Genomic DNA, 239,019 nt, shown 5'->3' on the forward strand with positions numbered 1-239,019 from the left:
TCGAGCGCTCCCTCTGGGTAGACTCAGCGCTCGGGAGCGTTCAATACAGCAGGGCGAGTTTTGTGCTCACCAAAGAATCAATCGATCGTGTTTATTGAGTCCTCGCTGTGTGCGGAACACTGTGCTACTTGCTTGGGATGGCGCGACAGAGTTGGTGGGCGTGTTCTCTGACCCTCAGTCAATCAGTGATATTTACTGAGCGCTTACCGTGTGCAGAACGCTGCACCGAACACTTGGGAGAGTCCAGTACAACAGAGCCGGTAGGCAAGTTCTTGGCTCACCAATAAGTGGGATTTATTGAGCACTCCCTGGGTGCAGTCAGTCGGTGGTATTTATTGAGCTCCTACTGGGTGCAGAGCACTGTACTAAGCGCCCGGGAGAGGACGATATAGCAATAAACAGGCACATTCCCTGCCTACAATGAGCTGGCTGTCTCGGGGGGGAGACAGACATTAATAGAAATAAATATATTTTATTTGCGCCCTTTTTTCTCCCCCCCACCCCCCACAGCATCTATGTCCATATCTGTCATTTATTTATTTGTATTTATTTCATTTATTTAATTCATTTATTCATTTATTTACTTATTCATTTTTATTTATTTATGTATGTATTTATTTATTTGATCTGTCTCCCCATCCCCCTAACCCTAAGCTCATTGTGGGCAGGGAATACCACCATTTATAGTCATATTCTGCTATTCCAAGCGCTTAGGACAGTGCTCTGCACACAGTAAGTGCTCACTAACTACGATCGAATGAACGAATATATAGAAATAAATACAAAGCACTGTACTAAGCGTTTGTGGGGGGGGGGGGGGCGTTCAGTTGAGTCGGCAGACGTTCATTTATTCATTCGGTCGTATTTATCGAGTGCGCCCGGGGTGCAGAGCACTGTCCTAAGCGCTTGGAGAGTCCAATTTGGCAGCAGATAGAGACGATCCCCGCCCAGTGATGGGCTCACGGTTGAGAAAGGGGTAGAGGGACGACAGAACGAAGCAAATAGACAGGGATCGATGGAATCGATATTGCCCCCGCTGAGGTTGGGGCGGATTATTTTTATTAAGGAGCTTGTCGGTCACTGGTTTCCCTGCAGCGCTCGCCCCCGGCTTCAGAAACGGGCCGGCAACTTATCGCAGCCCGAGATGGTTCCGCCTAGGCCCGTCGCCTCCCCCGACGTCAATCCGTCGATCGGCGGTATTTATCGAGCCCGCACCGAGTGCAGAACGCTGCTTGGGAGTCAGCGGTTGTGGGTTCGAATTCCAGCTCTCCCACTTGTGTGACCGTTGGGCAGGTCCCTACACTTCTCTGGGCCTCAGTTCCCTCATCTAGAAAATGGGGATGAAAACTCCGAGCCTCACGTGGGACGACCTGATGACCCTGTATCTCCCTCGGCGCTTAGAACGGTGCTCTGCACATAGTAAGCGCTTAACAGATACCAACATTATTGAGTAGAAGTAGAAACATTATTAAGTATTTTATAGATGAGGAGGCTGAGACCCAGAGAAGGAAAGTGACTTGCCCAAGGTCACGCAGCGGACGAGTGGTTGAACTGGAATGACAAACGCTCGGGGCAGGGGGCGGATACGAGGCCATCAGATCGCCCCCTGTGGGGCTCCCAGTCTTCACCCCCATTTTCCAGATGAGGGAACTGAGGCCCAGAGAAGTGAAGTGACTTGCCCACGGTCACACAGCTGACAAGCGGGCGGGGGCGGGATTTGAACCCCCGACCTCTGACTCCCAAACCTGTGCTCTTTCCACTGAGCCACGCTGCTTCTCTAAAGCAGAGGAAGTGCTTAACAACTACCATAATTATCGTTATTCGTTCATTCAGTACATTCATTCGGGCGTATTTATTGAGCACTTATGGTGTGCAGAGCACTGGATTAAGCGCTTGGGAGAGGATGATACAATAATAAACAGACACATTCTCTGCCCACAACGAGTTCCCAGTCTAGAAGGGGGGAGACAGACATCAAGAGGAATAAAAATGTCAGAGATGGACATAAGTAGGGAGGGGCTGGAAGGGGAAAGAGCAAAGGGAGCGAGTCGGGGCGACGCGGAAGGGAGCGGGAGATGAGGAAAAGTAGGGAGTAGTCAGGGAGGGCTTCTTGGAGGAGGCGGGCCTTCAATAAGGCTTTGAAGGTGGGGGGGGGGGAGTCGTCGTGTGTGGGATTTGAGGAGGGAGGGCGTCCGCGACGGCGGCGGGACGCGGGCCGGGGGTCGACGACGGGCCGGGCGAGCCGGAGGCCCGGAGAGGAGGCGAGCGGCGGCGGAGGAGCCGAGCGTGCGGCCCGGGACGGAGGAGGACGGAAGGACGGGGTCGGGGGATCGGGGGATTTGAATAATCATAATAATGTTGGTATTCGTTTATTCATTCAATAGTATTTATTGAGAGCTTACTATGTGCAGAGCACCGTACTGAGCGCTTGGAATGGACAAATCGGCAACAGATAAGGACAGTCCCTGCCCATTGACGGGCTTAAGCGCTTACTGTGTGCCGAGCACCGTTCTAAGCGCTGGGGGAGATAACGGGGTCATCGGGTCGTCCCCCGTGAGGCTCCCGGTCTTGATCCCCATTTTCCAGATGAGGTCACGGAGGCCCGGAGAGGTGAAGTGACTCGCCCACAGTCACCCAGCCGGCAAGGGGCGGAGCCGGGATTCCGACCCGTGACCTCTGACTCCCGAGCCCGACCTCTTGCCACCGAACCACGCCGGTGGGCGAGCAACCGCTGGAGTTTTCCGAGGAGCGGGGTGACGTGTCCTGAACGTTTTTGTCGAAAACTGATCTGGGCGGCAGAGTGAAGTGTAGGCCGGAGTGGGGAGGGGAGGAGCCACCGGATGGTTTGGATGGAGAGGAGAGGGCGGAATTTGGCGGGACCGACGGCATTTGGGGACGGATCGAATACGCGGGCCGAATCGGAGAGAGGAGTCGAGGACGACGCCAAGGTTGCGGGCTGGGGAGACCGAGAGGACGGCGGTGGCGTCTACGTCGTCCTCGTGAAGCACTCTCCACCGAGCCACGCTGCTTCTCCAGTCCCCGGGCTCGGCGGAAAGAGCCCGGGCTTTGGAGTCGGAGGTCATGGGTTCGAGTCCCGGCTCTGCCATTTTGTCAGCTGGGTGACTGTGGGCAGGTCACTTAACTTCTCTGTGCCTCAGTGACCTCATCTGTAAAATGGGGATTAAGACTGGGAGCCCCACGGGGGACAACCTGATTACCCCGTGTCTACCCCAGCGCTTAGAACAGTGCTCGGCACATAGTGAGCGCTTAACAAATACCAACATCATTCTTCTTCTTATTATTATTATCTCCCTAGAACTCAGAGAAGGACAGTAGTGGATAGAGCCCAGGCCTGGGAGTCAGAAGGTCCTGGGTTCTAATCCCGACTCCCCCCCTTGTCTGCTGGGTGGCCTTGGGTGAGTCACTTCACTTCTCTGGGCCTCAGCTCGCTCATCTGTAAAATGGGGATTGAGACTGTGAGCCCCACGTGGGACGGGGACTGTGTCCAACCCCATTTGCTAGTACCCACCCCAGCGCTTAGTACAGTGCCTGGCACATAGTAAGCACTTTAGAAATACCACAATTATATTATTGTCAGTTCCCTCATCTGTAAAATGGGCATGAAGACTGTGAGCCCCATATGGGACAGGGACTGTGTCCACCCTGATTTGCTTGTCTCCACGCCAGCGCTTAGTACGGTGCCTGGTACATAGTAAGTACTTAACAAATACCCCAGTTATTAGCGGCACCTGGTAAGTGGTTATAACCAATACCCCAGATGTCACTATTTCCATGCTATTATTACTATTACTGCTGCTGTTCATTCAATTCATTCATTCAATAGTATTTATTGAGCGTTTACCCTGTGCAGAGCACTGTACTAAGCGCTTGGAATGGACAATATGGCAACAGAGACGATCCCCGCCCGGTGACGGGCTCCCGGTCTAAACGGGGGAGACAGACAGCAGAGCAAAAGAGGACGAAAGAAAAACAAGACAACATCATCAAGATAAATAGAATCAAGTAGATAGACACCTTATTAGTGGGGCTGGGCGTCAGGGAGAGAGATAATAATAATAATGCTGGTATTTGTTAAGCGCTTACTATGTGCAGAGCACTGTTCTAAGCGCTGGGGTAGACACAGGGGAATCAGGTCGTCCCACGTGGGGCTCACAGTCTTCATCCCCATTTTACAGATGAGGGAACTGAGGCGCAGAGAAGTTAAGTGACTTGCCCACGGTCACAAGATACATAGAAGCCGCGTAGCTCAGTGGCAAGAGGCCGGGCTTGGGAGTCAGAGGTCGTGGGTTCTAATCCCGCCTCCTCCACTCATCAGCTGGGTGACTTTGGGCCAGTCGCTTCACGTCTCTGGGCCTCAGTTACCTCAGCTGGAAAATGGGGATGAAGACCGGGAGCCCCATGGGGGACAGCCTGATGACCTTGTATCCTCCCCCAGCGCTTAGAACAGTGCTTGGCCCATAGTAAGCGCTTAACAGATACATACACAAGACCCCCGACCCAAACATAACCAGGGCCAAAGAGAAGGGCGGAGGATGAGCCCTAGGAAAATACCATCCTCTCCACCTTCAAAACCCTCCTAAAATCACGTTTTTTTAAAAATGGGATTTCTTCAGCACTCACTCTATGTCCGCTCTGTACTAAGCGCTGAGCTAGATCCAAGCTAATCAGGTCACACGCGGCTCACGGCCTTAACCCCCATTTTACAGATGAGGAAACTGAGGTTCCCAGAATTGAGGCGACTTGCCCAAGGTCACCCGGCAGACAAGCGGCAGAGCCGGGATTAGAATAAAAATTTTGCTGGATTAAGCGCTTACTATGGGAAGCAGCGTGGCTCAGTGGCAAGAGACCGGGCTTGGGATTCAGAGGTCATGGATTCTAATCTCGGCGCCGCTGCTTGTCAGCTGTGTGACCTTGGGCAAGTCACTTCACTTCTTTGGGCCTCAGTTGCCTCATCTGGAAAATGGGGATGAAGACTGGGAGCCCCACGTGGGATAACCCGATCACCTTGTATCTCCCCCCAGCGCTTAGAACAGTGCTTGGCACACAGTAAGCGCTTAACAAATGCCATCATTATTATTATTATTATTATGTGCCAAGCACTGTTCTAAGTGCTGGAGCACTGTTCTAAACCCAGGTCCTTCTGACTCCCGGGCAAGTGCTCTATCCACTAGGCCACACTGCATCTTATTTCAGCGCGGCTCGGTGGGTAGAGCCCGGGTTTGGGAGTCAGAGGTCATGGGTTCTAATCCCGGCTCTCCACTTGTCAGCTGTGTGACTTTGGGCGAGTCACTTCACTTCTCTGTACCTCAGTTCCCTCATCTGTAAAATGGGGATTAAAACTGTGAGCCCCACGTGGGACAACCTGATCACCTTGTATCCACACAGCACTTAGAATGGTGCTTTGCACATAGTAAGCGCTAAGGAAATGCCATTATTATTATTATTATTATTTCTTCCAGGAGGCCTTCCCAGACTAAATCTAACCCCCTCCCCTCTGGGTCGACTATATTCTTGGCTCTGGACCCCTTATGTCAATCAATCAAAGGTATTTATTGAGCGCCCAGGAAGATTCCAAGCCTCAGAGGGAGATGTAGCCAGATAAGTTGTGGGTCTGGACAGAAGCGCTGTGGGGCTGAGGGAGGGGGGAATAAAGGGGGCAAAATGAAGCGCAAGGGCGACGCAGAAGGCAACGGGAGAAGAGGAAAGGGGGGCTCAATCAGGGATGGCTTCTCGGAGGAGGTGGGATTTTTACCAAGGCTTTGCAGGTGGGGAGAGCGGTAATCTGTCCGAATGGAAGAGGGAGGGCGTCCCGGGCCAGAGGCGGGACGTGGGCCGGGGGTCGACGGCGGGAAAGACGAGATGGAAGGTCGGGGGGAAGGGTGGGATGAGAGGAGCGGAGCGTGCGGGCCGGGCCGGAGGAGGAGGAGAGCGGCCGGGGGTGGTAGGACGGGGCGACCCCATGGACGCCTTTAAAGCCATCCTCCCCGTCTCTTTCGTGCTCCCAACTTTGGCGTTATCCTCGAATCATCTCTCTCATTCAACCCCCGTATAAGAATAAGAATAATAATGTGGGTATTTGAGAAGCGCTTATTATGTGCCGAGCACTCTTCCAAGTGCTGGGGGGATACAAGGTGATCAGGTTGTCCCACGTGGAGCTCGCGGTCTCCATCCCCATTTTCCAGAGGAGGTCACTGAGGCCCCGAGAAGTGAAGCGACTTGCCCGAAGTCACCCAGCTGATCAGTGGCGGAGCCGGGATTAGAACCCACGACCTCTGACTCCCAAGCCCGGGCTCTTGCCGCTGAGCCACATCGCTTCTTTCAATCTATCACCAGATCCTGTTGGTTCCACCTTCTCAACATGGCTAAAACCCATTCCTACCTCTCCATCCGAACTGCTTCCACATTAATCCAAGCACTTGTAATAATAATAATAATGTTGGTATTTGCTAAGCACTTACTATGTGCAGAGCACTGTTCTAAGCGCTGGGGGAGACTTAGGGGAATCAGGTCGTCCCACGTGGGGCTCACAGTCTTCATCTCCATTTTCCAGATGAGGTAACTGAGGCACAGAGAACCGAAGAGACTTGCCCACAGTCGCACAGCTGACCCCATCCCGCCTGGATGAATAATAATAACGGTGGTATTGATTCAGCACTTACAATGTGCCAGACACTGTACTAAACCCCGGGGGGGATGCGAGCAAATGGGGTTGGGCACAGTCCCACGTAGGGCTCCCACTCTCAATCCCCATTGCAGCGTGGCTCAGTGGAAAGAGCACGGGCTTTGGAGTCAGAGGTCATGGGTTCAAATCCCGGCTCGGCCATTTGTCAGCTGCGTGACTTTGGGCGAGTCACTTAACTTCTCGGTGCCTCAGTGACCTCATCTGTAAAATGGGGATGAAGACTGTGAGCCCCACGTGGGACAACCTGATTCCCTTGTGTCCACCCCAGCGCTTAGAACAGTGCTCGGCACATAGTCAGCGCTTAACAAATACCAACGTTATTATTATTGACAGAGGAGGGAACTGAGGCCCAGAGAAGTGACTCGCCCAAGGTCACCCAGCAGACAAGGGGCAGAGCCGGAATTAGAACCCATGACCTTCAGATTCCCAGGCCTGGGCTCTACCCCTTGTGCCAGGCTGTAGCAGCCTCCCGGCTGACCTCCCCGCCTCCTGCCTCTCCCCACTCCGATCCCGACTTCGCTCTCTCGCCCCGATCATTTTTCTTTCAAAACGTTCAGTCCTCGTCTCCCCACTCCGTCGGACCCTCCGGGTGTTGCCCGTCCTCCACCTCCACCTCAAACAAAACCCCTCCTGCCTCGCCTACCTACCTACGTCGCCTCTTCCCCTCCTCTCCTCCTCGGGCCCGGCCCGCACGCTCCGCTCCACTCATGCCAACCTCCTCCCTGGGCCTCCTCGATTAGACCGCGAGTCCGTCACTGGGCAGGGACGGTCTCTATCTGTTGCCGAATTGTCCATTCCAAGCGCTTAGTCCAGTGCTCTGCACATAGTAAGCGCTCAATAAATACTACTGCCTCCGGCTCGCCCGTCCCACCACCGACCCCCGACCTCCGTCCCGCCTCTGGCCCGCAACGCCCTCCACCTTCATAGCCGACAGACCGCCTCTCTCCCCACCTTCAAAGCCTTATTCATTTATTCCTTCAATAGTATTTATTGAGCGCTTACTATGTGCAGAGCACTGGACTAAGCGCTTGGAATGGACAGTTCAGCAACAGATAGAGACCATCCCTGCCCACTGACGGGCTTCCAGTCTAAACGGGGGAGACAGACGGCGGAGCAAAACAGAACAAAACAAAAACAAGACAACATCATCCCAGTAGAGAAGCGGCGTGGCTTAGCGGAAAGAGCCCGGGCTTGGGAGTCAGAGGTCGGGGGTTCTAATCCTGCCTCCACCGTTTGTCAGCTGTGTGACTTTGGGCAAGTCACTTGACTTCTCTGTGCCTCAGTGACCTCATCTGTAAAATGGGGATGAAGACTGTGAGCTCCATGTGGACAACCTAATTACCTTGTATCTACCCCAGCGCTTAGAACAGTGCTTGGCACATAGTAAGCGCTTAACAAATACCAGTATTATTATTATAAATAGAATCAAGGGGATGGACACATTATTAACAATATAAATAGGGTAATAAATAATATATACAAATGAGCACAGTGTGGAGGGGAAGGGGGAAGAGCAGAGGGTGGAGGGGGGGCAGAGGGAACGCGGGGGCTCAGTCTGGGAAGGCCTCCTGGAGGAGGGGGGCTCTCAGGGGCCGGGAGCAGTTCCTTCCCTTCCCTTCCCTTCCCTTCCCTTCCCTTCCCTTCCCTTCCCTTCCCTTCCCTTCCCTTCCCTTCCCTTCCCTTCCCTTCCCTTCCCTTCCCTTCCCTTCCCTTCCCTTCCCTTCCCTTCCCTTCCCTTCCCTCCTTCCTTCCTTCCTTCCTTCCCACTAAATGCTTGGAAAGTATAAATCGGCAACAGATAGAGGGGAAGAGTTAGTTTGGTGGATGTGAGGAGGGCATTTCATTCATTCATGCATGCATTCATGCATGCATTCATTCATTCGTATTTATTGAGCACTTACTCTGTGCAGAGCACTGTACTAAGCGCTTGGAATGGACAATTGGGCAACAGAGAGAGACAATCCCTGCCCATTGATGGGCTTACAGTCCGGAGGACGTGGACCAGGGGTGGACAACAACAATAATAATAATAATATCAAAAGTCCACCTCTGCCAAGAGGCCTTCCCCGACTGAGCCCTCATTTCCTCTTCTCCCACTCCCTTCTGCTTCACCCTTACACGGGGATTTGTTCCCTTTATTCACCCCACTCTCAGCCCCACAGGACTTATTTTCCCTCTGTAAACTTGCTGAGGAAAGGGAATGTGTCTGCCACCTCTGATGATAATAATAATAATAATTGTGGTATTTCTTGAGTGCTTACTCGGTGCCAGGCACTGTACTAAGCGGTGGGTGGTTAGAAGCAAATCGGGTTGGGCGACGTCCTTGTTGCTCTTGGAGCTCCGTCTCCGTTTTACAGATGAGGTGACGTAGGCCCTGTGAAGTGACTTGCCCAAGGTCACACAGCAGACAGGTGGCGGAGCCGGGATTAGAACCCCAGACCCGAGGTCTATCCACAATGTCCTGCTGCTTCTCTGTTGTACTTAAGAGAAGCAGCGTGGCTTAGTGGAAAGGGGCCGGGCTCGGGAGTCAGAGGTCGTGGGTTCTAATGCCGCCTCTGCCACTTGTCAGCTGTGTGACTTTAGGCAAGTCACTTTTCATTCATTCATTCATTCAATAGTATTTATTGAGCACTTACTATGTGCAGAGCACTGTACTAAGCGCTTGGAATGAACAGTCGGCAACAGATAGAGACAGTCCCTGCCCATTGACGGGCTTACGGTCTAATCGGGGGAGACGGACGGATGAGAACGATGGCAATAAAGTCACTTCACTTCTCTGTGCCTCAGTGACCTCATCTGGAAAATGGGGATGAAGACGGTGAGCCCCACGTGGGACAACCTGATGACCCTGTATCTCCCCCAGCGCTTAGAGCAGTGCTTGGCACGTAGTAAGCGCTTAACAAATACCACAGATTATTATTATTACTCCCCCAAGCACATAGTACAGTGCTCTGCACATAATAAGCACTCAATAAATACGATAATCTGATTGATTGGTTAGGACTTTCTGTTTGATGCAGAGGTGGACAGTCGGCCACTGGAAATTCTTGAGGAAAGGGGAACCTGGGACTGAATAATATAATAATAATAATAATAATAATAGTATTTAAGTGATTCCTATGTGCCAAGCACTGTTCTATGCACTGGGGCAGATAAGCAGACTGTCCCACGTGGGGCTCACAGTCTTCCTCCCCATTTTACAGCAGCGTGGCTCAGTGGAAAGAGCACGGGCTTGGGAGTCAGAGGTCACGGGTTCTAATCCCGGCTCTGTCGCCAGTCAGCTGTGTGACCTTGGGCAAGTCACTTAACTTCCCTATGCCTCAGTTACCTCATCTGTCAAATGGGGATTAAGACAGTGAGCCCCACGTGGGACAACCTGATCACCTTTTCATTCATTCATTCATTCAATAGTATTTATTGAGCGCTTACTATGTGCAGAGCACTGGACTAAGCGCTTGGAATGGACAAATCGGCCTTGTATCCCCCAGCGCTTAGAACAGTACTTTGCACATAGTAAGCGCTTAACAAATACCACAATTTATTTTACAGATGAGATAACTGAAGCACAGAGAAGTGAAGTGGCTTCTCCAAGGTCACACAGCAGACATGCGGCAGGGCCGGGATTAGAACCCACATCCTCTGACTCCCAAGCCCGCCCTTTGCCGCTAAGCCACGCCACTCACCCCAACCCTGTGGTATTTATGAAAATAGACTTATTTCCTACTACTTCTCCTGGAGGCTACTTTAAAACCCGTCTCTCCCCCTCTACACTCTAAGCTTCTTGTGACCAGTGATCGTGTCTACCAACTCTGTCCTAGTGCTCGGCACAGTGCTCTGCACACGGTTAGCGCTCAGTAAATACCACTGATCGATAAGAGGATTCTATTTATCTTGATCCTATTTATTGCTATTGTTTCTGTCTGTCCGTCTCCCCCGATTAGACCGTAAGCCCATCGAAGGGCAGGGACCGTCTCTATCTGCTACCGATTTGTCCATTCCAAGCGCTTAGTCCAGTGCTCTGCACATAGTTAGCGCTCAATAAATACTATTGAACGAATGAATGAATGAAAGGAAAAGAAAGAGGTGGAAGGAAGATAGAAATGGAGGAAGGTTGGGAGGATACGTCACTCATCAGCATCACGAGAAGCAGCGTGGCTTAGTGGGTAGAGCAGGGGTCTGGGAGTCAGAAGGTCATGGGTTCTAATCCCGGCTCCGTCACGAGTCCGCTGGGTGAGCGTGGGCCAGTCACTTCTCTGGGCCTCAGTTCCCTCGTCTGGAAAATGGGGATGAAGACCGTGAGCCCCACGTGGGACAGGGACTGCGTCCAACCCGATGCGCTTGTATCTACCCCAGTGTTTGGAACGGTACTTTGCACATCGTAAGCGCTTAACAAGTACCAGAATTATCATTATTATTATCATCGGTGGTATTAGAGGAGCAGCATGGCTCAGTGGAAAGAGCCTGGGCTTTGGAGTCAGAGGTCATGAGTTCGAATCCCAGCTCTGCCACTTGTCAGCTGTGTGACTGTGGACAAGTCACTTAACTTCTCTGGGCCTCAGTTACCTCATCTGTAAAATGGGGATGAAGACTGTGAGCCCCACGTGGGACAACCTGATTCCCCTGTGCCTACCCCAGCGCTTAGAACAGTGCTCTGCACATAGTAAGCGCTTAACAAATACCAAATACCAACATTATTATTCGTTGAGCGCTTACCATGTCCAGAGCACCGTATTAAGCGCTCGGGAGAGGACGATACAACTGAGTCGGTGGATGTGTTCCCTGCTCACAAGGAGCTTAAAACCTACAGGGGCAGATAATAATAATGATGATGGTATTTGTTAAGCACTTACTATGTGCCAAGCACTGTTCTAAGCGCTGGGATAGATACCAGGTCATCAAGTCGGACACAGTCCCTGTCCCACCTGGGGCTCACAGTCTCAATCCCCATTTTACAGACGAACACCGTCTGTTCATTTTCCAGATGGATGTTGCAGATGGACGTTGCTATAAATAAATAATTTATGATATAATAATAATGTTGGTATTTGTTAAGCGCTTACTATGTGCAGAGCACTGTTCTAAGCACTGGGGTAGGCACAGGGGAATCAGGTTGTCCCACTTGGGGCTCACAGTCTTAATCCCCATTTGACAGATGGGGCACAGAGAAGTGAAGTGACTTGCCCACAGTCACACAGCTGACAAGAGGCAGACGGGATTCGAACCCATGACCCGTGACTCCGAAGCCCGTGCTCTTTCCACTGAGCCACGATATATACTTTGTAGATGTGGGTATTCATTCCTTCATTCAATTGTATTTATTGAGAGCTTGCTATGTGCAGAACGCTGTACTAAGCGCTTGGAAAGTACAATTCGGCAACAGATAGAGACAATCCCTACTCAACGACGGGATCACTGTCTAGAAGGGGGAGACAGACAGTAAAACAAACCAAGTAGACGGGCATCAGTAGCATCAGTATAGGCTGTGAGCCCGTCATTGCGCAGGGATCGTCTCTATCTGTTGCCAAATTGTATATTCCAAGTGCTTAGTACAGTGCTCTGCGCATAGTAAGTGCTCAATAAATACCATTGGATGAATGAATGAATGAATATAATTATAGATGGTATTTGGTATTTATTAAGCGCTTACTATGTGCCGAGCACTGTTCTGAGCGCTGGGGAGAGACAACGTAGTCAGGTTCAGGTGGTCCCACATGGGGCTCACAGTCTTCACCCCCATTTTAACAGATGAAGTCACTGAGGCCTAGAGAAATGAAGTGACTTGCCCAAAGTCACACAGCTGACAAGTGGCAGAGCTGGGATTTGAACCCACGACCTCCGACTCCCAAGCCCGGGCTCTTGCCACTGAGCCACGTGGCTTCTTGTATACATCATTAATAAAATGAGTAGAATAATAAATATGTACGTATATAGACAAGCGGGGTGGGGCGGGAAGGGGGATAGAGCAGAGGGAGGGAGTCGGGGCGATGGGGAGGGAAGGGGGAGCGGAAGGAAAGGGGGGCTCGGCCCGGGAAGGCCTCCCGGAGGAGGTGACCTCTCAGGAGGGCTCGGGAGGGGAGAAGAGGGTTAGTTTGGCGGCCGTGAGGAGGGAGGGCATTCCAGGACGGCGGTGGGACGTGGGCCGGGGGTCTTTGGCGGGCCCGGCGAGAAGGAGGCCCGGGGGGGAGGCGAGTGGAGGCAGAGGAGCAGAGTGTGCGGCCCAGGATGGAGAAAGAGAGAAGAGAGGGGAGGTCAGAGGGGCCCGGGGCATGGGGGGCTTGGAAGCCAAGAATGAGGAGTTTTTGCTTCATGTGGAGGTGGCTAGGCAACCACTGGAGGTTTTGGAAGAGGGGAGTGACGGGCCCAGAGCCTTTCTGTAGGAAGATGATGCAGGCAGCAGAGTGAAGTCCGGATCGGAGCGGGGAGAGACAGGAGGCAGGGAGGTCAGCCGGGAGGCTGACGCGGGAGTCAAGGCCGGAGAGCATGAACGCTTGGACTAATATGGTAGCGGTTTGGTTGGAGAGGAGAGGGCGGATTTAGCGAGTTGGAACCGACGGGATTTCGTGATGGATTGAATATGTGGGTTGATAGAAAGAGGAGTCGAGGGTAACGCCGAGCTTAGGGGCTTGTGAGACAGGAAGGATGGTGGTGCCGTCTACAGTGATGGGAAAGTCAGGGGAATAGCGGGGAATGATAGTGCCAGTCACTGCCATAAGCGCTGGGGTAGATACAAGCTAATCGGGTTGGATACGGTCCCTGTCCCCCGTGGGGCTTACAGTCTTCGTCCCCATTTTACAGATGAGGGGACTGAGGCCCAGAGAAGTGAGGCCCAAAGTCACACAGCTGACACATGGCGGAGCCGGGATGAGAACCCAGGTCCTTCTGATTCCCAGGCCCAGGCTCTACCCACTAGGCCGCACTCCTCCTCTTCTAGAAGCCCCTCTACAATAGCAATAATAACGATGGTATTTGTTAAGTGCTTACTCTGTGGCAAGCACTGTTCTAAGCCCTGGGATAGATACAAGGTCATCAGGTCGTCCCACGTGGGGCTTGTGGTCTGCATCCCCATTTTCCAGTTGAGGTCACTGAGGCCCAAAGAAGTGACTTGCCCGAAGTCACCCAGCTGACAGGTGGCGGAAGCGGGATTAGAACCCACGACGTCTGACTCCCGAGCCCGGCCTCTGGCCACTGATCCATGCTGCCGATGTCAGGCGGTCAGGCGGTTGTCGGTAGCACTGGTCTGATCCGGGAAAACCCGAACCGATCTGGGACCTGTTGCCCGACTGTACTTTCCAAGTGCTTAGTCCCGTGCTCTGCAGACGGTAAGCGCTCAGCGTGGCTCAGTGGAAAGAGCCCGGGCTTGGGAGTCCGAGGTCATGGGTTCGAATCCCTGCTCTGCCACTTGTCAGCTGTGTGACTGCGGTTCCCTCATCTGGAAAAAGGGGATGAAGACTGGGAGCCTAACGAGGGACAACCTGATTACCCTGAATCTGGCCCAGCACTTAGAACAGTGCTCTGCACACAGTGAGCGCTTAACAAATAAATACAATGGGAGGAATGAATGAATGAACAGCGGGGATGGTCTGGGAAGCGTTAGGACCATCTAGGAAGACAGAGCTAAAGAATTCATGGAGTTTTCCCTTTGGTCTGTGCCAAAGAGACTTCGTCAAGAGACTCCCGCCTTTTGATATATTGACAGAGTCATTTATTGTTAGCGTGGGCCTCCTCATATATCTCTTCCCACCCCTCCTTCCTCCCTGACTTAATTTCCTTTCTTTTTTTATGCTCCGATAGCCCCGCTCTGCCCATGAAACCTGTTTTTCTCCATCCTCGCCGCCTCCCGCCGTCCCTTCCCCATCGAATTCGTTCTGGAAATCTCCCCCCGCAGCCCAGGCCCTGCTCTGACTCTCTTCACGCCTACAAATCATTCGAGCACTCGGCACCCAACACTTCTCCGACTGCGGTTTGAAATCGGTCACTCCGTCGCGCTCGGCTCCGGGCCCGGCGGGAGAAGCGTCCTGGGTTTAAGAGACCGCTCCGCTGACATCTTCATCAAGGCGGTGGGCTTGCGGTTTGTTAGATCCTGTCGTTTTCCCCGGGAAAATGATGTTCGGCAGAGAAATAGCGGTTGGCGGATTCTGCACTGTGGAACTAACTCTCTCACTGTTCGGTTTATGGTATCTGTTAAATGCTGACTACGTGCCAGGCACTGTTCTAAGAATAAGAATTACGGTTCTTGTTAATAATGACAATAATGTTGGTATCTGTTAAGCGCTCACTATGGGCCGAGCACTGTTCTAAGCGCTGGGGGAGATACAGGGTCAGCCGGTTCTCCCACGTGAGGCTCGCGGTCTCAATCCCCATTTTACAGATGAGGGAACTGAGGCACCGAGAAGTGAAGCGACTTGCCCAAGGTCACGCGGCTGATGGGTGGCGGAGCCGGGATGGTGCCAGGCACTGTTCTACTGAATAATAATAATGATTATGGTTCTTTTTAAGCACTTACTATGTGCCAGGCACTGTTCTAAGAATAATAATAATAATTATGGCTCCTGTTAAGTGCTTACTATGTGCCAGGCACTGTTCTAAGAATGATAATAATTATGGTTCTTCGCAAGCGCTTATTATGTGCCAAGCGCTATTCTAAGTGCTGGAAGCACTGGGGTAGAGGACATTTGTTAATAATAGTAATACTAATAATCGTGGTATTTAAGTGCTATGTGCCGGGCACTGTACTGAATGCTGGGGCAGCATGGCTCAGTGGAAAGAGCCCGGGTTTAGGAGTCAGAGGTCATGGGTTCTAATCCCGGCTCCGCCGCTTGTCAGCTGTGTGACTTTGGGGAAGTCACTTCACTTCTCGATGCCTCAGTGACCTCATCCGTAAAATGGGGATTAAGACTGTGAGCCTCAAGTGGGACAACCTGATGACCCTGTATCTACTCCAGCGCTTAGAACAGTGCTTGGCACATAGTAAGCGCTTAACAAATACCAACATTATTATACCAGCAAATTGGATTGGACACGGTCCCGGTCCCATGTGGGGCTCACAGTTTCGATCCCCTTTTACAGACGAGGAAACTGAGGCCCAGAGAAGTGAAGTGATTTGCCCAAGGTCGCACAGCAGACGAGTGGCAGAGCCGGGGTTAGAACCCGTGACCTTCTGGCTCCCAGCCATGTTAAGCACTTACTACGCTTTGGGCACTGACCTAAACGCTGGGGTAGATGATAATAATGATTGTATTTGTTAAGCGTTTACTATGTGCCGGGCACTGTTCTGAGCACTGGGATAGAGGATAATAATGATGGCATGTGTGAAGCGTCTACTATGTGCCAGGCACTGTTCTAAGTGCTGGGATAGATCCAAGTTAATCAGGTTGGACACAGTCCCTGTCCCGCATGGGGCTCACAGTCTCCATCCCCATTTTACAGATGAGGGAACTAAGGCACTGAAGTGAAGTGACTCGCTCAAGGTCACCCAGAGTACAAGTGGCGGAGCCGCGAGTAGAACCCAGGTCCTTCTGACTCCCGGGCCTGGATTCTATCCACTAGACAACACTACCTCATTGGAATATATTTTTATTCCCCTATTTATTTTGTTAATGAGGTGTCCAACCCCTTGATTCTATTTATCGTGATAACGTTGACTTGTTTTTTTTTGTCCGTCTGCCTCCCCCGATCAGACTGTGAGCCCGTCAGTGGGCAGGGATCGTCTCTATCTGTTGCCAAATTGTCCATTCCAAGCCCTTAGAACAGTGCTCTGCACCTAGTAAGCGCTCAGTAAATACTATTGAGTGAATGAACTACCTACAAAGTGAACTTTGAGGTTAAAGTTAACATTGAGCTAGGCCCCTCTTGGTTGATTTATTTTGCTTCTGTCTCCAAGATTGCTATCCTCCTTGACCTTCAGCTGGCCCAGAGCCTGTTGTTTGTTTTTTATTTTTCTGTGCTTGTGGTATTCAATAATAATAATAATGATGGTATTTTTAAGCACATACTATGTGCTAAGCACTGGAGTAGATACAGGGGAATCAGAGTGGCCCATGTGGGGCTCCCAGTCTTCAACCCCATTTTACGGATGAGGTCACTGAGACCCAGAGAAGTCAAGTGACTTGCCCAAGCTCACACAGCAGGCAAGTGGCAGAGCAGGATTAGAACCCATGTCCTCTGACCCCCCAAGCCCGGGCTCTTGCCGCTAGGCCGTGTTGATTCCAACCCCCCTCCCCTCCCGGGCCCAATTAAGGAAGAGACCCCTCTCGTCCCGCAGGGGCCCTGACCGTAAGGAGAAGCCATGGATCGAACCGGGGAGGAGACCCTTCCTTAATAACCCCAAAAATAATTACGGTATTTGTTCATTCAATCATTCATTCAGTCATATTTATTGAGCACTTACTGTGTGCAGAGCCCTGTACTAAGCGCTTGGAGGGGACAATACAACGATAAACAGACACATCCCCTCCCCACAATGAGCTGACGGTCTGGAGGGGGAGACGGACATAAATAGAAATAAATAAATGAGAGATGTGGACATAAGTGATGCGGGGCCGGGAGGGGGGATGAAGAAAGGGAGCGAGTCGGGGCGACGCGGAAGGGAGCGGGAGAAGAGGAGAGGAGGGCGCGGTCGGGGAAGGCCTCCGGGAGGAGGTGGGCCTTCGATAAGGCTTTGAAAGGGAGGAGAGTAAGGGCTCACTATGTGCCAAGCCCTGGGGTAGATACAGGTTAAGCAGGTTGGACACAAACTGGGCTCACACTCTTAATCCCCATTTTTTTCCCTTTGAGGGAACTGAGGCCCAGAGAAGTGAAGCGACCTGCCCGAGGTCGCGCAGCAGACGAGTGGCGGAGCCGGGATTAGAACCCACGACCTCTGACTCCCAGGCCCGGGCTCTACCCGCCAGGTCCCGCTGCTTCTCATTCACCGGAGAGGCAGGCAGGGGACGACAGAAACCCGGGGCAGAAATCTCACGTGCCCTAATGAAATTCCACGGGAATTAATCATTTAATTGGCCTGTCACGGTTCGTTGACCTGATTCGCTTGTTTGAAAGCCCAAAGTTGAGCTATTCTGGTGCAGCGACGGAGCTGTTGTGCCCTAAGGATTCTTGGGGGAGCAGCGTGGCCTAGTGGAAATAATAATACTAATGTTGGTATGTGTTAAGCGTTTACTACGTGCAGAACACTGTTCTAAGCGCTGGGGGAGATACAGGGGAATGAGGTCGTCCCACGTGAGGCTCCCAGTCTTCATCCCCATTTTCCAGATGAGGGAACTGAGGCCCAAAGAAGTGAAGTGACTTGCCCGAAGCCACACAGCTGACAGGTGGCGGGGCCGGAATTAGAACCCGCCACCTCTGACTCCTAAGCCGGGGCTCTTGCCGCTGAGCCACGCTGCTTCTCGGGTACCTATCCTACTGCTTAGAACAGTGCTTGACAAATAGTAAGCGCTTAACAAATACCATTATGATTCTTATTATTTAGCACTTACTCTATGTAGGGCACTGTACTGAATACTTGGGAGAGCACAACACAACAATATAACAAACATAGTCCCTGCCCACAGGGGACTATGGGCAAGTGTGTGACTTTGGGCAAGTCACTTAACTCCTTTGGGCCTCAGTTACCTCATCTGTAAAATGGGGATTAAGACCGTGAGCCCCACGTGGGACAGGGACTGTGTCCAACCTGATCTGCTTGTATCCACCCCAGCGCTTAGTACAGTGCCTGGCACATAGTTAAGCGCTTAACAGATACCATAATTATTAAAGAGCTGACGGTCTAGAGGGGGAGAAGGATGTGAATAGAAATGAATAAATGAGGGATGCGGACATAAGCGGTGCGGGGCCGGGAGGGGGGCGACGAAGAAGGGGAGCGAGGCGGGGCGACGCGGAAGGGAGCGGGAGAAGAGGAGAGGAGGGCGCGGTCAGGGAAGGCCTCCTGGAGGAGGCGGGCCTTCGATAAGGCTGTGAAGGGCGGGGGAGAGTCGTCGCCTGTGGGATTTGAGAAGCGAAGGGAAGCAGCGTGGCTCAGTGGAAAGAGCCCGGGCTTGGGAAGTCTGAGGTCATGGGTTCAAATCCCGCCACGGCCACTTGTCAGCTGTGGGACTGTGGGCAAGTCACTTCACTTCTCGGTGCCTCAGTGACCTCATCTGTAAAATAGGGATGAAGACTGTGAGCCTCACGTGGGACAACCTGATTACCTTGTATCTCCCCCAGCGCTTAGAACGGTGCTCTGCACATAGTAAGCGCTTAACAAATACCAACATTATTATTATTATTATGTGAGGAGGGAGGGCATCCAGGCCAGAGGCGGGACGTGGGCCGGGGGTAGGATCCAGGCCCGGGCTCTTTCCGCCAGGCCACGCTGCCTCTTGTCCTATTTCTTGACCCCCAGAATTGCTGTAATACACCGTACTGATCACAAAACACAATCTCTCCCCGAGAAGTAGATAGAGAGCCCGGGGCCTGGGAGTCAGAAGGTCGTGGGTTCTAATCCAGGCTCCGCCACTGCTCTGCCGTGTGACTTTGGGCCAGTCGCTTCGCTTCTCCGGGCCTCAGTTCCCTCATCTGGAAAATGGGGATTGAGACCCCACGGGGGACAGGGACCGGGTCCAACCCCATTCGCCTCTATCCGGCCCGGCGCTTAGTAATAATAATGTTGGTATTTGCTGAGCGCTTACTCTGTGCAGAGCACTGTTCTAAGCACTGGGGTAGATAGAGGGTAATCAGGTTGTCCCACGTGAGGCTCACAGTCTTCATCCCCATTTTACGGATGAGGGAACTGAGGCCCAGAGAAGTGAAGTGACTCGCCCACAGTCACACAGCTGACGAGTGGCGGAGCCCGGATTTGAACCCGTGACCTCTGACTCCCCAGCCCCTGCTCTTTCCACTGAGCCACGCAGCGTCTAGCACAGAGTAAGCCCCCGACGAATGCCGCGATCACTGCTAATGGCTCTGCCCACGGAGTCTACGTGAGGAGAGGCAGATAGGGAAATATTCTCCAAACCTCCTTGGATTTCTGCGGCGCTCAAGCGTTGGACAGATTAAACCCAATCCCATCCCGCCCCGGCTTTTTGGCAGAGAATGAAAGCCCTCTGCAAAGTCCTCTCCTGGCTCAAGATTTTATCACCCTATTTAATTAGGCCCTATCCGATGATAAGTGCTTAGCACATTAACTCAATTAATTGAATTCTTTGTGTTTTCCATCAGACCCAGCCAGAGCGCTAGATAGCCGGCTGAGCGGTGTCCTTGGAATGGAAGAAAAGCGGTTTTTTTCTTCCTTTAATCATCCCCCAGCTTTGATAAGAGTGTAGAGGGTCTATTTTGGGAAATCGTTTTGGCTGACGAGCCCGTTTGGGGTTGGGGTCTGGTTTGCAGACTCAATCCATCGATCACTCGGTTAATCTCCCCCCAGACAGTATCTATTTCTTTTCTTAAACGGTATTTGCTAAGCGTTCGCACGGCCTAGTGGCAAGAGCCCGGGCTTGCGAGTCAGAGGAGGTGAGTTCTAATCCAGCACCGCCTCATGTCTGCTGTGTGACCTGGGCCAAGTCACTTCACTTCTCTGGGCCTCAGGGACCCCATCTGGGAGATGGGGATGAAGACTGCGCGCCCCATGTGGGACAGGGACTGTGTCCAACGTGATGACCTTGTCATAATAGTAATAATAATGTTGGTATTTGTTAAGTGCTTACTATGTGCAGAGCACCGTTCTAAGCGCTGGGGGAGATACGGGGTTATCAGGTTGGCCCACGTGGGGCTCACAGTCTCAATCCCCATTTTCCAGATGAGGTAACTGAGGCACAGAGAAATGAAGTGACTTGCCCACAGTCACTCAGCTGCCAAGTGGCAGAGCTGATTCGAACCCATGACCTCGAACTCCCAAGCCCGGGCTCTTTCCACTGAGCCAGCATAATAATGCTGTTATTTGTTAAGCGCTTACTATGTGCCGAGCACTGTTCTAAGCGCTGGGGTAGATACAAAGTCATCAGGTTGTCCCATGTAGGGCTCACAGTGTCTACCCTAATGCTTAGAACAGTGCTTGGCACATAGTAAGCGCTTAAATGCCATCATTATCATTATTATTTCTCAGCGCTGGGGTAGATCCACGTTAATCAGGTTGGACACAGTCCCTGTCCCACATGGGGCATTTGTTAGGCGCTTACTATAGGTCAGGCACTGTCCTAAACGCTGGGGTAGATGTCAGTTAATTGGAACCCACATGGAGGATTGAGTAGGAGGGAGCGTGGCTCAGTGGCAAGAGGCCAGGCTTGGGAGTCAGAGGTCATGAATTCGAATCCCGGCTCTGCCCCTTGTCAGCTGTGTGACTGTGGGCGAGTCACTTAACTTCTCTGGACCTGTGAGCCTCACTTGGGACAACCCGATGACCCTGTATCTCCCCCAACGCTTAGAACAGTGCTCGGCACATAGTAAGCGCTTAACAAATGCCAACATTATTATTATTGAATCCCCAATTGAGAAGCAGCATGGTCTAATGGTTAGAGCCTGGGCCCGGGAGTCAGAAGGTCATGGGTTATAATTATAATAATGATGATGGCATTTGTTAAGCGCTTACTATGTGCCAAGCACTGTTCTAAGCACTGGGGGAGATACAAGGTCATCAGGTTGTCCCATTTGGGGCTCACAGTCCTAATCCCTATTTTACAGATGAGGTCACTGAGGCCCAGAGAAGCACTGTTCTAAGCGCTGGGCTAGACACAGGGTAATCAGGTTGTCCCACGTGAGGCTCACAGTTAATCCCCATTTTCCAGATGAGGGAACTGAGGCCCAGAGGAAGTGAAATGACTTGCCCAAGGTCACCCAGCAGACAAGGGGCGGAGCCAAGATTAGAACCCATGACCTTCTGACTCCCAGGCCCGGGCTCTACCCAATAGGCCAGGCTGTTTCTCCGGGTCTAATCCCGCCACTTGTCTGCTGTGTGAATTTGGGCTTGTCGCTTCACTTTCATTCATTCAATAGTATTTATTGAGCGCTTACGATGTGTAGAGCGCTGTACTAAGAAGAGAAGCAGCTTGGCTCAGTGGAAAGAGCCTGGGCTTGGGAGTCAGAGGTCATGGGTTCGAATCCCAGCTCCGCCACTTGTCAGCTGTGTGACTGTGGACGAGTCACTTCACTTCTCTGGGCCTCAGTTACCTCATCTGTAAAATGGGGATTAACTGCGAGCCTCACGTGGGACAACCTGATTCCCCCGTGTCTACCCCAGTGCTTAGAACAGTGCTCTGCACATAGCAAGCGCTTAACAAATACCAACATTAATTAATTACTAAGCGCTTGGGATGTACAATCGGCAACAGAGACAATCCCCGCCCAATGTCGGGCTCACAGTCTAAATGGGCACTTCACTTCTCTGGGCCTCAGTTCCCTCATCTGGAAAATGGGGATAGAGTCTGTGAGCCCTACGGGGGACAGGACCGTGTCCAACCCGATTTACCTCTCACCGCCCCAGCGCTTAGTACAGTGCCTGGAACATAGTAAGCGCCTAAGAAATACCATCGGGATTATTAGTACTGTTATTTTGCACCGGAGGGAACTGAGGCCCAGAGAAGTGAAGTGACTTGCCCGGGGTCACACGGCAGACAAGTGGCGGAGCCGGGATTAGAACCCAGGTCCTTCTGACTTCCGGGCCTGTGTTCTGTCCATTAGGGCACTCCGTTTCTCCCGGAGTTAGACTGTAAGACATCTTTGAGGACAGGGAATGAGTCTACAAACTCTTCTGCATCGTACTCTCCCAAGTGCTTAGCGTAGTGCTCTGCACACAATAAATCCTCAATAAATAAGCTCTCGGCCCAGAGCACTTATGTCCGTATCGGTAATTTCTTTCTTTCTATAAACTCTGTCTCCCCCTCTGGACTGTGAGCTTGTTGTGGGCAGGGAATGTGTGTGTTTATTGTTGTATTGTCCTCTTCATTCATTCATTCATTCATTCATTCATTCATTCATTCATTCATTCGTATTTATTGAGCGCTTACTATGTGCAGAGCACTGGACTAAGCGCTTGGAATGAACAAGTCGGCCACAGATAGAGACGGTCCCTGCCCTTTGACGGGCTCACGGTCAGATCGGGGGAGACGGACAGACGAGAACGATGGCAATAAATAGAGTCCAGGGGAAGAACATCTCGTAAAAACAATGGCAACTAGATAGAATCAGGGCGATGTACATCTCATTAAACAAAATAAACAAAATAAATAGGGTGGTAAAGATATATACAGTCGAGCGGACGAGTACAGTGCTGAGGGGGTGGGATGGGAGAGGGGGAGGAGGAGAAGGAAGGGGGGAGAAGAGGGTTTAGCGGCGGAGAGGTGAAGGGGAAGGAGAGGGAGCAGAGGGTAAAAGGGGGGAGCTCAGTGTGGGAAGGCCTCTTGGAGGAGGTGAGTTTTAAGTAGGGATTTGAAGAGGGGAAGAGAATGAGTTTGGCGGAGGTGAGGAGGGAGGGCCTTCCGGGACCTTGGGAGGACGTGGCCCGGGGGTCGACGGCGGGATAGGCCAGACCGAGGGACGGCGAGGAGGTGGGCGGCGGAGGAGCGGAGCGTGCGGGGTGGGCGGTGGAAAGAGAGAAGGGAGGAGAGGTAGGAAGGGGCGAGGTGATGGAGAGCCTCGAAGCCTAGAGTGAGGAGTTTTTGTTTGGAGCGGAGGTCGATGGGCAACCAAGCGCTTAGTACAGTGTTCTGACTGATCGATCCATCGATCCATCGATCATTCACCCAACTGTCGGCACAGGGCTGTTTCTACCTTGGGATTCTATCTCCACCTTGCTCGCCTCCTCCCCTGCTGAAGAGAAGCAAACTTCCATTTTGAGCCAGAAAGAGGGGGAGAGGGGGAGCAGTTATCAATCCATCAATCAGTGGTATTTATTGAGTGCTTACTGCGTGCAGAACACTGTCCTAAGCGCTTGGGAGACTCCAGTGCGGCAGAGTTGGTAGCCGCATAGGCTGAAAGCTCGTTGTGGGCAGGGGATGTGTCTGTTTATTGTTATAGCATCCTCTCCCAAGTGCTTAGTAGAGTGCTCTGCACGTAATAAGCGCAGCGTGGCTCAGAAGCAGCGTGGCTCCGTGGAGAGAGCCTGGGCTTGGGAGTCAGAGGTCATGGGTTCTAATCCCGACTCCGCCGCTTGTCAGTTGTGTGACCCTGGGCAAGTCACTTCACTTCTCTGGGCCTCAGTTCCCTCCTCTGGAAAATGGGGATGAAGACTGGGAGCCCCACATGAGACAACCTGATTCCCCTGTATCTCCCCCACCGCTTAGAACAGTGCTCTGCACATAGTAAGTGCTTAACAAATATCAAACATTAGTATTATTAATAAATACGATTGAACGAACGAACACGTTCCCTGCCCACAACAAGCTTTCAGCCTAGGGAGGGACATCCTTAGACTGCCGATGTTTTCCCCAACCCTCGGAATGGGGGTGGGCGGTGAGAAATTTCAGCGGAGCCAGGATAAAACCACAGACAAAACTTGTCCCGTAGAAATAATGGTGGCTCTTGTTAAGCGCTCACTACGTGCCAAGCCCTGTACTAGGTGCCAGAATAGCTATAAGATAATCAGATCTCATAGGGAGTTCCCAGGCTAAGTAGGAGGGCGAACAGGTGTCGAAACCCCCATTTTTCAGATGAGAAAACCGAGGCGCAGAGAAGCAAAGTGACTCGCCCAAGGAAACTCAGCAGGCAAGCAGAGGAGCGGGGATTAGAACCCAGGTCCTCTGACTCCCAGGCTCTTTCGGTCAGCCGGTCATTCTGCGGATTTAGTGAGCGCTTACCGTGGGCAGAGCACTGTACTAAGCGGTTGGGGAGCTAGAGGTCATGGGTTCCAATACCAGCTGGGTAACGGCCGCCTTCCCTCTCCTCACCGAGGGTTTCCACTCTCGGCATAATAAAAATAATAATGATAACGGCATTTGTTAAGCGCTTACTACGTGCCAAGCACTGTTCTAACTGCTGGGGAGGGGAGGGATACAAGGAAATCAGGTTGTCCCACGTGGGGCTCACAGTCTTCATCCCCATTTTACAGATGAGGGAACTGAGGCACAGAGAAGTGAAGTGACTCGCCCACAGTCACACAGCTGACGAGTGGCGGAGCCCGGATTTGAACCCATGACCTCTGACTCCAAAGCCCGTGCTCTTTCCAATGAGCCACACTTGGGAGCCCCATGTGGCACAGGGACTGTGTCCGACCCGATTTTGCATTTCATGCAATGTAGAGAAGCAGCGTGGCTCAATGGAAAGAGCACGGGCTTTGGAGACAGAGGTCATGGGTTCGAATCCCGGCTCGGCCACTTGTCAGCTGGGTGACTTTGGGCGAGTCACTTCACTTCTCGGTGCCTCAGTTCCCTCATCTGGAATATGGGGATGAAGACCGGGAGCCCCACGTGGGACAACCCGATTCCCCTGTGTCTACCCCAGCGCTTAGAACAGTGCTCGGCAAATACCAACATTATTATAGTATTACTATTTACTGCTAAATATCGGTGTAGGTCAACAGATTGCACGTCTTCCATGTCAACAAAACACACGCGGTTAAAAGCGGCTTGATTTCCCTCAGGCCACAGTCCGGGCGAGAGGAGAATTACGGATTTATCCGAGTGACTTGATCCATCTGGATACTCCATCTGGATCCTTCAGATACTCACCGCCCCGAAAGAAATCGCTTTGGAAACTGAATTATCTGATCGTCTACAGGAAACGAAATGACCAGAGGAATCTTCAATCCTCCATTTTATTAGAGCCGAACAGATCCGTCTGAATTCATTCATTTATTGAGCGCTTACTCTGTGCAGAGCACTGTACCAAACGCTTGGGAGAGGAGGACACTTCCATAAGCAGACACGATCCCTGCCCACAACGAGCGTGACTCAGGGGCAAGAGACCGGGCTTGGGAGTCAGAAGTCATGGGTTCGAATCCCGGCTCTGCCACTAGTCAGCTGGGTGACTGTGGGCAAGTCGCTTCACTTCTCTGGGCCTCGGTTCCCTCATCTGGAAAATGGGGATGAAGACCGGGAGCCTCACGTGGGACAACCTGATGACCCTGTATCTGCCCCAGCGCTCAGAACAGTGCTCCGCGCATAGTAAGCGCTTAACAAATACCAACATTATTATTATTATTAGATGAGGGGCCATAGATATGAATAGATGAGATGGAGAAGGAGAGAAGGTGGTGGTGACACAGAGAAGAAGTTTGGCTTGGGAGTCAGAGGTCGTGGGTTCTAATCCCGCCTCCGCCACTTGTCAGCTGGGTGAACTTGGGCCAGTCACTTCACTTCTCTGTACCTCAGTTCCCTCATCTGTAAAATGGGGATGAAGACTGTGATTCTCTACATGGGACAACCTGATGACCTTGTATCTCCCCCAGCGCTTAGAACAGTGCTTGGCACATAGTAAGCGCTTAACAAATACCAACATTATTATTATTATTACTATTATCTTTTATCCCCAGCACGGTTGGATAGGGGACCCTCTGTGAAGCGAGGGAAGGCAGCGGGTTATCCAGCTTTTATCCCCGGCATGATGGGCATAGATGGAAAGAGCTTGGGCTTGGGAGTCAGAGGTCATGGATTCGAATCCCGCCTCTGCCCCCTGTCAGCTGTGTGACTGTGGGCAAGTCACTTCACTTCTCCGTGCCTCAGTGACCTCATCTGGAAAATGGGGATTAACTGTGAGCCTCACATGGGACAACCTGATGACCCTGTATCTCCCCCAACGTTTAGAACAGTGCTCTGCACATAGTAAGCGCTTAACAAATACCAACATTATTATTGTTATTACGCTGGGAATAAGGACCCTCTCCGAGAGGAGGGAAGACAGTAGTTACACTTTTATCCCCCGCATCTTGGGCCCAGATCATGCCGGGAGCAGAGACCTTCCGTGAGGAGAGGGAAGGCGGCGATTATCCAGCTTTTATCCCCGGCGTAGTGGGCAGAGAGCGTGCTGGAAGCCCCTGGCTGGTCGAAGGGAAGGAGGCGCTTACACAGTCTTTTCTGGGCAGGGATGGAGGAGTCCAAGAGCCAGTAGGAGCTGTTTTTATCCCCTCTATACTGAGAGCTCATTACGGCGGGGAAAATGCCCCAAATTCCATAATAATAATAATGTTGGTATTTGTTAAGCGCTTACTCTGTGCAGAGCACTGTTCTAAGCGCTGGGGGAGATACAGGGTCATCAGGTTGTCCCACGTGAGGCTCACAGTTAATCCCCATTTTAAAGACGAGGTAACTGAGGCACAGAGAAGCGAAGTGACTCGTCCACAGTCACACAGCTGACAAGGGGCAGAGGCGGGATTCGAACCCATGACCTCTGACTCCGAAGCCCAGGCTCTTTCCACGGAGCCGCGCTCCCAAGTGCTTAGTACCGGGTTCTGTACACAGTAAGTGCTCAATAAATACGATAGACTGACAATAAATACCACAGACTGACTGGAAACTCATTTATAATAATAATTAGGAATAACTGCGGTATCCGTGAAGCGTTTACTATGTGTGAGACGCCGTACTATCCGCGGGGGTGGAGACAAGCAAAGCGGGTTGGACACAGTCCCTGTGCCACGTGGGGCTCACCGTCTCAATCCCCATTTTCCAGATGAGGGAACCGAGGCCCAGAGAAGTGAAATGACTTATCTAAGGTCACGCAGCAGACAAGTGGCAGAGCCGGGATTAGAATCCATGATTTTCTGGCTCCCAGGCCCGGACTCTACCCACTGCGCCTTGCTGCTTCTCGTTGTGGGCCTATCAACTCTGTTATATTGTCTTCTCCCCAACGCTTAGAACAGCGCTCTGCACCTAGTAAGCGCTCAATAAATATTGACAATAAAGACCGCTGATTGATTGATCGATTGATCTGTAGCCCGGCAGGCCCAGAGCGTGCTGGAGTGGGGAAAGAGCCTGGGCTTGGGAATGGGCCTGTTTGTTGTTACGTCGGACTCTCCCAAGCGTTTAGTACCTCGTTTCGCACACTGTAAGGGCTCCGTCAATATGATCGAATGGATGAATGAAGGTAACTGAGGCCCAGAGAAGTGATGTGACTTGCCCAAGGTCACCCAGCAGACACGTGGCGGAGGCGGGATTGGAACTCGTGACCGTCTGACTCCCAAGCCTGGGCTTTATCGGTGGTTACCCAGCTTTTATCCTCTGCCAGGAGTGCAGACCCTCAATGAGGGGAGGGAAGGCAGCGGATTACTCAGATTTTATCCCTGGCATGGCGGGCATAAAACACGCTGGCAGCGGAGACCCTCAGTGAGGGGAGGGAAGTTGGCGGTCAAACAGCGTTTTTCCCCGGCCCGGTGGGCCCGGAGCATGAGCCCGGGCTTGGGAGTCAGAGGTCGTGAGTTCTAATCCCGGCTCCGCCGCTTGTCAGCTCTGGGACTTTGGGTAAGTCACTTCACCTCTCTGGGCCTCAGTGACCTCATCTGGAAAATGGGGATGAAGACTGGGAGCCCATGTGGGACAACCTGATTTCCTTGTATCCCTCCCCTCCCCAGCAGTTAGAACAGTGCTTGGCACGTAGTAAGCGCTTAACAAATGCCGTTATCATTATTATTTTTATTATGCCGAGAGTGGAAACCCTCAGTGAGGAGAGGGAAGGCGGCCGTTACCCAGCTTTTAACCCCGGCATGGTGGGCAGAGAGTCTGCTGGGAGTAAGCGCTTAATACCATTTAAAAAATAATGGTAATAATAATAATGTTGGTATTTGTTAAGCGCTTACTATGTGCCAAGCACCGTTCTAAGCGCTGGGTAGATACAAGGTCATCAGGATGGCCCCCGTGGGGCTCCCGGTCTTTATCCCCATTTGACAGATGAGGTCGCTGAGGCCCAGAGAAGTGAGGCGACTTGCCCAAAGTCGCAGAGCTGACGTGGTGGAGGCGGGTTTAGAACCCACGACCTCTGACTGCCAAGCCCGGGCTCTTTCCAAAGCTTTGTAACCGCCGGGTCAGGGTTAAAACCCGCGCTCACGGGCTCTTGGAGTCCTTCATTACCACAGAGTCTATTTTGTCTATTGGTGCTGAGTTATTTCATCCCTTCTGGTTTGTCTGCCTCATTCATTCATTCGGTTGTATTTATTGAGCGATTACTGTGCGCAGAACACTGTGCTAAGCCCTTAGGAGAGTACAATACAATAACAGACACATTCCCTGCCCAATCCAATCCCGTCTCCCCGTTTAATCTTTTAGATTGGCAGCCAACATAAGGGATGTTTCATTCCCACCTGTGTATGTTCTCCCAGTTAGTTAGCGATCGTATTTATTGAGTACTCGCCACGTGCAAAGCACTGTACTAAACATTTAGGAGAGTACACTAGAACAATATAGCAGCGTGGCTCAGTGGAAAGAGCACGGGCTTTGGAGTCAGAGGTCATGGGTTCGAATCCCAGCTCAGCCACTTGTCAGCTGTGTGACTGTGGGCGAGTCACTTAACTTCTCTGCGCCTCAGTTACCTCATCTGGAAAATGGGGATGAAGACTGGGAGCCCCACGTGGGCCGACCTGATTCCCCTGTGTCTACCCCAGCGCTTAGAACGGTGCTCTGCACATAGTAAGCGCTTAACAAATACCAACATTATTATTATATGACAGACACATTCCCTGCCCACAGGGAGCTGACAGTCTAGAGGGGGAGACAGACGTGAATAGAAATGAATAAATGAGGGATGTGGACATTCATTCATTCAGTAGTATTTATTGAGCGCTTACTATGTGCAGAGCACTGTACTAAGCGCTTGGAATGGACAATTCGGCAACGGGGCGGGGCTGGGAGGGGGGATGAAGAAAGGGAGCGAGTCGGGGCGACGCGGAAGGGAGGGGGGAGATGAGGAAAGCTTATTATAGTACTTGGTGCACAGTAAGTGTGTAGGAAAAAATATTACTGATTTTGTTACTGCTGTGTGACCTTGGGGAAGTCACTTGACTTCTCTTCCATTCATTCACTCGTATTGATTGAGCGCCGTACTAAGCGCTTGGAAAGTACAATTTGGCGACAGGTAGAGACCATCCCTACCCAACGACGGGCTCACGGTCTAGAAGGGGGAGAAGGACAACAAAACAAAACAAGTAGACGGGCATCGATAGGATGATAGAGATAGACACATTATTGATAAAATAAATAAAGCAATAGATCTGGGCAAATATAGACAAGTGCGGGGGAGAGGGGGAGAGCAGAAGGAGGGAGTCGGGGCAACGGGGAGGGGAGGAGGAGTGGAGGGAAAGGGGGGGCGTTCAGTGTGGGAAGGCCTCCTGGAGGAGGTGACCTCTCAGGAGGGCTTGGAAGGGGGGAAGTGGGGTTATTTGGCGGATTTGAGGAGGGAGGGCGTTCCGGGCCAGAGGTGGGACGAGGCCAGGGGTCGACGGCGGGCCGGGCGAGCCGGGGGTCGAAGGAGAAGGTTATGGCGGCAGAGGAGCGGCCCAGGCCGGAGGAGGACGGAAGGGAGGGGAGGGAGGAGGGGGCCAGAGGATTTTCCGATGGAGGGCGGATGCCTGTTCTCTCCCCCTTAGACGGTGAGCCTTGAGGAGGAGAGGAACAGGGAAGCGGTGTGGCCTAGTGAAGTCAGAGGCCCTGAGTTCTAACCTCGGTTCGGCCTCGTACCTGCGGCGTGACCCGAGGCACTTCAATTCTCCGCGCCTCGGCTCTCTCATCCGCAAAATGGGGATGAAGACGATGAGCCTCGCGAGGGACGGGGACCCCGTCTACCTGGATGGCCTCGTGTCTCCCCCAACTTCCAGGACAGTCCCCGGGGTGTAGAAAGTGCTTAACGGATACCGGAAACGAAATCCTCATGTGTGACCGCGGGTAGGGCACTTCACTCCTCTGGGCCTCGGTTTTCTCATCCCTCAAATGGGGATGAAGACGGGGACCCCCACGTGGGACAGGGCCCGGCTGCCCCTCGTGGGACCCGGTGACCTCGTGTCTCCCCCAGCGCTCCGAGCCGTGTTTGGCTCATAGTGACCTCGGTGATTATGATTATTCCCGGTCTGATGAGCGGAGAGAGGACCGGGAGGCAGATGTGGGTGAGGAGAGGGTCCCGGGATTTAGCGCAGACAGTGTTGGGTAGGGGCAGGGAGGTCGGGGCCGTGGGAGGGGAGTGGGGAAGGAAGTCCCCTCTCCCTGTCCGTCCCCTCTGTCTCCCTTGCAGTAGATCCGGCCTGTCTGGGGGACCCCCCAGGCCCCTCCGGCCAGGGGGATGCTTGCTTCGGCCGGAAGGCCTTGACCTCAGGCTGGGGATGGCCCCGCATGGGCCAGGGCAGGCCAGGGCTGGCCAGGGCAGGGCAGGGCAGGGCAGGGCAGGACTGGACAGGGCAGGGCAGGGCAGGGCAGGGCAGGCCAGGGCTGTACAGGGCAGGGCAGGGCAGGGCAGCCCCCTCTCCCCCCAAACCCCTGCCCACCTTCGCCCCGCGGCAAAGCCCGACCTGCCAGCAGTTCCCGCCGTAGCGCACCAGGGGGCGCTCGTGGCCTACGCCTCCCGCTCAGCCCCACCGGCGACTCCACCGCCCCTCCACCCCCCTTTCTCTTCTCTCTCTCCTTTCTTTCTTTCTTTCTTTCTTTCTTTCTTTCTTTCTTTCTTTCTTTCTTCTTTCTTTCTTTCTTTTCTTTCTTTCTTTTCTTTCTTTCTTTCTTTCTTTCTTTCTTTTTCTTTCTTCCTTTCTTCCTTTCTTCCTTTCTTCCTTTCTTCCTTTCTTCCTTTCTTCCTTTCTTCCTTTCTTTCTTTCTTTTCTTTCTCTCTCTCTCTTTCTCTCTCTTTCTCTCTCTCTCTTTCTTCTCTCTCTCTCTCTCTTTCTCTCTCTTTCTCTCTCTCTCTCTTTCTCTCTCTCTCTCTTTCTCTCTCTCTCTCTCTTTCTCATTCTCTCTTCTTTTTCTCTCTTCCTTCCTTCCTTCCTGCCTTCCTTCCTTCCTTCCTTCCTTCCTTCCTTCCTTCCTTCCTTCCTTCCTTCCTTCCTTCCTTCCTACCTTCCACCTTTTCTCTCTTTCTTCCTTCTTTCCTTCCTTTCTTTTTCTTTCTCTTCTCTCTCTTCCTTCCTTCATTCCTTTCGCTCTCTCTCGCTCTCCCTCTCTCTTTCTTTCTCTCCCTTCCTTCCTTTCTCTCCCTTCCTTCCTTTCTCTCCCTTCCTTCCTTTCTCTTTTCTCTCTATTTTCATCTTTCTGTTTTTCCTCTCTTTCTTCCTTCTTTCCTTCCTTCCGTTTTCTCATTTTTCTCTCTCCCCTTCTCTCTTTCTCCTTTTCTTCTCTTTCTCCTTCTCTCTCTCGTCCTCTTTCTTCCTTCCCTTTTCTTTTCTTTCTTTTTCTTTCTCTCTCTTTCTCTTTCCCCTTCTCTCTTTCTGACTCTTTCTCTCTCCTCTTTCTCATTCTCTCTTCTTTTTCTCTCTCCCTTTCTATCCCTTCCTTCCTTTCTCTTTTCTCTCTCTTTTCTTCTCTTTTTCTCTTCCTTCTTTCCTCCCTCCTTTTCTTCCTTCCTCTTTCTCTCTTTTCTTTCTCCCTTCTCTCTTTCTCTTTCTTTTCTTCTATTTCCCCCTTTCTCTCTTTCTCTTTCCCTCTTTCTTTCTCTTGCTTCTTTCCTTTTCTTCCTTCCATTTTTGTTTCTTTCTTTTTTTCTTTCTGTCTCCCCATTCTCTCATTCTCATTCTCTCTCTTTCTCTCCCTTCCTTTCTTTTTCTATTTTCTTCTCTTCCCCCCTTCTCTTTCTTTCTTCATTCCTTGCTTCCCTTTTCTCTTTCTTTCTTTTCTGTCTCCCCATTTCTCTTTCTTTTCTTTTCTTCTCTTTCCCCTTTTCTCTCTTTCACTTTATTTCCCTCTTTCTCTTTCATCTTTCATTTTCTTCCTTCCTTTTACTTTTCTTTCTTTTCCTCTTTCTCTCTCCCCATCTATCTCATTCTCTTTTTCTTTTCCTTCCCTTTCTTTCCTCCATCTCGCTCGCCCTTCCTTCCTCTCTTTTTTTCTTTCCTTCCTTCTTTCATTCTTCCTTCCTCTATCTCTTTCTTTCCTTCCTTCCTTCTTTCTCTCCCTCTCTTTCCTTCTTTCCTTCTTTCCTTCTTTCCTTCTTTCCTTCTTTCCTTCTTTCCTTCCTTCCTTCCTTAGAACTTAGTGCAGTGGTCTATGAATAGGAAACGCTCAATAAATACTATCGATCGATTAACTGATTTTTCTCAGATGGGATGCACTGTTTCTTCTTGGGGTTGGGAGGAAGCATGAAGCAAGGTAGCTTAGTGGGAATCAGAAGACCTCTTTTCAATTGAAAAAAAAAACCCCAGAGTTTGTTAAGCGCTTACTATGTGCCGGGCACTGTACTAAGCAGTGGGGTCGAAACAAGATATCTAGGAGTGATAAATTAATTTCTCTGGGCCTCAGTTCTCTCTTCTGCAAAATAGAAATGAAATGTCTGTTCTCTGACTTACTTTGCCTGTGAGGCCTCATGTGGGACCTGTTTGTCTTATATCTACCCCAGTGCTTAGTAGAGTGCTTTGCACATAGTAAGTGCTTATTAATAATAATAATAACAACAATAATAACAATAATAATAATAATGATTATGGCATTTGTTAAGCGCTTGCTATCTGTCAGGCACTCTATTTGGGGCTGGGGTGGATTCAAGCAAACTGGGTTGGACCCAGTCTCTGTCCCACGTGGGGCTCCCAGTCTCAATCCCCCTTTTACAGATGAAGTAAATGAGGCCCAGAGGAAGTGAAATGACTTACCCAAGGTCACCCAGCAGATATTTATTTGTTTTGATGTGTGTATATCTATAATTCTATTCATTTATAATGATGCTACTGATGCCTGTTTACTTTTTTTGATGCCTGTCTCCCCTCTTCTAGACCGTGAGCCTGGTGTGGGCAGGGATCGTCTCTGTTTGTTGCTGAATCGTACTTTCCAAGCGCTTAGTACAGTGCTCTGCACACAGTAAGCGCTCAATAAAGACCATTGAATGAGTGAATGAAAGGGGTGGAGTCGGGATTCGAATCCATGACCCTCTGACTCCCAGGCTCTATCCAGTACGCCATGCATGATCATTCATTCATTCATTCATTCATTCAATTGTATTTATTAAGCACTTACTGTGTGCAGAGCACTGTACTAAACACTTGGGAAAATACAATAGAGTTATTATTGTCAGTTATTATTGTTATTATTAATAATAAAACCCCTCAGCGTTAGAGGAGCAGCACAGCTTAGTGGATAGAGCACGGACCTGGGAGTCAGAAGAATCTTGCTTCTATTCCCAGCTCCAGATCTGCGGAGTGAACTTGGGTGAGTCATTTCACTTCCTCTGGGCCTCAGTTCCCTCATCTGGAAAATGGGGATTGAGACTGCGAGCCCCATGTGGGACAGGGGCTGTGACCAACCCGTTTGGCTTGTATCCATCCCAGCGCTTAGTACAGTGCCAGGCACGTAGTAAGGGCTTAACGAATACCACCGTTATTAGGTGTGGGGGGGTCTTTCCCAGCCCCCCCCTCCTTTGATCAGCGTGGCTCAGTGGCAAGAGCCCGGGGTGGGGAGTCAGAGGTCATGGGTTCTAATCCCGGCTCCGCCGCTTGTCAGCTGTGTGACTCTGGGCAAGTCGCCTCACTTCTCTGGGCCTCGATTCCCTCATCTGTCAAATGGGGATGAAACCTGTGAGCCCCACGTGGGACAACCTGATCACCTTGTATCCCCCCGGCGCTTAGAACAGTGCTTTGCATCTAGTAAGCGCTTAGCAAGTGCCATCATTATTATTATTGAGAAGCTATATTATTATTGAGATACTATAGAGAAGCAGCGTGGCTCAGTGGAAAGAGCCCGGGCTTGGGAGTCAGAGGTCATGGGTTCGAATCCCGGCTCTGCCACCTGACAGCTGGGTGACTGTGGGCAAGTCACTTCACTTCCCTGGGCCTCAGTGCCCTCATCTGTAAAATGGGGATTAACTGTGAGCTTCACGTGGGACAACCTGATGACCCTGTATCTCCCCCAGCGCTTAGAACGGTGCGCGGCACAGAGTAGTAATGTTGGTATCTGTTAAGCGCTTACTCTGTGCAGAGCACCGTTCTAAGCGCTGGGGGAGATACAGGGCCATCGGGTTGTTCCACATGAGGCTCACAGTCTTCATCCCCACTTTCCAGATGAGGTAAATGAGGCCTAGAGAAGTGAAGTGACTCGCCCACAGTCACACAGCTGACAAGGGGCAGAGCTGGGATTCGAACCCATGACCTCTAGTAAGCGCTTAACAAATACCCACATTATCATTATTATTGATCGGCAGCTCTATCGGGTGTATTTTCGAAGAGGCGGAGGCAGAGGGAACCGCGGGGGCGTCGGCTGGGGCTTTGGTGATAGATCACCCTTTAGTGGGGCTTTTTATCAACTACACGCTTTCGGTCCTGGAAATCCACCGGGTTGATTAATGAAGGCCTCTTATGAGCTTTAAATTCCCAGGGTTTTTTTTTCTTCCTCTCTTTATTTCCATAAACCAGCTGAGTTATGGATCCGCTCGAGAATTGGATGGGGTGAAATCTGTCGTCCAGACAAACAGGTGCCGGGTGTAATGTTCTGCTTTGCTGTCGGTCGGTGGGATTTAATAATAATGATGGCATTTGTTAAGCGCTTACTAGGTGTAGAGCACTGTTCTAAGCGCTGGGGGAGATCCAAGGTCATCAGGTTGTCCCACGCGGGGTTCATGGGCTTCATCCCCGTTTGACAGATGCAGGAACTGAGTCCCAGAGAATAATAATAATAACGCTGGTATTTGTTAAGCGCCTACTTTGTGCCGAGCACTGTTCTAAGCGCTGGGGTGGACACAGGGGGATCAGGTTGTCCCACGTGAGGCTCCCGGTCTTCATCCCCATTTTCCAGATGAGGTCACTGAGGCCCGGAGAAGTGAAGTGACTCGCCCACAGTCGCACAGCTGACAAGTGGCAGAGCCGGGATTCGAACCCATGACCTCTGACTCCCAAGCCCGGGCTCTCTTACCACTGAGCCACGAGGGAAGTGACTTGTCCAAAGTCACGCAGCTGACAAGCGGCGGAGCCGGGATTAGAACCCGCGACCTCTGACTCCCAAGCCCGGCCTCTTAAGCACGCTTGACAAATACCCTCGTTATTATTACGATGATTCATTCATTCATTCAATAGTATTTATTGAGCGCTTACTATGTGCAGAGCACTGTACTAAGCGCTTGGAATGGACAAATCGGCAACAGATAGAGACCGTCCCTGCCCATTGACGGATGATGTGGGACAGGCAGTGTATCCAACCTGATTCGCTTGTGTCCACCCCAGTGCTTAGTACAGGGCCTGGCACCTAGTAAGCGCTTAACAGATGCCACCATTATTCTTATTATTATTAGGGTTACAACACGACAATACAACAGATACACTCCCTGGCCACAGTGAGCTGACAGTCTTGAGGGGGAGACAGGCAGCGTGGCTCAGTGGAAAGAGCCCGGGCTAGGGAGTCGGAGGTCATGGGTTCGAATTCCGGCTCCGCCACTTGTCAGCTGGGTGACTGTGGGCGAGTCACTTCACTTCTCCGTGCCTCAGTGGCCTCATCTGTCAAATGGGGATTAACTGTGAGCCTCACGTAGGACAACCTGATGACCCTGTATCTCCCCCAGCGATTAGAACAGTGCTCTGCACGTAGTAAGCGCTTCACAAATACCAACATCATTATTATTATTATGATTAGAAACCAATACATTCCAGAGAGGGTCATTACTGGTGTGGGACTGAGGGTCGGGGGAGAAGAAAGGGAACAAATCCAAGTGCGAAAGTGACGCAGAAGGAAGCGGGAAATGAACTTCCAGTCTGGAGGGGAAGACAGAACGTTGTCTTGTTTTTATTTTCTTCTCTTTTGCCCTGCCGTCCGTCTCCCCCGTTTAAACCTCGAGCCCGTCGTTGGGCAGGGACGGTCTCTATCTGTTCTGAATTGTCCATTCCCAGCGCTTAGTACAGTGCTCTGCACATAGTAAGCGCTCAGTAAATACTAGTGAATGGGGAAGCAGCGTGGCTCAGTGGGAAGAGCCTGGACCCCCGAGTCAGAGGTCATGGGTTCGACTCCCGGCTCTGCCACTTGGCAGCTGGGTGACTGTGGGCGAGTCACTTCACTTCTCTGGGCCTCAGTTCCCTCACCTGTCAAATGGGGATTAACTGTGAGCCTAACGTGGGACAACCTGATGACCCTGTATCTCCCCCAGTGCTTAGAACAGTGCCCTGCACATAGTAAGCGCTTAACAAATACCAACATTATTATTATTATTATTAATGAATGAAGAGAAATAAATCCATATGGTCCATATAAAATATATGGACCTAAGTGCTGTGGGGCCGAGGGAGAGTGGAAATGTGTAACTATAGACCGGGGTCCATCGCGGACTGTTCGAAGATGAACAGCTGTGAGCGTTGGAATGCCCTCCCTCCTCACGTCCGCCAAACTGATTCTCTTCCCCTCTTCAAAGAAGCAGCGCGGCTCAGTGGAAAGAGCCCGGGCTTGGGAGCCGAGGTCGTGGGTTCGAATCCCAGATCTGCCACTTGGCAGCTGTGTGACTGTGGGCGAGTCACTTCACTTGTCTGGGCCTCAGTTACCTCCTCTGTAAAATCTCTCTGTTGTCCTTTCTCAGGCACTTAGTACAGCAGACTGTCTCCAGTGGCGATTAGACCGTGAGCCCGTCAATGGGCAGGGATGGTCTCTCTCTCTGTGGCCGAATTGTCCATTCCGAGCGCTTAGTACAGTGCTCTGCACATAGTAAGTGCTCAGTAAATACTATTGAATGAATGAATGAATGCTTAATAAATGACATCTTCACCGAGGAGTTTGGAAGGCAGCTTATAGTCGCCCCCCAAACTAAAGCAGGTGGGATGTATTTGTTAAGCGCTTACTATGTGCAAAGTACTGCTCTAAGCGCTGGGGGGATACAAGGTGATCGGGTTGTCCCCCGTGGGGCTCACAGTTTTAATCCCCATTTTCCAGATGAGGTCACTGAGGCACAGAGAAGTTAAGTGAAGTGACTCGCCCAAAGTCACACGGCTGACAAGCGGCAGAGCCGGGATTAGAACCCATGACCTCTGACTCCCAAGCCCGGGCTCTTGCCACTGAGCCGTGCTGCTTCTCAGCATGGGAGTCCTGATGGAGCAGACAATCAATAGTATTTATTGAGCGCTTAATCTGGGCAGTGCACTGTACTAAGCGCTTGGGAGAGCACTTGTTAGTGGATCTGGTGTAGTGGATAGAGCATGGACCTGGGAGTCAAAGGACATGGGTTCTAATCCCGGCTCCGCCACTTGTCTGCTGCGTGACCTTGGGCAAGTCCCTTCATTTCTCTGGGCCTCAGTTCCCTCATCTGGAAAATGGGGATGAAGACTGGGAGCCGCACGTGGGACAGGGTCCAACCCGATTTACTCGTACTCACCCCAGTGCTTTGCTCAACAAGGACCACAATTATTAGGTAATTCCTGCTTTCAAGGAGATGACAGTCTACTACTACTACTACTAATTTTTGTATTTGTTAAGCGCTTACTAGGTGCCAAGCACTGTTCTAACCGCTGGGTAGATACAAGGTGATGAGGATGTCCCACGTGAGGCTCCCAGTCTTCATCCCCATTTTACAGATGAGGTCACTGAGGCCCAGAGAAATGAAGTGACTTGCCCAAAGTTACACAGCTGACAAGTGGTGGAGCCGGGATTAGAACCCACGACCTCTGACTCCCAAGCCCGGGCTCTTTCCACTAAGCCACGCAGAGCACCGTACTGAACGTTTGGGAGAGAACGATGGAGTTAGTCATGATAACAGTAATAACGGTATCCGTTAAGCGCTTACTATGCGCCAGGCACTGTCCTAAACTCTGGGGTGGATACAAGCGAATCCCCCATTTTCCGGATGAGGGAACTGAGGCCCAGAGACGCGCAGGGACCTGCCCAAGGTCACACAGCAGAGGAGTGGCGGAGGCGGGATCAGAACCCAGGAAGACACGATCCCTGCCCTCCCGAATCCTTTGCATTGTAAGGCCACACAGGGGGTCTCGATTGAGAATGTACGGAACATAGAGCTGTACTAAGCGTTTGGGAGAGAGATGAAGAAGCAGCAGCGTGGCTCAGTGGAAAGAGCATGGACTTGGGAGTCAGAGGTCATGGGTTCGACTCCCGGCTCGGCCGCTTGTCAGCTGTGTGACTGTGGGCAAGTCACTTCGCTTCTCTGTGCCTCAGTTCCCCCATCTGGAAAACGGGGATGAAGACTGTGAGCCCCACGTGGGACAACCTGATCACCTTGTATCCTCCCCAGCGCTTAGAACAGTGCTTTGCACATAGTAAGCGCTTAACAAATGCCATAATTATTATTATCATAAAGGCACCTGGCTTCAAGGAGCTGCCAGTCTAAAGGGACAGACAAGTGCCACTTGTCAGCTGTGTGACTGTGGGCGAGTCACTTCACTTCTCTGGGCCTCAGTGACCTCATCTGTCAAATGGGGATTAACTGCGAGCCTCACGTGGGACGACCCGATTCCCCTGTATCTCCCCCAGCGCTTAGAACAGTGCTCGGCCCATAGTAAGCGCTTAACAAATACCAACATTAATTAATTAAGTGGGAACTTCGGCCAATCAGTGAGGGACGAGATGCTGTTCCAGTGCGAGGCAGTGCGGCCTAGCGGAGAGATCCCGAGCCTGGGACCTAGTTCGAATCCCGGCTCTGCCGCTTGTCCGCTGCGTGACCTTGGGTGAGTCACTTCCCTCCTCTGGGCCTCAGTTCCCTCATCTGGAAAGTAGGGCTGAAGACTGTGAGCCGCACGTGGGACAGGGACTGGGACCAACCCGATTACTTTGTATTTATCCCGGCGTTTAGTTCAGTGCCTGGTGCATCATAAAGGCTTCCTAGATGCCATAAAAAAATATCTGACCTGGCCAAATCCAAAGTCATATTTATGTATTAAACGTTCGAATCCCGGCTCTGCCGCTTGCTAGCTGGGTGACTGTGGGCAAGTCACTTAACTTCTCTGTGCCTCAGATACCCCATCTGTAAAATGGGGATTAAAACTGTGAGCCCCCCGTGGGACAATCTGATCACCCTGTATCCCCCCAGCGCTTAGAACAGTGCTTTGCACATAAGAAGCGCTTAACAAATACCACCATTATTATTATTATTATTATATTTCAAGCCTTGTTCGAAGCTCTGGGGCAGCCAAGTGAAGCAGCGAGGTTTAGTGGAAAGAGCGCGGGCTTGGGAGTCAGAGGACGTGGGTTCTAATCCCACCTCCGCCACGTATCTGCTGGGTGACCTTGGGCAAGTCATTTCACTTCTCTGGGCCTCAGTGACCTCATCCGGAAAATGGGGAGTAAAACTGTGAGCCCCATGGGGGACAACCTGATGACCCTGTATCTACCCCAGTGCTTGGAAAGGTGTTTGGCACATACTAAGCGCTTAAAAGATACCATAATTATGATTATTATTTATTTAGATATAAGTCAATCAAGTCGGTCACAGGACCTGCTCCACGTGGAGCTCACAGTCTAAGAGGGAGGGAGAACAAGTATTGAATCCCCGTTTTACAGACGAGGAAACCGAGGCACAGTGAAGTGACTTGCCCAAACTCACCCAGCAGCCAAGTGGTCTAGTGGAGGAGCAGCATGGCCTAGTGCAAAGAGCCCGGACCTCGGAGTCAGAAGATCTGAGTTCTAATCCTGACTCCACCACTTATCTGGTGTATGACCTCGGGCAAGTCACTTCACTTCTGGGCCTCGGTTTCTTCATCTGTAAAACGGGGATTCAACCCCTGTTCTCCCACCTACTTAGACTGTGAGTCGCATGCGGGACAGGGACTGTATCCAACTTGATTATCTTTCATCTTCTCCAGTGCTTATAACTGTGATAATAATAATAATGGTATTTATTTTTTATTTATAATAAATAACTTCACTTTATTTAATAGTATTTATTAAGCACTGTTCTAAGCACTGGGATAGGTACAACCTAATCAGGTTGGACACAGTCCCTGTCCCACATGGGACTCACAGCCCTCATCCCCATTTGACAGATGAGGGAACTGAGGCCCAAAGAAGTGAAGCGACTTGCCCAAGGTCACACAGCAGACGAGCGGCGGAGGCGGAATTAGAACCCCGGCCCTTCTGACTCCCAGGTCCGGGCTCTGTCCCATTATCATTATTATTATTGTTTTCATTGCTATTATTATTCGGTCAGGATTAGGGGCAGGATTAGAACCCAGGCTCGCGCTCTATCCAACTATTATTATGATTTTCATTGTTATTATTATTTGGTCAGGATTAGGGGCAGGATTAGAACCCAGGTCCCCTGACTCTCAGGCCTGGGCTCCTTCCACTAGGCCACACGGCTCCTCTCCCCCCTTCTCCCTCCTCCTATCTTCACCCCTCCTCCCCTCCAATTTACCGAACTCCCTTGGACCTAGGGTAGTCACCGGCCGAGCCTCTCCCGGGCTAATTATACATTCCATTAAAAAGCTTTCCCTTTCGATCTTCGTCTTTCATCTGTTCATTTCACAAAGGCCTCTACGTCCTTTGATTAAAAAGCGGCGGAAAGGGAAATTTCAAATTAGCTTCGGCGTCCCCCTGGGGCACCTCACATCGCCCTCACCTATCTCTCCCTCCTTTTTTCTTTGGCCCTTTCCGCCTCTCTTGATGGCACGGGCCACCTTCATCTCTCCTGCCCCGGGAAACTCTTAAACCGGTTTCCCGTCGCGCTAACTGTTCCTTTTCCTTTTTTTCTATTTCCGCCGCGTCCGTTTGAAGATGAGGTAAACCCCGAAGTGAATGTGATTTCCAGGGTGAGACGAGAGGGCTTTCGGATTGACATCATGACGTTAGACTTCATTCCTACCCTTTCCTCCACTCGCCCCGTCCCCGCCCCGATCCCTCTGATGAATCACGGCCTGGCACGATCTCCCTTTTGGGGGCACCTTGGTCGAGGGACACTTGAATCTCACCGAATCTGCAGCAGCGAAAGACCTTGGACTAGTCACTTCACTTCTCTGGGCCTCGGTGACCTCATCTGTAAAATGGGGATGAAGACCGGTGAGCCCCATGCGGGACAGGGACCGTGTCCAACCTGATTGGCTTGTGTAGTGGCTATAGCCGGGAATCAGAAGGACCTGGGTTCTAATCTCGACTCCGCCACTCGTGTGCGGCCTTGGGCAAGCCACTTCACTTCTCTGTGCCTCAGTTCCCTCATCTTTAAAGTGGGGATAAAGACTGTGATCCCCATGTGGGACGCGGACCGTGTCCAACCTGATTACCTCATACCTGCCCCAGCGCTTAGAACAGTGCTTGGCACGTAGGAAGCTTGACATATAGTAAGCACCTAACAAATACCATCAAGGAGCAGCTTGTCGTGGTGGATAGAACACGGGCCTGGGACTCAGAAGGTCATGGGTTCTAATCCCGGCCCTGCCACGTGTCTGCTGTGTGACCTCGGGCAAGTCACTTCGCTGCTCTGGGCCTCAGTTCCCTCATCTGTCAAGTGAGGGATTCAATACTTGGTCATGCATTCATTCATTCAATCGTATTTATTGAGCGCTTACTGTGTGCGGGACGCTGTATTAAGCGCTTGGAAAGTACAGTACAGCAAATAAAGAGAGACGATCCCTGCCCACAGTGGGCTCACAGTCTAGAAGGGGGGAGACAGAAATCAATTCAAGGAAATAAGCATCGATATAAATAAATAGAATTATAGATATATAAAGATATACATACGGGGTGTGGGGCAGAGAGCGGGGAAAGAGCAAAGGGAGAGAGGCAGGGTGACGCAGAAGGGAGCGGGAGAAGAGGAAAAAGGGGGCGCAGTCAGGGAAGGCCTCTTGGAGGAGGTGGGTCATCAGTAGGGTTTTGAAGGGGGGGAGAGTCATCGTCGGTGGGATGTGAGGAAGGAGGGCGTCGCGGGCCCGAGGCGGGACGTGGGCTGGGGGCCTTCGGCGGGCCGGGCGAGCCGGAGGCCCGGGGAGGAGGCGAGCGGCGACAGAGGAGCCGAGTGTGCGGCCCGGGACGGAGGAGGACGGAAGGGAGGGGAGGGAGGACGGGGCCGGGCCGTGGGGGGCTTGGAAGTCAAGAGTGAGAAGTTTTTGCTTGATGCGGAGGTTGATAGGCAACCCCTGGAGATTTTTGAGGAGGCGGGTGACAGGCCCTGAGCCTTTCTTTAGAAAGATCATCCGGGCGGTGGAGTGAAGTACGGACCGAAGTGGGGAGAGGCAGGAGTTCGGGAGGTCAGAAAGGAGGCCGATGTCGTCATCCAGTCGGGAGAGGATGACTGATTGTACTAAGGCGGTGGCCGTTTGGATGGAGAGGGAAGGGAGGATCTCGGCAATGTCGTGAAGGTGAGATTGACAGGGTTTGGTGACGGATCGGACGTGCGGGGCGAATGAGAGAGCGGAGTCGAGGACGACACCGAGGTCGCGGGCCCCTGAGGCGGGAAGGACGGCGGTGCCGCCCGCGGGGACGGGGAAGTCGGGGAGAGGACGGGGTCGGGGAGGGAAGACGAGGAGCTCGGTCTCGGACTTGCCGAGTTTGAGGTGGCGGGAGGACAGCCGGGTGGAGACGTCCCGAAAGCGGGAGGAGATGGCGGCCTGGAGGGAGGGAGAGAGATCAGGGTCCCTCCTACTTACACTCTGAGCCCCATGTGGAACTTGATTACCTTGTATGGTATTTGTTAAGCGCTTACTATGCGCCAAGCCCTGTTCTAAGTGCTGGGATGGATCCAAGCTAATCAGGTTGGACAAAGTCCCTGTCCCCCATGGGGCTCACAGTCTTAATCCCCATTTCACAGATGAAGTAACTGAGGCCCAGACAACTGAAGTGATTTGCCCAGCTCTTCCCACTAATAATAATAATCACGGTATTCATTAAACGCTTACTATGTGCAGACCGCTGTACTAAGTGCTCGGGAAGAATACTCTATTACAATAGACAAGTTCCCTGTCCATGATGAGCTTACGGTCGGGAGGAAGCATCGTGGCCCGGTGGGTAGAACTCGGGCCTGGGAGTCGGAGGCCCCGGGTTCTAATCCCCCCTCCGCCGCTTGCCCGCTCTGTGACTTCAGGCAAGTCACTTCACTTCTCCATGCTTCGGTTCCCTCCTCCGCAAAACGGGGATTCGATCCCCGTTCCCCCTCCTACCGAGTCCGTGAGCCCCACGTGAGACCCGATGATCTTGTATCTCCGCCAGCGCTTAGTACAGTGGTTAGCACGTAGTAAGCACTTACCAGCACCACAGTTATTCGTGGCTTAGCGGATAGAGCACGGGCCTGGGAGTCACAGGGTCGTGGGTTCTCATCCCAGCTCGGCCACATGCTTAGAGAAGCAGCGTGGCTCAGTGGCGAGAGCCCGGGCTTGGGAGTCAGAGGTCATGGGTTCGAATCCCGGCTCTGCCACGTCAGCTGTGGGACTGTGGGCAAGTCACTTCCCTTCTCTGGGCCTCAGTTCCCTCATCTGGAAAATGGGGATTAGAACCGCGAGCCTCAGGTGGGGCAATCTGATGACCCTGTATCTCTCCCAGCGCTTAGAAGAGTGCTCTGCATATAGTAAGCGCTTAACAAATACCAACATCATTCTCGACATTATTATGTCTGCTGTGCGACCTAGGACAAGTCACTCAACTTCTCTAGGCCGCAGTTCCCTTGTCTGTAAAATGGGGTTAATAATAATAATAATTATGGTGTTTCTTAAGCGCTTACTATGTACCAAGCACTGTTCTAAGCGCTAGGGTAGATGCAAGGTAATAATAGTAATAATAATAGTATTTGTTAAGCACTTAGCTATGTGCCAGGCACTGTTCTAAGCGCTGGGGCGGATACAAGCAGATCGGGTTGGATACAGTCCCTGTCCCACGTGGGGCTCACAGTCTCAATCCCCATTTTACAGATGAGGTCACTGAGGCCCAGAGAAGTGAAGTGACTGGCCCAGAGTCACACAGCTGACGTCGCGGAGCTGGGATTCGAACCCATCACCTTTGACTCCCAAGCCCGGGCTCTTTCCACTGAGCCACGCTGCTTCTCAGGTGATCAAGGTTGTCCCACGTGGGGCTCACAGTCTTCATCCCCATCGTACAGCTGAGGTAACTGAGGCGCAGAGAAGCTCATTAGCTTGCCCAAGGACACACAGCAGACAAGTGGCGGAGCGGGATCAGAACCCACGTCCTCCGACTCCCAAGCCCGGGCTCTTTCCTCAAAGCCACGTGAGCCCACGTGGGACAGGGACTGCGTCACCACCCTATTATCTTGTATCTACCCTAGCGCTTAGAACGGGGCCTGACACATCTAAAGCGGTTAACGAGTACTATCCTCCTCCTCCTCATCTTTATTATTATTAATTTTTATTGCTTTTGTTCTTGTCTGTCCGTCTCTCCCGATTAGACTATAAGCCCGTCAAAGGGCAGGGATTGTCTCTCTCTGTTACCGATTTGTCCATTCCAAGCGCTTAGTCCAGTGCTCTGCACGTAGTAAGCGCTCAATAAATAATGATAATAATAATGTTGGTATTTGTTAAGCGCTTACTATGTGCAGAGCACTGTTCTAAGCGCCGGGGGAGACACAAGGGAATCAGGTTGCCCCATGTGGGGCTCGCAGTCTTAATCCCCATTTTCCAGATGAGGTCACTGAGGCCCAGAGAAGCGAAGTGACTCGCCCACAGTCACACAGCTGACAAGGGGCAGAGCTGGGATTCGAACTCATGACCTCTGACTCCAAAGCCCGGCCTCTTTCCACTGAGCCACGCTGCTTCTCTGACTGTGAGCCCGTCAAAGGGCAGGGACTGTATCCGTTGCCGAATTGTCCATTCCAAGCGCTTAGTCCAGTGCTCTGCACATAGTAAGCGTTCAATAAATACCACTGAATGAATGATTATTAATACCACCGAGCCCCCTACGTCCCGTACCAAGCATTCCGGGGATTTTTCCGAGCCAACGGTAAGTTTCCACTGAACCTTTTGGACTAAACGGGCGAGGGTCGGGCCTCCGCACTCCCATCTCTCCGGAGGCAAAGAGCGGATGGTCGTAACGGAGGAGCGCCCGGAATGTCAAGTTTGTCGCTAGCCCAGTCGAGTGGTTTACATTCCTTGTAAAAATAATTGTCTCATTAATCTTCCCTCCGGGCCTGCCGGGGCCTGCTCCCAAGGTCAGGCCCAAGGGCACGGCTCCGCACGGATCTGTCCTCCGTCCCCGGCGGAGGTCTGGGGGCCTGGGACCCGGGGTCGGGGGGGATTTAGCCGGAGCGGATCGGAGCAGGCCCGAGGAGGGACCGGTGGGGAATTCGGCGCTGGGGAGGGGGCAGAAGGCAATATAAATTGATATATATGATCCTTGCCCTCGAGGAGCTGACGGCAGACCGTGTGCAGAGCACTGTGCCGAGCGCTTGGGAGAGGATAATAGCATTAGCAGGGAGCTGAGTCTTCTGTGTGGAGAGCACTGTGCTGAGCGCTTGGGAGAGGATAATCGAGTTAGTAGGCTCAATCCCTGCCCTAGAGGAGCTGACAGTCTACTGTGTGCAGAGCACTGTGCCGAGCGCTTGGGAGAGGATAATAGCACTGGCAGGGAGCTGACTCTACTGTGTGCAGAGCACTGTGCTGAGCACTTGGGAGAGGATAATCGAGTTAGTAGGCTCGATCCCTCCCCTAGAGGAGCTGACAGTCTACTGTGTGCAGAGCACTGTGCCGAGCGCTTGGGAGAGGATAATAGCATTAGTAGGCCTTGCTCTAGAGGGGCTGGGAATCTACTATGTGCAGAGCACTGTGCCAGAGCGCTTGGGAGAGGATGATAGAGTTGGTAGGATCAATCTTTGCCTTTGAGGAGTGGACAGTCTACTACATACAGAGCACTGTGATGAGCGTTTGGGAGAAGATGATAGAGTTAGTAAGATCAATCCTTGCCCTAGAGGATCTGATAGTCTACTATGTGCAGAGCACTGTGCCGAGCGCTTGGGAGACGATAATAGCGATAGTAGGCTCAATCCTTTCCCCAAAGGAGCTGACAGTTTACTGTGTGCAGAGCACTGTGCCAAGCGCTTGGGAGAGGATAATAGCATTAGTAGCCTCAATCCCTGCCCTAGAGGAGCTGACAGTCTACTGTGTGCAGAGCACCGTGCTGAGCGCTTGGCAGAGGTTATTAGCGATAGTAGGCTCAATCCTTGCTCTAGAGGAGCTGGCAGGCTACTGTGGGCAGAACACTGTGCTGAACGCTTGGGAGAGGATAATAGCATTAGTAGGCTCAGTCCTTGTTCTAGAGGAGCTGACGGTCTACTGTGTGCAGAGCACTGTGCTGAGCGCTTGGGAAAGGATAATAGAGTTAGTAGGATCAATCCTTGCCTTTGAGGAGCTGACAGTCTGGAGAGAACAGCCTATATTCTACAGTTTTTTTTAATGCTGTTTTATTATTATTTTATTGCATTGAAAAGCAGCGTGGTCTAGAGGAAATCACCCAGGCTTAGGAATCAGAGGACCTGAGTTCTAATCCCCGTTCTGCTACTTGCCTGCTGTATGCTCTTGGGCAAATCGTTTTCATTTATTCATTCAGTCGTACTGACTGAGCGCTTGCTGTGTGCAGAGCACTGTACTAAGCACTTGGATAGTACAATTCGGCAACAGATAGAGACGACCCCTGCCCGACTTCACTTCTCGGTGCCTCAGTTCCCTCATCTGTAAAATGGGGAGCCAGTAATAATAAAAATGATAATATCGATGATGGTATTTCATTCATTCATTCATTCGATAGTATTTATTGAGCGCTTCCTATGTGCAGAGCACCGTACTAAGCGCTCGGAATGAACAAGTCGGCAACAGATAGAGACGGTCCCTGCCGTCCGACGGGCGCACGGTCTAATCGGGGGAGACGGGCGGACGAGAACGATGGCGATAGATAGGGTCGAGGGGAAGAACGTCTCGTAAAAACAGTGGCGACTAAATAGAATCGAGGCGATGTACATTTCATTAACAAAATAACAAAATGTACATTTCATTAACAAAATAAATAGGGTAACGGCGCTTACTACATGCCGGGCCCCGTAGTAAGCGCTGGGAGGGATACGAGGAAATCGGGTCGGTCACAGTCCCACGTGGGGCTCACCGTCTCCATCCCCGTTTTACGGATGAGGGAACTGAGGCCCAGAGAAAGTGAAGCGATTTGCCCAAGGTCCCACAGCAGATGAGTGGCAGAGCCGGGATTAGAACCCGAGACCTTGTGACCCCCCAGGCCCGGGCTGCGGCCACTACACCGTGCTGCATCTCCGATCCCCGTTGACCCTCTCACTTAGCCTTCGAGCGCTGTGTGGGACAGGGACTGGGCCTGACCCCCCGGTCTCCCCAACTCTATCCTATCCGCCGCCAAATCCTGCCGCTCTCACGGTCACAACATCGTCAAGATCCGCCCTTTCCTCTCCGTGCAGACCCCTACCACGTTTGTACAATCGCTCGTCCTCTCCCGCCCGGATGACTGCCTCGGCCTGCTTTCTGACCTCCCGACCTCCTGCCTCTCCCCTCTTCGGTCCAGACTTCACTCTGCTGCCCCGATTCTCTTTCTACAGAAGCGCTCTGGGCCAGTCATCCCCTTCCTCAAAAATCTCCAGGGGTGGCCTATCAACCTCCGTATCAAACAAAAACTCGTCACTCTTAGCTTCCAAGCCCCCCATGCCCCAGCCCCCTCCGCCCTTCCGTCCTCCTCCGTCCCGGGCCGCACACTCCGCTCCTCTGCCTCCGCTCGCCTCCTCCCCGGGCCTCCGGCTCGCCCGGCCCGCCAGAGACCCCCGGCCTTCGTCCCGCCTCCGTCCCGGACGCCCTCCCTCCCTCCTCACGGCCGCCAAACTCACTCTCTTCCCCCCTTCCGAGCCCTCCTGAGAGGTCCCCTCCTCCGGGAGGCCTTCCCACGCCGAGCCCCCCTTTCCCTCCGCTCCCCTCCCCGTCGCCCCCACTCCCTCCGTCTGCTCTAATAATAATGTTGGTATTTGTTAAGCGCTTACTATGTGCAGAACACCGTTCTAAGCGCTGGGGGAGATACAGGGTCATCGGGTTGTCCCCCGTGAGGCTCACAGTTAATCCCCATTTTACAGATGAGGTAACCGAGGCACAGAGAAGTGAAGTGACTCGCCCACAGTCCCACAGCTGACAAGTGGCAGAGCCGGGAGTCGAACCCATGACCTCTGACTCCGAAGCCCAGGCTCTTTCCACGGAGCCACGCTGCTTCCCTATTCCCCCCTCCCCGCCCCATATCGCTTGTCTCTACAGATACAGATCCATCATTCTATTTATTTCTATTGATGCCTGTTTACTTGTTTCGATGTGTATATTTCTAGAGCAGCGGCGTGGCTCAGTGGAAAGAACCCGGGCTTGGGAGTCCGAGGTCATGGGTTCTAATCCCGACTCTGCCACCTGTCAGCTGGGTGACCTTGGGCAAGTCACTTCACTTCTCTGGGCCTCAGTTCCCTCATCTGGAAAAGGAGGATGAAGACTATGAACCCTACGTGGGACAACCTGATGACCTTGCATCTACCCCAGCGCTTAGAAGGGTGCTTGGCACATTGTGAGCACCGAACAAATACCGACATTATTACTATTTGTTGAGCACTTACTGTGTGCAGAGCACTGGACTAAGCGCTCGAGAGAGTTCAGTACACAGAACTGGTAGACACATTCCCTCCTCTTAAAGACCTTCCAGTCTACAGGGATTCCCAGCTGCATATCTTTTCACAGCACTTACTACAGTGTTCTCTAAACAGTGGGACTGGGATTGGGTCCAACCTGATGATCTTGTAAAAATGTTGGTATTTGTTAAGCGTTTACTATGTGCCGAGCACTGTTCTAAGCGCTGGGGGAGATACAGGGTCAGCGGGTCGTCCCACGTGAGGCTCACGGTCTTCATCCCCATTTTACAGAAGAGGTAACTGAGGTCCAGAGAAGTGAAGTGACTCGCCCACAGTCACACAGCTGACAAGTGGCCGAGCCGGGAGTCGAACCCGTGACCTCTGACTCCGAAGCCCAGGCTCTTTCCACTGAGCCATGCTGCTTCACCCCAGCGATTAATACAGTGCTTGGCACCTAGTCGGTGCTTAATGAATATTATTATCGTTATTATTACCAAGTCAGTCACATTTATTGAGCACTTACAGTGCGCAGAGCACTGTACTAAGCCCTTGGGAGAGGACACTATGACAATCAACAGACACAGTCCCTGCCCACCGTGAGCTTACAGTCTAGAGGGGGAGACGAACATGAGAAGCAGCATGATGGAGTGGATAGAGCCTGGGCCTGGGAGTCAGGAGGTCATGGGTTCTAATCCCGACCCCTCCCCTTGTCTGCTGTGTGACCTTGGACAAGTCACTTCCCTTCTCTGGGCCTCAGTTCCTTCATCTGTAAAATGGAGATGGAGACTGCGAGTCCCGTGTGGGACAGGGACTGCGTCCAACCCGATTTGCTTGGATCCACCCCAGCGCTTGCCCTTGACAAATACCACAATTATTATTTTTAATAATGGAAATAAATAAATGACAGAACTGGACATAAGTGGTGTGGGGCTGGGAGGGGGGGATGAATAAAAGGACCAATTCAGGGCGATGCAGAAGGGAGTGGGAGAAGAGAAAAGGGGGGCTTACTCAGGGAAGGTCACTTACATGGAAACAGTGGGAGAAAGGAGAAAAGTGATCCTTGGAGGTGTTTTCCCGGGAGTGTATTTGAAACTCTTTCTACCTCAAGGCGAGGCCGGTCTATTACTCTTATCTGAACAGTTGCCAGGGTAACAGAGTTCTCGGGTTCTCCTGACGCGTCTATCACCTAAAAATCTCAAATCTCAACTGGAGAGAAACCGCCATAAAATCCTTGAGGACTGGAGATTGCATTTAATCATAATAATAATGTTGGTATTTGTTAAGCGCTTACTTGGAAACAGCGCGACTCAGTTGAAAGAGCCCGGGCTTGGGAGTCGGCGGTCATGGGTTTGAATCCCGGCTCTGCCACTTGTCAGCTGTGGGACGGTGGGCGAGTCACTTCACTTTTCTGTGCCTCAGTTCCCTCATCTGGAAAATGGGGATTAACTGTGAGCCTCACGTGGGACGACCTGATGACCCTGTATTTCCCCCAGCGCTTAGAATAGTGCTCTGCCCATAGTAAGCGCTTAACAAATACCAACATCATTATTATTATTATTATTCTCTGGGCCTCAGTTCCCTCATCTGCAAAATGGGGTCGAAGACTGTGAGCCTCACGTGGGACAATCTAATTACCCTGTATCTCCCCCAGCGCTTAGAACACCGCTCTGCACATAGTAAGCGCTTAACAAATGCCAACCTTATTTTTTTTAATTATTATTTTTATGTGCAGAGCACAGAGCTGGGAGAGAGGATGAACAAAGGGAGCGATTCAGGGCTATGGAGGCGTGAGTGGGAGAAAAGGAAAGGGGGGGCTTAGTCAGGGAAGGTCTCCTGGAGGAGACGGGCCTTCGATAAGGCTTTGAAGGACGGGAGAGTCGTCGTCTGTCGGATATGAGGAGGGCGTTCCGGGCCAGAGGCATAGGACGTGGGCGAGAGGTCAGTGGCGAGATAGGTGAGATCGAGGTATAGTGAGAAGGTTGGCATTAAGAGGAGTGAAGTGTGTGGGCTGGGTTGGCGTAGACAGCAGCAAGGTGAAGTAGGAGGAGGAAAAGTGACTGAGGGCTTTAAAGCCAATGGTGAAGAGCTTCTGTTTGATGCGGAGGTGGGTGGGCAACCACTGGAGGGTTTCAAGGCGGGGGGAAACATGGCCTAAATGTGTTTGTAGAAAAATGATCCGGGTAGCCGAGTGAAATAGGGCCTAGAGTGGGGAGAGGCAGGAGGCAGGGAGGGCAGCAAGGAGGCAGTAATCAAAGCGGGAGAGGATGAGTGGTTGGATTAAGGTGGTAGCTATTTGGATGGAGAGGAAAAGGTGGATTTTAGTGATTTTGTGAAGGTGGGACCGACGGGATTTATTTCTTCATTCATTCGATCGTTTTTATTGAGAGCTTACTGTGTGCAGAGCACTCTACTAAGTGCTTGGAATTTACAATTTGGCAACAGATAGAGACCATCCCTGCCCGACAACGGGCTCACAGTCTAAAAGGGGGAGACAGACAGCAAAACAGAACAACTAGAAAGGCATCAATACCAACAAAAGAAATAGAATCATAGATATATATGCATCATTCATAAAATAGAGTAATAAATAATATATACAAATATACACCAGTGCTGTGTGGAGGGGAAGGGGGAAGAGCTGAGGGAGGGAGGAGGGGGAATGGGGAGGGGAGGAGGAGCGGAGGGAAAGGGAGGGCTCAGTCCGGGAAGGCCTCCTGGAGGAGGGGACCTCTCAGGAGGGCTTTGAAGAGGGGAAGAGAGTGAGTTTGGCAGAGGGCGTTCCGGGACAGCGGGAGGACGTGGGCCGGGGGTCGACGGCGGGACAGGCGAGAACGGGGAACGGTGAGGAGGTGAGCGGCAGAGGAGCGGAGTACATAGGGCGGGCAGTAGAAAGAGAGAAAGGAGGTGAGGTAGGAAGGGGACAAGGTGATGGAGAGCTTTGAAGCCAAGAGTGAGGAGTTTTTGCTTCATGTGAAAGTTGATAGGCAACCACTGGAGGTTTTTGAGAAGGGGAGTGACAGGCCCAGAGCATTTCTGTAGGAGGATAATCTGGGCAACGGAATGAAGTACAGATTGAAGCGGGGAGAGACAGGAGGATGGGAGATCAGAGAGGAGGCCGAATCAATAATCCAGTCGGGATATCATGAGAGCTTGTACCAGCAAGGTAGCCATTTGGATGGAGAGGAAAGGGCGGATCTTGGCAATGCTGTGAAGGTGAGACTGGTGGGTTTTGGTGACGGACCGATGTGGGGGATTGAATGAGAGAGGAGTCAAGGATAATGCCAAGGTTATGGGCTTAGTGAGACAAGAAGGATGGTGGTGCCGTCTACAGTGATGGCAAAGTCGGGGGAGGACAGAGTTTGGTTGAGAAGATGAGGAGATCTGTTTTAGACATATTAAATTTGAGGTGACGGGAGGACATCCAAGTAGAGATGTCTTGAAGGCAGGAGGAAATGCGAGACTGCAGAGAGGGAGAGAGATCGGGGCTGGTGATGGAGATTTGGGAATCGTCCACCTAGAGGTGGGACTTGAAGCCATGGGAGCGAATGAGCTCTGTAAGGGAGTGGGTGGAGATGGAGAAGAGAAGGGGACCCGGAACTGAGCCTTGAGGGACCCCCACAGCTAGAGGGGGAGAAGCAGAGAAGGAGCCCGTGAAAGAGACTGAGAATGACCGGCCAGAGAGATAGGAGAAGTACCAGGAAAGGACAATGTCAGTGAAACCAAAGTCGGATAATGTTTCCAGGAGAAAGGATTAGTCAACAGTGTCGAAGACAGCTGAGAGGTGGAAGAGGATTGGGATGGAGTAGAGGCCGTTGGATCTGGCAAGGAGGAAGTCACTGGTGACCTTTGAGAGGGCGGTTTCTGTGCGGAGAAGGGGATGAAATAATAATAATAATAATAATAATAATAATGTTGGTATTTGTTAAGTGTTTACTATGTACAGAGCACTGTTCTAAGCGCTGGGGTAGATACAGGGTAATCAGTTTGTCCCACATGAGGCTCACAGTCTTAATCCCCATTTTTACAGATGAGGTAACTGAGGCCCAGAAAATAATAATAATAATAATGTTGGTATTTGTTAAGCGCTTACTATGTGCAGAGCACTGTTCTAAGTGCTGGGGTAGACACAGGGGAATCAGGTTGTTCCATGTGGGGCTCACAGTCTTCATCCCCATTTTACAGATGAGGTTACTGAGGCACAGAGAAGTGAAATGACTTGCCCACAGTCACACAGCTGACAAGTGGCGGAGCCGGGATTTGAACCCATGAGCTCTGACTCCCAAGCCCGGGCTCTTTCCACTGAGCCACGCTGCTTCTTTCTGCCACGCTGCTGAAAGCCAGATTGGAGGGAGTCCAGGAGAGAATTGAAGGAGAGGAACTTTGATGGCAGTTGTGGACAACCCATTCAAGGAGTTCGGAGAGCAATAGTAGGAGAGAGCCCCTCTCAAGGTCGCACCTGGAGAGTTTCCAGTCCTCTACCCGTCTCGGTTAACAGGAGGGAGAGTCAAGCAGAGGCCCGTCCACGCCATTCCCAGCTCGGCCAGTGGCTAGCGCGCGGCAGGCCATCGGCTACAAGTCAAAACTCCCCCGTGCTGGGCAGCGGCGGCCCGGGAGAGAGTCGAGGGCGGAGACTCGAGTTTACCGCATGAAAGGCGGCGACGGTCAACCACTTCCAGATTTTTCCCAAGAAAACTCTGTGGATCCACTCCCGGAACGATGGCAGACGGAGAGCGGGGCGTTCCGGGGGAGATGGGTCCGTGGTGTCGCTTCGGGTGGGAAACGTCTCGACGGCGTAAGGAAACGCAGTAGGAGAGAAACTGAGGCGGTAACTGGAGGGGGCCTTGGGGTCAAGGGAGGGTTTTTTTAGGATAGGGAAAACGTGGGGAGTGGAGAGCAAATAGTTGAAGATGGCTGTTAGGGAGGGAAGGAGGGAGAGGGCCAGTGTTTTGAGAAGGTGTAAAGGGGTGAGTTTGGATGCGCGGGTGGAGGGGGTGGTTTTTGAGAGATGGTAGGAGATCTCCTCTAGAGATAGTGCTGGGAAAGATGGGAGAGTTGAAGAAGGGGCAGGAGGGGGAAGGGACTGGGGAGGGAGGGGCAGAGGAAATTTGAGTGAGCTCAAGCCTGATGATGTCAATTTTCTCAATAAAGTAGGTGGCCAGCTCACTGGGGGGCAAGGGAGGGGGGAGACGGGGATATTTTTATTACCCTATTTATTTTGTTAATGAGATGTAAATCCCCTTCATTCTATTTATTGCTATTGTTTTTGTCCGTCTCCCCCGATTAGACCGTAAGCCCGTCAGTGGGCAGGGACGGTCTCTATCTGTTGCCGATTTGTCCATTCCAAGCGCTTAGTATAGTGCTCTGCACATAGTAAGCACTCAATAAATACTATTGAATGAATGAATGAATGAAAGGGGGTTGGAGGAGGGAGTTAAACATCTGGAACAACTGGCGAGGGCGATGGACACGGGTGTCAGTAAGGTGGAGAAATCATTTTGCCGGGCAGAGGAGAGGGCAGAGGTAAAGAACACAAGGATAAACTTCTCAAATACCACTGAGAAGCAGCACGACCTAATGGCAAGAGCACGGGCTTTGGAGTCAGAGGACATGGGTTCTAATCCCAGCTCCGCACTCGTCTGTTGTGTGACCGTGGGCGAGTCACTTCTCTGCGCCTCAGTGACCTCATCTGTAAAACGGGGATTAAGACCGTGAGCTCCACGTGGGACAACCTGATGACCTTGTATCTACTCCAGAGTTTACAGAAGTGCTTGGCACCTAGTAAGCGCTGAACAAATGCCATAATTATTATTATTCTTATTCGAGTAGACCAAGGCGGCCTGATATTTAGATTTCTTCCAGCGGGACTCCGGGGCTCACGCACAAGGCCGAAGGAGGCGGACTGCGGAGGTGATCCGGGGCAGTGGGGTAGCGGCTCGAGATCGACGAAGGGACAGGGGAGGGAACGAGATGAGTTCAGGAGAGAGGGCGGCGTCGAGAGCGTCAATTCGGGCGTCGAGGGAAGGCAGTTCGGGTGTGGAGGCTAAATGGGGTGTGAAAAGTTGAGAAAATCGGATGGGGTCAAAAGATCGGAGGTTTCTGTGGGGGACTAGTACAGATTTGCGGAGAGGAGGTGGGTGGAATTGGTGTCGGTGGAATTCAGGAGCGATAGAAAGCGGGCAGTGGAAGGGTCGTCGGGAACATCTATGTGGTTATTGAAGCCACCCAGGGTTCGTTCATTCATTCAATAGTATTTATTGAGCGCTTACTATGTGCAGAGCACTGTACTAAGCGCTTGGAATGTACAATTCGACAACAGATAGAGGCAATCCCTGCCCATGGGCAGGGAATGTGTCTGCTAATTCCATTGCCTTATACTCTCCCAAGCACTTAGTACAGTGTCCCGCACATAGTAAGTGCCAAATAAATACCACTGATAGAGAGAGGCGGCACGGTCTGGCAAAACAGAGACCGGAAGGGGAAGCAGAAGTTCTGGGTGCTAATCAGCGTGGCTTAGTGGAGAGAGCATGGGTTTGGGAGTCAGAGGTTGTGGGTTCTAATCCCGACTCCGCCGCTTATCAGCTGTGTGACTTTGGGGAAGTCACTTAACTTCTCTGTGCCTCAGATGCCTCATCTGTAAAATGGGGGTCAAGACTGTGAGCCCCATGTGGGACAACCTGATGACCTTGGATCTACCCCAGTGCCTAGAACAGTGCTTGGAACATAGGAAGCGCTTACCAAATACCATTATTATTATTATTCTTAATCCCAGTTCAGTCACTCACCTGCTGTGTGCCCTTAGGCAAGAGACTTAACCTCTCTGAGCCTCAGTTTCCTCCTCTGTAAAATGGAGAAAATAATCGCCACCTCCTGTGAGGAGAGATAGTTGAGATGCGAAAGCCAACTAGGGAGATGAAAACTCAGCAAATTCCAGGTTTTTTGAGGGGAAACACCATGGTTTGGTGGAAAGAGCCGGGGCCTGGGACTCAGGAGGACCTGGGTTCTAATCCCGGCTCCATCCCCTTGTGACCTCAGACAAGTCGCTTCACTTTCTGAGCCTCAGTGACCTCATCTGTAAAATGGGGATGAAGACTGTGAGCCTCATGTGGGACGGGGACTGTGTCCGACCTGATTAACTTGTATCTACCTCAGGGCTTAGAAGAGTGCTTGGCACATAGTAAGAATTTAACAAGTACCAAAATTATTATTATTTCGGTTTCGCTCTAATTGGGTGGGCACCTTATGGAGACCGCACAGAAGAAAAAGCAGCAATCCTTGTCCTCAAGGAGCAACCAGTCTAACATGGAAGACGAGCTCAGCGAAGTGTCACTGTTAGAGATATAAATATCAGTCGATCGATCAGTCGATCAGTCAGTCGTTGGAAGAAGCAGTGTGGCCTAGTGGGTAGAGCCCAGGCCTGGGTGACGGAAGGACCTGGGTTAATAATGTTGGTATTTGTTAAGCGCTTACCATGTGCAGAGCACTGTTCTAAGCGCTAGGGTAGACACAGGGGAATCAGGTTGTCCCACGTGGGGCTCACAGTCTTCATCCCCATTTTACAGATGAGGTAACTGAGGCACAGAGAAGTTAAGTGACTTGCCCACAGTCACACAGCTGACAAGTGGAAGAGCTGAGATTCGAACTCATGACCTCTGACTCCAAAGCCCATGCTCTTTCCACTAAGCCACACTGCTTCTCACTCGGCCTCCACCATTAGTCTGCTGGGTGGCTTTGGGCAAATCCCTTCACTTCCCTGGGCCACCGTTCTCATCTGTAAAATGGGGATTAAGACTGTGAGCCCCATGTGGGACAGGGATGGTGTTCAACCAGATTAGCTTGTATAATAATAATAATGATCAATGTATTTGTAAAACACTTATGTGCCAAGCACTGTTCTAAGTGCTGGGGTAGATACAGGTAATCAGGTTGTCCCACGTGGGGCTCACAGTCTTAATCCCCATTTTACAGATGAGGTCACTGAGGAACAGAGAAGTTAAGTGGTTTGCCCAAGGTCACACAACAGGTAAATGGCAGAGCCGGGATTAGAACCCACATCCTCTGACTCCCAAGATCATGCTCTTTCCACTAAGCCACGGTACTTCTCTATTTGTATCGGTCCCGGGGCTTAGTATAGTGCCTGGAACATATTAAGAGCTTAACACATACCATAAATAAAAAAACCCCCTAAACAAAACTAGGCTCTATTTGGGCATCCATGATCCTATCATGACCAGATGGGGTGTGGAACAGCTCCTGCATTGGAGTCTGTGTGTCCTTCTCTAGATTGTAAGCTCGTTGTGGGCAGGGAAAGTGTCTTAGTCCAGTGCTCTGCACATAGTAAGTGTCAATAAATACGATTGACTGACTGACTGCTCTATCGCCCTGCTGCCCCTCGATGAGGGAATGATGGCGAGTGGAACGGCTCCAGTCTCAGAGCCTGGGTCTCCTCTACTCCCGCTGTCCCTCACCGAGAGAATGACAAGTTGGGGAACGGCTCCAGCGTCAGGGCCTGTGTCTACTCTATTCCCGCTGTCCCTCACCGAGAGGATGACAAGTTGGGGAACGGTTCCAGCGTCAGGGTCTGTGTCCACTCTACTCTCTACTGCTCCTTGATGAGGGAATGATGGCGGGCGGAACGGCTCTGGTCTCAGAGCCTGGGTCTGCTCTACCTCTAACCGAGAGAATGATAGGTATGGAACGACTCCAGGGTCAGGACCCGTGTCTACTCTACTCCCGCTGTCCCTCACCGAGAGAATGAGAAGTTGTGGAACGGCTCCAGGGTCAAGGCCTGTGTCTACTCTTCCCTCTGCTACTCCTCGCGGGGTCAGGGCCTGTGTCTGCTCTACTCCCGCTGCCCCTCACGGAGAGAATGACAAGTTGTGGAACGGCTCCAGGGTCAGGGCCTGTGTCTACTCTACTCCCGCTGTCCCTCACGGAGAGAATGACAAGTTGGGGAACGGCTCCAGCGTCGGGGCCTGTGTCCTTTCTTCTCTCTGCTGCTCCTTGATGAGGGAATGATGGCGGGTGGAACGGCTCCGGTCTCAGAGCCTGGGTCTGCTCTACTCCCGCTGTCCCTCACGGAGAGAATGACAACTTGTGGAACGGCTCCAGGGTCAAGGCGTGTGTCTACTCTACTCCCGCTGCCTCTCACCGAGAGAATGACAAGTTGGCGAATGGCTCCAGGGTCATGGCCTGTGTCTACTCTGTTCCCGCTGTCCCTCACCCAGAGAATGGCAAGTTGGGGAACGGCTAGATTTCTGCTGCAATTAGCCGGGTGGCCCAGCCTGTCACCTCAGTGCACAAAAGCTGTCCTATCTCTGATTTTCGTAACATTCAAATGAGCGAGGCCTAAAGGGATTCTTCACTGAAAATTCCCGGACAGCTTTGTCCTCCTCTCCCCGCTATCCCGGCCCCGACTCTGAATGAATCTCCAAGTTTCGGTTTTTTTGGGTGAATATCTGCGGAACTAGGTCCGGCCTGGGAGTCAGAGGACCTGGGTTCTGACACGGGCTCCGCCGCTTGTCTGCTGGATGGGTGACCTTGGGCAAGTCCCTTTGCCTCTCTGGGCCTCAGCTACCTCATCTGTAAAATGGGGATTAAGACTGTGAGCGCGTGGCTCAGTGGAAAGAGCCTGGGTTTGGGAGACAGAGGTCATGGGTTCGAATCCCAGATCCGCCGCTTGTCAGCTTTGTGACTTTGGGCGAGTCACTTCACTTCTCTGGGCTTCAGTGACCTCATCTGGAAAATGTGCATGGAGACCGTGAGCCCCACATGGGACAGGGACTGCGTCCAACCCGATTGGCTCGTACCCACCCCAGCGCTTAGTACAGTGCCTGGCACCAGGTAAGCGCTTAACAAATACCCTAAAAAGTCATTTTAATTTTCTGGGCCTCAGTTTCCTCATCTGTAAAATGGAGTTTCGATGCTGGTTTTCCCTCCCCCTTAGAAGGGAACTGAGGTCCGGAGAAGTGAAGTGACTTACCCAAGGCCACACAGCAGACAAGTGGCAGATCGGGGACTAGAACCCGAATCCTTCCGACTCCAAGGCCCGGACTCAATCCACCAAGCCATGTTGCTTCTCTTATTAAGGATCGGGGAAAACTTGGGCGATTGAAGACTTTGAGCCCTGTGTGGGACAGGGACTGTGTCCAACCTGATTAGCTTGTATCTACCCCGGAGTTTAGAACAGAGTTTGACACATAGAAAGCTCCCCTCCTCCAGGAGGCCTTCCCAGACTGAGCCCCTCTTTTCCTCCGCTCCCCTTCCCCTCCTCATCAGCCTGACTCCCTTTGCTCTACCCCCCAGCCCTACAGCACTTTGTCTACTTATGTACATATAATTATAATTCTATTTATTTTGTTAATGATGTGCATATATCTATAATTCTATTTATTTATAATGAGGCTACTGATGCCCGTTTACTTGTTTGGATGCCTGTGTCCCCCCCCTTCTAGACTGTGAGCCTGTGGTGGGCCGGCATTGTCTCTCTTTGTTGCTGAATTGTACTTTCCAAACACTTAGTACAGTGCTCTGCACACAGCAAGGGCTCGATAAATACGACTGAAAGAATGAATGAAAGAAAAAAAGAGGGATATAATCCCATAAAAAGAGAGATTCATCTTCGGTGGTATTTAGTGAGCCCGTATTGTGTACAGAGAAGCAGCGTGGCATAGTGGAGAGAGCACGGGCTTGGAGTCGGGGGTCATGGGTTCGAATCCCATCTCCCACTTGTCAGCTGTGTGACTGTGGGCAAGTCACTTCACTTCTCTGGGCCTCAGTTAGCTCATCTGTAAAATGGGGATGAAGACTGGGAGCCTCACGTGGGACAACCTGATTCCCCTGTATCTCCCCCAGCGCTTAGAACAGTCCTCTGCCCATAGTAAGCGCTTAAATGCCAACATTATTATTATTATTACAGAACTCTGTACTGAGCGCTTGGGAGAGTAAACAGAGATGATACTTTCCCTGTCCGTGACAAACTTCCAGTCTAGAGGGGATTCCCCCAGGGGAGGGGGGCAGCACGTCATCATTCTTTTGCGTGTCACGTTGCGGGTGGTCCGCTGAGATCACTTGATCGGAGAAGCAGAGTGGCAAAAGCCCGGTCTTGGGAGTCAGAAGTCATGGGTTCTAATCCCGGCTCTGCCGCTTGTCAGCTGGGTGACTTTGGGTAAGTCACTTCACTTCTCTGGGCCTCAGTCCTCACTTACCTCATCTGTAATATGGGGATTAAGACTGTGAGCCCCACATGGGGCAAGCTGATCACCTTGTAGCCCCCCAGCGCTTTGAACAGCGCTCTGCACATAGTAAGCGCTTAACAGATACCATCATTATTATTACTATTATTGTTATTCTACAGTGCAGGTCCAGCAGGGCTGCCCATTTCCCACGGAGCCCGTGGGAACCCTAACGTCCACGTCCCCCCATTCCCGCCCCGGACATCAGCGCAAGCCTTAAACGGGCCCGGGTATCGCCATCGGAACGGCCCCGTCTTCTCTTTGGAGGCGTTGGGATGGAGATAGCCATCGTCTCTACAGCCGTCTACCTCCTGACGCCGGGGCTACGAAACGTAGACGCGCGATAAGAGGGAGTCGTCTCCGGTGTCCAAACTTGGACGTTAACGGGAAATTCGAGAGGCGAATAAAAGCCTTCTGGAGGGGGGAAAAATATCAAAAGCTTTTGAAGGAAGCGAATCGGAGGGTCGGAAAAACCACACACAATCTTCTCTCTCTTCTGGCTGTCAGGCGAGGACTGTTAAGACCCCCGTCCGACTTTACTGACCTCTTTGGTGCCAAGGCTGTGAATTCACTTTGTCCCCAGGCCCAAGAGATTTCCCTTTTATTTCTTTTTCTCGGCCGCTATCAGATGCTAAAGCGTCCATGAATGTTTGGGGGTGTGGGAGCCGGACGTCGCGGACCCCGTGTTGCGTTCAAGTGGGTATGTCAGAGGCAAGTTTATTATTCTTGACAAGTTTCTTCTGCCAGTCAAGACCAGCTCCACTTCAAGCAATCCAGGGTTGCTTTATAGTAATTATGGTATCTGGTAAGCTCTTACCATCTGCCAGACACTGTACTAAGCGCTGGGATGGAGACGAAGCAAATCGGGTTGGATACGGTCCCTGTCCCCTGTGGGGCTCGTAGTCTCGATCCCCATTTTCCGGAGGCGGCCACTGAGGCCCAGAGAAGTGAAGTTGGTATTGGTTAAGCGCTTACTATGTGCAGAGCACTGTTCTAAGCGCTGGGTAGATACAGGGTAATCAGGTTGTCCCACGTGGGGCTCACAGTCTTCATCCCCATTTGACAGTTGAGGTAACTGAGGCCCAGAGAAGTTAAGTGACTTGCCCACAGTCACACAGCTGACAAGTGGCAGAGTGGGGATTCGAACTCGTGACCTCCGACTCCCAAGCCCGGGCTCTTTCCACTGAGCCGGACAAGGGGCGGAGCAGGGATTAGAACTCAGGTCCTTCCGACTCCCGGGCCCGGGCTCTAGCCACTAGGCCGTTTGGCTGTAGTGTGCACCAAGTTCTGAGGTAGATAAAATCTATGCAGATTCATTCATCCAATCGTATTTATGGAGCGCTTCCTGTGTGCAGAGCACTGTACTAAGCGCTTGGAATGGACAATTCGACAACAGATAGAGAAAATCCCTGCCCACTGACGGGGTTACAGTCTACCTCGGAGGGATCGGGGAGGAAGCCCAGGCAATTATCAGCTTTTTTAATGATGATAACTGTAGCATTTGTTATGCGCTGTACTATGTGCCAAGCACTGGGGTAGATGCAGTATATTTGTGTACTTGCAGTGTATATTGATATATATTATTTATGACTCTATTTTATTAATGATATATCTATCTATGATTCTGTTGATCTATTTTGACGGTTTTGATGCCTACTTGTTTTGTTTTGCTGTCCGGCTCCCGCTTCTAGACAGTGAGCGCGTCGTCCGGCAGGGATGGTCTCTCTCTGTTGCCGAATCGTCCATTCCAAGCGCTCAGTACAGTGCTCTAAACACAGTAAGCGCTTAACAAATGCCAACATTATTATTATTCATATCCAGAGCCGCGATTTTATTTCTTTCTATTAATGTCTGATTCCCTCTCTGGACTCAGCCTGTTGTGGGCAGGGAATGTGTCTGTTATATTATTGTACTGGACTCTCCCAAGCGCTTAATATAACGGCCTGCCCGCAGTAAGCGCTCAATAAATACCACCGACTGCCTGATTGACTGAGAAGTATATGGAGATCGGACGCGTGGGAGGGACTCGGGCTATTATCAGCATTATTGATGATGATAATTATGTTAATAATAACTGTGGTATATAATAATAATAATAATGATGATGGTATTTGTTAAGCGCTTCGTGGCTCAGTGGAAAGAGCGTGGGCTTGGGAGTCAGAGATCTTGGGCTCGAATCCCGGCTCTGCCACTTGTCAGCTGTGTGACTGTGGGCGAGTCACTTCACTTCTCTGAGCCTCAGTTCCCTCATCTGTAAAATGGGGATTAACTGGGAGCCTCACGTGGGACGACCTGATTACCCTGTATCTACCCCAGCGCTTAGAACAGTGCTCTGCACATAGTAAGCGCTTAACAAATACCAACATTATTATTAAAAGGCACTGTATTAAGGACTGGAGTGGAAATAGGCAAATCGAGTTGGACACAGTTCCTTTCCCGTATGGGGCTCGCAGTCTCAACCCCCATTTTACAGTTGAGGTAACTGAGGCCCAGAGAAGTGAAGTCATTATTATTATGGTATTCGTTAAGCGCTCACTATGAGCCAGGCACTGTACAAAGCGCTGGGTTGGAACAAGCAAATCAGGTTGGACGCAGTCCCCGGCCCACGTGGGGCTCACAGTCCCGATCCCCATTTTACAGATGAAGTGACTGAGGCACGGAGACGTAAAGTGACTTGCTCAAGGTCACGCAACAGTCAAGTGGCAGAGTGGGATTAGAACCCAGGACCTTCTGACTCCCAGGCCTGGGTTCTAGCCACTTTCTTAGGTCTTGTAGTATGTACTAAGATCTGGAGTAGAAACAGTCTATATGTTGGTATTTGTTGGTATTTGTTAAGCGCTTACTATGTGCCGAGCACTGTTCTAAGCGCTGGGGTAAACACAGGGAAATCAGGTTATCCCACGTGGGGCTCACAGTCTTAATCCCCATTTTACAGATGAGGGAACTGAGGCACAGAGAAGTTAAGTGACTCGCCCACAGTCACACAGCTGACAAGTGGCAGAGCTGGGATTCGAACTCATGAGCCCTGACTCCAAAGCCCGTGCTCTTTCCACTGCGCCATGCTGCTTCTCCAGTCTACATAGATCAGGCCTGGGAAGGGGAGCTCAGGCAATTATCAGCGTTATTAATGTTGATAATAATTGTGGAATTAGAAGCGCTTAGAACAGTGCCCGGCACATAGTAAGAGCTTAACAAATACCATAATAATAAAGCAGCGGGGCCTAATGGATAGAGTTCGGGCCTGGGAGTCAGAAGGTCATGGGTTCTAATCCCAGCTCTTCTGCTTCTCTGCTGGGTGATCTTGGGCCAGTCACTAGTACTCTCCCAAGGGGTTAGTACAGTGCTCTTTACAAAGTAAGCACTCAACAATAATAATAATAATAATGTTGGTATTTGTTAAGCGCTTACTATGTGCAGAGCACTGTTCAAAGCGCTGGGGGAGATACAAGGTAATCAGGTTGTCCCACGTGAGGCTCACAGTTAATCCCCATTTTCCAGATGAGGTAACTGAGGCCCAGAGAAGTGAAGTGACTTGCCCACGGTCACCAGCTGACAAGTGGCAGAGCCGGGAGTCGAACCCGTGACCCCTGACTCCGAAGCCCAGGCTCTTTCCACTGAGCCACGCTGCTTCAAATGATATCAATACATACCATTGATTTAAACTCGCTGTGGGCAGGGACTGTGTCTGCTAATTCTGTTGAATTGTGCTCTCCCAAGGGCTTAGTAGAGTGCTCTGCACACAGTTAGCGCCCAATAAATGCCCTTGATTTAAGCTAGTGGTGGGGAGGGAACGTGTCTGCTTAATTTTTTGTAGTATACCCCCCAGTACAGTACCCCCCCCCCAGTGCTTATAGTTAAGCACTCGATAAATATCATGGATTGATCGAATGAACGGATCATGGCATAATGGCTAGAGCCCGAGTCATGGGTTCTAATCCCGGCTCTGCCGCACGTCTGCTGTGTGACCTTGGACAAGTCACTTCACTTAATAATAAATAATAATGTGGGTATTTGTTAAGCGATAACTATGTGCCGAGCGCTGTTCTAAACGCTGGAGGAGATACAGGGTCATTAGGTTGTCCCCCGTGGGGCTCACGGTCTTCATCCCCATTTTACAGATGAGGTAACGGAGGCACTGAGAAGTGAAGTGACTTGTCCAAAGTCACACAGCTGACAGGTGGCAGAGGCGGAATTGGAACCCATGACCCCTGACTCCCAAGCCCGGGCTCTTGCCATTGAGCCACGCTGCTTCTCCATGCTACTGCTCTTCTTCTTCTTCTTGTAAGCTATTTGAGTGCAGGGATTGTGTCTGCTACTCTAACATCCTCTCCCAAGTGTTCAGTACAGTGTTCTTCACACAGTAGATTTTAAGTTCCCAGGACAGGGATTTGGGCTCACTGCTCCACTGTATTATCCCAAGTGTTTCATAAATCCGATTTAAGTGATTGATTCTTAACCAAACCCAATTCTCCCCCACCCTTCTTTAATAATAATAATAATAATAATTGTGTTGGCATTTGTTAAGTGCTTACTATGTGCCAAGCAGTGTCCTAAGCGCTGGGGGAGATACAAGGTCATCAGGTTGTCCCACATAGGGCTCACAGTCTTCACCTCCATTTTACGGATGAGAGAACTGAGGCACAGAGAAGTGAAGGGACTTACCCAAAGTCACACAGCTGACAAGTGGCAGAGTGGGGGGATTAGAACCCAGGTCCTTAAGACTCCCAAGCCTGGGCTCCTTCCACTGAGCCACTCTGCTTCTCAGCCACGCTGCTTCTCATCATTTTTTCCCATCACTATAGATACCACCACCAGTGGCTCAGTGGAAAGAGCCCTGACTTGGGAGTCCGAGGTCATGGGTTCGAATCCCTGCTCTGCCACTTGTCAGCTGGGTGACTGTGGGCAAGTCGCTTCACTTCTCTGGGCCTCAGCTCCATCATCTGTCAAATGGGGATGAAGACTGTGAGCCTCACGTGGGACAACCTGATGACCCTGGATCTCCCCCAGCGCTTAGAACAGTGCTTTGCGCATAGTAAGCTTAACAAATACCACCGTCCCTCGGTCTGGCCCATCCCGCCGTCGACCCCCGGGCCACGTCCTCCCGCGGTCCTGGAACGCCCTCCCTCCTCACCTCAGACAATCTAATTCTCTTCCCCTCTTCAAATCCCTACTTAAAACTCACCTCCTCCGAGAGGCCTTCCCAGACTGAGCTCCCCTTTTCCCTCTGCTCCCTCTACACCCCCCTTCACCTCTCCGCCGCTAAACCCTCTTCTCCCCCCTTCCCTCTCCTCCTCCCCCTCTCCCATCCCACCCCCTCAGCACTGTACTCGTCCGCTCGACTGCATATATCTTTACCACCCTATTTATTTTGTTTATTTTGTTTAATGAGATGTACATCGCCCCGATTCTATCTAGTCGCCATCGGTTTTTACGAGACGTTCTTCCCCTCGACTCTATTTATTGCCATCGTTCTCGTCCGTCCGTCTCCCCCGATCAGACCGTGAGCCCGTCGAAGGGCAGGGGCCGTCTCCATCTGTGGCCGACTTGTTCATTCCAAGCGCTTAGTCCAGTGCTCTGCACATAGTAAGCGCTCAATAAATACTATTGAATGAATGAATGAACAGTATTATGGTTATTATTATCCTCCCTGTCTCCCGAGGCTGTAATCTTGGCATTATCCTCAGCTCAGCTCTCTCGTCGAATTCGCACATTTCATCCGTCACCAGATCCTGTCAGTTCTACCTTGCTAAGATCCACCTTTTCCTCTCCAACCCAACAGCTTCCACACTAATCCAAGCGCTCCTCCTCTCCCGCCCGGATGACCGCGTCGGCCTCCTGGCTGACCTCCCTGCCTCCTGTCACTCCGGTCCACACTTCCCTCTGCTCCCCAACTCGTTTTTTGACAAAAACGTTCAGTCCATGTCTCAAAACCTTGCAGCGGTTGATTTTCTACCTTGGCATCCAACAGAAACCCGGCGCCGTCGGCTATAAAGGGGTCCATGGGGTCGCCCCCTCCTCCCTCACTTGGCCGCTCTCCTCCTCCACCCTGCCCCGCACGCTCCGCTCCTCTGATGCCAACCTCCTCCCTTGCCCCTCCATCCCGTCTCTCTCGCCACCGACCCCTGGCCCACATCCTCTCTCTGTCCTGGATCACCCGCCCCATCCGTATATAATAATAAAAATGTTGGTATTTGTTGAGCGCTTACTATGTGCCAAGCACCGTTCTCAGCGTTGAGGGAGATACAAGGGAATCATCATCCCAAGCGCTTAGTACAGTGCTCTGCACATAGTAAGCGCTCAATAAATACTATTGAATGCATGAAGGTTGTCCCACGTGGGGCTCACAGTCTTCATCCCCATTTTACAGATGAGGGAACTGAGGCGCAGAGAAGTTAAGCCACTTGCCCAAAGTCACACAGCTGACGAGTGGTGGACTTGGGATTCGAACCCATGACCTCTGACTCCCAAGCCCGGGCTCGTTCCACTAAGCCACGCTGCTTCACCAGCACTCTCTGCCCCTTCAAAGCATTAGGCTAGAGCCCGGGCCCGGGAGTCAGAAGATCGTGGCTTCTAATCCCAGATCTGCCACATGTTTGCTGCGTGAACTTGGGCAAGTCATTTCACTTCTCTGGGCCTCAGTTACCCCAACTGTAAAATGGGGTTGGAGACTATCAGCCCCGGGTGGGACAGGGACTGTGTCCAACCCCATTTGCTCGTATCCACTCGGGTGCTTAGTACAGTGCTTGGCACCTAATAAGCGCTTAACAAATGACACGATTATCAGTATTCATTCAATCGTATTTATCGAGTGCTCACTGTGTGCGGAGCACTGGACTAAGCGGTTGGAAAGGCCAATTCAGCAACAAAGAGAGCCAATCCCCGTCCACAGCGGGCTCACAGTCTAGAAGAATAGTGATGGTATTGGTTAAGCGCTTGCTATGTAAATAAAAAATAAATTAAAAAAAAAAATAAATGTTGGTATTTAAGTGCTTACTATGTGCCAAGCACTGTTCTAAGCACTGGGGGTGATACAAGGTAATCAGGTTGTTCCACGTAGGGCTCACAGTCTTCATCCCCATTTTACAGATGAGGGAACTCGGGCACGGAGAAGTGAAGTGACTTGCCCAAGGGCACAAAGCTGACAAGGGGCGGAGCCAGGATTAGAACCCAGGATCGCTGACTCCCAAACCTGGCCTCTTGCCACTGAGCCACGCTGCTTCTCGTGTACTTCTCAGTACAGTGCTTTGCACACAGTAAGCGCTCAGAAAACACCATTGAATGAACTACATTGCGCTCGATAAATTCCATTTATTAATCGGTCCCCGCCCGCCAGGATTTTATGCCTACATCCAGTCCGTCAATCCGTCAGTCCGTCGTATTTACTGAACGCTTACTGCGCGCGGAGCACTGTGCCGCACGCTGGGAAGAGCACAACATAACCATACAACAGACCCACTGCCCGACCACAGAGGCCCAGACGTCTGTCTAGCGGCCCATATTTCCGAAGAACTTTTGAGAACACCAAGCAGGAGCAGGTTGATAAAACACGCTCGAGGCTGGGCCTAGTTTATTTACTGAACTATAAAGCATTTTAAAAGTATAATTAATTTCCGGTTAATTAAAAACAAGACAGAGACCTGGTCCTCTCCCAAAGTATTTATGTGCTAGGCCTTCGTATTTTACGCTAATCCACAAGGTAGAAAGCTTTGTACGCAGGTCGGATTTATGACCGGAGCCCCGCTTTTTGCCTGCCTTACTTCGCGAGCATAAATGAAGCTGACTTGGGGAAGGATTGCAATTTGGAGTCATTTTGTTTTTGTTTTTTTCAGGAGAGGGGTGAGGTCCCTTTTTTGACAGCTTTTGTCCGTAATTTCCCGTAACTGTTGGTTTCCCCTGAAAATAAAAAAGGGGACAGCTCAGAACGCTGACCTTTCGCTTTTACCAAGGTGAAGCCCTGAAGAAACGACGAGGAATTACCCTCACCGGACCGGAGGAAGAGAATTCGGCCCACGGACATGAAATAAGCTGTGGTTTGTACGCTGGCTTCCAGCCGAGATAAGTTGTCATTCAATCGAGGGTATTTATTGAGCGCTTACTGTGCGCCCAGAAGTGTACTAAGCGTTTGGGAGAACAATACAACAGAACAATACAAGAAGAAATAGACACATTCCCTGCCCACGACGAGCTCACGGTCTAGAGGAGACAGACTTTAATAGAAATAAATACATAAATGAATATGTAAGCGGTGACGGGAGGGGAAGGGGGATGAATAAAGGGAGCAAGTCAGGGCAACGTAGAAGGGAGTGGGAGATGAGGAAGAGTGGGGTTTAGGGAAGAGCGCTGTACTGAGCACTTGGGAGAGTATAATACAGCAGAGTTCATTCATTCAATCGTATTTACTGAGCGCTTACAGTGTGCAGAGCGCCGTAGTGAGCGCTTGGAAAGGACAATTCAGCAACAAAGAGAGACAATCCCGATCCACAACGGGCTCACAGTCTAGAAGGGGGGAGACGGACATCCAAACAAGTAGCGTTCCCTTCTGACAATGTGCTTACAGTCTAGAGGGAATCCTAATCAATCGGTGGTATTTACTGAGTGCTTACTCTGTGCAGAGCGCTGATTAAGCATTTAGTACCACTTGGTCCCGAGGATTTCTAAATCCACATGCCATAAAGCTGCTTAATCAGCCGAATCTACCCTCCTGGGCAAATCCGGAGAAGAAAAGGTCATCAAAACCATCATTCCGTGTCCATAAAAATTTAGAACTACCGTTTAGGAATCTGGAGAGGCAAGGAAGAGTGGAATTTAAGTTACTTGGTAAGTTGGAGGCGAGTTCGAATTATTAAGTGCTTACTGGATACAGAGCACTGTGCTAAGAACCGGGGAAAAATGCCTTGGTGGGAGAGCCCGTGTGGCCTGTTGGGTAGAGCCCGGGCCTGGGAGTCAGAAGGAGCAGAGTTCTAATTCTGGCTCCACCGCTTGTTTGCTGTGTGACCTTGAGCAAATCTCTTCCCTTCCCTGCGCCTCAGTTTCCTCATCTGTTAAATGGGGATTAAGACTGTGAGCCTCATGTGGGACACAGACTGTGTCCACCCTGATGAAATGGTATCTACCCCAATTCTTAGTACAGTGACGGGCATATAATAAGCATTTAACAGATTTCAGTTGAAAAACAGAACCTATATATCATATAAATTTCAGTGAAATGCATATTTTACTGAAATTTGTTAAATGCATATTTTACTGAAATTTGTTAAATGCTTACTATATATGTAATTAGATTTGGTCCCTGTCCATTTGGAGGGTCACAAAAACAATACTCCTACTAATAACATTAATGCATCCCAGCGTGGTACCCTCCCCTCAGCACTGGGCTCGTCCGCTCATTTGTATATATTTTTATTACCCTATTTATTTTGTTAATGAGATGTACAGAGAAGCAGCGTGGCTCAGTGGAGAGAGCCGAGGCTTGGGAGTCGGAAGTCATGGGTTCGACTCCCGGCTCTACCCCTTGTCAGCTGTGTGACTGTGGGCAAGTCACTTCACTTCTCTGAGCCTCAGTTCCCTCATCTGTAAAATGGGGATGAAGACTGTGAGCCTCACGTGGGACAACGTGATGACCCTGTATCTCCCCCAGCGCTTAGAACAGTGCTCTGCATGTAGTAAGCGCTTAACAAATACCAACATTATTATTATTATTGTTACATCTCCTTGATTCTATTTACTGCTATGGTTTTTGTCTGTCTGTCTCCCCGGATTCGACTGTGAGCATAGTGAACATAGCAAGCACTTAATAAATACCATCATCATTATTATTATTGCAGATGAGGAAACCGCAGAGAAGCTCTGCGCTGGGCTAAGCATGGGGAGAATCCCCGATTGGAACGTGAGTCCGTCAATGGGCAGGGACGGTCTCTATCTGTTACCCATTTGTCCATTCCAAGCACTTAGTATAGTGCTCTGCACATAGTAAGCGCTCAATAAATACTATTGAATGAATGAATGCATAGAAAACGAGGCTGAGAGTTAGAAAGTCTGGGTTGTAATCCTGGCTCCCCCTCTTGTCTGCTGTGTGACCGTGGGCAAGTCACTTCACTTCTCTGGGCCTCAGTTCTCTCATCTATAAAACTGGGATTAAAGCTGGGAGCCCTATGTGGAACGGGGACTGTGTCCAGCCATTATCTTGTATCTACCCCGGCTTTTAGAACGGTGCTTAGCATGTAGTAAGCGCTTAATGAATACCATAATTATTTTGCTCCTCCAGTGCTAACCTGCTCCCTGGGCCTCCAGCTCGCCCGTCTCGCCACCGAGCCCCGGCCCGTGTCCCGCCTCTGGTCCGGAACGCTTTCCCTCCTCAAATCCCACAGACGCTGACTCTCCCCCGCCTTCAAAGCCTTCCTGCAGGCCCACCTCCTCCCGGAAGCCTTCCCCGACTGCGCCCTCCTCTCCTCTTCTCCCGCTCCCTTCCGTGTCGCCCCGACTCGCTCTCTTTCTTCATCCCCCCTCCCGGCCCCGCACCGCTTATAATAATAACGCTGGTATTTGTTAAGCGCTTACTATGTGCCGAGCACTGTTCTAAGCGCCGGGGTAGACACAGGGGAATCAGGTGGTCCCACGTGGGGCTCACGGTCTCCATCCCCATTTGACAGATGAGGTCACTGAGGCACCGAGAAGTGAAGTGACTTGCCCAAAGTCACACAGCTGACGAGTGGCAGAGCTGGGATTCGAACCCATGACCTCTGACTCCAAAACCCAGGCTCTTTCCACTGAGCCACGCTGCTTGTCATTATGCCCGTCTCTGTCATTTATTTATTTCTAATCATGTCCCTCTCCCTCCCCTCTAGACTGTAAGCTTGTTTTGGGAATGTGACTGTTATCTTGTCATGTGGTACTCTCCCAAACGCTAAGTACAGTGTTCTGCGTATAGTAGGCGCTCGATAAACATGATTGATTTTTCAATCAAATACCATTATCGATCGATCGATTCTTTTCCTGATCTGTAAAATAGGTTGGAAACCCGGTTTCCCTTGTGTTTAACCTGTGAGGCCGTTGTGGGACAGGGACCGTGTCCGATGAGAAGCAGTGTGGCCTAGTGGAAAGAGCCTGGGCCTGAGACTCGGAGGACCCGGGTTCTAATTCCGGCTCCGCCGCATGTCGGCTGTGTGATCTTGAGCAAGTCACTTCACTTCTAACAATGATAATGATGACGACGGTGTTTGTTAGGCATTTGCTATGTGCCAAGCACTGTTCTAAGCACTGGGGGAGATAGAAGGTCATCAGGTTGTCCCACGTGGGGCTCACGGTCTTCATCCCCATTTTCCAGATGAGGTCACTGAGGCACAGAGAAGTGAAGTGGCTTACCCAAGGTCACACAGTAGGCAAGTAGTGGAGTCGGGATTAGATTCCACGACCTCTGACTCCCAAGCCCGGGCTCTTGCCACTAGGCCATGTGGCTTCTCTGTGCCTCAGTTTCCTCATCTACAAAAGAATGATCCCAGACCTGTTTTCCCTCCTACTTAGAATTGGAGCTCTACGTGAAGCACTATGTGAAGCAGCGTGGCTCAGTGGAAAGAGCCCGGGCTTGGGAGTCAGGTCGTGGGTTCTAATCCCGGCTCCGCCACTCGTCAGCCACGTGACTTTGGGCGAGTCACTTCACTTCTCTGGGCCTCAGTTCCCTCACCTGTAAAATGGGGATTAACTGTGAGCCTCACGTGGGGCAACCTGATGACCCTGAATCTCCCCCAGCGCTTAGAACAGTGCTCTGCACATAGTAAGCGCTTAACAAATACCAACATTATCATCATCACCACACTCCCCGCCCATACAAGCCGGAGAGATCGATCTGGCGATCCGGATCCAGGCGGAACCATCCTTCTAACCTCTAGGACTTTCCCGCCATCAAGTCACAGAGCCCCTAATTCTCAGGAAAGAAACCCATCTACATTTCACCTCGGCGAAGCCCAGCTCGGAACTCTGCCCTTAAATCTTGGCCCCTAAGTGTTCCTCTAGAGGACATATTATCTGGGAAATATCGTCATAAATTCTTCCCGTGGATGATTGAAGGGTGCTTTATGACGGTCTTTACGCCTCGCGGGCTTTTATAGTTCATTTGGTAAGATCTCGCCCACAGTCCAACTTGTCATTGTCCGCTTTGGAGTCAGGGCTTGGAACAGTGCTCTGCGCACGGGAAGCGCTCAATAAATACCACTGACTGACTGATTTGGGGGTGGGAAGGGGCGTTGAGGTGGTGGCTGAGAGACGTAAAGCAGAAGCCTCCCAGTGGGAAGGATTTGAGCCTCCTGCTGATGTTGTGGAAGCAGACTGGCCTAGTGGCTAAAGTGGGAAGGTTCTGAGTTCTAATCCCGGCTCCGCCACTTGTCTGCTGAGTGACCTTGGGCGGGTCGCTTCGATTCTCTGGCCTCAGTTCCCTCATCTGGAAAGTGGGGATGGAGGCCGTGAGCCCCACGTGTGGACAGGGACCGGGTCCGGCCTGATTGGCTTGGATCCCCCCCAGTGCTTAGTACAGTGCCTGGCACGTAGTAAGTGCTTAATAAATACCATAATAATAATGATAATAACGACATTACATATATTGCACATCACATATATTAAATATAATAATTATTATAATGTTGCGTGTCTCCATGTGCTTAGGGGAGGAATAATAATAATGATGATGGTATCTGTTAAGCGCTCCTTATTACTATTATGTGCCAGACACTGTTCTATTCATTCATTCATTCATTCATTCATTCATTCATTCATTCAATAGTATTTATTGAGCGCTTGCTATGTGCAGAGCACTGTACTAAGCGCTTGGAATGTACAAATCGGTATCAGAATTCTAAGGTAACAGGTAAATAGGTAACGGGTTCTAAGCAGCGTGGCTCAGTGGAAAGAGCCCGGGCTTCGCAGTCAGAGGTCATGGGTTCAAATCCTGGCTCTGCCACTTGTCAGCTGTGTGACTTTGGGCAAGTCACTTCACTTCTCGGTGCCTCAGTTCCCTCACCTGTAAAATGGGGATGAAGTCTGTGAGCCTCACGTGGGACAACCTGATCACCCCGCATCTACCCTAGCGCTTAGAACAGTGCTCGGCACACAGCGAGCGCTTAACAGATACCAACATTATTATTATCATTAATTGCTGGGGTAGATACAAGACAATCTGATTGGACCCAATCCCTGTCCCACAAAGGGCTCACAGTCTTAAACCCCATTTTACAGAGGAGGGTACCGAGGCCCAGAGGAGTTAAGCCACTCGCCCAAGGTCACACTGCAGACAAGTGGTGGGGCCGGGATTAGAATCCATGACCTTCTGACTCCCAGGCTTGAGCTCTAGCCACTGTGCCATGCTGCTTCTTTCATTACACCTCTTTTAAGCGCCTAGGGCAGTGCTCTGCACACAGTAGTCGCTCAATACATACCACTGACTGACTGATGTTAAGCAGTGGCATTTATCGAGTATCAGCTGTGTGCAGAACGCTTGGGAGAGGATATTAGACCCAAACCCATCCTCCTGGAGTTGACGTCGGGGCGACAGATTAGATCGATCGAGTCTAATCTAGCTGGTCAGTCAGTCAGTGGTATTTATTGAGCACTTACTGTGTGCAGACCACTGTACTAAACGCTTGGGAGGGGATAATCTAACGGTCAACAGGCACGTTCCCTACCTAATTCCGCTGGTTTGAGCGGCCACGCATCCCCCGTTTTTCATGGCATTTTTGTTGGTATTTTGTTGTGGAACTGTGCTTTTCAAGTACTTAGTACAGTGCTCTGCACACAGTAGGCGCTCAATATATATGACTGAATGAATGTTTAGCTGTCACTCTGTGTCGAACGCGGTTAATGAGAAGCAATGTGGCCTATTGGATAGATAGAATATGGGTCTGGGAGTCAGAAGGACGTAGGTCTTCATCCCAGCTCCGCCACTTGTCTGCTGGGTGACCTTGGACAAGTCACTTCACTTCTCTGGGCCTCAACTGTAAAATGGGGATTGAGACAAGAAGCCCTATTTGGGACAGGGACTGGGCCCAACCTGATTAGCTTGTAACAACTATTACTATTATTATTATATTATTATGTGAGACCGGGGCTATATTATTATTATGATATTCTTACGTGAGATCGGGACTATGTCCAACTTGATTTCCTTGTTTATTGAGGTATTTGTTAAGCGCTTACTATGTGCCAGGCACTGTACTAAGCGCTGGGATGGATACAAGCAAATTGGGTTGGATACAGTCCCGCTCCCTCAAGGGGCTCACAATCTCAATCCCTATTTTACAGATGAGGTCACCGAGGCACAGAGAAGTGAAGGGACTTGCCCAGGTCCCACAGCAGACAAGTGGCAGAGCCGGGATTAGAACCCATGACCTTCCGACTCCCTGGCCCGTGCTCTATCCACTCCCCACTGCTTAGAACAGTGCCTGACACATAGTAAACGCTTAACAAATACCACAATTATTATTATTATTATTCTAAGCACCGTTATTATTCTAAATCAATTAGATCGGACACAGTCCGTGTCCCACGTGGGGCTCATTTGACAGTTGAGGACACTGAGGCCCAGAGAATAATAATAATGTTGGTATTTGTTAAGCGCTTACTATGTGCAGAGCACCGTTCTAAGCGCTGGGGGAGATACAGGGTCATGAGGTTGTCCCACGTGAGGCTCACAGTCTTTATCCCCATTTTACCGGTGAGGGAACTGAGGCCCAGAGAAGTGAAGTGACTCGCCCGCAGTCACTCAGCTGCCAAGTGGCAGAGCCGGGATTCGAACCCATGACCTCTGACTCCCAAGCCCGGGCTCTGGCCACTGAGCCACGCTGCTTCTAAGTGAAATGACTCGCCCAGGGTCGCACAGCAAGCAAGTGGAGGAGTTGGGATTAGAACCGGGCTTGGGAGTCAGAGGTCGTGGGTTCTAATGCCGGCTCCGCCACTTTGCTGTGTGACCTTGGGCAAGTCACTTAACTTCGCTGTGCCTCAGTTCCCTCATCTGCAAAATGGGGATTAAAAGTACGAGCTCCACGTGGGACAACTTGACTCCCTTGCTTGGCACAGAGTAAGCATAATTATTATTATTATTATCATTAACCCAGGTCCTTCTGACTCCCAGGCCCCGAGCTCTCTCCGCTAGGCCGCGTCGATTTTCCTTTCGAGCTTAGGTTTGTCCCGAAATTCCTCCCGGCACATTGTGATCCGTCTAAACGCTTGAATGTGTCCATTTATTCGTTGTACTCTCCCGAGGGCTCGGTACAGTGCCCTGCACAGAGAGAGCGTTCAATAAATACGATTGAATGAATGAGTGAATACGATTGACTGACCGGTTGATTGACGGTGAACTTTGAACCCCCCCGAGGATGCCACTGTAGAAAACCGCTTTTTCCTTCACTCGATTCTTTGTGAAGTTTAACATTTTTATTTCTACGGGGGAAGGGGTGGGGGCTGGAGGTGAGGGGAGCGAGGGAGTGGGGGGACGTGAGGATGACGCCGAGGCCGAGCCCGGCCTTAGGGACGACGTGGCGTCGGAGAGAGGGAAGGCGGGGGCGAGGAAGACGGCTGAGGAGACTCTTTCCTGGAGGGGTCACCGTCCCCCTGGGGGGACGGGTAGGAAGTTGGGGAACGGTTCCGGTGTCGGCTCCAGGGAGGGATCGGCCCCCTCCTCTCGTCTCCGGCCCGCGGCCCCAGTCCGAGAGAACGGAGGGCCCCCGAGGGGGACGGAACCCGGGGCCCGGGGTCCAGAGGGTAGACCGAGGCCCGATGCCAGGAGCGGTGGCGAGGCGGGGTCTCGCGGGGTCTCCGGAGGGGCGCGGGGGGCGGGCTGGGCCTCGGAGATGAGCCCGGGGGTCCCGGGAGGGGCCGGAGCGGAGTGTCTTCTCCGTCCCAGGGGTGCACCCTGGTCATCCTCGGAAGGGAATTGGGTCTCCACGGCCGGGCTCTGGCCAACCAGTCCAGCATCCTCCTGTTCCACTTCCGCCCTTCGCCCTCTCCGGACTGAGGCCAGATTTTCCCGGACCTGAGGAACCAGGGCCTCAGGCTACAGCAAGGCATCGGTGACGAGGGGTTTCCGAAAGAGGGTCCTCTGGGCCTCTCCTCCTCCTCCTCGTTTTCTTCCACTCCCTCTTCCTCCTCCTTCCTTCTCCGTCCCGCTTCCACCTCCGCCATCGCTTTCCCCTCCTCCTCTTCCTTTTTCTCGTCCTCCACCTTCCCTTCTTCCTCCTTCGCCTTTCTTCTCCCTTCCCCTTCCGTCTCCGCCATTACTTTCTCCACCTTCCGGGCGGCCTCCACCTTCTCTCTCTCCTTCTCCTCTTCCTCCTCCGCCTTCTCTTCTTCCTCTCCCTCGTCGTCCTCCTCTTCATCCTCCTCCTCCTCGTCCTCGAAATCCTGAACGATTTCAAAGACGTGATAGAAGTCCTGGCTCATGACCGCGTAGGCCAGATGTTTGAAACTGTGGAGGCCCGAAGGATGGAGAATTAGGATCTCCGGAGTCGTCCCCCTCCACGACGCCCCCGCCCCGCCCTCCGCCAGGCATTCCGCTCCAACCCCTCCGGCCCACATCCCGTCATGGACAATAATAATGATAATGTTGGTATTTGTTAAGCGTTTACTATGTGCAGAGCGCTGTTGTAAGCGCTGGGGTAGATAAGAGGTAATCAGGTTGTCCCACGTGGGGCTCCCAGTCTTCATCCCCATTTTACAGATGAGGGAACTGAGGCACAGAGAAGTGAAGTGACTCGCCCACAGTCACACAGCTGACAAGTGGAGGAGCCGGGATTTGAACCCATGAACTCTGACTCCCAAGCCCGGGCTCTTTCCACTGAGCCACGACAAGGCCACGTCTCCACCAGGAGCCGGACATGGCGGCCCCGGGCTCCTGGAGATCCCACGAGGGCAGGGAATGAGTCTGTTATATTGATGATCACGGTATTTGTGAGGCGCTTACTATGTGCCAAGCACTGTTCTAAGCGCTGGAGTAGATAGAAGGTCATCAGGTTGTCCCCCGTGGGGCTCACGGTCTCAATCCCCATTTTGATGAGGTCACTGAGGCCCTGAGAAGTGAAATGGTTTGCCCAAGGTCACCCAGCAGACAACGGCAGAGCCGGGATTGTTACCGTCACATCATCCTCTCCCAAGCGCTTAGTACAGTGCTCTGCCCACAGTCAGCGCTCAATAAGTACTACTGATGGTTGATTGATAGGAAAGTGACTCCACCTTCTTCCTGCCCCTATCGGGCAGCATCGTAGCTCAAAGAGCCCGGGTTTAGGAGTCGAAGGTCATGGGTTCTAATCCCGGCTCCGCCACCTGTCAGCTGGGTGACTGTGGGCAAGTCACTTCACTTCTCGGTGCCTCAGTGACCTCATCTGGAAAATGGGGATTAAGGCTGTGAGCCTCACGTGGGACAACCTGATTATCCTCCATCTCCCCCAGCGTTTGGAACAGCGCTCGGCATACAGTAAGCGCTTAACAAATACCAACATTATGGTTAGTATTATTTTCGGGGTGAGGTCCGTGAGGACGGGAGGGGGTAACTGTTCTTGGGGGCGTCAGAAAGGGGTCACGGAGGGGACAGTCATGGTGGGGGGCTACAAGTGGAGGGGAGAGGGATGGGTGAAAGGGTATAGAAGAGGAGGGGCATGGCTGGGAAGGGGCACGGGAAGGGGCCCATTCCCTCTCCTGACCCTCCTCCCCCTCAGCGTCAGGGAAAAGAGCCCGGGCTTGGGAGTCAGAGGATGTGAGTTCTAATCCCGGCTCTGCCACTTGTCTGCTGTGTGACCCTGGGCGTGCCGCTTCACTTCTCTGTACCTCAGTGATCTCATCTGTAACATGGGGATGAAGACCGTGAGCCCCACGTGGAACAACCCGATCAACTTGTATCTGCCCCAGCGCTTAGAACAGTGCTTGGCACATAGTAAGCGCTTAACAGATGCCATTATTATTATTATTATTATTCCACTTTCCCTCTTGCTCTCTTTTCCCTCGGCCTGATTCTTCCCTTTGACTGACCCTCTTCTCAGACCAAACCCCTTGAGGTTGATTCCCCTCAGATCAACCCTCTGCTCAGATTGCCTCCCCTAGGAACAATCCTCTCCTCAAACTGATTCTCCCCTCAGACCAACCGTCTCCTCAGACTGATTCTCCCCTCAGACCAATCCTCCCTTCAGACTGATTCTCCCCTCAGGCCAATCCTCCCTTCAGACTGATTCTCCCCTCAGACCAACCATCTCCTCAGACTGAGTCTCCCCTCAGACCAATCTTCCTTTCAGACTGATTCTCCCCTCAGGCCAATCCTCCCCCAGACTGATTCTCCCCTAAGACCAATCCTCCCCTCAGACTGATTCTCCCCTCAGACCAACCATTTCCTCAGACTGATTCTCCCCTCAGGCCAATCCTCCCTTCGGACGGATTCTCCCCTCAGACCAACCATCTCCTCAGACTGATTGTCCCCTCAGACCAATCCTCCCCTCAGATTGATTCTCTCCTCAGACCAATCCTCCCCTTAGACTGATTCTCCCCTCAGAACAATCCTCCCCCAGACTGATTCTCCCCTCAGACCAATCTCCCTTCAGACTGATTCTCCCCTCAGACTGATTCTCCTCTCAGTCCAATCCTCCCCTTAGACTGATTCTCTCCTCAGAACAATCCTCCACTCGGACTGATTCTCCCCTCAGATCAATCCTCCCCTCAGGCTAACCCTCCCCTCAGACTGATTCTCCCCCCAGACCCACCCTCCCTTCAGACTGACTTCTCCCCTCAGACCAACCGTCCCCTCAGTCTGATTCTCCCCCTCAGACCTCTACTAGCTGAGGGCACCTGGGAGCTTGGAAGCAGTTACAACAGTGCCCTGCACTCACTAAGTGCTCAACCCAGACCCTCAATTGACAGATTGAAGGGGAAGAAAGGCAGGCCGGGCTTCCCGACTCTCTCCCTTCCTCGATTCCTTCCCTTCCCTCCCTTTGTCCCCTTCCCTCCTGCCCTTCCTCCTTCCTCCCTGTCTCGTTTCCTCCCGGCTGCTAATAATAATAATAACTGTGGCATTTGGTAAGTGCTTACTATGTGCCAGGCGCTGTACTAAGCTACAGGATACGAACAATTCGGGTCCTTATATAATAATGTTGGGATTTGTTAAGCGCTTACTATGTGCGGAGCACTGTTCTAAGCGCTGGGGTAAACACAGGGGAATCAGGTCGTCCCACGTGGGGCTCACAGTCTTCATCCCCATTTTACAGATGAGGGAACCGGGGCCCACGGGCTCAATCCCCATTTTACGGAGGAGGTAATTGAGGCCCAGAGAAGTAAAGTGATTTGCCCAAGGTCACCCAGCAGACAGGTGGCAGAGTCAGGATTAGAACCCAGGACCTCCTGACTTCCACGCCCGGGTTCTATCCATTACGCCATGCTGCTTCTTGGTCATCTCCCTCCCCTTCCCCCCGACTCACACTACTCTCCAAACACCCTTCCAGAATCTCCTCCGCTGAGCGGGGCTGTCTGCCTCCATCTGCCACGGCGGCTCTGGAAAGAAAACCCACCGGCGGGAAAATCTGTCAGTGTCCATGGCGGAGACCCCTCACTCTCCTCCATTTTCCTCCCACCGCTCGCCGCCGGGGCCGACGCTCCGTCGCGCTTCATGGTTTCATTGCTCTCGGTGGTCTGCCCCAGGCCCCCTCCCGCTGACACCTTTAGCCCTGCTGGCCCCCCCAGGGGGTGATCATAATAACGATGATAATAATGTTGGTATCTGTTAAGCGCTTACTATGTGCCGAGCACCGTTCTAAGCGCTGGGGGAGATCCGGGGTCATCGGGTCGTCCCACGTGAGGCTCCCGGTCTTCATCCCCATTTTACAGAGGAGGGAACCGAGGCCCAGAGAAGTGAAGTGACTCGCCCACGGTCACACAGCTGACAAGGGGCAGAGCTGGGATTCGAACCCATGACCTCCGATTCCCAAGCCCGGGCTCTTTCCACTGAGCCAACCTTCAGTACAGTGCTCTGCCCACAGGTAGCCTTCAGTCCATCAGTGGAAGAGTTATAATAATAATAACGATAATGATTATGGTATCTGTTAAGTGCTTACTACATGTCAAGCACTGTTCTAAGTGCCGGCCTATTCATTCGTTCAGTCGTATTGATTGGGCGCTTACTGTGTGCAGAGCACTGTACTAGGCGCTTGGGCAAGTACAATTAGAGAAGCAGCGTGGCTCAGTGGAAAGAGCCCGGGCTTTGGAGTCAGAGGTCATGAGTTCGAATCCCAGCTCTGCCACTTGTCGGCTGTGTGACTGTGGGCAAGTCACTTGGCTTCTCTGCGCCTCAGTTCCCTCATCTGTAAAATGGGGCTGAAGACTGTGAGCCCCACGTGGGACAACCTGATTCCCCTGTGTCTACTCCAGCGCTTAGAACGGTGCTCTGCACATAGGAAGCGCTTAACAGATACCAACATTATTATATGGTAATAAAGAGAGACAATCCCTGCCCACAACGAGCTCACGGTCTAGAGGCAGGGAAACAGAACTCGGTACAAAGCCATCAGGTCGTCCCCCGTGGGGCTCTCAGTCTTCATCCCCATTTTCCAGAGGAGGTCACCGAGGCCCAGAGAAGTGAAGTGACTTGCCCAAGGTCACCCAGCAGACAAGTGGCGGGGGCAGGATTAAAACCCATGACCTCTGACTTCCAAGCCTGGGCCCTTCCCACTTGTTTTGTTTTGCTGTCTGTCTCCCCCGATTAGACTGTGAGCCCTTCAATGGGCAGGGATTGTCTCTGTTGCCGAATTGTCCATTCCAAGCGCTTAGCACAGTGCTCTGCACATAGTAAGCGCTCAATAAATACGATTGAATGAATGAATGAATGAATGAACTAAGCCTTGTTGCGACTCTTAACAGGATTGGCAGTCATGTTTCCTGCCTGCCAGGAGTTTGGGTCTTAAAGGAGTTGTGAACGAGTTCAATCAATCAATTAGTGGTATTTATTGAGCACTCGCTGGGTGCGGAACACTGTGCTAAGCATTTGGGAGACAGGATGAAGAGATACGTTACCTGCCCACCAGAAACTCTTAAAGGGGTTGAGAACAAATTCAGTCAGTCGATCATTGGTATTTAATAATTGTAATCACAGTAATGTTGGTATTTGTTAAGCGCTATGTGCAGAGCACTGTTCTAAGCGCTGGGGGAGATACAGGGTCATCAGGTTGTCCCACGTAGGGCTGACAGTCTTCACCTCCCATTTTACAGATGAGGTAACTGAGGCACAGAGAGGTGAAGTGACCTGCCCAGTCACACGGCTGACAAGTGACGGTATTGGTTAAGCGTTTACTGTGTGCCAAGCGCTGTTCTAAGTACTGGGGTAAATACAAGGAAATCAGGTTGTCCCACGTGGGGCTCATCGTCTTCATCCCCATTTTACAGATGAGGAAGCTGAGGCCCGGACAAGTGAAGTGACTTGCCTAAGGTCACCGGGCCGACAAGTGGCGGAGCCGGGATTTGATCCCACGACCTCTGACTCCCAAGCCCGGGCTCTTCCCACTGAACCACGGAGCACTTCCTGTGGGCGAGCGCTGTACTAAACGCTTGGGAGAAAGCCTAACAGAGCTCACGGCTTCTAGTCCCGGCTCTGCCACTCGTCAGCTGTGTGACTGTGGGCAAGTCACTTCACTTCTCTGGGCCTCAGTTCCCTCTGTAAAATGGGGATTAAGACTGGGAGCCCCGCGTGGGACGACCTGATGACCTTGAATCCTCCCAGTGCTTAGAACAATGCTTTGCACATAGTAAGCGCTTAACACATACCTTTATCATTATTATTAGTATGATCCCTGCCCACTAAGGAGTTGACGGGAAGTACTTGATCAATGCCCTCCATCTTTACCAGCTGCCTACTGTAACCTCCCCGTCTCGACCGTCGGCTCCTCGTGGGCAGGGAATGTGTCCGTTTATCGTTCTATTCATCCATTCACTAGGATTTATTGAGCGCTTACTCTGTGCAGAGCACTGGACTAAGCGCTTGGAATGGACAGTTCGGCAACAGATAGAGACCGTCCCTGCCCACTGACGGGCTTACGGTTCTTTTGGCGTCTCCGAGGTGCTTAGTATTCCTTCGGACATTGAACCGCATTTACTGAGCGCTTACTTTGTACAGACCCCTGTACTAAGCACTTGGGAGAGAAGCAGCCTGGCCTAGTGGCTAGAGCCCGAGCCTGGGAGTTAGAGGATCACGGGTTCTAATCCCGGCTCCACCGCTCGTCGGCCTTGTGACCTTGCGCAAGTCGCTTCCCTTCTCTGGGCCTCAGTCCCCTCATCTGGAAAATGGGGATGGAGACGGTGAGCCCCATGCGGGACGGGGACTGGGTCCGACCCGATTTGCTCGTATCCACTCCAGTGTTTAGTACAGTGCCTGGCACATAGTAAGCGCTTAACAAATACCATCATTATAACTGTTATCATTACCCCAAGCGCTTAGAACAGTGGCTGGCACATAGTAAGGGCTTAACAAATACCATCGTTATTATTATTATCTCCCCCAGCGCTTAGAACAGTGCCTGGCACACACTAAGCGCTTAACAAATACCATCATCATTATTATATTATCATCTTACCTTCCTCAGCGCTTAGAACAGTGCCTGGCTCACACTAAGTACTTAACAAATACCATCATCATCATCATCATCATTATTATTCTTATCTACCCCAGCGCTTAGAACAGTGCCTGGCACTACTAAGTTCTTAACAAATACCATCATCATTATTATATTATTATTATTGTTATTCTTATCTACCCCAGCGCTTAGAACAGTGCCTGGCACGTACTAAGTGCTTAACAAATACCATCATCATTTTTATATTATTATTATTGTTATTCTTATCTACCCCAGCGCTTAGAACAGTGCCTGGCACGTACTAAGTGCTTAACAAATACCATCATCATTTTTATATTATTTTATTATTCTTATCTACCCCAGCGCTTAGAACAGTGCCTGGCACGTACTAAGTGCTTAACAAATACCATCATCATTATTATATCATTATTATTCTTATCTACCCCAGTGCTTAGAACAGTGCCTGGCACATACTAAGTGCTTAACAAATACCATCATCATTTTTATATTTTATTAGTCTTATCTACCCCAGCGCTTAGAACAGTGCCTGGCACGTACTAAGTGCTTAACAAATACCATCATCATTTTTATATTATTATTATTCTTACCTACCTCAGTGCTTAGAACAGTGCCTGGCACATACTAAGGTGCTTAACAAACACCGTCATCATTATTATATTATTATTCTTATTCATTCATTCAATAGTATTTATTGAGCGCTTACTATGTGCAGAGCACTGGACTAAGCGCTTGGAATGAACAAGTCGGCGACAGATAGAGACGGTCCCTGCCGTTTGACGGGCTTACGGTCTAATCGGGGGAGACGCACAGACGAGAACGATGGCAATAAAATTATTATTCTTATCTACCCCAGTGCTTAGAACAGTGCCTGGCACATACTACACGCTTAATAACTACCATCATCATTATTATCATTATTATCTACCCCGGCGCTTAGAACAACGCCTGGCACATACTAAGTGCTTAACAAATACCACCATCATCATCATCATCATTATTATTCTTATCTACCTCAGCGCTTAGAACAGTTGCTGGCCCATACTAAATGCTTAACAAATACCATCATCATCATCATCATTATTATTATTCGTATCTACCTCAGCGTTTAGAACAGCGCCTGGCCCATACTAAGTGCTTAACCAAAACCATCATCATCATCATTATTATTATTTACCCCAGCACTTAGAGCAGTGCCTGGCACCTAATCAGTGCTTCACACATACCCTAATTATTATTATTATCATTATTACCACGCAACAGTAAGCACATTCCCTACCCGCAACGGGCTCAGCCCAGCGCTCTGCGCACAGTAAGCGCTCAATAAATGAATGAAGATGGGCCTGGAGTGAGACCCTCCCTCCTCTTCCCCCTCCCAGGATCCCACCCCATTCCTGGGGGTTCATTCCCAGTCTTCCCTGGTTCCCCTCCCCACTGGGAGAACTGGGAGGGGGACCCATCCTCACCCTGGTCCATCCTGGGGCCCGCCTGACTATCCAGGACGGTCAGGGGGCGGTGGACGGAGGGGGGCTCGGTTGCCATGGCGACCACTGTTGAGGGAAGAACTTTGTCAGGTGGGGCGGGGCTTGTCATGAGTGGGGGGGCTTAGGAGAGTGCTTTGCACACAGTGAGCGCCCAATAAATACACTTGAATGAATGAATGAGTGAGTGAGGGCCCAGTAGCCCGGTGGCTAGTGCGGATCTGTTGGTTTCCTGCCTGGTCACTTCCTACAAATGCCTCCACAACTATTACTAAGGGTAATTGGGCTATTTGTTAAGCGCTTACTACGTACCAGGCGCTGTTCCAAGCTCTGGGGTCGATAAAAATAATAATAATAATGACGGTATTTGGTAAGAGCTATGTACCAGGCACTGTTCTAAGCGGTGAGGGCTTACTATGTGCCAGGCACCGTTCTAGGTGCTGGGATGGATGATAAGAATATTAATAATAAAGATGATGATGGAATTTGTGAAGAGCTTATTACGTGCCAGGAACTGTTCTTAGTACTAGGTTATTAATAATAATAATAATAATGATGATAATAAGAATAATAATGAGTTAAGCGCTTACTATTTGCCAAGCACTGTTTCTAGCGCTGGGAGAGATACAAGGCCAGGCACCGTTCTAAGTGCTGGGATGGATGATAAGAATATTAATAATAAAGATGATGATGGAATTTGTTAAGAGCTTATTACGTGCCAGGAACTGTTCTAAGTACTAGGTTATTAATAATAATAATAATAATGATAATGGGTTAAGCGCTTACTATTTGCCAAGCACTGTTTCTAGCGCTGGGAGAGATACAAGGTCATCAGTTTGTCCCTCGTGGGGCTCCCGGTCTTCATCCCCATTTTACTGATGAGGGAACCTGAGGCCTAGAGAAGTGATTTGCCCAAGGTCACACAGCTGACAAGTGACGGAGCTGGGATTTGAACCCACAACCTAGTAGATAATGATGATAATAACGATGGCATTTGTTAAGTGCTTACTATGCGCCAGGCACTGTTTTAAGTGCTGGGGTAGATAATAATAATGATGATGATGACGATGATGATGATAGTATTGGTTAAGAGCTTACTGTGTGTCAGACACTAAGTTCTGGGGGTAGACAATTATGATAATAATAATGATGATGATGACGGCATTTGTTAAGAACTTACTATGTGCCGGACACTGCACTAATTACCAGTTTGGATACAAGCAAATTGGTTTGGACACGGTCCCTGTCCCACAGAGGGCTCATTCTTAATCCAGCGCTTGGAACGGTGCTTCGCACATAGTAAGCACTTAAATGCCATCATTATTATTGATCCCCATTTTACCAATGAGGTCACCGAGGCCCAGAGAGGTGATGTGACTTACCCAGGGTCACACAGCAGACAAGTGGCAGAACAGGAAGCCACGGCCGTCTGACTCCCAGGCCCGGGCCCTACCCACTAGGCCCCAAGCTGATCAGAGGAGCAGCGTGGCTCAGTGGAAAGGGCCAGGGCTTGGGAGGCAGAGGATGTGGGTTCTAATCCCGACTCTGCCGCTTGTCGGCTGTGTGACTTTGGGCAAGTCACTTCACTTCTCTGGGTCTCAGTTACCTCATCTGGAAAATGGGGATGAAGACTGTGGGCCCCACGTGGGGCAACCTGATCACCTTGCATCCCTCCAGCGCTTAGAACGGTGCTCGGCACATAGTAAACGCTTAACAAATACCATCATTATTAATCGGGTTGGACACAGTCCCCGTCCCACATAACAATAATAATAATAATGACGATGGCACTTGTTAAGGGCTCGCTATGTGCAAAGTGCTGTTCTAAACACTGGGGAGGATACAAGGTGATCAGGTTGTCCCACGTGGGGCTCACAGCCTTAATCCTCATTTTCCAGATGAGGCAACTGAGACACAGAAGTGAAGTGACTTGCCCAAAGTCGCACAGCTGACAAGTGGCAGAGCCGGGATTAGAACCCATGACCTCTGACTCCCCAGCCCAGCCTCTTTCCACCGACGGGAGGCACAGGCCCTCCCCACAGCGAGCTTATAGACTAGAGGGGGGAGAAAGACATGAATAGAAATAAATGATACGTGCATAACGAGTGCCATTATTATTATTATTAATTATTAAGAAGGAAAGGGGATACGATTGTGAGCTGTCCCGCGTGAGGCTCACAGTCTTCATCCCCATTTTCCAGATGAGGCAACTGAGGCCCAGAGAAGTGCAGTGACTCGCCCAAAGCTGACAAGTGGCGGAGCCGGGATTTGAACCCGCGACCTCTGACTCCCAAGCCCGGGCTCTTGCCACTGAGCCCCGCTGCTTCTCGTGGGGGCTCACACCCTGAATGGTAACAAGCGACTAGGGTGGCCATTGTGTTTTTCTCTTTCTTTTTTTCTTTTTGTTTTCCAACTCCGGGAGAGAACTGTAGAGAGATTGGGGCCAAATGGCAGTTGCTCCCTAGGTGGGGGTCATGACGGGACATCTGTGTTCTGCTGTTTATCTGCGTCTATCCATCTCCTATCCATTCGTTATTGCTAACCTTCTCACGGGGCCGCGTTCTCGCCCGGCCCGCCGCCGACCCCCGGCCCACGTCCCGCCTCTGGCCCGGAACGCCCTCGAATCCACCACGTAGTCGCCATTCCCCCTTCCAAGCCCTCCCGCGAGGTCCCCTCCTCCGGGAGGCCTTCCCACACTGAGCCCCCCTCTCCCTCCGCTCCTCCTCCCCTCCCCGTCGCCCCGATTCCCTCCCTCCCCGCCCCACCACTTGTACATATTTATAATTCTATCGATTTATTAACGATGCATATATATCTATCATTCTCTTTATTTCTATTGATAATAACAGTAATAGTGTTGGTATCCGTTAAGCGCCTTCTTCGTGCGGAGCGCTGTTCTAAGCGCTGGGGGAGATACAGGGGAATGAGGTTGTCCCACGTGAGGCTCACAGTCTTCATCCCCGTTTTCCAGATGAGGCAGCTGAGGCACAGAGAAGTGAAGGGACTCGCCCACAGTCCCACAGCTGACAAGGGGCAGAGTCGGGATATGAACCCATGACCTCTGACTCCCAAGCCCGGGCTCTTTCCACTGAGCCACGCTTATTGATGCTTTAAGACATTGTTCTCGTCCGTCCGTCTCCCCCGATCAGACGGTAAGCCCGTCAAACGGCAGGGACCGTCTCTATCCGTTGCCGACTTGTTCATTCCAAGCGCTCAGTCCAGTGCTCTGCACATAGTAAGCGCTCAATAAATACTATTGAATGAATGAATGATACCATCGATGCCCGTTTACTCGTTCTGTTTTGTGGTCCGTCTTCCCTCTTCTAGACTGTGAGCCGGTCGTTGGGCAGGGATTGTCTCTATCTGGTCAGCTGTTTGACTTTGGGCAAGTCACTTCACTTCTCTGGGCCTCAGTGACCTCATCTGGAAAATGGGGATGAGGACGGGGAGCCTCACGTGGGACAACCCGATGACCCTGTGTCTCCCCCAGCTCTTAGAACAGTGCTCTGCACCTAGGAAGCGCTTAACGGATACCAACATTATTAGAGAAGCAGCGTGACTCGGTGGAAAGAGCCCGGGCTTGGAAGTCAGAGGTCATGGGTTTGAATCCCGGCTCTGCCACTTGTCAGCCGGGTGACTGTGGGCGAGTCGCTTCGCTTCTCTGTGCCTCGGCGACCTCATCTGTAAAATGGGGATGAAGACCGGGAGCCTCACGTGGGACGGCCCGATGACCCCGTATCTCCCCCGGCGCTTAGAACGGTGCTCTGCCCGTAGTAAGCGCTTACCGAATACCAACATTATTATTATCTGTTGCCAAATTGGACTTTCCAAGCACGTGGTACAGTGCCCTGCACACGGTAAGCGCTCGATAAAGACGACTGAATGAATGAATGAATTTTCCAGATGAGGTCAGGGGCCCAGAGAAGTGAAGTGACCTGTCCGGGGTCACACAGGAGGCACGTAGCAGGGCCGGGGACTAGAACCCAGGACCTCTGACTCCCGGGCCCGCGGCTCCATCCACTAGGCCAGGCTGCTTCCGATGGAGGCCCAGTGAGGTGGTCGGCATTAGAGGAGCGGAGCGTATGCGCAGGGCTGGAGTAGGAGGGCAGTGAGGCGAGGGCGGAGGGGCCCAGCTGATGGATGGCCGCTGGTGACAAGAGTTTTTGTTTGACGCGGAGGGGGACGGGCAACCCCCCGGAGGGTCTTGAGGAGGGGGGAGACGTGGACTGGACGTTTTCGGCCCACCGTCTCCACGTAGGAGAGACAAAAGCGGGGTGGGGAGAAACCCCCTTCATGTGAATCCGGCCCCTTTTCCCATTGGAAAGAGCAGCGGAGGCCAAGAAGGGTGAAAAGGGTGAAATCAGGCGGGGATTGTTCTCCGTCATCTCTGGAGCCCTCTGGGCCGGGATGAATGAATGAAGGTCTGAATGGGTGGACGAATGAATGAGCAGACAGCAGGAGACGGGGGCTTCCGAGGGGTCGGGGGGGGAGAGGGGGGTCCTCTCCGTCTGTCGGAGCTCGGGCGAACAGAGGCCCGTTTGTTCTCCCCTCGCCCCTCGTCGGCCGGACCCCTTTTGTGTGGCGTTGTGTCGTCCGGGGATTGTCTCCGTCCCCTGCAGAAGCGTAGGCGGCGGCCTTCTTTCCCCTGCCCCCTCACGACCTCGGTCCCGTGGTTTCTGGGGCAACCGGGGGGTCCGGGGGGTGGCCGAGGGTCCCCCGGCCCGGCCCGGGGCGGCCCCGCTGAGCGTGGGACGAGGGGGCGTTGAGAAACGGCCGCCGGATAATAATAATAGTAATAACGTTGGTATCTGTGAAGCTCTTACTAGGTGCAGAGCGCTGGGGGAGATACGGGTCATCGGGTTGTCCCGTGTGAGGCTCACTGTTAATCCCCATTTCCCAGATGAGGTCACTGGGGCGCAGAGAAGTTAAATGACTCGCCCACGGTCACACAGCTGACAGGTGGCATGGGGGCCGCCCCTCTCTTCTAGAAGTGGGTTCAGGGGACGTGGGTTCTGATCGTGGCTCCGCCACTGGTCTGCAGGGTGACCTTGAGCAAGGCACTTTGCTTTGTGTGACCTTGGGCAAGTCACTTCTCTGTGCCTCAGTTACCTCATCTGTCAAATGGGGATTAAAACTGTGAGCCCCACATGGGACAAACTGATCACCATGTATCCCCCAGCGCTTAGAACAGTGCTGTGCACATAGTAAGCGCTTAACAAATACCACAGTTTATTCTCTAGGCCTCGGTTAGCTCATCTGGAAAATGGGGTTGAGGACTTTGAGCCTCCCCCCAAAAAATTAGGGACACAAACTGATGACCCTACCTACCTGCGCTTAGAACAGTGCTTGGCACTTAGTGCTTAACAAATACCATAATTATTATATTTATAGAGCCCCCTCCTTTCTTTTGGGGTGGTCGCCTCACTCCCCCGAGGGCCATCTCGTTCCCCTAATAATAATGCCCGTCTTAGGCAGGGGTCGCTCTCTTTGTTGCTGAATTGTACTTCCTAAGCGCTTAGGACAGTGTTCTGCACAGAGTACTGAATGAACAGGGAGGAAAAAAAAATAATAATAATAATGTTGGTATTTGTTAAGCGCTTCCTATGTGCCAAAAACCGTTCTAAACACTGGGGTAGATACAAGGTAATCAGGCTGTCCCACATGAGGCTCCCAGTCTCCATCCCCATAGATGAGGAAACTGAGGCACAGAGAATTTAAGTGACTTGCCCACAGTCACCCAGCTGACAAGGGGCAGAGCCGGGATTCGAACCCACGATCTCCGACTCCCAAGCCCGGGCTCTTTCCACTGAGCCACGCTGCTTCTCTAGACCCCGTCTCCCTCTCCTGGGGGTCACGCTGTTTTCTCGGGGGGGTCGCCCATCTTCTCTGGACCCCTCCCCTCTCTCCTGGGGGCAACCCCTCTTCCACGGGAGAAGCGAGGTGAGGTAGGAGGGGGCGAGATGATTGTTTTAAAGCCACCGGTGAAGAGTTTTTGTTCGATACGGAGGCGGACGGGCCACCGCTGGAGTGTTTTGAGGAGCGGGGTGACGCGTCCTGAACATTTTTGTAGAAAAATGATCCGGGCAGCAGAGTGAAGTGTGGACTGGAGTGGGGAGAGGCAGGAGGTTGGAAGAGCAGAAAGGAGGCCGATGCCGTCGTCCAGGCGGGAGAGGAGGAGCGATCGGATTAACACCATAATAATAATAATGATAATAATGTTGGTATTTGTTCCAAGCGCTTACTATGTGCCGAGCACCGTTCTAAGCGCTGGGGTACATACGGGGTAATCAGGTTGTCCCACGTGAGGCTCACAGGCTTAATCCCCATTTTACAAATGAGGTCACTGAGGCACAGAGAAGTTGAGTGACTCGCCCACAGTCACACAGCTGACAAAATGGCCGCGCGGGGATTCGAACTCATGACCTCTGACTCCCAAGCCCGTGCTCTTTCCACTGAGCCACGCTGCTTCTCTGCAGCGTGTTGCACCACGGCGGTCTGGACGGTGAGGAAAGGGCGGATTTTAACGATGTCGCGAGGGAGAGACCCGACGGGAGTTAGCGATGGGTTGAATACGTGGGTTGAATGAGAGGAGTCAAGCACAACACCAAGGCTACCGGCGAGCGAGACGGGAAGGACGGTGGTGGCGTCTACAGTGACGGGAGAGTCCGGGAGAGGACGGGGTTTGGGTGGGAAGATGAGGAGCTCTGTTTCGGGCCTGTTAAATTGGAGGTGACGGCGGAACATCCCAGCGGAGGTGTCTTGAGGTCGAGGGGCGATGCGAGACTGCGGAGAGGGAAAGAGAGCAGGGCCGGAGACGGAGATTCGGGAATCATCCACGTAAAAGTTGAAGCCTTGGGAGCGAATGAGCTCTCTAATAATTATAATAATAATGTTGGTATTTGTTAAGAGCACTGTTCTAGAGCTGGGGTAGGTACAGGGTCATCGGGTCGTCCCACGTGAGGCTCACAGTTAATCCCCATTTGACAGATGAGGGAACTGAGGCCCAGAGACGTGAAGTGACTGGCCCACAGTCACCCAGCTGACATGTGGCGGAGCCGGGATTCGAACCCATGACCTCTGACTCCCAAGCCCGGCTCTTTCCGTTGAGCAATGAGGGAGTGGGTGGAGATGGAGAATAGAAGGGGACCCAGGGCGGACCCCTGAGGGACCCCCACGATTAGGGGGTGGGAGGGAGAGGAGGAGCCCCCGAAGGAGAGCACGGCTCAGCGGAAAGAGCCCGGGCTTGGGAGTCAGAGGTCGTGAGTTGGAATCCCGGCTCCGCCACTCGTCAGCTGGGTGACTGTGGGCGAGTCCCTTCACTTCTCTGGGCCTCAGTGACCTCATCTGGAAAAATGGGGATTAACCGTGAGCCTCACGGGGGACGACCCGATGACCCCGTATCTCCCCCGGCGCTTAGAACGGTGCTCGGCACATAGGAAGCGCTTAACAAATACCAACACCAGTGAACGGTCAGAGGGGGGAGAGGAAAACCAGGAGAGGACGGAGTCAGAGAAGCCAAGGTCGGATAAGGTTTCCAGGAGCAGGGGGTGGCCCACAGTGTCGAAGGCAGCTGACAGGTCGAAGGGGATGAGGATGGAGTAGAGGCCGTATTTATTGAGCGCTTACTACGTGCAGAGCACTGGACTGAGCGTCTGGGAGAGTACAAAACCGCAGGATTAGCAGACGAGTTCCCTGCGGAAAGAGCCCGGACCTGGGAGTCGGAGGTCATGGTTTCGAACCCTGGCTCTGCCACTTGTCAGCTGTGTGACTGTGGGCGAGTCGCTTCACTTCTCTGGGCCTCAATTACCTCGTCTGTAAAATGGGGATGAAGACTGTGAGCTTCATGTGGGACAACCTGATTTCCCTGTATCCCCCCCAGCGCTTAGAACAGAGCTCGGCACATAGTAAGTGCTTAACAAATACCAACATTATTATTATTATTATAGTCGCATAACCACCCCAGCGCTCAGGAGAAGCAGCGTGGCTCAGTGGCGAGAGCCCGGGCTTGGGAGTCGGAGGTCGTGGGTTCGAATCCCAGTTCCGCCACTTGTCAGCTGTGGGACTTTAGGCGAGTCACTTCACGTCTCCGGGCCCCAGCGACCTCATCTGTAAACCGGGGCTGGAGACCGTGAGCCCCCCGTGGGACGACGTGATGCCCTTGTACCCACCCCAGCGCTTAGAACGGTGCTGGGCGCGGAGTAAGCGCTTAACAAATACCGTCGTTATAATAATAATAATGATGTCGGTATCTGTTAAGCGCTCACTCCGTGCCGAGCACCGTTCTAAGCGCTGGGGGAGATCCAGGGTCATCGGGTCGTCCCACGTGAGGCTCACGGTTAATCCCCATTTGACAGATGAGGTAACTGAGGCACAGAGAGCGCCTGCCACATAGGAAGCGCATAACAAATACCAGGAGACAAAAAAAAAGGACTCTCCACAAGGAAAAAATGCGTTTCAGTAACCAAAGCCGTCCAGAGAGCCAAAGGCTTGGATCGTATCCAAGGAAACGCATTCTCTTCTTCTCACATGTCCTCGAAACTGTTGGAAGATTGAACCCGGCAGCTGCGGTTGGCATCGTCCCATCTTGGCAACCCTCCCCAACATTCGTCTAAAAAAAGACCCTGTGTACAAACTTCTGTTTCTCCCCCTCACCCGCCGGCCGGGCGTTCCAGCACACAATGGGAGCTTTTTCCTCCTTTAGGAATCCGGAGAATAGAGCCGGAGTGAATTTTCATAACGTTTATTTACTCTCCAAAGCGCTCGGACCGCAACACTCCAGGGGCCTGGAACCGGAAAGCCGAGGGAAGCCGGGTGGCCCAGTGGGCAGAGCCCGGGCCTGGGGGTCGGGAGGACCTGGGTTCTAATCCCGGCTCTGCCCCTTGCCTGCTGGGTGGCCCTGGGTAAGTCACTTGACTTCTCTGGGCCTCCGCTCTGTAAAGTGGGGATGAATAATAATAATGATAATGTTGGTATTTGTTAAGCGCTTACTATGTGCAGAGCACTGTTCTAAATAAAATAAATAAATAAACCGTGGTATTTGTTAAGCGCTTACTATGTGCAAAGCACTGTTGTATGCGCTGGGGGAATACAAGGCGATCAGGTTGCCCCACGTGGGGCTCACAGTTTTAATCCCCATTTGACAGACGAGGTAACTGAGGCCCAGAGGAGTGAAGTGACTTGCCCAAGATCACACAGCTGACCAGCGGCGGAGCCGGGATAAGAACCCGGGACCTCTGACTCCCAGGCCCGCGCTCTCTCCACTGAGCCCCGCCGCTTCAAAGCGCCGGGGGAGATACGGGGTCATCCGGTGGTCCCACGTGAGTCTCACAGTTAATTCCCATTTTACGGATGAGGGAACTGAGGCACAGAGAAGTGAAGTGACTTGCCCACCCAGCTGCCAAGTGGCCGAGCCGGGATTCGAACCCATGACCTCTGACTCCCAAGCCCCTGCTCTTTCCACTGAGCCACGCTGCTTCTCTTGATGAAGACTGGGAGCCCCACGTGGGACAGGGACCGTGTCCAACCCGATTTGCCTGGATCCACCCCAGCGCTTAGTACAGTGCCTGGCACATAGTAAGCCCTTAACCAATACCATTATCAATATTATTATTATTACTATTATCATTATAATTATTATCATCCCCCGGTTAGATCTCTCCTTCCATCAGCCCGCTTCGTGGAGTTTTAGTCAAATGATGAGCAGCGCGGCCCAGTGAACGGAGCCCGGGCCCGGGAGTCAGAAGGTCCTGGGTTCTAATCCCTGCTCTGTCCCTCGTCTGCCGGGTGACGTCGGGTAAATCACTCCTCTGGGACTCGGTTCCCTCACCCGTCGAATGGGGATTAATAATGTCGGTATCTGTTAAGCTCTTACTCTGTGCAGAGCACCGTTCTAAGCGCTGGGGGAGATACGGGGTCATCAGGTTGTCTCTAGTGAGGCTCACAGTCTTAATCCCCATTTTCCAGGTGAGGTCACTGAGGCCCAGAGAAGTCAAGTGACTCGCCCACAGTCACCCAGCTGACAAGCGGCGGAGCCGACATTCGAACCCGTGACCTCTGACTCCCAAGCCCGGCCTCTTTCCACTGAGCCACGCTCCTTCTGACCGTGAGCCCCGTGCGGGACAGGGACTGTGTCCAACCCGCTTTGCTTGTATCCACCCCGGCGCTTAGAACAGCGCTTGATATGTAGTAAGCAGCAAGATATGTAGAGAAGCAGCGTGGCTCATTGGAAAGAGCACGGGCTTTGGAGTCAGGGCTCATGAGTTCGAATCCCAGCTCCGCCACCCGTCGGCTGTGGGACCGTGGGCGAGTCGCTTCACTTCTCTGGGCCTCAGTTCCCTCATCTGGAAAATGGGGATTAAGACCGGGAGCCCCACGTGGGACGACCCGATTCCCCCGTGTCTACCCCAGCGCTTAGAACGGTGCTCGGCACATAGTGAGCGCTTAACGGATACCAACCTTATTAAGCGCTTAACCCCCCCCCGCCCCCATCATTAGGATTATTATAGCAGCCTCTCCAGAACCGTGCGGAAAGTTCCTGCCTTCGGTGAATTCTGCTCTCTTGGCTTCAGAGAGCGGGCAGACGGGGCTGGCGAACTTCCTGCAGTCCACGGGGAGCGGCCGCGTTATGAATGTCCTTTCTTCGGTGTTAAAAATCCCAGGCCAGACGGAATCCGATTTAAATCTGGCCTCATTAGGGGAGCCTGAAGAAAAAGCTCTTTATTCGTCCGCGTGAAATGGTCTAGTGTATTTCGGGCGGCCCGGAGAAGCCGGGTGGTTTAATGGAAAGAACCGGGGGCCTTGGAGTCAGGAGATCTGGGTTCTAATCCCGCCCCGCCCTGAAACTTTGGCGTGACCGTGGGCAAGTCGCTGAACTTCTTCTGGCCCCAGTTTCCTCACAGTAATGATACTTATTCATTCATTCGATAGTATTTATTGAGCGCTTCCTATGCGCAGAGCACTGGACTGAGCGCTTGGAATGGACAGATCGGTAACAGATAGAGACGGTCCTTGCCCTCTGACGGGCTCACGGTCCCGGGGCATCTGTTAAGTGCTTACTATGTGCCAGGCACTGTACTAAGCGCTGGCGTAGATCCAAGCCAATGGGGTGGGACGCATTCCCTGTCCCCCACGGGGCTCCCAGTCTTCATCCCCATTTTACAGATGAGGGAACCGAGGCACGGAGAAGTGAAGCGACTCGCCCGAGGTCACGCAGCAGACGAGTGGCCGAGCCGGGATCCAGCGCTTAGAACAGTGCTTGGCACATAGTAAGCGCTTAACAAATACCATCATCATTCTTATCATCATCGAGAAGCAGCAGCGGGGCTCAGTGGAAAGAGCCCGGGCTTGGGAATCAGAGGTCATGCGTTCGAATCCCGGCTCCGCCACTCGTCAGCCGGGTGACTGTGGGCGAGTCACTTCACTTCTCTGGGCCTCAGTGACCTCATCTGGAAAATGGGGATTAACTGGGAGCCTCACGTGGGACGACCTGATCACCCTGTGTCTCCCCCAGCGCTCAGAACGGTGCTCGGCACATAGTAAGCGCTTAACAGATACCATCATGATTATTATTATTATCATCAGAATCCATGACTTTCTGACCCCTAGGCCGCGCTGCTTCTCATCTGCTAAATGGGGATGAAATTCCCGCTGTCCCTCTCCTTTAATGAGTCCATCAATCCGGGGTATTTATTGAGCGTATCCTGTGGGCAGAACACTGTACTGAACACTTGGAAAAGTACAACACATCAGGGTTGGTAGAGAATAATAATAATGCTGATGGTATTGGTTAAGCGCTTACTATGTGCCGAGCACTGTTCTAAGCACTGGGGTAGGTGCAGGGTCATCAGGTTGTCCCACGTGGGGCTCACGGTCTTCATCCCCATTCTACAGAGGAGGGAACTGAGGCCCAGAGAAGTGATGCGACTTGCCCAAAGTCACACAGCTGACGAGCGGCGGAGCCGGGATTACATTCCCAGCCCACAGGGCACTTGGATGGTTCAGTCTGTCAGTCAATCGATCCTATTAATTGAGTGCTTACTTTGCGCGGAGCACTGTACTAAGCGCTTGGGTGAGCCCACTAATGCAAAATAACAGAGTTGGTAGACACAGTCCCTGCTCACAGTGGAGTAACGATCCACAGGGACTTTAGACCGTGTAGCTCGTGGAAAACAGGATTTAGGTCTGTTATCTCCTGGAGAAGCAGCGTGGCTCAGTGGACAGAGCCCGGGCTCGGGAGTCGGAGGTCATGGGTTCGAATCGCGGATTTGCCACTTGTCCGCTGGGTGACCGCGGGCAAGTCACTTCGCTTCTCTGGGCCTCGGTGACGTCATCTGGAAAACGGGGATGAAGACCGGGAGCCTCACGGGGGACGACCCGATGACCCCGTATCTATCCCAGCGCTTAGAACAGTGCTCGGCACGCAGTTAGCACTTCAAAAATACCAACATTATTATGATGTCTAATCCGATCATACTGTAGAGTAATAATTGTGATATTTGTTAAGCGTTTACTAAGTGCCAGGCACTGTGGTAGATACAAGCAAATCAGGTCGGGCACAGCCCTGATCCCCATTCGGCGGTTGAGGTGACTGAGGCACGGAGAAGTACAGTGACTCGCCCAAGGTCACACGGCAGACACGTGGCAGAGGCAGAATTAGAACCCGGGTCCTTCAGACTCCGAGGCCCGGGCTCTACCCACTAGGGAACACCGCTCTACCCCGGCACTTAGCAGAGCAAGCGTCTAATAGAGAAGCAGCGTGACTCAGTGGAAAGAGGCCGGGCTTGGAAGTCGGAGGTCCTGGGTTCGAATCCCAGCTCTGCCCCTTGTCAGCTGGGTGACTGTGGGCGAGTCACTTCACTTCTCTGGGCCTCAGTTACCTCATCTGCAAAATGGGGATGAAGACGGTGAGCCTCACGTGGGACAACCCGATTCTCCCCCAGTGCCTAGAACAGTGCTCTGCCCATAGTTAAGTGCTTAACAAATGCCAACATTATTATTATTATTAATAAACAGAATTATTGTTAATCAACCAATTCCAACCTCAATTAAGCGCTCTCTCTTCCCCTCCTCCCTTCTGAGTCGCCCTCGCGTTTGGAACTTTCCTCTCTAAACCCTTGATATTCACCTCACCCTCAGCCCCACAACCCTTCAAGCCATCTAATAATAACAATACTTATGGTATTTGTTAAGCGCTTACTATGTGCCAAGCACTGTTCTAAACGCTGGAGTAGGTCCAGGATCATCAGGTTGTCCCGCGCGGGGCTGACAGTCTTCATCCCCATTTTCCAGATGAGGGAACTGAGGCACGGAGAAGTGAAATGGCTTGCCCAGGGCCACGTTGCTTCTCTGTAGGTCATTTTTATGCCCGTCTCCCCCTCTAGACTTTACGCTCTCTGTAGGCAGGGAGCATGTCTAATAACAATGATAATAATGTTGGTATCCGTTAAGCGCTCACTAGGTGCAGAGCACCGTTCTAAGCGCTGGGGGAGATCCAGGGTCATCGGCTTGTCCCCCGTGAGGCTCCCAGTCTTCATCCCCATTTGACAGACGAGGTCACCGAGACACAGAGAAGTGAAGGGACTCGCCCACGGTCACCCAGCTGCCGAGTGGCAGAGCGGGGATTCGAACCCGCGGCCTCTGACTCCCAAGCCCGGGCTCTTTCCACTGAGCCACGCTGCTTCAATAATAATCGTGATAATAATAATAATGATGATGACGATGGTATTTGTTAAGCACTTACTATGGGCCAAGCTCTGTTCTAAGCACCGGGGTGAATACGAGGTCATCCGGTCGTTCCACGTGGGGCTCCCAGTCTTCCTCCCCATTTTCCAGATGAGGCAGCTGAGGCCCAGAGGAGTGAAGTCACACAGCTGACATATGGCGGAGGCAGGAGTAAAACCCGTGACCTCTGGCTCCCACGCCTGGCTTCTTTCCACTAAGCCACGCTGCTTCTCAACTCTGTTGTATTGTTCTCTCTCAAGCGCCTAGTACAGTGCTCTGTAATAATCCTAATAATGATGGCATTAAGTGCTTACTATGTACCAGACACTGCACTAAGCGCTGGGGTGGATCCAAGCAAATGGGGTTGGACACAGTCCCTGTCCCACGTGGGGCTCACAGGCTCAATCCCCGTTTTCCAGACGAGATCACCGAACCACAGAGAGACGTGAAGTGACTTACCCAAGGTCACACAGCAAAGTGGCGGAGCGGGGATTAGAACCCACGATCTTGAGCGCTTAGCACAGTGCTCCTCACACAGCGAGCGCTCGATAAGTACGATCGAATGAATGGATGACCTTCTGACTCCAGCCCCGTGCTCTAGCCACTAGCCATGCTACTTCTGTTCCCAGTGAGCGCTCAGTAAATAGCACAGATGATCGAATGAATGGAATGGAAGCAAAATGGGGAAGCCGCGTGGCTCAGTGGCAAGAGCCCGGGCTTGGGAGTCCGAGGTCGTGGGTCCGAAACCCGGCTCTGCCACTTGGCAGCCGCGTGACTGTGGGCGAGTCACTTCACTTCTCTGGGCCTCAGTGACCTCATCTGGAAAATGGGGATGAAGACTGGGAGCCTCACGCGGGACAACCCGATCACCTCGGATCCCAGCCCAGCGCTCAGAACAGTGCTCTGCACATAGTAAGCTCTTAACAAATACCAACATTATTATTATTAAAATGCTGCTCCCTGCCCTCAGGGATCTGAGAAATAGCTTGGCCTGGGCGTCAGAGGGCCCGGTTCTAATCCCGGCTCCTCCACTTGTCTAGTGTGTGACCTTGGGCAAGTCACTTCGCTTCTCTGGGCCTCAGTTACCTCATCTGGAAAATGGGGATTAAAGCTGCGAACTCTATTATGGGACAGGGACCGCGTCCACTCCGGTGCCTGGCACAGAGTAACAAATACCATAAAAAAAGAGTTTACAATTGTGCGGGGCCGTTGATTCAATTTTGTCACCTGTCAGATGGGGATAAAGACTTCGGCTCTTCCTAAGAAGGATACGTGGGGCAGGGACCTTGAATAATAATAGTAATAATAATGATAATATAATATTGATAATCGTTAAATTTGCCAGGCTGAACTGAACACTGGGGTAGATAGAGATTTGTCAGGTTGGCTCCGGGCCCTGTCCCACGTGCGGTTTACAGTCTTAATCCCCGTTTTCCAGATGGGGTAACTGAGGCATAGAGCAAGGGAAGTGAGGTCACACCAGATCGGATGATCTGGTCCTACATGCCTGGCACCCATTAAGCGCTTAATAAATGCCACGGTTGCTTTTCTTTTTTTATTTCTTTTTCTCACCGGTAAAACGGGGATTCAATACCCGAATTGAATACCTCGCTGGTGGATCTGTCTTCTTTAAGACCTTGATTTTCACTCTACCCTCAGTCCCACAACACAACACTTGTTCATTCCAAGCGCTTAGTCCAGTGCTCTGCACATAGTAAGCGCTCAATAAATACTATTGAATGAACGAACTTAAATCCGTATCTGTAGATTATTCTGATGGGGATGAAGACCGTGAGCCTCACGTAGGACCACCTGATGACCCTGTATCTACTCCAGCGCTTAGAACAGTGCTCTGCACGTAGTAAGCGCTTAACAAATACCAACATTATTATTATTATTGTTATTATGATATTGTCCTCTCCCAAGCGCTCCAAACAGTGCTTGAAGTGCTCAGTAAATCTGACTGGATAAAGGAAAGAACTACCCCAGCGATTTCTGTCAGCGTTACCAACGGCGTCTGCTGGAAAATAGCCGAGGAGAAGAGTCGGTGTGAAAATCACAATAACGGTGTTATTTGTTAAGCGCTTACTCTGTGCAAAGCACTGTTCTAAGCACTGGGGGGGGGATACAAGGTGATCAGGTTGTCCCACGTGGGGCTCACAGTTTTGAATCCCCATTTTCCAGATGAGGGAACTGAGGCCCAGAGAAGCCAAGTGACTTGCCCGCAGTCCCCCAGCTGACAAGTGGCAGAGCTGGGATTCGAACCCATGACCTCTGACTCCCAAGCCCGGCCTCTCGCCACTGAGCCACGCTGCTTCTTTGACGCCGGTCTGTCGAAACAGGGACACCCTTAGAAGGGAAACTCCTGTGGCTTTGCATTCAGATAATTCAAGACTCAGAGACATTTCCCAGCAGTTAGGGGAAGGATGAATCGAATTCCACGTCGGCTGCTGATTCAATTAGCAATAATCTCCCCACGCTGGAAGCCTCTGCTGCCTTTCTGCTTTAACCTTTTCGTAATTAGAGGTCAAACGGACAAGGTGAAGGCCGATATCGACACTAATTGGATTGATTTTTCTCCCCCCTCCCCACCGAGCCGTAGGGTCAAATCCATCAGAGTTCTGCTCCGCTTCCGAGCCGGAAATCTCAACGTTTCCTAAGCGGCACGGCTCGGTCGAACGAGCCGGGGCTTGGGAGTCGGAGGACGCGGGTTCTAACCCCCGCTCCGCCGCCTGTCAGCCGCGTGACCTCGGGCAAGCCATTTTGCTTCTCTGGGCCTCAGTGACCTCATCTGGAAAATGGGGAGGAAGACTGCGAGCCCCGCGTGGGACAACCTGATAAGAGTAATAATAATGGCGGTATTCGTTAAGCACGTACTACGTGCAGAGCACCGTTCTAAGCGCTGGGGGAGATACAGGTCATCAGGTTGTCCCACGTGGGGCTCGTAGTCTTCATCCCCATTTTCCAGATGAGGTCACTGAGGCCCAGAGAAGTGAAGTGACTCGCCCACGGTCACACAGCTGACAAGTGGCAGAGTCGGGATTAGAACCCATGACCTCTGACTCCCAAGCCCGGGCTCTTTCCACTGAGCAACACCGCTTCTCTGATGACCTTGTATCTCCCCCAGAGCTTAGAACAGTGCTTGGCACATAGTAAGCGCTTAACAGATACTATTATTATTATTAATTCTCGCAGGTGAGATCATTATTTCATGGCTTCGGAGGGAAATGACAACTTGGGCTTCCGTTAATAATATTTTTTGAATGTCTGTCTCCCCCTTTACTGGACTGTAAGCCCCGTGTGGGAGGGAACATTTACCAACTCCCCTGTGTTGCGCTCTCTCGAACGCTCAGTACAGTGCTCTGCACACAGTGAGAGCTCAATAAATACGATCGATCAACTGATTGATTATCGATAATAATGATAATGGTGGTATTTGTTAAGCGCTTACTATGTGCATAACACCGTTCTAAGCGCTGGGGGGGGGGGGATACAAGGTGATCAGGTTGTCGCACGTGGGGCTCACGGTTTTTAATCCCCATTTTCCAGATGAGGGAACTGAGGCCCAGAGAAGTGAAGTGACTTGCCCACGGTCACACAGCTGGTAAGCGGCGGAGCGGGAATTCGAACCCATGACCTCTCACTCAGGGAAGCAGCATGATGTAGTGGATAGAGCCTGGGCCTGGGAATCGGAAGGACCTGGGTTCTAATCCCGGCTCTGCCACTTGTCTGCTGGGTGAATTTACAGTCCTCTAATAATAATCGTGGTATTTTTTGAGCGCTTACTAAGCGCCGGGCACCGTACTAAGCGCTGGGGTGGGTACGAGGAAATGGGGCTGGACACAGTCCCTGTCCCACGTGGGGCTCACGCTCTCAGTCCCCATTTGTCAGATGAGGGAACTGAGGCCCAGAGAAGTGAAGCGACTTACCCGAGGTCACACAGCGGACAAGTGGCAGAGCCAGGATTAGAATACAGGACCTTCTGACTCCCAGACCCGGCCTCTAGCCACTATGCCATACTGCTTCTCCATTCAATTGTATTTATCGAGCACTGTACTAAGCGCTTGGGAAGTCCAATTCGGCAAGAAAGAGAGACAATCCCTGCCCACAAAGAGCTCCCAGTCTAGAAACAGTCAGGGTAGTCATAAAACAGTCATTTTACAGCTGGGGAAACTGAGGCCCAGAGAAGTGAAGCCCCCTGTAGACTGTAAGCTTATCGTGGGCAGGGAACGTGATGGTTTATTGTTGCATTGTACTTTCCCGAGCGCTTAGTACAGTGCTCTGCACCCAGTAGGCGCTCAATAACTACGACTGAACGAATGACATGCCTGAGGTCACGTGGCAGGCGTGCGGCGGAGCTGAAATTCAATCCACCGGTTGTATTTAGGGAGTGCTTACTGTGTGCAGAGCACTGTACTAAGCGCTCGGGAGAGGACAGAGTCGATAGACGCGTCCTCTGCCCGTAACGAGCTTGTGGTCTAGAGGGAGAGACGGACATTGATATAAATAAATAAATGATGGATACGGATATAGGTGTGGCTTAGTGGCAAGAGCCCGGGCTGGGGAGTCAGAGGACGCGGGTTCTAATCCCGGCTCCTCCACTTGTCCTCTGGGTGACCTTGGGCAAGCCACTTCACTTCCCTGGCCCTCTGTTCCCTCGTCTGTAAAATGGGGGTTAAGACTGTGAGCCCCCCGTGCGGCAACGGGATTACTCTGTATCCACCCCGGCGCTTAGAACAGTGCCTAACAGATACCCTAATAATCATTATTAATATGATGAGGGCTGTGGGGCTGAGGGAGGGGTGAATAAAGGGTGTAAATCGAAAGGGAGATGCGGAAGGGTGGGAAAGATGAGGGCTTGGTCCCCTCGACTCCATTTATTGCCATCGTTCTCGTCCGTCCGTCCCCCCGATTAGACCGTAAGCCCGTCAGACGGCAGGGACCGTCTCTATCCGTCGCCGACTTGTTCATTCCAAGCGCTTAGTCCAGTGCTCTGCACATAGTAAGCGCTCAATAGATACTATTGAATGAATGAATGAATGAGGAGATGGGCTTTCATTAAAACCTCGAAGGTGGGGAGAGGTTGGAAGGGAAGGCGTTCCGGGCCAGAGGCAGGACGTGGGCGAGAGGTCGGCGACGGGACGGGCGAGACGGAGGCCCAGGGAGGAGGCCGGGCCCGAGGAGGAGGAGAGCGGCCGGGGCAGGGAGGACGGGGGTCACCCCGTGGACGCCTTTAAAGCCGACGGCGACGAGTGAGGAGGCTTGGGGAAATGTGGACTGAACGTGGTTGTAGGAAAACGATCCGGGCCGGAGACTGAAGCATGGACAGGAGTGGGGAGAGGCAGGAGGCAGGGAGGTCAGCGAGGAGGCTGATGCAGGAGTCAAGGCCGGAGTGGATCAAGGCTTGAATCAGCGTGGGAGCAGTTTGGGTGGATTTTAGTAGATTTCGATTAGACCGTAAGCCCGTCAAAGAGCGGGGACCGTCCCTATCTGTTACCGATTTGTCCATTCCAAGAGCTTAGTCCAGTGCTCTGCACCTAGTAAGCGCTCAATAAATACTATTGAATGAATGAATTTTAGTAAGGTCTCTAGAGGTGCAATTGACGGGCTTTGGTGACAGATTCATTCATTCATTCAACAGCATTTATTGAGCGCTTACTAGGTGCAGAGCGCTGGACTAAGCGCTTGGAATGGACGATTCGGTAACAGGAGGTAACAGCCCTTCGATGGGCTCACGGTCTAATCGGGGGAGACGGACGGACAAAGACAAGACAGCTTCATCGTGATAAATAGAATGAAGGGGATGGACACCTCATTAACAAAATAAATAGGGGAATAAAAATAGAGACTAATGAGCACAGCGCTGAGGGGAGGGGAAGGGAGAGGAGGAGGAGCAGAGGGAAAGGGAATACGCGGGTCGAATGAGAGAGATGAGCGGAGGGTAACGCCAAGGTTATGGGCTTGTGAGACGGGGAGGATGGGGGTGACGTCTACAGCGATGGGAAAGTCGGGGGGAAGAAGGGGGTTGGGCGGGAAGATTCATTCATTCGATAGTATTTATTGAGCGCTTACTATGTGCAGAGCACTGTACTAAGCGCTTGGAATGACCAAGTCGGCAACGGATAGGGACGGTCCCTGCCCTCTGACGGGCTCACGGTCTATTCGGGGGAGACGGACGGACGAGAACGGTGGCGATAAATAGAGTCGAGGGGAAGAACGTCTCGTAAAAACCGATGGCGACTGAATAGAATCGAGGCGATGTACATTTCATTAACCAAATAATGAAATAATAATACTAGTGGTAGGTTTGAGGGGATGGGAGGGCATCTAAGTCGAGATGTCTTGAAGATGAGACCGCCCAGAGGGAGAGAGAGGAGAGCTGGAGAGGAAGATTTGGGAATCATCCGCTTAGAGGTGGGAGTCGAAGCCGGGGGAGCGGATGAGTTCTCCGAGGGAAGGGGTGGAGATGGAGACTAGGAGGGGACCCGGAACTGGAGCTTGAGGGACCCCCACGGTGAGGGGGCCGGAGGCGGAGGAGGGGCCCCCCCGAGGAGACGGAGAACGAGCGGCCGGAGAGATAGGAGGAGAACCGGGAGAGGACGGTGTCATAATAATCGTGGTATTTGTTAAGCGCTTACTATGTCCCAGGCACTGTACTAAGCGCTGGGGTGGGTAGAAGCAAATCAGGTTGGACACAGTCCCTGTCCCGCGTGGGGCTCCCGGTCTCAACCCCCGTGATGAGGTAACTGAGAAGCAGAGAAGTGAAGTGACTTGCCCAAGGCCACACTGCAGACAAGTGGAGGAGGCGGGAATAGAACCCGTGACCTTCTGACTCCGGGGCCTGTACTTTATCCACTAGGCCACGCTGCAGGAAATATTAGCAGGATCAGGTGTGATATCTTTAATAGCAGCTCAGTGGCAAGAGCCTGGGCTTGGGAGTCAGAGGTCATGGGTTCTAATCCCGCCTCCGCCGCTTGTCAGCTGTGTGACTCTGGGCAAATCACTTCTCTGGGCCTCAGTTCCCTCATCTGGAAAATGGGGATGGAGACTGTCAGCCCCATGCGGGGCAAGCTGATCGCCTTGTATCCTCCCCAGCGCTTAGAACAGCGCTTGGCACTTAGTAAGCGCTTAACAAATGCCATAATAATAATAATTATTATTAACAGCAGTAGCAGTAGGAATAGCTGTAGGAATAGCAGTAGAATTTTTATAACAAACTATAATGAATGTTTATAGCAAATTAGTAGCCAATTCATTTTCATATGATTTTTCTATAATGAATATGTTTATCATTCATATATCATTTATTGTCGTAACAGTTCACACGTCGGTATTTATTGAGCGCTTACTGTGTGCAGAGCACTGCACTAAACCCTTGGAAAGTCCAGTTTGGCACGGGCTCGCGGACATGAAGGGGGAGACGGACAACAAAACAAAACAAGTCGACAGGCAATCTGTTATATTAAGGAGCAGCGTGGCTTATTAGTTCATTTTTATTCATTCAACGGTATTTATCGAGCGCTTACTATGTGTAGAGCACTGGACTAGGCGCTTGGAATGGACAGATCGGCAACAGATAGAGACGGTCCCTGCCCATTGACGGGCTTACGGTCTAATCGGAGTCAGAGGTCATGGGTTCTAATCCCGGACCTGCCACCTGTCAGCTGTGTGACCTCGGGCAAGTCACTCCACTTCTCTGGGCTTCAGTTCCCTCATCTGTAAAGTGGAGATTGAAATTTCGAGCCCCACGTGGGACGACCTGATGACCCTGGATCTCCCCCAGCGCTTGGAACAGTGCTTGGCACATGGTAAGCGTTTAACAGACGCCATCATAATCATCATGTGCCAGGCACTGTTCTAAGCACTAGGGTAGAAAAAAGTGAATCGGGTTGGACGCAGTCCCCGTCCCATTTTGGGCTCACACTCTTAATCCCCATTTTTTACGGATGAGGGACCTGAGGCCCAGAGAAGTGAAGCGACTTGCCCCAGGTCACCCGGCAGACAAGCGGCCGAGGCGGGATTAGAACCCGTGACCTTCTGACTTCCAGGTCTGTGATCTATCCGCCGCTCCATGCTCCTTCTGTGCGGCTTCTATGTATCCATCAGTTATTCATATACCAGTAATTTATTGATACATCCATAATTCATTTATATCTGGATTTTCTTTATCCAGCCATAATTTAATAACACATCCCCAATTCGGTCACATATCTGTAATTTATTTATACGTCAGTTATTTATACACATAGGTGTAATTTATTTATGTATCCATAATTCATTTACATGCGTGTAACTCATTTATATATCCATTATTCATTTACATGTCTAGAATTGATCCTAATTTCTGTCCTCCCCCGTACCCCGGAAGCTCACTGTGGGCAAGGAATGTGTCTATCAACTCTGTTGTATTTTACTCTCCCCCAAGCGTTTAGTACAGTGCTCTGCACACTGTAAGCACTCAATAGATCCATTGATTGGTATCCTACCGACTGCTGTTTTTCACGGTACTCATTAAGCGCTTACTATGCATCAGACACTGTTCGAAGCGCTGGGGTGGACACAAGCAAATGGGGTTGGACACAGTCCCTGTCCCACGTGGGGCTCCCAGTCTTCATCCCCGTTTTACAGATGAGGGAACTGAGGCCCAGAGAAGTGAAGTGTCTTGCCCAAAGTCACCCAGCAGACCAAGTCGCCCCGGACCCTCACGCTTCCGAGTTATGTGTTGTGTCCGAGGCGGGTCCCAAATCCTAGAGATGGATCCGAAATGTCCCGACGTGGGAGGCTGGAAAGTCAAGGGAGCAGCCGGGTGATCCCTATCGGCCCCGGTTTGGCTGCGGGGGGGCCAGCCCTCCTCTCCCCGACCATCTTGGGCCTGAATTGGCGGAAGCCAAATCAACCCCCTCTTTCTCATGAAAACCCCTGTCCCTCTGTCCCAAGAAAAGTTGGGGGTGGGAGGGGGGCTGGAATCAATAGCAGTGAAATTTACATGTGTATAACCCAATCTCTGCAAAAAACAGCTGGATTCCTGGGGTTCCTTCTCCCCTTTCCTCTTCCTCCTCCCCTTTCCTCTTCCTCCTCCCTCCCCTTCCCTCTTCCTCCTCCTGCCTTCCTTCTTCCTCCTCTCTTCCCTCTTCCTCCTCTCTTCCCTCTTCCTCCCCTTCCCTGTTCCTCCTTCTCCCTTCCTTCTTGCTCCTTCTCTCTTCCCTCTTCCTCCTCCCTTCCTTCTTTCTCCTCCTCCCTCCCTTCTTCTTCTTCCTCCTCCTGCCCTTCTCTCTTTCTCCTTCTCCTTTCCCTCTTCCTCCTTCTCCTTTCCCTCTTCCTCCTTCTCCCTTCCCGCTTTCTCCTTCTCCCTTCCCTCTTCCTCCTTCCTCCCTTCCTTCTTCCTCCTTCTCCCTTCCTTCTCCTCCCCTACCCTCTTCCTCCCCCTTCCCTCTTCCTCCCTCTTCCCTCCCCTCCCCTCTTCCTTCTCCTCCCCTTCCCCTTTCCTCTTCTTCCCCCTTCCTCTTCCTCCTCCTCCCTCCTCCCCCTCCTTAACCTCCCCTCCTCCTCCTTTCTTCTCCCTCCTCCCCCGTACTTTCCCTTCCCTCCTCCTCCTCCTCCCCCGGTCTTTTTTGACAGCCAGTTAATAAAGACCCAACAATAAGCAGCTGCTTGTGATGTCACCAGGGGCCTGTGAGCACAGAGCCTGTATTTACAAGTCCAGGGCAGCCGGGAGGAGGAGGAGGAGGAGGAGGAGGGAGAGGGAGAGAGACAGAGAGAGGCGTGAGAGAGACAGAGAGAGGCGTGAGAGAGAGAAGAGAGAGAAATATAGAGAGAGTGAGAGAGACAGGACAGAGAGACAGAGAGACAAGAGCAGTGAGAGAGGAGAGAGAGACACAGAGACACAGAGAGAGGTGTGAGAGAGAGGAGAGACAGAGGGACACAGAGTGGAGAGTGAGAGAGACAGAGAGACACAGAGAGAAGGGTGGGAGAGGGACAGAGAGACAGGAGAGAGACACAGAGAGGGGGTGAGAGAGGGACAGAGAGACGGGAGAGAGACACAGAGAGGAGTGATTGAGAGGAGAGACAGAGAGACTCACAGAGAGAGGAATGAGAGAGAGAGAGGAGAGACACAGAAAGAGGAGTGAGAGGAGAGAGAGACAGAGAGATACAGAGAGAGGCAGAGAGACAGGAAAAAGAGACAGAGAGACACAGAGAGACAGGAAAGAGACACAGAGGGTCCCAGAGAGGAGTGAGAGAGGAGAGGGAGACAGGAGAGAGACAGAAACTCGGAAAGAGAGGAAAGAGACGGAGAGACTGGAGAGAGACAGAAACTCAGAGAGAGAGGAAAGAGAGACAGAGAGACAGGAGAGAGACACAAACTCAGAGAGAAAGGGGACAGGGAGACAGGAGAGAGACAGAAACTCAAAGAGAGAGGAAAGAGAGACAGAGAGTCCCAGAGAGGAGTGAGCGAGGAGAGGGAGACAGGAGAGAGACAGAAACTCAGAGAGAGAGGAAAGAGAGACAGAGAGACAGGAGAGATACGAAACTCAGAGAGAGAGGAAAGAGAGATAGAGAGACAGGAGAGAGACACAAACTCAGAGAGAGAGGAAAGAGAGACAGAGAGACAGGAGAGAGACATAAACTCAGAGAGAGAGGAAAGAGAGATAGAGAGACAGGAGAGAGACACAAACTCAGAGAGAGAGGAAAGAGAGACAGAGAGACAGGAGAGAGACATAAACTCAGAGAGAAAGGAAAGAGGGATAGAGAGACAGGAGAGAGACAGAAACTCAGAGAGAGAGGAAAGAGAGAGAAGAGAGACAGGAGAGAGACAGAAACTCAGAGAGAGAGGAAAGAGAGAGAAGAGAGACAGGAGAGAGACAGAAACTCAGAGAGAGAGGAGACAGGGAGACAGGAGAGAGACAGAAACTCAGAGAGAGAGGAGACAGGAGAGAGACAGAAACTCAGAGAGAGAGGAAAGACAGAAACAGAGAGAGAAGAGTGAGAGAGAGGAAAGAGAGACAGGAAAGAGACAGAGAGAGAGAGAAGTGACAGAGAGGAAAGAGACAGAGAGACTGGAGAGAGTGACAGAGAGAGAGACAGAGAGACACGCAGAGAGGAGAGAGAAACGGGGGGGGGAGAGACATAGAGAAAGAGACAGAGAGACAGAGAGCGAGCGAGCGAGGAGAGAGCCGGCCAGCCGAGCGTGGAGGACAAGAGAAGGCGGCCAACCGTGGGGCAAACTCCGGTTCCCGCGGAGGGCGGGCCCGGCCCCGGCTTCCCCGGTCCACCGAGGGCGAAGGCCTCTGCCCCCCCGGGGCGGGGGTCCCCGGGCCCGGCCCGCAGACCCATGTCCCGCTCTACCGGCGCCACGCTGCCCAAGTAAGATCTCTCCCGGCCTACCCGCTCCGGCCCCGCCGCCCGCCTCCGCTCGGGTGGCCCCAGACCGGATGGCGGGGACCACGGCGCTGGGGGGCTTGGGGAGACGCTTCCCACCCCGGAATCCGCTTCTGGGGGTCCCGGGGAGGACGGGGGGGACGGACGTCCGGCCGGGAGGAGGCCACTTTGGGTTCGGCGCTGGGCGCGAGGCGTGCGGGCCCTGCTCCACTCGGAGGGCCCGCCGACGGAGATGGCGAAATCGAGGCCTGGGGCCTTGGAGGGTTCACGTCTGTCGGCGGTATCTACTGAGCGCTTCCTGGGTGCAGGGCTCCGTACCGAGCGCTTACCGGGGCCGAGTACCGTACCGGGCGCTCGGGAGGGGACGATGCGGCGGAATTGCCGTCCGCGAGGAAGTTGCCGTCTACGCTCCGCTCTGGCAATCGGTGCCGAGCGCCTGCCTCGTGAGCACTTGGGAGAGGACAAGGTGATGGAGTACATTCATTCAGTCGTATTTATCGAGCGCTCACTGTGTGCGGAGCTCTGTACTAAGCACTTGGAACGTACAGTTTCATAGGCACGTTCCCTGTCGACGAGGAAGTTGCCGTCTACACTCTGCTCTGTCAATCGGCGGTATTTACTGAGCGCTTACTGTGTGAGGAGCACCGAGCGCTTGGGAGAGGACGATATGACAGAGTTAGTAATAATAATAATAATTCATTCGATAGTATTTATTGAGCGCTTCCTATGTGCAGAGCACTGTACTAAGCGTTTGGAATGGACAGATCGGTAACAGACAGAGACGGTCCCTGCCCTTTGACGGGCTCACGGTCTAATCGGGGGATAATAACGGTGGTGTTTGTTAAGCACTTACTACGTGCCGAGCACTGTTCTGAGCGCCGGGGGAGATACGGGGTCATCGGGGTTGTCCCACGTGGGGCTCACGGTCTTCATCCCCATTTTACAGAGGAGGTCACTGAGGCCCAGAGAAGTGAAGTGACTCCCCTAGGGTCACACAGCAGATAAGTGGCGGAGGCGGGATTCGAACCCACGACTTCTGACTCCCAAGCCCGGGCTCTTTCCACGGAGCCACGCGGCTTCATGAGTCGGTAGGTGTTCCCCGTCCACAAGGAAGTTGCCGTCTACACTCTGCCCCATCGATCAGTCAATCGGTGGAATTGACCGAGCGCTCCCAGAGTGCCGAGCACTGTGCTGAGCGCTGGGGAGAGCGCCGCTTGGAAAAGGAGCCTAGTTTAGTGGGTAGAGCCCAGGCCTGGAGTCGGAAGGTCAGGGGTCCTAATCCCGGCTCCGCCACTTGTCTGCTGGGTGACCTTGGGTGAGTCATTTCACTTCTCTGAAAAATCACTTCTCCACTGAGAAGCGGCGCGGCTTGGGAGTCGGAGGTCGTGGGTTCGAATCCCGGCTCTGCCACCTGTCGGCTGGGTGACTGTGGGCGAGTCACTTCACTTCTCTGGGCCTCGGTTCCCTCATCTGGAAAATGGGGATGAAGACCGGGAGCCTCCCGTGGGACGACCCGATGACCCTGGGTCTCCCCCAGCGCTTAGAACGGTGCTCGGCGCCTAGGAAGCGCTTAACAAATACCAACATTATTATTATGATTACTATTATTATTCTCTGGGCCTCAGTTCTGCAAAATGGCGATGGAGACTGTGAGCCCCTCTTGGGACAAATTGGGGATTTACCCCAGCGCTTAGTACAGCGCCTGGCACGTAGGAAGTGCTTAACAAATACGGCAATTATTTTTATGAATTACAATACAACAGAGTTGGTAGGCAAGTTCCCCGCCGATGTGGAACTTAGAGTCTACAATCCGCCGCGTCAATCAGTGGTATTTATTGAGCGCTTCCTACGCGTCGAGCACCGCATCGAAGCGCTTGGGAGAGTCCAGTAAGTAGCGTGGGTAGACGAGTTCCCTGCCTGCAGTGAGTTTCCAGTCTAGAGCCGGGCTCCCAGCTTATAGACGCGAATGGCTTGGGGATCTTTCCGTTTCACCAACAGTCAGTGGTATTTACTGAGCGCTTACTCTGTGTAATTGTGTGTGTAATGCCGGTATTCATTAAGCGCTTAATAATAATAATATTGTTATTTGTTAAGCGCTTACTATGTGCAGAGCACTGTTCTAAGCGCTGCGGTAGACTTGCTGCTTACCATGTGCCAGCACTCTACTAAGCGCTGGGTTGAGCACTCGGGAGAACACAGTCCAACAGAGCTGGTGGAAATTCATTCATTCAGTGGTATTTATCGAGCGCCTACTGTGTGCACGGCACTGTACTAAGCGCTTGTACAGTTCGGCACCAGATAGAGACAATCCCTGCCCAACAGGCTCGCGGTCTGAAAGGCTCCACGGGGAGCTTGGAGTCTACAGTTTGCTGAATCCGTCGATCCGTGGGATTTATTGAGCGCTTACCGTGTGCAGAGCACTGTACCGAGCGCCTGGGAGAGTCCAAGAGAGTCCGACATGTTCCCTGACCACAGAGGGCTTAGAGTCTAGAGACGAGCGTTCAGTTAAACGTGGCTAACGTGGGGAAGTTCTGTTTCCCCGTTGGGTGGCCGGTATTTATTGAGCGCTTACCGTGTGCAGAGCACTGTACCGAGCGCTAGGGAGAGTCCAGTACAACAGAGTTGGTCGATGCCATCCCCGCCCACCGGTTTACCGGCTACAGTTTGCTCTATCAGTCAACGGGTGGTATTTACCGAGCACTCAGTTGGTGCCAAGCACTGTACTGAGCGCTTGGGAGAGTCCCATATGGCCCAGTTGGTAGACGTGAACCCTGCCCGCGATGAGCGTTCAGTCCAGGGGCAGGGTGAGAGTCGGTAGCCGTGAATGGCTGGGGGATTTTCTTTTTCATCGACCGGTCAGTGGGGCTTAATTGATTAATTAACTCATTAATTAAGCCTTAATGAATTGACGGATTGATCGAGTCAGTCACTTTTATTAACTGCTCACTGTGTGCAGAGCCCTGTACTAAGAGCTTGGGAAAGTACAGTACAGCAACAAACAGCGGCGCGGCTCAGCGGAAGGAGGCCGGGCTTGGGAGTCGGAGGTCGTGGGTTCTAATCCCGCCGCCTGTCGGCTGTGTGACCTCGGGCAAGTCGCTTCACTTCTCTGGGCCTCAGTGACCTCATCTGGAAAATGGGGATGGAGACTGGGAGCTCCGCCTGGGACAACCTGATGACCTTGCGTCTACCCCAGCGCTTAGCTCGGCCCATAGTGAGCGCTCAACAAATACCATCATTATTTCTATTATTATCTTGTATCTACCCCAGTGCTCAGAACGGTGCTCGGCACATAGTAAGCACTTAACAGATACCAACATTATTATTAACAAATGCCATCATTATTAGTATTATTATCCTGTATCTCCCCCAGCGCTTACAACAGTGCTTGGCACATAGTAGGCGCTTAACAAATACCATCCACATTATTATTATTATTATTATTATTAAAAAGGGGCTGAAGACTGGGAGCCCCACGTGGGACCACCTGACGATCTTGTATCTACCCCAGCGCTCAGAACACTGCTCGGTCCATAGTAAGCGCTAAGCAGCGTGGCTCAGTGGAAAGAGCCCGGGCTTGGCAGTCAGAGGTCATGGGTTCGAATGCCGGCTCCGCCACTGGTCAGCTGTGTGACCGTGGGCGAGTCACTTCACTTCTCTGGGCCTCAGTTCCCTCATCTGTAAAATGGGGATGAAGACTGGGAGCCTTCCGTGGGACCACCTGATGACCCCGTATCAACCCCAGCGCTTAGAACGGCGCTCTGCACATAGTAAGCGCTTAACAGATACCGACATTTATTATTAACAAATACCATCCTTATTAGTATTATTATCCTGTATCTCCCCCAGCGCTTACAACAGCGCTTGGCACCTGGTAGGCACTTAACAAATACCATCCACATTATTATTATTATTGTTAAAAAGGGGATGAAGACCGTGAGCCCCACGTGGGACGACCCGATGACCCCGCATCTCCCCCAGCGCTTCGAACAGTGCTCGGCACATAGTGAGCGCTTAACAAGTACCCTAATTACGATTAATTATTATTATTATTATTCCCCGCCCCCAACGAGCTCACGGTCCAGAAGCCGGGAGACAGACATCGGCACAAATGAATGAGATGACAGATGAACACGTAAGCGCCTACTCTGTACACAGCACCGTACTGAACGCCGGCGTACCCGGCACCGTGGAGTTGATAGACGTGTTGAGCGGGTTATTTCCGTACGCCGGAGCGTCGGATTAGCCCCTGCGGGTTGGATTTTCTATCCCCAAGAACTCGAGGAATTTCCGAGCGAGCGATAAAACGGCCATTTGACACGGAAACCCGCACCCGAGGCCCGGGATTCTTTTTTTCCCCAAGGAGAGCTTGGATGGGCTCCACGCCGTCACTCGATAGCGACGTTGAACGCCGAAGGCAGAAGGTAGAGAAGCGGCGCGGCCTAGTTGGCAGAGCCCCTAGTCCCGGCTCCGCCGCTTGCCTGCCGTGTGACCTTGGGCCGGTCACTTTGCCTCTCTGGGCCTCAGTTCCCTCATCTGGAAAATGGGGACGGAGACCGGGAGCCCCACGGGGGCCGGGGACCGGGGCCATCTCGATTTGATGCTATCGACGCCCGTCCCCTTGTTTCGTTTTGTCGTCCGTCTCCCCCCTTCTATTCATTCATTCATTCATTCAATAGTAGCGATTGAGCGCTTACGATGTGCAGAGCACTGGACCGAGCGCTCGGAATGGACAGATCGGCAACAGGTAGAGACGGTCCCCGCCCACTGACGGGCTCACGGTCTGATCGGGGGAGGCGGACGGACGAGGACGATGGCGATAGATAGAATCAACGTGGCTCAGTTAAAAAAGAGCCCGGGCTTTGGAGTCAGAGGTCGTGGGTTCGAATGCCGGCTCTGCCACTCGTCAGCTGGGTGACTGTGGGCGAGTCACTTCACTTCTCTGGGCCTCAGTTATCTCATCTGCAAAATGGGGATGAAGACTGGGAGCCCCACGTGGGACAACCTGATTCCCCTGGGTCTCCCCCAGCGCTTAGAACGGTGCTCTGCACATAGTAAGCGCTTAACAGATACCAACATCGTTAATCAAGACCATGATTTCTAGACCAGGAGCCCGTCGTTGGGCAGGGACGGTCTCTATCTGTTGCCGAATTGGCCCTTCCCAGCGCTTAATACAGTGCTCTGCACACAGTAAGCGCTCAATAAATACCACTGAATGGATGAATGATATACTTGGATATATAGGATAACATTTATTAAGCACTTACTATGTGCCAGGCACCGTTCTAAGCGCTGAGGTATTCCTTCATTCATTCGATAGTCTTCATTGAGCGCTTACTATGCGCAGAGCACTGGACTGAGCGCTTGGAACGAACAAGTCGGCAACAGACGGAGACGGTCCCTGCCCTTTGACGGGCTCACGGTCTGATCGGGGGAGACGGACGGACGAGAACGAAGGCGATGAACAGAACAGAGGCAATAAATAGAGTAGATACAAATAAATAGAGGTAGATACAAGGTGATCAGGTCGTCCCACGTGGGGCTCACGGTCTTCATCCCCATTTGACAGGTGAGGTCACTGAGGCCCAGAGAAGTGCAAGTGAAGTGACTTGCTCAAGGTCACACAGCTGACAAGTGGCGGAGGTGGGATTAGAACCCACGACCTCTGACTCCCAAGCCCGACCTCTTGCTACTGAGTCACGCTGCTTCTCTATAATAATGGTGGCATTTGTTAAGCGCTTACTCTGTGCAAAGCACTGTTCTAAGCGCTGGAGGGGATACAAGGTGATCAGGTTGTCCCCCGGGGAGCTCAGAGTTTTAATCCCCATTTTCCAGATGAGGGAACTGAGGCCCAGAGAAGTGAAGCGACATGCCCAGAGTCACCCAGCTGGGAAGCGGCGGAGGCGGGATTAGAACCCAAGACCTCTGCCTCCCAAGCCCGGCCTCTTGCCACTGAGCCCCGCTGCTTCTCTATCCACCCTAACCCTTAGTAAGTGCCTCGCAAGGACCGTCATCATTATTATTATTATCTGGGTTCTAATCCCGGCTCCGCCACCTGTCTGCCGGGTGACCTTGGGCGAGTCACTTCACTTCTCTGGCCCTCAGTTCCCTCACCTGGAAAGTGGGGATGAAGCCTTTGAGCCCCCTGATGAGCCCGCATCTCCCCCAGCGCTTAGAACGGCGCTCTGCACATAGTAAGCGCTTAACAAATACCAACAATGGAGAAGCAGCGTGGCTCAGTGGAAAGAGCACGGGCTTTGGAGTCAGGGCTCATGAGTTCGAATCCCGGCTCGGCCACTCGTCGGCTGTGTGACCGTGGGCGAGTCGCTTCACTTCTCTGGGCCTCAGTTCCCTCCTCTGGAAAATGGGGATGAAGACCGTGAGCCCCACGTGGGCCGACCCGATGACCCCGCGTCTCCCCCAGCGCTTAGAACGGTGCTCGGCACAGAGTGAGCGCTTAACAGATACCGACATTATTAACATTATTATGTGCCAAGCACTGTTCTACAGTTGATCAGTGGTCAAAAATGGGAGCTAATGGAGCTCGTGTTTCGCTGTTCCGTCCACGATGAGGCGAGGCAAGATTTTTCTCGGCCTCTGGACTCAAATCAAAGGTTTTTATCCTTAAAAAAGCTCATTTTGGGGGGGAATTGGCCAGTAGAGGGCCTTATTAAACTGACGAAAACTCACTTTTCTACTGAGTTTTCGGGATCGATGATCTGGATCAATCAGTCAATTGTATTTCTCCATCGCTTACTTTTTTAAAGGCATTTGCTAAGCGCTTACTATATGCCGGGCACCGTTCTAAGCACCGGGGTGAATACAGGCTCATCATCTTGGCCCCGGTCCCCGTCCCCCCGTGGGGCTCCCCGCCTTCATCCCCATTTTCCAGATGAGGTCACTGAGGCCCAGAGAAGTGAAGCGACTGGCCCAAGGGCACTCAGCAGACAAGCGGTGGAGCTCAACTGTCTATATCTTCATCACCCTATTTATTTTGTTTCATGAGATGTACATCACCCCGATTCTATTTAGTCGCCACTGTTTTTACGAGATGTCCTTCCCCTCGACTCTATCTATCGCCACCGTTCTCATCCGTCCGTCTCCCCCGATTAGACCGTAAACCCGTCGAACGGCAGGGACCGTCTCTATCTGTTGCCGATCTGTCCATTCCAAGCGCTCAGTCCAGTGCTCTGCGCATAGTGAGCGCTCAATAAATACTGTCGAATGAATGAATGAATGAATAATAAGCGCTTGGGAAAGTATGCTATAATGATATCGGTATTTGTTAAGCGCTTACTATGTGCGGAGCACTGTTCTAAGCGCCGGGGGAGATACAGGGTCATCAGGTTGTCCCACGGGAGGCTCTCAGTCTTCGTCCCCATTTTCCAGATGAGGGAACTGAGGCCCAGAGGAGTGAAGTAATGATGTTGGTATTTGTTAAGCGCTTACTATGTGCAGGGCACTGTTCTAAGCGCTGGGGTAGATACAGGGTCATCAGGTTGTCCCACGTGGGGCTCACAGTCTTCATCCCCATTTTACAGATGAGGTAACAGGCCCAGAGAAGTGAAGCGACTCGCCCGCAGTCACCCAGCTGACGAGTGGCAGAGCCGGGAGTCGAACTCATGACCTCTGACTCCCAAGCCCGGGCTCTTGCCACTGAGCCCCGCTGCCTCTCAGATGATAACCCAAAGGGTGAGGGGGTGCTGAAATGCCGGGGCTTGGAACTTCAAAACCGGCGGTAACTGAACATGGGGGAGATTGGGTTTTTGTTTAGAATAATGGTAATAATGAGATCTGTGGTAATAATAATGTTGGTATCTGTTAAGCGCTTACTACGTGCAGAGCACCGTTCTGAGCGCTGGGGGAGATCCGGGGTCATCGGGGTGTCCCACGTTGGGGCTCCCGGTCTTCATCCCCGTTTGACAGATGAGGTCACTGAGGCACTGAGAAGTGAAGTGACTCGCCCACATGTGCTAGGCACTTACAATGTGCCAGGCACTGTACTAAACGCTGGGGTGGATATAAGCAAACCGGGTTGGTCACAGTCCCTGTCCCACGTGGGGCGTCCACTCTCTTAATCGCCATTTTTTACAAGTGAGGCCCAGTGAATAATAATAAGGATGGTATTTATTAAGCGCTGACTATGTGCCCGGCGCCGTTCTAAGCGCTGGGGAGGATACAAGGTGGGGAGGTTGTCCCACGTGGGGCTCCCAGTCCTCATCCCCATTTGACAGATGAGGGAACCGAGGCCCAGAGAAGTGAAGCGCCTGGCCCAAAGTCACACAGCCGACAAGTGGCGGAGCCGGGATTAGAACCCAACCACCTCTGACTCCCAAGCCTGGCCTCTTTCCATTGAGCCAAGTGAAGTGACTTGCCCAAGGTCACACAGCAGACGAGTGGCGGAGCTGGGATTAGAATAATAACGATGGCCTTTGTTAAGCGCTTACTATGTGCAAAGCACTGTTCTGAACCCAAGACCTGTTAATGAGGTGTCCAACCCCTTCATTCTATTTTATCACGATGAAGTTGTCTCGTTTCTGTCCGTCCGTCTCCCCCCATTAGACCGTGAGCCCGTCGATGGGCAGGGACGGTCTCTATCTGTTGCCGAATTGTCCGTTCCAAGCGCTCAGTCCAGTGCTCTGCGCGTAGTAAGCGCTCAATAAATACTATTGAATGAATGAATGACTCCCAGGGCCCTGCTCTAGCCACTCCACCATGCTTATGTCCCTTTAGACTGTCAGCTCATTAAGGGCAGGAAACATGTCTGCCAATTCGGCTGTACTGGACTCTCCCAAGCGCTTAGCACAGTGCTCCGCTCATGTAAGCGCTCAATAAATACCATTGATGGATTGAGTAGAGAAGCGGCGGGGCCCAGTGGATGGAGCCCGGGCCTGGGACTCAGAAGGACCTCGGTTCTAATCCCGGCTCTGCCCCGTGCCTGCTGAGTGGCCTTGGGCAAGTCACTTTTTTACCTCTCTGGGCCTCGGTTCCCTCATCTGGAAAATGGGGATGAAGACCGGGAACCCCACGTGGGACAATCTCACTCAATAGTATTTATTGAGCGCTTACTATGTGTATGTACAATCTGATGTACACGGGGGAATCAGGTCGTCCCACGTGGGGCTCCCATCTTAATCCCCATTTTGCAGATGAGGTCACTGAGGCCCAGAGAAGCGAAGGGACTCGCCCACAGTCCCACAGCTGACAAGCGGCCGAGCCGGGATTCGAACCCGTGACCTCTGACCCCCAAGCCCGGGCTCTTTCCACGGAGCCACGCTGCTGCTTCTGTAAAATGGGAGACTGGGAGCCCCATCTGGGATGGGGAATTTGGGGCCTTTTCCCAGATGATTCCGTGATCTAAGCGGGAGGGAGATTCTATTGGCGAGAAAACCATGGCCCGGAGAAGTTGGGAAGAGCGTGGCGGAGTAATAATAATAATGAGCGGACTCGTTGAGACCTTACCATGTGCCGGGCACTATTCTAAGAGCTGGGGTAGATTGAAGTTACTAATAAAAATTCGTGATTATAGTATTTGTTAAGCGCTTACTGTGTGCCGAGCACCGTTCTAAGCGCTGGGGGAGATGCAGAGTAATCAGGTCGTCCCACGTGGGGCTCCCGGTCTTCACCCCCATTTTCCAGATGAAGTCACTGCGGCACAGAGAAGCGAAGTGACTTGCCCGAGGTCACCCAGCTGACAAGAGGCAGAGGCGGGATTAGAACCCACGTCCTCTGACTCCCGAGCCCACGCTGTTGCCATTCGGCTATGCAGTTCCTGTCGCATAATAGGGTCTGGGAGTCAGAGGACCTGGGTTCTAATCCAGCTCTGCCTCCTGACTGGGAGCCTCGTGTCGGACCCGATGACCTTGTTTCTACCCCAATTAGTAATTAGTAATTATCCCTAACTGCAGTTAGTACGATACGTGACCCGGATCCATTAATCGTATTTACTGAGCACTTACTGTGAGCGGAGACTGTACTAAACACTTGGGAGAGTGCAGGTGGAGACTCTAAGGTTGTTGTGGGTGGGGAACTCGTCTGTTTATTGTTATATAGTGCTCTCCCACGCGTTTTTAGTACAGTCTCTGCACACGGCGGGTGCTCAGTAAATACGAATGAATGGACGCCCTGCCCACAGAGCAGCTGAGGGGGAGACAGACATGAACAGAAATAAATAAATGAGGGATATGGATTTTAGGGCCGTGGGGCTGGTGGGGGAAAGTGAATAAGGGGAGACTATCGGGGGGGGACAGGGAGTGAACCCCACTTCGGGCAGGGACGGTCTCTACCTGTTGTTGAATTGTACTTTCCAAGCGCTTAGTACAGTGCTCTGCACATAGGAAGCGCTCGATAAACGAGGGATATGGATTTTAGGGCCGTGGGGCTGGTGGGGGAAAGTGAATAAAGGGAGAAAATCAGGGTGGACAGGGAGTGAACCCGTCTTTGGGCAGGGACGGTCTCTATCTGTTGCCGAATTGTACTTTCCAATAATGATAATAATAATGTTGGTATTTGTTAAGCGCTTACTATGTGCCGAGCACCGTTCTAGACACAGGGGAATCAGGTTGTCCCACGTGGGGCTCCCAGTCTTCATCCCCATTTTCCAGATGAGGTCCCTGAGGCACCGAGAAGTTAAGTGACTGGCCCACAGTCACCCAGCTGACAAGTGGCCGGGCCGGGATTCGAACCCATGACCTCTGACTCCAAAGCCCGGGCTCTTTCCACTGAGCCACGCTGCATCCACGCGCTTAGTACAGTGCCCTGCACGTAGGAAGCGCTCAGTAAACGAGGGATATGGATTTTAGTGCCGTGGGGCTGGTGGGGGAAATGAATAAAGGGAGAATATCAGGGTGGACAGGGAGCGAATCCAACTCTGGGCAGGGACGGTCTCTATCCGTTGCCGAATTGTACTTTCCAAGCGCTTAGTACAGTGCTCTGCACATAGTAAGTGCTCAATAAATAGTATTGAATGAATGAATGAAGGGAGAGGGAGCGGAGAAAATAGTAAGTGCTCGAAGAATAAGCAGTGTGGTGTAGTAGGTAGAGCCCGGGCCTGGCAGTCAGAAGGTCACGGGTTCTAATCCCGGCTCCGCCACTTGTCTGCCGGGTGACCTGGAGCAAGTCATTTCAATAATAATAATAATAATGTTAATAATGTTGGTATTTGTTAAGCGCTTATTCTGTGCAGAGCACCGTTCTAAGCGCCGGGGGAGATACGGGGTCATCGGGTTGGCCCCCGTGGGGCTCCCAGGCTTCATCCCCATTTTCCAGATGAGGGAACTGAGGCCCAGAGAAGTCGAGTGACTCGGCCACAGTCACCCAGCTGCCAAGTGGCAGAGGCGGGATTCGAACCCGTGACCTCCGACTCCCGAGCCCGGGCTCTTTCCACCGAGCCACGCTTCACTTCTCTGAGCCTCAGTTCCCTGGTCTGCAAAATGGGGATTGAGAGCGCGAGCCCCGCGTGGGACAGGGACGGTGTCCGCCTCAATTTGCTTGGATCCTCCCTAGGGTTTAGCACAGCGCCTGGCACAGAGTAAGCGCTTAACTTAGTACAGTGCTCGACACGTAGTAAGCCCTCAGTAAGTACGATTGAATGAATGAATGAACAAATGCCATCATCACTCTCGCAGTTCATATTGTTGTCATTACTATTATTATTCATTCAATCGTATTTATTGAGCGCTTACTATGTGCAGAGCACTGTACTAAGCGCTTGGAATGGACAGTTCGGCAGCAGAGACAATCCCTGCTCGATGATGGGCTCACAGAAGCAGCGCGGCTCAGCGGAAAGAGCCCGGGCTTGGGAGTCAGAGGTCATGGATTCGAAGCCCGGCTCCGCCACTCGTCGGCTGGGGGACCGTGGGCGAGTCACTGCGCTTCTCTGGGCCTCAGTTCCCTCATCTGTAAAATGGGGATGAAGCCTGGGAGCCCCACGGGGGCCAACCCGATGACCCCGTATCTCCCCCAGCGCTTAGAACGGCGCTCTGCACATAGTAAGCGCTTAACAGATACCAACATGATTATTAACAAATACATTATTAATCGGGGATTCTCCCCGTGCTTAGCCCAGGGCAGAGCTTCTCTGCGGTTTCCTCATCTGCAGTAATAATAATGATGATGGTATTTATTAAGGGCTTACCATGTTTCTGACTGTGGGGTAGATACAACATAATCAGGTCAGACACAATCCCTGTCCCACCTGAGGCTCTCGGTCTCCGTCCCCATTTTACAGATGAGGTAAACGGAGGCCCAGAGAAGCGAAGCGACTCGCCCGTGGTCACACAGCAGGCATGTGGCCGAGCCGGGATTAGAATCCGGCTCCTTCTGACTCCACAAGGCCAGGCTGGGAGAGCCATGGATGTGTCTCTTTATTACCGTATTATCCTCTCCCACTCAGTTCAGTGCTCTGCACACGGTACGCGCTCAGTAAATATCACCGAATGAATGAATGTGGGACTGACCTGAGGAGCAGGAGCGCGGCTCAGTGGCAAGGGCCCGGGCTTGGGAGTCAGGGGTCACGGGTTCGAATCCCGGCCCTGCCGCTCGTCAGCTGGGTGACTGTGGGCGAGTCACTTCACTCCTCCGGGCCTCAGTTCCCTCATCTGTCAAATGGGGATAAGGACTGTGAGCCTCGTGTGGGACAACCCGATGACCCTGTACCTCCCCCAGCGCTTAGAACGGTGCTCTGCACAGCGTGAGTGCTTCGCAAATACCAACATGATGATTATTATCTTCTACCTACCCCAGCACCCTGTAAAGCTTCGGAGAGCGGAGAAGCGGCGCGGCTCGGTGGCAAGAGCCCGGGCTTGGGAGTCAGAGGTCACGGGTTCTAACTCCGGCTCCGCCGCTTGCCGGCTCTGTGACTTTGGGCAAGTCCGTGCCTCACTCACCTCGACCGTAAAATGGGGATGAAGACTGTGAGTCCCACGTGGGACGACCTGATCACCTCGTATCCCCCTGTGGCGCTTAGAACCGTGCTTGGCGCTTAGCAAGTGCTAAACGAATACCATTATTATTATTAACGATAATAAAGGACGACAGTTAGCATCAGGCTAATGACAACAGTAATTTCACGCAACAGGCCGGTTTTTTCAGACGGCATCTAGAACTCGGGTCTCGCCTCCTGTCTACACTCGCTGCCTTCGGTTCTCTGCCGGTCCCCCTCCAGTCTGGCTTCCGTCCCCTCCACTCCAGAAACGGGCCTCTCGAAGGTCACCGACGCCTTCCTTTTTGCCAGATCCGGCGGCTCCTCCTCCGTCCTCTTCCCCCTCCACCTCTCGGCCGCCTTCGACGCTGTCGACCCTCCCTTTCTCCTCAACACGTTGTCCAACCTCGGCCTCAGGGACTCCGTCCTCTCCCGGTTCTCCTCTCATCTATCTCTCCGGCTGCTCTTTCCCCGTCTCCTTCGCGGGCTCCTCCTCCCCTTCCCATCTAGGGGTTCCTCAAGAGTCAGTTTTTCTCGGCCCTCTTCCGTTCTCCATCTACACTCGCCCCCTGGGCGAACTCATTCGCTCCCACGGCTTCAACTCCCGTCTCTAAGTTGGCGAGTCACTTCTCGGTGCCTCGGTTCCCTCATCTGTAAAATGGGGATGAAGACCGTGAGCCCCACGGGGGACGACCCGATTCCCCCGTGTCTCCCCCAGCGCTTAGAACGGTGCTCGGCACAGAGTTGAGCGCTTAACAGATCCCAACATCGTTATTTCTACTGATGCCTGTTGACTAGTTTTGCTGTCTGTCTCCCCCCCGCCCCCGACTATAAATCCAGGGTGGGCAGGGATTGTCTCTCTTTATTGCTGAATTGGGCTTTCCAAGCGCTTAGTACAGTGCTCTGCACACAGTAAGCGCTCAATAAATACGATCGAATGAATGACTTCCACTTCGTCACACTTCCGAATCTTTACTTTTTTCTCTTCTTTTTTGTCAGAAGCGGTTATTATGTTAATTGCTTATATTATACGATATATTAAGTGGCTCAGTGGAAAGAGCCCGGGCTTTGGAGTCAGAGGTCGTGGGTTCGACTCCCAGCTCTGCCACTTGTCAGCTGCGGGACTGTGGGCGAGTCACTTCACTTCTCTGGGCCTCGGTGACCTCATCTGTAGAATGGGGATGAAGACTGGGAGCCCCACGACCCGATTCCCCTGTGTCTCCCCCAGCGCTTAGAACGGTGCTCTGCACATAGTGAGCGCTTAACAAATACCAACATTATTATTATTATATTTCATACTAAAGTGCTATATGATACATTAAGTCCCTATTACTTATTGAGTGCTTATTACATGCCAGATGCTGTGCTAAGCGCTGGGGAGGATACAAGCAAATCAGGTTGGACACAGTCCCTGTCCCTCATGGGGCTCACGGGCTCTCTCCACTATTAATAATGACGGCATCTGTTAAGCGCTGGCAGTGAGGCTCGGTGGAAAGAGCCCGGGCTTTGGAGTCAGAGGTCATGGGTTCGAATCCCGGCTCGGCCACTCGTCAGCTGTCACTTCACTTCTCGGTGCCTCACTTCCCTCATCTGTAAAATGGGGATGAAGACCGTGAGCCCCACGTGGGACGACCCGATTCCCCCGTGTCTCCCCCAGCGCTTAGAACGGTGCTTGGCACGTAGTAAGCGCTTAACAAATGCCAACGTTATTATTATTATTATTATTGTGTGCCTAGCACTGTTCAAAGCCCTGACGTAGATAGAAGGTCATGAGGTTGTCCCACCTGGGGCTCCCAGTCTTCATCCCCATTTGACAGATGAGGTCACTGAGGCACAGAGAAGTTAAGTGGCTTGCCAAGGTCACACAGCAGACGAGCGGCGGATTAGAACCCACGCCCCCTGATTCCCAAGCCCGGGCTCTTTCCGCAAGCCGCGCTGTTGTGGTGTTTGTCAAGCACTTACTGTGTGCCAGGCGCTACGCTAAGCGCTGGGGTGGATACAAGCAAGTGGGGTTGGTTACAGTCCCTGTCCCCCGTGGGGCTCGCAGTCTTCATCCCCATTTTGCAGATGAGGGAACTGAGGCCCAGAGAAGTGAAGCGGTTTTTCTCAAGCTCACCCAACAGATGAATGGCGGAGCCGGGATTAGGACCCACGTCCTTCTGATGCCCAGGCCCGGGCTCTAGCCATTAGGACACGCTGCTTCTCTGAATAAACGTTGGTATTTGTTAAGCGCTTACCATGTGCCGAGCACCGTTCCAAGCGCTGGGGTAGACACAGGGGAATCAGGTCGTCCCGCTTGGGGCTCACAATCTTCATCCCCATTTTACCCATGAGGTCACTGAGGCACCGAGAAGTTAAGTGACTCGCCCAAAGTCACGCAGCCGACAAGCGGCCGAGCCGGGATCGGAACCCATGACCTCGGACTCCGAAGCCCGGGCTCTTTCCACTGAGCCACGCTGCAAGGAATGACGTCCTTGCACGTGGCGCTTTAGCCAGATTTTCCTCCCTGGATCTACCGAGTCAACGGTTGACCGGGGCATCGTAGGGAGAAAAAAAAAAAAAATCCGTTCAATTCCTCCCTCATCCCCCTTTTCCAGAATCTCTCCATCTCCGACTGGACCGCCGGCCCGGCTCCTCCGGCATTAGACTTCCAAATGAGACTAATTGATGCGGGACAACAATCTATCAAGCCCAGATCATCCCCCAAAACTTTTAAGTGCTGGTATTAATCTTCCTTCCTCCAAACGGGGAAAGATTGAGAGGTTTGCAAGTCTGTCTGCGGAGGTTATTCCCAAGACGTGATAAATCGTCGGAATATTAAGCGGCTCCTTGGCAAGACCCCGTCCTTCCCTTCCTCCTTCACCAGCTCCGAAGGCACAACTCATTTATCCCTCTGGCCATTTTTTAAAAAACGGAATTTTGTAAGTTCTAAGAGCCAGGCAGGGGAAGATTTGGGGAAGCAGCGCGGCTCAGTGGCAAGAGCCCGGGCTTCGGAGTCGGAGGTCACGGGTTCGACTCCCGGCTCGGCCCCTTGTCAGCTGGGTGACTGTGGGCGAGTCACTTCACCTCTCTGGGCCTCAGTCGCCTCATCTGGAAAATGGGGATTAAGACCGTGAGCCCCACGTGGGACGACCCGACGACCCTGTATCTCCTTAGAGCGCTTAGAACGGTGCTCCGTACACGGTAAGCGCTTCACGGATACCAACCTTATTATTATCAGGTCAGACACTGTCCCTGTCCCTCATGGGGCTCAGCAGCCTATGGAAGAGGGAAAACAGGGATTGAGTCCCCATTTCGCATCTGGAGAGACGGAGGGGCAGGGAAGTGAAGTGACTTGGCCAGGGTCACACAGCAGACACGCGGTGGAGCCCGGATTAGAACCCAGGTCCTTCCGACCGCCCGATCTGGGTTCTTTCCACTGGGCCACGCTCACTCTTTCAGGTACATTGCTCTGCACCTAGGAAGCGCTCCCTTCCCCTCCCCTCAGCACCGTGCTCATTTGTATATATTTTTATTACCTTATTTATTTTGTTTATGAGATGTACATCCCCTCGATTCTATTTATGGCTATTGTTTTTGTCTGCCCGTCTCCCCCGAGCAGACTGTAAGCCCGTCAGTGGGCAGGAATTGTCTCTACCTGTTGCCGAATTGTCCATTCCAAGCGCTTAGTCCGGTGCTCTGCACAGAGTAAGCGCTCAATAAGTGCTAGTGAATGAATGAATGAATGCTTCTCGATACCCGGTCTTGAAAGGACTCCACATTTTGGTCACGGAGGACAGAGAATCGGGGAGTGGGAATAATAATAATGATGATGATGATGAGGGTGGTGGTGGTCCTGGTTAAGTGCTTACTTTGTGCTAAGCACACCGCAGTGGATATTAGAAGCAGCGTGGCTCGGTGGAAAGAGCCAGGGCTTTGGAGTCAGAGGTCATGGGTTCGAATCCCCGCTCCGCCACTTGTCAGCTGGGTGACTTTGGGCAAGTCACTTAACTTCTCGGTGCCTCAGTGACCTCATCTGTAAAATGGGGATTAAGACCGTGAGCCCCACGGGGGACGACCCGGTGACCCCGCGTCTCCCCCAGCGCTTAGAACGGTGCTCGGCACATGGGAAGCGCTTAACAGATACCAGCGTCATTATTATTATTATTATTGTAAAAGACAATCGGGTTGGACACAGTCCCTGTCCCACAGAGGGTTCACAGTCTCAGGGGAGAGAAAGCAGTGCGGCTCAGTGGATAGAGCCCAGGCTTGGGAGTCAGAAGGATCTAGGTTCTAATTCCGGCCCTGCCGTTTGTCTGCCGTGTGGCCTTGGGCAAGTCGGTTCACCTCGCTGGGCCTCAGTTACCTCATCTGTAAAATAATGGTGATAATAATATTGGTATTCGTTAAGCGCTTCCTCTGTGCAGAGCACCGTTCTAAGCGCCGGGGGAGATACAGGGTCATCGGGTTGTCCCACGGGAGGCTCGCAGTCTTAATCCCCGTTTTACAGATGAGGCGCAGAGAAGTGAAGCGACTCGCCCACGGTCACACAGCTGACTAGTGACGGAGCCGGGATTCGAACCCCTGACCTCGGAAAATGGGGATGAAGAGTGTGAGCTCCTTGTGGGACAAGGACTGTGTTCAACCTGATTAACCCCTCTCCACGCCAGTGTTTATAACGGCGCTTGGCTCATAGTAAATGCTTAACAAGTACCGTGATGATGATGATTATCGACGGATAATGAATCCCCATTTGACAGATGGAGAAACTGAGGCACAGAGAAGCGAAGTGACCTCAGGCAATCTGTCCGTCGTATTTATCCAGCCTTACCTTGTGCAGGGCGCTGCACTGTGCGCTTGAGAGAGGACGAGAGAACGATATAACAGACGCGGTCCCTAGGGCAGCTTGAAGTGGGTAAGCTCAAAAAAAATCAAATGAAAACAGAGTCTCCCCCTCCATTCATCCATCACATTCATTCCATCGGATTTATTGAGCGCGTACCGTGCGCAGAGCGCTGTACTAAGCGCTTGGAAAGTACAAGGGAAGCGGCGTGGCTCAGTGGAAAAGAGCCTGGGCTTCGGAGTCAGAGGTCATGAGTTCGACTCCCGGCTCTGCCCCTTGTCAGCTGTGGGACTGTGGGCGAGTCGCTTCACTTCTCTGGGCCTCAGTTCCCTCGTCTGTAAAATGGGGATGGAGACCGGGAGCCTCACGTGGGACCACCCGATGACCCCGGATCTCCCCCAGCGCTTAGAACGGTGCTCGGCACATAGGAAGCGCTTAAAAAACACCAACATTATTACAATGCAGCAATAAAGAAAGATAATCCCTGCCCTCAAAGGGCTTAAAGTCTAGAGGGGAGCGGGACGGACATTGAAACAAGTAAACAGGCATCAATAGAAATAGAATAATAATATTCATAATGATGGTATTTGTTAAGCGCTTACTATGTACCAAGCACTGTTCTAAGCGCTGGGGGAGATACGAGGTCATCAGGTTGTCCCATGTGGGGCTCGCCGTCTTCATCCCTGTTTTCCAGATGAGGTCACCGAGGCCCAGAGAAGGGAAGTGACTTGCTCGAAGTCAGCCAGCTGATAAGTGGCAGAGCCGGGATTGGAACCCACGACCTCGGGCTCCCGAGCCCGAGAGGGGGGAAAAGCGGAGGGAGCGAATCGAGGTGACGTGGAATGGAGGGGGAGCTGAGGAAGAGGGGGCTTAAACTGCTGGCAGGCAGGGAACGTGGTTACCGACGCCGATGCATCGAACGCTTCCAAGTGCTCAGTACAGTGCTCTGCACATAGTAGGTGCTCTTTCCCCAAGGCCACAGTGCTTAATCCCCGGATGTGACATTACCAGGACTGCGCATCCCTCCTGAAGCTAGAAGAGGGTAAGATTAAAAACAACCAAGAAACGAAAGCCCTCGTCCCCCTCTAGACTGGAAGCTCCTTGCCGGCGGGGAAAGCGTCTACCGACTCGGTTGTACTGGACTCTCCCAAGTGCTCGGTACAGTGCTCTTCACATAGTGGTTGCTCTTTCCACTAGACTACGGTGCTTAATCCCCAGTTGTGACACTATCAGGACAGTCCATCCCTCCTGAATAATAACAGTGTTGGTATCCGTTAAGCGCTCACTATGCGCAGAGCACCGTTCTAAGCGCTGGGGGAGATACAGGGTCATCGGGTTGGCCCACGGGAGGTTCCCGGTCTTCATCCCCATTCTACAGATGAGGGAACTGAGGCCCAGAGAAGTGAAGTGACTCGCCCACAGTCACCCAGCTGAGAAGTGGCAGAGCCGGGAGTCGAACCCATGACCTCTGACTCCCAAGCCCGGGCTCGTTCCACTGAGCCGCGCTGCTTCCCCGAGAAGTGGGTGAAATTAAAAACAACCAAGAAACGAAGGCCCTCGTCCCCCTCTAGACTGGAAGCTCCTTGCCGGCGGGGAAAGCGTCTACCGACTCGGTTGTACTGGACTCTCCCAAGTGCTCGGTACAGTGCTCTGCCCATAGTAAGTGCTCTTTCCGCTAAGCCACAGTGCTTAGTCCCCAGATATGACTCTCTCAGGACAGGAGGCAGCGTGGTTTAGTGGAAAGAGCCCGGGTTTGGGAGTCAGAGGACGTGGGTTCTAATCCCCCCTCCGCCACTTAGTAGTGGTGGTATCTGTTAAGCGCCTACTGTGTGCCAAGCGCTGTTCGAAGCTCTGGGGGGATATGAGGTGATCAGGTTGTCCCACCTGGGGCTCCCAGTTTTAATCCCCATTTTCCAGATGAGGTCGCCGAGGCCCAGAGAAGTGAAGTGACTTGTCCAAAGTCACCCAGCTGGCAAGGGGCGGAGCCGGAATTAGAACCCATGACCTCGGACTCCCAAGCCCGGGCTCTTTCCACTGAGCCTCGCTGCTTCTCTGCTGCGTGACCTTGGTCACTTCACTTCCCTGTGCTTCGGTGCCCTCAACCGAAAATGAGGATGAAGACTTTGAGCCCCACGGGGACAACCTGATGATCTCGTATCTCCCCCAGCGCTTAGAACAGTGCTTGGCACATAAGAAGCGCTTAACAAATACCATCATTATTATTATTATTATTATTGAAGCTCGAAGTGGGTAAACACAAAATAAACAAATGAAAACAACCATCTCTCCCTCTTGGCTGTGAACTCCTTAATGGCAGGGAACGTATCTATCAACTCCGTTATAGTTTACTCTCCTACGTGCTTAGTACAGCGCTCCGCACATCGTAAGCGCTCAGCGTGGCCCGGTGGGTCGAGCACGGTCCTGGGAGTCAGAAGGACCTGGGTTCTAATCCCGGCTCCACCGCATATCGGCTGCGTGACCCGGGACGAGTCGCTTCAATAGTAATAATAATGTTGGTATTCGTTAAGCGCTTCCTATGTGCAGAGCACCGTTCTAAGCGCTGGGGGAGACACAGGGGAATCGGGTTGTCCCACGCGGGGCTCCCGGTCTTCATCCCCGTTTTACAGATGAGGTCACCGAGGCCCAGAGAGGTGAAGTGACTCGCCCACAGTCACCCAGCTGACAAGTGGCCGAGCCGGGATTCGAACCCATGCCCTCTGACTCCGAAGCCCGGGCTCTTTCCACTGAGCCATGCTGCTTCTCATCTCTGCTTCACTGCTCTGGGCCTCAGTCCCCTCATCTGTAAAATGGGGATGAAGACCGTGAGCCCCTGTGACTAACAAGCCGGTTAACTTGCTTCTACCTCAGGGCTTAGTGCAGTGCTTGGCACATAGTAAGCGCTTAACAAATACCTTAACAAAAGTCCCTTAGCTTCTCGGTGCCTCAGTTTCCTCATCTGTAAAATGGAGAGTCACCCTCTGTTCACCCTCCTCTTGTTACTGTGAGCCCCACGTGGGACGGCGTCCGTGTCCGACCTGATTCTTATCTGTATCTATCCCGGTGCTTAGAACAGCGGTTAACACATAGTAAGCGCTTAACGAGTATCAAAATTATCATTATAATGTGGGTATTTTGCGAAGCGCTTACTTTGTGCCAAACAGCGTTCTAAGCGCCGGGGGAGAGACAAGGTCATCAGGTCGTCCCACTTAGAAGCGCAAGGGAGTCATAGGTCATGGGTTCAGATCCCGGCTCCGCCGCTCGTCAGCTGTGTGACTGTGGACAAGTCACTGCACTTCTCTGGGCCTCACTTCCCTCATCTGCAAAATGGGGATGAAGACCGTGAGCCTCACGTGGGACGACCCGATCACCCTGTCTCTCCCCCAGCGCTTAGAACGGTGCTCTGCACATAGTAAGCGCTTAACAAACACCAACATTATTATTATGACTTAGGGCTCATAGTCTTCATGAGAAGATACGCGTAGTAAGCGTTTAACAAATACCTACATTGTTATTATTATTCATCCCCATTTTCCAGATGAGGTCACTGAGGCACGGAGAAGTGAAGTGACTTACCCAAGGTCACACAGCTGACAAGCGGCAGAGCCGGGATGACAGTGCTCCGCGCACAGTAAGCGCTCAATAAATACGCTCCATCGACTGACTGGAGGATTCCCCCTTAGAGTGTGAGCGGATTGGAGGTCTTAAAGCCAATTAGGTCAGCTGATAATAATAATAATAATAATAATCATGGTATTTGGTCTCAACTGTCTATATCTTCATCACCCTATTTATTTTGTTTCATGAGATGTACATCACCCCGATTCTATCTAGTTGCCATTGTTTTTACGAGACGCTCTTCCCCTCGACTCTATTTATCGCCATCGTTCTGGTCGGTCCGTCTCCCCCGATCAGACCGTGAGCCCATCAACGGGCAGGGACCCTCTCTATCTGTTACCGACTTGTCCATTCCAAGCGCTTAGTCCAGTGCTCTGCACATAGTAAGCGCTCAATAAATACTATTGAATGAATGAATGAATGAATAAGTGCTGAACTATGTGCCCGGCACTGTACTAAGCGCTGGGGTGGATACAAGCCGATCAGGTTGGACCCAGTCCCCAGTCCCTGTCCCGCGCGGGGCTCCCGGTCTCCATCCCCGTTTTCCAGATGAGGTCACTGAGGCCCAGAGAAGTGACGCGGCAAGTCACTTAACTTCTCGGTGCCTCAGTTCCCTCATCTGTAAAAAATGGGGATTAAAAAACGTGAGCCCTACGTGGGACAACCTGATGACCCTGTATCTATCCCAGCGCTTAGAACAGTGCTCTGCACGTAGTAAGCGCTTAACAAATACCATAATTAAGTGGTGGAGCCGGGGTCGTTATCTGGTTTTGTTTTCCTCCCGGTCCCAAGACGCACCGTTTCATTTCCCACCTCAAACCGATCGTCGGATGAATTTACCAACAGGGAAAGGAGCGGTCTTTGCCGAGGTTCGAGGGGTTCGGCGTGTGTCTGTGTCAGGGGGGTGTCCCTTTCAAGGGAGAGAGAATTAAATTCCACTCTCCCCTTTGCAGAATTAATATTTCTCCGTCAGCTGTATGTCCCCGGCGCGTTAGAGCGAACGGAAAGCTTCCTCTGTTTCAGATAACTGGAGCGGAATGCAAACATTTATACCGGGGCCGGAAAGTTTGAATGATTGGGGTTTGTGGTTTTTTGTTTTTTTTTGGAGGGGGTGGAGAGGGGTTGTTTTTTTCTTTCCTTCGCCGTGGGATCGCCGACGATGTTTCAGCAGCGCCGAGTAATTTGCAAATGGAAGAAAAAAAATAGCGGGGGAATTAATTCCTTCTCAATGAAAGGCTCAAGGTGTCAGGGTGCCAGGCCTGGGGCTTTCTGAAAGAGAGATTCCTCTCTCGGAAGGCGCTTACTGAATATTGATGAGGGATCATATGAGAGAAGACCCTCGGAGAGCGGTCGAGGTATTTTCCGGCTCTTTTTTTATGGTATCCGTTAAGTGCTTCCTATGTGCCGGGCACTGTATTAAGCGCTGAGGTGGATGATAATAATGATAATGATGATGATGACGGCGTCTGTTAAGCGCTTACTATGTGCCAAGCACCCCTCTGTGTGCTGGGGGAGATACAAGGTGATCAGGTCGTCCCACGTGGGGCTTCCCGGTCTTCATCCCCATTTGACAGATGAGGTCACTGAGGCACAGAGAAGTTGAGTGACTTGCCCAAGGTCACACAGCTAAGTGGTGGAGGCTTAGATTAGAACCCACGACCTCTGACTCCCAAGCCCGGGATCTTTCCAGTGAGCCCCCGCTGCTTCTCTACAAGCTACTCAGGTTGGACACAGTTTGTGTCCCACATGAGGCTCAAAGTCTTAATCCCCGTTTTCCAGATGAGGGAACTGAGGCCCAGAGAAGTCAAGCGACTTGCTCGAGGTCACACAACAGACAAATGGCGGAATCAGGATTAGAACCCAGCTCTTTCTGACTCCCGGGCCCGGGTTCTACCCACTAGGCCACACAGCTCGGTAAATCGATGGGGCCTCGGATGACAGCCCCCTGCTTTCCCCTCCTCCTCCTCCCCAAATCTAAAATGTCCAGGTGAAAGCTGTGAGAGTTTAGGGGCGGCTTTCGTTCATTCAATTGTATTTATTCATTCAATCGTATTTATTGAGCGCTTACTGTGTGCTGAGCGCTGTACCGAGTGGTTGGAAAGTACAATTTGGCAACAGATAGAGGCAGTCCCTGCCCAACAGTGGGCTCACAGTCTAAAAGGGAAGCGGCGCGGCTCAGTGGAAAGAGGCCGGGCTTGGGAGTCGGAGGTCATGGGTTCGAATTCCGGCTCTGCCACTAGTCAGCTGGGTGACTGCGGGCGAGTCACTTCACTTCTCTGGGCCTCAGTGACCTCATTTTGAAAATGGGGATTAACCGTGAGCCTCACATGGGACAACCCGATTCCCTGGATCTCCCCCGGCGCTCAGAACGGTGCTCTGCACGTAGTAAGCGCTTAACAAATACCGACATTATTAAAAGGGGGAGACAGACAGCGAAACAAGACAAGAAGACAGGCAACAAAACAAGAAGACAGGCATAAGCTTATTTCATAAGCGTAATTGGGGGGGGGGAAGGATAATGGATGTCCCAAAGGCTTCGTGATGATCACTTTATTATCATTATTATTATTCCGTCCCGACTAGTCATTTCCGATTCACAGCGACTCCACGGATATACTTTCTCCAGAGCGCCCTGTCTTCTGCCATAATCCGCCACCTTTCTGACGGCTCTTCCGCTAGCGGTGTTAGGGTCTCTCTCCCTCTCTGATTCTTCCACGTTTTCCCTGGACTTTTTCTAGCGCTAGTGTCTTCTCCAGAGAATCAGTCCTCCTGATGACGTGTCCAAAATCCACCCGTCTAAGTCGAGTCGTTTGACCTTCCGAAGCCCGCTTGGGTTTCATTTGCTCTGAAATCCATCTGTTCGGCTTTCAGGCCGTCCCCGGTAATCGCCAAAGCCTTCTCCGACACCACGTTTCAAGAGAATCGATGTTCTTTCTATCCTGTTTTTTCACTGTCCGGCTTGGGGATCCGTTCGTTGTCACTGGAAACACCGTAGAGTTGACAATTTATATCTTTGTGGCAATTCTTACATCAGTGCATTTCAGATCTTTTTCCAAGCTTTTCGTATCAAGCCTTCCTAACGTCAGACTGTAAGCCCGTCGGAGGGCAGGGACCGTCTCTGTCTGTTGCCGATTTGTCCATTCCAAGCGCTCCGCCCGGTGCTCTGCACACAGCAAGCGCTCAATTAATACGACTGAATGAATGAATGAATTCACCTTTGACATATTTCTTGGCTTCTATTTCCTTTATTCTCGATTATCGATCCCAGGAGAGAAAAACTGTCAGCCATTTCAATAATAATAATAATAGTAATGTTGGTATTTGTTAAGTGCTTAGTATGTGCAGAGCACCGTTCTAAGCGCTGGGGTGGATACGGGGTCATCAGGTTGTCCCACCTGAGGCTCCCAGTCTTCATCCCCATTTTACAGATGAGGGAACCGAGGCACAGAGAAGTGAAGTGACTCGCCCCCGGTCACCCAGCTGCCGGGATTCGAACCCATGACCTCCGACTCCCCGGCCGGGGCTCTTTCCGCCGAGCCACTCCCCGTCCTCTACGAACGTGTTAAAGCTTCCAGCTGTCGGGACCTGTGTCTTCTTGACGTTCAAATATAGGCCCGACATTTTACTCTGTTCCTTAACTTTTAATAATAAGCCCTTCAAGTCTTCTACGCTTTCTGCTAGTAGGGTCTTTTCATCATCCTAACGGAGGTTGTTTATGTTCTTCCTCCCTCCAACCTTTACTCCCCGTTTGTCTTCATCCAATCCGGCTTCTCTCGTCAGGTAGTCGGTCTAAAGGATGAACGGAAAAGGCGAAAAGATGCATCCTTGTCTTGGTCCCTTACTAATGGGCGACCGATCTGTCTCTCCAGATTCTGTTCTTATTGTCATTCAGGTTCCGTATTCATGCAAGGAAATGGGCCATTCTGCCCATTTTCCGTGACGTGCTGCGGAGTTTCTCGTGATCCACGCGGTCGCCGGCCTTAATGTCATCCATAAAAGCGCGCGCTGACTTCCTTTTACGCCGCCCGGCCAAAAATAAGGCACCGGGCTCTGACAGGCTTCCTGCTGGGGCGTTTCGGGCGGCCGAAGAGGCATCGTGGAAGTCCTTACCAAATTATAATAATAATGTTGGCATTCGTTAAGCGCTTACTATGTCCGAAGCACTGTTCTAAGCGCTGGGGGGGGGGGGATACAAGGTGATCAGGTTGTCCCACGCGAGGCTCGCAGTTAATCCCCATTTTACAGATGAGGGAACTGTCCCACGTGGGGCTCCCGGGCTCCGTCCCCATTTTACAGATGAGGGAACCGAGGCATAGAGAAGTGAAGTGACACAGCTGACAAGTGGCCGAGCCGGGATTAGAACCCATGACCTCTGACTCCCAAGCCCGGCCTCTTTACGTCGACGGGTCTGGCTAACCGCTCAACGGCCGTCCGATCGGAAGAGATCAGTTTCCGTTCCGGTACCGAAGACGGGAGATGATGATAATGTTGGTATTTGTTAAGCGCTTACGATGCGCCGAGCACTGTTCTAAGCGCTGGGGGAGATAGAGGGTCATCAGGTCGTCTGCCAGCTAAATGCGTCAGTTATCCCACGGTTTTCTTGATCCCACATGCCCGCAAGGTACGGCTAAAAGTCGTACAGCGTCCGACGGGGGCCCACGGGGACCGCGAAATGCCCGATGTTCAAGCGGGATTCCGGAAAGGACGAGGGCCGCGAGATATTATCGCCGGTGATCGCTGCCGACCATATGATAATAATAATAATAATGTCGGTATTTGTTTAGCGCTTACTAGGTGCCGAGCACTGTTCTAAGCGCTGGGCGACATACAGGGTAGTCAGGTTGTCCCACGTGGGGCTCACACACTTTTAATCCCCATTTTCCAGATGAGGGAACTGAGGCCCAGAGAAGTGAAGCGACTCGCCCACAGTCACCCAGCTGACAAGTGGCAGAGCCGGGAGTCGAACTCATGACCTCTGACTCCGAAGCCCAGGCTCTTGCCACTGAGCCGCGCTGCTTCTCATCATCATATGGTCATCATCGTATTATAGAATTTTATATATAGAGAGAATTATATATATACATTAGAGAAGCAGCGCGGCTCAGTGGAAAGAGCCCGGGCTTGGGAGCCACAGGTCACGGGTTCGAATCCCGGCTCTGCCCCCTTGTCAGCTGGGTGACTGTGGGCGAGTCACTTCACTTCTCTGGGCCTCAGTGACCTCATCTGTGAAATGGGGATGAAGACTGGGAGCCCCACTTGGGACAACCTGATGACCCTGCATCTCCCCCAGCGCTTAGAACAGTGCTCTGCACAGAGTAAGCGCTTAACAGATACCAACATTATTATATAATAATCGTAATAATAAGTGTGGTGTCTGTTAAGTGCTTACTGTGCTCCAGGCACTGTCCTAAGGGCTGGGGGGGAGATACGAGCAAATCGGTTGGACCCAGTTCCCGTCCCTTGTGGGGTTCGCAGTCTCCATCCCCATTTTCCAGATGGGGGAACTGAGGCCCAGAGAAGTGAAGTGACTTGCCTAAGGTCACACAGCGGACAAATGGCAACGATTAGAAAATACTAACCATCCTTCGATCTCATCTACCTCGCCGACGGCGACCCCTGGCCCGCGTCCTGCCTCTGGCCCGGCCCTCCCTCCCTCTTCATATCCCACTGACCATCAGCGTGGCTCAGTGGAAAGAGCCCGGGCTTGGAAGTCAGAGGTCATGGGCTCGACTCCCGGCTCTGCCACTTGTCAGCTGTGTGACTGTGGGCGAGTCACTTCACTTCTCTGGGCCTCAGTTACCTCATCTGTAAAATGGGGATCAAGACGGTGAACCTCATGTGGGACAACCCGATCGCCCTTTATCTCCCCCAGCGCTTAGAACAGTGCTCGGCACATAGGAAGCGCTTAATAAATACCAACATTATTATTATTATTATTATCGCTCTCCCCACTTTCAAAGCCTTTTGGAAGGGCCACCTCCTCCAAGAAGTCTTCTCTGACTAAACCCTCTTTTCCTCGTCTCCCTCTCCCTTCCGTGTTGCCCTTGAACTTGGGTGTGCTCTCTTTATAGAGAAGCAGCGTGGCTCAGTGGAAAGAGCACAGGCTTGGGGGTCAGAGGTCATGGGTTCGAATCCCTGCTCTGCCACTTGCCGGCTGGGTGACTTTGGGCGAGTCACTTCACTTCTCTGGGCCTCAGAGACCTCATCTGGAAAATGGGGATGAAGACCGTGAGCCCCACGTGGGACGACCCGATGACCCCGTATCTCCCCCAGCGCTTAGAACGGTGCTCGGCACATAGGAAGCGCTTAACAAATACCAACATTATTATTATTATTAGTCCCCTTGCCGTCTAAGTAGGCGGGAAAACAGGCATTGAATCCCCATTTTACAGAGTGGAGAACTGAGGCCCAGAGAAGTGACTTGTTCAAGATCACAAAGCAGACGAGTGGAGGAGCCGGGATTAGAAACCAGGCCCTTCTGCTTTCCAGGCCCAGACTCTAACCACTAGGCCACTTTGCTTCTCCCCATTTCCCTTGATTCTAAGGTACGTATATCTTTCAGACCCTTCACTTAAACACAGACTCACATTCCTATTCCTCTTCCTTCTTAATAATAATATCAATCATGGTACTCGTTAAGTGCTTACTATGTGCCAAGCACCGTTCTAAGCACTGGGGTCGATCCAAGTCGATCAGGGTGGACACAGTCCCCGTCCTCCGCGGGGCTCGGAGGCTTCATCCTCATTTTCCAGATGAGGGCACTGAGGGCTAGAGAAGTGAAGCGGCTTGCCCAAGGTCACACAGCCGACGAGTGGTGGAGCCGAGATTAGAACGCGGGTCCTTCTGACTCCCGGGCCCGGGATCTAGCCACGAAGCTATGCTGCTTCTTCCTCCTCCTCTGTCTACCTACTCTGTTGTCCTCTACCCAAGCGCTCAGTACAGCTGAGCGCTGAGAAGCAGCGTGGCTCAGTGGAAGGAGCCCGGGCTTGGGAGTCAGAGGTCATGGGTTTGAATCCCGGCTCTGCCACTTGTCGGCTGGGTGACTGTGGGCGAGTCACTTCACTTCTCTGGGCCTCAGTGACCTCATCTGTGAAATGGGGATTAACTGTGAGCCTCACGTGGGACGACCTGATGACCCTGTATCTACCCCAGCACTTAGAACATACACATAGTAAGTGCTTAACAAATACCAACATTATTATTATTTTCTCATCTGCAAGTGAGGATTCAGTGCCACTGAACCCCATGTGGGATCTAATGATCTTGTATCTACCCCAGGGCTTAGAACAGTGCTCGGCACATAGTGAATGCCTAACAGATACCGTTATTATCTTCATATATTTAGCTATTTTTGACTGCTTAGGCGAGAAGCAGCAGGGCATAGTGGACATAATGATAATGTTGGTATTTGTTAAGCGCTTACTATGTGCCGAGCACTGTTCTAAGCGCTGGGGTATTCACAGGGGAATCAGGATGTCCCACGTGGGGCTCACAGTCTTCATCCCCATTTGACAGATGAGGGAACTGAGGCCCAGAGAAGTGAAGCGACTCGCCCACAGTCACACAGCTGACAAATGGCAGAGCTGGGATTCGAACTCATGACCTCTGACTCCAAAGCCCGGGCTCTTTCCACTGAGCCACGCCGCTTCTCTGGAAAGAGCGTGGGCTTGGGAGTCTGAGGACTTGGGTTCTAATCCCGGCTCCACCACTTCTCTGCTGTGTCACCTTGGGCAAGCCACTTCACTTTTCTGGGCCTCAGTTAACCCATCTGTAAAACGGGGATGAAGACTGTGAGCCCCAAAGTGGGATAACCTAATTACCTTGTATCTACCCCTGCGCTTAGAACAGTGCTTAGCCCATAGTAAGAGCTTAACAAATACGGTTATTAAGCAGTGCTTAGAACAGTACTTGGCACAGAGTAAGCGCTTAACTAATTCCGTCATCATCATCATCATCATTTTAAACCACCCGAGGGCAGAAAAGATACTTTTCTTTTTCAAAAAGTTTCAAAAAACCACTTTGGTTTTTGTAGAATGCTTTAATTTCCAAAGGGCTCTCACATTTCTTAGCTCCTTTTCGCCTCGCGGCCTCACGGACCTGGCTCAGTGCTTTGCACATAGTAAGCGCTTAACAAACCATCAGTATCATCAATCCCGGCTCGGCCATCTCCTCGCTGTGTGACCTCCAACGAGTCACTTCACTTCTCTGTGCTTCCGTTTCCTCATCCGCAGAATGGGGATTCGATCGCTCGTCTCCCTCCGATTAAGGCCGTGAGCCCCGTGTGGGACACGGACCGTGTGCGACCTCTGTCCGGCGCTTAGTACAGTGCCTGGCATATAGTGAGTGCTTAACAGATGCCCTAATTATTATCATCTACCCCAGAGCTTAGAACAGCGGTTGACACAAATTAAGCACTTAACCAAAGCCGTAATGATGATAATAATAATATTGGTATTTGTTGAGCGCTTACTATGTGCAGAGCACTGTTCTAAGCGCTGGGGGAGAACCAGGATGATAACAATAACTCTGTGAAGTAGGTAGAAAGGCTGGTATTATCCCCTTTTGCAGATGAGGGAACCGAGCAGTCGATCGGTGCTATTTATTGAGCGTCTACCGTGGGCAGGGCACTGTACCGAGCGCTTGGGAGAGGACAGTCAAGAGTTGGAAGTCACCTTCCCTGCCCACAGTGAGCTGACAGTCTAGAGGGGAGACAGACGTTAGTAGAAATAAAGAAATGACGGAGATGGACATAAGTGGTGTGGGACTGGGAGAGGGGATGAATAAAGAGAGCGAGTCAGGGAGATAAAGCGGGCAGGGGACAGAGGTGAGATTCGAACCCTGGACCTCTGGCTTCCGGACCATCTCCCTTCCGCGGCATCAAGCTTCCTGCTACCTAGCATCATTCTCCGCCCTGCAGAAGGTCCAGGTGAATAGTTAGGCTGTTCATTCGATCGTACGTACTGAGCGCTTACAGAGTACTACAGCGCTAAGTACTCTAAGGACAGGGAAGCAGCGTGGCTCAGTGGAACGAGCCCGGGCTTGCGAGTCAGAGGTCACGGGTTCGAATCCCAGCTCTGCCACTTGTCAGCTGGGTGACCGTGGGCGAGTCACTTCACTTCTCTGGGCCTCAGTTTCCTCATCTGGAAAATGGGGATGAAGACTGGGAGCCTCACGTGGGACGACCTGATGACCCTGTATCTCCCCCAGTGCTTAGAACAGTGCTCTGCACACAGTAAGCGCTTAATAAATACCAACATTATTATTATTATTATTATTATTATTACCAACGCCACTGTATTGTACCCTCTGGAGCGCTTAGTTCAGGGTTGGGCACATGGCGCTCAATAAATATCACTGAATGATTGATTAATTGACCAGCTTGAAGCGAGAATGCCCCCTCCTCGCTGACCGTGTGAGAAGAAATCTCTTTTCCAGTCAGAGGCGAGGCAGGGGCTCCCGGTGGAGGAGGGCAAGGACCTTCTTGAGGGCAGGGCGTGTGTGTCTACTCAATCTCTGGTCCTCCAATTCATTCGTATTCATTGAGCGCTTACTGTGTGCAGAGCACTGTACTAGGCGCTTGGGAGAGGACGATGCAACAATTTGTTTTAATGAGATGTTCATCCCCTTGATTCTATTTATTGCTATTGTTTCCGTCCGTCCGTCTCCCCCGATTAGACTCCAAGCCCGTCACTGGGCAGGGACCGTCTCTATCTGTTGCCGATTTGTCCATTCCAAGCGCTTAGTCCAGTGCTCTGCACATAGTAAGCGCTCAATAAATGCTATTGCATGAATGAATGAACAATAGAACAGATATATTCCCGGCACACAACAAGCTCACGGTCTAGAGGTGGGGAGACGGACGTGAATAGAAATGAATCAAATGACAGCTTTGGACATAAGTGGTGCGGGGCTGGGAGGGGGAAAGAGGAAAGGGAACAAGTCAGGGTGACCCGGAAGGGAGAGGGAGATGAGGAAAAGTGGGGTTTAGTCTGGGAAGGCCTCTTGGAGGAGATGGGCCTTCCATAAGGCTTTGAAGGCCGGGGGAGTCATCGTCTGTGGGATTTGAGGAGGGAGGGCGTCCAGGCCAGAGGCGGGACGGGGGACGAGGATCGGCGGCGGGCCGGGCGAGCCGGAGGCCCCGGGAGGAGGCGAGCGGCGGCGGAGGAGCGGAGTGTGCGGCCCGGGCCGGAGGAGGACGGAAGGGAGGGGAGGGAGGAGGGGGCCGGGGGACGGGGGGGCTTTAAAGACGCTGGTGACGAGTTTTGCTCTGATGTGGAGGCGGATGGGCAACCCCTGGAGTTTTTTGAGGAGCAGGGTGACGTGTTCAGAATGTTTTTGTAGAAAGATGATGCGGGCAGCAGAGCCAACTCTGGACTGGAACGCCCTCCCTCCTCACCTCCGTCAAACTGATTCTCTTCCCCTCTTCCAAACCCTACTTAAAACTCACCTCCTCCGAGAGGCCTTCCCAGACCGAGCTCCTCTTCTCCCTCTACTCCCTCTACCACCCCCCCCCCCCACCTCTCCGCAGCTTAACCCTCTTCGCCCCCCATCTCCCTCCGCTCCTCCCCCTCTCCCTTCCCATCCCCTCGGCACCGTCCTCGTCCGCTCGACTGTGTATATTCTCATGACCCTATTTATTTTGTTAATGAAATGTACATCGCCTCGATTCTATCCGGTCGCCATCGGTTTTTACGAGACGTCCTTCCTCTCGACTCTATCTATCGCCATCGTTCTCGTCCATCCGTCTCCCCCGATCGGACCGTGAGCCCGTCGAACGGCGGGGACCGTCTCTATCTGTCGCCGACTTGTTCATTCCAAGCGCTTAGTCCAGTGCTCTGCACCTAGTAAGCGCTCAATAGATACTATTGAATGAATGAATGAATGACTGGCATGAGGAGAGACAGGAGGCAGGGAGGTCAGCAAGGAGGCTGATGCGGTCATCCAGGCGGGAGAGAATGAGCGGTCGGATTAACGGGGAGACAGATTGGATAGAAAAGAAAGGGCGGATCTTGTAAAGGTGGGACCGCCAGGGTTTAGTGATGGATTCAATATGTGGGTTGAACGAGAGGGAGGAATCAAGGATGATGCCAAGGTTAGGGGCTTGTGAGACAGGAAGGGTGGTGGTGATGTCTACAGTGATGGGAAAGTCACGGAGAGGACAGGGTTAGGATGGGAAGATGAGGAGCTCTGTTTTGGACGTGTTTAAGTTTAACGGGAGGCCAGCCAAATAGAGATCTCCTGAAGGTGGGAGGAGGTGAGCGACTGGAAAGAGGGAGAGACCTCAGGGCTGGAGGTGGAGATTTGGAAATTATTTATTCAACTATATTTATTGAGCGCTTACTGGGTACAGAGCACTGTGCTAAGTGCTTGGGAAGTACAGTTCAGCAACAGTCGTCCACAGAGAGGTGGTAGCTGAAGCCATGGGAGCGAATGAGTTCTCCAAGGGAGTGAGTGTAGATGGAGAATAGAAGGGGACCCAGAACTGAACCTTGAGGGACCCCCACAGTTAGAGGAGGGGCGGGGGAGGAGCCCCCAGAGACGACTGAGAATTAACGACCAGAGAGAGAAGAGGAGAACCGGGAGAGGACGGCGTCCGGGAAGCCGAGGTGAGGTGAGGTTTCCGGGAGCAGGGGGTGGCCCGCGGGGTCGAAGGCAGCCGAGAGGTGGAGGAGGATGAGGATGGAGTAGAGGCCGGTGGATCTGGCCAGAAGGAGATCGTCGGTGACCTTCGAGAGGCCCGTTTCTGTGGAGCGAAGGGGACTGAAGCCAGTTTGGAGGGGGTCAAGGAGAGAATTTGAGGAGCGGAACTCGAGACGGCGGGTGTAGTCGACTCCCCCGAGGAGTTCGGAGAGGAAGGGCGGGAGGGAGATGGGGCCGTAACCGGTGGTAGCTGGGGAGGGGTCGAGGGAGGCTTTCTTTAGGATAGGGGAGCTCTCCCAAGCTCTCAGTACAGTTTTCTGCACCCAGTACACTGTCAGCCTCTTGAGGGCAGGATTCATGTCTACTAACTCTATTGGACTCTCCCAAGCACTCAGTACAGTGCTCTCCACCCAGAAGACTGTAAGGTCCTTGAGGACGGGGATCGTGTCTGCTACCTCTTATTGACTCTCCCAAGCGCTCAGTACAGCGCTTTGCATAGAGTAGTCTGTCAACAACCCAAGGGCAGGGACTGTGCAAACTAGCTCTATTGTACTTTTGCTAGTGCTCAGTACAGTGTTCTGCACAAAGTAAGTCCTCAGATAAAACTGTTGATTGAAACCTAGCAGAAATGGAAGCACCTGAATTATACACTCAATCTTCTCCCGGTTCTTCTCCTATCTCTCCGGCCGCTCATTCTCAATTTCCTTCGCGGGCTCCTCCTCCGCCTCCCGCCCCCTCACTGTGGGGGTCCCTCAAGGCTCAGTTCTGGGTCCCCTTCTATTTTCCATCTCCACCCCCTCCCTCGAAGAACTCATCCGCTCCCCCGGCTTCAACTCCCCCCTCTATGTGGATGACACCCAAATCTCCCTCTCCAGCCCCGATCTCTTTCCCTCTCTCCAGACGCACGTCTCCTCCCGCCTTCAAGACGTCTCTACTTTCATTCAGTAGTACTTATTGAGCGCTTACTATGTGCAGAGCACTGTACTAAGCGCTTGGAATGTACAAGTCGGCAACAGGTAGAGACGGTCGCTGCCGTTTGACGGGTTTACGGGGGGGCAGACAAATTTAGCTGTCCTCCCCTTCATGTACTTAGCTGTCCTCCCGTCACCTCAAACTTAACCTGACCAAAACAGAGCTCCTCATCTTCCTACCCAAACCCTGTCCTCCACCTGATTTTCCCATTACTATCGACAGCATCACCATCCTTCCCGTCTCACAAGCTCGTATCCTTGGCCTTTTCCTCGACTCACCTTTCTTTTACAACCCACATGGTCAATCTGTCACCAAATCCCTCAAAGCATCACTAAAATCTGCTTTTTCCTCCCCGTTCAAAATGCGAATCCAAATGCTTCTCCTCTCCCGCCTGGACGACTGCATCAGCCTCCTCGCTGACCTCCCTGCCTCCTGTCTCTCACCACTCTGGTCCCGCCTGATTAATAATAATAATAATAATAATAATAATAATAATAATAATGTTGGTATTTGTTAAGCGCTTACTATGTGCCGAGCACTGTTCTAAGCGCTGAGGTAGATACAGGGTCATCGGGTTGTCCCACATGAGGCTCACAGTCTTAATCCCCATTTTACAGAGGAGGTAACTAGACCGTAAACCCGTCACTGGGCAGGGATTATCTCTATCTGTTGCCGAATTGTACATTCCAAGCGCTTGGTTCAGTGCTCTGCCCATAGTAAGCGCTCAATAAATACTATTGAATGACTTCACTTTGCTACCCACGTCACTTTTCAAAGAAAAACCGTTCTGACCACATCTCTTCATTCTTCAAGACGCTCCAGGGGTTGCTCATGCGTTCTATTCATGTCGGTCTCTTCCTCTAGACTGTCAAGTCATTGTAGGCAGGGAATGTATCTTTTTACGGTTCTATTGTATTCTCCCAAGCGCTTAGTACAGTCCTCTGCACACAGTAAGCGCTCAATAAATACGACTGACTGACTTCCTAGTCTCCTTGTGTGGTCTGCAGTGGAGAGAGCGGGATGTGTAAGCTTGGTGTGGGCAGGGGATGTGTCTGTTCATTGTTGTCTTGTACTCACCCAAGCGTTTAGGACAGTGCTCTGCACACAGTAAGCACTCGCTACAGATGAGTGAATGAGTTGAATGAATTGAATGAATGAATTGAATGAATTGAATGAATGAATGAACATGTTCTCGGGGAAGCAGCGTGGCTCGGTGGAAAGAACAAGGAGCGTGGCTCAGTGGAAAGAAACCGGGCTTGGGAGTCAGAGGTCATGGGTTCGAATCCCGACTCTGCCCCTTGTCAGCTGTGTGACTGTGGGCAAGTCACTTCACTTCTCTGTGCCTCAGTTCCCTCATCTGTAAAACGGAGGTGAAGACCGTGAGCCTCACGTGGGACAACCTCATTCCCCTGTATCTCCCCCAGCGCTTAGAACAGTGCTCTGCACGTAGTAAGCGCTTAACAACTACCAACATTATTATTTTTATTCTCTGAGGCAGGGCGGACTCAGACCCTGCTGCCTGACTGACTCTGATGGATCGATTAATTGATTCATCAGTAGGCCGGAAGCTCGCTGTGGTCAGGGGACGCGTCTGCCAAGTCTGCGGCATTGTCCTCTCCCAAGCGCTTAGTACAATGCTCTGCACACAGTAAGTGATCAATAAATACCATTGATCGATTGGTATTTATTGTGGGCAGGGATCGTGTCTACCAACTCAGTAATGTACTCCCATGACCTTCTGACCTTCTGAGGTGTTCATTAAGCGCTAACCTGTGAGCCCGTTATTGGACAGGGTTGGTCTCTATCTGTTGTCGTAATTGTCCATTCCAAGCGCTTAGTCCAGTGCTCTGCACATAGTAAGCGCTCAATAAATACTATTGTATGATGAATGAATGAATGAAGCACTGGGGTAGATATAAGCGAACCAGGTTGGACACAGTCCCTGTCCCCCATGGGGCTCGCAGTCTCAATCCCCATTTGACAGAGGAGGGAACTGAGGCCCAGAGAAGTGAAGCGACTCGCCCAAGGTCACACAGCAGACAGGTGGCAGAGCCGGGATTAGAACCCAGGTCCTTCTGACTCCCAGGCCCGGCCTCTACCCACTAGGCCACGCTTCTATCAGATGTCACAATTACGGTTGCTTTTGGTCAGTCAATCAGTCGTATTTATCGAGCACATACTACGTGCAGAACTCTGTGCTAAGCGCCTGGGAGAGTACCATATAACAACAGCCAGAAATAATAATAATAATAATGTTGGAATTTGTTAAGCGCTTACTATGTGCAGAGCACTGTTCTAAGCGCTGGGGTAGATACAGGGTGATCAGGTTGTCCCACGCGAGGCTCACAGTTAATCCCGATTTTACGGATGAGGTAACTGAGGCCCAGAGAAGTGAAGTGACTCACCCACAGTCCCACAGCTGACAAGTGGCGGAGCCGGGAGTCGAACCCATGACCTCTGACTCCCCAGCCCGGGCTCTTTCCACTGAGCCACGCTGCTTCCCAATATTCCCTGCCCACAGTGAGCTCCAGGGAGCCAAGGGTATGGGGTGGAAAATTGAGTGGAATTTTCCCAAATTCCAGGTTTTTCCCTCCAATAAACCCAGCGTTTATCCACGAGGAGAGAGGGAGACCACATTTACACTTTCGTCAGGCATTTCATTCTGACAGCTGTTACCCCTTCTTCAAATCCTAGTATTATTTCGAGCCCATTAATAGGTTTTTTTTACACTTAATCCCTTAATCTTTACTTGTTTGGCTTTTAGCATGGTTCACATGAGGTAGTTTTTTTTCCCCCCCTTTTAGGGTTTCGGTTGACGAGAAGAGAGGCAAGCCTGTGGCAAGGATCGAAAAAAAACCCAGCACAAAAATCCCAAGGCTTACGGGAGGGTGGAAATTTTTTGATCTTCAGGTAGAGCTTTGCCAGATGTTCTAAGTACTAACTTGTCTTTTCGGGTCTTCGCGTAAAATCATTTAGTTTCTCCGTGGGCCGGTGCTTACTGAGGGTTACGGAAGGAAGAGGGAAGAAGTCTCAGGCCCCGGGGCGGGGAGGGGAGAAATGTTCCCAGAGGAATCGTGGAGAGGGGTCGACGCTGACTTCTTTCCCCTGGCTATAGTCATTCGTTTATTCATTCATTCAATCGTATTAATTGAGCGCTTACCTTGTGCAGAGCACTGTACTAAGCGCTTTGGAGGATGATAGTAGTAATTATTATTAATTATCGGTACTTGTTAAGTGCTTACCATGTGCCAGGCGCTGTTCTAAGCACTGGGGTGGATACAAGTTTAATCAGGTCGGCCACAGTCCCCGTCCCACGTGGGGCTCACCGTCTTCATCCCCGTTTTCCAGAAGAGGAAACTGAGGGCCAGAGAAGTGAAGTGACCGGGCCAAGGTCACACAGCGGACAAGGGGCGGAGCCGGGATTAGAACTCAGGTCCTCCTGGCTCTCCGGCCCGGCTCGAGCTACTAAGCCAGGCTGCTTCTCAATACATCAATAAGGAAGACGGTACGACAGTAAACGGATACGTTCCCTGCTCACAAGGAGCTTACAGTCTAGGCCCAGGTGATGGTCTGGTAGCCACCTTCCCAGACGCGGATAGGGGCCATGACTTCTTTTTTTATTTTACGGTATCTATTAAGCTCTTACTGTGTGTCAAACACTGTTCTAAAGGCTGGGGTAGATATAAGATAATCAGGTTGGACACAGTCCCTGTCCCACGTGGGACCCGCAGTCTTAATCTCCATATTACAGATGGGGGAACCGAGGCCCAGAGAAGTGAAGTGACTTACCCAAGGTCACCCAGCGGACAAGAGGCGGCGTGATTGAGCGATTGGTGATGATGTTGGTATTTGTTAAGCGCTGACTATGGGCAGAGCACTGTTCTAAGCGCTGGGGGAGATACGGGGTCATCAGGTTGTCCCACGTGAGACACACAGTTAATCCTCATTTTCCAGATGAGGTCACTGAGGCCCAGAGAAGTGAAGTGACTCGCCCACAGTCACCCAGCTGACTTGTGGCAGAGCCGGGATTCGAACCCATGACCTCTGACTCCCAAGCCCGGCCTCTTTCCACTGAGCCACACTGCTTAGAGGATTGATAAGTCCTCTAAGGCCTCCAGCCTCGTTGGCATGTTTAGGTGTGGGGGCCTTGCAACCTTCCTGGCGTTCTAGATTCTAATCCCGGCTCCGCCACTTGTCTGCTGTGACACTTGGGCAAGTCACTTCAATTTTCTGGGCCTCAGTTCCCTCATTTATTCACTCGGTGCTTACTGTGTGCGGAACACTGTCCTAAGCGCTTGGAACGTACAGTTCGGCAACAGATAGAGGCGATCCCTGCGCAACAACGGGCTCACGGTCTAAAAGGGGGAGACGGACCACAAAACAAAACAAGTAGGCATCAGTACCATCAAGATAAATAGAATCAGCGATATATACACCTCATTAATAAAATAGAGTAATAAATAATATATACAAATATACACAAGTGCGGTGCGGAGGGAGAGGGGATAGAGCAGAGGGAGGGAGTAGGGGGAATTGGGAGGAGGGTTGGGGGTCATCTGGAAAACGGGGATTAATAACAATAACAATAATGTTGGTATTTGTTAAGCGCTTACTATGTGCCGAGCACTGTTCTAAGCACTGGGGTAGACACAGGGGAATCAGGTTGTCCCACGTGGGGCTCACCGTCTTCATCCCCATTTTACAGATGAGGTCACTGAGGCACCGAGAAGTGAAGTGACTTGCCCAAAGTCACACAGCTGACAAGTGGCCGAGCCGGGATTCGAACCCATGACCTCTGACTCCAAAGCCCGGGCTCTTTCCACTGAGCCACGCTGCTTCTCAGCGTGCTTAATCTGCTTCTCAGATTAAGACTTTGAGCCCCATGTGGGACAGGGACTATGTCCAATCTGATTACCTTGTATCTACCCCAGTGCTTAGTACAGTGCCTGGCACATAGTAAGTGCTTAAAAAATACCATAATTATCGTTCATGTTAAATGAGGCCCAGAGAAGTAAAGTGACTTGTCCAAGGTCACACAGAAAGCAATTGGCAGAGTCGGGAATGGAACCCAGGTTCTCTGATTCCCCGGCCTGGGCTCTTTCCTCTAGTCCGTGCTGCTTCTCTATTCAGCCACAATAGTAATAGTTATAATAATAATCATGGTATTTGCTAAGCTTTTACTACGTGCCAGGCACTGTACTAAGCGCTGGGGTGGACACGAGGAAATCGGGTTGGAAGCAGTCCCCGTCCTACGTGGGGCTTCCGGTCTCCATCCCCATTTTCCAGATGAGGGAACCGAGGCCCAGAGAAGTGAAGTGAGTTGCTGAAGGTCACACAGCAGACAAGTGGCGGAGCCAGGATTAGAACCCGTGACCTCCTGACCCCCAGGCCCGGGCCCCATACTTTAGGCCACACTGCTTCAAAGGCGAACATCACCATCGGCGGGATGGTGGTGGTGAGATAAGGTTTACTGAGCACCCACCGGGGGCCCTGCACTGTACCGAGCGCCTCCGGGACAGGTTACCGTACCGGCCGTGAAGATCTGAGCCGTGATGAGTGAAATAGAAGCGGTTGAGGCCCGAGAAACTGCTCTGCGACGGTTGAAATGAATGGGTTTAGCCAATTAGCGGTGATAAACGATCTCACTGCCCCTTAGCGAAGCTCCCGTGGCCAACGGCTAAACCTCGAGGAGCGTTATCGGCCTCAATAGGAATCTGCAAAAGGTCAGCCTTTCGCCGTTAAACGCCCAAGAAAAGCCAACGAGCGTTTGGTCCGTCAAACTCGGTTTCGCCGAGCGCGAAGATGAGTTCATCGGCTCGTGCGTCGTTCAGTCGAGTTCGATGAGCGCTCGCCGCCTGCGGAACACCGTACCGAGCGCTGGGGAGAGGGCAGCGGAGCGATAAACGGACCCGTTCCCCGCCCACGACGAGCTCGCCGTCTCGGAGCCGAAGGCGGATGGGAAAGCAGGACGTCAGCTTTGGGAAATGGGTTTATCTCCTGCCGTTCGGCTCCGCGGGGCCAGACTCCCCGATCCTGCCTCTGGCCACGGTGGAAGCTGGACCCGACTTCCCGCTTCAGGGCCGGGCTAGGTCAGAGGTCACTGGCTAGGTCAGAGGTCACCGGTCACTGGATAGAGGTGGGTAAGCCCCCCGATTTAGGCTGGTCCGGAGAGCCGGACCCCGTCGTCCCCCAGAAGTTTCCCCTCTGGGAATTTATCAGGAATGCCTGGAATTTAGTGAGAATTCTAATCCCGGCGCCTCCGTTTGTCTGCTGTTTGACCTTGGGTAAGTCGCTTCATCTCTCGACGCCACGGAGGAGCAGCGCGGCACAGTGGAGAGGGCCCGGGCCTGTGAGTCAGAAGGTCTTGGGTTCTAATGCGGCCTCTGCCGCTTGTCTGCCGTGTGACCTTGGGCAAGTCGTTTCACTTCATGGGCCTCAGTTGTCTCATCTGTAAAACAGGGATTGAGACTCTGAGCCCTAGCCCGTCGATGGGCAGGGATTAGCTCTATCTGTTGCCGAATTGTCCATTCCAAGCGCTTAGTACGGTGTTCTGCACATAGTAAGCGCTCTATAAATACTATTGAATGAATGAATGTATTCATTCAGTTGCATTTATTGAGTGCTTACTTGTACTAAGCACTTGGGAAAGTCCAATACAGCAATAAAGAGAGACAGTCTCTGTCCAGAACGAGCTCACTCTCTAGAGGGGGAGGAGAAAGACATCAATACAAGCAGACATCAATATAAATAAATAAAATGACAGATGGATACATAAGTGCCGTGGCGCGGGAAGAGGGGGAAGAGCAAAGGGAGTGAGTCGGGATGAAGCGGGAGGGAGTGGGAGATGAGAAAAGGGCCTTAGTCTGGGAAGGCTTCTCGCAGGAAGTATGACTTCAGTAAGACTTCGAAGGAGAGGAGAGTCATTTTCTGTGGGATTTGAGGAGGGAGGGCGTTCCCGGCCAGAGGCGGGACGGGGGCCGGGGATCGGCGGAGAGACGGGTGAGAACTAGGGCAAGGGAGAAGGTTATCGGCGGCAGAGGAGCGGAGTGTGCGGGCCGGGCGGGAGAAGGAGAGAAGGGAGGTGAGGGAGGACGGGGCCGGGGGATGGGAGGCTTTAAAGCCAATGGTGAGGAGTTTTTGTTTGATATGGAGGTGAAGATTTTTGAGGAGGGGGGTGACATGCCTAGAACGTTTCTTTAGAAAGATGATCGGGGCAGCGGGGTGAAGTGTGGACTGGAGTGGGGAGAGGCAGGAGGTTGGGAGGTCAGAGAGGAGGCTGATGAAGGCGGGAGAGGATGAATGATTGTACTAACGTGATAGTGGTTTGGATGGAGAGGAAGGGAGGATCTTGGTGAGGTTGCGAAGGAGGGACCGATAGGATTTGGTGACGGATTGGATATATGGGATGAATGAGAGAGCGGAGTGAAGGTTGACACCAAGGTTACGGGCCTGTGAGACGGGAAGGATGGGGGTGTCACGTACAGTGACGGGAAAGTCTGGGAGAGGAGAGGGGTTGGGAGGGAAGATAAGGAGCTGTGCTTTGGACGTGTTAAGTTTGAGGTGGCGGGAGGACAGCCAGGTGGAGTCGTCCCGAAGGCGGGAGGAGATGTCAGCCTGGAGGGAGGGAGAGAGAACAGGGAAGGAGTTGGAGATTTGGGGATCATCTGCGTAGAGATGAGAGTTGAAGCTGTGGGAGCGAATGAGTTCTCCAAGAGAATGGGAGCCGAAGGAGAATAGAAGGGGACCCGCAACTGAAACTTGAAGGATGCCCCCCACCGTGGGGATGGGAGAGGGAGGAGGAGCCGCGAAGGAGACAGAACCAACAGCCAGAGAGATGAGAGGAGAACCGGGGGAGGACGGAGTCCGTGAAGCCGAGGTTGGATAACGTGTTGAGGAGAAGGGGACGCTCCACAGTGTCGAAGGCAGCCGAGAGGTGGAGGAGGATGAGGACGGAGTAGAAGGCGTTGGATTTGGCAAGAAGGAGGGCATCGGAGAAGGGGCCTTGGAGAGGGTCGTTTCAGGGGAGTGGAGGGGACGGAAGCCAGGTCGGAGGGGGCCCGGGAGAGAGTTGGAGGAGAGGAATTGGAGGCAGCGGGTGTAGACGACTCGCTCAAGGAGTTTGGAGAGGAAGGGTAGGAGGGAGATGGGGTGAAAACTGGAGGGAGCCGGGGGTTTAAGAGAGGGTGGGGGAGACGTAGGCAGGAAGCAGCGTGGCTCAGTGGAAAGAGGCCGGGCTTAGGAGTCAGAGGTCATGGATTCTAGTCCCGGTTCTGCCGCTTGTCAGCGGTGTGACTTTGGGCAACTTCTCTGTGCCTCAGTGACCTCATCTGGAAAATGGGGATGAAGACTGTGAGCCCCACGTGGGGCGACCTCATCATCTTGTATCCCTCCCAGCACTTAGAACAGTGCTTCACACGTAGGAAATGCTTAGCAGATGCCACCATCATCATCATCGTAGGCATGTTTGAAGCTGTGGGGAAGAGGCCATAGGAGAGTGAATGGTTGAGGCTGGCAGTTAAGGAAGGAGGGAAGGAGGGGGCGAGAGTTTTTATAAGGTGACATATGATTAAAGCCAATGTGATTCCAGGGAATTCCCCCGTGTAACTGCCCCCTCTAGACCGAAAGATCGTTGTGGGCAGGGAATGGATCTGTTTATTGTTGCATTGTCCTCTCCCAAGCACTTAGTAGAGTGCTCTGCACAGGGTAAGCGCTCAATAAATACGATTGAATGAATGAATGAATGAATGGGATCCGACGCACACGTGGAGGGGGTAGTATTGGAGAGGAGGCAGGAGATGTCCTCGGATACTGCTGGGAAGGATGGAAAATTGAGGAGGGGAAGAGGCGATTTTGGGAAGAAGCAGCATGGCTTAGTGGAAAGAGCCCAGGCTTGGGATTCAGAGGCCCTGGGTTCTAATCCCAGCTCTGCCACTTGTCTGCTGTGTGACCTTGGGCGAGCCACTTCACCTCTCTGGGCCTAAGTGACCTCAACTGGAAAACGGGGATGAAGACTGGGAGCCCCATGTGAGACAACCTCATGACCTTGTATCTACCCCAGCGCTTAGAACAGTGTCTGGCACGTAGTAAGCCCTTAACAAATACCATTATTATTATTATTATTATTTTATCTTGTCTCTACCATGGCGCTTAGTGCAGACGCTGGCATATAGGAAGGACTTGAGAAATGCCACAATTATCATTATTATTAGAGGGGCTAAGTGAGAAGTTAAGTGACTTGCCCAAGGTCACGCAGCAAACAACTGCCAGAGCCGGGAATCGCCACCTTTCTCGTTTGGGTCCCGATGTCCCGGCTGCTTTGGGCGACTCCTAAACTCTTGGAACGCGACTTGCACTTATTCCAGAGTTAATAAGGAAACGAATCGACCCCTGCCACTTGGATATTTAAAAGCACGTTTGGTTTTTTTTTTTTTTTTTGCAGTGAATCTGAGCGAAATCCCGAAGGAAAATAAATAATTTCGTCCATGGAGGGGAGAGGACGACAGGAGAAAAGGAACTCCGGAAAAAGATTTTCCCAGGATGGCGGGCTCGCGGTACGTACTGAAATATTCATTTACCTCTCTTGACGTTCCGGCTTAAGAAGGGTGATTTCTCCCACCGAATTTCCTCAGCCTTCTGCCTTTGAAATGACCATTCCAGATCCGCCTTTAGAAGCGTTCCCCGGAGTTTCATTTCATTTATTTTTCATCAGTTCCCAAAGCCGGCGGGTGGCAGGAATGTTTGTAGAGTGTCTTAATGGGAGCGGGCCCAAATCTGTCAGCGTAATGTATAATTGCTGTAATTCTAGCTGAAGGGAGACATCTTAGACAAAACATCATTGTGGCGGTCTTACTCGGTGTAAGGACTAAATAAAGTTAGGTTTGGAGTTTGTCTTCGCGAATTAAAGGGAAAATATTGAGTGGGGCTGACGAGGAGTCAGCGTCGGTACGTTTATAAGCTCAGAGGATGATGATAGTAATAATTCTTGTGGTATTTATTAAGCACCTACAAAGTGATAAATAATAATAGTAATAATTCTTGTGGTATTTCTTAAGCACCTTCGAAGTGATAAATAATAATAATAATGATGTTGGTATTTGTTAAGCGCTTACTAGGTGCAGAGCACTGTTCTAAGCACTGGGGTAGGCACGGGGAAATCGGGTCGTCCCACGTGGGGCTCACGGTCTTAATCCCCATTTTACAGATGAGGTCACTGAGGCACAGAGAAGTGAAGTGACTTGCCCACAGTCACACAGCTGACAAGTGGCAGAGCAGGAATTCGAACCCATGACCTCTGACTCCAAAGCCCCTGCTCTTTCCACTGAGCCATGCTGCTTCTCCAATAGTAATCATTCTTGTGATATTTAGTAAGCACCTACGAAGTGACAAGCCCTCTTTAAGCGCTGCGGTAGATACTAGGTAATCAGGGTGTCCCACCGGAGGCTCCCGGTCCTCATCCCCATTTTCCAGATGGGGTAGCTGAGGCCCAGAGGAGTGAAGTGACATGCCCCAGGCCACACGGCATGCAGGCGGAGGAGCCGGGATTAGAACCCGGGACCTCTGACTCCCAGGCCCGCGTTCTTTCTGCTAGAACACACCGTTTCCTTCTCCCGGAAGATCACGTTCCAATCTCCCTCTCTCCGCCACCCCTAAAAGAGGGGAATTCTGCCTCTCTCTTTTATTTTTAATGGTATTCGTTAAGCGCGTACCGTGAGCCAGGTACCGAACTAAGCGCTGCGGGAGATACGGGCCAAACAGGTGGACACGGTCCCCGTCTCCCGGGGGGCTCACGGTCCTAATTCCCTTTTGCCGATGAGGGAACTGAGGCCCAGGGAAGTGAAGTGACTTCTCCAAGGTCATGCGGCAGACCAGCGGAGGAGCGAGGATTAGAACGCGGGTCCTTCGGACTCCATCTGCGCTCCATCCGCGAGGCCAAGCTACTTCTCGTCTGTAAAATCCAATGGTGTTTATTGAGCGCTTACTACGTGCAGAGCACCGTACTGAGCGCTTGGAATGAACAAGTCGGCCACAGTCTGTAAAATGGGGATTGTGAGCCCCAACTGGGACAGGGTTCTGTTGCCCACCCTGACCAGCTTGGATCTAACGCAGTGCTCAGTACGGATCCCCGATTAGACCGTGCGCCCGTCAGACGGCAGGGACCGTCTCTATCTGTTGCCGACCTGTCCATTCCGAGCGCTTAGTACGGTGCTGGGCACATAGGAAGCGCTCAATAAATACTATTGAATGAATGAATGAATACAGTGCCCGGCTCATAGTAAGCGCTTAACAAATACCACTAAAAAAGCCAAACTACCCCTGTGCTCAGCACAGCATGCGGCACATAGTGAATGGTTTAAGTAGGAGACACGGTGTCTGTCGTTGGGATGCGGGGGGGGGTGGGAAATTTTCCTAAGAGCTTTCCAAGCTTTGAGTCTCCTTCCCGACTGGCTTCCCACCGGTTTTCGGCCCTTCCCTGATCTCTGGTACGGCAGTGGGTCCAGAGATTCCAGATTTATACTCCGGGCTTATAGACGTGATCCCTGCCTTCGAAGAGTTGACAGTCTGCTGTGTGCAGAGCACTGTACTGAGCGCTTGGGAGAGGATAGTAGAGTTAGTATTCAGTCGTTCATTCATTCATTCATTCCATCAATCTTATTTATTGAGCGCTTCCTGGGTGCAGAACACTTGGAAGTCAGAAGGGACTGGGTTCTAATCCCTGAACGAATGAATGAATGATTTGCACATATTAAGCGCTTAACAGATGCCATCATACATTTAGTGGAAAGAACCCGGGCTCGGGAGTCAGAGGTCGTGGGTTCTAATCCCGGCTCCACCACTTGTCTGCTGGGTGACCTGGGGCAAGTCACTTAACTTCTCTGTGCCTCAATTACCTCATCAGTAAAAAAGGGGATTAAAAAAAAAAAAAGTGAGCCCCGTGCGGGACACTCTGATGACCCTATATCTACCCCGGCGCTTAGAACAGTGCTCTGCACGTAGTAAGTGCTTAAATACCATAATTGTTATTATTATTATTATATTCATTCAATCACATTTACTGAGCGCTTACTGCGTGCGGAGCGCTGGTCTAAGCGGTCGACGCGATGGCAGTGACGATCGCGATGCTAAACTGATGACGTGATGCTACGATGCTGCTGAAGGTGGTGATGATGTCGGTGTCAGTCTGTCAGATGTATTTACTGAACACTTACTGGGCGTAGACGATAGTATTAAGCACTTGGGAGAGGACAATAGAACGGACACCGCCCCTGCCCACCACAGACTTACAGTCTAGAGGGGGAGATGGACATGGATAGAAATAAATAAATGCGGGCATAAGCGGTGTGGGATTGGAGGGGGGGGGGATGAAGGAAGGGAACGAGTCGGGGCGACGCGGAAGGGCGCGGGAGAAGAGCAGAGGAGGGCGCGGTCGGGGAAGGCCTCCGGGAGGAGGTGGGCCTTCAGGAAGGTTTTGAAGCGGGGGAGAGTCGTCGTCTGGGGATTTGAGGAAGGAGGGCACTGCAGGCCAGAGGCGGGACGGGAGCAAGAGGTCGACGGCGGGAGAGACGAGCTGGAGGCCCAGGGAGTAGGTTGGCGTTAGAGGAGCAGAGCGCGTGGGCTGGGTCGGAGTAGAAGAGGAGCGAGGAGCGGGAGGAGGGGGCGAGAGGAAACCGGGTGAAAGACTTCTTGTTGAGGAGGTGGAACAGAAGTGGTTAGGCGTTCCGGGGTGCGGAACACTGTACTAAACCTCGGGGGACTGGAGATTGGAAAATAGAAAGCGGGGAGAGGGTGTCGGCAATGGATCCGTAAAGAGGGATGAAAGCAGAAGTGCAGAAAATCTAAAGATGAAGACAGAGCTGAGCAAGGGCCCCGAGTGGGGGGGAACGCAGAATTTCTCCACGGCCTCGGCTGCCGCAGCCTCCCTGGGGCCTCGTGGTGGGGAGGCCGGGTTGCGGCTGCTTCTCTCGCCCCTTTCCACCCCACCCCGGGGCGAGGGGAGGCGCGTCACGGGGGCTACGCGGGGAGAGTGCGGCCTCATGGAGGTAGCCGGGGCCCGGGAGTCGGAAGGATCCGGGTTCTAATCCCGCCTCTGCCAGTTGCTTAGCCGCGTGACCTTGGGCCAGTCACCTCACTTCTCTGGGCCTCCGTTTCCTCAACTGTAAAATGGGGATACGATGATGACGGGATTGGTTAAACGCCTCACTGTGTGCCAGACACTGTACTAAGCGCTGGGGTCGATGCCAGCAGATCGGGTTGGACCCAGTCCCCGTCCCATGTGGGGGCTCACAGTCTCAATCCCCATTTTAGAGAGGAGGGAACTGAGGCCCAGAGAAGCAAAGTGACTTGCCCAGGTCACACGGCAGACAAGTGGCTGAGCCGGGATTAGAACCCACGACCTTCTGTCTCCCAGGCCCTTGCTCGATCCATTACGCCGTGCTGCTTGTCATCTGTTTTCATCTGATAGCTGTTCTCCTTCCTTGCTAGACTGTGAACCCCACGCGGGACACCGGGCGTAGCCTGAGGGAGAGAGGCCGGGCTTTTGGGAGTCCAAAGGATCTGGGTTGTAATCCCGCTTTGGCCAATTGCTTGCCGTGTGACCTTGGGCCAGTCACTTGGCTTCTCTGGGCCTCCGTTTCCTCAACTGGACACCCGTTCCCCTTCCTGATTAGACTCTGAGCCCCATGCAGGACGGGGACTGTGTTCGACCTGATTAATCTGTAATAATAATAATGATGTTGGTATCTGTTAAGCGCTTACTATGTGCAGAGCACTGTTCTAAGCGCCGGGGTAGATGCAGGGGAATCGGGTCGTCCCCCGTGAGGCTCCCGGTTAATCCCCATTTTCCAGTTGAGGTCACCGAGGCCCAGAGAAGTGAAGTGACTCGCCCACGGTCACGCAGCTGACGGGTGGCAGAGCCGGAAGTCGAACCCATGACCTCTGACTCCCAAGCCCGGGCTCTTTCCACTGAGCCACGCTGCCTCCCCGTACCTACTCCGCCTCTTGGAATAATAATGTTGGTATTGGTCAAGCGCTTACTACGTGCCGAGCACCGTTCTAAGCACCGGGGGAGATACGGGGTCATCGGGTTGTCCCACGTGGGGCTCCCAGTTAATCCCCGTTTTACAGATGAGGGAACTGAGGCACGGAGAAGTGAAGTGACTCGCCCACAGTCACCCAGCTGACAAGGGGCAGAGCCAGGAATGGCGTTTGACACATAGCAAGTAAGCGCTTAACAAATACCATAAAAAAAGGGACCCCTTGGGGGATCCCTGGGTAGGGGTAGGTCGACGGGGGGGGGGTAAGAAGAGGATGCGAAGGATTCCGGAGGCGAGGATGAGGGAGGCCGGGGGCTTGGGGAGTGCTCAGCTCCGCGCTCACGTGCCTAGGACTTGCTGGGCGTCGATCGGTCAGTCAGCGCTATTTACTGAGCGCCTACTGTGTGAGGAGCACTGGGCTAAGCGCTTGGGAGAGGTCAATAGAACAGTAAACAGACACATTCCCTGCCCACAACGAGCTGACCGTCTAGAGGGGGAGACGGACATGAATAGAAATTAATAAACGAAGGAGGCGGACGTCAGCGGCGAGGGAGCGGGAACGAAGAAAGGGAGCGAGTCGGGGGGACGCGGAAGGGAGAGGGAGAAGAGGAGAGGAGGGCGCGGTCGGGGAAGGCCTCCGGGAGGAGGTGGGCCTGCAGGAAGGCGGGGGAGAGGGAGAGTCTGTGAGATCTGAGGAGGGAGGGCGTTCCGGGCATTCCCGGGAGCAGGGGCTCTGGGAACCACGATGGGAAGACCCGCCGTTTCCCTGGGGAATTCGCTCAGCCGTGAGCTCCGGGTTTGTCCTTCCCGATGTGGTCGGTCAGGCGGAGCTGAGAAAGGGCAAGAGGGACGGGGCCCGGGGGACGGAGGGCATTCCCGAAAGCGCCGTTCCCTCCGGCCGAGCTTCCGGGACGCCGGGCAAGGGGCTGTGAGGAGGGACTTGCTGTGGGGGGAAAACCCCATGGGTAGTAATAATGATGATAATGACGACGGTATTCGTTAAGCGCTTATTATGTGCCCGGCGCTGTTCTAAGCGCCGGGGGAGAGACGAGGTCATCAGTCTGTCCCCCGTGGGGCTCACGGTCTTCATCCCCCTTTTCCAGATGAGGTCACTGAGGCCCAGAGGAGCGAAATGGCTCGCCCACGGTCACCCAGCTGACAAGTGGCGGAGCTGGGATTCGAACCCATGACCTCTGACTCCCAAGCCCGGCCTCTTTCCACTGAGCCACGGTGCCTCTCGTAGTGTTTGAAGCCGCGTGGCCTAGTGGATAGAGCCCCAGCCTGGGAGTCAGAGGACTCATGTGTCTCCTGTGTGACCTTGAGCAAGTCACTGCCCTTCTCTGGGCCTCAGTTTTCTCCTCTGTCAAATGAGGATTGTTCATAATGATAATGATATTAATCACGGTATTTGGTAAGCGCTTACTATGTGCCAGGCCCCGTACTAGGTACCGGGGTGGATCCAAGCCAGTCAGGTTGGATACAGTCCCCGTCCCCCGTGGGGCTCGCGGTCTCAATCCTTATTTTACAGATGAGGGAACTGAGGCACGGGGAAGGGAAGTGACTTGGTTAAGGTCACACAACAGACGAGTGGTGGATCCGGGATTAGAATCCGTGACCTTCTGACTGTGAGCCCTATGTGGGACAGGGATTGTGTCCAACCCAATCACCTTGTCTCTACCCCAGCGCTTAGTACGGTGCCTGGCACCATAGTAAGCGCCTAACAAACACCACGGGGAATATGTCTGTTGTTCTATTGCACTCTCCCAGGTGCTTACTACAGTGTTCTGCGCACGGTAAGCGCTCAATACAATTGATTGAATAGATGAATACTCTTACTGAGAAGCAGCGCGGCTCAGTGGAAAGAGGCCGGGCTTGGCAGTCAGAGGTCGTGGGTTCGACTCCCGGCTCTGCCACTTGGCAGCTGTGAGACTGTGGGCGAGTCACTTCACTTCTCTGGGCCTCAGTGACCTCATCTGGAAAATGGGGATTAAGACTGTGAGCCGCACGTGGGACGACCCGATGACCCCGTATCTCCCCCAGCGCTTAGAACGGTGCTCTGCACATAGGAAGCGCTTAACCGATACCAACATTATTATTATTATTATTATTATTGCTTGGGTTCTAATCCCGGCTCCGCCACTTGCTTGCTGTGTGACTGTGGACGAGTCGCTTCACTTCTCTGTGCCTCACTTCCCTCGTCTGTGAAATGGGGATGAAGACTGTGAGCCTCACGTGGGCCAACCCGATGACCCCGTATCTCCCCCAGCGCTTAGAACAGTGCTCTGCACAGAGTAAGCGCTTAACAAATACCAACATTATTATTATTATTCTCTGGGCCTCAGTTTCCTCCTCTGGAAAATGGGGATGGAGACGGTGAGCCCGGTGTAGGACAGCGCCGAGTCCAGTGCTCTGCACCCAGTAAGCGCTCAGTAAATACGCCTGAATGAATGACGGGGACTGTGTCCAACCGCCTCAGCTTGGATCTACCCCTAGAGAAGCAGCGCGGCTCAGTGGCAAGAGCCCGGGCTTGGGAGTCAGAGGTCATGGGTTCGAATCCCGGCCCTGCCACTCGTCAGCTGGGTGACTGCGGGCGAGTCACTTCGCTTCTCTGGGCCTCCGTTCCCTCATCTGTCAAATGGGGATGAAGACCGGGAGGCTCACGTGGGACGACCCGATGACCCCGGATCTCCCCCGGCGCTTAGAACGGTGCTCGGCACACAGTAGGCGCTTAACAAAATGCCAACATTGTATCTACCCCAGCGTTCAGTACAGGGCCTGGCATGGAGTAAGTGCTTAAGAAGTGGAAGGAAAATCAAAACCAAAAGAACTGACCCTCTGCCCATCCCGGTGGGCTCCGGGCCGAATCCCGGCCGCGGAAATCTCCGACCGGGAGAGTCATGGCGACCGATGGCATTCCGGCCGGCCGGAATAATCCAGCCGTAATTAGGGGAGGATTAAGGAGAGGAGAATTTCTCCGGTTTTCACCAGACGTTGTTCCAGCGTGTGTTTTCGCGATGGATCTTTTCCGCCGGTCCTTTTTATTTCCTTTCCCTTCTTCTGCTGGGAGGGGAGACTTTTGATCTTTGGAAAATAAATATAAACAGCCGGGCCGATTATGCTAACGTTCGGAAATGGCGAGAGTGTTTGCCCAGTCGGACTCTCTAAAACCCCATCAATCTGGAGCTCTCCGCCGTCGCCGTGGATACGCGAACCCCCACATCCCACCGGCCGGTACCTCGGATCGGGCTTCCAGAGGGAAAATACGCTCATTCATTCAGTAGTACTTAACGAGCGCTTACTGTGTGCGGAGCGCTGTACTCAGCGCTTGGACCCATCGGGACGGGAGGATGCCGGGAAGTGCGGCCTAGCGCGAGGACCCCCGGACCTGGGAGTCGGAGGAGCTGGAAGCGGCGCGGCTCGGTGGATAGAGCCCGGGCTTGGGAGTCAGAGGTCATGGGTTCGAATCCCAGCTCTGCCACTCGGCAGCTGGGCGACCGTGGGCGAGTCACTTCACTTCTCTGGGCCTCAGTTCCCTCATCTGGAAAACGCGGATTGAGACCGCGAGCCTCACGGGGGACGGCCCCATGACCCCGTATCTCCCCCAGCGCTTAGAACGGTGCTCTGCACATAGTAAGCGCTTAACAAATACCGACATTATTATTACTATTAATCCCGGCTTCGCCGCGCGTCCTTAGGCGAGTCACTGCCCTTTTCCTTGATTCGTTCATTCAGTCCTATTTGTCATTCATTCAGGAGTATTTGTTGAGCGCTTACTATGTGCAGAGCACTGTACTAAACGCTTGGGATGTACAAATGGGTAACAGATAGAGGCGGTCCCTGCCCTTTGACGGGTTTACAGTCTAATCGGGAGAGACTTACTATGTGCAGAGCACTGTGCTGAGAGTTTGGGCAACAGTACAGTAGACAGTGTCATTCCCTGCCCACAATAATAATAATAATGTTGGCATTTGTTAAGCGCTTACTCTGTGCCGAGCGCCGTTCTAAGCGCTGGGGGAGATCCGGGGTCATCGGGTCGTCCCACGTGAGGCTCCCCGTCTTCATCCCCATTTGGCAGATGAGGTCACTGAGGCACCGAGAAGTGAAGTGACTTGCCCACAGTCACACGGCTGCCAAGTGGCAGAGCTGGGATTCGAACCCATGACCTCTGACTCCCAAGCCCGGGCTCTTTCCACTGAGCCACGCCGCTTGGACAGACATCAATACGGATAAATAAGATGAGAGATATGGACATAGTCCGGTCGGAGTTCTCCGTGGCCGGGATTCAGACTGGAGCCCACCGGGATTTGGGAATTTGGGTTTGGATTTTCCTTGCGTTTCTTAAGCGCTTACTCCAGGCCAGGTCCTGTACTAAACGCTGGGGATAGATCCAAGCTGATGGGGTTGGACACAGTCCCCGTCATCCATTCGATCGTACGTACTGAGCGCTTACTGTGTGCGGAGCACCGGACACGGTGGCTGGCAATTATTAGTATCATTATGTTGGCATTTATTAAGCGCTCACTACGTGCCGAGCGCCGTTCTAAGCGCTGGGGGAGATGCAGGGTCATCAGCTTGTCCCACGTGAGGCTCCCAGTTAATCCCCATTTTCCAGGCGAGGTCACTGAGGCCCAGAGAAGTGAAGCGACTCGCCCACGGTCCCACAGCTGCCAAGGGGCCGAGCCGGGATTCGAACCCGTGACCTCTGACTCCCAGGCCCGGGCTCTCGCCACTGAGCCACGCCGGGGGAGAGCCAACGGATAAAGAAAATGAAAGGGGTGGATAGATACGCTTTGGGGCTGGGACGGGGAGGGGGGGGAGGGCAAAGGGATAAATGAAATCAGAGGAATGGAAATAAACGCTTTGGGGCCGGGAGCGGGGAAGAGCAGAGGGATAAATGAAATTATAGGTCTGGACGTCAGGGTTTCGGGGCCGGGATTAGCAAAGGGAGCGAGTCGGGGCGACGCGGAGGGAGCGGGAGATGAGGAAAAGTGGGAAATAGGCCGGGAAGGCCTCTTGGAGGAGGCGGGCCTTCAGTAAGGCTTCACTTCCCTGCGCCCCGGTCCCCCCGTCTGCAAAATGGGGGTTCAATCCCTCGTCGCCCGCCCCCTTAGTCCGGGAGCCCCGTGTGGGACCCGGACTGTGTCCGCTTCTATACCGTATCTCCCCCGGCGCCCAGTACAGTGCTCGGCAACTGGGAAGCACGTACCGGCGTGGCTCGGTGGAAAGAGCCCGGGCTGGGGAGTCAGAGATGGTGGGTTCGAATCCCGGCTCCGCCACTTGGCAGCTGGGTGGCTGTGGGCAAGTCGTTTCGCTTCCCTGGGCCTCAGTGACCTCATCTGGAAAATGGGCATGAAGACCGGGAGCCTCACGGGGGACGACCCGACGACCCTGGATCTCCCCCGGCGCTTAGGACAGCGCTCGGCACATAGCATGCGCTTCACAAATACCAACATTATTATTAGAACAGCGGGGCGGAGTGGGAAGAGCCCGGGCCTGGGAGGCAGAAGGTCATGGGTCCTAATCCCCGCTCCTCCATCTGTCTGCTGTGTGACCTTGGGGAAGTCACTTCACTTCTCTGGGCCTCAGTGACCTCATCTGGAAAATGGGGATGGAGACTGTGAATTTTTACCATGATTATTATTCCGGTACCTGGCAACTAGAAAACACGTAACGGGTAGGACTCCTGTTGTTATATTTCACAGCCCGTTTTAGAGAGTTTTCTTCCCACCGTGTGAGGATCGAGAAAACGGAAATAATAATAATAATAATACTACTTAGGGCATTCGTTAAGCTCTTACTGTGTGCCGGGCCCTGTACTGAGCGCTGGGGTGGACACAGACAGATCAGGTTGGACACGGTCCCCGTCCCACGTGGGGCTCACCGTCTCAGTCCCATTTTACAGATGACGTAACTGAGGCCCAGGGAAGCGAAGTGACTTACCCAAGATCACGCAGCAGACAAGTAGCAGAGCAGGGTTTAGAACCCAAGACCTTCTGTCTCCCAGGCTCGGGCTCTAGTAATAGTAAGAATTATTTTAACTGTGGTGTTTGTTGGGCGCTTACTAGGTGTCAGGCGCTGTACTAAGAGCTGGGGTGGATACAGGGTAATCAGGTTGGACACCGTCCCTGTCCCGTGTGGGGCTCACGGTCTTAATCACCGTGTTTACTCTCAAGCAGCGCGGCTCAGCGGAAAGAGCCCGGGCTTGGGCGTCGGAGGTCGTGGGTTCGACTCCCGGCTCGGCCGCTTGGCAGCCGTGTGACCGCGGGCGAGTCGCTTCGCTTCTCTGGGCCTCAGTGACCTCCTCTGGAAAACGGGGATGAAGACCGGGAGCCTCACGTGGGACGACCTGATCACCCTGTGTCTCCCCCCCCCCCCGCGCTTAGAACAGTGCTCTGCGCATAGGAAGCGCTTAACAGATACCAACATTATTATTATTATCACTCTGTGCAGAGCACTGTTCTAAGCGCCGGGGGAGATAGAGGGAAATCGGGTTGTCCGACGTGAGGCTCACAGCCTTAATTCCCATTTTCCAGAGGAGGCCGCTGAGGCCCGGAGAAGTGAAGCGACTCGCCCGCGGTCACCCGGCTGCCAAGTGGCAGAGCCGGGATTCCAACCCATGACCTCCGACTCCCAACCCCGGGCTCTTTCCCCTGAGCCGCGCTGCTTCCCAACGCTCAGTCCAGTGTCTGGCCCATAGCAAGCGCTTCCCCAGGAGGATTATCGTCACCTGGAGCCCGCTGTGGGCCGGGGTCGTCTCTGCGGCTGAATTGCACAAGCGAGCAGCGCAGTGTCCGGCGCACAGCGAGGGCTCGGTAAATAACGGTCGAAAGAATGGGAGACCCGGGTTCCACCTTTGCCTGCTGGGTGACCCGGGGCCGACGGCTTAGCCTCTCCGGGCCTCGGCTCCCTCGTGGACGAATTAACCGCCTGACGTGGGTGTTGTTTCGTTTTTATCACATTAGGTTTCGTTCTGTGCTGGGCTATAATTATTATCATCACAAGCAAAGCGAGACTTCTGATAATTGCACATCAGGAGTTGACGTTACGACGGGGAACGCGGAGAAAAACCATCTGCAAATAGTGGAAACGGCACCGGTCGGAAGCAGCCGGACGGAGTGGGTGGAGCCCGGGCCCGGGAGTCAGAAGGTCCTGGGTTCTAATCCCGGCTCCGCCGCTCGTCCGCTGCGTGACCTTGCGCGAGTCACTTCACATCTTTGGGTCTCAGTTCCCTCCTCTGGGAAATGGGGCTGGAGACCGGGAGTCCAACACGGTAATAGTAACGACGTTGATGTTTGCTAAGTACTTACTGTAATAATAATGGCGGTAAGCGCCGGGGGAGATGCAAGGTGATCAGGGTGTCCCCCGTGGGGGTCCCAGTCTTCATCCCCATTTTCCAGATGAGGTCACTGAGGCCCAGAGAAGTGAAGCGACTCGCCCAAAGTCACACAGCTGACAAGCGTGACAGTGAAGGGACAGTGACAGCGACCTCATCTCTAAAATGGGGATGAAGACCGGGAGCCCCACGGGGGACGACCCGATTCCCCCGTGTCTCCCCCAGCGCTTAGAACGGTGCTCGGCACATACTGAGCGCTTAACAGATACCAACATTATTCTTATTAAAAGCAGACCGAGGCATTACGGGAGTAGGAGACGCCAAGAAGCAGCACGGCCCAGTGGCAAGAGGTGGGCCTTGGGAGTCAGAGGATGTGGGTTCTAATCCCGCCTCTGCCACTTCATTCATTCATTCTATAGTATTTATTGAGCGCTCACTATGTGCAGAGCACTGTGCTAAGCGCTTGGAGTGTACAAATCGGCTGTGTGACCTCGGAGAGGTCACTTCACTCCTCTGGGCCTCAGTTCCCTCCTCTGGAAAATGGGGATGAAGACCGTGAACCCCACGTGGGACATGGACCGTGTCTGACTCGATTTGCTCGTATCCACTCCGGCGCTCAGTACAGTGCCCGGGACCCAGCGCTCAGCGTGGCTCAGTGGAAGGAGCCCGGGCTTCGGAGTCAGAGGTCGTGAGTTCGACTCCCGGCTCTGCCCCTTGTCAGCTGGGTGACTGTGGGCGGGTCGCTTCACTCCTCTGGGCCTCAGTGACCTCATCTGGAAAATGGAGTTTAACCGTGAGCCTCACGTGGGACGACCCGATGACCCTGTCTCTCCCCCAGCGCTTACGACAGTGCTCGGCACATAGGAAGCGCTTAACAGATACCAACGTTATTATTATAATTAATATTGTCATTATTTTCTACAGACCGACTGTGCAGAAGGAACTGTATTTTGGATCAGTCCCTTCACTTCTCTGTGCCTCAGTTCCCCCGTCTGTAAAATGGGGATGGAGGCTGTGAGCCCCACGGGGGACAGGGACCGTCTCCCACCCGCTTGACTAGTGTCCACCCCAGTGCTTAATACAGTGCCTGGCACATAGTAAGCGCTTGCGCGGCTCGGTGGAGAGGACCCGGGCTTGGGAGTCACAGGTCGTGGGTTCTGATCCCGGCTCCGCCACTCATCAGCTGTGAGACTCGGGGCGAGTCACTTCACTTCTCTGGGCCTCAGTGACCTCATCTGGAAAATGGGGATGAAGACGTGGGACAGCCTGATGACCTGGCGTCTACCCCGGCGCTTAGAACAGTGCTTGGCTAATGGTCACAGAAACCATCATTATTTTTATTTTTAAGTGGCGGAGGCGGGATTAGAACCCGTGACCTTCTGACTCCCAGGCCCCGGGCTCTCGCCCCGAGGCCAGGTTGCTAGGCAACGGGGTAGAAAGATTTGTCATATAACGGAGGGGAGGAGGATGACTGATCGGAGAAGGGGTTTTTACGTCTGACGATAAATGACTCCTACTCCCCGTAAATCCTTCCCCGTCTCCCACCTCTGGCTCTCATTCATTCCTTCAATCGTATTTATCGAGCGCTCACTTTGTGCCGGGCACTGGGCTCAGCTCTTGGGAGAGGAAAATATAGGATGCCCCGCCTAAGTCACGATGACGTTGGTATTCGTTGAGCACTTACTATGTGCCGAGCACTGTTCTAAGCACTGGGGGAGATACAGGGTCATCAGGTCGTCCCCCGTGAGGCTCCCGGTCTTCATCCCCACTTTACAGATGAGGGAACTGAGGCCCAGGGAAGTGAAGTGACTCGCCCACAGTCACCCAGCTGACGAGTGGAAAGCTGGGAGTCGAACCCGTGACCTCTGACTCCCAAGCCCGGGCTCTTGCCACTGAGCCACGCACTGAATCCCCACTTTCCAGATGAGGTAACCGAGGCCCGGAGAAGGGAGGCGATGCGGCCGAGGTCCCGCGGCAGCGTGGCGTAATGGAGAGAGCCCCCGGCCTCGGAGTCGGGAGGTCATGGGTTCTAAACCCGCCTCCGCCACTTGGCCGCTGCGTGGCCTTGGGGGAGTCACTTCCCTTCTCGGGGCCTCGGTGAAGCTCACGTGGAAAAGGGGGATGGAGACTGTGAACCCCAAGAGGGACGGGGGACCGTGGCCAACCCCATTTGCTTGTATCGACCCCGCCGCTTAGTACAGTGCCTGGCACGCAGTAAGCACTTGGCAGACCGGCGGCTGAGCCGGGATTAATATTCATTCAATAGTATCTATTGAGCGCTTACTATGTGCAGAGCACCGTACTAAGCGCTTGGAATGGACAGATCGATAACAGAGAAGCGGCGGGGCTCAGTGGAAAGAGCACGGGTTTTGGAGTCAGAGGTCATGGGTTCGACTCCCCGCTCGGCCCCTTCTCAGCTGTGTGACCGTGGGCGAGTCACTTCCCTTCTCTGGGCCTCAGTGACCTCATCTGGAAAATGGGGATGAAGACCGGGAGCCCCACGGGGGACGACCCGATTCCCCCGTGTCTCCCCCAGCGCTTGGAACGGTGCTCGGCACGTAGTGAGCGCTTGACAGATACCAACATTATCATTATTATTAGATAGAGACGGTCCCTGCCCTTTGACGGGCTTACAGTCTAATTATTATTAATAGTAATAGTGATAAGAATAATAATTATTATTTTGATATTTAAGCGCTTACTATGTGCCACGCCCTGTTCTAAGCACTGGGGAGATACAAGGCAATCAGGTCGTCCCACGTGGGGCTCCCGGTCTTCATCCCCGTTTTACAGAGCAGGGAACTGAGGCCCAGAGAAGTGAAGTAGCTTGCCCAGGGTCACACAGCAGACAGGTGGCGGAGCCGGGATTAGAACCCGCGTCCTCGGACTGCCAAGCCCGCGCTCTTACCGATCCCGGGCTCTTTCCACTAGGCTACACCCCTTCCCCCTTTCCCTCTTCTCTCTCTTCCTTCTTCCTTCCCCTTTTCCTCCCCTGTGGGAAGCAGCGTGGCTCAGTGGAAAGAGCCCGGGCTTCGGAGTCAGAGGTCATGAGTTCGACGCGCGGCTCTGCCCCTTGTCAGCTGTGTGACTGTGGGCGAGTCGCTTCGCTTCTCTGGGCCTCGGTTCCCTCATCTGGAAAATGGGGATTAACTGGGAGCCTCCCGTGGGACAACCTGGTGACCCTGTCTCTCCCCCAGCGCTTAGAACAGTGCTCGGCACATAGTAAGCGCTTAACAGATACCAACATTATTATTATTATTATTATTATCCTATTGGTGTCCGTCTACTTGTTTGGTTTTGTTTTGTCGTCTGTCGCCCCCCTTCTAGACCGTGAATGAATGAATCCAGTTAGAACCATTAAGACTAGTATAATGATAATAATGTTGGTATTTGTTAAGCGCTTACTAGGTGCCGAGCACTGTTCTGAGCGCTGGGGGAGATACGGGGTCATCAGGTTGTCCCACGTGGGGCTCCCAGGCTTCAAGCCCATTTTACAAATGAGGGAACTGAGGCCGACCCCCTCGACCCGCCACCTCTCATTCAGTCGTTCCATCGCGTGTACTGAGCGATTACCTTGTGCAGAACGCTGTACTAAGCGCTTGGTAAGCGAAACTCAGCAATAAAGAGAGACGATCCCTGCCCGCCCAGGGCCTACAGTCTAAGGGACTGGATTCATTCATTCAAGGGGGTTTATTAAGCGCTTACCGAGTGCAGGGCACTGTACTAAACGCTTGGGAAAGTACAATACGGCAGTAAACAGTGAGACGGAATAGTGGATAGAGCCCGGGCCTGTGGGGCGGAAGGTTATGGATTCTACTCCCGGCTCCGCCACTTGTCTGCCGTGTGACCGCGGGCAAGTCGCTTCACTTCTCCGGGCCTCAGTGACCTCATCTGGAAAATGGGGATGAAGACCGGGAGCCCCGCGGCGGACGGGGACCGTGTCCAACCTGAATACCTTGCGTTTACCCCAGCGCTTAGTACAGTGCTTGGAACCTAGTAAGCGCTTCACGAATACCAGAAGTATTCATTCAGTCATCCAATAGTATTTATTGAGCGCTTACTATGTACAGAGCACTGGACTAAGTATATGAGAAGCAGCAGAGCGTAGTGGAGGGAGCACATTCCCGGAAGTCAGAAGGTCGTGGGTTCTAATCTCGGCCCCACCGCTCGTCAGCCGGGTGACTCTGGAAGCGGCGCGGCTCGGTGGCAAGGGGACGGGCTTGGGAGTCGGAGGTCGCGGGTTCTAATCCCGCTCCGCCACCTATCAGCTGGGTGACTTTGGGCAAGTCGCTTCTCTGTGCCTCAGTTGCCTCAGCTGGAAAACGGGGATGAGGACTGGGAGCCCCACGTGGGATCACCCGATGACCCTCTATCTAGAGAAGCAGCGTGGCTCAGTGGAAAGAGCGCGGGCTTGGGAGTCAGAGGTCACGGGTTCTAATCCCAGCACCGCCGCTAGTCAGCTGTGTGACCTTGGGCAAGTCACTTAACTTCTCTGTGCCTCAGTTCCCTCATCTGTCAGATGGGGATTCAATAGTATTTATTGAGCGCTTACTATGCGCAGAGCACTGGACTAAGCGCTTGGAATGGACAAAGCGGTGACAGATAGAGACGGTCCCCGCCCTCTGACGGGCTCACCGTCTCATCGGGGGAGGCGGACGGACGAGAACGATAGCAATAAAGGATTAATAGAATTAATAATAGGATTAAGTCTGTGAGCCCCACATGGGACAACCTGATCACCTTGTATCTCCCTCGGCGCTTAGAACGCTGCTTTGCACACAGTAAGCGCTTAACAAATACCACCATTTATTTAATAATGTTGGTATTTGTTGGTATTCGTTAAGCGCTTACTATGTGCAGAGCACTGTTCTGAGCGCTGGGGGAGATACTTAACTTCTCTGTGCCTCAGTTCCCTCATCTGCAAAATGAGGATGAAGACCGGGGAGCCTCACGTGGGACGACCCGATGACCCCGTATCTCCCCCGGCGCTTAGAACGGCGCTCTGGCACATAGTAAGCGCTTCACAAATACCAACATCGTTATACCGGGTCGTCGGGTTGTCCCACGTGAGGCTCACAGTCTTCATCCCCATTTTGCAGACGAGGCCCAGAGAGGTGAAGTGACTCGCCCACGGTCACACAGCTGCCGGGGGGCCGAGCTGCGATTCGAACCCATGACCTCGGACTCCCAAACCCAGGTTCTTTCCACTGAGCCACGCTGCTCAGAACGGTGCTCGGCACATAGTAAGCGCTTCACAGATACCATCGGCATTATTAAGGCCTCATTTGTTTGGGGTGGCAGGGGGCCAGGACCTAGAGGAACCTCCCAAGCCGTCGTAGGCCCCCGGCTCCGAACCTCCTGGCTTCCCGACAGAAAACGTTGGCCTCGTGGCGTCTCTCCCACTGCTTCCGGGGCCTGTCGGGACTCGAGGAGGGAGTCAGGCGGAGGCCCGGTCTCTTCAGGAGCAGCAGCGGGGCTCAGCGGCGAGAGCCCGGGCCCGGGAGTCGGAGGTCGTGGGTTCCAATCATAAAGTTGGTATTTGTTAAGCGCTTACTATGTGCCGAGCGCTGTTCGAAGCGCTGGGGGAGACGCAGGAGAATCAGGTGGTCCCCCGTGGGGCTCCCGGTCTTCATCCCCATTTTCCAGATGAGGCCACTGGGGCACCGAGAGGTGAGGTGACTCGCCCACAGTCCCCCAGCTGACCAGGGGCAGAGCCGGGGCTCGAACCCGTGACCTCTGACTCCGAAGCCCGGGCTCTTTCCAGCGAGCCGCGCTGCTTCTAATCCCGCCCCCGCCGCTCGTCGGCTGGGCGACGTTGGGCGGGTCACCTCCCTGAGCCTCGGTGACCTCGTCTGTCAAATGGGGATGAAGACCGTGAGCCCCACGAGGGACAACCTGATGACCTTCTATCTCCCCCAGCGCTTAGAGCAGTGCTTGGTACATGGTGAGCGCTTAAAAACTACCATTATTAATATTGTTTCGGGGGGGTGGTCCCCACCTTGAAGACCTCTCCCCTCCCCACATCCCCGCATGGGGTTGGCGGGGGGGTAAATCCTCTCAGCAGGCCCTAGGAGAGGGCAGTATCACAACGAGCCCAGGCCTGGGAGTCAGAGGTTGTGGGTTCTAATTCTGTCTCTTCCACGTGTCTGCTGTCCGGGGCGAGTCACTTCTCTTCAGCGTGGCTCAGTGGAAAGAGCACGGGCTTCGGAGTCATAGGTCGTGGGTTCAAATCCCAGTTCTGCCGCTCGTCAGCTGGGTGACTGGGCAAGTCACTTCCCTTCTCTGGGCCTCAGTTCCCTCATCTGTAAAATGGGGATTAAGCCTGTGAGCCTCACATGGGACAACCTGATTGCTCTGTATCTACCCAGCGCTTAGAACAGTGCTCTGCACATAGTAAGCGTTTAACAAATACCAACACTGTTATTATTCTTCTTCTTCTCTGGGCCTCGGTTCCTAGAACACGGGTCTGGGAGTTAAAAGGACCTGGGTCCTAATTCTGGATCCACCACCTTCATTCATTCAGGAGCATTTATTGAGCGCTTACTATGTGCAGAGCACTGTACTAAGCGCCTGGAATGGACAATTCAGCAACAGATAGAGACCGTCCCTGCTCGTTGTCGGGCTCATAGTCTAGTCAAGGGAGACGGACGGACAAAAACAAGACAACATAATCACAGTAAATATGTCTGCTACGCGACCTTGGGCAGCGTGGCCAAGTGGCAAGAGCCCGGGCTTGGGAGTCAGAGGATGTGGGTTCTAATCCCGCCTCCATTACTTGTCTGTGGTGTGACCTTGGGCAAGTCACTTCACTTCTCTGTGCCTCAGTTCCCTCATCTGGAAAATGGCGATAAAGACTGCGAGCCCCACGTGGGACAACTCGATTACCTCGTATCTACCTCAGCGCCTAGAACAGTGCTTGGCACATAGTAAGCGCTTAACGAATGCCGTCAATTATTATTATGACTGGGCAAGTCCTTCACTTCTCTGGGCCTCAGTTACCTCACCTGTAAAATAGGGATTAAGGGAGTCGGCACCAGGGACTGTGCCCAACCTGCTTAACTTGTATCTGTCCCAGTGCTTAGAACAGTGCTTGGCACAAAGTAAGCGTTTAAGAAGTTCCATTATTGTTCTTGTCATTGTTATTATCATCATCATCCCCAAAATCAATCAGTCGTGTTTATTCATTCATTCAGTCGTATTTATTGAGCACTTACGGTGTGCAGAGCACTGGACTAAACGTTTGGGAGAGTACAAAGCAACAATTAACATTCAATGGTATTTAGTGAGCGCTTACTATGGGCAGAGCACTGTACTAAGCGCTTGGAATGTACAGATCGGTAACAGATAGAGACGGTCCCTGCCCTCTGACGGGAGCACGGTCTAAACAGACACATTCCCTGCCCACAACGAACCTAGAGTCTAGGGAGGAGACAGACATCGGTACAGATAAATAAAATGAGGGATGCGGACATAAGCGGTGCGGGACCGGGAGGGGGGACGAAGAAAGGGAGCGAGTCGGGGCGACGCGGAAGGGAGCGGGAGGAGAGGAGAGGAGGGCGCGGTCGGGGAAGGCCTCCGGGAGGAGGGGGGCCTTCGATAAGGCTTTGAACGGCGAGAGAGTCGTCGTCGGTGGGATCAGAGGAGGGAGGGCGAACCGGGCCAGAGGCGGGACGTGGGCCGGGGGTCTCCGGCGGGCCGGGCGAGCCGGAGGCCCGGGGAGGAGGCGAGCGGTGCCGGAGGAGCGGAGTGTGCGGCCCGGGCCGGAGCAGGACGGAAGGGAGGGGAGGGAAGAGGGGGCCGGGCCGTGGGGGGCCTGGAAGCCAACGGTGACGAATTTTTGCTTCATGTGGAGGTGGATGGGCAACCACTGGAGTTCGATGAGGAGCAGGGTGATGAGTCGTGACCATTTCTGTAGAAAAACGATCCGGGCAGCAGAGTGAAGTGTGGCCCGGAGCGGGGAGAGGCAGGAGGTCGGGAGGTCAGCCAGGAGGCCGATGCCGTCATCCAGGCGGGAGAGGAGGAGCGCTCGGATTAGTGTGGAAGCAGTTTGGCTGGAGAGGAAAGGGAGGATTTTAGCAAGGTTGTGAAGGTGGGACCGACGGGATTTAGTGATGAATTGAATATGTGGGTGGAACGAAAGAGAGGAATTAAGGATCCGCGGAGGGGTGGGAGTTGAAGCCGTGGGAAGCGAATGAGTTCTCCGAGGGAGGGGGGGTAGATGGAGACTAGAAGGGGACCCAGAGGTGACCCCCGAGGGACCCCCCCCCACAGCGAGGGGGTGGGAGGCGGAGGAGGAGCCCGCCGAGGAGACGGAGAATGAGCGGCCGGAGAGATGAGAGGACGGGGTCAGTGAAGCCAAGGTTGCAGTTTTGAAAAGCAGCGTGGCTCAGTGGAAAGGACACAGGCTTAGGGGTCAGAGGTCATGGGTTCTTATCCCCGCTCCGCCACCTTTCAGCTGTGTGACTTGGGACAATTTGCTTAGCTTCTCGGTGCCTCGGTTCCCTCATCTGTAAAATGGGGATTAACTGGGAGCCCCACGTGGGACAACCTGATGACTCTGTATCTCCCCCGTTGCTTAGAACAGTGCTCGGCACATAGTAAGCGCTTAACAAACACCAACGTTATTATTATTATTGGATAGTGTTTCCAGGAGAAGGGGGTGGGCCACAGCGTCAAAGGCAGCTGAGAGGTGGAAGAGGATTAGGAGAGGCCAGTGGATTTGGCAAGATGGAGATCATCGGTGAGAGGGAGGTTTCTGTGGAGTGAAGGGGACGGAAGCCAGGGTGGAAGAGGTCAAGGAGAGAATTGGAGGAGAGGAATCTGAGACAGCGGGTGCGGACGACTTGCTCAAATAGTTTGGAGAGGAATTGGAAGGAGATGGGCCCATAACTGGTGGCCGAGGGAGGGCTTTTTTTTTTTAGGATGGGGAGACGTGGGCATGTTTGAAGGTGATGAAGAGTGGGAAGAGGGGTGGTCTGTCGGATATGAAGGGTGGGAAGAGGGGTGGACAGTCAGATATGAAGGGGGGAAAGAGGGGTGGTCTGTCGGATATGAGGGGTGGGAAGAGGGGTCGTCTGTCGGATATGAGGGGTGGGAAGGGTGGTGGCTGTCAGATGCAAAAGGGTGGAAGAGCGATGAGCTGTCGGATAAGGGTGGGAAAAGCGATGAGCTGTCGGATACGAAGGGTGGTAAGAGCGGTCGTCTGTCAGGATATGAAGGGTGGGAGAAGTGATGGCCTGTTGGATATGAAAGGTGAGAAGAGCCTTGAGTTGTCAGATACAAAGGGTGGGAAGAGTGGCGGTCTGTTGGATATGAAAGGTGGGAAGAGCCTTGGGCTGTCAGATACCAAGGGTGGGGAGAGCAGTGGTCCGTCAGATATGAAGGGCGGGGAGAGCGGTGGTCTGGCAGAGCAGCGTGGCTTTAGTGGAAAGAGCCCGGGCTTGGGAGTCAGAGATCACGGGTTCTAATCCCACCTCCGCCGCCTGTCGGCTGTGTGACTTTGGACAAGTCACTTTGCTTCTCTGTGCCTCAGTGACCTCGTCTGGAAAATGGGGATGAAGACTGTGAGCCCCACGTGGGACAACCTGATCACACCTCGTATCCCTCCCGGCGCTTAGAGCAGCGCTTGGCGGGTAGTAAGTGCTTAACAAATACCATCGTTATTCTTATTATCATAATTTGAAGGGTGGAAAGAGCGGTGGTCTGTCGGATAGGAAAGGTGGGAATATCGGTGGTCCGTCGAAGATAGAGGGCGGGAAGAGCTGTGGTCAGTCGGATACAAAGGGTGGGAAGAGCGGTGCTCTGTCGCACGCGAAGGGGGGGTATATTGGTGGTCCGTCGGATATGAAGAGTGGGAAAAGCGGTGGTCCGTTGGATGTGAAGGATGGGAAGAGCGGTGGTCTGTCGCATATGAAGGGTGGGAATGTTGGTGGTCCGTGGGATATAAAGAGCGGGAAAAGCGGTGGTCTGTTGGATACGGAGGGTGGGAAGAACGGTGGTCCCTCAGATATGACGGGTGGGAAAAGCGGTGGTCTGTCGGATAGGAAAGGTGGGGATATTGATGGTCCGTCCAAGATACAGAGTGGGAAGAGCTGTCGGTCGGATACAAAGGGTGGGAAGAGCGGTGCTCTGTCGCATATGAAGGGTGGGAATGTTGGTGGTCCGTCGGATATAAAAGAGTGGGAAAAGCGGTGGTCTGTTGGACACGGAGGGTGGGAAGAGCGGTGGTCCCTCGGATATGACGGGTGGGAAAGGCGGTGGTCTGTCAGATGCGAGGGAAGATTGGTAGACTGCCAGATAGGAAGCATGGGAAGAGCGGTGGTCTCTCGGATACGACGGGTGGGACCGTCGGATATAAAGGGTGGGAAAAGCGGTGGTCTGTCGCATACGAAGGGTGGGGACACACTGCTGGTCCGTCGGATATAAAGGGTGGGAAGAGCGGCGGCCTGTCGGATACGGAGGGTGGGAAGAGAGGTGATCTCTCAGATACCGAGTTGGAGCGAGTTCCAGACCGGAGGCCGGTCGTGGGCGAGGGGTCGGCGTCGTGACAGATGAGAACTAGGGACGGCCAGCGGGTCGGCCTTAGTTTTAGGGCATAGACGGCCGGCCTCTGTTGGTAGAAAAGTCTTCGCTTCCCTCCTTCTCCACGGAGCAGCTGAGCCCGGGGGCCTGGAATTTCCTTCAGTCCTGCCCGAGTGGGTGTGGACTTCGCGACGGGTTTGGGCAAGACCGCGCCTGCAGAATCACTCCGAGCGGGAACGCTATCGATCCCACGGCCGGGGCCGGAGCCGGGGGGGGGAGGGCGAAAACACGGGAAAGGGGTCCGGAGGGGGTCACCGGCCGTGACCACCGGACGGACGCAGCCCGGGGCCGAGTCGATCGATCGTATTTATCGAGCGGAGCGCCGTACTGAGCGCTCGGGGGAGCGGCGTATCGAAGAGATGGCGGAGCACGGGCCTGGGGCGGATACTGCAAGGTGGGTTTTTCCTCTCCGTGAGGCCCTCCCCGACGAAGCCCGTTTCCCCCCCGCGCTCTCTCCGTTCTGCTTCGTCTGTGATCTTTGTATGTCCAGATCTGTAATTTATTTATTTCTATCCCCGTCTCTCTCCCCCCCCGCCGGACTGTAAGCTCGTGGTGGGCAGGGAATGTGTCTGTCTGTCGTTGTATTGTCCTCTCCCAAGCGTTGAGTACAGCGCTTTGCACACAGTGCACGCTCAGGAAATACGGTTGAATGAATGAATGAATATTAGACTCGCCCAAGCGCTGAGTACAGTGCTCTGCACGTAGTAAGCGCTCGATAGATAACCACGGATCGACTGACTGATTTCCCCAGAGGGGATCTGTCTCACGCCAGCAGGAAAACCGGGTGGAATTCCGGCCGGGGAAGCCTAAATTTTGTTTAATTTTTGCTTTTTTATATGGTATCTGTTGAGCGCTTACCGTGAACCAGGCTCTGTATTAAGCTCTTCTGACGCCTAGGCCTGGGCTGCATCCTGGCGAATCGCTAGCAAAATTCCAGCTTCTCATTTTGATTCACTCATTCGTTCGATTGGTTTTTTTGAGCGCTAACTGTGTGCAGAGCACCGTACTAAGCGGTTGGGAGCGGACGGTAGATGAATAAATACTCTTCCCGCCCACACCACCGAATTTACCATCTGGGGGGGGGGGGGCGGTCGGTGAGAATGGGGGGCCGCGACCGTGAGCCCCCCCCCAGAGAAGAATAGGGGTGAGAATATCGGTGGACATGATGACCGGGCTCGGTCTAGCTGGACTCCCCCTTCTTCGACGGGATTCCCGTGGAGGACACGGAAGTGTGTCCAACCCGATTATCCTGTATCTACCCTAGCTCGGCGCTTAGTACGGTGCTTGGCACCCAGCAGAGTGCTTCACAAATACTACGATTACGAAGATTTCTTATTATTAGGCTTCAGAGGTAATAACGTGATAGTGGGAGTGGTCATTAAGCCTCTATTTCGGGATAGCCCCCCAACGCTTATGCCCGTGTCCGTAATTTATTGTTATCTGAATGTCTGGGTCGCGTTTTAGACCGTAAACTCCTCGTGGGCAGGGAACACGTCCACCAACTCCGTCGTATTGGACTTTCCCAAGTAGAGGGCTCTCGGAAGCGTCCCACGATCCCCTTCTCGCCAAATCCGCCGGCCTCCGCTCCATCCCAATCCTCCTCGACCCCTCGGCCGCCTTCGACCCCGTGGCCCACTCCCCGTTCCTGGAATCGTTACCCAACCTCAGACTCCTTTCCCGGTTCTCCTCTCGTCTTTCCGGCCGCTCGTTCTCCGTCTCCTCGGGGGGCTCCTCCTGCGCCTCCCGCCCCCTCGCCGTGGGGGTCCCTCGGGGGTCACTTCTGGCTCCCCTTCTAGTCTCCATCTCCACCCCCTCCCTCGGAGAACTCATTGGCTCCCACGGCTTCGACTCCCGCCTGTCCGCGGATGATTCCCAAATCCCCATCTCCAGCCCCGATCTCTCCCTCTCTGCAAAGCCCGTCAATGAGCAGGGACTGTATCTGTTGCCGATTTGTCCATGCCAAGCGCTTAGTACGGTGCTCTGCACGTAGTAAGTCTCAATAAATACTATTGAATGAATGAATGCAAATCGCACATTTCCTCCCGCCCTCAAGACGATAATAGCAATGATGTTGGTATTCGTTAAGCGCTTACTATGTGCACTGTTCTAAGCGCCGGGGTAGACACAGGGGAATCGGGTCGTCCCACGGGGGGCTCCCGGTCTTAATCCCCATTTTCCAGATGAGGTCACCGAGGCACCGAGAAGTGAAGTGACTCGCCCAAAGTCACACAGCTGACAAATGGCCGAGCCGGGATTCGAACCCGTGACCTCTGACTCCGAAGCCCGGGCTCTTTCCACTGAGCCACGCCGCTTCTCTACTTGGACGTCTCTACTTGGATCCGTCACCTCAGGTTTAACATGTCCATGGGAAGCAGCGTGGCTCACTGGCAAGGGCCTGGGCTTCGGAGTCAGAGGTCACGGGTTCGACTCCCGGCTCTGCCACTTGTCAGCTGTGGGACTGTGGGCGAGTCACTTCACCTCTCTGGGCCTCAGTGACCTCATCTGGAAAATGGCCTCACGTGGGCCAACCCGATGACCCTGTATCTCCCCCAGCACTTAGAACAGTGCTCTGTACGTAGTAAGCGCTTAACAAATACCAACATTATTATTATTCTGTCCAAATCAGAACCCCTCATCTTCCCACCCAAACCCTGTCCTCCGCCGACTTTCCCATCGCTGTAGACGGCACCGTTCATTCATTCAATAGTATTTATTGAACGCTTACTCTGTGCAGAGCACTGTACTGAGCGCTTGGAATGGACAGTTCGGCACCACTGTCCTTCCCGTCTCACGAGCCCGTAACTTTGGCCTTGTCTTTGGCTCCTCTCTCTCATTCAACCCCCATATTGGATCCGTCGCTAAATCCTAAGAGTACAGTGCTCCGCGCACAGTAAGTGCTCAGTAAATAGAGAGTCAGCTCGACTGACTGCCTTTCATTCTAAAAAAAAGGGAAGCAGCGTGGCTCAGTGGAAAGAGCACGGGCTTGGGAGTCAGAGGTCATGGGTTTGAATCCCGGCTCTGCCACTTTCATTCGTTCATTCCTTCAATAGTATTTATGGAGCGCTTACTATGTGCAGAGCACTGGACCGAGCGCTTGGAATGGACAAATCGGTAACAGATAGAGACGGTCCCTGCCCTCTGATGGGCTTAAAGTCTAATCGGGGGAGACGGACAGACAAAAACAATAGCAATAAATAGAATCAATAATAATAATAATAATAATAATAATGTCGGTATCTGTTAAGCGCTTCCTATGTGCAGAGCACTGTTCTGAGCGCCGGGGGAGATCCAGGGTCATCAGGTTGTCCCACGTGAGGCTCCCGGTCTTCATCCCCATCTTACAGAGGAGGGAACTGAGGCCCAGAGAAGTGAAGTGACTTGCCCACAATCAAGGGGTCGATTAGACCGTGAGCCCGTCGGACGGCAGGGACCGTCTCTGTCTGTTGCCGACTTGTTCATCCCAAGCGCTCAGTCCAGTGCTCTGCACATAGTAAGCGCTCAATAAATACTATTGAATGAATGAACTTCTCATGAAAACAATAGCAAATAAGTAGAATCAAGGTGATGCACATCTCATTAACAAAATAAAATGGGTAGTGTGCCCCTTGCCAGCCGTGTGACTGTGAGCAAGTCACTTCACTTCTCTGGGTCTCAGTGACCTCATCTGGAAAATGGGGATGAAGCCTGGGAGCCTCACGTGGGGCAACCCGATGACCCCGTATCTCCCCCAGCGCTTAGAACGGTGCTCTGCACGTAGTAAGCGCTGAACAGATACCAACATTATTATTAAAAATTAAAAAGGGCGAGAGGGGATTGACAAGAGACCACTTCATAGCCCATAGGCCACCGCTCTCCCCATCTTTGAAACCCTCCAAGCTTTTCATTCATTCATGGTCGTATTTATTGAGCACCTACGGTGTGCAGAGCACTGTACTAAGCCCTTGGGAGAGTACTGTACGACAATAAACAGACACATTCCCTGCCCACAACGAGCTTAAGCCCTGATTTCCCCCATCCACCCTCCCCTCTGCCGCATCTAAGCACTTGGGATCGTCCCCCTGAAACATTACTTCTGTATCCTTCGACTGTCCGATTAGACGAGCGGCGTGGCTCGGTGGAAAGAGGCCGGGCTTGGGAGCCAGAGGTCACGGGTTCGAATCTCCGCTCCGCCACTTGGCAGCTGTGTGACTCTGGGCAAGTCACTTCCCTTCTTCGGGGCCTCAGTTCCCTCGTCTATAAAATAGGGATGAAGACGGTGAGGCTCACGTGGGACAACCTGTTTACCCTGTATCTACCCCAGCGCTTAGAACAGTGCTCTGCCCATGGTAAGCGCTTAACAAGTGCCACAATTATTAGAAATTATTAGGGAATTAGAGCAGTTCCTGGCACCTAGCGCTTAACGAATACCATAAAAAAAATGCACATTAAGAGTATGAGCCCCATGCAGGGCAGGGGCTGTGTCCAACCTGATTAGCTTGTGTCTGCCGCAGTGCGTAGAACAGTGCTTGGCACACGGTAAGCGCTTAACAAATATCATCGTTATTATTATTGAAATTTATTTTACTGTATTTTTAATGGTAATGTGAACTGCTCACTGCTAGAGAAGCAGCGTGACTCAGCGGAAAGGGCTCGGGCTTGGGAGTCGGGGTCACGGGTTCGAATCCCGGATCCGCCACTTGTCAGCTGTGTGACTGTGGGCGAGTCACTTCGCTTCTCTGGGCCTCAGTGACCTCATCTGGAAAACGGGGATGAAGACCGGGAGCCTCCCGTGGGACGACCCGATGACCCTGTATCCCCCCCAGCGCTTAGAACGGTGCTCTGCCCATAGAAAGCGCTTAACAAATACCAACATTATTATTATTCTTCTTCTTACTGTGCGCCAGGCACTGCACCAAGCCCTGGGGGAGAGTCAAACTGATCAGGTGGGACACGGTCCCCGTCCCACATGGGGCTCACAGTCTTCATCCCCACTTTACAAATGAGGTAACTGAGGCCCAGAGAAGTGAAGTGACTCACCCAAGGTCTCCCAGCGGAGCCGGATTAGAAGCCAGGCCCTTCCGACGCCTAGGCCCGGGCTCTGTCCACTAGGCCCCGCTGCTTCTCGGGATTTAATTTATCGACTTTTCCGAATCCCGGTTTCCTCTAGTGAGCCGCTGGGGACCAGTATTAAATTCAGCCTCCTTCCAGAACCTTATTATCTGTCCCTAACAGAAATATTTACGTGACACCTTTCACGTAGACAGCCGGGGTGGAGAATCCAGTGAGGGGTTCTGTTTGCATTCTCTGTATTTTCACACAGCGGGTGCTCGTTAAATACCACCGCTCGATCGGAGGGATCGGATGGACGTGCGTTCAGTCTTCTCCCAGGAGCTGCTGGCGTCCAGTAAGCTCCCCTAGGTGAGTGACCTGGGCATGTCATCGTTTCAGGCAGCTCCTGTCGGAGCCAAGCTGCGTAAGAATTATAATTCACTCATTCTGTCGTCTTCGATTCAGTCGTGTTTATTGAGCGCTTACTGTGTACAGAGCGCTGTACTAAGCGCTCGGAAGGTACAATTCGGCAACAGATAGAGATGATCCCTAACCAACAACGGGCTCACAGTCTAGAAGGGGGAGACGGACGGGAAAATGAAACGAGAAGACAATAACGATGATTGTCGAAATCCATCAGTCGTATTTATTGAGTGCCAAGCAGCATGGCTCAGTGGAAAGAGCCCGGGCTTGGGAGTCAGGGGTCATGGGTTCGAAGCCCAGATCTGCCCCTTGTCGGCTGTGTGACTGTGGGCAAGTCACAGCTTCTCTGTGCCTCAGTTACCCCATCTGGGGATTAACTGTGAGCCTCCCGTGGGACAACCTGAGGCCCCTGGACCTACCCCAGCGCTTAGAACAGTGCTCTGCACGTGGTAAGCGCTTAACAAATACCAACACGATTATTATGCAGAGCACTGTACTGAACGTTTGGGCGAGGACGATGTAACAGAGTTGATAGGCATGTTGCCTGCCCACAGTGAGATTAAGATCTAGAGGGGGGACCTTAATAATAATAACAATAATGATGGTATTCATTAATTCATTCAATTGAATTGATTGAGCGCTTGCTGTGTGCAGAGCACTGTACCAAGCACTGAGGTAGATACGAGGTCATCGGGTTGTCCCAGGTGGGGCTCACCGTTTTAAACCCCATTTTACTGATGAAGTAACTGAGGCCCAGAGAAGTGAAATGACTCGCCCAAAGTCACCCAGCCGACAAGTGGCGGAGCCGGGATTAGAACCCACGACCTCTGACTCCCAAGCCCGGCCTCTTGCCACTGAGCCACGCTGCTCCTCTAACGGCTCGAGTCCTCTGCTCTATCACTGAGCACTCATTATGTGCAGAGCACTGTACTGAGCATTTGGGAGAGTATAATAATCCCCACCTTGCAGGTGAGGTCACTGAGACACAGAGAAGGGAAAGGACTTGCCCCAAGTCACACAGCAGACAAGACGGGGAGCCGGGATTAGAACCCAGGTCCTTCTGACTCGCCGGCCCGGGTTCTATCTACTAGGCCACGCTGTTCATTCATTCATTCGGAAGGATTCATTGAGCGGTTACTACGTACAGAGCACTGTACTAAGATGTATTGAGCGCTTTCCGTGCGCGGAGCGCTGTACTAAGCGCTTGGAAAGTCCGATTCGGCCGCAGATAGAGACCGTCCCTACCCACCAACTGGCTCGCGGTCATCCAGAGAAGTAAGCGGGCCTCAAGAGCGTCAGTAGGAATAAATGGAATTACAGCTGTAGACACAGCTACACAATTTCTCCACAGGTTTCCTGGGTTTTATGGCCCGAGGGGAAAACTTGAATAATCGATGAGCGGCGTTTAGCGTTTCTCATGAAAAGACAATCAGGTTTTCGGGTGCTCGGCCCCGTGGCGTCCCCGGGGCTGGCGTCCGCGCGTCAAAGCTGAGGGAGGGCTTGGGGCCCGCGGAGGATCCGGGGAAATCTTCCTCGTCGACGTCTTTGTGTCGAAGCGTGAGTTCGGGGTCACCCGGGCTCAGCGCACTGATGAAGGACTTACTCTGAGAGGCAGCGTGGCGCAGTGGGAAGAGCCCGGGCTTCGGAGTCAGGGCTCATGGGTTCGAATCCCAGCTCTGCCCCTTGTCGGCTGGGGGACCGTGGGCGAGTCACTTCACTTCTCTCTGCCTCAGTTCCCTCATCTGTAAAATGGGGATGAAGACCGGGAGCCCCACGTGGGACGACCTGATTCCCCTATGTCTACCCCAGCGCTTAGAACGGTGCTCTGCACCTAGTAAGCGCTTAACCCATACCGGCATTATTATTAGGCAGGGTAATAATAATAATTATAATAATAATGATGGTATGGGTTAAGCGCTTACTAGGTGCAAAGCACCGTTCTAAGCGCTGGGAAGATACAAGGTCATCAGGTTGTCCCCCGTGGGGCTCCCAGTCTTCATTTTCCAGATGAGGTCACTGAGGCCCAGAGAATAATAATAATAATAATAACGTTGGTATCTGTTAAGCGCTTCCTATGTGCAGAGCACCGTTCTAAGCGCTGGGGGAGATACGGGGTCATCACGTTGTCCCACGTGAGGCTCCCAGTTAATCCCCATTTTCCAGATGAGGGAACCGAGGCCCAGAGAAGTGAAGTGACTCGTCCACAGTCACCCGGCTGACAAGCGGCGGAGCCGGGATTCGAATTCATGACCTACGACTCCCAAGCCCGGGCTCTTTCCACTGAGCCAGGTGCTGGTTCAGTGGGTGACCGTTCTTAATAATAATTAATAATAACGATAAAAACAACTGTGGTATTTGTTAAACGCTTACTACGTGCGAGGGATTAAGTCTGTGAGTCCCAGATGGGATAGGGGCTGGGCCCAACCCGCTTTTTTTCTCGCTACCCCAGTGCTTAGTACAGGGTCTGGCACATAGTGAGCCCTTCATAAATACTTCATACTCAATGGGAGCACTTCGTAATAATAATAATAATAATAATAATAATAATAATAATGTTGGTAATTGTTAAGCGCTTCCTAGGTGCAGAGCACTGTTCTAAGCGCTGGGGTAATAATAATATTAATGCTTAAGAAAGCACTTACTACATAATAAGAGCTGAGTACAGTGCTCAGCTGAATCCCGGCTCCGCCGCTTGCCAGCTGGGTGACCTTGGCCCAGTCACTTCACTTCTCTGGGCCTCAGTGACCTCATCTGGAAAATGGGGATGAAGACGGGGAGCCCGTATCTCCCCCAGCGCTTAGAACGGTGCTCTGCACCTAGTGAGCGCTTAACAAATACCAACACTATTACTGTTCTTATTATTCTCTGTGCCTCAGTGACCTCATCTGGAAAATGGGGATTAAAAACTGTGAGCCCCACGGGGGACAACCTGATGACCTTGTACCCCCCCGCAGCGCTTAGAACAGTGTTTGGCACATAGTAAGCGCCTAACGAATGCCACCGTGACTTTTATCATTAGAGGGCTCACTATCGACTCCCTCCCTCTGCCCTACCCCCTTTCCCGCCCCACAGCGCATATGTATATTTGTCCGCGTTTATTTTTCCATTTCTTTTATTAATGATGTGTATCTATATATAATTCTATTTATCTACTCCGACGCTATCAAGGCCTGTCTACTCGTCTTGATGCTGTTGGTATCTGTTAAGCGCTTACTTACTATGTGCCGAGCACTGCTCTAAGCGCTGGGGGAGATACAGGATCATCGGGTCATCCCACGTGAGGTCACAGTTAATCCCCATTTTCCAGATGAGGGAACTGAGGCCCAGAGAAGTGAAGTGACTTGCCCACGATCACCCAGCTGATAAGTGGCGGGGGGGGGGGCGGGATTCGAACCCGTGACCTCTGACTCCCAAGCCTGGGCTCTTTCCACCGAGCCACACTTCTGCCTCCCCTCTTCTAGACGGGGAGCGCGTTGTTGGGTAGGGATGGTCTCTATCAGTTGCCCGACTGGACTTTCCAACCGCTTAGCCCAGTGCTTTACACACGGTGAGCGCTCAATAAATAGGAGCGAATGACCGGACGAACGAACGGATCATCCGCACTCAGCCACCAGGTTGCTGTGGGACCTGGGGTGAGTCGCTTCACCTCTCTGAACCTCCGTTTCCTCATCGCTACAAGTGGGATAAGACTTCCTGCCCTCCTTCCCGCGGGTGAATCTTTCCAACAAGGCAGGTTGTGCGTTCCTGGAGGCCCCTCTCCCTTCCCCTCCGCTCAACACTGTGCTCATTTATATCTATTTTTATTCCCCTATTAATTGTGTTAATGAGGTGTCCATCCCCTTCATTCTATTTATTTTGTTAATGAGCCGTACGTCGCCCCGATTCTATTTACTTGCTATTGTTTTAATGAGACGTCCCTCCCCTCGATCCTATTTAATGCCATCCTTCTCGTCCGTCCGTCTCCCCCGATTAGACCGTGAGCCCGTCGGAGGGCGGGGACCGTCTCTGTCTGTCGCCGATCTGTCCGTTCCGAGCGCTCGGTCCAGTGCTCTGCACATAGGAAGCGCTCAATAAATACCATTGAATGGATGAATGAATATCGATCACGATTAAGTTGTCTTGTTTTTGTCCGTCTCCCCCGATTAGACCGTTACCCTGTCGATGAGCAGGGATCGTCTCTATCTGTTGCCGAATGGTCCATTCCAAGCGCTCAGTCCGGTGCTCTGCACATAGTAAGCGCTCAGAAAATACTATTCAATGAATGAATGAATATCGATCGCGATTAAGTTGTCTTGTTTTCGTCCGTCTCCCCCGATTAGACCGTGAGCCCGTCGCTGGGCGGGGACGGTCTCTATCTGTTGCCGAATGGTCCATTCCAAGCGCTCAGTCCGGTGCTCTGCACATAGTAAGCGCTCGATAAATACTACGGGATGACTGAATGAATGAATGGAGGCGGAAGGCGAGAGGGATGGGCTCTTGTTTCGGTTATTAGGATCCCTCGTTATTATTCTCGCAGCTATTAGGGATTCCTAGGTGATTAAGTTGGCTTGTTTCTGTCCGTCCGTCTCCCCCAGTTAGACCGTGAACCCGTCATTGGGCGGTGACTGTCTCTATCTGTTGCCCAGTGGTCCATTCCAAGCGCTTAGTACAGTGCTCTGCACATAGGAAGCGCTCAATAAATACTATTGAATGAATTACTATGTGCTAAGCGCCGGGGTCAAGAAGGCGTCATCGGATCGGGCCCAGGCCCCGTGAGGAGTTCGACGCCTACCCTTCTGCTCCTCCGGAGTCGGGCCACTCACACGCTGTGCGACCTTAGGCCGGTTGCTCGACCGCTCGGGGTTTAAGTGTCTTCACCTGGAAAGGGATCCCCCTTCTAATAACAATAATAATGTTAATAATGTGGGTATTTGTTAAGCGCTTACTATGTGCAGAACACCGTTCTAAGCGCTGGGGGAGATCCGGGGTCATCGGGTCGTCCCACGTGAGGCTCACGGTCTTCATCCCCATTTGCCAGATGAGGGAACTGAGGCCCAGAGAAGTGAAGGGACTCGCCCACGGTCACCCAGCTGACAAGCGGCAGAGCCGGAGTTCGAACCCATGACCTCTGACTTCCAAGCCCGTGCACTTTCCACCGAGCCACCCTGCTGGTATTTGTTAAGCGCTTACTACGTGCAGGGCACTGTTCTAAGCGCTGGGGTAGATGCAAGGTAAGCGGTTGGACACAGTCCCTGTCCCGCATAGGGCTCACGGTCTTCATCCCCATTTTACAGATGAGGAAACTGAGGCCCAGATAATAGTGATCATAATGATGGTATTTGTTAAGCACTTACTATGTGCCAGGCACTGTACTAAGCGCTGGGGTGGATACAAGCAAATCAGGTTGGACCCGGTCCCCGTCCCACATAGGGCTCAGTGTCTCAATCCCCATTTTCCAGATGAGGCAACTGAGGCCCAGAGAAGTGAAGTGACCTGTCCAAGGTCACCAAGCAGACAAGCGACGGTGCCGGGATGAGAACCCGGGTCCCCCTGACGCCCAGGCCCGGCCCCTATCACCTACGCCAGGCTGCTTCTCCCCCCCCCCCCCCCATGAAATGACTTGCCCCAAACCACCCAACGGACAAGTGAGGGACGAGGATTAGAACCCAGGTCCTTGAGAAGCAGCGTGGCTCAGTGGAAAGAGCCCGGGCTCGGGAGTCAGAAGTCATGAGTTCTAATCCCGGCTTTGCCGCTCGTCTGCTCAGTGACCGCGGGCCAGTCACTTCACTTCTCCGGGCCTCAGTGACCTCATCTGGAAAATGGGGACGAAGACGAAGACTGTGAGCCCCATGTGGGACGACCTGATCACCCTGTATCCCCCCCCAGCGCTTAGATTCAGCTGAGCACTGTACTCAGCTCTTATTATGTAGTAAGTGCTTTCTTAAACGTTAATATTATTATTACCCCAGCGCTTAGAACAGTGCCCTGCACCTAGTAAGCGCTTAACAAATGCCAACATTATTATTATTATTATTATTACAAAGTGCTCCCATTGAGTATGAAGTATTTATGAAGGGCTCACTATGTGCCAGACCCTGTTCTAAGCACTGGGCTAGAGAGAAGAAAAGCGGGTTGGGCCCGTAGTAAGCACTTAACAAATGCCATCATTATTATTATTCATGGGAAGCAGCGGGGCTCAGTGGAAAGAGCCCGGGCGTGGGAGTCAGAGGTCACGGGTTCGAATCCTGGCTCTGCCGCTTGTCAGCTGTGTGACTGTGGGCAAGTCACTTCACTTCCCTGGGCCTCAGTTAACTCTTCTGTAAAATGGGGATGAAGACTGGGAGCCCTACGTGGGGCAACCTGATCACCTTGTATTCCCCCCCCCCCCCGCGCCTAGAACAGTGCTTGGCATAAAGTAAGCGCTTAACAAATGCCAACATCATCATCATTATTATTATTATCTGTAAAATGGAGATTAAGACTGTGACCCCCACCGGGGACAACCTGATGACCTTGTATCTTCCGGCGCTTAGAACAGTGCTTGGCCCATAATAAGAACTTAACAAATACCATCATCATCATCATCAGCTGTGTGACCTTGGGATGGTCACTTCACTTCTCTGTGCCTCAGTTCCCTCCTCTGTAAAATGGGGATGTAGACTGGGACAACCCAATTACCTCATACCCCCCCCCCCCAGCGCTTGGCACATAGTAACTGCTTAACAGACACCATCATTATTATTATTATTATTATGAATCCCCATTTTCCAGATGAGAATGGATCTTTCATCTGGATTCCTAAACTACGGCCTTGAAGATTTTGTTTTCCAGCCTCGTATTTTGGCTAGAGAATTGCAACGCGTCAACGAAATTCATTCTACGCTATTTAGTGAGCGCACGCTGTGTGCAGAGCACTGAACTAGGCGCTTTACTAAGTGGACTGATCCACAGCACGACCCAACACCATCTAGGGCCCAGGGAGGTCTGTGAAATCGTGACGGTGACGGGGAATTTATCCCGCGCTTTTTAGCTTTCGCCTAGAATCGCAAGGACATTTAGCGACGGATCCGCAGCCAAACCGAACGTCATCTCGGGCACAGGGAAATCTGGCAAAATCGCGACGGGAATAAGGGAATTTTTCGAGCGCTTTTTGCTAGGATGCGGTGCATCAGAGTAGCAGCGCGGCTCAGCGGCCAGAGCCCGGGCTTGGGAGTCAGAGGTCGTGGGTTCTAATCCCGCCTCCGCCGCTTGTCAGCCGTGTGCCTTTGGGCGAGTCGCTTCTCTGGGCCTCAGTTCTCTCACCTGCAAAATGGGGATGAAGACTGAGAGCCCCGTGTGGGACAACCTGATGACCTTGTATCTCCCCCAGCGCTTAGAACGGTGCTCGGCACATAGGAAGCGCTTCACAAATGCCATCGTTATTATTATTAGCAAAGACTGTGAGCCCTGTATGGGACTGTTTTGTGGTGTCTTGTATCTATCTCGGCGTTCAGAACAGTGCCTTAAGGAAGCAGCCTGGCGAGGTGGATAGAGCCCGGGCCTGGGAGTCGGAAGGTCGTGGGTTCGAATCCTGGCTCCGCCACTTGTCCGCTGTGTGACCTTGGGTAAGCCGCTTCTCTTAGCTGTGCCTCAGTTCCCTCGTCTGTAAAATGGGGATTGAGACTGTGAGCCCCACGGGGGACGGGGACTGTGTCCAACCCAATTTGATTGTATCCTCTCCGGTGCTTAGTAAAATGATAATAATAATAATAACGGTTATTTGTTAAGCGCTTACTATGTGCCGAGCTCTGTTCTAAGCGCCGGGGTAGATACAAGGGGATCAGGTTGTCCCCCGTGGGGCTCCCAGTCTTCATCCCCATTTTCCAGATGAGGTCACTGAGGGCCAGAGAAGTGAAATGGCTTGCCTAGGGTCACACAAAAGACAAGTGGTGGAGGCGGAATTAGAACCCACATCCTCTGACTCCCAAATCTGGGCTCTTGCCACTAAACCACGCTGTTTCTCTAGCAATAATAATCGTAATTATGGTATCTTTTAAGCGCTTACTATGTGCCAAGCACTGTTCTAAGCACTGGGGGAGATACAAGGTAATCAGGATGTCCCCTGTGAGGCTCAGTCTTCATCCCCATTTTCCAGATGAGGGAACTGAGGCCCAGAGAAGTGAAGCGACTTGCCCCGAGTCACTCAGCTGACAGTCGGTGGAGCCGGGATTAGAACCCATGACCTCGGACTCCCAAGCCTGTGCTCTTTCAACTAAGCCACACTGCTCTCCAGCTAAGATAGTAGAGTGACTGAGGCGTAGTAAGCGCTTAATAAATACCCTAATTACCATTGGTGCCTGGCACGTAGTAGACGCTTAACAAATACGACAATTATTTGATCTGCAGTGCAAATGAACACCACCCTGGCCCCAGGGAGGTCTGTGAAATCGTGACGGTAATAAGGGATTTTAAGAGACGCAGCGTGGCTCAGTGGCAAGAGCCCGGGCTGGGGAGTCAGAGGTCGTGGGTTCGAATCCCGGCTCCGCCGCTCGTCAGCTGTGGGACTCTGGGCAAGTCGCTTCACTTCTCTGGGCCTCAGTGACCTCATCTGGAAAGTGGGGATGAAGACTTTGAGCCAGACGTGGGACAACCCGATCACCTGGTATCCCCCCAGCGCTTAGAACGGTGCTCTGCACATAGTAAGCGCTTAACAAATACCATCATTATTATTATTATCGGGCGCTTATTAGCTTTGGGCTAGAACTGCAGGGCGTTAGTGAAACCTCCACAGCCCAGTTGAACCTCATCTCGGCCTCAGGAAGGTCTACGACATGATGACAGGAATCAGGGAATTTATCTAGTGCTTCTCGAGAACGGGGATCGTATCTATCGACTCTAGGAGAAGCAGGATGGCCTAATTCATTCAGTAGTATTTATTGAGCGCTTATGGCTCAGTGGCAAGAGCCCAGGCTTGGGAGTCCCAGGTCGTGGGTTCGAATCGCGGCTCCTCCGCTTTTCAGCTGGGTGACCGTGGGCAAGTCACTTCACTTCTCTGGGCCTCAGTTCCCTCATCTGGAAAATGGGGATTAGCTGTGAGCCTCACGTGGGACGACCTGATGATCCTGGATCTCCCCCAGCGCTTAGAACAGTGCTCTGCACATAGTAAGTGCTTAGCAAATAGCAACATTATTATTATTACTGTGTGCAGAGCACTGTACTAAGTGCTTGGAAAGTCCAATTCAGCAATAAAGAGAGACAATCCCTGCTCGCAGCGGGCTCACGGTCCAGAAGGGGGGAGTCAGACAACAAAACAAAAGAAAGCAAGTAAACAGGCATTGTTATAAATGGCAAGAGCCCGGGCTTGGGGCGCGGAGGTCGTGGGTTCTAATCCTGACTCCGCCACCTGTCCAATTCAGGGACAAAGAGAGACAGTCCCCTCCCACAGTGGGCTCACAGTCTAGAAGGAGGGAGGCAGACATCAAAACGAGGAAACAGGCATCGAGAGCATCGATAGCATGCGAAGCAGCGCGGCTCAGTGGCAAAAGCCCGGGCTTGGGAGTCAGAGGTCGTGGGTTCTAATCCCGCCTCCTCCACTCATCAGCTGGGTGACTTTGGCCAAGTCACTTAACTTCTCTGGGCCTCAGTTTCCTCACCTGTAAAATGGGGATTAAGACTGTGAGTCCCATGTGAGACCACCTGATGACCCTGTATCTATCCCAGCGCTTTGAACAGTGCTTGGCACATAGTAAGCGCTTAACAAATAGCATCATCCGTAGAAATAAATAGAACTATCATCCTCATTATTATCGTGATTATTACACAGCAAGCCCTCAATAAATACCACTGATTGATTGAAAAAAAGGCCATTGATAGGATATGAAATGGGGAGATTAGAAATCAATTAGGAAAGGGTTTGTGGAGAAGATGGGATTGCAATCTGGTTTTAGTATCTATTAAGCCCCCGCTGTGTGCAAAGTGGAAGGCTAAACTCCGACAAACTATCCAGGTTAGAGATTTAGAGCCAATTCCCGGCCCCTAGAGGCTCCGAATCTGAGAATGGATTCGCTCTGCTAAGTCTACTAGTCCGAAAAGATATTTGTCTCCCGCCCTTCAAATATTTGCCGATCGTTTGTTCGAAAAAGAAAAAGGAAAAAAAAAAAAAGAATCCGGGATCATTAGTGTGGAGAATCGTCCCAAACGCAATAGATTTTCCTCATGACAAATCACCGTGGTCTCCATAGCAACCCCTCCCTCCATCTCTCCGCGCCGGATTTCTACGCCGTAATGGGCCTAGGATGTGGAAAGTGCTGTCAGGAGAAACTCTGAAGCCAGATAAAGGGAGGGATGAGACAGAGACTGAGAGAGAGAAAGAGAGAGAGGGAGAGAGCCAGAAATGGAAAGAGAGAGATTGAAGAGAGAATGAGAGAGGGAGAGAGATCGAGAGAGATTGAGAAAGGGTGAGAGGGAGATAGAGAAACAGAGAGATACTGAGAAAGATTGAGATTGACAGAGACTGAGAGAGATTGATAGAGATTGAGAGACATTGAGAAAGGGAGGGAGAGAGATAGAGAGATTGAGAAAGATTGAGATGGAGAGAGACTGAGAGAGATTGAGAGACACTGAGAGATTGAGAGACATTGAGAAAGGGAGGGAGAGAGATGGAGAGATTGAGAAAGATTGAGATTGGAGAGAGACTGAGATTGATGGAGATTGAGAGATTGAGAGACATTGAGAAAGGGAGGGAGAGAGATTGAGAAAGATTGAGATGGAGAGAGACTGAGAGAGATTGAGAGACATTGAGAAAGGGAGAGAGAGGGAGGGAGAGAGATTGTGAAAGATTGAGATGGAGAGAGATTGGGAGAGATTGAGAGAGGTTGAAAGATAGACAGAGAGATTGAGAGAGAGAATGAGAGATGGAGAGAATTTGAAAGGTAGAGAGATTGAGAAGGGGAGAGATATTGAGAGAAGGTGAGAGATTGAGAGAGAGACTGAGAAAGGGAGAGATATTGCGAGAGGGAGAAAGACTGAGAGATTGAGAGAGACCGAGAGAAATCGAGAGACTGCGGAGTCTGAGAGAGATTGAAAAAAGATAGAGAGATTGAGAGGGAGATTGAGGTAGATAGAAACACAGATTGAGAGAGAGAAAGAGAGAAAGGGAGAGAGCATGAAATTGAAAGAGAGATTGAGAGTGAGAGAGTTTGAGGGGGGAGAGATTGAGAGAGAATGGGACATTGAGAGAGATAGAGAGAGGGAGAGAGATTGAGAAATACTGAGAAAGATTGAGAGATTGAAAGATAGAGAGATTAAGAGATCTTGGAAGAGAGATTGAGAGAATGAGAGATTGAGGGAGAGATTGAGAGATACTGAGAAAGACTGAGAGAGATTGAAAGATAGATCGAGAGATTGAGAGAGGGAGAGAGATTGAGAGATTCAAAGAGATTCAGAGAGACTGAGAAAGATTGAGAGATTGAAAGAGAGATTGAGAGAGGGAGAGAGATTGAGAGAGAGATTCAAAGAGATTGAGAGAGACTGAGAAAGATCGAGAGATTGAAAGATAGAGAGAGGGAGAAAAATTGAGAGAGATTTAAAGAGAGATTGAGATTAAGAGAGATACCAAGAGAGAGTCGGAGAAGGATTGAAAAAGATAGCGAGAGAGAGATGGGGAGAGATTAAGAGAGATACTGAGAGAGAGTCTGAGAAAGATTGAAAAAAGAGATATTGAGAGGGAGATAGAAAGAGATTGAAACATAGATCGAGGGAGAGATTGAGAGAGATAATAATAATAATGTTGGTATTTGTTAAGCGCTTACTATGTGCCGAGCACTGTTCTAAGCGCTGGGGTAGACACAGGGGAATCAGGTCGTCCCACGTGGGGCTCACAGTCTTAATCCCCATTTTACAGATGAGGGAACTGAGGCACAGAGAAGTGAAGTGACTCGCCCACAGTCACACAGCCGACAAGTGGCGGAGCTGGGATTCGAACTCATGAGTCCTGACTCCAAAGCCCGTGCTCTTTCCATGAGAGATTAACAGAGACGGAGAGAACGCGACTGAGGGAGAGATCAAAAGATAGATGGACAGAGAAATTGAGAGAGAGTGAAAGGGGGAGAGAGCGATCGAGGGAGAGATCGAAAGATCAAAAGAGAAATTGAGAGAGATGGAGAGAGAATCGAGAGGAATTAAGAGAGAGAATGAGAGAGACAGAGAGAGAGAGAGAGAGAATGAGTGACCAGGAACTGTCCCGTGATGAGAAAAATATCCCCCGGCCTAAGCTCTGGGCTGCTTTTGTGCTGTGAAGATGGGCTCTGGAGTGAAAACATTAGGTAGCAAACATTAGATAGCAACCGAGATACCAAGTGATAATGGAGAGGTCACCTCGAACCCCTGCTTGCCGAAGGAAGGTCCGCTTTTCCATTCCACATCTCATTTTCTTGGGTTTATAGCCGCCGTAAAAATTCCCTCTAGGCTCCGGAACGGTATATGACATCTAACCACAAAAGGATTTTATGTATTCCGGGATATATGTGTACTTTCAAACGGTTGGTCACTTGGGAAGTTGTGAGTGCGAGCCAATGGGTATGAAGTCGAGGGATCTTCCCGCAGGCCTCGCGTTGAGAGCAAGGGGCTGGAAGTCGGGCGAGCTGAGTTCTAATAATGTCGGTATCTGTTAAGCGCTTACTATGTGCAGAGCACCGTTCTAAGCGCTGGGGGAGATACGGGGTCATCAGGTTGGCCCACGGGAGGCTCCCAGTCTTCATCCCCATTTGACAGATGAGGGAACTGAGGCCCAGAGAAGCGAAGTGACTCGCTCACAGTCACACAGCTGACAAGTGGCAGAGTGGGGATTCGAACCCATGACCTCGGACTCCCAAGCCCGGGCTCTCGCCACTGAGCCGCGCTGAGTTCTAGTCTCCGCTCGGTCACCGGCTCGTTGTGCGAGACCTTGGGTAAGTCATTTCCCTGCGTCTGTTTTCAGCGATCGGTCAGAGGGAGGTAAAATACCTGTTCCCGCTTGCTCTTCGACAGTGAATCCCTGTGTGGGGTAGGGACTGTGTCAATTAACTGAAAAGCAGCGTGGCTCAGTGGAAAGAGCCCGGTCTTGGGAGTCAGAGGTCGTGGGTTCTAATCCCGGCTCCGCCACTTATCAGCTGGGTGACTTTGGGCGAGTCACTTCACTTCTCTGGGCTTCAGTTACCTCATCTGGAAAATGGGGATTAAAGACTGTGAGCCCCACGTGGGACAACCTGATCACCTTGTATCCCCCCCGAGTGCTTAGGACAGTGCTTGGCACGTAGTGAGCGCTTAACAAATACCACCATTAATTAATCGATTAATAATGATGATGATGGTATTTCTTATTTCTTTCTTTTCTTTTTTGTATTTTTTTTTTACTTATTTCTAAAGTGCTTACTATGTGCCAAGAACCAATAATAATAAGAATTATGGTATTTGCTAAGCTCTTACTACGTGCCAAGCTCTTTACTAGGCTCCAGTTCCTGACCCACGTGGGGCTCCCAGTCTTCATCCCCATTTTACAGTTGAGGGAACCGAGGCCCAGAGAAGTGAAGTGACTTGCCCAAGGTCACACAGTGGAAAAATGGCGGAGCCGGGATTAATAATAATAATAATAATAATAAATGATACTGGTGGTATTTGTTAAGCGCTTACTATGTGCAAAGCACTGTTCTAAGCGCTGGGGGAGATACAGGGGGATCAGGTTGTCCCACGTGAGGCTCCCAGTCTTCATCCCCACTTGACAGATGAGGGAACTGAGGCCCAGAGAAGTGAAGTGACTCGCCTACAGTCCCACAGCTGACAAGGGGCAGAGCTGGGATTCGAACCCACGACCCCTGACTCCCAAGCCCGGGCTCTTTCCGCTGAGCCACGCTGCTTCTCTATTAGAAGCCAGGTCCTGGACTCTAGCCACTGAGCCGTACTGCTTCTCTAGAAAGGCAACCAAAAAAACAGCCCACGTACGAGGGAAATTCCGAGATCGTTGGCGGTGACGGGAATTTTTCGAAGGCACGGAAACACACGCTTCTCCTTTAGCCGGATTAACATTTCATTCCTCTCAAAGTGCTGCCCGATAAACTCCAGCCTAATAGGATGATTTGCCGGTAGATAGAGGCCGAACCTTTCATTCAACTCCTGGGAATATTTTATTTCCTTAGAAAGCGACCCATTTGGACTCAACAATAACCAGGACTGATGGAGCAGTATTTAATGGAGTCAAATTCCTCTCATCGGACCGTAAACGTTACCTTAGGAGCTATGAGTCGCCGTTCGGGAAGGACTTACCCCTCTTGGACTATTACTGTGGTATTTAAGTTGTCTGCTATGTGCGCCAGGCACTGTTCTAAGCGCCGGGGTGGATATGATTATGAGATGTTCTTCTCCTCGACTCTATCGCCATCGTTCTCGTCCGTCCGTCTCCCCCGATTAGACCGTGAGCCCCTCTGAGGGCGGGGACCGTCTCTATCTGTTGCCGATCTGGCCATTCCAAGCGCTTAGTACAGTGTTCTGCACGTAGTAAGCGCTCAGTAAATACTATTGAATGAATGAATGAATGAATATGAGCAAATCGGGTCGGACACCGCCGCCGTCGGCCCACGTGGGGCTCTCGGTCTCCATCCCCAATTTCCAGATGAGGGAACTGAGGCCCAGAGAAGCGAAGTGTCAAGGTCACACAGCAGACAAGTGGCGGAGCCGGGATTAATAATGTTGGTATCTGTTAAGCGCTTACTCTGTGCCGAGCACTGTTCTAAGCGCTGGGGTAGACCCAGGGGAATCAGGTTGTTCCACGTGGGGCTCGCAGTCTTAATTCCCATCTGACAGATGAGGGAACTGGGGCACAGAGAAGTGAAGTGACTTGCCCACAGTCACACAGCAGACAAGTGGCGGAGCCGGGATTAGAACTCGTAACCTGATTCCCAGGCCCGGGCTCTATCCAAAGGGAGCAAGTTGGGGTGACTCAGAAGGGAGTGGGAGAAGAGGAAAGGGGGGCTTAGTCGGGGAGGGCTTCCGGGAGGAGATGGGCCTTCAAAAAGAAGGCCTCGGGAAAGACCGGTCGGTGGACTGTGAGCCCGTGGTTGGGTAGGGATTGGCTTTATCTGGTGCCAAATTGTCCGTTGCAAGCGCTTAGTACAGTGCCCTGCACACAGTAAGAGCTCAATAAGTACCCTTGAATGAATGAATGGATGGATGCGGTCCCTGCCCACCAAGAGCTTAGAGTCTACGGAGGGAAACAGACGTTAAAATAGGTTGACGAAATGGACGCGGGCGGCGTGGGGCTGAGGGGAATAGTGTCGGCATTTACCAGTGTTGATATTTATTAAGCGCTTACTATGTGCAGAGCACCGCTCTACGCGCTGGGGGAGACACAGGGTCATCAGGTTGTCCCACATGAGGCTCACGGTCTCCACCCCCCTTTTACAGATGAGGTCACCGAGGCACAGAGAAGCGAAGCGACTCGCCCGGAGTCACACGGCCGACAAGGGGGCCGAGCCGGGATCCGAACCCATGACCTCTGACTCCCGAGCCCGGGCTCTTGCCGCCGCGCCGCGCCGCTTCGGGGAAGAGGGCGAATCAAGGGCGATTATTGGCGATCCAAGGGCGAGATCACGCAGGAGGGAGCGGGAGAAGGGGAGGGGAGGGCGCAGTCGGGGAAGGCCTCCTGGAGGAGGTGGGCCTGCGATAAGCCTTTGAAGGAGGGGAGATTTCGTCGTCGGTGGGATGTGAGGAGGGAGGGCGTCCGGGCCAGAGGCGGGCCGGGGGCCGACGGCGGGCCGGGCGAGATGGAGGCCCGGGGAGGAGGTTGGAATAGCGAAGCAGCGTGGCTCAGTGCCCAGACCCAGAGGACGTGGGTTCTGATCCCGGCTCCGCCCCGTGTCTGCTGTGTGACCTCGGGCGAGTCGCTTCACTTCTCTGGGCCTCGGTCCCCTCATCTATAAAATGGGGATTAACCCCGTGGGCCCCCACGAGGGGCAGCCCGACCACCTCGTATCCGCCCGAGTGCTTAGAACAGCGCTTGGCACATAGTGAGCACTTCACGGATACCGTCATTATCATTAGAGGAGCGGGGCGTGCGGGCCGGGCTGGAGGAGGAGAGCGGCCGGGGGAGGGAGGAAGGGGCGACCCGGTGGTCGCCTTTAAAGCCGACGGTGGCGGGTCTCTGTTCGATGCGGAGGGGCGTTGGGTGACAACGAGGGGGTCTCGAGGAGTGGGGCGACGTGGGCCGAATGAGATGATATCAGAATAATTCATTCATTAATAATCATTAATGAATAATTACGGCATTCGTTGAGGGCTCACCGTGCACCAGGAACTCCACGAAGCACGGGGGTGGATACGAGCAAATCGGATTGGACCCAATCCCTGTCCCGCGTGGGTCTCAAAGTCTCGATCCCCATCTGGAAGCGCCATGGCTCAGTGGAAAGAGCCCGGGCTTGGGAGTCAGAGGTCATGGGTTCGACTCCCGGCTCTGCCCCTCGGCAGCTGCGTGAACGTGGGCCGGTCGCTTCACTTCTCTGGGCCTCGGTTCCCTCATCTGGAAAATGGGGATTGACTGTGAGCCTCACGCGGGACGACCTGATGACCCTGTATCTACCCCCGCGCTTAGAACAGGGCCCTGCACATAGTAAGCGCTTAACAACTACCGACATTTATTTATTTGGCCGATGAAGTAACTGAGGCACCGAGAAGTGACTTGCCCAAGATCACCCGGCAGGCGAGTGGCGGAGCCGGGATTAGAACCCGCTACCTCTGACTCCCGGGCCCGACCTCTAGCCACCCCGCCACTTGTCGATCCCGTTGGCCCAGGACTGGAAGGGCTTCCGCATCCTCTAGGCTGTAAACTCATTGTGGGCGGGGAACACGTCTGCCCTCTCCGTTGCATTGGACTCTCCAAAGTGCTTAGCGCACAGTGCTCTGCACACAGTAGGTGCTCGATAAATAGCACGAATCAACTGGACCCCTCTCCAATACCACTCGCAACCCTCCCGTGCACCATCGCTTTCCCCGCACCCCAGACAGCGCCTTCTCTTCCACGATTTCGGATCCCGGAATGGGTGAATCCAACCGTTGGTGGTGTTTACTGAGCGGCTACTGTGCGCAGAGTGCTGTACTGAGCGCCCGAGGGAGTACACCGGCCCCTAAATAAGAATACCGACGAGGGCGTTGTTAGGGACGGTCTGAGCAGTTGGGCCTGGTGGAAAAAGCACACGACCGGAAGGCGGGAGACCTGGGTTCCACTGCCGGTTCTGCCATTCGTTCATTCAGTGGTACGTATTGAGCGCTTACTGTGTGCAGAGCACTGTACTAAGCGCTTGGAATGGACAGTTCGGCCACAGGTAGGGACCATCCCCGCCCAACGACGGGCTCGCGGTCTCGAAGGGGGAGACAGCAAAACAAGTAGCCAGGCATCAATATCATCGAAATAGATTATTAATGATAATAATGATGATGGCATTTAAGTGCTTACTATGTGCAAAGCACTGTTCTAAGCACTGGGGGGGGGGATACAAGCGAAGCAACGTGGCTCAGTGGAAAGAGCATGGGCTTGGGAGTCAGAGGTTATGGGTTCGAATGCCGGCTCTGCCACCTGTCAGCTGTGTGACTGTGGGCGAGTCACTTCACTTCTCTGGGCCTCGGTTCCCTCATCTGGAAAATAACGTTGGTATTTGTTTGTTAAGCGCTTACTCTGTGCAGAGCACTGTTCTAAGCGCTGAGGGGATACAAGGTGATCAGGCTGTCCCTCGTGGGGCTCACAGTCTTCATCCCCATGTTACAGATGGGGTCACTGAGGCCCAGGGAAGTGAAGTGACCTGCCCACAGTCACACAGCTGACAAGGGGCAGAGCTGGGATTCGAACTCATGACCTCTGACTCCAAAGCCCGGGCTCTTTCCACTGAGCCATGCTGCTGCTCTAAAATGGGGATGAAGACCGGGAGCCTCACGTGGGCCGACCCGATGACCCCGCATCTCCCCCAGCGCTTAGAACGGCGCTCCGCACATAGGAAGCGCTTAACAAATACCAACATTATTATTATTACAGAGTGATCAGGTCGTCCCCCTTGGGGCTCGCCGTCTTAATGCCCATTTTACAGATGGGGTAACTGAAGCCCAGAGAAATGAAGTGACTTGCCCCGGAGTCACACGGCTGACAAGCGGGAGAGTCGGAATTTGAACCCATGATCTCTGACTCCCCAGCCCGGGCTCTTGCCACTGAGCCACGCTGCGGGACCCGTCTATAGAATTAAGGGCCTTGGGTCGTCCCAGTCCCAGGTACATCAGACAGAACTACCATCCTGCACGGAGCCCAGGCCCCTTCATTCTTTTATTCAATGGTATTTATTGAGCGCTTACTATCGTAGATAGAGACCCATCCTTAATAAAATGAATAGAGTAATAAAAATATACATAAACAGACAAGCGGGGTGGGGCGGGGAGGGGGATAGAGCAGAGGGAGGGAGTCGGGGCGATGGGGAGGGGAGGGGGAGCGGACGGAAAGCGAGGGCTCAATCTGGGAAGGCCTCCCGGAGGAGGGGAGCTCCCACTTTGCTGCTGCGTGACCTTTGGCAGATCGCTTGACTCCTCTGGGCCTCCTAACTGTCAAATGGGGATTAAATCCCTTTCATTCGTTCGTATTTACTGAGCGCTTGCTAGGTGCAGAGCACTGGACTAAGCGCTTGGAATGAACAAGTCGGCAACAGATAGAGACGGTCCCCGCCCAGTGACGGGCTTGGAGTCTGATCGGGGGAGACGGACGGACGAGGACGATGGCGATAAAATCCCTCTTCCTCCGGGGACTTAAGACGATGAGACCGATGTGGAAGAAGGATTGTGTCTGATGTGATGGTACTCAGAAGGGAAGCAGCGCGGCTCAGTGGAAAGAGCACGGACCCGGGAGTCAGAGGTCACGGGTTCGACTCCCGGCTCTGCCACTTGTCAGCTGGGTGACCGTGGGCGAGTCGCTTCACTTCTCTGGGCCTCAGTTCCCTCATCTGGAAAATGGGGATGAAGACTGGGAGCCTCCCGGGGGACGACCCGATGACCCCGTATCTCCCCCAGCGCTTAGAACAGTGCTCTGCACATAGGAAGCGCTTAACCAATACCAACATTATTATTATTATTACTGCAGCTTCCACGGTGCTTAACACTGTCGCTGTTTACTATCGTACTTTCCCAAGTGCTTAGTACAGCGCTCCGCAAGCGCTTAATAAATACGAATGAATGAATGAATGAATGAATGAATGGCACAAAAGCTCACGCTAGGAGAAGCAGCAGGGCGGAGTGGCCTGGGAGTCAGAAGGTCATGGGTTCTAATTCCTGCTCTGCCACTTGTCTGCCGGGTGACCTTGAGCGAGTCACTTCACTTCTCTGGGCCTCAGTTATCTCAGCTGTAAAATGAGGATTGGGATGGTGAGCCCCAAGGGGGGCAGGGACCGTGTCCAACCCGATTTGCTTGTATCCACCCCAGCGCTTAGTACAGTCCTTGCCACATAGTCAGCGGCTTCAGAAATACCACGATTATCATCGTTATCATTATTATAAGCTCACCTTCTAGACTGAAAGCTTGCTTCGGTCAGGGGATGTATCCGTTTATTGTTCTTTTGTGCTCTCCTAAGCGCTCAGTACGGTGCTCCGCACACAGTGAATGCTCAAAAATATGATTGAATGAATAAACTAACAGTATTTACTTAAATACCTTCATTATCATTACTATTAATAATACTTTTTAATGTTTTTTTGGGGGGGGTATTTGTTAAGCGCTTCTGTGTGCAGAGCACAGTTCTGAGCGCTGGGGTAGACCCAGGGTCATCAGGTCGTCCCTTGTGAGGCTCCCAGTTTTAATCCCCATTTTACAGGTGGGGGAACTGAGGCCCAGAGATGTGAAGTGACTTGCCCACAGTCACACAGCTGACAAGGGGCAGAGGCGGGATCCGAACCCATGCCCTCCGACTCCCAAACCCGGACTCCTTCCACTGAGCCACGCTGCTTCGAGCCCTTACTACGCGCCGGACCCCGTACTGAGCACTGGGGGTAGATCCAAGCTAATCAGGTTGGACACAGTCCCCGTCCCCCGTGGGGCTCACGGTCTTCAGCCCCATTTTCCAAATGAGGGAACTGAGGCCCGGAGGAGGGAAGTGACCTGTCCGAGGTCACGCAGCGGATTAGAACCCACGTCCTTCCGCTTCCCAGGCCGCCCCCTCCGTGTATGGACCGGTAGGGAAATACGGCTGAGAGGTTTCCCGAGTTTAATTTCATTCCAGCTCATCTTTCCACTGGGATGAGGTGGAATTCCCCCCTTCCCCGTCCCGGGTGACGCAAATTCCCCCTTGAGTATTTAGAGGACGGATTTATCCCAGGGAAGGCGAAAGCTCCGGCCTCGTACGGCGATAAATCACCGAGCGGGCGGATGGGGTGAAGACAGAAAGCGGGGCCTGGGTGATGGAATAATAATAGTGTTGGTATCTGTTAAGCGCTCCCTATGTGCCGAGCACCGTTCTAAGCGCTGGGGGAGACACAGGGTCATCGGGTCGTCCCACGTGGGGCTCCCGGTCTTCATCCCCATTTTATAGATGAGGTCACTGAGGCACCGAGAAGTGAAGTGACTCGCCCCAAGTCACCCAGCCGACAGGTGGCAGAGCCGGGATTCGAACCCGTGACCTCTGACTCCAAAGCCCGGGCTCTTTCCACTGGGCCGCGCTGCTTCTGCCGGAAGTGATAATAATAATAATGATAATAGCAATGTTGGTATCTGTTAAGCGCTTCCTAGGTGCAGAGCACCGTTCTAAGCGCTGGGGGAGAGCCGGGGTCATCGGGTCGTCCCACGTGAGGCTCCCCGTCTTCGTCCCCATTTTCCAGATGAGGGAACTGAGGCACAGAGAAGTGAAGTGACCTTCCCGTAGTCACACAGCAGCCAGGTGGCAGGGCCGGGATTCGAACCCTTGACCTCTGACTCCCAAGCCCGGGCTCCGGCCACACTGAGCCACGATGTGATAATAATAAACGATCAATCATGTTGGTATCTGTGAAGCGCTTACCAGGTGCCAGGCCCTGTTCTAAACGCTGGGGGAGATACAAGTTAATCAGGTTGTATACAGTCCCTGTCCCACGTGGGGCTCCCAGTCTCGGCGTGGCTCAGTGGAAAGAGCCCGGGCTTACGAGTCGGAGGTCACGGGTTCGAATCCCGGCTCCACCGCCTGGCGGCTGTGTGACTTCGGGCGAGCCACTTCACTTCTCCCTGCCTCAGTCGCCTCAGTTAAGGCACATAGTAAGCGCTTAACGAATACCGCCGTTGTTAGTACCCATTTTACAGATGAGCTAACTGAGGTCCAGAGAAGGGAAGTGACTTGCCCAAGGCCCCACGGCAGATAAGTGGCGGAGCCGGAATTAGAACCCGTGACCCTTTGACTCTCAGGCCTGCGTCCTGTCTACTGGGCCGTGATCCTTTTAATAATGGTGATATTTATTAAGGGCTTACCATGCGCCAGGCGCTGTACTAAGCGCTGAGGTGGAACAGGCGAATCGGGTTGGAGGCGGTCTCTGTCCCTTACTATGTGCCAAACACTGTTCTAAACGCAGGGGGAGATACAAGGTTATCAGTTTGTCCCAGGTGGGGCTCACAGTCTCCATCCCCATTTTCCAGATGAGGGAACCGAGGCCCGGAGAAGTGAAGTGACCTGTCCGAGGTATTTTTTTTTTTTTTTTTGTGGGTATTTGTTAAGCGCTTACCATGTGCCGAGCACTGTTCTAAGCGCTGGGGGAGATACGGGGTCGTCAGGTCGTCCCACTTGAGGCTCCCGGTCTTCATCCCCCTTTTACAGAGGAGGTCACTGAGGCCCAGAGAAGTGAAGGGACTCGCCCACAGTCACTCAGCTGACAAGTGGCAGAGCCGGGAGTCGAACTCATGACCTCTGACTCCGAGGCCCAGGCTCTTCCCACGGAGCCACGCGGCGGACCCGGGATTCGAACCCACGACCTTGGGACTCCCAGCCCTGGGCTCCATCCCCTGACTCCATCTCTGGATCTCAGTTCCCTCATCTGGAAAGTGGGGAATTAAGAGCGTGAGCCCCCGGAGAGACCGGGCCCCGTCGATGGATGACGGGCCTGGGAGTCAGAAGGTCCTGGGTTCTAGTTCCGGTTCTGCCCCTCGTCGGCTGTGTGACCTTGGACAAGTCCCTTAACCTCTCTGTGCCTAAAGGAGTGATAATAATCATAATAATGTTGCTATTTGTTAAGCGCTTCCTATGTGCCGAGCACCGTTCTAAGCGCTGGGGGAGACACGGGCTCATCGGGTCGTCCCACGTGAGGCTCACGGTCTTCATCCCCATTTTACAGACGAGGTCACTGAGGCCCAGAGAAGTGAAGGGACTCGCCCACAGTCACCCAGCCGACAAGGGGCAGTGCGGGGATTCGAACTCATGACCTCTGACTCCCAACCCCAGGCTCTTTCCACTGAGCCACGCTGCTAGATTATCTTGTTTCTATAACAGTGCTTAGTGCAGCGCTCGGCACGCGGTAAGCAGCGTGGGCTCAGCGGAGAGGGTCCGGGCTTGGGAGTCAGAGGTCACGGGTTCCAATCCCGACTCTGCCGCTTGTCGGCTGTGTGACTGCGGGCGAGTCGCTTCACTTCTCTGGGCCTCAGTGACCCCCTCTGTCAAATGGGGATGAAAACTGTGAGCCCCACGTGGGACAACCTGATCACCTTGTATCCCCCCGGCGCTTAGAACGGTGCTTGGCACATAGTAGGCGCTTAACACATACCACCATCATTCTCCTTATTAATTATAATCACGGTCCTGTCCATTTTTCCTCAGAGAAAAAGGAATTTCCTCCAGCTCCCCTTTCCCTCCTGGCCCTCAGATTCACCTGCTCAGCTTCATGATCTCAGTTTCCTCAAGCGGCGCATAAACCGCTGAGGGAACAAACGCAAAAAAACCCAACCGAGCCCCACAAAAAATGAAATACGATTTCCAGTCGAGCGATATATCGATTGGGCATTCGTCGTCTGCCACCGCATCCTCTGAGGAACGCCGGACATTAACTCCCGAGTTTAAATAATAATTCGCTTCGCCGCCGCCGTTTCCTAATCGATATCTCGGGGGGGGGGGGGGGGGGAAGTATTGCTCTCTTGAAGGATTACTTTACTGTGGGAAGTAATTAAAAGGGATGTTTTATTTTCTGATCCCCCGTCCGGCGCGGGATTCTCTGCGCTAATGGGAATGATGGGAAACGGCCTGGAAATCCAGCGGGGCCTAGCGGTTCATTCTTTCGTTCAGTCGTGCTTCCTGAGCGCCTACTGTGTGCACGGCGCTGTACTGAGCGCCGGGGAGAGGCCGCTCCAACGAGAAACGGACACATTCCCCGCCCGCAACGAGCTTACGGTCCGGAGGATGATAAAGGTTGGTATTTGTTAAGCGCTTCCTATGGGCAGAGCACCGTTCCAAGCGCCGGGGGAGATACGGGGTCGTCGGGCGGTCCCACGGGAGGCTCCCGGTCTTCATCCCCGTTTGACAGATGAGGTCACTGAGGCCCAGAGAAGGGAAGTGACTTGCCCACGGTCACACACGGATTCGAACCCATGACCTCTGACTCCCAAGCCCGAGCTCTTTCCACCGAGCCACGCCGCTGACAGTCCTCAGAAGGAGCCGGGTTCTAATCCCGACTCCGCCGCTTGGCTGCTGGGTGACCTTGGGGGGGGGGGGGGCACTTCATTTCTCTGGGCCTCAGTTTGCCTCATCTGCAAAAGGGGGTTACCCGTTCTCCCTCCTACTTCCGCCTCCTACTAGAGGAGCAGCGTGGCTCAGTGGCGGGAGCCCGGGCTTGGGAATCGGGGGATGTGGGTTCGAATCCCGGCTCCGCCACTGGTCAGCTGTGTGACTGTGGGCAAGTCACTTCACTTCTCTGGGCCTCAGTGACCTCATCTCTAAAAGGGGGATGAAGACCGTGCACCTCAAAGCAACCTGATGACCTTGTATCTCCCCCAGCGCTTAGAACAGTGCTGTGCACATAGGAAGCGCTTAACAAATACCAACATTATTATTATTCACTTCTCTGTGCCTCAGGGACCTCCATCTGTAGAATGGGGATGAAGACTGGGAGCCCCACCTGGGACAACCTGATGACCTTGCATCTCCCCCAGCGCTTAGAACAGTGCTTGGCACATAGTAAGCGCTTAACAAATGCCATCATCATCATTATTGTTATTATCATTACTTAGACCGCGAACCCCACGCGGGCTAGGGATTGGGTTCGACTCAATCAACCTGTACCTACCCCAGCTCTTAGAGGGGCGTTCGGCACATAGTGAGCGCTTAACGAACGCCATGAAAAAATACATATATGAGTTTAGCCTCAGTTGTTTCCCCTGCAGAAGAAGAGTCTTCAGCTTTTCAAAGTGATAAATGATTCATTCATTCAGCGGTATTTCAATAGTATTCATAGTATTTATTGAGCGCTTCCTATGTGCAGAGCACTGTACTAAGCGCTTGGAATGGACGGATCGGTAACAGATAGAGACGGTCCCCGCCCTGTGACGGGCGCACGGTCTAATCGGGGGGAGACGGACGGACGAGAACGATAGCGATATATAGAATCAAGATAAATAGAATCGAGATAAATAGAATCAAGCGTATTTACTACGCTTTACTGTGCGCAGAGCACATAATAAGCGTTAACAAACTCCTTAATCATTAGTGGAAAGAGCCGGGACTCAGGAGTCAGAGGTCATGAGTTCGAATCCCAGCTCTGCCACCTGTCAGCTGCGTGACCGTGGGCGAGTCACTTCACTTCTCTGGGCCTCAGTGACCTCGTCTGGAAAATGGGGATGGAGACCGGGAGCCCCACGGGGGACCACCTGATTCCCCTCTGTCTACCCCAAGCGCTTAGAACGGCGCTCGGCACATAGTAAGCGCTTAACAAATACCAACATTATTATTATTAGGTCTTGGGTTCGAATGCCGGCTCTGCCCCTTGGCAGCTGTGTGACTGTGGGCGAGTCACTTCACTTCTCTGGGCCTCAGTTCCCTCATCTGTAAAATGGGGATTAACTGGGAGCCTCACGGGGGAACGACCTGATGACCCTGTCTCTCCCCCAGCGCTTAGAACAGTGCTCTGCACGTAGTAAGCGCCTATCAAATACCAACATTATTATTATTATTAAGTCACTTCTCATCTCTGGATCTCAGTTCCCTCATCTGGAAAGTGGGGATTAAGACCGTGAGCCCCCCGTGGGACGGGGCCCGGTCGATAGATGACGGGCCTGGGGGGTCAGAAGGTCCCGGGTTCTAGTTCTGGTTCTGCCCCCCGTCGGCTGTGTGACCTCGGACAAGTCCCTTTACTTCTCTGTGCCTAAAAGGAGTAGATTATCTTGTATCTACTACAGTGCTTAGTGCAATGCTTGGCACACGGTAAGCGCTTTAATAACAATAATAATAATAATAATGGCAATTAAGGGCTTACTATGCGCCAGGCACTGTACTAAGCGCTGGGATGGATCCAAGCAAATGGGGGTCGGGCAAAGTCCACGTGGGACTCACAGTCTCCGTCCCCATTTTACAGATGAGGGAACTGAGGCGAGCACTGAATAATAATAATAATCATGCTACTCGCTAAGCGCTTACCACGTGGCAAGCACTGCTCTAGGCGCTGGGGTAGATCCGAGGTAATCGGGTTGGACCCCGTCCCTGTCCCACGTGGGGCTCGCTGTCTTCATCCCCATTTGACAGATGAGGGAACTGAGGCACGGAGAAGTGAAGGGACTTGACCAAGGTCACGCAGCGGACCCATGGTGGAGCCGGGGTTAGGAAACCCACCAATGGAGGGTATTTATTGAGCACTTATTGCTGGCAGAGCACTTGGGAGACTCCAACCCAACAGAGCTGGAGACACGTTCCCCGCCCACAACGCGTCTACAGCCTCGGGCCTGGGTTCCAATCCCGGCCCCGCCGCTTGTCCGCTGGGCGACCTTGGCCAAGGTCGCTTCCCTTCCCCTGCCTCGGTTGTCTCGTCTGCAGAAGGGGGATCGAGACCGTGAGCGCGTGGGCCGGGGACCCGGTCCCACCCCGTGTGCCCGTCTCCAACCCTGGGCGCTCAGTACAGGGCCTGGCACGTCGTAGGCGCTTCGCAGTCACCTCAGTTATTATTAGATCACCAGGAAATGCTTTCTGGATAAGTCAGGTAAATATTTTCGGGAATCTCTTCCGGTGACTCAGAGGGACGGGTCCCCAGCGATGGGAAGAGCCCGAGGGCCGGGCTGGTTCTCGGCTTCGGCTCGGCGAAGATTGGAGGAGAAATAAAGGGATATTAATTCTCGGAGCCCGCTTGGGAATTCCGGTCCCCCTCCCCGTCCGCTTTGCCCTCGGGAGGGACGAGTGGAATTTCGGAAATATTTCTCTCTTCTCCAGCCCCGGCCTCACATGTGGGACGGGACGAGAGCCGGGCCGAGCGGCTTTCGGAGACGGGTGGGAAGGCCGAAGGGAATCTCCCCCCGAGCCGCGGGAATCGCGGGCCGGTCGCCTCCCCGGCACGGATTCCATTCATTCGGTCGTATTTATTGAGCGCTTACCGTGCGCGGGGCACCGTGCCGAGCGCTCGGAAAGCACGGTGCGGCAACAGAGAGAGACGATCCCTGCCCGCAGCGGGCTCACGGACTAGAAGGGGGGAGACGGGCATCAGGACAAGCGAGCAGGCATCGATAGCATCGAAAGAAATAAACGGAATTAGAGCTATAGACACATCATAAAAACACCCCCCAGCCATTCGATCAGTGGTATCTATTGAGCGCTCACCGTGTGCAGAGCACTGGACGACGCGACTGGGAGAGGAGCATACAACAGTAAAGGGTGACATTCCCTGCCCACAGCGAGTTCATAGGAAGCAGCGTGGCGCAGTGGGTAGGACCCGGGCCCGGGAGTCAGAAGGTTATGGGTTCTAATCCCGGCTCCACCGCTCGTCTGTCAGTCATTCATTCACTAGTGTTCATCGAGCGCTTACTCTGTGCAGAGCACTGTACTGAGCGCTTGGAATGGACAATTTGGCAACAGATAGAGACCATCCCTGCCCATTGACGGGCTTACGGTCTAGTGTGATCACGAACCAGTCACTTCGCTTCCCTGGGCCTCAGTGCCAAGAGAGGTCACCCAGCTGCCAAGCGGCAGAGCCGAGATTAGAACCCATGACCTCTGACTCCCAAGGCCGTGTTCTTTCCACTGAGCCACGCCGCTTCTCACATAAGCAGTGCGGCCTAAAGGAATCAGAGCCCGGGTCTGGGAGTCGGAAGGACCTGGATTCGAATCCTGGTTCCACCCCTCGTCTGCTGTGTGACCTTGGACAAGTCACTTGACTTCTCTGGGCCTCAGTTCCCACATCTGTGAAAGGGGATTAAGACCGTGAGCCCCACGTGGGACAGGGACTGTTTCCACGTGGGCTAGTGGAAAGAGCCCGGGCCTGAAAGCCAAAGGACCTGGGTTCTACTGTCGTGCGTGCTGTGTGACCTTGGGCAAGTCAGAGAAGCGGCGTAGCTCAGCCTGGGCTTGGGCGTTAGAGATCATGGGTTCGAATCCCGGCTCTGCCACTTGTCAGCTGGGTGACTGTGGGCGAGTCACTTCACTTCTCTGGGCCTCGGTTCCCCCATCTGTAAAATGGGGATTAACTGTGAGCCCCACGGGGGACAATCTGATGACCCTGTCTCTCCCCGAGCGCTTAGAACGGTGCTCTGCACATAGTAAGCGCTTAACGGATACCAACATTATTATTATTATTATTAACTTCTCTGGGCCTCAGTTCCCTTTTCTGCGAAATGAGGATTCAATTCTTATTCTTCCCCCTGCTTAGATTGTGAGCCCCACATGGGACCTGTTTTTCTCAACCTTGGCATCTAGTGAGCGCTTAACAAATACCACGCATCATCATTATCATTATCATCTACCCCAGCGCTTTGCACAGTGCCTGGCACGTGGCTCAGTGGAAAGAGCCCGGGCTTGGGAGTCCGAGGTCATGGGTTCGAATTCCGGCTCAGCCCCTTGTCCACTGTGTGACTGTGGGCGAGTCAATTCACTTCTCTGGGCCTCAGTTTCCTCATTGGTCAAATGGGGATGAAGCCTGGGAGCCTCACGTGGGACAACCCGATGACCCCGTATCTCCCCCGGCGCTCAGAACGGTGCTCGGCACATAGTGAGCGCTTAACGAATACCAACATTATTATTATTTTTAGTAAGCACTTAAATACCATTAAAACAAGAACAAACGCAAAGTGCCATGGGGCTGAGGGAGGGGAGCGTCTCATCAGCTGACCGTCTTCCAGTGGACCGTGAAATAATGATAATGTTGGCATTTGTTAAGCGCGTACTACGTGCGCAGCGCTGTTCGAAGCGCCGGGGGAGATACGGGGTCATCGGGCCGTCCCACGCGAGGCTCCCAGTCTTAATCCCCGTTTTCCAGATGAGGTCACTGAGGCCCAGAGAAGCGAAGTGACTCACCCACAGTCACACAGCCGCCAAATGGCGGAGCCGGGATTCGAAGCCATGACTTCTGACTTCCAAGCCCGGGCTCTCTCCCCTGAGCCACGCTGCTTCTCGTCCCGCTCCCCCCAGATCTTTCCGTTTCCGTGGCCGTGACCTCCCCATGGATGTAAAATGATGCATTCTTGACCCGAGAACCTCGAGAGCGATCTGAATCATCCTTTGGCTTCACTACAGAAACAACTCCTAAACCAGAGAAACGAAAATAAACATCTTTCCTGGTGGGATTTTTTTTTTTCTCCCCTTTCTCTAAGTGGAATTCTTCCTCTGACCGTATTATTCCCCCAACCGGCTTCGAAACAGCCCAGTCGAAAGGGAACCGGGAAGCCGCGGGAAGGAATCGGAACTTTACGCTCTGGAGCGAATCGTTTCGAGGAACGAAAGGAGTTATGAACACGTCTTTATTACCCCTCGCTGCCGCATGGAGAGCGATAAAAAGAATTCTCTTCAACTGCAGCTTTATTTTAAGAACTCTAGTCCACGCAAAGGGTTTCTCTCGCACGACCAATCCTCGCCTAGCGGGGGCTAATGACGGCGAACGACTCTTCTGAATGTGGATCGCTCGATTAGGTCACGGGTTCTAATCCCGGCTCCGCTCCTCGGCTGCTGCGTGACCTTGGGCAAGTCACTTCACTTCTCCGGGCCTCCGTTCCCTCGTCTGGAAAAAGGGGATGGAGACTGGGAGCCCCAGGGGGGGACAGGGCCCGGGTCCCACTGGATTGCTTGTAGCCACCCCAGCGCTTAGTATATGTCAGCTGTGTGACCTTGGGCAAGTCACCTCACTTCTCTGTGCCTCAGTTCCGTGAGCCCTACCTGCTTACCTTGGCTCCACCCTAGTGCTTCGAGCAGTGCTTGGCACATAGTAAGCGCTTCACAAATACCGTCATTATTATTATTACCAGAGGTACAGTGCCAGGCTCACAGTGGAGCGCTTAATAAAATAAAAATAAAAAATAAATGGTGGTATTTGTTAAACGCTCACTATGTGCAAAGCGCTGTTCTAGGCGCTGGGGGATACGAGGTGATCAGGTTGTCCCACGTGGGGCTCACAGTCCGAATCCCCATTTGACAGATGAGGTCACTGAGGCACCGAGAGGTTAAGTGACTTGCCCACCGCCACACAGCTGGCAAGTGGCAGAGCTGGGATTAATAAATACCCTAATTATCATTATCATTATTAATCGTTCTCTTATAAGGAAACTGGAGTCTCCCAGTGAGTAGCGAGGAATTGAATTTCCAGACAGGGCAGAGTCGTTTTTGATCGACGGACCCGACTAGACGTCCAACGGGGAGACCGGATCTCGGATGGTCATGTCATTCATCCCTTCGTTCGTTCAATGGCATCTATTGAGCGCTTACTATGTGCAGAGCATTCATTCATTCAATAGAATTTATTGAGCGCTTGCTATGTGCAGAGCACTGGACTGAGCGCTCGGAACGGACAGATCGGCGACAGATAGAGACGGTCCCCGCCCTCCGACGGGCTGACGGTCTGATCGGGGGAGACGGACGGACGAGAACGATGGCGATAGATAGAATCGAGGGGAGGGACGTCTCATTAAAACGATAGCAAACAAATAGAATCGAGGCGATGTACATCTCATTAACAAAAAAGCGCTCGGAATGGACAATTTGGAAACAGATAGAGACGATCCCTGCCCGATGACGGGCTCCCAGTTCCGGAACCTGGTCAGTCACGGAGCGTTGGCGCTCCACTCCCCTCGAGGCGGCCGCTCCGGGCGGGACCCGGGAGGAGAACGAACCACGACGGCCGGAGGTCGCGACGGCCTCCGGCCGAAGAGCCGCGATGGGGAGCCGGGAGGGCGGAGGGAACGTCCCCGGGACACGGGGGGAACCCAACCCAGACAGGGCCGCGGCCTGGATTCCGGGAGTCCGTGGCCGGGGACGGAGCGGGCCGGGGCCGCCGCCGCCGGCCGGGAGGCCGCTCTCTGCTTCCGGGAGGAGGGCGGGCCCGGGGAGACGGGACGGGGAGCGTCCTGGGGACCCGCGGACACCGAGCCGAGACAGGGCCGCGGCCCCGCCGGACGGCGGGAGCCCGAGGCCCGGGGCCGCCGCCTCCGCCGACCGGGAGGCCGCTCTCTGCCTCCTAAAGCCACGCGTGCTCAGACAGACGAGGAGGCCGAAGGGAAACCCTCCCCGGGCGCTGCCCGCATCACACGCGACGACACGACAAGAGGACGACACTTTGGGTGGCCATTGTGGCCGGGACCGTGGTTCCCACGTGGGCCTCCTCCGCCCCACCCGCGCCCTTAGAGGGAACGGCACCCTCAGTGCCGCCTTCTTCCAATCTGAAGGACGGCCGGGACGGCAAATTCATTCATTCAACCGTATTTACTGAGCGCTTACCACTACAACTACGACTAATAATAGTATCTGTTAAGCGCTTACTGTGTGCCAAGCACTGGTCTACGGGCTGGGGGAGATACAAGGTTATCAGGTTGTTCCCCGTGGGGCTCCCGGTCTTCATCCCCATTTTCCAGAGGAGGTCACGGAGGCCCGGAGAAGTGAAGCGGCTCGCCCAAAGTCACCCAGCTGCCGAGTGGGGGAGCCGGGATTAGAACCCACGACCTCTGACTCCGCAGCCTGGGTTCTTGCCCGCTTAAGCCAGGTTGCTTATGGTGGGCAGAGCACTGTACCGTGCGCTTGGAAAGTACAATTAGAGAAGCAGCGTGGCTCAGCGGAAAGAGCCCGGGCTTGGAAGTCAGAGGTCATGGGTTCGACTCCCGGCTCTGCCACCTGTCAGCTGGGTGACTGTGGGCGAGTCACTTCACTTCCCCGGGCCTCAGTTCCCCCGTCTGTCAAATGAGGATGAAGACGGTGAGCCTCGCGTGGGACGACCCGATGACCCTGGATCTCCCCCAGCGCTTAGAACGGTGCTCTGCACATAGTAAGCGCTTAACAAATACCAAATTATTATTATTATTATTTAGCCCAGCACTTAGAACAGTGCTCTGCACGTAGTAATGGCTTAACAAATACCAACATTGTTTTTACAATTCAGCAAGAAAGAGAGACAGTCGTGACCCAACACCGGGCTGACAGACAGCAAAACAAGGAAGCGGGCGTCGGTAGCATCAATGGAAATAAATAGAATTATAGATATGACGAATGCCATTGTTATCGATTAGTATTTTTAAAAACGATTCCAATGAATGCTTGCCTTCCTTCCACTCCCATTCAGTCGATCAGTGCTAGACATCGGTAGCATCTTTATAAATAAATAGAATTATAGGTGTATCGACATCATTCATAAAAATAAATAGGATTATAACTATATCTACTTTGGGAAAATGTCAAAGGAGCTTTTTCAGGTCTGTAACCGGCCTCTAGCTATAATAATGATGGTCTTTGTTAAGCGCTTACTATGTGCCAGGCACTGTTCTAAGCGCTGGGGGAGATGCGAGGTCATCAGGTTGGCCCACGTGGGGCTCACGGTCTTCATCCCCATTTCACAGATGAGGGAACTGAGGCCCAGAGACGTCAAGCCTTCTGACCATCCATGCTGCTATATCATCGTGAGTTTGACGCTGGCAGTCTTCGGCAGTTTAAATAATAATAACAACGTTGGTATCTGTTAAGCGCTTCCTATGTGCCGAGCACTGTTCTAAGCGCTGGGGGAGACACGGGGGAATCAGGATGTCCCACGTGGGGCTCCCAGTCTTCATCCCCATTTTCCAGATGAGGGAACCGAGGCCCAGAGAAGTGAAGTGACTCGCCCACGGTCACCCAGCTGACAGGTGGCAGAGCTGGCATTCGAACCCACAGCCTCTGGCTCCCAGGCCCGGGCTCTTTCCACTGAGCCACGTGAATCCGGCAGCGTGACCTCTCGTACTTCCTGGCGTTCTAGGGAAGATGGCGATCTGCTTCTTGCAAGTCAGATGGGTTGAGGAGCAGAAAACTGCCCCGAAACTCACCCTCTGAAGCGTTTAATACAGTGCTCGGCACACGTAGGCTGGAAGCTCTTTGAGGGCGGGGATCGCGGCTACTAACTGTGTGTCCTCTCCCAAGTGTTTAGTATAGTGCTCTGCCCACGGTGAGTGCTCAGTAATTATGATAATATCGGTTAAGCGCTTACTATGTGCAGAGCACTGTTCTAAGCGCTGGGGGAGACACAAGGTCATCGGATTGTCCCACGTGGGGCTCCCAGTCTTCATCCCCGTTGGACAGATGAGGTCACTGAGGCCCAGAGAAGTGAAGGGAAGAGGCAGCACAGCTCAGTGGAAAGAGCCCGGCCTTGGGAGTCAGAGGTCATGGGTTCGAATCCCGTCTCTGCCACTTGTCAGCTGGGTGACTGTGGGCGAGTCACGTCACTTCTCTGGGCCTCCGTGACCTCATCTGGAAAATGGGGATTAGCTGGGAGCCTCACGTGGAACGACCCGATGACCCTGTATCCACCCCAGGGCTTAGAACAGTGCTCGGCACATAGTAAGCGCTTAACAAATACCGACGTTATCCTCATTATCATTAAGTGACTTGTCCAAGGTCACACAGCTGACAAGTGGCGGAGCCGGGATTAGAACCCACAACCTCTGACTCCCAAGCCCGGGCTCTTGCCACTAAGCCGCGCTGCTTCTGAAACGGGGACGGAGACCGCGGGGCTCCACGTGGGACGGGGACCGTGTCCAACCCGATTGGCTTGTATCCACCCCGGCGCTTAGTACAGTGCCTGGCACGGAATAAGCGCTTAACAAATAGCCCAATTATTCCTATTATCATCATTATTATGAACTAAGCGGGCTCTTCGCCTAATGCAGACGTTAAAATTCGCCGCCGCCGCCGAGATCGTGAAGTCTTTCTCATTCATTCATTCATTCGGTGGTATTTCTTGAGCGCTTACTGTGTACTAAGCGCTGGGAATGTACCATCCGGCACCAGATAGAGACGATCCCCGCCCACCCACGGGCTGGCGGTCTAAAAGACTCATCCAACCGCCCGTTGGGTAACATCCTCTTAATATTCGGGAAGCGCGACGGCTTCGGCCTCGGAGACGCGAAGGAGAAAAGCAGAGGCGGAGTCTCCGACAAAAGCTATTTTTTATCTTCGCTTGACGGGGGCGGGGGGGGGGGGGGAGGGAAACGGTGTATTTCATTCCGGGTTGTGGGAAAACCATCCGCGGAGAGAGCTCCGTGATGAAGATAAATCGTCCCGCCGCCGGGGACGTGTCATGTTGCTTTACGAACAGACGCGTGTCACATCTGGGCTCTTCGCGCTTTTTCCACGGGCGGAAAACGCCGTCGAAATATCGGCAACGAATTCGGGGAACGAGGAACGGAGGAGCCGCCTGACGCCACGACGCCCGGCCCTCGAACTCGGATCTGTCGCTTTTAGGGACCCCCTGCACGTGTCCACGTCCGATCATTTTAGTTTCGATGTCGGTGGAGTCTGTGGAGCCCTTACTACGTGCCAGGCACTGTCCTAAGCGCTGGGGTGGATGCAAGATAGTCAGGTTGGACCCAGTCCGGGCTCACGAGGGAGGGAGAACGGGAATGAAATCTCCACTTCTCGGACGGGGGAATCGAAGGCAGACGGGGAAGCGGAGCGACTCGGGCCTGGGCCGCACGGCCGACGGGTGGCGGAGCGGGATTTAGAACCCAGGTCCTCGGGGTCCCGGGCTTGTGTTCTTTGCACGAGCCTTCCCTAAATTTTAAACAGAGGGAAGGAGGATTGAAAGCCCAATTTACTAATGAGGAAACACTAGGCTTCTCTAGATTTTAAATAGAGGGAAGGAGGATTTAATGCCCATTTACTGGTGAGGAAACTAAGGCACCGAGAAGTGAAGTGACTTCCCCAAGGTCACGCAGCAGACAGAAGGAGGAGCCGGAACGGCAACCCGGGTCCTCCGGCCCCCAGGCCCGGGTCCTCCCCGTTAGGCCGCGCTGCTTCTCCTTGAGGGCTGGAATGGGTTCCACCCTTCCCGGTGCTCAGCACGGTGCTCTGCACATGGTACGTGCTCATATCCCGGCTCTGCCGCTCGTCAGCTGGGTGACTTTGGGCAAGTCACTTCACTTCTCTGGGCCTCAGTTCCCTCATCCGTAAAATGGGGATGAAGACCGTGATCCCCACGTAGGACAACCTGCTTCCCCTGTGTCTCCCCCAGCGCTTAGAACAGTGCTCTGCACATAGTAAGCGCTTCACAAATACCAACATTATTATTAGTATTATGTACTTTAGTTATTTTGTTAATGAGGCGTGCATCCCCTTGATTCTATTTATCGCGATTGAGTCGTCTTGTTTTTGTCCGTCCGTCTCCCCCGATTAGACCGGGAGCCCGTCGGTGGGCAGGGACGGTCTCTATCTGTTGCCGAACTGTCCATTCCAAGCGCTCAGTCCAGTGCTCTGCACATAGGAAGCGCTCGATAAATACCAATGAATGGATATACTACGGATTGAAGTGGAAGAGCCGGGATAAATAATCATAAATGAGAATAACTGTGGTATTTTCTAGGTGCTCACTGTGTGGTAGGGCACTGTACTAAGCGCTGGGGTAGATACAGGCAAAGTGGGTTGGACACAGTCCCCGTCCCACGTGGGGCCGGGATTAGAACCCGTGACCTCCTGACTCCCAGGCCCGGGCTCTATCCGCTACGCCGTGAGAGTGGAATCACGGTCTTCATCCCCCATTTTACAGACGAGGGAGCCGAGGCCCAGAGAAATGAAGTGACTCGCCCGAGGTCGCGCGGCTGACAAGCGGCAGAGCTGGGATTCGAACCCATGACCTCTGACTCCCAAGCCTGTGCTCTTTCCACTGAGCCTCCCTGCTTCACCACAACTCTCCGGCCATGAAAAGGCGTCATATAGGAGAGAATCCCCATTTTACTGATGAGGAAACTGAGTCACGGAGAGGTGACTTAATAATGTTGGTATCTGTTAAGCGCTTCCTATGTGCAGAGCACCGTTCTAAGCGCTGGGGGAGACACGGGGTCATCGGGGCGTCCCACGGGAGGCTCCCAGTTAATCCCCATTTTCCAGATGAGGTCACCGAGGCCCAGAGAAGTGAAGTGACTCGCCCACGGTCACCCGGCTGACAAGGGGCGGAGCCGGGATTCGAAGACTTGCCCAAGGTCACTCTGGGCTTAACAAATACCACAGTTATCATCAAATAGCAAACAAATATCGCAGTTATCACGGTTATTACTGTTACCGTTAGGCCGCCCTGCTTGTCTCCGAAGGTCGGAATGATCCGCCGCTTGGGGCCTCGTGTCTTTCAGGAATATCGGGATTCCGGTGACCGCATTCAACGCTGGCTGATCCAGATGGGAGACCAGGCCCGCCGGCCCTGGAGGTGAGTTCAAGGCGCGCGGCCACCGGGACGACCCGCCGGACGACCCCCGGGCCCGGTTGGAACAGCGCGTCTGCGCCTCGTGGCTCAGTGGCGAGAGCCCGGGCTCGGGAGTCAGAGGTCGTGGGTTCTAATCCCGGCCCCGCCACTCGTCAGCTGTGGGACTCAGGACAAGTCACGTCACTTCTCTGGGCCTCGGTTCCCTCACCTGTCAAATGGGGATGAAGACCGGGAGCCCCCCGTGGGACGACCCGATCACCTTGTCTCTCCCCCAGCGCTTAGGACAGTGCTTGGCACATAAAAAGGGCTTAACAAATATCAACATTATTATTATTATTATTGTAATTACTACTTCTAGTCTCCTCTCCTAAGTATTCGGTACAGTGCTCCGCACACAGTAGATCGGCAGCTTCAGGAGGGCAAGGGTGATAAAAGCAGCGTGGCTCGGGGGCAAGAGCCCGGGCTTGGAGTCAGAGGTCATGGGTTCGAATCCCGGCTCTGCCCCCTGTCAGCTGGGTGACTCTGGGCAAGCCACTCTGCTTCTCTGGGCCTCAGTTCCCTCCTCGGGAAAATGGGGATGAAAACTGGGAGCCCCACGGGGGCCAACCTGATTTCCTTAGAACAGTGCTCGGCGCATGGTAAGCGCTTAACAAATACCATCATTATTATTTCTACGAACTCTATTCTCCTCTCCCCAGCGTTCGGTACGGTGCTCGGCACCCGGTAGTCTGGCAGCTGCTCACGGTCAGGGATCGTCTCTACCACCTCTCTCGTATTGTTCTCTCCTTCTCACTCAGCACAGTGCTCTGCACACAGTAAGCGGCGTGGCTCCGTGGAAAGAGGCCGGGCTTCGGAGTCAGAGGTCATGGGTTCGACTCCCACCTCTGCCACTCGTCAGCTGGGTGACTGTGGGCGAGTCACTTCACTTCTCCGGGCCTCAGTGACCTCATCTGGAAAATGGGGGTTAACTGGGAGCCTCACGTGGGACGACCCGATGACCCTGTGTCTCCCCCAGCGCTTAGAACGGTGCTCTGCACGTAGTAAGCGCTTAACAGATACCAACATCTTTCGAGCGCTCAAAAACATCACTACGACGAAGCGCCGGCGAGCGGTTTCCGATTCATAGCCACTCTGGGGATGGATTTCCCCAACCTCGCTGCCGGTTCTTCTGCGAGCTCAAAAGGTCACTTCACTTCTCCGGGCCTCAGTTCCCTCATCTGTCAAATGGGGATGAAGACTGGGAGCCTCCCGTGGGACCGCCTGATCCCCCTGTATCTCCCCCAGCGCTTAGAACGGCGCTGTGCACAGAGTAAGCGCTTCACAAATACCGACATTATTACAAAGTACTAATTCATTGATCGATCCATCGATCGATTGATTAGAGCAAGGCCTGCCTGCCAATATCCCGGACAAATCTAACAGCTTTTTGGCCTAAACGGGAAGTGACGCTTGTGGGAGAAGTGGGATTTTACGCCTGATTTCACCGAATGCACCAGCTGAATGTCAGGATGGTAAAAATAAGAGTCGTTGTGGAATTTGTCACCTGCTTCCTCTGCAGGAAAGCAGTGTGGCTCAGTGGAAGGAGCCCGGGCTTGGGAGTCAGAGGTCATGGGTTCGAATCCCGCTCTGCCACTTGTCAGCTGGGTGACTGTGGGCGAGTCACTTCACTTCTCTGGGCCTCAGTGACCTCGTCTGGAAAATGGGGATGAAGACCGGGAGCCCCACGGGGGACAACCTGTTACCTTGTATCTACCCAGCGCTTAGAACAGTGCTTGGCACATAGTAAGCGCTTAACAAATACCAAAATTATTATTGTCGTGGGAAGGGTCCTCAATGGGCCCGAATGCGTCATTCAGTCGTCCTCACTGAGCGCTTACTGTGTGCAGAGCACGGAACTAAGCGCTTGGGGGAGAGAAGGAGAGTGGCTTAGTGGCCAGAGCAGGGGCCCGGGAGTCAAAAGGACTTGGGTTCGAATCCCGACTCTGCCACTTGTCGGCCGCATGACCTCGGATGAGTCACTTCACTTCTCTGGGCCTCAGTTCCCTCATCTGGAAAATGGAGATTAAGAGCGTGAGCCCCGCGTGGGACGGCGACTGCGTCCGACCTGATTAACCTGGATCCACCCCAGCACTTAGAACGGTGCTTGGCACATAGTAAGTGCTTAATAAGCACCATAATAATTATTATGACGATGCAACGATAGACGGTGACGTTCCCTGCCCGCAACGAGCTTACGGTCTACAGGCGGGGAGACAGCCGTGCCTCCATTTCCCGACCACAGGACCCATGGAATCAAAGTCCTCTAAGCCCTTTTTTTCCCTGTTGTTTTTGCTAAGCGCTCAGTACGTGCCAGACACTGTACTAAGCGCTGAGGTGGATAAAAGGGCCAGCTCTGCTTTTAATAATAATAATAATAATAATAATGATGTTGGTATTTGTTAAGCGCTTACTATGTGTAGAGCACTGTTCTAAGCGCTGGGGGAGATCCAGGGTCATCGGGTTGTCCCACGTGGGGCTCCCGGTCTTCATGCCCATTTTCCAGATGAGGTCACTGAGGCCCAGAGAAATGAAGTGACTCGCCCACAGTCACACAGCTGCCAGGTGGCAGATCCGGGACTCGAACCCATGACCTGTGACTCCAAAGCCCGGGCTCTTTCGTGTCGCTGCCTGCCGCCCATGACGGTGAGTGACGGCTGGGCTTTTCTGAGCTCTAAGGTGGCTAGTAAAACTAGCATTTTCAACTTATTTGGCTATTTTGTAGTCCCTCTTCTTGCGAGAATAATAATCATCACGGTATTTGTTAAGCGTTTACTATATGCCAGCCCACAGTGAGCTGACAGTCTACTAATAGTCGTGGTGTTTGTTAAGCGCTTATTATGTGCCAGGCACTGTACTAAGCACCGGGGTGAACACACAAGCGAACCAGTTCCCCGTCCCTCGTGGGGCTCACAGTCTCAATCCCCCTTTTCCAGATGAGGTCACCGAGGCCCAGAGAAGTGAAGTGACTTGGCCAAGGCCACACAGCGGACAAGTGGCGGAGCCGGAATTAGAACCCACGACCTTCCGACTCCCCGGCCCGGGCTCTTTCCGCCACGCCACGCTGCTTCCAATAGAAGGAGAGACAGGGATTAATGAAAATCAGCCCAAAGGTGGTATTTATTGAGCGCCTTCCATGGGCAGAGCATTGTACTGAGCGCTTGGGAGAGTACCACACTACAGACGTCCCTGCCCACAACGAACTTAAAGGTCCTTGTCTCCACCAGTCCATCTCAGGGCATTTGGGGATCTTCTAATTTTCGTTCCGCTCTGATGTTTTTATTCACTCGATAGTATTTATTGAGCGCTTACCCTGTGCAGAGCGCTTGGACTAAGCGCTTGGAATGGACAGAATCTACCCTAGCACTTAGAACAGAGCTTGGCAGATAGTAAGCACTTAAATATTATTATTATTACAACATTGTGCGCAGTAAATAAGAGCCCGGGCTTGGGAGTCAGGGGTCATGGGTTCGAATCCCGGCTCGGCCACTTGTCAGCTGGGTGACTGTGGACGAGTCACTTCACTTCTCCGGGCCTCAGTGACCTCATCTGGAAAATGGGGATTAACTGGGAGCCTCACGTGGGACGACCCGATGACCCTGTATCTCCCCCAGCGCTTAGAACGGTGCTCTGCACGTAGTAAGCGCTTAACAGATACCAACATTATTATTAAATATTGCTGATGGGTTGGGAGCAAAATCTGGGTCTCTCGCCGCGTCTGGAGTTCTGCTACAACTTAAATCGTCATCATCATCACCCTAAAAACGCGATTTCTCAGCCACGGCACGAGCTCACAGGTCTCGGTACTTTTGTCCTCTCCCATCCCGAAGGACGATGCTACGTAACTGACGCTCCATAGAATGGCTTTTAACCGAACGAGGCCTTTAATACTAATAATGTCGGTATTTGTTAAGCGCTTACTATGTGCAGAGCACCGTTCTAAGCGCTGGGGGAGATACAGGATAATCAGGTTGTCCCACATGAGGCTCACAGTCAATCCCCATTTGACAGATGAGGTCACTGAGGCCCAGAGAAGTGAAGGGACTCGCCCACAGTCACCCAGCTGCCGAGCGGCAGAGCCGGGATTCGAACCCATGACCCCTGACTCCCAAGCCCGGGCTCTTTCCACGGAGCCACGCTGCTTCTTTAAACCCTAAGATCGTCGGTCTGATTGGGTGTGAAGCTACAGACCCCAAAACCAAAAATGAAAATAATAATAATAATAATAATAATGATTGTATTTGTTAAGCGTGGTTCAGTGGAAAGAGCCCGGGTTTGGGAGTCAGAGGTCATGGGTTCAAATCGCGGCTCCGCCGCTTGTCAGCCGGGTGACTTTGGGCGAGTCACTTCACTTCTCTGGGCCTCAGTGACCTCATCTGGAAAATGGGGATGAAGACCGGGAGCCCCACGGGGGACGACCTGATTACCTTGTATCTCCCCCAGCGCTTGGAACAGTGCTTGGCACGCAGTAAGCGCTTAACGAATACCGACATTGTAATTATTATGAAGCACTTACTCTGTGCCAGGTGTTGTTCTAAGGGCTGCGATGGAGACAAGAAAATCAGGTTGGACACAGTCTCTGTCCCACGTGGGGCTCCTGGTCTTCATCCCCATTTTACAGAGGAGGGAACGGAGGCACAGAGAAGTGAAGTGACTTGCCCCAAGTCACGCAGCAGTCAAGTGGTGGAGCTGGGATTAGAATCCAGATCCTTCCGACTCCTAGGCCTGGGCTCTAGCCATTAGGCAACACTGTTTCTTGAAGCGCTATTTTACTGATGAGGTAACTGAGGCACAGAGAAGTGAAGGGAATTTCCCAAGGTCACTCAGCAGGCAAATGGTAGAGGTGGGATTATTTTGTTTTGTATTTATTCAACGCTTACCCTGTGCAGAGCACTGTTCTAAGCGCCGGGGGAGATACGGGGGAATCAGATCGTCCCACGTGGGGCTCCCAGTCTTCATCCCCATTTTCCAGATGAGGTCACTGAGGCCCAGAGAAGTGAAGAAGTGACTTGCCCACAGCCACACACTTGCAGAGCCGGGATTAGAACCCAGGTCCTCCGACTCTCAAACCCGGGCTCTTCCCACTCGTCGTGATGCTACCTGTTAAGTGCTTAAGACCGCGAGTCCCACGAGGGACGACCCGATGACCTCGTACCTACCCCAGTGCTTAGAACAGGGCTTGGCACGTGGTAATAATAATAATGCTATTTGTTAAGCGCTAACTATGTGCCAGGCCCTGTTCTAAGCCCTGGGGTAGATAGAAGTTAATCAGGTTGGGGACAGTCCCTGTCCCACACGGGGCTCCCACTCTTAATCCCCATTTTCCAGGCGAGGTCACCTGAAGTGAAGTGACTTGTCCAAGGTCACACAGCAGACACGTGGCTGAGCCGGGATTAGAACCCAGGTCCCCGTGGCTCCCAGGCCCGCGCCGCTCCCGTGCGCTACAGAGGCACGAAGAAATCCCATTCAGTGTTGGATTCAAGTAGCGGATTCTTGTCGGATGAAAATATTCACCGGGAGCCATGTTTCTGAAGACCTTGGAAATCTTTTCGGTTGTTTGGCTCTCAGCTTTTCCTTTGCCAGTTATTTAGCCGATTTCCTTTCGTTCTCCCTCGGCATTCCAGGACAGAATGCACGGAGCTAATTTCGATTTGTCAGGGAAAGCAGGCTTATTAGGGTTTAGTAAGTGGAGCAAATTGGTGCCATTTGTGGAAATTAGAATCGTAAATCACTTTTTCGGGCGAACGGATGTTCTCGTTTCTACGACGCTTCTGGGGGGAGAAGGAGCAAATCAATTAATGGCGCTCACCGCGAGCCGAGCCAGTGGGGTCGGCAGAAAGCTTCCCTGCCCACAGGGCACTTACAGTCTAGAGAGGGGGACAGATGATGATAAGAACAATAATAATAATAATGTTGGTATTTGTTAAGCGCTTACTACGTGCGGAGCACCGTTCTAAGCGCCGGGGGAGAGACAGGGTCATCGGGTGGTCCCACGTGAGGCTCACAGTTAATCCCCATTTTACAGATGAGGGAACCGAGGCCCGGAGAAGTGAAGCGACTTGCCCCCAGTCAGTCACACAGCCGACAAGTGGCAGAGCCGGGAGTCGAACCCATGGCCCCTGACTCCGAAGCCCGGGCTCTTTCCACTGTACTAAGCGCTGGGGCGGAGGCAAGCGAATCGGGTGGGACACGGTCCCTGTCCCCCTCGTAGTCTCAAGGAGGAATCCCTCTGGCATCCTTTAAATTCATTCATTCAGTAGTATTTATTGAGCGCTTACTATGTGCAGAGCACTGGACTAAGCCGGGCTAGTCCCGGCTCACCCACTGACCCCCTGGGTGACTGTGGACAAGTCATTTCCACCCGGCCTGGGTATCCTCCTCTGTAAAACGGGGATGCTATCTCCTGTCCCCAGCTCTCGGGCTGTGCGCCCTGGGTGCGAAAGAGAACGTGTCTGACCTCACCCCCGGCCCAGTGCTTAGCGTAGTCATTCAGTCATGCATTCTCTCAATCGTATTTATAATAACGTTGGTATTTGTTAAGCGCTTCCTATGTGCAGAGCACCGTTCTAAGCGCCGGGGGAGATCCAGGGTCATCAGGTTGTCCCACGTGAGGCTCCCAGTTAATCCCCATTTTATAGATGAGGGAACTGAGGCCCAGAGAAGTGCAGTGACTTGTCCATGGTCACCCAGCTGCCAAGTGGCCGCGCGGGGATTCGAACCCATGACCTCCGACTCCCAAGCCCGCTCTCTTTCCACTGAGCCACGTATTTATGGAGCGTTTATTGTGTGCAAAGCACTGTACTAAGCGCTCGGGAGAGGACGATATAACAACAAATTCCCATTCCCTGCCCTCAGTGAGTTCCCGGTCTAGAGGGGGAGTCAGACATGAATAGAAATAAATAAATAGATTAATAAATAAACGAATTACAGATATATACAGTTCTATGCGTAGCGTAACACTTTTAATAAATTATTTCGGACATGGGATCTAATCTTAATACGTAATGATAATAATAATGGTACTATTAATGAAAGTCATAGTTTTTGTTAAGCGCTTACTATGTGCCAGGCACCGTACTAAACCCCGGCGTAGATACAAGCAAATCAGGTTGGACCCAGTCCCTGTCCCACGTGGGGCTCACGGTCTGAATCCCCATTTCCCAGATGAGGTCACTGAGGCCCGGAGAAGTGAAATGACCTGCCCGACGTCACACGGCAGGCAAGCGATGGAGCCGGGATTAGAACCCAGGTCTTTCTGACTCCCAGTCCTGGGCTCTATCCTTTAGGTGAAGCTGCTTAGCCACCATGTTTGTTAAGAGCACTCTACTAAGCGTTGGGTGAGGTTTAAATTAAGCAGGTTGGCCACCGTCCCTGTCCCACACGGGGCTCATGATCTAAGGGGGAGGGAGAACAGGTAATGAATCCCCATTTTGCAGATGAGGAAACTGAGGCAAAGAGCTTAGAACAGCGCCTGGCACATAGTAAGCGCTTAACAAATACCATAAGAAAGAGAAGTGAGGTGATTTGTTCAAGATCACCCGGGAGTTAAGGGGCTGGGATCAGAACCCAGGTCCTCTGACTCCCAGGCCCATTTCTTACCGTCCGGCAATACTGCTTCCCTATGTAAGAAAGTCTACTACTCTGCCCTTTCCCAAACGCTCAGTACAGTGCTCTGCACACAGGAGACTGTCAGCTCCTCGAGGGCAGGGATCGTGTTTACTAACTCTATTGTCCTCTCCCTTTCCTCTTCTCTTCCTCTCTTTCCTCCTCGCTTCCTCCTTCTCCCCCTCTTCCCCTTCCTTCTCCTCCTCCTCTTCTCCTCCCGCTCCTCCTCTTCCTCCTCCTCCCCCTCCTCCCCTTCCTTCTCGTCTTCCTCCTCCTCTTCCTCCTCCCCTCCTTCCTTCTTCTCCTCCTCTTCCCCTTCCTTCTTTCTCCTCCTTCTCCTGTCCCCCTCTTTCTCCTCCCCTTCCTCCTCCTCCTCCTCCCCTTCCTCCTCCTCCCCTTCCTTCCTTCTCCTCCTCCTCCTCCGCTTCCTTCTCTTCTTCTCCTCCTTCTCTCCTCCTCCTCTCCTCCTCCTCTTCTCCTCCTCCTCCTCCCCCTCATCCCCTTCCCGCTCCTCTTCCTCCTTCTCTTTTCCTCCTTCTCCCCCTCCTCTGCCTCTTCTCCTCCTCCCCTTTCTCCTCCTCCTCCCCCTCCTCCTCCTCCTCCCCTTCCTTCCTCCTTCTCCCCCTCCTCCGCCTCTTCTCCTCCTCCCTTCCTCCTCCTCCCCTTCCTACTCTTCTCCTCCTTCTCCTCCTCGTTTCCTCCTCCCCCTCATCCCCTTCCCGCTCCTCTTCCTCCTTCTCTTTTCCTCCTTCTCCCCCTCCTCCGCCTCTTCTCCCCCTCCCTTCCTCCTCCTCCCCTTCCTCCTCTTCTTCTCCTCCTTTTCCTCTTCATTTCCTCCTCCTCCTTCTCTTCCTCTTCGCCTTCACCCCTCCTCCCCCTCCCCTCCTCCTGTCTTCTCCTCCCCTTCCTCCCCTTCCTCCTCCCCTTCCTCCTCCTCCCCTTCCCCTTCCTCCCCTTCTTCTTCCCCTCCTCCTCCTTGTCCCCTCCTCCCATCACCACCCTCCCCACCTCCCCCTTCACCACCCTCGGTCAGTCGGTCAGATTTATTGAGCGCTTAGCAGAACACTGGATTAAGCGCTTGGGAGGGGATAATACAGCAGTCAGCAGTTACTCCGCCTCCTCCATCCCCATCACCCCCATCATCATCCTCACCCCCTACACCCCCCCACCCCCCAGCCTCCATCGGCACCTCAAATTCTGAAAGCCCAGCTACCCCCCCGCCGGGGAGCCTGCATCTCTTGCTCGGGAACTCTCGGGGAACCGGCGCGGCCTATTTCATGTTGGTATTTATTAAGCGCTTACTATGTGCGGAGCACTGTCCTGAGCGCTGGAGTAGATACAGAGTAATCAGGTTGTCCCACGTGAGGCTCCCAGTCTTCATCTCCATTTTCCAGATGAGGCAACTGAGGCCCAGAGAAGGGAAGTGACTCGCCCACAGTCACACGGCTGCCAAATGGCAGAGCCGCGATACGAACCCATGACCTCTGACTCCCAAGCCCGGGCTCTTTCCACTGAGCCGCGCTGCTTCTCATTTATTGAGCGCTTACCCTGTGCAAAGCACTGCACTAAGCGCTTGGGAGAGTACAGTTCAACAACAGACTCAGTCCTGCCCACAGTGAACTCACAGTCTAGAGGAGCATCTAGGAGAAAGAGCCCGGGCTTTGGAGTCAGAGGTCAGGGGTTCGAATCCCAGCTCTGCCACTTTCATTCATTCATTCAATAGTATTTATTGAGCACTTACTATGTGCCGAGCACTGTACTAAGCGCTTGGGATGAACAAGTCGGCAACAGATAGAGACAGTTGTCAGCTGTGTGACTGTGGGAGAGTCATTTCACTTCTCTGTGCCTCAGTTCCCTCATCTGTAAAATGGGGATGAAGACTGGGAGCCCCACGTGGGACGACTTGATTCCCCTGTGTCTCCCCCAGCGCTCAGAACAGTGCTCTGCACATAGTAAGCGCTTAACAAATACCAACATTAACATCTGGAGGAGCTCTCCACAGTGGCTAGAGCCCGGGCCTGGCAGTCAAAAGGACCTGAGTTCTAATCCCAGCTCCTCCACCTGTCCGCTGAGTGATCTTGGACAGGTCACTTCCCTTCTCTGGGCCTCAGTTCCCTCCTCGGGAAAATGGGGATTAAGGCTGCGAGCCCCATGTGGGACAGAGACTGGGAACAACCCTATTTTCCTGTACCCTCCCCAGCGCTTAGTACACTCCCTGGTGCATAGTAAGCGCGTAACAAATACTCCATCGCCTCTGCATTCGGCTCGGCTTCGGCGTCCCAAGGGGGCCCGGAGGAGAGAGACGTTTCCACCCTACTTTCTGAACATCTGAGTCGCCGTGGATGGCGATTTATAGTTAGAATGATTGATCGTGGTACTTAAGTCCTTAATAATAATAACGATGGCATTTGTTAAGCGCTTACTACGTGCAAGGCACTGTTCTAAGCGCTGGGGAGGATAGACGGTCATCAGGTTGTCCCACGTGGGGCTCACGGTCTTCATGCCCCTTTGACAGATGAGGTCACTGAGGCCCAGAGAAGTTAAAAGACTTACCCAAAGTCACACAGCTGCCAAGCGGCGGAGCTGCCAGGCACTGTTTTGAGCGCTGGGGTGGATACTACTACTACTAATAATAATGTTGGTATCTGTTAAGCGCTTACTAGGTGCCGAGCACTGTTCTAAGCGCTGGGGTAGACACAGGGGAATCGGGTTGTCCCACGTGGGGCTCACCGTCTTCATCCCCATTTTCCAGATGAGGTCACTGAGGCCCAGAGAAGCGAAGTGACTCGCCCAGCTGACACAGTCACACAGCTGACAAGTGGCAGAGCTGCGATTCGAACTCATGACCTCTGACTCCAAAGCCCGTGCTCTTTCCACTGAGCTACGCGATACCTAGTTCATTCATTCATTCGGTCGTATTTATGGAGCGCTCACTGTGCGCAGAGCACTGTACTAAGCGCTTGGGAGTCAACTGACACGTTCCCTGCCCATGACGAGTTTGCAACTAGATTAGAACGTGGGTTCTAATCCCACCTCCGCCACTTGTCTGCTGTGCGACCTTGGGCAAGTCGCTTCACTTCTCTCTTTCTCTCTTTCTCTCTCTCTCTCTCTCTTTCTCTCTTTCCTCCCTGCTTCTCTAACCTCGAGCATTTAGTACATTTCAGCAGATTCCTCACCATCGTAGGCCCGGTCGATCTGGGTCTCCCCCAGTGCTTCGCCCAGTTCTAGGCGCACCCACAGTACGTACTTAACCAACACTCCCGGCATGATCGTTATTAAGACATCTGGCAGTTATCGCCAATCTTTTGCCCCACAGAGAGTCTTAAAATCAGGATGCTCTTCTTCATTCAGTCCCCTCTCTTGAGCCCGATCGGCCGCGGGACGGCTAGGCCGGCTCTTTTGTCTTCCGCTGAGCGGCCCTGCTTTCTGAGCAAAACCGTGAAAAGGTCAACAATTTAGAAAGCATTATCCACTTACTGACTTTTCTACATCAGGGGAGTTAATAGCCTTCCCTAAAATGGCCAATAAAAGGCGAGTTCTTTTCCCTCTAAGAGTAGAAGAGGGGGACAGCGGCAGTTTAATTTGAATTTTCTACAGAATTTGTTAATGACGCTAACAGTAATGATCACTTTGGTATCTGTCGACCGCTTACTACGTGCCAGGCAGCGGGGCTCAGTGGAAAGAACCCGGGCTTGGGAAGCAGAGGTCGTGGGTTCTAATCCCGGCTCCGCCGCTTGTCAGCTGCGTGACCTTGGGCGAGTCACTTCACTTCCCTGTGCCTCAGCGACCTCCGTCTGTAAAATGGGGAGGAAGACTGTGAACCCCACGTGGGCCAACCTGATGACCCTGTATCTACTCCAGCGCTTAAAACGGTGCTTGGTACATAGTAAGCGCTTAACAGATATGAACATTATTATTATTACTACTACGTGCCAGGCAGCGTGGCTCGTTGGAAAGAGCCCGGGCTTGAGAGACAGAGGTTATGGGTTCTAATCCCGGCTCCGCCGCTTGTCAGCTGGGCGACCTTGAGCGAGTCACTTCACTTCTCCGTGCCTCAGTGACCTCCATCCGTAAAATGGGGATGAAGACTGGGAGCCCCACAACCCGATTCCCCTGTGTCTCCCCCAGCGCTTAGAACGGTGCTTGGCACATAGTAAGCGCTTAACAAATGCCGACATTATTATTATTATTATTATTATTGTTACTGAATTCTGGGGGAGATACGAGGTCACCAGGTTGGAAACGGTCCCCGTCCCCCATGGGGCTCCCAGTCGCAGTCCCCATTTTGCAAGATGAGGGAACTGAGGCCCAGAGAAGTGAAGCGACTGGTCCAAGGTCCCACAGCAGACAAGCGGTGGAGCCGGGATTAGAACCCAGGTCCTTCTGACTCCCAGGCCTGGGTCCTTTCCGTTTCGGCCGCTCTGCTTTGTCGGGAGAGGTCGAGATACACGGTGAGCGTGGGGCGGTCCATTTACCGTGAGGCATTTCTCCGACTCCCACTCCCTTCTGCATTGCCCTTGCATCTGCTTTTCGAAGCAGCGTGGCTCAGTGGAAAAGCCTGGGCTTTGGAGTCAGAGGTCGTGGGTTCAAATCCCGGCTCTGCCACTCGTCAGCTGTGTGACCGTGGGCGAGTCACTTCACTTCTCTGGGCCTCGGTTCCCTCCTCTGGAAAATGGGGATTGACTGGGAGCCTCACATGGGACAACCTGATGACCCTGTATCTCCCTCAGCGCTTAGAACAGTGCTCGGCACATAGTAAGCGCTTAACAAATACCAACGTTATTATTATTACCCCTTAAGCACTCACTCATTCATTCATTCATTCATTCAATCGTATTTATTGAGCGCTTACTGTGTACAGAGCACCGGACTAATGACTTGGGACGGTCGAATACAACTAAGAACGGTGACATTCCCTGTCCACAAGGAACTCACAGTCTAGAACAGGGGAGACAGACATCAATACAAATAAAAATGCAGATATGGACGTAAGCGGTGTGGGACTGGAAGCGGGAGATGAAGAAAGGGAGCAAGTGGGGGCGACGCGGAAGGGAGCGGGTGAAGAGGAGAGGAGGGCGCGGTCGGGGAAGGCCTCTCGGAGGAGGCGGGACTTCAAGAAGGCTTTGAAGGTCGGGGGAGAGGAATCGTCCGTGGGATCAGTGGAGGGAGGGCGTCCGGGACAGCGGGAGGACGCGGGCCGGGGGTCGACGACGGGCCGGGCGAGCCGGAGGCCCGGGGAGGAGGCGAGCGGCCCAGGAGGAGCGGGGCGTGCGGCCCGGGCCGGAGGACGACGGGAGGGAGGGGAGGGAGGAGGGGGGTGAGGGGATGGGGGGCTTGGAGGCCAAGGGTGAGGAGCTTTTGTTTGATGCGGAGGTTGACGGGCCACCCCTGGAGATTTTTGAGGAGCGGGGTGATGTGTCCAGAACGTTTTTGTAGAAACAAGATATTCACCCCACCCCAAGCCTCCCAGCGTGGCATCATGGCTAGAGCCCGGGCCTGGGAGTCAAAAGGTCATCGGTTCTAATCTTTTTTCTCTTTTTTGAAAGCGCTTACTACGTGCCGAGCACCGTTCTAAGCGCTGGGGTAGATACGGGGTCATCAGATTGTCCCCCGCAAGGCTCCCGGTCTTCATCCCCATTTTACAGATGAGGGAACTGCGGTCCGGAGAAGTGAAGTGACTTGCCCAAGGTCACACAGCAGACAGTAATAATAATAATAATGTTGGTATTTGTTAAGCGCTTACTATGGGCAGAGCACTGTTCTAAGCGCTGGGGGAGGTACAGGGTCATCAGATTGCCCCACGTGAGGCACACGGGCTTCATCCCCATTTTCCAGATGAGGGAAATGTGGCCCAGAGAAGTGAAGTGACTCGCCCACAGTCACCCAGCTGACAAGGGGCGGAGCCGGGATTCGAACCCATGACCTCCGACTCCCAAGCCCGGGCTCTTGCCACTGAGCCCCGCTGCTTCCCAATCTCAGCTCTTTTAATTAGTATTAAAAGATAGATCGGAGGTCTTCAAGGAGAGTCACTTCACTAGAGAAGCAGCTTGGTGTGGTGGAAAGAGGCCGGGCTTGGGAGTCAGAGGGAGTGGGTTCTAATTCCGCCCCCGCCACTGATCAGCTGTGTGACTTCGGGCAAGTCATTTGACTTCTCTGTGCCTCAGTTAACTCATCTGTGAAATGGGGATGAAGACTGTGAGCCCCACTTGGGACAACCTGATGACCCCGTCTCTCCCCCAGCGCTTGGAACAGTGCTTGGCACATAGTAAGCGCTTCACAAATACCACCATTATTATTGCTATTATTATTCTCTGAGCCTCAGTTCCCTCATCTGTAAAATGGGGATGAAGACCGTGCGTCCCATGGGAGACAGGGATTGTGTCCAACTTCGGCGCGGTGGCTAGAGCCCGCGTCTGGGAGTCAGAAGGTCATGGGTTCTAATCCCGGCTCCATCACTGATTCTTGGGCAGGTCATTTAACTTCTCTGTGCCTCAGTTCCCTCATCTGTAAAATGGGGATGAAGACTGTGAGCCCGGCACGGGACAGGGACCGTGTCCAACCTGCTTGTTTCCACCCCAGCGCTTAGGTCAATGCCTGGCAGGTAGTAAGCCTTTAACAAATAAAAATAATGGTATTACCGTGTGCCAAGCGCTGTTCTAAGCGCTGAGGTAGATACAAGGTCATCAGGTTGTCCCACGTGAGGCTCACCGTCTTCATCTCCATTTTACAGATGAGGTCACCGAGGCCCAGGGAATTGAGTTGCCCAAGGCCACACAGCTGGCAAGGGGCAGAGCCGGGATTAGAACCCACGACCTCCGACTCCCCAACCCCGTGCTCTTTCCACTAAGCCCCGCCGCTCCTCTCTCTCTCCAAATACCACCCTCATCATCATCCACCTCAGCGATTAGTACAGTGCCCGGCACCTAGTGAGCGGTGCGCAGAGACCGTCGAAAGAGACAGTGGAACGGAGCGACTCTTGATCCGTCCCCTTTGCCCCAGCAGGGAGAATCCGGCGGGATCCCGGAGGCGGCGGCAAATGGCCCGGAGTCGGAGCGAAGGCGCGATGGTGAGAAGCCCACCTCCTCCCGGAGGCCTTCCCGGACTGCGCCCCACCTTTCCTCTCCTCCCGCTCCCTTCGGCGTCGCCCCGACTCGCTCCCTTTCTTCATCCCCACCCCACTTACGTCCGCGCCCCCCATTTTCTTTATTTCTATTCACGTCCGTCTCCCCCTCTAGACTGGGAGGTCACGGTGGACTGGGAATGTATCTGTTTCTCGTCCTGTCGTCCTCCCCCAAGCGCTTAGTACAGTGCTCTGCACACAGCGAGCGCTCAGTAAACGGGTTTGAATGGATGCTCGAAGGGATGAAGGAGAGGGGCGCTCTGATCTCTTTCCCTGCAGGCCGAGCTGGCTCTCCTCCAGGAAGCCTTCCCTGATTAAGCCCTCCCTTTCCTCCTCTTCTCCCCCTCCCTTCTGCGTCGCCCTCTATTCATTCAGTGGTATTTATTGAGCGCTTACTATGTGCTAAGCGCTTGGAATGTACGAGTCAGCAACGGAAAGAGACCGTCCCTGCCCGATGACGGGCTCGCCGTCTAATGGGGGGAGACGGACAGACAAGAAGAATGGCAAGAAATATTCAATAGTATTTATTGAGCGCTTACTATGTGCAGAGCACTGGACTAAGCGCTTGGAATGAACAAAGCGGTTGGAATGAACAATGGAGTCAAGGGGAAGAACATCTCATAAAAACAATGGCAACGGTGGCTGTAAAAGGGCTTATAGAGAAGCAGCGTGGCTCAGTGGCAGGAGCCCGGGCTTGGGAGTCAGAGGTCATGGGTTCGAATCCCCGCTCTGCCACTTGGCAGCTGGGTGACTGTGGGCGAGTCACTTCACTTCTCTGGGCCTCCGTTCCCTCATCTGCAAAATGGGGATGAAGACCGGGAGCCTCACGGGGGACGACCCGATGAGCCCGCGTCTCCCCCAGCGCTTAGAACAGTGCTCGGCACGTAGTAAGCGCTTAACCAATACCGACATTATTATCATTATTATGTGCCAAGCACTCTTCCGAGCGCTGGGGTCGTCGTTGCAAGGAGCCGCTGCCGGAATCACTGCGGGAGCCCGTCGATCAATCGGTGGTATTGATTAGAGAAGCAGCGCGGCTCGCTGGAAAGAGGCCGGGGTTGGGAGTCAGAGGTCGTGGGTTCTAATCCCGCCTCCACCACTTGTCTGCTGTGTGACCTCGGGCGAGCCACTCAACTTCTCTGGGCCTCGGTTCCCTCATCTGTAAAATGGGGATGAAGACCGTGAGCCCCACGTGGGACAACCTGATCACCTTATGTCTACCCCAGTGCTTAGAACAGTGCTCGGCACGTAGTAAGCGCTTAACGCATACCATCATCATTGTTATTATTGAGCGCTTAGCCGATGCAGAGCGCTGTATTAAGCGCTTGGGGAGCTCAACACAGTAGAATTATTCATTCATTCATTCAATCGTATTTATCGAGCGCTTACTACGTGCCGAGCACTGGACTAAGCGCTTGGAGTGTACAGTTCGGCAACAGAGACAGTCCCTGCCCGACGACGGACTCACGGTCTAAACGGGGGAGACGGACGGCAGAGCAAAACCGAGCCCGACGAAACAACATCATCGAGATAAATAGAATCAAGGGGCTGGACACCTCATTAAGAAAAGAAATAGGGTAATAAATGATATATACAAATGAGCGCAGTGCTGAGGGGAGGAGAAGGGGGAAGGGCAGAGGATGGAGGTAGCCGGAACGCGAGGGGATTTGCCCTGCCGGGGAGGGGGCAACCCAGGACGGAGAGGCCCGGCCGGGCCTGCAACAGGACCTGGGGCTACCACTCTGGCCCTCTCTCTCTGTCCATCTCTCTCTCTGGCCATCCATCTCTGTCCGTCTCTACCTCTCTGTCTCTCTCTGTCCATCTCTCTCTCTGGCCATCCATCTCTGTCCTCCTCTCTCTGTCCGTCTCTCTCCGTCCGTCCATCTCTGTCCGTCTCTCTCCGTCCGTACAGCTCTGTCCGTCTCTCTCTGTCCATCTCTGTCTGTCAATCCATCTCTGTCCGTCTCTACCTCTCTGTCTCTCTCTGTCCATCTCTCTCGGTCCATCCATCTCTGTCCGCCTCTCTCTGTCCGTCTCTCCGTCCATCCATCTCTGTCCGTCTCTCTCCGTCCGTCCATCTCTGTCCATCTCTCTCTGTCCATCTCTGTCCGTTTCTCTCTGTCCATCTCTCTCTGTCTTTCTCTGTCCGTCTCTCTCCGTCCATCTCTCTCCGGCTGTCTATCTCTGTCCATCTCTGTCTGTCAATCCATCTCTGTCCGTCTCTCTCTGTCCGTCTCTGTCCGTCTCTCAGCCCGTCAGCCACCTCTCCATTTTTGGAGAAAGCGCCCAGCGAGGCCTGGTGGAAAAACCACAGGCCGGGGAATGAGGAAACCACAATCCCAATCCCCATTTTGCCACTTGCCTGCCGAGTGATCTTGGCCCCCCCATCCCCTAATAATAATAATAATAATAATAATGACAATGGTGGTATTTGTTAAGCGCTTACTATGTGCCAAGCACTGTTCTAAGCGCTGGGGGGGATACAAAATCATCAGGTTGTCCCACGTGGGGCTCCAGGTTTTCGTCCCTCATCACTGAGTTTGTGCCTCAGTGACCTCGTCTGGAAAATGGGGATGAAAACTGCGAGCTCCACGGGGACAACCTGATGACCCTGTATCTCCCCCAGAGCTTAGAACAGTGCTCTGCACGTAGTAAGCGCTTAACAAATACCAACATGATTATCCCCATTTTAGAGATGAGGTAACTGAGGCACAGCGAAGTTAAGCGACTTGTCCAGTCACAGAGCTGGCAAGTAGCAGAGGCGGGATTAGAACCCATGACCTCTGACTCCCAAGCCCGGGGGGTCTTTCCACTGACCCACGCTGAGGCCTAATTTCACCGTCGCTCCATTTCCTGATCTGTTAAATTCATTCATTCATTCATTCAGTAGTATTTATTGAGCGCTTACTGTGTGCAGAGCACTGTCCTAAGCGCTGGGAAAGTCCAATTCGGCAACAGATAGAGACCGTCCCTGCCCAGCAACGGGCTCACAGTCTTGAAGCGGGGAGACAGACAACAGACCATGTGCCAAGCACTGTATTAAGTGTCTGGGAGAGGACAGCGTGGCTCAGTGGCAAGAGCCCGGGCTTGGGAGTCCAAGGTCGTGGGTTCGAATCCCGGCTCCGCCACTTGTCAGCTCGGTGACTTTGGGCCAGTCACTTCAGTTCTCTGTTAATGGGGACTTGATTACACGCGTGGCTTAGTGGCAGGAGCCTGGGGTCGGGAGGCAGAGGCCTTGAGTTCTAATCCCCGCCCTGCCTACTTCTCTGCTGTGTGATCTGGGGCAAGCCACTTGCCCTGTGCTGTAATAATAATAATAATTATGGTATTTGTTAAGCGCTTGCTCTGTGCAGAGCACTGTTCTAAGCGCTGGGGGAGATACAGGGTCATCGGGTTGTTCCACGGGAGGCTCACATTTTTTAATCCCCATTTTTACAGACGCGGTAACTGAGGCCCAGAGACGTTAAGTGACTCGCCCAAGGTCACACAGCAGATAAGTTGCAGAGTCGGGCACTCCCCAGAGCACTGTACTAAGCTCTGGGGAGAGTCCAATACAACAGAAAACAGACACATTTCCTGCCCAATATAAGAATAATAATAATAATGTTGGTATTTGTTAAGCGCTTACTATGTGCAGAGCACCGTTCTAAGCGCTGGGGGAGAGACAGGGTCATCGGGTTGGCCCACGTGAGGCTCACGGTCTTCATCCCCATTTTACAGATGAGGTAACTGAGGCACAGAGACGTTAAGTGACTTGCCCACAGTCACACAGCTGACAAGTGGCAGAGCCGGGATTCGAACCCATGACCTCTGACTCCGAAGCCCGGACTCTTGCCACTGAGCCATGCTGCTTCCCAATATGTGTACACTATAAAAATATATATATAATATATGTAGTATAAATTCATTCATTCATTCGATCATATTCATTGAGCGCTTACTGTGTGCTGAGCACTGTACTGAGCGCTTGGAAAGTACAATGCGGCAACTAATAGAGATAATCCCTGCCCACAATGGGCTCACAGTCTAGAAGGGGGAAGACAGACATCAAAACCAGTAAACAGGCATCGATAGCATCAGTATAAATACTTAGAAATACAGATCTATACACGTTATTAATGAAAATGAATTTATTTATATAGTATTATCTAGTACTTGTGCAGTCTGTTTCACAATGTGTAGTTTTCATATATAACTAGACTACATTTTAAAATAGACCACATATGCTAGAATCTAGTAGATGTCTATTTAAGTATAAGTATTCAAGTATATTTATTATACTGAAATAGTATAATATTTAAGTATACATCTATACTTAAAATGTATAGTCTAGTGTACAGCGTATATCATATATAACCCTAAATATAGTCTATTTGAAATATATAGTCTCATTCAATCCAATGAATCGTTCAATCCAAACAGTCAATCCAATAAATCCATTAATCAATCAATATCGTCCTCTCCCAAGCGCTCAGTCAACTGTTCTACACACAGTAAGCGCTCAATACATACGAATGACTGATGGATCGAATCAATCCATGGCATTTTTCAACCCTAATGTTATATTGCCATATTCGGATTTCGCTTCGATGTAGTCCAGGAGTGGAGAAGAATTAAAAAAAAAAAAACTGACAGGCAGAGAAATAATAACATTCGCTTTCTCAATCACTTTCCTAGGATCATCCATCATTTTAAAATATTAACGTATTTAAACGCCCCGTTAGCACAGAGAGATGGAAACAAATGTTTCTACGCCCGTCGTATTTCCGCAAATTAGTTAGATCCAGATAGGATCGGCTCATACTAACTCTGGGTGTCAAACATATATATATATATATATATTTGTATATATTTATATATATATATATTTATACATGTATGTATCGTGGGACGACCTGAATACCCTGTATCTCCCCCCAGCACTTAGAACAGTGCTCTGCACATAGTAAGCGCTTAACAAATACCAACATCGTTATATTTATATATATATATATATTTCAAATTACCATTCTGCAGCTCTTCGGATTTCCGGAAAATGGGAATATTTAGCTTTCTGTCTTTGAGCCCAGATTTTGCCACCCACTCTGAAGGTATCCAGAATATAATAACAGCCTCTCACGTTTTTAAAATAAGTTTTTGTTCCAGGCGGCCCAGACTAATTAGTCATAAAAGCCTTGGAATATAAAAATATATATATATATATATATTTTTTCTGCCACTTTTTTTGGGCGTACTGACTTTGGTTTAAGTAGAATCAGGCAGGTTTTCAATATCTGTTGGATTAGTGATTAAAAATGGATTGATTAATCATTCAGGAGCTTTTATGTGTGGACCAAGTGCTTGGACTGAGAGGACAGAGGAGCTGAAAGAGATTTTTCCAGTCCTCGAGGAGGTTCATTCATTCGCTCAGTCGTATTTATCGAGTGCTCAGTGTGTGCAGAACACTGTACTAAGCGCTTGGGCGAGTCGAATGAACAATAAACAGACACATTCCCTGCACACAACGAGCTGACAGTCTAGAGGGGGAGACAGACATAGATATATAATAATGTTGGTATTTGTTAAGCGCTTACTACGTGCCGAGCACCGTTCTAAGCGCTGGGGGAGATACGGGGTCATCGGGTCGTCCCCCGTGAGGCTCCCGGTCTTCATCCCCATTTTCCAGATGAGGGAACTGAGGCCCAGAGAAGTGAAGTGACTCGCTCACAGTCACCCAGCTGCCAAGTGGCAGGGCTGGGATTCGAACCCCTGACCTCTGACTCCCAAGCCCGGACTCTTTCCACTGAGCCACGCTGCCTCGTATATAAATGCTGAGCACTGTACTGAGCGCTTGGAAGAGTGCGGTACAACAGAGTTGGTAGAAATGATCCCTGTCTACAAGGAACAGCGTGAGTCACTTCACTTTTCTGTGCCTCAGTGTCCTCATCTGTGAAATGGGGATGAAGACGGGGAGCCCCACGTGGGCCAACCCGATGACCCCGTATCTCCCCCAGCGCTTAGAACAGTGCTCTGCACATAGTAAGCGCTTAACGGATACCAGCATTATTATTATTACTTGATGGATATTGGAGAGAAGCAGTGTGGTGTAGTGGGTAGAGCAGGGCCCTGGGAGTCGGAAGGTCATAGGTTCTAATCCCGGCTCCCTCACTGCCCCACTGTCGGCCGGGTGACCTTGGGCGAGTCACTTCGCTTCTTCGGGTCTCAGTTACCTCGTCTGTAAAATGGGGATTGAGGCCGCGAGCCCCGTGTGAGACAGGGACTGGGTCCACCTGATGAACTTGTTATCTCCCCCAGTGCTTAGTACAGTGCCTGGCACATAGTAAGCGCTTAACAAATACCATCATGATTATTCATTCGATAGTATTTATTGAGCGCTTACTATGTGCAGAGCACTGGACTAAGCGCTTGGTAGAGAAGCAGCGTGACTCAGTGGAAAGAGCACGGGCCCTGGAGTCAGGGCTCATGAGTTCGAATCCCAGCTCTGCCACTTGTCGGCTGTGTGACTGTGGGCAAGTCACTTAACTTCTCTGTGCCTCAGTTCCCTCATCTGTAAAATGGGGATTAAGACTGTGAGCCCCGCGTGGGACAACCTGATTCCCTTATGTCTACCCCAGCGCTTAGAACGGTGCTCGGCACATAGTAAGCGCTTAACAGATATCAACAAGTCGGCCACGGAGACAGTCTCTGGGCCTCAGTTCCCTCACCTATAAAATGGGGATGGAGGCTGTGAGCCCCTCGTGGAACTGGGACTATCTCCAACCCGATTTGCTTGTGTCCACCCCGGCGTTGAATACAGTGCCTGGCACAAAATGAGCGCTTAATAATAACAACAACAATAATAATGATATTTATGCTATTTTTTGATTCATTCATTCAATAGTATTTATTGAGCGCTTACTGTGCAGAGCACTGTACTAAGTGATCGGAATGGACAAGTTGTCACGGGCGTACTATGTGCCGGACACGGTTCTGAGCCCTGGGGTGGACACAAGCAGCGTGGCTTAGTGGAAAGAGCCTGGACTCGGGAGTCAGAGGTCATGGGTTCTAATCCCGACTCTGCCGTTTGTCAGCTGGGTGACCTTGGGCAACTCCACTTCTCTCGGTTACCTCATCTGTAAAAAGGGGATGAAGACTGTGAGCCTCAAGCGGGACACCCCGATGACCCCGTATCTCCCCCGGCGCTTAAGAACAGTGCTCGGCACGTAGTAAGCGCTTAACAGATTCCAACATCATCATTATTACAAGCAGATCAGGTTGGACGCCGTCCCCGTCCCACGTGGGGCGCCCCGTCTTCATCCCCATTTTACAGATGGAGGGAACCGAGGCCCAGAGAAGTGAAGCGACTTGTCCGGGGCCTCACGGCGGGCAAGTGGAGGAGCTGGCATTGGAACCTATGACCTTCTAGAACTTCCAGGCTCGGGCTGTAGCCACTACGCCGTGCTCAACAAAACCCCCAGTTATAATCATTATTATTACCCAGCACTCCTCACAAT

General features: G+C 52.6%; 2 long non-coding RNA genes across 2 annotated transcripts; one reads left to right on the forward strand and one right to left on the reverse strand.

The window, feature by feature from the left end:
• Positions 1-76,761: 76,761 nt before the first annotated feature.
• Positions 76,762-84,570, reverse strand: LOC114809978. The gene is made up of 3 exons (XR_003757741.1): positions 84,512-84,570; positions 79,887-79,959; positions 76,762-76,897 (listed from the first exon to the last, which is right to left on the reverse strand). It is a non-coding gene; the product is annotated as an uncharacterized LOC114809978 (long non-coding RNA).
• Positions 84,571-109,381: 24,811 nt separating this feature from the next.
• LOC120638665 lies at positions 109,382-231,472 on the forward strand. Its single transcript, XR_005660506.1, has 4 exons — positions 109,382-109,606; positions 153,029-153,140; positions 216,695-216,768; positions 231,409-231,472. It is a non-coding gene; the product is annotated as an uncharacterized LOC120638665 (long non-coding RNA).
• Positions 231,473-239,019: the final 7,547 nt, after the last annotated feature.

The sequence above is a fragment of the Ornithorhynchus anatinus genome, chromosome 1, assembly GCF_004115215.2.
Source record: "Ornithorhynchus anatinus isolate Pmale09 chromosome 1, mOrnAna1.pri.v4, whole genome shotgun sequence".
Taxonomy (NCBI): Eukaryota; Metazoa; Chordata; class Mammalia; order Monotremata; family Ornithorhynchidae; genus Ornithorhynchus; species Ornithorhynchus anatinus.